Here is a 288,358-nt window from a genome sequence, read left to right on the forward strand (position 1 = left end):
CTTCCCAGCACCCCTAGTGGCGGTGGGTACCGGGGTAATAAAGGGGGTTAGTGTTCGCCTCTGCACCGGCTAACACTAAGCCCCGCCTTAGCAATGGACGTCGTTAATCAGCCGGCGGCCATTACTAAGGCGGTAGTAATATAGTTTAAAAAAAAACACAAAGACATAGAAAAAATATTTTATTGAAATAAAATAAAAACCCACACAGCCCTCATTAACCATTTTATTGATAATTTAAAAAAAGCTGTCATCGAAGTAGTCCTGGAATCCGCCGTAGTCCAACGACCGAACTTGTAAGAAAACACACAAAAAAACCGATTAGTAACACATGTGTTAGGCTTAGATACAGGGCCCATGTGTGATACTGTCTGTGGGACCCTGTATCTAAGCCTACCACAACGTAGGCTTAGATACAGGGTCCAGCAGACTGTAATCTTATACAGTATAAGATTACTGTGTGCTGGGGCCCTGTATCTAAACCTACAGTGTGGTAGGCTTAGATACAGGGCCCAGCAGACAGGATCACACATGGGCCATGTATCTAAGCCTACCATGTGATTGGCTTAGATACAGGGCCCAGCAGACAGGATCACACAATCTGTGATCCTGTCTCATGGGCCCCCTAAGCCTGATACATCGTAGGCTTAGGGGTTGTGCAGTCCCTAAACATTGATGGCCTATCCACAGGATAGGCCATCAATAGCTGATGTGTCGCCCGGGACCCGCAAATATATACAGGGGGGGGCTATATACAGGGGTGGGCTATATACAGGTGTGGGCTGTATACAGGGGTGGGCTATATACTATATAGCCCCCCCTGTAGCTTTAGCCCATCCCTGTATATGGTGCTCCATAGATAGCCCACCCCAGTATATAGCCCCCCCTGTATATAGACACCCCCCGTAGATAAAGCCCCCCGCGTGTAGATAAAGCCCCCCGTAGATAAAGTCCCCCTTGTAGATGAAGCCCCCCCATGAAGAAAAAGTCCTCCCCCCCGTAGATAAAGTCCCCCCGTAGACAAAGTCGTCCCCCCTGTAGATACAGCCACACACTTTTATTACAATTTTTAAAAAAAACAATTCAAACTCACCTTATTCCCGCTCCCACGCCGTCCGGCAGCCATGGAGACCGGCTCTCTTCTGCGCAGGTCTCCAGGGGGTTGAACGCGGCGTCTATGAAAGGCGCTGATTGGCTGGGCAGGATGACTTTCCCTGTCAGTCAGTCAGCGCCTTTCATCGACGGAAGCGTCACTGGTACAAAAGGTACCAGTCGCTTCATTCGTGGAAAGGCCCTGAATGGCCGGGCTTCTAACTATACCTGTGTCCTTGCGACACAGGTACAATTATAGTGCAGGAGGAGGTGGCGCTGGCGCCCCCCTCTAAGCTGCGCCCGGGGCACATGCCCCGCCTGCCCCCCCCTAGCTACGCCCCTGACTCTCTGAGTACAGATAATGTAGTAGATGTTACCTGCAGTCCTATGTAACACCACAGTTAACACAGTGATAACGTTCTGAGTACAGATAATGTAGATGTTTCCTGCAGTCCTATGTAACACCACAGATAACACAGTGATATCGTTCTGAGTACAGATAATGTAGTAGATGTTAGGCTTCGTTCACATCTGTGCGACGGTCCCGTTCCGACGTTCCGTCTGAGTTTTCCATCGGAACAGGACCCTGACTGACACAAACGGAAACCAGAGGTTTCCGTTTCCATCAACATTGATTTCAATGGTCACGGATCTGGTGCCAATGGTTTCCGTTTGTCTCAGTTGGGCAAGGGTTCCGTCGTTTTGTCAGAATGAATAGAGTAGTCGATTAAAAACTGCTCGCAGAGAAAAAAAATGCCTCCGCCTCCCAATGGGAAGCGTTTTCGGACGTTTTTTGGAGCGGTTTCCAACGTGGTTTCTTTTTCAAAAAATGTGCCAGAAAACTCTAAGTTAACTCCCTCTTACTCTACTGCAGACAGATAATATATTCATAGGATTCTGTGAAAGCAAATTCATATCAGCAGTCCACCCCATTGCAATCAATTTATTCTTCGCAATGACACTTTGCTAAACCCCATAAATCATGGTGAATTAATAAGCATAAAAGCAGTAATTTCAAAGTACTGCACACAATAATAGAGTCCTGTTCACACCTACTTTCTGAAAACCACTTTTTTTTTTATTTTTATTTTTTTATATTCACAGTACACACTGTTTCGATGAATTCATTATTCACGGCAGCTAGTTAATAAATGCAATAAATTCCATCCTAAGCCATAATTTACTGTACTTCCATCAATATCGTTTTCCCACCCAAAGAACTCATTTCGTACATATTTGCTCAACTATCCCAATATATCTCAAAGAGTTCTACAATACCCATCTCCCAATCGAGTAACAACCCAATACATACCAATAATGTGCTCAACCTTATGTCACATCCCACCACGTATTTTTATTCACTCTGCCAGAAGGTATATTAGTCATCTCGAGGGAGATAAGAAACCCATTTCCACATTTCCGAGTTGATTGCTGGACTTTATTCACTGAAATCGGGTGCTCCGCTGATTACAGATTAATGCAAATCATAGGTCAGTACATGAAACTAATTATCTGTAGCTTTTTAATATTTTTAGTTCTCATACTAAATAATTTCATAAATTTGGATTTTATTTATTAGAAATTGTATTAAACTTTTTTTTAATTCTTTTAGTCTCACTAGGGGACTTCACTATGTGATCACTTTTACAATACACTGCAATATTTCTGTATTGCAGTGTATTAGGCCTATCCATGTAAAACGTACACTGTTGGCACAATTGGGGACCTTGGTTAGGCCGCCGGCTGCCATGGAATCCATCAGCACCCTGTGATCACATTGCGGGGGTGCCAATTGGGTGACAGAGAGAGCCCCCTCCCTCTGAAACCACTTAAATGCTGTGGTTGCTATTGACCAAGGCATCTAAGGTGTTAAACATCTTTAGACAGCCCTTCACCTGTTGTAACCGGCAAGGGACACATGTGCCGGGCTTATGACACAGCGCCATGAAAAGGCATATGGGGTTGAAAGTTTAAGCTCTATGTCCAACCATGAAGATCACCTTCAATGGGTTGTCTCAAAAAGGCAACTCCTGTCTATGCGGCCCATTAGGACATAGGACGTCATAGACGAGAGTCCCACGCTTGGGTCCTCCTCTAAGACCCAGAGCGGAGAGGCGCTCTCAGATGCGTAACTTGAAGCTACCTACCATATGCCATTTATAATACTAGTTTTTTCTATTATGGAAGAGGGACCTTTGGGCCCCCTCAGGCACCAGGACTCGGGTGCGTCTGCTACATCTGCACCCCCTATAGCTATGCTCCTGGGTGCCCTGTAAGGTGGCTCCCATTCTGCCAGACTCAAGCTATCGATGTATTACCAGGGTGTCGGAGACCGGACCCAATCTGAAAGGGGGTATCTGTGATGAGACAACCCCTATATTCTTTATCTTCAGGAATAAAAATAACATCTAACTCTATAGTAACAATAATATCGTAGCGTCCATGGCCGCGGGCCGTCCGGTTTACTTATCTCCCGACGCTCGCAGCCATGGATCTGTAAGCGCTGGTCCCCATCTCCTTCCTAGGAGACGCCAGTGCACACTTCCGCTCCAGTCCGCTGTGTCCCGTAGGGTGCGCGCGCACGCTCGTGCCTGCTCTTAAAGGGCCAGCATGCGCACATGAAAACAATCATCATCATCAACTCACATGATTTCCTGGACTATAAGAAGGCCTCTGCCCTCCTGATCCTTGCCTGAGCATTGTTGTCATACCCTAAGTTTGTCTTGCAAATGGTCTCCTAGTGTTTTCCAGCTCCCAGTGTTTCCCATGCCTGTATCCTGTATCCCGTACTATCCTGGTCAAGTGCCATGCTGAGCTGTAGTCGTGCTGTGCTGTATGCTATGCCTGTCCTGCTACTCCACGCCTGACGTCTACCCGCTGCCTAGTCCCAGCCGAGCCTGCCTTGCTACTGTCCGAGCTGCCACAGGTACCCTATACGAACTATAGACTCTGACCTGCACCCTGTTGGCCAGCTGCCATACCGCCAAGGTGGTACGGCCCAGTGGATCCCCGAACCCTACGTGACAAATATACAACTATATACTACTCATGGACGATGTTTCCGAGTACGCTTTTTTCCAATCTCATCCACTCCATATGGTACTCATGTTAAAAACAGAAAATTCCCTCAAGGGCCAATGGAGAATTCTGAAGTCATCTAGTTTTTGGCTTATGGCAGCAATGTTTCCTCACCTCCCCAGAAGGTTCTCCACTGAACTATTGTGCTGAAGTTCATTACAAGTGTTGATAGGAATTCTAAGTGGAATCTTTCAAGACTAATTAATAATTAATTCCTGTTGGACAATTACCTTCTATATGGCCTAACAGATAACCAGTGCAAAAAGATGCTGCCGATAAACCATTGACGTCCTTACAACGCAAGGACACTCCATATTATTCTTCCCTTTCCTTGCAAGGTTTCTGTTGCTCCAAGTTGCTCCCCCAATGATAAAAGCTGATTGCAAATTTGCAGTGATAGTCGTGGTCGACCATACAATAAATATTTCACATATGAGCCCTTTTGTCTGTCGTATGTGTCTGTAGATGATAAGATTAAAGTTTCTCGTCGTGACATTTGAAAGACTGGAGTAAAACCATCATCAGGTTATGGATCCTCCTCACCTCTTGTTCTCCGGCACAGGTTCAATCTGAGCTCCACTATAACATCATCCATCCTGGAACGTCTCACTAAGGTACTTGACATTTTCCTACCAAGCACTTCGTTCTTCTTCACTTCATCTTCAAAACCCGAATAAAATGTAAGTAAATACAAAGGAAAGGATCACAGGAGTGAAAATCAAACTCAAGTGAATGAAGTCACCGAAAAGTAAACATTGATCCAAAGGACACAAAGATCGGGGGAAACTTTCCAAATAACCGTAAAACACTTCACATGAACCTTTCCTTATTACTAAAATCACAAAGCGTTGAGTCATTTTGAAACATGTTTTATTAAAGGGGTTCTCAGAGCATTTTTTATAGGCCATCAATATCAGGTCGGTGTGGGTCCAACTCCTGGAGCCTCCGCCGGTCAGCTGATTGATGGGGCTGTGGCATTTGTCGCCACAGCCTTTTCCCGGTTTACAGGCACAGCGTCATACACAACCGCAGCGACCGTGCCTGGGATTGAAGTACTGGTTCCATTTAAGTGAATGGGACTGAGCTGCAATCCCAGGCATAGCCGTTATGAATGTGTATGGCGCTGTGCCTGGTAAACATGGAAGAGGCCACCGCGACCAATGCAATGGCCCCGTCAGTCAGCTAAAGGGTGGGGGTGCCGAGAGTCAAATTTTCACTCTTTTGACATACACAAATAAAATTAGAATTTATATATATATAAAAAAATCACATTACACCCCCATACCTATATACTGTATTTAATGGAAATAAATACCCGGCACATTGTGAAAATGCCACCCAGACCTTTACACTGATGGCTGCCTTCATGGAATTTTGCATCAAAGCGTAATATTGTGTAAAAAATGCATAAAAAGTTAAGTTTTTGGCTAAAAATGTGAGCTAAGCAGAGCTTGAGATGCACAACGTCTTCTAAAAATAAAATATGTGCAGAGGTCATACATAAAACTTATAAAAAAAAAACTCTGCGAGCGCTAACACCACAAAATGTACTGTATGTTGATTATTTTGCATTACTGCTACGGTTACTTACAAATATGAGGTTCTAAGCAAATATTTTGATCAAATTTTGTGAGCCCACCTGCCACGAGAAGGTAACCGCTTTTAAGTAAGTCCCTAACCTAAAAAGATACCTTCCTCCTGGCCGAAACCTGCAGTATATACTCGGGGTAGGTAGGAACCAGTTTTGCTCTAATTGAAAATACCCTTGGGCAGAATGGGAGGAGTGCGCAACCAAAATGTAGGCAGTCACCAACCACACATGTACGAGGGTGAGTAAAAATTATCCACACTGTCTTATCAGCGCTTTCGATACGAGGTGGTTGTGTCCCCAGTCACTGCTGTGCTGGTTTGTACGTGTTACGTCTGTTTATTTGTGACTGCGGTGCAAGAAACAATGGCTGCCCCACTTGTGATTTGCACAAAAGGAGAGCAGCGTGCAGGGATTTGTTTTTTGTGGTCTGAGTAGTGGCGTAACTACCACTGTAGCAGCCGTAGATGCTGCTACGGGGCCCGCAGCATGAGGGGGCCGGTGTGGCCCGCCTCCACGCCCCCCCCCTGACCGGAGGCTCCGCTAGCAGCCGCTATGGCTGCTACAGCGCGTCGCCACTGAAGGGGTTGTTCCTACAAAATACATGCATCCCCTATCCACAGGATAGGGTATACATGTGGGATCGCTGGAACGGCCAGCGATAAGGAGAACGGGGGACCGAAAGTCTCCATGACAAACCTCAGACTTCCGTGGTCTGACGGCAGCTCCATAGAAATGACTTGTGCACCGGTCGCGCTTGTGTGCATGCGTGACCAGCGCTCCTTTCATTTTTATTGAACTGTGCAGACCCTAGAAGTCCAAGGTTTCTCATGGAAAACTTCGGGTGACTTTTTGTCCCCCGTTCTCCTTATCGCTGCTAGGGATCACACATGTATCCCCTATCCTGTGGATAGGGGAAACATCTCTTTTTTAGGACAAACTTTAGGCCATTTTTTTTGTGGGGGGGTTGGGAGCTGTATGGCATTACCTACAGGGGGGGGGTTTTGGGCTGCATGGCGTTATCTACAGGGTGGGCTGTATGGCGTTATCTACAGGGGGCTGTATGCCGTTATCTACAAGGGGAGGGCTGAATGGCATTATATAGAGGGGGCGTTGTGTGGCGTTATTTACAGGGGGTTTGGGGCTGTATGGCGTTATCTATAGGGGGCTGTGTGGCGTTATCTACAGGGGGCTGTATGGTGTTATCTACAGGGGGTGCTGTATAACGTTATCTACAGGGGGGCTATATGGCGTTATCTATGGGGGGCTGTATGGCGTTATCTACAAGGGGATGGCTGTGTGGCGTTATCTACAGGGGGGGTTTGGGGCTCTATGGCATTATTTACAGGGGGGCTGTATGGCATTATCTACAGGGGGCTGTATGGCGTTATCTAGGGACATTATGGCGTTATCTACAGGGGGGCTGTATGACATTATCTACAGGGGGCTGTTTGGCGTTATCAACAGGGGGAGGGCTGTATGGCATTATCTACAGGGGTCTGTGTATGGCGCTATCTACAGGGGGGCTGTATGGTGCTATCTATAGGGGGTGCTGTGTGGCGAAATCTATAGGGAGGAACGATCTACAAGGGGGGTTGTGTGATACCGAGGGGAGGGGGGCCCCAGTCAAAAGTTTGCTATGGGGCCCAGTCTTTCCTAGTTACGCCCCTGGGTCTGGGTCTAGTGCCAATATTTATCGAAGACTTTGTGCACAATATGGCGAAGAAGTGTGTGTGAATAGATAGAGAAGTTCAAGGAAGGTGGCACAAATGTCAGCCATGAAGAAGGAACCGGACGCCCGTCCATGACTCATGATAACATATAGCGCGCACGTGAACTGATTGGCTAGACGAGTATCGGTGGATTATGTGAAGCCCTATGAGGACGAAGATTCACGTCTGATGAAGAGGTTAAGGCAGCGGTGCATTTGTGGCTCGCAGCTCAGCCTAAAACATTTTCTAATGTGGGAAAATTAAAGCTTGTTGACAGATGGACAAAATGTATTGAAAAGCAGGGAGATTATGTTGAAAAATGATGTATTTGTCTTTCATAAAAGTTGATTAAAATAAATTCTATAGTCAGAGTGCGGATAATTTTTGACTCTGCCTCGTACAATCCAAAACACAAAAAAATTGGTCAGCACATCCCAACAAAATGACCTAAATGTTCAGGTGTACGTACGCCGTGACCGCAAACAATACATATCAAAAAATCACTGGACTGGAGTAAAACCATCATCAGGTTATGGATCCTCCTCACCTCTTGTTCTCCGGCACAGGTTCAATCTGAGCTCCACTATAACATCATCCATCCTGGAACGTCTCACTAAGGTACTTGACATTTTCCTACCAAGCACTTTGTTCTTCTTCACTTCATCTTCAAAACCCGACTAAAATGTAAGTAAATACAAAGGAAAGGATCACAGGAGCGAAAATCAAACTCAAGTGAATGAAGTCACCGAAAAGTAAACATTGATCCAAAGGACACAAAGATCAGGGCAAACTTTCTAAATAACCGTAAAACACTTCACATGAACCTTTCCTTATTACTAAAATCACAAAGCGTTGAGTCATTTTGCATCGTGTTTCAATAAGTATCGAACAAGGCAGTCTCGTTACATGCTATAGTTTAACCCTTTCGCTGACCAATTTTTACTCTTTTGACAAAAAAAAAATCTAAATTATACCTTCATCCCCATATATTTTTATTAAACACATGGCACATTGTGAAACCCACCCAGACCTTCACACTCTTGGCGCCTTCATGCATTTTAAGCGTAAGATTGAGTAAAAAGTTCTGTTTTTGGCACGCCACTTCCTAAAAATAAAAGTTCAAGATGTGCAAAGGTCAAACATTACACTTATACATACATCTACATGCACATAAACAACAAAACTAAAGAAACCAAAAATCTCTGCAATCCAAAAGTTTGTAAACATCCAAAGAATAAAAAAAAAGGGCCCAAAACTTCCTGTATCCCCCCAAGGACACTGGAGTCTGTACAGTAACCTACAGCCAACACCTCACTGTAATGACAAGGATTAAGTTAACTCCGATCTCGGACGTTTAACTACTTAGATGCCGTGGTCAATAGCAACCGTGGCATCTGAGCCATTAGAAAGAGGGGGGTGCCCCCTCCTTTATCTCATCGGCCCCCTGCGACGCGATCGCAGTCACAATGGTTGACATGGCAGCCTGGGGGTCTAATGAAGGCCACCATCTCTACCATCTTTGTCTTCCTATTACGCCCTGCCTGAGGCAAAAAGTTGTATGTGACCTGATGGGGTACAGCTCACCCTGCAAAAAAACAAGCACTCAAACAGCTCCAGCGAAAGAGAATGAAAAGTTCTGGGTGTTAGAATATGGGGACACAAAACAAATATTTTGTAAAAGGGGTAAAACTTTACTATTTTGTAACAGTGGTGTTAAAAAAAAAAATAGAAAAATTTGGTATCACCGTAATTGTATTAACCCACAAAAAAAAAATGAGAATTTTATTTTCAATTTTTCAGTACATTATATGGAACATTAATCTCTTCCCTACATTTGACCTAACTGTATAGTACTGTGGTAGGGGGAGTATTGAGTGGGTTCATCCGCTGAGCAGCGCCATGTCCAGCGGGTGTCGGCGGGATCGGAGAAAACTGATCCCAGCCGTTTAATCACTATGATGCCGCAGTCAATAGCGACTGCGGCATCTAAGCCATTAAAGAGGGAGTTCCCTTTGTCATCATAACGCCTTCCCCCCATGAAGCAATTGGAGGGTGCCTATGGTTGAAGGCCCCAAGGTCTGCCACCTTTTTAAATACGGTAAAAGTACAATACACTGCAAGACATTTGCACATAAGTCAGTGGACATGTTAGATCGCACATAGTCCTTTTCTGAAACACCCGGTGTTGCTAGGGTCCTTCTCTGTCCATTGTATACCAGCTTATATGGTGCTTGTACCCTTGAGCAAACAGGTGTCTCCACAATCTCCGCACCAGAGGTGTATCTACCATAGAGGAAGAGGTAATAAGACGGCTAGTGGAGCAGCACTGATAGTGGAGCAGCAATAATACCAAAAAAGGCTGGTGCTAGGCTTCAATAAAGGAGGGACCCCTCCTCATGTGATGCAAGGTCAAAAAATAACAGCGAAGTAGCACTCAAAGTGAAGTGGGTTTATTCACCCGACATAGTCTTACCATTGGGGAAGAGTATGCCCTTGCAAAGGCATTGCTAGGGAAGGGGAACTGGAGGGACATGCTGGGTGTCAGAGGGGCGCCATAAATCCTCCCTGCCCACAGCCAAGGTATTTAGATACTAAGCTAGGACAGAAAACCAAAGCAAAGCTTTGCTACATTTCTGTGCCACTGCAATGGCGGAACGATGGTTGGCTCTGAACAGCACCAACCCAAGCACCTACGGCATTGTAACCCTACACAAACCCTAATGAAGAGGTTTAGTTTGTGGTGGGGATGTTAGTGGTGGGTGGGTTGGTTGGGAATCTTTAGGAACTTGATAATGGATCTGTATTAAAAAATTTCTGCCTCCATGGTCTTATATGTGGCAACGAAGGCAGCGTCATAGGAGTTTGGCCATTGGCGAAACACCAGCAAAGCAAATTTGACATGTCATCTCTATTTGCCACGAAGTAGATCTGCAGTTTTTTGCATCTTTGATAGAGGGGATCTAATGGGTGCATCTAAACTGCTCCCAGACATGTTTATGGGGGGCGGGGGTCAAAAGGAAGCATATGTTATACGGAAATAGCCATCCTCGTCTTAGACTCAGACCCAGCGACTGATAAGTGATGAGAGGGTTAACATATATCCCCTTCACACATTTAAAGGATTATCTGCACTCACATGTGACCCTTCTCTGTGCCCTTAATTGACCAAAAGGTCGATCAGATTAGTGATAAGCCAGTTCATGGGTTTACAACCCGGCAATTTTCCCATATAAGACCTTGGAGAATAAAATATTGCTCCATAATAGGGATTTTTCTAATTTTGCATGTTTTGCTCATTTCTACTTGAGGGACATTCAGACTTTGTTTATATATTTATTACTTCAAGAAATGTGAGAATTTCTGTTACTCACCTCGTCCTTATCCAGTGCCACACTCCCGCTCATAGCCACCGCCGGCCACCTCTCTAATGATGTCACTAGATTTTTAGTCCTTCATCTTGACCCTGACACTTATCCCGACCTTAGCCTTATCTTTGGATTTTGCCATCGTCCCGCTCCTTCTAGTTTTGTCGTCTGTTACTTGTAGTTTGAACTCTTTGTTATTGACCCCTGGTTCATAGTTGTGTGGTCTGTCTTCTCCACTAGCTTGTCACATTATTGTACTGACCCCTGGCTTCGTTCTGACCTCACTTCTGCACTTGCTCCAGACTCTCCAGCAGCACACCCAATTGGTGACTACTGTGAGGACCGCAATCCTGGAATGCAAGGAAACCAGGAAAGACCATAGTGATACGTGGGAGTTGTAGGCTTAAGAACTGGGAAAATTCCTTAGAATCCGTTCCCTAGTTTAGCCAAATTGTGGAATAAGAATCCACTTCTCTGTTGAGAGTCATAACAATTACGTTGATGTTCTCCTTGAAAACGAGTGGTTTCCACCTTGCTCCTCTCCCATGAATACTATTGTAGCCCAGTCTTTGGTTTTGACGCAGACTTTAGCTGAGGATATTCTACTGGGAGGTTTTGTAACTTTTTGGTTGAGTTGTTGGTGCACCCTTGGAGTATTTTTGGAAGTCCACCACTCCTGGGAACATTCACCACTGTTTTAAGTCTTTATTTGGCGATAATGGCTCTGGCTATGGTTTAGATGGAGTCTCAAAGCTTTTAATATGGCTTCATAACCCTTTCCAGACAATTCTACTCTCTGTTATTAAGTTTAAGGAGCAGTTACTATTTCACGGCGGTGTTGAAAAACTTTCAATCAAAATTGTATTGCAAGTTATCGAGTTCTTTTTGTCTATTATAACATTTTGCCCGAAGACCAGAAACCATTCAATGTAATATCTAATATGGGGCAGATATTTTTCCACAGTACTTCAGATGCCCTATAATAAATGTTTATGTTTTTTTTCTAATAATTCATTTCAAAAACTCCATCATCTTTGTATTTAGATATCTACAAAACACAAATAATTTTTTTTCATGTCCAGCCTTTGGATATTTATTTGAAAAATCGCCTAATTAAATAAGCGGTGGCCTATAAATTTGATTGCATGAGAAGGGAAGAGTGTGAATAATCACCTCTCAAGCATATCAATCCAGCAAAACAATTAGATGAAATTACATTCTGTCAAAATCATTAAATATGTTACTAAAAAAGGGAGGAGGGGGAGGGGTCTCATTTAAATCGATATTAATAAAACTGGAGCCGTGTTCATTATGACTGCCAAGTGTGAAGCAATTATCAGTCACGCTTCACAGTGGAATAGATATGAACACTGTTACCTGTACATAACAAAGCAAATACAGTCAGATACACACCAGAGGATTCCGAATACTATCAGTGTCTTTTACTGGGCTGGTGGTCGATGCCAAAATAGAAATTTTTTGGAAAGTCCCTTTTTGTATCATAACTGTAAAGGATCTGCCAGGCACTACGTCTGTGGTTACTCCCAGGATTAATCAATCGACACCTGAGGCCGGACCTCTTAGACTGACTCCGGCTCCCACCAATCAGGGTGGCAGGCTCAGGAGTGGGAGAGCCTATCGCGGCCTGGTCAGTCGGAGTTAGCTCCGCCCCCTGTCCATTTATACCTGCCGTTTTCTCTTCCTCATTGCTTGTGATTCTTCCTGGTTTCCTGGCCTTGCTCCAGCCTTGCTCCAGCCTGCTTCTGCCTTGCTTCAGCCTTGCTACAGCTTCCGCTTATCCTGCTTCGCTCTGCCCCCGGCTTGCTTCCTGCTCCTTGCTCTGCGTTCGTATACTTCGTGACATCCTGATCCTGACTGGCTCGTTCACCACTCTGGTTTCCTCACGGTGTTCCGTGGGCTACTGCCCCTTCACTTGCTTGTTCCCTGTTTGTATTCCCTTGCACTTAGTCAGCGTAGGGACCGCCGCCCAGTTGTACCCCGTCGCCTAGGGCGGGTCGTTGCAAGTAGGCAGAGACAGGACGGTGGGTAGATTAGGGCTCACTTGTCCCCTTCCCCTCCTTCCTGCAATAACAATAACAGTCTCTTTCAATTAAACTAAGAATAATTTTAAAATAGTCCAAAAGGACAACTCAGGCCTTACAATATAGTCTGGAGGCTCTCCCCTTCACTTACCTTTGTATTATGTTCTCCGGACACCAAGTGCTCTTTTCTGTATGGATGCAGCCGCTTCCGGTCGTTCTGCAATGCAGCCGCTGTTTTGCTGGAGAGCTCAATCTGACACTAACCCCTGCGCCGATTTCTAGATACCTTGTTTCTTCAGGTACGGCTCTGGTTCAACTCAGGGTACTCACTGGCCTGCTCCTCTACACAGCTTCTCAGCACACACTCTGGGGAACAGTTCTCCCCACACATACATTGATTGTAAACACTTCACGCAGTCGCTTTCTGTCCGGACTGAATCCCCTTCACTGGAAACAGCCTCACCAATTACATTAACTTTTATTGTAGATCACATATGAACAGTAATTTGTCTACCTTAGGAGGAGAGTTGGCCCTCTAGGCTACGGCTCTCTCCATTGTAGCTTATAGGACTTACGGAAAAACTGAGCATTTCACAACTCTCATGAATTACAATGGAGAAAAACCCAGACATTATGTGGATATATCATAACTCTCTCAGATGGGTATATCATTTTAAGTGTCTATTCACACGGTTTGGTCAAATTGAAATCACAGTAAAACATAGCAGTTTTTGCAAAACTGCAGTTTGACCACACTGTGTGAAAAGATCCTAAAGGGAAACTTTGTGAAAACTGATACACTGTGTTATGTCTAGAGCAGTGAGGGGGCGGAGCATGACACAAGGATTCAAAGAACACCAAAGAGAGAATACCAGTCATGCTCCGCCCCCTCAGACCCTGCACTAAGCATACATTTTTATAGGGAACAAAGTTAGAGGTCCGATATGATATGAAAAAATATCAAACTGTTTATTTAAGCCAAAATAGCTATGATTAAGAACTGAAAAGTTTGAAACGCGTAGGCGTTCTCTCCCTGGGATTTTTAGCTTCTTGTTTTAATGTTGACTTAAATAAACAGTTTTGTATTTTTTCATATCATATCGTGTGATAGACCTCTAACTTTTTTCCCTGGATTTCTACCTACTCCCGACATAGCACTCTTGCCCGTGCACCGATCAAACATGGAATGTGGTGCACTTACTTCAAATGAGTGGTGAGCGGACCAATTTCTTTTGAATATTTTATACATTTTTAGAGTTTGATCTTGATCTTTTGTCAGCCATGTCTTTCTAAACAATCAATGAGATAGTGTAAATTTGCCAGACACAGCTTCTTTGTCGACGCCCGTGGTTAATCAGCCTGCATCTGTGCCTAGGTCTGTTAGAGTGACTCGATCTGCTACCACTTAGGCTGGGAGGCTGAGGAGGGGGAGAACCTATCATAGCCTGGCCAGACGGAGCTAGCTCCCACCCTCTGTCTATTTATACCTTCATTTCCTGCTCCTCCTTTGCCTGTGATTCTGTCTGGTTTCCTGGCTCTGCTGCTCCTGCTAATACTATTGACCTCTGCTTCTAATTGACACTGGCTTTACTGACTACTCTCCTGCTCTGCCTTTGGTACCTCGTACACTCCTGGTTTGGCTCGGCTCGTTCACTACTCTTGTTGCTCACGGTGTTGCCGTGGGCAACTGCCCCATTTCCCTTAGCTTCTGTGTACCCTTGTCTGTTGGTCTGTCGTGCACTTATTGAGCGTAGGGACCGTCGCCCAGTTGTACGCCGTCGACTAGGATGGGCCGTGCAAGTAGGCAGGGACTGAGTGGCGGGTATATTAGGGCTCACCTGTCTGTCTCCCTACCTCGTCATTACATAATCACAGGCCCAAATACCTTTTCTACCCTGGTCCCTGACACACTATGGACCCTTGAGGCCCTGGCTCAGCAAATGCAGGGTCTTTCCCTATAGGTCCAAGACCTGGCTCAGAGGTGCAACCAGTGTGATGCTACCCTAGTATTTCCCCCTGTGATACCCAGGAAAATTGCTGTTTATTTACTGTCAGTGTACTGTTGCTTTAGTATGCAGGTTTTAATGTGCTTTATTCTGTAATCATGGTTGGTACTGAATTCACTTCCCTATATGACTCAGCAGAAACATAAATGGGCTGTTTCACCTTTAAGATGTATTCTCCAGAGAGAGGGGAGGGGTGTAGCTAGCTGGGACACAGGAACGAACCTCACCGAGTGCAGCAGTGTGGAGCAGAGGAGTGCAGCAGTGTGGAGCAGAGGAGTGCAGCAGTGTGGAGCAGAGGAGTGCAGAAGTGAGGATAAGTGTGCAGCAGCGTGCAGGCAGAGAAGAACAGACAAGTCAGTGTCTGAAGTTGTATTCAGTGAGATGCTGCAGCAGCCATGTGGAACTGAGAGGAATTCTGTGAGAGGATCAGCAACAGACATGTGGAAGTGAAAGGAGTGCAGGTCAGTGTGTGTTGCATGTGGTACAGAAGCCAGACAAGGAGCTTGGACACTACTGAGAGTGCCTAGAGCAAAGCAAGGAGCTTGCACACAGCCTAGAATCCCCAAGGGACACCATTCCTCTGTGATAGTGCAACTGGATTGGGACAGTCAGCAACGCACCTTCCAGCACAGTATAGAGAAGAAAGAGGAGCAGAGCTCAGAGCACACTTGGAGGAATTACAGACAGTCAGGGAGTTGAAGCAGGAACCACCATTTGCAATACCCTGTGATATGTTTATACTACTTAAAGACATTGCCTCTGTAACAAAAGTAACCACCAAGCATATTGTGCCCAGTAAAACTACTGTGAAAGTTTATTGAACCCTGTCTCTTGGAACATCCTTATTTCGGGGTACACCACATAACATCCCAGGGGACAGAGAACAGTGTATCCCACAAGCACCACTTATTTCACTGGTTCTGTGGCCCGAGGAGAGAGAAAGTGCGCCACCGTGATCAAAGGGCGCGAATACCAACTTCAGCTCAGAGAGCCCCGCCCACCGCGACTCGGCGCTCGCGTTACCACACCCCCCACCTCACCTCTAGAACCCCACCTCAAGTTGCCTGACCGGTTCTCAGGGGACCGGAATACTTTTTTCTCCTTCCGGGAGAGTTGTAGGCTCTAGTTCCATTTAAGGCCCCACTCCTCAGGTTCTGAGAACCAGCAAGTGGGTATAATTATGTCCCGGCTCCAGGACGGCCCCCAGGAATGGGCCTTCTCCTTGGCTCCTGACGCCACTGAACTTTCGTCTGGTGATTTATTTTTTCCCGCTCTCGGGCTCATCTATGACGAGACTGACAAGACTGCCTTTGCCGAGAGTCAGCTGGTGACCTTACGTCAGGGTAAGAGACCCGTTGAGGAGTACTGTTCTGACTTTAGGAAGTGGTGTGTAGCTTCTCGGTGGAATGACCCTGCCCTGAGGTGTCAGTTTAGATTGGGTCTGTCAAACGCGATGAAAGGCCTGTTAGTTAGTTAGTTAGTTAGTTAGTTAGCTATCCCTCTTCGGACTCTCTAGATCAGGTTATGGCTTTAGCGGTACGTCTTGACCGACGTCTCAGGGAACAACGACTCAAACGTTTTTGTGCCTTTTCCTCTGACTCCCCTATGATGGCTCCAGAGGTTCCGTTGCTTCGTTCTTCAACGGAAAACTCGGATGAACCTTTGTAACTCGGGGCCTCCGTGTCTCCCCAACAACGTAGAGAGTTCCGCAAGAAGAATGGTCTCTGCTTCTACTGTTGGGATGACAAGTATCAAGGGAACGATTGTCCTAGGCGTAAGAATAAGGAGCCGGAAATCTTCCGCCCCTAAGTGACCATCGGAGAGGTCGCTTGGGCGCACAGGTATTTCCCGTAAATGTGAAGCCTAATAAGATCTTGCTTCCCTTTCAGGTCTCTTTTGGTGGTAGGTCTGCCACCGGCAGTGCCTTCGTGGACTCAGTGTCTTCTGCTAATATTATGTCTGTGGAATTTGCTATGTCTCTAGCTATGCCTTTAATTGATTTGCCTAAACCTGTCCCGGTAGTGGGTATCGACTCCACTTGCTAATGGTTATTTTACACAGCATACCCCTGTATTTGAACTCATGGTTGGCTCCATGCATTTGGAGCAGTGTTCTGTGTTGGTGATGCAGGGATTATCGTCCGATTTGGTTTTAGTCCTTCCTTGGTTGCAGATGCATAATCCCACGTTTAACTGGAATACTGGGGATCTTACTAAATGGGGTAATGAATGCATGACTTCCTGTTTTTCTAGTAATTTTATTTCTCTCGCTGAGGAGGTGAACACTCTACCTGAGTTTATTCAGGACTTCGCTGAGGTTTTTTCTAAAAAAGCCTCCCAAGAGTTACCTCCTCATAGAGAGTACGATTGTGCAATCGATTTGGTACCAGGAGCTAAGCTCCCTAAATGTAGGATATTTAATCTCCCTTGTCCTGAACGTGAAGCCATGAGAGAATATATCCAGGAAAGCCTGACCAAGGGTTAAATCCGCCCCTCTACTTCTCCGGTAGGTGCTAGCTTCTTCTTCGTAGGGAAGAAGGATGGTAGTCTTAGGCCATGCATCGATTACCGGAACTTGAATAAGGTCACTGTAAGGAACCAATATCCCCTTCCTTTGATTCCTGATCTCTTCAATCAGGTTCAGGGGGCGCAATGGTTCTCTAAGTTTGATCTTCGGGGGGCTTATAACCTTATCCGAATCAGGGAAAGGGATGAGTGGAAGACTGCGTTTAACACGGCCAAAGGTCATTTCGAATACCTCGCCATGCCCTTTGGGTTGTGTAATGCTCCCACGGTCTTCCAGAATTTCATAAATGAGGTTTTAAGAGACTACCTGGGGGTATTTCTTGTAGTGTACCTTGATGATATACTTGTGTTTTCCAAGGACTGGTCCTCCCACATTGAGCATGTCAGGAAGGTGCTCCTGGCCCATAGGGAAAACAAACTCTTTGCTAAAACTGAAAAATGTGTGTTTGGGGTGCAGGAGATACTATTTTTGGGTCAAATCCTCACTCCTAACGAATTCCGCATGGACCCTGCAAAGGTTCAGGCTGTGGCGGAATGGGTCCAAGCTGCCTCCCTGAAGTCTTTACAGTGCTTCCTGGGGTTCGCTAATTATTACAGGAGATCTATTGCTAACTTCTCAGTCATCACTAAGGCTCTTACAGACCTTACTCGCAAGGGTGCTGATCTCCTCCACTGGCCTCCGGAGGTGGTTCAGGCTTTTGAGGTCCTTAAGAGGTGCTTTGTCTCTGCCCCAGTGTTGATTCAGCCTAACCAAATGGAGCCATTCATCGTGGAGGTTGACGCCTCCGAGGTGGGAGTGGGTGCTGTCTTGTCCCAGGGTACCAGGGGTCTTACCCATCTCCGTCCCTGTGCCTACTTCTCCAGGAAGTTCTCCCCCACTGTGAGTAACTATGACGTTGGCAACCGCGAACTCTTAGCCATTAAATGGGCATTTGAAGAGTGGCGCCACTTCCTGGAGGGGGCTAGGCACCAGGTAACGGTCCTTACCGACCACAAGAATCTGGTTTTCCTAGAATCTGCCCGGAGGCTAAACCCGAGACAAGCTCGATTGGGCGTTGTTTTTTACTAGATTCAACTTTGTGGTCACCTATAGGGCTGGGTCTAAAAATATTAAAGCTGATGCACTGTCGCGTAGCTTCATGGCCAGCCCTCCTCATGAGGAGGATCCTGCTTGTGTTTTGCCCCCAGGTATAATCATATCCTCTGTTGATTCTGACTTAGCCTCCGAAATTGTGGCTGATCAAGGTTCAGCTCCCGAGAACCTTCCTGAGAACAAGCTGTTTGTTCCCCTGCAATTCCGGCTAAGGGTACTCAGGGAGAATCATGAATCTGCACTATCTGGTCATCCTGGCATCTTGGGTACCAAACACCTCATTACCAGAAACTATTGGTGGCCTGGGTTGCTTAAAGACGTTAAGGCCTACATCGCCGATTGTGAAAATTGTGCTAGGTCCAAGACTCCCAGGTCCCGACCAGCATGCTTACTATGTTCTTTGCCCATTACCCAGAGACCTTGGACCCATATCTCCATGGATTTTATCCCCGATCTGCCTCCATCCCAAGGCAAGTCGGTGGTGTGGGTTGTAGTAGACCGCTTCAGCAAGATGTCCCACTTTGTACCCCTCAAGAAACTACCCAATGCCAAGACGTTAGCTACCTTGTTTGTCAAACACATCCTGCGTCTCCATGGGGTTCCTGTCAATATTGTTTCTGACAGAGGAGTACAATTTGTTTCATTGTTTTGGAGAGCCTTCTGTAAGAAGTTGGAGATTGATCTGTCCTTCTCCTTGGCCTTCCATCCTGAAACGAATGGCCAAACTGAGAGGACTAATCAGTCTCTAGAACAATATTTAAGGTGTTTTATCTCTGACTGTCAAGATGATTGGGTCTCCTTCATTCCCTTCGCCGAATTTTCCCTTAATAACCGGGTCAGTAACTCGTCGGTGGTCTCCCCCTTTTTCTGTAATTTTGGGTTTAATCCACGGTTCTCCTCCGTTTCACCTGGTGGTTCCAACAATCCCGAGGTAGATGTCGTTCATTGGGAACTGTGCACAGTCTGGGCCCAGGTTCAGAAGAACCTTGAGGCGTCCCAGAGCATCTAAAAGACTCAGGCAGATAAGAGACGTTCTACTAAGCCCTTGTTTGTGGTCGGGGATCTGGTGTGGCTGTCCTCAAAAAATTTGCGCCTTAAAGTCCCGTCCAAAAATTAGCTCCCCGGTATATAGGGCCATACAAGATCATTAAGGTCCTTAAACCTGTCTCCTTCCGGCAGGAGTTACCCCCGTCCTCTCAGATACACAACGTTTTCCATGCCTCCCTCCTGAAAAGATGCTCCCCGTCCTTGGCTACCTCGAGGAAACCTCCGGTCCCTGTTCTCACTCCTGAAGGGGTAGAATTCGAGATGGCCAACATTGTGGAGAGCAGGATGGTCCAGGATTCCCTCCTATACCTGGTCCATTGGAGAGGTTACGGGCCTGAGGAGAGGACTTGGGTACCCGCCCTGGATGTTCACGCCGGGTTATTGCTTAGGAAGTTCCATCTTCGGTTCCCCAACAAGCCAGGTCCACCTAGGAAGGGTCCAGTGGCCCCTCATAAAAGGGGTGGTACTGTAATGGATTTGCCTGACACCGCTTCTTTGTCGACGCCCGTGGTTAATCAGCCTGCATCTGTGCCTAGGTCTGTTAGAGTGACTCCTGGTTTGACTCGGCTCGTTCACTACTCTTGTTGCTCACGGTGTTGCTGTGGGAAACTGCCCCATTTCCCTTAGCTTCTGTGTACCCCTGTCTGTTGGTCTGTCGTGCACTTATTGAGCGTAAGAACCGTCGCCCAGTTGTACGCCGTCGCCTAGGACGGGTCGTGCAAGTCGGCAGGAACTGAGTGGCGGGTAGATTAGGGCTCACCTGTCTGTCTCCCTACCCCGTCATTACAGATAGATAGATCGATATATATGAGATAGATAGATAGATAGATAGATAGATAGATAGATAGATAGATAGATAGATAGATAGATAGATAGATAGATAGATAGATCTAGAGGTCGCCTTGTTGTGGCAGCTGGGCTCACACAATTTGATCAAAATGTGCGCTAAGAACCTCACTATTGTAAGTAGATTCAGCAGCAATGCATATTCATTTATTTATAGTGTTTATGGGGCATTGGTGTTCGCAGTGTGCTGTCGCCATTTTTGGATATTGTATTGTTTTGCAGTCTAAGGGTATGTTCACACAACAGCGTCCGTAACGGCTGAAATTACGGGGATGTTTTCAGGAGGAAACATCCCCGTAATTTCAGCCGTAACGGCATGTGCAGGCGCTTGAACGCCGCGTCTATTACGGACGTAATTGGCGCTGCTTTTCATTGGAGTCAATGAATAACGGCTCCAATTACGCCCCAAGAAGTGACAGGTCACTTCTTTGACGCGGGCATCTATTTACGCGGCGTCTTTTGACAGCGGCGCGTAAATATACGCCTCGTGTGAACAGACAAACGTCAGCCCATTTCTTTCAATGGGCAGATGTTTGTCAACGCTATCGAGTCACATTTTTCGGATGTAATTTGGGGCAAAAACGCCCGAATTACGTCCGTAATTAGTGTGTGTGAACATACCCTTAGGCTTCCTTGCACCTGTATACACATTTTGTTTTATTTTGATGGAATTTGCTGATCAGATTTTGTTGTCCCTTGATAGATGATAGATAGACAGACAGACAGACAGACAGACAATTATGAGAATGTTGCTGTTACTGTTTCTGACCTACATCACGCGCCGGCCATGAGCTATGAAATGCGATAAGAGCAGTCACCAGCTCCATTTTCACTTAGGGCTGATAGCTGCTGACTATAACATTATCACACATATATGTTCAAGACATAAAAACTGGTCCAAATTAATCATATTATACATAATACATAATATAGTAAAATGCAAGTAAATAGGTACCCCAACTCAAATCATAAAGGAAAAACCCTAAACCCACCAAGGACAATGGATACAGGCTACGCACACAGAGAAGTTAAGACATGCACAATATAGTCTATTGCAGTGATAGAATAATAGGAGCTACCGCTTCTTTAAGAGACCTTAAAGGGCTGTAAATGAAGTAAAATTTATAGGAATGTGTAATCTGTCTAGAAAATCTCCAGATCAACTCTATAAAGTTGCAGAAATTAATCCAAAGCAAATGTACCAGGAGGGTGGGAGTAATGTTCCCAGTAACACTGTGGTTAATTTATAACCTCATGCCTCAATATAAAATAATTACATTTCACAAGTTTATTTGATATGTTAACAGTTTGGCAAAAGTTTAGAAGTAAATCTTAGGTGACGTGAAGTCTATAAATAAGAGGTAAATAAAACATCCCCACGGTCATGGCAAAGCTCTCGGTAGAATTATGCACAGCATGCTGAGACTATGGTCACCGAAATTCATCTGTGTCATGAAATCAATATATTTGTTATTTAGAGATTATTCTACAATATGAAATAATGTAACCCCTGCTGTAAATTATACAAATATTAGAATTCACTAGACAGTTCTATAACTATATAAAAAGAATTAGGTTAAATACAACTACTATTATACTGCCCATATGTACAAGAATATAACTACTATAATACTGCTCACTATATACAAGAGTATAACTACTATAATTCTACTCCTATATACAAGAATATAACTATTATAATACTGCCCCCTATATACAAGAATATAACTACTATAATACTGCCCATATGTACAAGAATATAACTACTATAATACTGCTCCCTATATACAAGAGTATAACTACTATAATTCTACTCCTATATACAAGAATATAACTATTATAATACTGCCCCTATATACAAGAATATAACTATTATAATACTGCCCCCTATATACAAGAATATAACTACTATAATACTGTCCCTATATACAAGAATATAACTATTATAAAACTGCCCCCTATATACAAGAATATAACTACTATGATACTGCCCCTATATACAAGAATATAACTACTATTATACTGCCTCCTACATACAAGAATATAACTACTATAATACTGCCCCCTATATACAAGAATATAACTACTATAATACTGCCCCTATATACAAGAATATAACTACTATTATACTGCCTCCTACATACAAGAGTATAACTACTATAATACTGCCCCTATATACAAGAATATAACTACTATAATACTGCTCCTATATACAAGAGTATAACTACTATAATACTACTCCTATATACAAGAATATACCTATTATAATACTGCTCCCTATATACAAGAATATAACTATTATAATACTACCCCCTATATACAAGAATATAACTACTATAATACTGTCCCTATATACAAGAATATAACTACTATAAAACTGCTCCTATATACAAGAATATAACTACTATAATACTGTCCCTATATACGTGAATATAGATATTATAATACTGCTCCCATATACAAGAATATAACTATTATAATACTGCCACATATATACAAGAATATAACTACTATAATACTGCCCCTATATACAAGAATATAACTACTATAATACTGCCTCCTATATACAAGAATATAACTACTATAATACTGCCACATATATACAAGAATACAACTACTATAATACTGCCCCCTATATACAAGAATATAACTACTATAATACTGCCCCTATATAGAAGAATATAACTACTATAATACTGCTCCTATATACAAGAATATAACTACTATAATACTGCCCCTATGTACAAGCATATAACTACTGTAATACTGCCCCTATATACAAGAATATAACTACTATAATACTGCCCCTATACACAAGAATATAACTACTATAATACTGCCCCTATATACAAGAATATAACTACTATAATACTGCTCCAATATACAAGAATATAACTACTATAATACTGCTCCTATATACAAGAATAGAACTACTATAATACTGCCCCTATGTACAAGCATATAACTACTGTAATACTGCCCCTATATACAAGAATATAACCACTATAATACTGCCCCTATACACAAGAATATAACTACTATAATACTGCCCCTATATACAAGAATATAACTACTATAATACTGCCCCTATATACAAGAATATAACTACTGTAATACTGCCCCTATATACAAGAATATAACTACTATAATACTGCTCCTATATACAAGAATATAACTACTATAATACTGCCACATATATACAAGAATATAACTACTATAATACTGCCCCTATATACAAGAATATAACTATTATAATACTGCCCCTATATACAAGAATATAACTATTATAATACTGCCCCTATATACAAGAATATAACTACTATAATACAGCTCCTATATACAAGACCATAATTACTATAATACTGCCTCCTATATACAGGAATATAACTACTATAATACTGCCCCTATATACAAGAATATATAACGACTATAATACTGCCCCCTATATACAAGAATATAACTACTATAATACTGCCATATATACAAGAATATAACTACCATAATACTATCCCCTATATACAAGAATATAACTACTATAATACTGCCTCCTATATACAAGAATATAACTACTATGATACTGCCATATGTACAATAATATAATTAGTATAATACTCCCCCTATATACAAGAATATAACTACTATAATACTGCCCCTATGTACAAGAATATAACTACTATAATACTGCCCCCTATGTACAAGAATATAACTACTATAATACTGCCCCTATATACAAGAATATAACTACTATAATATTGCCCCTATATACAAGAATATAACTACTATATTACTGCCCCCTATATACAAGAATATAACTACTATAATACTGCTCCTATATACAAGAATATAACTACTATAATAGTGCCCCTATATATAAGAATATAACTACTATAATACTGCCACTTATATACAAGAATATAACTACTATAATACTGCCTCCTATAAACAAGAATATAACTACTATAATACTGCTCCCTATATACAAGAATAAAACTACATTAATACTGCCTCCTATATACAGGAATATAACTACTATAATACTGCCCCCTATATACAAGAATATAACTACTATAATACTGCCCCTATATACAAGAATATAACTACTATAATACTGCCCCTATATACAAGAATATAACTACTATAATACAGCCCCCTATATACAAGAATATAACTACTATAATACTGCTCCATATACAAGAATATAACTACTATAAGGGCATGACCACACATGGCGGAATTCCTCCGCAACTGTCCGCATCAATGCCGCACAGAATCTGCGTTGCAGATTCTGCAGCGGATCTGCACAAAATGTGCAGAAAATTGATGCGGACTGGCCGCTGCGGACTGCAGGAAAAGTGCTTCTCTTCTCCCTATTCAGTGCAGGATAGAGAGAAGGGACAGCACTTTCCCTAGTGAAAGTCAAAGAAATTCATACTTACCGCCCGTTGTCTTGGTGACGCGTCCCTCTTTCGGCATCCGGCCCGACCTCCCTGGATGACGCTCCAGTCCATGTGACCGCTGCAGCCTGTGCTTGGCCTGTGATTGGCTGCAGCCGTCACTTACACTGAAACGTCATCCTGGGAGGCCGGACTGTAGACAGACGCAGGGAGTTCTCGGTAAGTATGAACTTATATTTTTTTTTACAGATACATGTATATTGAGATCGGTAGTCACTGTCCCGGGTGCAGAAACAGTTACTGCCGATCGCGTAACTCTTTCAGCACCCTGGACAGTGACTATTTACAGACGTCTCCTAGCAACGCTCCCGTCATTACGGGAGCCCCATTGACTTCCTCAGTCTGGCTGTAGACCTAGAAATACATAGGTCCAGCCAGAATGAAGAAATGTCATGGTAGTAAAAACAATACGCTCCGCAGCACACATAAGATCTGCGGACTTCATTGCGGAATTTTGACTCTCCATTGAAGTCAATGGAGAAATTCCGCCATGAGTCCGCAACCAGTCCGCCACTGCTCCGCAACAGACAGAGCATGCTGCGGACACCAAATTCCGCTCCGCAGCCTATGCTCCGCAGCGGAATTGTACGCATCGTGTAAACGAACACTGCTAAATTAAAGTGAAAGTCAATGGAGAAACGGCTCCGCTGCGGATTAACGCTGCGGAGTGTCCGCAGCGGAATTTAAGTGAAATTCCGCTATGTGTGAACCCGCCCTAATACTGCCCCCTATATACAAGAATATAACTACTATAATACTGCTCCATATACAAGAATATAACTACTATAATACTGCCCGTATATACAAGAATATAACTACTATAATACTGCTCCTATATACAAGACCATAATTACTATAATACTGCCCCCTATCTACAAAAATATAACTACTATAATACTGCCCTATATACAAGAATATAACGACTATAATACTATCCCCTATATACAAGAATATAACTACTATAATACTGCCTCCTATATACAAGAATATAACTACTATAATACTGCCTCTATATACAAGAATATAACTACTATAATACTGCTCCTATATATAAGACCATAATTACTATAATACAGCCCCTATATACAATAATATAATTACTATAATACTGCCCCTATGTACAAGAATATAACTACTATAATACTGCTCCAATATACAAGAATATAACTACTATAATACTATCCCCTATATACAAGAATATAACTGCCATAATACTGCCCCTATATACAAGAATATAACTACTATAATACTGCCTCCCTATATACAAGAATATAACTACTATAATAACTACTATAATACTGCCTTGCTGTGAGGTTGTGTGTATGTAGCTCTCCTCATGTCTGGAGATAGCTCAGGGCGGGGCCACCCTGGGCGGGGACTCTCCCCACGCAAGGACCAGGCTTCCAGGCCTCTACTGGGAGAAAACTCCCAGGCTCTTTCTAATGTGGATACAAATCCCAAAGTGAATGTTGAGCAGTGGAATACTCAGAATGGAAGTAACAGCAGCACAAGGAAGGAAGATGGAGAATGTAAAGTGAGTAAAGCAAATGTTGCAGCAGTAAGAAGTACTTGTGACAGTGAAGCACTGGGGGGGCAGAGCACATTACAGGCACCTGGGGTGCAGCTCACCCCTCCGGCATCCAGACAGCGGAGAACATCCCTGGAGAGACTGACATTGCAGCAGAGTGAATGGGGGACCAGCATGGCGTGCTCAGGCCGCACAAGGTCTAGCAGCAATAAAAACATTGAAAAGTCTGTGGAGGCAAAACCTGCAAGGAATACTCAAGGTGTTTCTACAACTGTTACAGGCCTTGGAGAGAGTTTTCCAGCAGGGGGTGAGACCAGTGGAGCTGGGACGGTTAATCTGGAGGGGTCAGCGGCATTCAGACAGCCTGAGATCCTGCACCAGCAAAGCCCACAGTCTAAAGCGACAGAGCGTGCGCCCGAGCTGCAACTGGCGGAGGAAATCCCTGATCTGGTGAGGAGGATGGGAGAGTTACAGAGCCAAAAACAAATGCTGCAAATGCAAATTGACTGTGTATATAAACTGAAGAACGCCAATCCTAAGAATGAAGCCGTATATGCTGCTCAGCTTTACTCACTCGGGATGCAACTCGCACAAGTGGTGGGGGAGATGGACGGTGTCCTGGAGAGGATGGGGCCACTCGCAGAGTCCTATAAAAACAAGGAACGGTTTTCTACTATGACCGACAGACAGAACTTTGATCCAGAGTTCAGATTCTCTGACGCGGACTCTGGGTCAGATATTTTCCCAGACGATCCCCGGCCAGGGACCAGACTAGTGCTGCAACCTGCAAGGTTCTCATTTCTAGAAGCGGACGCACAGAAAGAGGAGAAAGAAAAACAGCAAAAATCTGCAGCTGTGTCTGAACAGGGGCATGGAAGTCGGATACCAGCACAGGCACCACAAGTCCCAGGATGCTCAGGACAGTGGATGTTCATCCATGTGTCAGGGTGATACGCTGACACAGCAGAGCTGTACTGCTGGGGCACAGATTGGGGAGAGTGGGAATGTACCTGAAGGGTTGGTGGTTGGAGGGAACGCACGGCTTGTGTATGATGTAGGTTTATCTGATGATGACATAGAGGTTGATGGGTCGGAAGATGTTCAGAATAATGTGCTTGATTTCCCCCCTCTAATTGTAAGTACACAAGGTGTGACAGACCCCTCTAGAGCAGACACCCGCCCTATAAGTCAGGACAGTGAGACCCGCCAGCCTCCTCCCAGAAATGCCTCGAGCCGCGGTGCTCCATCTTTTACCTCTGGCGCTAGCTATACAGGCCAGGACTTTAAAAGGAGGAATGTGGTGAGGTTCAAGCACAAGGGCGCCAAGGAGGACCTTCCAGATAGGAGGTTTGCGGTCCAAGAACTTCTATGTCACCAGATGGGTTTTGTGCCAGCACATATCTTGGCAGTAATAAATCTACCAGACAGACAGGGCTACGATGTCAGCTTACGCCTGACTTGGATAGATTCTGGGCACATTTTTCCAAGTTCAGGGACAAAACCGGTTGGGATAAATTTAGTTTTATTCCAGTGTCCAAGCCAAATACCGTTGGTGTCAACATCATCTTTTGGAATGAAGCAGTTCCTCCCCAGGATATTGTGGTCTGGCTCAGGCGGCACTGTGACCTGGTGTCTGACCTGACCAAGAACAGAGACGCTGATGGTATCTGGACTGGAGGCTGGAGGGTTCTGGTAAAACTGCGCCAGCATAACAATGTAACGTTACATTTACCCAATTCCTTCTTCATTGGGAGAGAAAAGGGTGTTTGCTTTTATCCTGGTCAACCCAGAAAGTGCTTCAAGTGTGGTAAGACCGGTCACCTGGCAAACATCTGCACCGTGGAAAAGTGTAACCTGTGCGGTGAAGTTTTCCATCTAAGTGCCAACTGTCAGAATGTCCGATGTAATCTGTGTGGGAGGGTAGGTCACCCGCACAGGGACTGTCCTGACGCGTGGCACAATATCTGTAAACAGATTCCGGTTGAGGAGTTTATGACTGAGACGGACGCTGTAGAGGAAGAGGCTCTAATGTCAGGGTCAATAATGACCAGACAGGAGGTCCAGCAGGAGTCAGGTCATCCAGGTCCAGAACACCAGCAGTCGGACAGTACACAGGAGACCATGGAAGTTGTCCCTCGGGACCAGCCACCGGGAGCCTCTTCTTCTGCATTACCATCTGAGGAAAGGAAGGGTATGCAGAATAAAAGGAGGAAAAAAGACCCGTCCTCTCGTAAGCCTGAGGGAGAGGAGGAAAGAGGCAGGAAGAAAGGGAACAGAGCAGAAGTAATGGTCGTATCTCATAGATTCAGTGTCCTGTCAGAGTCAGAAGGATTTTGAACGAGAGTTATTAAAAATAGATGGTGAATACGAAGAAGACGCAGGGGACCATCCCCCAATAAAAAATAAACCTTGCACTGTAGAAACCCCAGGACCGTTAGCTATGGAAACAGGTGGTCAGCAGAGTGACCCCAATTCTTAGTTATTATGATGGGGGTCATTTATTTGCTTTTCTTTTTGTGTTGTGCTCTGATGGCCGGGTTTTCCTTAAAAGTTGCTTCCAGCAATGTAAACAGTATTAAAGTGAGGAAGACGAGGTTTACAGTCTATGATCATCTCCGATATCTGGATTCAGATGTCATCTTCTTGCAAGAGACTCGTTTAACCACAATTGGTCTTATACGTGAGGCGGAGAGAGAGTGGAGGTCAGGTCCTTCTTTCTGGTCACTGGCTGTGGAGCCTTATGCCGGGGTCGCTATACTGTTTAACACCAATGATGTGACTGTACATAGGTTAACGGAGGTGTGTATGGGACGGTGTCTGGTCCTAGAAGTTACAATCCACGGTAGAAGGCTCCGACTCATTAATATCTATGGCCCACAGACAGTGACCGACAGGGTCCAGCTTTTTAATGATGTGAAACCATATGTCTTTACCTCTGTTCCTGTGGTGATGGCTGGGGATTTCAATGTCACGAGGACATCAGGTGACAGATCTTCTGGCAAAGCAGTGACCAGGGACTCGAATGTCCTAAATAAAATGATCTTACAGGCAGGCTTGAGTGATGTCTTCACACAGGGTTGTAGGAAGCCAAAATTCACATATTGTTGTGCTGACAGGAACAGTAGGATCGATTTGACTTTTGTCAACGCTACAGAGATGGTTACTGGGATGAGTGAAAAAGTGGTCCCTTATTCAGACCATATGGCGCTATGTTTCTGCTTAGGAGCCACTAAACTGCCAGATATTGGTAGGGGGCTATGGAAACTTAATTCTAGTCACTTGGACGATCATGTGCAGAGTTGTGTTGTCTCCCTTTTGCAAAGTCAATTCTGGTGAATGTATACAAAAGCTGCCTAGAAAACCACCTGATACCTTCCTCCATGAGTGTGTCTTTGTTGATTTTTCTGTCTAAGGGTAAAGACCCTGGTGACCCTGGTGACATCAAGAACTGGAGGCCAATTGCCCTCTTGAATGTTGACAGAAAGATTTTGGCAAAAATTCTGTTTTCTAGATTGGTCTGTCTGTCCCCAGCACTGTTGGCAGGCTCCCAGTTCGGCACAGTAAAAGGGCGGAACATCTCTGGGGCCGTTTTCTCCATCAGTGAAATGTTTGAGAGATGTAAAGCTCTTGGGTGTGGGAGATATGTTGTTGCTCTAGACCAGGCTAAAGCCTTCGACAGAGTAGATCATAATTATCTATGGGCCACTTTGTTAAAGTACGGTGTTCCGGGACAATTTATTGATTGGCTGAAAACTTTGTATTGTGAGGCAGAGAGATTTCCTTTGATCAATGGCTGGCAGGGCGACACTTTCGGGGTTGAGGCGGGGGTGAGACAGGGTTGCCTGTTGAGTCCACTTCTGTATGTTTTTGCCATAGACCCATTTCTGCGGTTACTGCAGCAGTGTGATTTTCGAGGCGTACCGATCCCGCTTTGCTCACCCCTGAGTGTTGTCGCCTACGCGGATGATGTGACGGTAGTGATATCTGAGCCTAGTGAGGTGCAGATGTTGTCTGCAGCCATCAGAAGCTACTCTGAGGCCTCTGGGTCTCTGGTCAACCTTGAGAAGAGTGAAGCTTTCTGGGTATTACACAGTGATCCAGACTTTGATCTGCCACAATTTGCGAAAGCCTCAACCTATATTAAGATTCTGGGAATTAAATTTGGGAGGGATGATAATGCCAAACTAAATTGGGAGCAGAAATTGGAAGCCGGAAATGCAAAGGTTCAGCGATGGAGAAACTGGAGGCTGATCTATAGTGAGAGGGTTAAAATGTTGAAGACTTACCTGGTCCCCGTCTTCTTGTATGTTTCTGTCATTTTTCCTTTGCCAGAATCTTTCTCCGCTAGGCTCTTTAGCCTGTTCTTCCAACTTTTTTGGGGGAACAGGTTGAACCCAGTAAAAGGAGGGATTACTTACCTACAGAGGAGAGAGGGTGTGTTGGGTATGTTGAATCCAAGGGTTTTCTTTGACTCCTTGTTTCTTAAAGGAATAGTGTCACGAAAAAAAATAATTTAACATCAGTTTGATTTTAGTCTTTTATTAAAAACTTTTATATTTATTTGTGTGTTTGTGTTTTACTTTTTTTTATTTTTACACTTTTTCTTCCCTATGGGGGCTGCCATTTTTTACTCCATTTCTGTATGTGTCGATTAACGACACATACAGACATGGAGTACGGCAGCCCCAGTCCCATAGTGAATGCGAACGGGGCCCATTCCATCCACTATGGTGTACGCCGTCTGTGTGGGAACGGCGCATGCGCCGCTCCCACACTGTCAAAGTTGAACTGTGCGCCGTCCGGCGCCATTTTCCTGTGGACCGGAAGTCGCGGGCGGACAGTAAAATTACTACTTCCGGTCGCGGCTTCCGGACTTGTGCACATGGAGCAGCGGCAGCAGACGGAGCGGACGGACCGGAGGGAGCGGCGGCGACTGGAGCAGGTAAGTGATTTCTATGTATGTTCGTGTTTCAGTGTGTGTTTACTACTGTATGTAAACCTACTACACTGTGTGTTAGCTCAAAAAATGGCGACACACAGTGTAGGAGGTTTGACCGTTCAATCCCCTCGTTTCTCCCGGCACTAGCCAGGATAAAGGAGGGGGGATTCTGAGAGCTCACTAGAGCGAGGGATTTTTACCAATTTTGCAGCATAAAGCCAATGTGGTTGCTTTACCACATGCAATGCTGCAATTTTGGGAATTGCTCCATCTAGTGACCAGCACTGGGAAATATTATAAATTAGAATCTAATTTATAATATTTCCTGACTCGTGAAAAAAATAAAAAAAATTAGAACAATGTTTAATCACTCACACACTAATTGTTTAACGAAAAAAAAATAATACATTTTTTGCTAGCAACACATTCCCTTTAAAACAAATTTTGTCAACCTAGATGTAAATAACAGTGCCCTGTGGGTAAACCGTATCAGGGATTGGATATTGCCTTTTGCAGAGTCTTGGATACGGGGCGGCAGTCTCAAAAGGGGGCGATTGACACGAGACTTCCTTCCCCAGTATCTGGATTATGGTCTTAGATGTCTGAGGAGATGGGGAATAGACAAGTCCTATATTGAGAGTAAGACCAGGAGAGATCTATATTTCACCGTATGTAGGACTTTCTTTTCTTTACAGCCGGCACTTAAAGATTGCACAACTGCAACCTTACAGGAGAGTCTGAGGTTTCTCAATAGAGTGAGACTCCCGGGTAAACTTTTTGACATTGCATGTCTGTCACTGCATGGGAAACTTTATGTTAAAGGGAATCTAAAATATTTGAGTGTGTCAGATCGGAAGTGTCCCTTGGGTTGTCAACAGGAGGAGACAATGGAGCATTTTATAACCGAGTGCTGGGGAGGACAAAATATATGGCAAGAAATATCCTGCAAGTTAAAAATCCCAAGACTACAGTCTCTAAAATACCCAGAAATTATTTATGGAGTACCAGCTAATGTAAATAACATTGACCGGGGGACCTTGTATCTGATAATTAATGTAGTCAAATATTACCAGTGGCATACAAGAACCAGAGTGTCCATTTATAACGAGCCATTTCACCATATGTCAGCCGTGAACCTGATCATGTCAGAACTAAGTGTATGTTCACACGGCCTATTTACGGACGTAAATCGGGCGTTTTTGCCCCGAATTACGCCCGAAAATAGCGCTGAAAATAGCGCTGACAAACATCTGCCCATTGAAAGCAATGGGCAGACGTTTGTCTGTTCACACGAGGCGTAAATTTACGCGCCGCTGTCAAATGACGGCGCGTAAATAGACGCCCGCGTAGAAGAAGTGACCTGTCACTTCTTTGGCCGTATTTGGAGCCGCTATTCATTGACTCCAATGAATAGCAGCGCTAATTACGGCCGTAATTGACGCGGCATGCAAGCGCCTGCACATGCCGGTACGGCTGAAATTACGGGGATGTTTTCAGGCTGAAACATCCCCGTAATTTCAGCCGTTACGGACCCCCGCCGTGTGAACATACCCTAAGGTGGATCAAATCCCTAGAAATTAGGAAAAATGAGAAAAACACAGCATTATGGAGGAATGTATATATGGAATAATGCTAGTTCTCTGTATAATGCAAACTTGTTGTTGGTTTTTCTCCATCCTTCCTTTTTAACAGCAATGGACTCTTGTTAAGTTAAAGTTATTTTCTAGTTTATTTTTCATCGTCATGTATGAGTCCTGTTAAAATTATCATTTGCTTTGGAAATTTTGATGGAATATTATATTTGTTTGTCTTTTACTAATAAAAATCGCCTCCTATATACAAGAATATAACTACTATAATACTGCTCCTATGTACAAGAATATAACTACTATAATGTTGCCCCTATATACAAGAATATAACTACTATAATACTGCCCCTATATACAAGAATATAACTACTATAATACTGCCACATATATACAAGAATATAACTATTATAATACTGCCCCTATATACAAAAATATAACTACTATAATACTGCCCCCTATATACAAGAATATAACTACTATAATACTGCTCCTGTATACAAGAATATAACTACTATAATACTGCCACATATATACAAGAATATAACTACTATAATACTGCTCCTATATACAAGAATATAACTACTATAATACTGCCTCCTATATACAAGAATATAACTACTATAATACTGCCCCCTATATACAAGAATATAACTACTATAATACTGCTCCTATATACAAGAATATAACTACTATAATACTGCTCCTATATACAAGAATATAACTACTATAATACTTCTCCTATATACAAGAATATAACTACTATAATACTGCTCCCTATATACAAGAATATAACTACTATTATATTGCCTCCTATATACAAGAATATAACTACTATAATACTGCCCCTATATACAAGAATATAACTACTATAATACTGTCCCTATATACAAGAATATAACTATTAGGGTATGTTCACACGGCCTATTTACGGACGTAATTCAGGCGTTTTTGCCCCGAATTACGTCTGAAAATAGCGCCTCAATAGTGCTGACAAACATCTGCCCATTGAAAGCAATGGGCAGACGTTTGTCTGTTCACACGAGGCGTATATTTACGCGCCGCTGTCAAATGACGGCGCGTAAATAGACGCCCGCGTAGAAGAAGTGACCTGTCACTTCTTTGGCCGTAATTGGAGCCGCTATTCATTGACTCCAATGAATAGCAGCGCTAATTACGGCCGTAATTGACGCGGCGTTCAAGCGCCTGCACATGCCGGTACGGCTGAAATTACGGGGATGTTTTCAGGCTGAAACATCCCCGTAATTTCAGCCGTTACGGACCCCCACCGTGTGAACATACCCTTATAATACTGCTCCTATATACAAGAATATAACTACTATAATACTGCCACATATATACAAGAATATAACTATTATAATACTGCCCCTATATACAAGAATATAACTACTATAATACTGCCACATATATACAAGAATATAACTACTATAATACTGCCCCTATATACAAGAATATAACTACTATAATACTGTCCCTATATACAAGAATATAACTACTATAATACTGCTCCTATATACAAGAATATAACTATTATAATACTGCCCCTATATACAAGAATATAACTATTATAATACTGCCCCTATATACAAGAATATACCTACTATAATACTGCATCCTATATACAAGAATATAACTACTATAATACTGCCACATATATACAAGAATATAACTATGATAATACTGCCTCATATATACAAGAATATAACTACTATTATACTGCCCCTATATACAAGAATATAACTACTATAATACTGCCCCTATATACAAGAATATAACTACTATAATACTGCCCCCTATATACAAGAATATAACTACTATAATACTGCTCCTATATACAAGAATATAACTACTATAATACTGCTCCTATATACAAGAATATAACTACTATAATACTGCCACTATGTACAAGAATATAACTACTATAATACCGCTCCTATATACAAGAATATAACTACTATAATACTGCCCCTATATACAAGAATATAACGACTATAATACTGTCCCCTATATACAAGAATATAACTACTATAATACTGCCCCCTATATACAAGAATATAACCACTATAATACTGCTCCTATATACAAGAATATAACTACTATAATACTGCTCCTATATACAAGAATATAACGACTATAATACTGTCCCCTATATACAAGAATATAACTACTATAATACTGCCCCCTATATACAAGAATATAACTACTATAATACTGCTCCTATATACAAGAATATAACTATTATAATACTGCTCCTATATACAAGAATATAACTACTATAATATTGCCCCCTATATACAAGAATGTAACTACTATAATACTGCCTCCTATATACATGAATATAACTACTATAATACTGCCCCTATATACAAGAATATAACTACTATAATACTGCCCCTATATACAAGAATATAACTACTATAATACTGCCCACTATATACAAGAATATAACTACTATAATACTGCTGCTGAATACAAGAATATAACTAATATAATACTGCTCCTATATACAAGAATATAACTACTATAATACTGCTCCTATATACAAGAATAGAACTACTATAATACTGCCCCCTATATACAAGAAGATAACTACTATAATACTGCATCCTATATACAAGAATATTACTACTATAATACTGCTCCTATGTACAACAATATAACTACTATAATACTGCCTCCTATATACAAGAATATAACTACTATAATACTGCCTCTATATACAAGAATATAACTAAAATAATACTTCTCCTATATACAAGAATATAACTACTATAAGGGCAAAGCCCCACGTGGCGGAATTGCTCTGGAATTCTATGGAGATTCTAAATTCCGCAATGAAGTCCGCAGATGTCATGTACATGTTATGTGTGCTGCGGAGTGTATTGTTTTTTTAACATGACATTTCTTCATTTTGGCTGGACCTATGTATTTCTAGGTCTACAGCCAGACTGAGGAAGTCAATGGGGCTCCCGTAATTACGGGTCACTACGTGTGTGCACCCATAATTACGGGTGACTACGTGTGTGCACCCGTAATTATGGGAGCGTTGCTAGGCGACGTCAGTAAATAGTCACTGTCCATGGTGCTGAAAGAGTTAAGCGATCGGCAGTAACTGTTTCAGCACCCTGGACAGTGACTACCGATCACAATATACATCAACCTGTAAAAAAAATAGAAGTTCATACTTACCGAGAACTCCCTGCTTCTTTCTCCAGTCCGGCCTCCCGGGATGACGTTTCAGTCTAAGTGACGGCTGCAGCCAATCGCAGGCCAATCACAGACTGCAGCGGTCACATGGACTGCCGTGTCATCCAGGGAGGTCGGGCTAGATGCCGAAAGAGGGACGCGTCACCAAGACAACGGCCGGTAAGTATGAATTTCTTTTACTTTCACTAGGGAAAGTGCTGTCCCTTTTCTCTATCCTGCACTGATAGAGACAAGGGAAGTACTTTCACCTCAATACGCAACGGCCAGCACGCATCAATTTACTGCACATTTTGGGCGGATCCGCAACGCAGATTCTGTGCGGCATTGATGCGGACAGTTGCGGAAGAAATCCGCCATGTGGGGCCATGCCCTAATAGTGCCCCTATATATAAGAATATAACTACTATAATACTTCCCCTATATATAAGAATATAACTACTATAATACTGCTCCTATGTATAAGAATAGAACTACTATAATACTGCCCCTATATACAAGAATATAACTACTATAATACTGCCTCCTATAAACAAAAATATAACTACTATAATACTGCTCCCTATATACTAGAATATAACTACTATAATACTGCCCCTATGTACAAGAATATAACTACTATAATACTGCCCCCTATATACAAGAATATAACTACTATAATACTGTATAACTACTATAATACTGCCCCTATGTACAAGAATATAACTACTATAATACTGCCCCCTATATACAAGAATATAGCTACTATAATACTGCCCCCTATATACAAGACCATAATTATAATACTGCCTCCTATATACAGGAATATAACTACTATAATACTGCCCCCTATATACAAGAATATAACTACTATAATACTGCCTCCTATAAACAAGAATATAACTACTATAATACTGCTCCCTATATACAAGAATATAACTACTATAATACTGCCCCTATGTACAAGACCATAATTACTATAATACAGCCCCCTATATACAGGAATATAACTACTATAATACTGCCCCCTATATACAAGAATATAACTACTATAATACTGCTCCTATATACAAGAATATAACTACTATAATAGTGCCCCTATATATAAGAATATAACTAAAATAACACTGCCCCCTATATACAATAATATAACTACTATAACACTGCTCCTATGTATAAGAATATAACTACTATAATACTGCCCCCTATATACAAGAATATAACTACTATAATACTGCCCACTATATACAAGAATATAACTACTATAATACTGCCCCTATATACAAGAATATAACTACTATAATACTGCTTCTATATACAAGAATATAACTACTATAATACTGCTCCCTATATACAAGAATATAACTACTATAATACTGCCCCTATGTACAAGAATATAACTACTATAATACTGCCCCCTATATACAAGAATATAACTACTATAATACTGTATAACTACTATAATACTTCCCCAATATACAAGTATATAATTACTATAATACTGCCTCCTATATACAAGAATATAACTACTATAATACTGCCCTATATACAAGAATATAACAACCATAATACTATCCCCTATATACAAGAATATAACTACTATAATACTGCCTCCTATATACAAGAATATAACTACTATGATACTGCCCTATATACAATAATATAATTAGTATTATACTCCCCCTATATACAAGAATATAACTACTATAATACTGTCCCTATGTACAAGAATATAACTACTATAATACTGCCCCTATATACAAGAATATAACTACTAAAACACTACCCCTATATACAAGAATATAACTACTATAATACTGCCCCTATATACAAGAATATAACTACTATAATACTGCCCCCTTTGCACAAGAAAATAACTACTATAATATTGCCCCTAAATACAAGAATATAACTTCTATAATACTACCCCTATATATAAGAATATAACTACTAGAATACTGCTCCTATATACAAGAATATAACTACTATAATACTGCCCCTATGTACAAGAATATAACTACTATAATACTGCCCCCTATATACAAGAATATAACTACTATAATACTGTATAACTACTATAATACCTCCCCTTTATACAAGAATAAAACTACTATAATACTGCCCTCTATATACAAGAATATAACTACTATAATACTGCTCCATATACAAGAATATAACTACTATAATACTGCCCCTATATACAAGAATATAACTACTATAATACTGCTCCTATATACAAGACCATAATTACTATAATACTGCCTCCTATATACAAGAATATAACTACTATAATACTGCCCCCTATATACAAGAATATAACTACTATAATACTGCCCTATATAGAAGAATATAACTACTATAATACTGCCCTATATAGAAGAATATAACTACTATAATACTATCCCCTATATACAAGAATATAACTACTATAATACTGCCCCTATATACAAGAATATAACTACTATAATACTGCTCCTATATACAAGACCATAATTACTATAATACTACCCCTATATACAAGAATATAACTACTATAATACTGCCCCTATATACAAGAATATAACTACTATAATACTGCCCCTATATACAAGAATATAACTACTATAATACTACCCCTATATACAAGAATATAACTACTAAAATACTACCCCTATATACAAGAATATAACTACTATAATACTGCTCCTATATACAAGAATATAACTACTATAATACTGCTCCATATACAAGACCATAATTACTATAATACTGCCTCCTATATACAAGAATATAACTACTATAATACTGCCCCTATGTACAAGAATATAACTTTTATAATACTGCCCCCTTTGCACAAGAATATAACTACTATAATATTGCCCCTATATACAAGAATATAACTTCTATAATACTGCCCCTATATATAAGAATATAACTACTATAATACTGCTCCTATATACAAGAATATAATACTATAATACTGCCCCTATATACAAGAATATAACTACTATAATACTTCCCCTATATACAAGAATATAACTACTATAATACTGTATAACTACTATAATACCTCCCCTTTATACAAGAATAAAACTACCGTATATGTCGGCGTATAAGACGACTGAGCGTATAAGACGACCCCCAACTTTTACCCTTAAAATATAGAATTTAAGATATACTCACCATTTCGTGCAGGAGCGCTTCACTATGGCCATCGGCGGCAGGACCCAGGACTCTCTGTCTCTTTGAACTCGCGCATGCGCAGATAGGCTGCTTCATCGCGCGAGATCTGAGAGGCAGGGAATGAGAGGAAAGGGCGGGCCCTTTTTACAGCGTACACATCATAAATGATGCAAAAACATTGTTGTCCGCGCCATTACTGAATGTGTGTATTTTATGTATTGAGACTTATTTTAATGTTTATTGTAAAAAAGGTGAAGGTGTATTTTTTTTTACAATTTAACAATACTTTGTTTTTACTTTATTTTTAAACTTTAATGTACTGACATATATCAGATATGTGCCAGTACATTAACCTGTGGACGGATAATACACAGGCAGTTGTTAGGACATACTTGGGTATGTCCTAACAACATGAAATATGGTAAGACAGCCCTGGGGTCCGTCAATAGACCCTGGGCTGTCTGCCCATATATGGTATGGCCCTCGATCGCGTCACAGGAATTCCCTGTGACGCGATCCAGGGGCATCCCCCCTTCTCACTTTCCCCTGAATGCTGCAGTCAGCTGTGATCGCAGCATTCAGGGGAAGAACGGCGGAGATGAGCAGTTTCTCTGATCTCCGCCGTTATAGAGCGGGGCTGCGGCTGTGTAATACAGCCATTGCCCCGCTCCTGACAGGAAGTGCGCGCGCGGTCAGCATGAGGTGATGCGGCCGGCGCTGCACTAATGAGCGGCAGTTCAGGCACTGAAGACAGAACATGGGGGTGTTTTGTAGCGCGCCCGCCATGTTCTGTCTCCAGTGCCGCCGCTCATTAGTGCAGCGCTGGCCGCATTGCATCATCCTGACCCCGCGAACTTATGACTCAGGAGCGGGGCTGTGGCTGAATTACACAGCCGCAGCCGCGCTCCCATACATTCATGTGTATTATACTGAGCTGTGCGGCTGCAATGTGCATCCCTAATGTAGACAATATCCGGCATATAAGACGACCCCACACTTTTGAAATTTTTTTAAGGGTGTAAAAAGTCGTCTTGTACGCCGATATATACGGTACTATAATACTGCCCCTATATATAAGAATATAACTACTATAATACTGCTCCATATACAAGAATATAACTACTATAATACTGCCCCTATATACAAGAATATAACTACTATAATACTGCTCCTATATACAAGACCATTATTACTATAATACTGCCCCTATATACAGGAATATAACTACTATAATACTTCCTCCTATATACAAGAATATAACTACTATGATACTGCCCTATATACAATAATATAATTACTATAATACTGCCACTATGTACAAGAATATAACTACTATAATACTGCCCCTATGTACAAGAATATAACTACTATAATACTGCCCTATATACAATAATATAATTAGTATAATACTCCCCCTATATACAAGAATATAACTACTATAATACTGCACCTATGTACAAGAATATAACTACTATAATACTACCCCTATATACAAGAATATAGCTACTAAAATACTACCCCTATATACAAGAATATAACTACTATAATACTGCCCCTATATATAAGAATATAACTACTATAATACTGCTCCTATATACAAGAATATAACTACTATAATACTGCTTCATATACAAGAATGTAAACTACTATAATACTGCCCCTAAATACAAGAATATAACTACTATAATACTGCACCTATATACAAGACCATAATTACTATAATACTGCCTCCTATATACAAGAATATAACTACTATAATACTGCCCCTATGTACAAGAATATAACTACTATAATACTGCCCCCTTTGCACAAGAATATAACTACTATAATATTGCCCCTATATACAAGAATATAACTTCTATAATACTGCCCCTATATATAAGAATATAACTACTATAATACTGCTCCTATATACAAGAATATAACTACTATAATACTGCCCCTATGTACAAGAATATAACTACTATAATACTGCCCCCTATATACAAGAATATAACTACTATAATACTGTATGACTACTATAATACCTCCCCTTTATACAAGAATAAAACTACTATAATACTGCCCCCTATATATAAGAATATAACTACTATAATACTGCTCCATATACAAGAATATAACTACTATAATACTGCCCATATATACAAGAATATAACTACTATAATACTGCTCCTATATACAAGACCATTATTACTATAATACTGCCCCTATATACAGGAATATAACTACTATAATACTGCCTCCTATATACAAGAATATAACTACTATGATACTGCCCTATATACAATAATATAATTACTATAATACTGCCACTATGTACAAGAATATAACTACTATAATACTGCCCCTATGTACAAGAATATAACTACTATAATACTGCCCCTATATACAAGGATATAACTACTATAATACTGCCCCTTATATACAAGCATATAACCACTATAATACTGCTCCTATATACAAGAATATAACTACTATAATACTGCCCCCTATATACAAGAATATAACTACTATAATACTGCCCCTATGTACAAGAAAATAACTACTATAATACTCTCCTATGTACAAGAATATAACTACTATAATACTGCCCCCTATATACAAGAATATAACTACTATAATACTGCCCCCTGTATGCAAGAATATAACTACTATAATACTGCCCCTATATACAAGAATATAACTACTATAATACTGCCTCCTATATACAAGAATATCATTACTATAATACTGCCCCTATATACAAGAATACAACTACTATAATACTGCCCCCTATATACAAGAATATAACTACTATAATACTGACCCCCTATATACAAGAATATAACTACTATAATACTGCCTCATATATACAAGAATATAACTACTATAATACTGCTTCCTATGTACAGGAATATAACTACTATAAAACTGCCCCTATATACAAGAATATAACTACTATAATACTGCTCCCTATATACAAGATTATAACTACTATAATACTGCTCCTATATACAAGAATATAACTACTATAATACTACCCCAATATACAAGAATATAACTACTATAATACTGCCCCCTATGTACAAGAATATAACTACTATAATACTGCCCCTATATACAAGAATATAACTACTATAATACTGACCCCCTATATACAAGAATATAACTACTATAATACTGCCTCATATATACAAGAATATAACTACTATAATACTGCTTCCTATGTACAGGAATATAACTACTATAAAACTGCCCCTATATACAAGAATATAACTACTATAATACTGCTCCCTATATACAAGAATATCATTACTATAATACTGCCCCTATATACAAGGATATAACTACTATAATACTGCCCCTTATATACAAGCATATAACCACTATAATACTGCTCCTATATACAAGAATATAACTACTATAATACTGCCCCCTATATACAAGAATATAACTACTATAATACTGCCCTTATGTACAAGAAAATAACTACTATAATACTCTCCTATGTACAAGAATATAACTACTATAATACTGCCCCCTATATACAAAAATAAAACGACTATAATACTGCCCCCTGTATGCAAGAATATAACTACTATAATACTGCCCCTATATACAAGAATATAACTACTATAATACTGCCTCCTATATACAAGAATATCATTACTATAATACTGCCCCTATATACAAGAATACAACTACTATAATACTGCCCCCTATATACAAGAATATAACTACTATAATACTGACCCCCTATATACAAGTATATAACTACTATAATACTGCCTCATATATACAAGAATATAACTACTATAATACTGCTTCCTATGTACAGGAATATAACTACTATAAAACTGCCCCTATATACAAGAATATAACTACTATAATACTGCTCCCTATATACAAGAATATAACTACTATAATACTGCTCCTATATACAAGAATATAACTACTATAATACTACCCCTATATACAAGAATATAACTACTATAATACTGCCCCCTATGTACAAGAATATAACTACTATAATACTGCCCCTATATACAAGAATATAACTACTATAATACTGACCCCCTATATACAAGAATATAACTACTATAATACTGCCTCATATATACAAGAATATAACTACTATAATACTGCTTCCTATGTACAGGAATATAACTACTATAAAACTGCCCCTATATACAAGAATATAACTACTATGATACTGCTCCCTATATACAAGAATATCATTACTATAATACTGCCCCTATATACAAGAATATAACTACTATAATACTGCCCCTAGGTACATGAATATAACTACTATAATACTGCCCCTATATACAAGAATATAACTACTATAATACTGCCCCTATATACAAGAAAATAACTACTTTAATACTGCCTCCTATATACAAGAATATAACTACTATAATACTGCTCCTATATACAAGAATATAACTACTATAATACTGCCCCTATATACAAGAATATAACTACTATAATACTGCCCTCTATAGACTATAAATAGAACTGAATAGATATGATTTTGTTATATGTGACTGGATTAGGCTGTCTTGATGTAACATACTAATCGGGTAACATAGAGGACATCACATGTTCATACAATGAATATTAGGCTTCTTTATATAAAGGATGTGACCACAATTGTTCTGCTGTATTCAATAAACCACTTAGGGAGATTAGAAGTGTTCCAGAAAGTGCAGCTTACAATAAGCCAATTTATATGATGAGCTCCTGTGTAGTCGTCATTTAGCAGAGTGCGACTGTCACGTCTCTGAGGGGGATGAGAAGACACAGCGGGGGTCTTATTTCTGTTGAATGTTGTTAAAAGCAATTGCAAATATGATAAAAGTTTTGATTTAAATTTAAAGTGTGGTGAAGACGCGGTTGTTGCTTAATGTTTACTCATAATTGTTATCCATGTTTGAGCAGCTCGTATTTCCGTTCTACTATCAAATATTCTGTGGGCGATTAATGTTTATGGCCATTTATTAAAATACTTCTCTGGCAGGGTCACAATACAGAGGGTGCTGTTATCTCTGTTGGAAAGTCCATTATACACAAGTCATTGCATGGCATTGAATTTATTTGAAGTTTTATTAGAGGGTTTAGTAGGACAGGTGCCCATGGTAAGTCATTGCCACCTCAAGTACTGTACAGTCATGCAAAAAAGTAAGGGCACCCATAATTGCAAATAATTATATCTCCCCGTTCCTGCAGTCCTCTTCACCCCCAGATGCCGATGCAGACAACATCCTGACACAGGTTTAAGTGAGCCCTCGGGTTATAGTGTCTCAGTGTGCCCCTTTACATTGTGTCATGGGCAGCAGTGAAACTGCAAGTATTATATATATTGACGACAATTTCACGTATGCAATACTGTAATCAGTGCTGCCGCCAATTTTGGCAAGACTAACCCACGTGTAGGGATGCCAAATGAACCCGCCGATTTTGACAAGACCAGTCCATGTGTATGGGGGTGTTCTGACCATGTCCCGACGGTCTACGTTGGGAGAAAGATGAGTTAATACGAACATAAAGAAAAAAATAGCAGAAAAAAAGCCACAGGTGTGCTCACCCGGTAATTCTTTCTGGGATCTGTAGTTCCTTGAATGGAGTGCAGTTGGAAAGGGGGGCTTGCAGGCAGGCAAGGATCCAATAAAGTGAAGAAATGTAGAAAAAATCCTCAGCACTGTAAAGGATCTGCCTGACACAGCTTGTGTGTCGACACCCGTGGTTACTCACTCTGCACCTGCTTCTAAGTCTGGTCGAGTGACCCCTTCTTCCACCAATCAGTCGGGGAGGCTGAGGAGTGGGAGAGCCTATCACAGCCTGTCCAGACGGAGCTAGCTCCCACCCTCTGTCTATTTATACCTTCACTTCCTGCTCCTCCTTTGCCTGTGATTCTTTCAGTCTGTTTCCTGGCTCTGCTGCTGCAGCTTACTACTTGTCTTCTGCTTCATATTGACCCTGGCTTGACTGACTATTCTCCTGCTCTACGTTTTGTACCTCGTCCACTCCTGGTTTGACTCGGCTCGTTCACTATTCTTGTTGCTCGCGGGGTTGCCGTGGGCAACAGCCCCATTTCCCTTAGCTTCTGTGTACCCTTGTCTGTTTGTCTGTCGTGCACTTAGTGAGTGTAGGGACCGTCGCCCAGTTGTACGCCGTCGCTTAGGACGGGCGGTTGCATGTAGACAGGGACTGAGTGGCGGGTAGATTAGGGCTCACCTGTCTGTCTCCCTACCCCGCCATTACAAGCACATCCACATTTGGAAAAAAAAAAAAAAGAGCTTTATTTGAACATTATATTAAAAGTCCATGGGACACAGGTAGGCAGTGGCGGATTAAGTGTACCATGGGCCCTGGGCTGTTGACACAACTTGGGCCCCCTCACACGCAATCCAACCCCCCCAACCTGCTGACACTGTACCCGTCAGTGCCACTGACCTGACGGATACAGGTTTTTGCACTAGATACAGCTGCTCTGTATTCAGGATATAAAGCAGCTGTATCTCAAAAAGTAAAAATAATTTTTAATAAAAAGTATTTAGAAAGTTGCACCAGACACTCATACACCGTTTTATTAAAGAAAAAGTAATACATAATAACAATAATAATTAAAAAAAATTAACACCTCTCTTTAAAGTGTAACTAAACGTTTAAAATTTTTTGGACATGTCATACTGATATGTCAGAATTTTTAATCGGATGGTGGTCCGAGCACTGAGAACCCCACCGATCGCTAAAGTGAAGCGGCAGAAGCGCACGATTGAATGCTGCGCCACTGATCGGCATTCCTAGGAGTGGTGTACGTCCATACACCGCTTGCTCGGCTTTCCGAGAAAAGCAGATCAGAAAGGAAGTGGCTCAGCAGTCATCTGAGCGCTTCTGCGACTTTGTTTTAGCGAACCATGGGGGTCTCAGTGCTCGGACCCCCACCGAGCAAAACTTCTGACATTTCACTATGACCTGTCAGAAGTTTTTTTAGAAGTTTAGTTTCACTTTAAAGGTGTTTTCCCGTGAGGGAAATTTATGACATATCCTGTGGATCCTGTCAGATAGATGTGAGTTCACCTCTGGGACCCGCACCTATATCTAGAACCGGGTCCCCTAAACCCTGTTATACCTCTTTCTGCTATCGCTGCCTCCCGGCCACCTCCTGACTTCATGGACTTTCCGTAACTTTCATTCAGTTCTTTGGGACTTACGGAAACAGCGTAGCTCAGCAAGCTACACTGTTCCCGTTTCTCCCGACCATGTAATCAGGATGGGGCCGGGAGGCAGCGAGAGCAGAAACACGTAGTAAGGGGATTAGGGGGTCCCGTTCTAGAGATAGGTGCGGATCCCAGAGGTGTGGGCTACATCTAGCTGACATTTATGACAAATTATGTGGTCCTGTGGATATGTCATAAATTTCTCTCATGGGAAAACTGGAGGCTGTATGGGGGGATTATATTGCAAGGGGAAGTGAGGTTGTCTGACTGACTGCTGGGGGCTCTAAGTGTCTGATTCTGACATCCCGTCGCTCAGACCCCCCTATACAGCCCCCAGAAGTTAGTCGCTCAGACAATCTGACTTACCCTTGTAATATATTAGTAACTAGTGAGGGCTCTATGGGAAGGGGGGATTATACTAAATGGGGGGGTGGTGTCTAACCATCTAAGTGACGCCAGAGGACTCCATGAAGGGGGGAATAATCCCCCATCCCATCCCCCATAGAGCCCTCAGTATTTCAGTATTTATTATACTGCAGGGGGGGGGGTTGAGCGTGTAACTGACTGCTGAGTGTCTATGGGGGGAAATTATTGTCCCCCCCATAGAGTCCTCTGCGGTGAGTTACACGCTCAACCCTCCCTGCTGTATAATAAATACTGAAATACTGAGGGCTCTATGGGGGATGGGATGGGGGATTATTCCCCCCTTCATGGAGTCCTCTGGAGTCACGTAGATGGAAATGAAGATGGAGATGAACATGAACACTAACCTCCTCGTCGCTCGACCGCCCTTCTCGTCTGTTCCTCACTGGCGGTACGTGAAGCGTCAGAGGGGCGTGTTCTACCACGACTAGCAGACGCACGTCTGCTAGTCCTATCCAGCAATTGATATCGATCCCCCTCCTCCTCATCAGCACTAAGCTGGAGGCTGCATTCTGTTGCAGTCCGCCCGCCCCTCCCTCTCAACGGCCATTAACGGCGCTACTTTTCAACGGCCATTAGCGGCGCTACTTTTCAGCAACCATTAGCGGCGCTTCTTTTCAACGGCCATTAGCGGCGCTACTTTTCAACGGCCATTAGCGGCGCTACTTTTCAACGGCCATTAGCGGTGCTACTTTTCAACGGCCATTAGCGGCGCTTCCTCTGAAACGGCCATTAGTGAGTCCTTAATAAAAATGATGTGCGGTTCGGGCTACGATGGGCCCCCTGGGAGCCTTGGGCCCCGGGCGGCCACCCGAAACGCCCATATGATAATCCGCCACTGCAGGTAGGGCGTGTTACCGCTAACGCGTTTCGAACACAGTGTTCTTACATAACATAACAGATTCGAAACATGTGTTTTAAAATCAACATCAACCAATCCTGATACAGCTAGGTCAGAGAAGAGCTAACAACTTTTTAGGAAACAGGTTAATTATTGAGCAGAATTAACAGATTAAATAATATGTGTGCATTAAATAATATTGTGTATTTCTTCTTAATGTCTTTTTATGTTTGATATTATTTGCATTATTCTTCAATTTACATTGCGCTATTATCTCCATAAAATTGTGTATTACTTTTCATTTTTCTGTTTAAACCACTCTGTATATGTTTTTACATGTAGACATAGCTACTGCAATCGTGCTGCATAATTAACCGGTTTCCCAAAAAGGTGTTTGCTCTCCTCTGACCTAGATGTATCAGGATTGGTTTGTGTTGATTTTAAAACACGTTTCGAATCTGTTACGTTATGCTATGAGTAAGAACACTTTGTTCGAAACGCGTTAGCAGTAACACGCCCTACCTTTGTCCCATGGACTTTTAATATTATGTTCAAATAAAGCTCTTTTTACATGTGGATGTGCTGAGGATTTTTTCTACATTCCTTCACTTTAGTAAGATGGCTCGTTCATATTGGATATCAACATGCTGATCCTTTTGTTCCCACTGGAGATAAATTTTGCTCCACCCCAAAAAAAAACACTGTTTCCAGTAGTACTCTGTCCCTGGATATACTCTATAATTCAAATCAGCGCTGTAGGGCCTTGAAAAAAACCACTAATTTATGTATAATAATATATCCCTGAATAATACAGTACATTCAAACAGTTACCAAATAATACCGCTATACAAGTGGCAAATATTATCATCATATAAGATGAGGGAATTTTTCTAAATTTATTTCGGGTTTGATTCGGTTGAATTCGCTGACCAATTTGGGCCGAATAAATTTGTTGTGATTTGAAAGTGCCCCGGTTTCCCTGATTACTCGTGTCTGACTCTCTGATGTCTTCTAGGACTGTGTCCAACTCCATTTAAGCCCTTTAATGCCAAGACTGTATTGGTAAAGTCAAGCTAACAGCAACATATATGGGCAGAGGTAGGGATAACCACAGTACATTTTGGGAAGGCTGCCTGCAGGGCATAATGGAGAAGCCCTTCTGAACTCATGTGATCCTTTTTGAAAACTATAAAATGGTGGCTGGCACTCGCCGACAGCGGCCATTTTGCTACAATTCATTCGCCACAAACATTAAAAGTTTCGGAAATCACTAAATCCGAAACTTTTTGAAAATTTAGACTTAATTAAATTTGTGTAGAATCAATTCATACTGTTATTGGACAAAACCCTGTATACCAACATTACCAATATGAAGGCAAAATAATACCACCACGCCATGACCACATATTACCACTACATAGTGACTGATTGATACCACCATACTGACACTGAATAATACCGCCACACCATTACCACATATCACCACCATGTAGTGACCGAATACCACCATTCTTATACTAAATAATAGCACCACAACATGACCACATATTATCACTATATAGTGACTGAATAATACCACCATGCTTCTACTAAATAATAGCGCCACACCATGACCACATATTTCCACTACATAGTGACCGATTAATACCACCATACTGTTTCTGAATAATGCCGCTACACCATAGCCACATATTACCACTACATAGTGACTGAATAATACCACCATACTGTTACTGAATAATACAGAGACACCATAACCACATAGTGACTGAATAATATCCCCATACTGTTAATGAATAATACCCCCATACTGTTACTGAATAATACTGCCACACCATGATGACATATTACCATCACATAGTGACTGAATAACACCACCATACTGTTACTAAATAATACCGCCATACCATGACCACATATTACCACTACATAGTGACTGATTAACACCCCCATACTATTACTAAATAATACAGCTACACTATGATAACATAATACCATCACATAGTGACTGAATAATACTCCCACACTGTTAGTGAATAATACCTACACACCATAACCACGTAGTGACTGAATAATACCCCTATACTGTTACTGAATAATAATTCCACACCATAACCACATAGTGACTGAATAATACCCCATACTGTTACTGAATAATAATTCCACACCATAACCACTTTGTGACTGAATAATACCACCATACTGTTACTGAATAATATCTCCACACCATGACCACATATTACCATCACATAGTGACTGAATAATAACACCATACTGTTACTGAATAATACCACCGCACCATGACCACAAATTACCATCACATAGTGACTGAATAATACCACCATACTCTTACTGAATAATACTACCTTACTGGTACTGAATAATACCTCCACATTATGACGACATATTACCATCAAATAGTGACTGAATAATACCCCAATACTGTTACTGAGTAATACCTCCACACCATAACCACATAGTGACTGAATAATATCCCCATACTGTTAATGAATAATACTGCCACACCATGATGACATATTACCATCACATTGTGACTGAATAACACCACCATACTGTTACTAAATAATACCGCCATACCATGACCACATATTACCACTACATAGTGACTGATTAACACCACCATACTATTACTAAATAATACCGCTACACCATGATAACATAATACCATCACATAGTGACTAAATAATACCACCATACTATTACTAAATAATACCGCCACACCATTACCACATAATACCATCATATAGTGACTAAATAATACCACCATACTGTTACTGAATAATACCTCCACACTAGGAGCACATATTACCATCACATAGTGACTGAATAATACTCCCATACTGTTACTGAATAATACTCCCATACTGTTACTGAATAATACCTCCACACCATAACCACATAGTGACTGAATAATACCCCCATACTGTTACTGAATAATACCACCACACCATAACCACATAGTGACTGCATAATACCCCCATACTGTTACTGAATGATACCACCACACCATAACCACATAGTGACTGAATAATACCCCCATACTGTTACTGAATAATACCGCCACATCATAACCACATAGTGACTGAATAATACCCCCATACTGTTACTGAATAATACCGCCACACCATAACCACATAGTGACTGAATAATACCACTACTGTTTCTGAATAATAATTCCACACCAAAACCACATAGTGACTGAATAATACCACCATACTGTTACTGAATAATATCTCCACAGCATAACTACAAAGTGAATGACTTATACCACCATACAGTTACTGAATAATATCTCCACACCATGACCACATATTACCATCACATAGTGACTGAATATAAACACCATACTGTTACTGAATAATACCACCACACCATGACCACATATTACCATCACATAGTGACTGAATAATACCACCATACTGTTACTGAATAATACTTCCACATCATGACGACATATTACCATCAAATAGTGACTGAATAATACCCCCATACTGTTTCTGAGTAATACCACCACACCATAACCACATAGTGACTGAAAAATACCTCCATACTGTTACTGAGTAATACCTCCACACCATGACCACATATTACCACCACATAGTGACTGATAAATAACCCCAAACTGTTACTGAATAATACCACCACATAGTGACTGATAAATACCCCCAAACTGTTACTGCATAATACCGCCACATGACCACATATTACCATCACCTAGTGATTGAATAATACCCCCATACTGTTATTGAATAATACCTCCACAGCATAACCACATAGTGACTGAATAATACCAGCATACTGTTACTGAATAATACCTCCACAGCATAACCACATAGTGACTAATAAATACCACCAAACTGTCACTGAATAATACCGCCACACCATGACCACATATTACTCTCACATAGTGACTGAGTAATACCACCATACTGTTACTGAATAATACCTCCACAGCATAACCACATAGTGACCTAATAATACCCCCATACTGTTACTGAATAATACCACCACACCATAACCACATAGTGTCTGAATAATACCATCATACTTATACTAAATAATACTGCCACACCATGACCACATATTACCACTGAATAGTGACTGATTAATACCACTATACTGTTACTGAATAATACTTCCGAACCATGACCATATATTACCACCACAGTGACTAAATAATGCCACCATGCTGTTACTGAATAATACAGCAACATCATGACCACCTACTACCACCACCACATAGAGACAAAATAATAATATCACCATACTGTTACTGAATAATACCTCCACACCATGATCACATGTTACCACCAAATAGTGACTGAAAATTATTACCAATCTGTTTCTGAATAATACCTCCACACCATTATCACATATTACATAATATAGTGTCTGAATAATACCACCATACTGTTACTGAATAAACACCACTATACAAATACAATATTACCAGTATACAGTGACTATACAATGATACATACCAGTTCAACACAGGTGCTCTGCAGACCATATACGTGATTAGAGTACAGTTTTATCCAGTAACTCACAGGTGACGTCTTCCCTGATTGCATTCATTCACTTTCCATTTTCTTCTTCACCTGGGCCAGGACCGCCATGATGATTTCTCCCAGCCATAACTCCTCTCTGCAGAATATGACACACAGAAATCTTTGGGTCCTTGTTTATCCAGCACCCTTCCCCCCTTTTTCCCACCTCTACACAAACTCGCCATTCATAGCGCTCCAGACGATAAATATGCCACCATTGGTGCCCCACATAGTACAGTAAGTGCCGCTTTTAGTTCCCCCTATGCAATAATAGTGTCCGTTTTAGAAATACTCCACCCAGTAATAGTGCCCCCTTTAGGCCCCAAACAGTAATAGTCCCTCCCTTTGTGCCCCCATTCAGTAATAATGACCCTATTTTATGCCCCCACTCAGTAATAATACCTCATTTTATGCCCCCACTCAGTGCTTATTCTCCATTTTAGGCCCCACTTAGTAATAATAACCTCTTTTATACACCACTCACTAATAATGCTCCCTTTTATGCCCCCACTCAGTACTAATGTCCACTTTTTTTTTTTGCCCCACTCATTAATAATGGTCCCCTTTGTGCCTCCACTCAGTACTAATTCCCCCTGAAATGCCCCACTTAGTAATAATGCCCATTTTATGACCCACTTAGTAATAATGCCCCCTTTATGCCCGCACTCATTAATTATACCCCTTTTATGACCCCTTCAGTAATAATGACTCTCTTATGCCTCCTACAGAAGTTGTGTTCCTGTCATTAATAGTGCCACCTTTGCGCCCATAAAAAGAAAGAAAATGTATACTCATCTCACTTTGTTCCCACAATAAGTTGGGACTTATTCCTCCCTGGGCGTTCATCTGCCTAGACCAGGCACCGGACCACTAACGTCATCCAGCCTGTGGCCTATGAGAGTAAATGTTGGGGCAGAGAGTCAATAGCACTCTGCTCTTCCATGGTTTACAATTCAATGGTGACCGCCATGGACAATCCCTACTTATTAAAAGGGTCCCTTGACAATAAGCTGATCACAAAGTGTCCCCCTGCTGGGACCCTCAGTGGTCAGCTGTAATTTGTGGGAAAATCTGGCAGTAAGTGTTCAATTCCCTACAGCGCCACCACAGGGGACATTAATCATTACACAGTGCCCATTCATATCAATATGTTGTCTGCGTAATGCAAAGTTCAGGTCCTCCAGAGTGAGAGATTTGTAACCACTCTCCAGACTGACCAAGACATGAAGATCCTGAACAGCGGACTCCTAAACTTCAGTGTTCTTTAACCCCTTGGAGACACAGACAGTTTTGGCCTCGTGGACACAGCCCCGGTTTTCAGATCTGACATGTCACTTTATGTGGTAAAAACATTGAAATGCTATTACTTATCCAAGCGATTCTAAAAAAAAAAGAAATTGTGACACATTGTACTTTATGTTAGCAGTAAAATTTGGTTGTACATTCAGTGTTTATTTGTAAAAAAAAATGCAGAAAATTAGCAAATTACCTTTTTTCTAAATTTAATTTATATCTAAGTATCTACTTGTAAGACAGATAGTTATTGTTTACCATACAAAATATTTGCTTGTTAACATTTCCAATATACTTTATGTTACCATTACTTTGTGTACGTCCTTTTATTTTCTCTAGGATGTTACAAGGCTTATAGCTTTAGCAGCAATTTTAGCAGCAATTTCTCACATTTTTCAGAAGCCTATTTTTTTAGAAACCAGTTCAGTTCGAAGTGGCTTTGAGGGACTTAAATATCCAAAACCCCCATAAATCACCCCATTTTAAAAACTGCACCCCTCAAAGTATTCAACATAGCACTTAGGAAAGTTTATAAACCCCTTTTGGCGTTTCACAGAAATTAAAGCAAAGTGGGGGTGAAATTCACAAATTTCCTATTTATTTATTTTTGCTGAAATTTAATTTGAATCCTTTCTGTAACACAGAGGATTTTGCCAAAGAAACACAACTCAATATTTATTACCCAGATTCTGCAGTTCGTACAAATATCCCACATGTGGTCCTGGTGTGCTAATGGACTGAAGCAAAGGGCATTTAGACCACAAAGGTTTTTTGATAATTTTTAAAACAATTTCTCCTGAGTACTTTAATACCCCATATGTGGTCGTAAACTGCTGTTTGGGGAGACAGCAGGGTTCAGAAGGGAAGGATCGATATTTGGCAGATTTTGCAGAAAAGAGAACCACCAAGAAGTGACCTTATTTTTGAAACTACACCCCTAAGAGCATCCCCATTTAGAGGTGTAATAAGAAAAAGTGGTTTTGTTTGGGGCTTTACTGGTATTTCAATCTGTAATGTGGGGTATATGTATGTATGCAGGCATAGGCAGAATATGTCTTTCTTTAACCCCTTCGGGACTAAGCCATTTTTTTATTTTTAGTTTTAGTTTTTCACTCCCCGCATTCCAAGAGTTATAACTTTTTTATTTTTCCGTCAATAGAGCGGTGTGAGGGCTTATTTTTTGTGGGAGGAGTTTTAGTTTCTTTTGGTACCATTTATAGTTCCATATAAAGTACTGGGAAACTGAAAAAAAAATTATTTGCGGGCGTGAAGTTGGAAAGAACTGTGATTCCTCAATGGTTTTTTGGGTTTCGTTTTTACTGCTTTCACCGTGCAGTAAAAACGACAACTTATATTTATTCTGTGGCTTAATACGATTACGGTGATACCAAATTTATATAGTTTTTTTTATATTTTACTACTTTTATTTATAATAAACGTTTTGTTAAAAAATAAATGTTTTGTGTCGCCACATTCTGAGAGCCATAACTTTTTTATTTTTTCACCGATTGAGGCGTTTGAGGGCTTATGTTTTGCGGGACGAGCTGTGGTTTTTATTGGTTCCATTTCTTGATATGTAGAACGTTTTGATCACTTTTTATTACATTTTTGTTTGAGAGCTAAGTTGACCAAAAAAACAGTGATTTTGGCATTTTACATGTTTTATTTTTTTACGGCGTTCAACGTGCGCATTAAATAACGCTGTATTGTAATAGTTCAGACTTTTACGGACCCAGCGATACCAATTTTGTTTACTTTTTTATTTTTTAAATTACTTTAGACACAGGCAGGGCTTAACAGAGGCAGAGTGAAGGCAGCCCTGGGGGCTCAATTCGGGGGCGATGAGCTGTCGGAGGGGTTGCCCCCCTCTTTTCAATGCGATTGACAGCAGCATTTGAGGGGTTAAACAGCCAGGAACAACGCGATCGCTGCTCCCAGCTGTTAGTCGCGGGTGTCGGCTGTAAAATACAAACATGACCCAAACATCACCTCCCACACCCGGACGTAATAGCACATCTGGGTATGCCGAAGGGGTTAAAATGTACAAGGGACTCATCTATCGCTAATTTATTCCTGAACTGCCAATGAAATCAGGAATCTAAGACTCATAATTCTCGGGGTGTGGGTTCCTCATGGGTTCACTCATCGGGGGGGGGGGTTGCCTCATCTAGTATACTTCGGGTTCCTCATCACTGGATGAGGATGATGACTAGAGGAATGGTGTATATTCCTCTTCTCCTCCTCATCGTCAGCTTTTCAGACTCATACAATACATTTGGGGGACCCTTCAGGAGTGGGACAGAAGACCAATTGGGACCTGTGAAATGAACGGGCCCCATGTTTGAATGCTATTGCCTATTTATTGTGGCCCGTTCATTAAGTATAAGCAGGGGCGTAGCTAGGGGGGGCCGGCATGGCATGTGCCCCGGGCGCAACTAGGTGGTAGGAAAGGGGGGCGCCATGGCAGAGCTGTATGTCGGACACCAGCAGCAGCGATCAGCGTTAGGAAGTGCCAGGAGTTCATGCGGCGGCGTTCTGACTGGGGTCTGTGATGGCCAGTCCAGTCACCTGACCTGTCATCTGACCTCACTGGTTCACTCCCGGGCTGTCACCGACCCTAGTCAGAAGTAACTCCGCCGCTGCCTGCACCGCATGACCTCCTCGGCTCCTCCGGTGAGTCACATCAGGCAGAGCGGAGAGTTGTAGAGGTAGGCTACCGCTCTCCGCTCTGTTTACAGTATGGAGCTATTTACAAGGGGTGGGGAGTGTGGCGCTATTTACAAGGGGGTGGCGGGCTGTGTGTGGCACTATCTACGAGGGGAGAGTGTGGCGCTATTTACAAGGGGGAAGTGTGCCGCTATCTACAAGGGGGGCAGCGGGCTGTGTGTGGCACTATCTACAAGGAGGGCTGTGTTGGTGCTGTTTACAAGGGGGGGCTGTGTGGCGCTATCTACAAAGGGGGGCTGTGTGGCACTGTTTATAAGGGGGGGCAGTGTGGCACTATTTTACAAGGGGGGTCAGTGTGGCGCTATTTACAAGGGGATCAGTGTGGCGCTATTTACAAGGAGGGTCTGTGTGGCGCTATATACAAGCGGGGCTGTATGGTATTATCTACAAGGGGGGCTGTGTGGCACTATCTACAAGTGGGGGCTGTGTGTGGCACTATCTACAAGGGGGGCCGTATGGCGTTATCTATAACAGTGGGGCTGTGTGGCGCTAGATACAACATGGGGGCTGTGTGGTGTTAACTACAAGGGGGGATGTGTGTGGCACTATCTACAGTCAGCTGTGTGTGGCGCTATCTACAAGGGGTCTGTGTATGGCACTATCTACTGGCAGTTGTGTGTGGCATTATCTACAAGGGGCTGTGTGTGGCCTCTTTATTTTATTTTCTTATTTATTGTTATTGTAACTCTCTTATAGAACTATATCGCTTCTAAAGTGCACAAATAGTTTTATGCTTGAGATACATAAAAAAAATTGTGGAAAAAAAATTACACCTCATTGATTGGTAGAGCAAGCAAACACGGCGAGAGGGAAGGAGATGTTGGGGGGAGGGCGCCAATCTGAATCTTTGCCCCGGGTGCAGGAGAACCTAGCTACGCCTCTGGTATAAGAGACCCTTTTGTTCCATTCATTATCCTAGGCCTGATGGTGGCCCTGCCAGTATGTGCCATAAATGATAATAATTGAGAACCATCTGATTATTAATTGCTCGTTACATCATGTTCTCTAATTAATGACTGTATACTGTGCCGAGGATGAAGACAGAAGTTTTCTCCCTTGAAAACCATTGCAATTAAACCAAGTCTCCTCTATCTCGTGTTGCTGACTCAACTACATTTCATATGCAGTGGCAGCATCACTTTTTTATATAGACTGATAAATAGGCCTCGTTCACACCTCAGAGGAAAGCTGCAGCCAAGAGATACTACACCGGGGTCTCTAGGAAAAAAATATGCACTTCCACATGTAATAATTGGCTATACAGAGACATACATATGGCTTCCTCCATTATAATCAAACAAACGTTAAAGGGGTTGTATAAGTTTAGAATCGAGGAACTTCTTTCTACAAACAGCTCCGGTTTTGTCTATGGCTGTGTATGGCATTGCAGGTCAATCCTATTTCTTTCAATGCCAGACAAGGCCATGGACAGGCGCAGGGGAGTTGCTAGGGTCTTAAAAGATCAGAGGCACAAGCCCGAGACCTATATCCCCTCCCTCCCGAAAAATAAATACATTTTTACATACATATCAGAGATAGCATATCTATAAGACTAAGGCTCCTATAGCTGCAGTGCTGGATAGAATTGGATGCATTGTCTCAGCAGACAGTATCATACATGATAGGCTTAGATACATAGCCCAGTAGACAGTATCATACATGATAGGCTTCGATACATGGCCCCAGAAGACAGTATCACGCATGATAGGATTAGATACAGGGCCCCAGCAGACCGTATCATACATTATAGGCTTAGATACATGGCCCCAGCAGAGAGTATCACACATGATAGACTTAGGGCTCATTTAGACGAGCGTGATTCTCGTCCGTGTGCTGTGCGTTGAAATAATGCACAGAACGCGAACCCATTGATTTCAATGGGGCTATTCACACATGCGTTGTTTTTCACACAGAGAGTGTCCGTTGCGTAAAACTCACTGCATGTCTTATATTAGTGCGTCTTCACGCACCTGGTCACCCTTTGAAGTCAATGGGTGCATGAAAACCACGGACAGCACATGGACGCATATCCATGTGCTGTCGGTAATTCACGCATCAATTACACTGAAAAAAAGGTGCTTGCAAGTGTGTGAAATACACATGCCACACGCAAAGCACACTGATGCAAAACGCAACGCACACGAACAGATTTACGCATTTTTTTTTCGTGTGAAAGTAACCTTAGATACAGGGCCCCAGCAGTAAGTATCCTTGTACTAACCCTCAGGGGCAAATTTGACATTTCTGGGGCCTCAAGCAAAGTTATGTCTCAGGGCTCTAATCAAAGACCCTGTAGAGCGTTCCCCACACAATGTCCCCCTGTATATAGTGTCACAACCCCCCTGTATGTAGTGTTACAATCCCCCTGTATATAGTGTCACCATTCCCGTGTATATAGTGTCACAGCCCCCTGTATGCATGCAGTGTCACAACCCCCTGTATATAGTCTTACAACCCCCTGTATGCAGTCACACCCCCCTGTATGCAGTGTCACGACCCCCTATATATAGTGTCTCACCCCACCTGTATGGTTCCACACACAGTCCCCCTGCCATACATCTCCTTGTAGACAGTGCCATGCAGTCCCCTGTAGGTAGTCCCACATACCCACCTTGTCTTAGCAGACAGTATCATACATGATAGGCTTAGATACATGGCCAAGTAGACAGTATCACACATGAGAGGCTTAGATACATGGCCAAGTAGACAGTATCACACATGATAGACTTAGATACAGTGCCCCAACAATTAGTATTACACATAATAGACTTAGATAGAGGGCCACAGCAGTAAGTATCCTTGTACTTACATATGTCCACCCCCCAAAAACAGTGTGTGCATATATGTATGTAGATATATGTGTGGTGTAGTATAGAGGATCTGTCAGCTCTCCTGTGTGGTGTAGTATAGAGGAGCTGTCAGCTCTCCTCTGTGGTGTAGTATAGAGGTTCTGTCAGTTCTCCTGTATGGTGTAGTATAGAGGATATGTCAGCTCTCCTGTGTGGTGTAGTATAGAGGAGCTGTCAGCTCTCCTGTGTGGTGTAGTATAGAGGAGCTGTCAGTTCTCCTGTGCGGTGTAGTATAGAGGACATGTCAGCTCTCCTGTGTGGTGTAGTATAGAGGATCTGTCAGCTCTCCTGTGTGGTGTAGTATAGAGGATCTGTCAGCTCTCCTTTGTGGTGTAGTGTAGAGGAGCTGTCAGTTCTCCTGTGTGGTGTAGTATAGAGGAGCTGTCAGCTCTCCTGTGTGATGTAGTATAGAGGATCTGTCAGCTCTCCTGTGTGGTGTAGTATAGAGGATCTGTCAGCTCTCCTTTGTGGTGTAGAGGAGCTGTCAGTTCTCCTGTGTGGTGTAGTATAGAGGAGCTGTCAGTTCTCCTGTGTGGTGTAGTATAGAGGACCTGTCAGCTCTCCTGTGTGGTGTAGTATAGAGGATCTGTCAGTTCTCCTGTGTGGTGTAGTATAGATGACCTGTCAGCTCTCCTGTGTGGTGTAGTATAGAGGATCTGTCAGCTCTCCTGTGTGGTGTAGTATAGAGGATCTGTCAGCTCTCCTGTGTGGTGTAGTATAGAGGATCTGTCAGTTCTCCTGTGTGGTGTAGTATAGAGGAGCTGTCAGCTCTCCTGTGTGGTGTAGTATAGAGGAGCTGTCAGCTCTCCTGTGTGTTATAATATAGAGGAGCTGTCAGCTCTCCTGTGTGGTGTAGTATAGAGGATCTGTCAGCTCCCCTGTGTGGTGTAGTATAGAGGAGCTGTCAGCTTTCCTGCGTGGTGCAGTATAGAGGAGCTGTCAGTTCTCCTGTGTGGTGTAGTATAGAGGATCTGGCACTTCTGCTGTGTGGTGTAGTATAGAGGAGCTGGCAGTTCTCCTGTGCAGTGTAGTATGGAAGAGCTGTCAGTTCTTCTGTGTAGTGTAGTATAAAGGATCTGTCAGTTCTGTGTGGTGTAGTATAGAGGATCTGTCTGTTCTCCTGTGTGGTCTAGTATAGAGGATTTGTCAACTCTCTTGTGTGGTGTAGTATAGAGGAGCTGTCAGTTCTCCTGTGTAGTGTAGTATATAGGATCTGTCAGTTCTCCTGTGTGGTGTAGTATAGAGGATCTGTCAGTTCTCCTGTGTGGTGTAGTATAGAGGATCTGTCTGTTCTCCTGTGTGGTGTAGTACAGAGGATCTGTCAGCTCTCCTGTGTGGTGTAGTATAGAGGATCTGTCAGTTCTGTGTGGTGTAGTATAGAGGATCTGTCCGTTCTCCTGTGTGGTCTAGTATAGAGGATTTGTCAACTCTCCTGTTTGGTGTAGTATAGAGGAGCTGTCAGTTCTCCTGTGTGGTGTAGTATGTGTGATGTAGTATAGAGGAGCTGTCAGCTATCCTGTGTGGTGTAGTATAGAGGAGGTGTCAGTTCTCCTGTGTGGTGTAGTATAGAGGAGCTGTCACTTCTCCTGTGTGGTGTAGTATAGAGGAGCTGTCAGCTTTCCTATGTGGTGTAGTATAGAGGATCTGTCATCTCTCCTGTGTGGCGTAGTATGGAGTGTTATGGAATCACCAGTTGAGCAATTTCCCAGGGTGGACGTTTATGGAATTGCTTGGTGAGCGATTCCCCAAAGGCTGTGGAATCTGTCAGGAATGAGCATGCAAATAAATCCGCAACCCCAAGTCCGACATAACTCTGACCAACAGAATTTAAGGCTGCTCTATAGTTTTCGCCAGAGCCCACCGCAAGGCAGGTTGGACTTTGCAGCATAGAACCCAGGTTGTTTTAACAGAGTTAAAATTTGGATAAGAGGTGCAATGCAGGCAATACAAGAGCAGGTAACAAGACAGTACAAGCGTAAACAGAGAGTCCAAATCATAAATCTAGGGGATATCAGGGATTGCAAGGGTCAAAGTCAGCCGGGAGCAGAAAGTTCAAATCAGTAGGCAAATGGTAATCCAGAGACAAGCCAAGATCCAGATACAAAAAGAGCAAATAGTCAAAGGTACAGGGTATAGTCAGTAGCTTGATCAAACACATGTAGACAAGAAAAATGTGTCAGCTCACCTGTGTGGTGTAGTATAGAGGACATGTCAGCTCTCCTGTGTGATGTAGTATAGAGGAGCTGTCAGTTCTCCTGTGTGGTGTAGTATAGAGGATCTGTCAGTTGTCCTTTGTGGTGTAGCATAGAGCATCCGTCAGCTCTCCTGTGTAGTGTAGTCTAGAGGAGCGGTCAGCTCTCCTGTGTGGTGTAGTATAGAGGATCTGTCAGCTCTCCTGTGTGGTGTAGTATAGAGGATCTGTCAGCTCTCCTGTGTGGTGTAGTATAGAGGATCTGTCAGCTCTCCTGTGTGGTGTAGTATAGAGGATCTGTCCGCTCTCCTGTGTGGTGTAGTATAGAGGATCTGTCAGCTCTCCTGTGTGGTGTAGTATAGGGGATCTGTCAGCTCTCTTGTGTGGTGTAGCATAGAGGATCTGTCAGCTCTCCTTTGTGGTGTAGCATAGAGCATCTGTCAGCTCTCCTGTGTGGTGTAGTATAGAGGATCTGTCAGCTGTCCTGTGTGGTGTAGTATAAAAGGAACTGTCCGTTCTCCTTTGTGGTGTAGTATGGAGGAGCTGTCAGTTCTCCTGTGTGGTGTAGTATAGAGGATCTGTCAGTTCTCCTGTGTGGTGTAGCATAGAGCATCTGTCAGCTCTCCTGTGTGGTGTAGTACAGAGGATCTGTCAGCTCTCCTGTGTGGTGTAGTATAGAGTATCTTTCAGCTCTCCTGTGTGATGTAGTATAGAGGATCTCTCAGCTGTCCTGTGTGGTGTAGTATAAAAGGAACTGTCAGTTCTCCTTTGTGGTGTAGTATGGAGGAGCTGTCAGTTCTCCTGTGTGGTGTAGTATAGAGGATCTGTCAGTTCTCCTGTGTGGTGTAGTACAGAGGATCTGTCAGATCTCCTGTGTGGTGTAGTATAGAGGAGCTGTCAGCTCTCTGTGTGGTGTAGTATAGAGGAACTGTCAGTTCTCCTTTGTGGTGTAGTATGGAGGAGCTGTCAGTTCTCCTGTGTGGTGTAGTATAGAGGATCTGTCAGTTCTCCTTTGTGGTGTAGCATAGAGCATCTGTCAGCTCTCCTGTGTGGTGTAGTATAGCGGACCGGTCAGCTGTCCTGTGTGATGTAGTATAGAGGAGCTGTCAGCTCTCCTGTGTGGTGTAGTATAGAGGTTCTGTCAGTTCTCCTGTGTGGTGTAGTATAGAGGATCTGTCAGCTCTCCTGTGTGGTGTAGTATAGAGGATCTGTCAGCTCTCCTGTGTGGTGTAGTATAGAGGATCTGTCAGCTGTCCTGTGTGGTGTAGTATAAAAGGAACGGTCAGTTCTCCTTTGTGGTGTAGTATGAGGAGCTGTCAGTTCTCCTGTGTGGTGTAGTATAGAGGATCGGTCAGTTCTCCTGTGTGGTGTAGCATAGAGCAGCTGTCAGCTCTCCTGTGTGGTGTAGTACAGAGGATCTGTCAGCTCTCCTGTGTGGTGTAGTATAGAGTATCTTTCAGCTCTCCTGTGTGATGTAGTATAGAGGATCTCTCAGCTGTCCTGTGTGGTGTAGTATAAAAGGAACTGTCAGTTCTCCTTTGTGGTGTAGTATGGAGGAGCTGTCAGTTCTCCTGTGTGGTGTAGTATAGAGGATCTGTCAGTTCTCCTGTGTGGTGTAGTACAGAGGATCTGTCAGATCTCCTGTGTGGTGTAGTATAGAGGTGCTGTCAGCTCTCCTGTGTGGTGTAGTATCGAGGAGCTGTCAGTTCCCTTGTGTGTGTAATGTCCGTGGCTGCGGGCTATCAGCTCCAACCTCCCACTGACAGCCGCAGCCACGAGTCGGCAAGCGCTGGCCCCAGCCTCCTCCTCAGGAGATGCCAGTGCTCGCGTCCACTCACCTCAGCCGGATCCCGTAGGGTGCGCACGCACGCTCGTGCCTGCTCTTAAAGGGGACCTCGTTGATGAACTTTGACCCATGAGGACCCTGGACTATAAGTGGGGTCCAGCCCCCTAGTTCTATGCCTGAGCGTTGTTGTGTTCCCTAGTTTGTCTATGTGATGGCCTGCTAGTGTTACCTGCTCAAGTCCCTGCTCCGGTCCCTGCTCCTGTACCTGTTCCAAGAATTTCATACATTCCCGGTCTAGCACTGACCTGCTTCACCTCGCCTGACGTCGACCTGCTGCCTAGTCCCAACCGAGCCTGCCCTGCTGCTGTCTGAGCTGCCACAGGTACCTATAGAACTATAGACTCTCACCTGCTCCCTGTTGGCCAGCTGCCTTACCTCCAAGGCGGTACGGTCCAGTGGGTCCACAGACCCTTTGTGACAGTACGCTCAGGCCATGGACCCCGCTGGTCGATTCAAGACTATGACGACGTCACAGGAGATGCGAACCGATATGCTGGACCTCCGGTCTCGACAGGTCCAACTCCTCCAGGCGTTGCACATCGGCAGGAGGCACAAGCTGTGGTTCCTCCTACTACACCTCCTGGCAATGTTGATCCTCAGACTACACCTCTTGGCAGTATTGACCCACGTGTTTCTTTGCCACTTCCTGACCACTATGATGGAGAAGCAAGTATCTGTCGTGGTTTTCTTAATCAATGCTAGATCCACTTCAGCCTGTATGCTAGGACATTTTCGTCTGATGGTGCCAGGGTCGATTTTATCATCTCTCTCCTCACTGGCAAGGCTCTTGCATGGGTGAACCCTATCTGGGAGAGACGAGGACCAGAGACCCGTGACTTCTCTGCCTTCCTCCGGACTTTTCGCATGGTATTTGAGGAGCCTGGACGGGTCTCATCTGCAGCGGCCTCTTTGATTAACCTGCGCCAAGGAGACACCTCCGTGAGTGAATACGCCATCCACTTCCGCACCTTGGCGGGATAGCTGTTATGTTACAATGAGGCTCTGGTGGCTGCATTCTGGCATGAACTATCTTCCAGAATTAAAGATGAACTTGCCACCCGGGATCTGCCGTCTACCCTGGATGACCTCATCCTTCTGTCTGCCTGGATTGATATACGGATCCGTGAAAGCCTCTAAGAGGTTCAACTGGAGGGAGCCCTTCCTAGTTTGGTCCCTACTTTGCAGCAACCCCTTCTGTCTTCAGATGTCGATCCTCCTAAGGAGTCGGTAATATCGGACCAGTATAAGTTATCTACCCAAGAGAGACAACGCAGACGCACATCTGGACTCTGTCTTTATTGCGGTCTCGATGGCCATCTTGTGCACCTGTGCCCCCAAAGATCCCAAAACCTAGGGTTGTTTGGAGTGATGACCTTGGGCAAAGATGGACTTCCGTCTAAATTGTCCATACCTGTGACCATAGTGTCCGGCGAGAAAACGCATCAGGTCTCTGCGTATCTGGACTCTGGATCCGCTGCTAATTTCATCCGCAGAGATCTCGTGGACCTTCTGCAATTACCCACCACCGCTCTGGAGAGCCCGTTGCCAGTTGCCTCAGTGAATGGACTACCTCTGCCAGACCTAGTTATAGCTGTGACCAAACCGGTGAGGCTCCAAGTTGGAGCCCTTCACTCCGAACTTCTGTTGTTCTATGTCCTGCCCAAAGCTTTTAACCCTGTGTTGCTGGGCCTGCCTTGGGTCCGACTGCATTCCCCACTTCTGGACTGGAATTCTGGAGAGGTTATCCAGTGGGGCCCTGAGTGTCAAGGTCGTTGCCTGGTTCGGATTTGTTCAGCTCAGCCTTCGCTGCCTCGGTCATTTGCAGGATTGCCGGGTCATTATGCTGCCTTTTCGGACGTCTTCAGCAAGAGGGAGGTGGAGACATTGCCCCCACATTGTTTGTATGACTGGCCTATTGAACTGATTCCTGGTGCATCCCTTCCCCGTGGTAGGGTATATCCTCTCTCCTTGCCAGAGACTCTGTCCATGTCCTCCTATGTGAAAGAGAACTTAGAAAAGGGCTTCATACGAAAGTCTTCCTCCCCGACAGGAGCCGGGTTCTTCTTCGTCAAAAAGAAAGATGGCTCTCTTCGTCCTTGCATCGACTACCGTGGTCTCAACCATATCACGGTGAAGAATAAATATCCGTTGCCACTGATCTCTGAACTGTTTGATCGTATAAGTGGTGCAAACATTTTTTCTAAACTAGACCTGCTTGGACTTACAACCTAGTCCGGATTCGCCAGGGTGATGAATGGAAGACTGCATTTAACACCCGTGATGGACACTATGAGTATCTAGTAATACCCTTCGGCCTGTGCAATGCTACCGTGACCTCCTCTATGTTTGTGTTGTAGTCTACCTTGATGACATCTTGATTTTCTCCCCAGATCCTATGACGCACCAGAGACATATCCGTCAGGTTCTGCTACGGTTAAGGGAGAATCATCTGTACTCCAAGTTGGAGAAGTGCGTGTTTGACAAGGATGCTCTCCCCTTCCTGTGCTACATCGTCTTGAATCGAGGTCTCCAGATGGATCCTGAGAAGGTAAAGTCTGTCCCGGAGTGGCCACGCCATCAAGGCTTGAGGGCCATACAGCGCTTTTTGGTATTTGCTAATTTTTACAGGCAGTTTATTCCAAACTTCTCCTAACCGACTTCTCCCATCTCTAACCTTACTAAGAAGGGTATGAACGCCAAGGTGTAGACTCCCTAGGCAGAGTCCGCATTCAATAGCCTGAAGAGTGCCTTCACGTCAGTCTCTATCCTCCATCATCCAGATGTCTCTCTGCAGTTCTCGTTGGAGGTGGACGCGTCCTCTGTTGGAGCTGGTGCACTCCTGTTCCAGAGGGGTCCCAAAGGCAAGTCAAGGGTATGTGGATACTTTTCCAAGCTCTTCTCTTCTGCAGAACGCAACTACTCGGTTGGGGATCGGGAGTTACTGGCCATCAAATTGGCTTTGGAGGAGTGGAGACATCTACTAGATGGTGCAGCTCATCCGATCTTGATTTTTACGGACCACAAGAATCTGACCTACCTCCAGACGGCCTAACGGCTGAACCCTCGTCAGGCCAGGTGGTCACTGTTCTTTGCAAGGTTTCAGTTTGAGCTTAAGTATCGCCCGGCCGACAAGAATGTGAGAACCGATGCCTTGTCCAGGTCTTTCGAGACAGAAGACATCATAGAGAGTCCACAGAACATTATTGATCCATCTTGCATTATGTCGGTCAATCCCCTGCAAATTAGGGACATTCCTCCAGGGAGGACTTTTGTACACATGGCTGATCGTGGAAAAATCCTCCGCTTGGGACACTCCTATAGACTGGCAAGTCACGCGGGGTTACGTAAAACCCGGGATTTGATTGCTCGTCATTTCTGGTGGCCCACACTGCCCAAGGATATTGTGGACTTTGTTTCTTCCTGTGCTGTATGTGCAGCCAACAAGGCCACCCACTCCAAACCTGCTGGTCTGCTACAGCCATTGGGGTGCCCAATGCTGCCTGGCAGCATATAGCTATGGACTTAATCACAGATCTGCCTCTCTCTGCTGGATGCAGTGCTGTCTGGGTGGTGGTGGACTGATTTACGAAGATGGCCCACTTCGTTCCGCTAACCGGTCTTCCTTCTGCTTCTCAGTTGGCCAAGTTATTTATCCAACAAATCTTCCGCCTGCACGACTTGCCGCAGCATATTGTGTCTGATCGGGGGGTTCAGTTTACCTCGAGGTTCTGGAGAGCCCTCTGCGGACTTCTTGGTGTGAAGTTGAATTTTTCCTCTGCCTACCATCCTCAGTCTAATGGTAGGTTGAGAGGATCAACCAGATATTGGAGAACTACCTACGCAACTTAATCTCCAAGCAGCATGATGACTGGGTGCAGTTGCTCCCATGGGCGAAGTTCTCCTACAATAATCACACCAGCGAGTCTACTAGGAATACACCATTCTGCATTGTCTACGGCCAGCACCCACGAATTCCTCTCCTGGTGCCTTATACTTCCGAGGTACCTGCAGCTGACTCCACGTTTAGAGACTTTTTGCAGATCTGGAAGCAGACTCGATCCTCCATCCTAATGGCAGTGGACCGCATGAAACAGAGGGCTGACACAAGGAGAAGAGAGCCTCCTTGGTTTCTTCCCGGCACTAAGGTCTGGCTATAATCCAGGAATATCCGACTGAGGGTGCCCTCATGTAAATTTGCCCCGGGGTTCATCGGACCATTCGAGGTCCGGCAGCAGATCAACCCTGTCGCCTACAAACTTCGGCTGCCTTCTACCCTCAGCATTCCCAACTCCTTCCATGTCTCCCTCCTGAAACCAGTGATCCTGAAGAGCTATTCCAAGACTCCCAGACCTGCGGTTGCCTCCAGCGGCCCTTTGGACATCTTTGAGGTCAAGGAGATCTTGGACACCAAGAGAGTGAGAGGAAAGACTTTTTATTTGGTGGATTGGAGGGAGTTTGGTCCTGAAGAGAGGTCCTGGGAGCCAGAGGAGAACCTCAATGTCCATACTCTTCAGAAGAAGTTTCTCTCTCGCTCTGGTCCCAAGAAGAGGGGGCGTAAGAGGGGGGATACTGTAATGTCAGTCGCTGCGGGCTGTCAGCTCCAACCTCCCCCTGACAGCCGCAGCCACGAATCGGCAATCGCTGGCCCCAGTCTCCTCCTCAGGAGAGGCCAGTGCTCGCGTCCACTCACCTCAGCCGGATCCCGTAGGATGCGAGCGCACGCTCGTACCCGCTCTTAAAGGGGCAGCGCGCGCACCGGACCTCGATGATGAACTTTGACCCATGAGTACCCTGGACTATAAGAGGGGTCCAGCGACCAAGTTCTATGCCTGAGCGTTGCTGTGTTCTCTAGTTTGTCTATGTGATGGCCTCCTAGTGTGTTACCTGCTCCAGTCCCTGTTCCAAGCATTTCATACATTCCCGGTCTAGCACTGACCTGTGCCAAAGTCGTGCCGTGCTGCATCCACGTCTGACCTTATTCACCTCGCCTGACGTCTACCTGCTGCCTAGTCCCAGCCGAGCCAGCCCTGCTGCTGTCTGAGCTGCCACAGGTACTTATACAACTATAGACTCTCACATGCTCCCTGTTGGCCAGCTGCCTTTCCGCCAAGGCGGTACAGTCCAGTGGGTCCACAGACCCTTCGTGACAGTGTGGTGTAGCATAGAGGATCTGTCAGCTCTCCTGTGTGGTGTAGTACAGAGGATCTGTCAGCTCTCCTGTGTGGTGTAGTATAAAGGATGTGTTACCTCTACTGTGCAGTGTAGTTTAGAGGATCTGTCAGCTCTCCTGGAAGGTGTAGGATAAAGGATCGGTCAGTTCTCCTGTGTGATGTAGTATACAGGATCTGTCAGTTCTCCTGTGTTGTATAGTATAGAGGATCTGTCAGCTCTTCTGTGGTGTAGTATAGAGGATTTGTCAGTACTACTGTACTGTGAAGTAAAGAGGATCTATCAAGTCTCCTGTGTGGTCTAGTATAGAGGATCTGTCAGCTCTCCTGTGTGGTGTAGTATAGAGGATCTGTCAGCTCTCCCGTGTGGTGTAGTATAAAGGAGCTGTCAGTTCTACAGTGTCGTGTAGTATAGAGGATCTGTCACCTCTCCTGTGTCGGGTAGTATAGAGGATCTGTAAGCTCTCCTGTGTGGTGTAGTAAAGAGGACCTGTCAGCTCTCCTGTGGGGTGTGGTAAAGAGGAGCTGTCAGCTCTCCTGTGTGGTGTAGTATAGAGGATATGTCAGTTCTCCTGTGTGGTGTAGGATAAAGGATTGGTCAGTTCTCCTGTGTGGTGGAGTATACAGGATCTGTCAGTTCTCCTGCTTGATTTAGCAAAGATGATCTGTCAGCTCTCCTGTGTAGTGTGGTATAGAGGGTCTGTCACCTCTCCTGTGTGGTGTAGTATGGAGGATCTCTCAGTTGTCCTGTGTGGTGTAGTATAGAGGTCCTGTCAGCTCTCCTGTGTGGTCTAGTATAAAGGATCTGTCAGCTCTCATGTGTCGTGTAGTAAAGAGGAACTGTCAGCTATTCTGTGTGGTGTGGTAAAAAGGAGCTGTCAGCTCTCCTGTGTGGTGTAGTAAAGAGGATATGTCAGTTCTCCTGTGTGGTGTAGTATGGAGGATATGTCAGTTCTCCTATGTAGTGTAGTATAGAGGATCTGTCAGCTCTACTGTGTGGTGTAGTATAGAGGATCTGTCAGTACTCCTGTGTGGTGTAGTATAGAGGAATTGCCAACTCTCCTGTGTGGTGTAGTGTGGAGGATATGTCAGTTCTCCAGTGTAGTGTAGTGTAGTGTAGTATAGAGGAGGTGTTAGCTCTCCAGTGTTGTGTAGTAAAGAGGATATGTCAGTTTACCTGTGTGGTGTAGTATAGAGGATCTGTCAGCTCTCCTGTGTGGTGTAGTATAGAGGATCTTTCAACTCTTCTTCGTGGTGTAGTATAGAGGATCTGTCAGCTCTCCTGTGTGGTGTAGTATAGAGGATCTGTCAGCTCTCCTGTGTGGTGTAGTATAGAGGGTCTGTCACCTTTCTTGTGTGGTGTAGTTTAGAGGATCTGTTAGTTTTCCTGTGTGGCATTGTATAGAGGATCTGTCAGCTGTCCTGTTTGGTATAGTATAAAGGATCTGTCAGCTCTCCTGTGTCGTGTAGTATAGAGGATCTGTCAGCTCTCCTGTGTGGTGTAGTATAGATGATCTGTCAGTTCTCCTGTGTGGTGTAGTATAGATTATCTGTCAGTGCTCCTGTGTGGTGTAGTATAAAGGATATGTCAGTTCTCCTGTGTGGTGTAGTATAGAGGAGCTATCAGCTCTCCTGTGTGGTGTAGTATAGAGGAGTTGTCTGCTCTTCCGTGTGGTGTAGTATAAAGGAGCTGTCAGTTCTACTGTGTGGTGCAGTATAGAGGATCTGTCACCTCTCCTGTGTGGTGTAGTATAGAGAAGCTGTCTGCTCTCCTGTGTGGTGTAGTATAGAGGATCTGTCCGCTCTCCTGTGTGGTGTAGTAAAGAGGAGCTGTCAGCTCTACTGTGTGGTGTAGTATAGAGGATCTGTCTGTTCTCCTGTGTGGTGTAGTATAGAGGATCTGTCAGCTCTCCTGTTTGGTGTAGTATAGAGGATCTGTCAGCTCTCCTGTATGGTGTAGTGAAGAGGATCTGTCAGCTCTCCTGTGTGGTGTAGTAAAGAGGTTCTTTCAACTCTCCTGTGTGGTGTAGTATAGAGGATCTGTCCATTCTCCTGTGTGGTGTAGTATAGAGGATCTGTCCATTCTCCTGTGTGGTGTAGTATAGAGGATCTGTCAGCTCTCCTGTGTGGTGTAGTATAGAGGAGCTGTCAGCTCTCCTGTGTGTTGTAGTATAGAGCATCTACCAGCTCTCCTGTGTGTTGTAGTATAGAGGATCTTCCAGCTCTCCTGTGTAGTGTAGTATAGAGGATCTACCAGCTCTCCTGTGTTGTGTAGTGTAGTGTAGAGTAGTATAGAGGACCTGTCAGCTGTCCTGTGTGGTGTAGTATAGAGGAGCTGTCAGCTCTCCTGTGTGGTGTAGTATAGAGGAGCTGTCAGCTCTCTTGTGTGGTGTAGTATAGAGGAGCAGTCAGTTCTCCTGTGTGGTGTAGTATAGAGGAGCTGTCAGTTCTCCTGTGTGGTGTAGTATAGAGGAGCTGTTAGCTCTCCTGTTTGGTGTAGTATTGAGGAGCTGTCAGCTCTCCTGTGTGGTGTAGTATAGAGGAGCTGTCAGCTCTCGTGTGTGGTGTAGTATAGAGGAGCTGTCAGCTCTCCTGTGTGGTGTAGTATAGAGGATCTGTCAGCTGTCCTGTGTGGTGTAGTATAGAGGAGATGTCGGCTCTCCTGTGTGGTGTAGTATAGGGGATCTATCAGTTCTCCTGTGTGGTGTATTATAGAGGAGCTGTCAGCTCTTCCGTGTGGTATAGTATAGAGGAGCTGTCAGCTCTCCTGTCTGGTGTAGTGTAGAGGAACTGTCAGCTCTTCTGTGTGGTGCAGTGTAGAGGATCTGTCAGTTCTCCTGTGTGGTGTAGTATAGAGATTCTGTCAGCTCTCCTGTGTGGTGTAGTATAGAGGATCTGTCAATTCTCCTGTGTGGTGTAGTATAGAGGAGCTGTTAGCTCTCCTGTGTGGTGTAGTATAGAGGATCTGTCAGCTGTCCTGTGTGGTGTAGTATAGAGGATCTGTCCATTCTCCTGTGTGGTGTAGTATAGAGGATCTGTCCATTCTCCTGTGTGGTGTAGTATAGAGGATCTGTCAGCTCTCCTGTGTGGTGTAGTATAGAGGAGCTGTCAGCTCTCCTGTGTGTTGTAGTATAGAGGATCTACCAGCTCTCCTGTGTGTTGTAGTATAGAGGATCTTCCAGCTCTCCTGTGTAGTGTAGTATAGAGGATCTACCAGCTCTCCTGTGTTGTGTAGTGAGTGTAGAGTAGTATAGAGGACCTGTCAGCTGTCCTGTGTGGTGTAGTATAGAGGAGCTGTCAGCTCTCCTGTGTGGTGTAGTATAGAGGAGCTGTCAGCTCTCTTGTGTGGTGTAGTATAGAGGAGCAGTCAGTTCTCCTGTGTGGTGTAGTATAGAGGAGCTGTCAGTTCTCCTGTGTGGTGTAGTATAGAGGAGCTGTCAGCACTCCTGTGTGGTGTAGTATAGAGGAGCTGTCAGCTCTCCTGTGTGGTGTAGTATAGAGGAGCTGTCAGCTCTCCTGTGTGGTGTAGTATAGAGGAGCTGTCAGCTCTCCTGTGTGGTGTAGTATAGAGGATCTGTCAGCTGTCCTATGTGGTGTAGTATAGAGGAGCTGTCAGCACTCCTGTGTGGTGTAGTATAGAGGAGCTGTCAGCTCTCCTGTGTTGTGTAGTATAGAGGAGCTGTCTGGTCTCCTGTGTGGTGTAGTATAGAGCAGCTGTCAGCTCTCCTGTGTGGTGTAGTATAGAGGATCTGTCAGCTCTCCTGTGTGGTGTGGTATAGAGGATCTGTCAGTCTTCCTGTGTGGTATAGTATAGAGGAGCTGTCAGCTCTCCTGTGTGGTGTAGTATAGAAGACCTGTCTGGTCTCCTGTGTGGTGTAGTATAGAGGAGCTGTCAGCTCTCCTGTGTGGTGTAGTATAGAGGAGCTGTCAGCTCTCCTGTGTGGTGTAGTATAGAGGAGCTGTCAGCTCTCCTGTGTGGTGTAGTATAGAGGATCTGTCAGCTGTCCTATGTGGTGTAGTATAGAGGAGCTGTCAGGACTCCTGTGTGGTGTAGTATAGAGGAGCTGTCAGCTCTCCTGTGTTGTGTAGTATAGAGGAGCTGTCTGGTCTCCTGTGTGGTGTAGTATAGAGCAGCTGTCAGCTCTCCTGTGTGGTGTAGTATAGAGGATCTGTCAGCTCTCCTGTGTGGTGTGGTATAGAGGATCTGTCAGTCTTCCTGTGTGGTATAGTATAGAGGAGCTGTCAGCTCTCCTGTGTGGTGTAGTATAGAAGACCTGTCTGGTCTCCTGTGTGGTGTAGTATAGAGCAGCTGTCAGCTCTCCTGTGTGGTGTAGTATAGAGGATCTGTCAGCTCTCCTGTGTGGTGTGGTATAGAGGATCTGTCAGTTCTCCTGTGTGGTGTGGTATAGAGGATCTGTCAGTTCTCCTGTGTGGTGTAGTATAGAGGAGCTGTCAGCACTCCTGTGTGGTGTAGTATAGAGGAGCTGTCCGCTCTCCTGTGTGGTGTAGTATAGAGGAGCTGTCTGGTCTCCTGTGTGGTGTAGCATAGAGCAGCTGTCAGCTCTCCTGTGTGGTGTAGTATAGAGGATCTGTCAGCTCTCCTGTGTGGTGTAGTATAGAAGACCTGTCAGCTCTCCTGTGTGGTGTAGTATAGAGGATCTGTCAGTTCTCCTGTGTGGTGTAGTATAGAGGATCTGTCAGCTCTTCTGTGTGGTGTGGTATAGAGGATCTGTCAGCTCTCCTGTGTGGTGTAGTATAGGGAGCTGTCAGCTCTCCTGTGTGGTGTAGTATAGGGAGCTGTCAGCTCTCCTGTGTGGTGTAGTATAGAGGATCTGTCAGTTCTCCTGTGTGGTGTAGTATAGGGGATCTGTCAGCACTCCTGTGTGGTGTAGTATAGAGGATCTCTCAGTTCTCCTGTGTATTGTAGTATAGAGGAGCTGTCCGCTCTCCTGTGGGGTGTAGTATAGAGGATTTGTCCGCTCTCCTGTGTGGTGTAGTATAGAGGATCTGTCAGCTCCCCTGTGTGGTGTAGTAAAGAGGAGCTGTCAGCTCTCCTGTGTGGTGCAGTGTAGAGGATCTGTCAGTTCTCCTGTGTGGTGTAGTATAGAGGATCTGTCAGCTCTCCTGTGTGGTGTAGTATAGAGGATCTGTCAGTTCTCAAGTGTGGTGTAGTATAGAGGAGCTGTTAGTTCTCCTGTGTGGTGTAGTATAGAGAAGCTGTCAGCTCTCCTGTGTGGTGTAGTATAGAGGATCTGTCAGCTGTCCTGTGTGGTGTAGTATAGAGGAGCTGTCAGCACTCCTGTGTGGTGTAGTATAGAGGAGCTGTCAGCTCTCCTGTGTGGTGTAGTATAGAGGAGCTGTCAGCTCTCCTGTGTGGTGTAGTATAGAGGAGCTGTCAGCTCTCCTGTGTGGTGTAGTATAGAGGATCTGTCAGCTGTCCTATGTTGTGTAGTATAGAGGAGCTGTCAGCACTCCTGTGTGGTGTAGTATAGAGGAGCTGTCAGCTCTCCTGTGTGGTGTAGTATAGAGGAGCTGTCTGGTCTCCTGTGTGGTGTAGTATAGAGGATCTGTCAGCTCTTCTGTGTGGTATAGTATAGAGGATCTGTCAGCTGTCCTGTGTGGTGTAGTATAGAGGAGCTGTCAGCACTCCTGTGTGGTGTAGTATAGAGGAGCTGTCAGCTCTCCTGTGTGGTATAGTATAGAGGATCTGTCAGCTGTCCTGTGTGGTGTAGTATAGAGGAGATGTCGGCTCTCCTGTGTGGTGTAGTATAGGGGATCTATCAGTTCTCCTGTGTGGTGTATTATAGAGGAGCTGTCAGCTCTTCCGTGTGGTATAGTATAGAGGAGCTGTCAGCTCTCCTGTCTGGTGTAGTGTAGAGGAACTGTCAGCTCTTCTGTGTGGTGCAGTGTAGAGGATCTGTCAGTTCTCCTGTGTGGTGTAGTATAGAGATTCTGTCAGCTCTCCTGTGTGGTGTAGTATAGAGGATCTGTCAATTCTCCTGTGTGGTGTAGTATAGAGGAGCTGTTAGCTCTCCTGTGTGGTGTAGTATAGAGGATCTGTCAGCTGTCCTGTGTGGTGTAGTATAGAGGAGCTGTCAGCACTCCTGTGTGGTGTAGTATAGAGGAGCTGTCAGCTCTCCTGTGTGGTGTAGTATAGAGGAGCTGTCAGCTCTCCTGTGTGGTGTAGTATAGAGGAGCTGTCAGCTCTCCTGTGTGGTGTAGTATAGAGGATCTGTCAGCTGTCCTATGTGGTGTAGTATAGAGGAGCTGTCAGCACTCCTGTGTGGTGTAGTATAGAGGAGCTGTCAGCTCTCCTGTGTTGTGTAGTATAGAGGAGCTGTCTGGTCTCCTGTGTGGTGTAGTATAGAGCAGCTGTCAGCTCTCCTGTGTGGTGTAGTATAGAGGATCTGTCAGCTCTCCTGTGTGGTGTGGTATAGAGGATCTGTCAGTCTTCCTGTGTGGTATAGTATAGAGGAGCTGTCAGCTCTCCTGTGTGGTGTAGTATAGAAGACCTGTCTGGTCTCCTGTGTGGTGTAGTATAGAGGAGCTGTCAGCTCTCCTGTGTGGTGTAGTATAGAGGAGCTGTCAGCTCTCCTGTGTGGTGTAGTATAGAGGAGCTGTCAGCTCTCCTGTGTGGTGTAGTATAGAGGATCTGTCAGCTGTCCTATGTGGTGTAGTATAGAGGAGCTGTCAGGACTCCTGTGTGGTGTAGTATAGAGGAGCTGTCAGCTCTCCTGTGTTGTGTAGTATAGAGGAGCTGTCTGGTCTCCTGTGTGGTGTAGTATAGAGCAGCTGTCAGCTCTCCTGTGTGGTGTAGTATAGAGGATCTGTCAGCTCTCCTGTGTGGTGTGGTATAGAGGATCTGTCAGTCTTCCTGTGTGGTATAGTATAGAGGAGCTGTCAGCTCTCCTGTGTGGTGTAGTATAGAAGACCTGTCTGGTCTCCTGTGTGGTGTAGTATAGAGCAGCTGTCAGCTCTCCTGTGTGGTGTAGTATAGAGGATCTGTCAGCTCTCCTGTGTGGTGTGGTATAGAGGATCTGTCAGTTCTCCTGTGTGGTGTGGTATAGAGGATCTGTCAGTTCTCCTGTGTGGTGTAGTATAGAGGAGCTGTCAGCACTCCTGTGTGGTGTAGTATAGAGGAGCTGTCCGCTCTCCTGTGTGGTGTAGTATAGAGGAGCTGTCTGGTCTCCTGTGTGGTGTAGCATAGAGCAGCTGTCAGCTCTCCTGTGTGGTGTAGTATAGAGGATCTGTCAGCTCTCCTGTGTGGTGTAGTATAGAAGACCTGTCAGCTCTCCTGTGTGGTGTAGTATAGAGGATCTGTCAGTTCTCCTGTGTGGTGTAGTATAGAGGATCTGTCAGCTCTTCTGTGTGGTGTGGTATAGAGGATCTGTCAGCTCTCCTGTGTGGTGTAGTATAGGGAGCTGTCAGCTCTCCTGTGTGGTGTAGTATAGGGAGCTGTCAGCTCTCCTGTGTGGTGTAGTATAGAGGATCTGTCAGTTCTCCTGTGTGGTGTAGTATAGGGGATCTGTCAGCACTCCTGTGTGGTGTAGTATAGAGGATCTCTCAGTTCTCCTGTGTATTGTAGTATAGAGGAGCTGTCCGCTCTCCTGTGGGGTGTAGTATAGAGGATTTGTCCGCTCTCCTGTGTGGTGTAGTATAGAGGATCTGTCAGCTCCCCTGTGTGGTGTAGTAAAGAGGAGCTGTCAGCTCTCCTGTGTGGTGCAGTGTAGAGGATCTGTCAGTTCTCCTGTGTGGTGTAGTATAGAGGATCTGTCAGCTCTCCTGTGTGGTGTAGTATAGAGGATCTGTCAGTTCTCAAGTGTGGTGTAGTATAGAGGAGCTGTTAGTTCTCCTGTGTGGTGTAGTATAGAGAAGCTGTCAGCTCTCCTGTGTGGTGTAGTATAGAGGATCTGTCAGCTGTCCTGTGTGGTGTAGTATAGAGGAGCTGTCAGCACTCCTGTGTGGTGTAGTATAGAGGAGCTGTCAGCACTCCTGTGTGGTGTAGTATAGAGGAGCTGTCAGCTCTCCTGTGTGGTGTAGTATAGAGGAGCTGTCAGCTCTCCTGTGTGGTGTAGTATAGAGGAGCTGTCAGCTCTCCTGTGTGGTATAGTATAGAGGATCTGTCAGCTGTCCTGTGTGGTGTAGTATAGAGGAGCTGTCAGCACTCCTGTGTGGTGTAGTATAGAGGAGCTGTCAGCTCTCCTGTGTGGTATAGTATAGAGGAGATGTCAGCTCTCCTGTGTGGTGTAGTATAGAGGAGCTGTCAGCTCTCCTGTGTGGTGTAGTATAGAGGATCTGTCAGCTGTCCTATGTGGTGTAGTATAGAGGAGCCGTCAGCACTCCTGTGTGGTGTAGTATAGAGGAGCTGTCAGCTCTCCTGTGTGGTGTAGTATAGAGGAGCTGTCTGGTCTCCTGTGTGGTGTAGTATAGAGGATCTGTCAGCTCTTCTGTGTGGTGTGGTATAGAGGATCTGTCAGTTCTCCTGTGTGGTGTAGTATAGAGGAGCTGTCAGCTCTCCTGTGGGGTGTAGTATAGAGGATTTGTCCGCTCTCCTGTGTGGTGTAGTATAGAGGATCTGTCAGCTCCCCTGTGTGGTGTAGTAAAGAGGAGCTGTCAGCTCTCCTGTGTGGTGCAGTGTAGAGGATCTGTCAGTTCTCCTGTGTGGTGTAGTATAGAGGATCTGTCAGCTCTCCTGTGTGGTGTAGTATAGAGGATCTGTCAGTTCTCAAGTGTGGTGTAGTATAGAGGCGCTGTTAGTTCTCCTGTGTGGTGTAGTATAGAGAAGCTGTCAGCTCTCCTGTGTGGTGTAGTATAGAGGATCTGTCAGCTGTCCTGTGTGGTGTAGTATAGAGGAGCTGTCAGCACTCCTGTGTGGTGTAGTATAGAGGAGCTGTCAGCTCTCCTGTGTGGTGTAGTATAGAGGAGCTGTCAGCTCTCCTGTGTGGTGTAGTATAGAGGAGCTGTCAGCTCTCCTGTGTGGTGTAGTATAGAGGATCTGTCAGCTGTCCTATGTTGTGTAGTATAGAGGAGCTGTCAGCACTCCTGTGTGGTGTAGTATAGAGGAGCTGTCAGCTCTCCTGTGTGGTGTAGTATAGAGGAGCTGTCTGGTCTCCTGTGTGGTGTAGTATAGAGGATCTGTCAGCTCTTCTGTGTGGTATAGTATAGAGGATCTGTCAGCTGTCCTGTGTGGTGTAGTATAGAGGAGCTGTCAGCACTCCTGTGTGGTGTAGTATAGAGGAGCTGTCAGCTCTCCTGTGTGGTATAGTATAGAGGAGATGTCAGCTCTCCTGTGTGGTGTAGTATAGAGGAGCTGTCAGCTCTCCTGTGTGGTGTAGTATAGAGGATCTGTCAGCTGTCCTATGTGGTGTAGTATAGAGGAGCTGTCAGCACTCCTGTGTGGTGTAGTATAGAGCAGCTGTCAGCTCTCCTGTGTGGTGTAGTATAGAGGAGCTGTCTGGTCTCCTGTGTGGTGTAGTATAGAGGATCTGTCAGCTCTTCTGTGTGGTGTGGTATAGAGGATCTGTCAGTTCTCCTGTGTGGTGTAGTATAGAGGAGCTGTCAGCACTCCTGTGTGGTGTAGTATTGAGGAGCTGTCAGCTCTCCTGTGTGGTGTAGTATAGAGGAGCTATCTGGTCTCCTGTGTGGTGTAGTATAGAGCAGCTGTCAGCTCTCCTGTGTGGTGTAGTATAGAGGATCTGTCAGCTCTCCTGTGTGGTGTGGTATAGAGGATCTGTCAGTTCTCCTGTGTGGTATAGTATAGAGGAGCTGTCAGCTCTCCTGTGTGGTGTAGTATAGAGGATCTGTCAGTTTTCCTGTGTGGTGTAGTATAGAGGAGCTGTCAGCTCTCCTGTGTGGTGTAGTATAGAGGAGCTGTCAGCTCTCCTGTGTGGTGTAGTATAGAGGAGCTGTCAGATCTCCTGTGTGGTGTAGTATAGAGGAGCTGTCAGCTCTCCTGTGTGGTGTAGTATAGAGGATCTGTCAGTTCTCCTGTGTGGAGAGTTGACAGCATCACACACCTATACTGTTGCATATTGTTGCCATTGTTTTCTTTTTAAAGCCCTAGTTCACATTGCCTTTTTTTCCTTCCGTCAGGAGGACTACCAACGTATACCCGCACAGAAGGCTCCAACGTATTACATGGCAAACCTCCACAGGCCGAGTGCTACCTGAAGAGCTTTACCGGCAGAGCTCCTGACGTCTCTGTCCCGACATCACTGTCTCACACAGGAGATTTGACAGATCCCCTATACTGTATCCTGATGCCAGGAGCTATGCAATGCTAAAGTCCCCGGCGAGAGCCAGGGACTTCAGACTGACGTAGTTTCCCCTGGTAATGATAGTTTTTGCGGCAGCGGGGGATAGTGCCGGGGTTCAGGGAACCTGACACCAGCATTTTACCTATTAACTGGTTGCCGACACAGGACGAGAATGCTCGTCCTGAATGGCGGGTACTTCGTGCATTAGGACGAGCATTCTAGTCCTGTGTGACAGCCGCCTGTGCGTGCGATCGAGAGCGGGACAACGGCTGTAATACACAGCCACGGCCCCGCTCTGACTACGGAGAGGAGAGAAACATCTTCTCTCCGCCGTTAACCCTTTGAAGGAGAGGGCACTGCACTTTGATCGCGTCACAGAAAATAACTGTGACGTGATCAAAGCCCACAACTCATATGGCCAGACAGCCCAGGGTCCATTGAAGGACCCCAGGGCTGTCTGAACATATTTCCTGTTGTATAGATCTATGCCAGTACATTACAGTTACAAAATCAAAATGATAAATCCCTTTACTGGATTAAAAAAAAAAGTTAAATGAATAAAAAAAAAAATTAACGATAAATAAATAAATAAAAAGTAAAAAAAAGACACAGAAACACACATTTTTTATAATAAACAAACTTTTTAAAATAAGTCCCAAAACATGAAATAATATAGACATATTTGGTATCGCCACGACCGTAACAACCTGTACAACAAATGTATAACATTATTTATTATGATCGGTGTATGGTGTAAAAAAACAAATATTAAAACTGCTGCGGAACTGCTTTTTTTCTGCATTTTCGCCAAAATAAAAATTTATAGAAATTAAACAATAATGCATTTGTACCAAAAAATGGTACCTACATAAAGTACAACTCGTCCCGCAAAAAAACAAAGTCTCATACAACTACGTCGTACAAAAAATAAAAAAGTTATGAGCGTCGGGATGCAAAGAGGGAAATGTAAAAAAATTGTTCTGTCCTCAAGGCCAAAATTGGCCGTGTCCTTAAGGGGTTAAACCAGCAATACCTGGTAGAAGTGGGTGAAAAATCATGTTTAGTTTTATTAGTGTTCCAGTGCCGTATGCTATTGAGCATAAAAGAGTCATATCTTCATTCCTCAAACCTTTCCGGAGTTTACCCCGCCTCCTTACTTTTGATTGACAGCTCCTCGCCTTCCCCCAGCACACAAAAAGTCCTGCGCTTGCGCATCGATGTCCTGTTCTGGTGCATGGGCACAACAGGAGACCAAAGCGACGCATGCGCAGTAACTAGATTTGAGGTCCAGACGAAGCAGGGAAGGGTGTCGGACCATACATGACGGGCACATGCGTGCTATCTCAGACGACATTTTGGCATTCAGGGCGGCCAGTTTTCGGTGGTGGACGGGCATAAAAAGAGGAACAAACGAGACTGATTGATTATTACCGTAAAAGGCGCAAAATATTTTCATACCGCTATTTACGCCGTTTAGGAGACGGGATAACGCCAATGAACTTTTGATAGCAGCGCCCAGTGAGGGGTAAGGAGAGTTCAATCTGTGACATGCTGCTTCTGTTTAACATGCACGTCGGGAGCTTTCCTTATGTACAAACTAAATGTAGGGCCAAAAAGCAATGTGAGCTAGGCCTAAAAAACAAGATCTGTCTGGGTTCTGTTCTTTAACAGTACAGAAAAAAGGGCTTGCTTCATTTTTGTGACGTGTTGTATCCTGTTTTAATGGCTAATTTGTCCCCCAAAAATACAGCACTTTTTCAGCAGGATGCAAAAACATTGTGTGAACAGGGCCTTATTCATACATTTCCAGGAGAACTAACAGAGGAACGGCACAATGCAGGGTTCAAAAGGTGCTCCATAATTATTATTTTATTGAGTGCTGACAGGTCATCTTCAAGGCTGCAGTCACACATTGTGTCGTTTTTGTAGCGGAAAGATCCGCTGCGGAAATATACGCTATGTATTCCTAAGGGTGGAAACAAAATTCGCAACACACACGGTTTCAATTTCCGCGCTGAATTTTTCCACTGCGGAAATACTTTCCACTGCTTTTTCTGCATGTGTTGCGGATTTTGGATGCAGAATTTAATGTGAAATTCCAAAATCTGCAACACAAATTTTCAGCAAATACGACACATTATCCGCAACAGTAATTTAGATTTTGTATTTTTACACCACGTGTGAATCCATCCGAATTCTTCATTTCATTGTTTTTCTTTGAACATTTTAGGGCCCGGGTTAATGTAACATTTTTCACAAGCCTTTTTAATGAATTTAATGACATAACACATTGCTACCCACAGGTAGTAAAAAAATTCCCGTGTGAACAGGTGCGTAAACACTGACAATACGTACGTTTTCTCTAAACCACCGTCCACAATCAGCTCAGTGTGTGATACAATGTAGCAATCACCATGGCAACACCTCATCATTTATATAATTCTCTTAGGATATTTATAAGTTTAATATTATTATGATTTTTTTAGATTTTTTGCTTTTACCTTTGCTTATTGTAATTTTTTTGTGTTTTCATTGCTTTTTTTTTATATAACTATTTTTATTTTTGCTTATTCTGAATCCCTTATATTCTTGTATGTTTAAAAAAAAATTATATTTCTTATGTATTTTTTTATTTTATTTTGTCTACCATTTATGTTCCTTTGTTTTTATTATCTATTTGTTTGTATATTATTTTTTTTTATTTATATTTGTATTAATATTATTTTTATTTATTATTATATATTTTTATATTTTGTGTACGTTTTATCTAGCTGCAGACAAATCTGCTAAAATAACTAATCAAACATAACTCACCTATTAAATCCTCCGACACTCTGGCGTCGGTGCTCCGCTCATCCCCGCCGGTCCCTGTCGGTCTTTGTTTTCTTGTCCTGCAGTAATGACGTGCCGTTCATCTACGTGATCGCTGCAGTCAATCACGGGTCTCAGGGGTGATGTGCCATATTTGCTATCATCACTGCTGAGGCCAATAATTGGCTGCGGTGGTCACGTGGAAGGACGGCAAGCTATTGCCGCAGGAAAAGTAAAGAAAGACTGACTGGGACCACCGACCATCGGTTCTGGAGAGGCAGGGGATTTAATAGCTGAGTTATGTTTGGTTTGCTATCACATTTCCTTCAGCTTATTTGTTTTCTTATTCTCTTGAACAACCCCTTTAGGCTATGTTCACATGGGGCGGATACGCTGCATAAAAGCACACAGCGTATCCGCCCTGGTGGCCGCAGGGAATTTAAGCTAAAAAACAGCACCAAGTTGTGGTGTTGTTTTTCGGCCATATTGTCCGCTGCGGAAAACACATACTAACCCTCTGCCGTCCTACAGCTCGGCCTCCTGGGATGAAGGTTTAACCCCGTGTGACCGCTGTAGCCTGTGATTGGCTGCAGCTGTCACATGGGATGAAACGTCATACTAGGAGACCGGCCTGGCCACAGCTTTTCCATTGCAAAAAATTGCAGCTTTTCCGCGGCAAAAAAAACCCACAACATCTGCTATTTGTTGCAAATTTTACTTCCCCATTGAATTCAATGGGGAAAACCTGCAACAAAAAAAGTAGCGATTACGCAAATACAACTTGACATGTATTCAAAAAAACGCACTGCAGGTCAATTTTTTACGTTCATCATTTACGCAGCATGTGGATGAGATTTGTTCACATCTCATCCACTTTGCTGCTATTGTATTATGCTGTATTATGAAAATCAGCAGTATTTATGCTACGTGTGAACTTACCCTTAAAGAGGTTGTCCACTACCTGACAACCCCTTTAGGGTATGCCCAGACGTGGCAAATTTCTTCCGCAACTGTCCGCATCAATGCCGCACAGAATCTGCGTTGCAGATTCTGTTGCGGATCTGCCCAAAATGTGCAGTAAATTGATGCGGACAGGCCGTTGCGTATTGAGGTGAAAGTACTTCCCTTCTCCCTATCAGTGCAGGATAGAGAAAAGGGACAGCACTTTCCCTAGTGAAAGTAAAAGAAATTCATACTTACCGGCCGTTGTCTTGGTAACGCGTCCCTCTTCCGCCATCCAGCCCGACCTCCCTGGATGACGCGGCAGTCCATGTGACCGCTGCAGCCTGTGATTGGCCTGTGATTGGCTGCAGCCTGTGATTGGCCTGTGATTGGCTGCAGCCGTCACTTGGACTGAAACGTCATCCTGGGAAGCCGGACTGGAGGAAGAAGCAGGTAAGTAGAAACTTCTATTTTTTTTACAGGTTGCTGTATTTTGTGATCGGTAGTCACTGTCCAGGGTGCTGAAACAGTTACTGCCGATCGCTTAACTCTTTCAGCACCCTGGACAGTGACTATTTACTGACGTCGCCTAGCAACGCTCCCATAATTATGGGTGCACACACGTAGTCACCCGTAATTACGGGAGCCCCATTGACTTCCTCAGTCTGGCTGTAGACCTAGAAATATATAGGTCCAGCCAGAATGAAGAAATGTCATGTTAGTAAAACCAATACGCTCCGCAGCACACATAACATCTACATAACATCTGCGGACTTCATTGCAGAGTTTTGACTCTCCATTGAAGTCAATGGAGAAATTCCGCAATGAGTCCGCAAACAGTCCGCCACACGTCCGCAACAACCATTGTATGCTGCGGACACCAAATTCCGCACCGCAGCCTATGCTACGCAGCGGATTTGTCCGCACCGTGTAAACGAACCCAACCACAAAGCTGTGGAAGGCAATGGAGAAACGTGTACGCTGCGGATTTCCAGAGCAATTCCGCTACATGTGATCATGCCCTTAAGGCTTTGTTCACATCAGCGTCGGAGGCTCCATCAGGATCTTGCGCCGCAGATTTCTCATTTTTGCCGGACAAAATAGTGTAAACATACTGCAATATTTGGTCCATCAAGACGATGCACCATGATGGAAAACCCTAAGAAACCTATTAAAGTCAATGGGTTCCGTCGGGCGCCACTGGTTTCCATCATGTGACAGATTCAGCGGCTGCTTTTTCATTGTTCTGCTCCTATGACGGAGCAGAACAACGGAAAAAACTGACGCAGATGTGAACAGAGCATAATACTACATTTTTTAATTATTATTTCTATTTGTATTTTTTATGATGTATTTTCTTTTAGAGTACCTTTTATGTTCCTTTAGGGCATGGCCAGACGTGGCTGAATTGCTCTGGAATTCCACTGCGGACAGTCCGCAGCGGAAATCCGCAGTGTACACGTTTCTCCATTGCCTTCCACAGCTTTTTAGTAGTGTTCGTTTACACGTTGCGGACAATTCCGCTGCGTAGCATAGGCTGCGGTGCGGAATTTGGTGTCCGCAGCATACAATGGTTGTTGCGGACATGTAGCGGACTTGTTGCGGACTCATTGCAGAATTTCTCCATTGACTTCAATGGAGATTCTAAATTCCGCAAGGAAGTCCGCAGATGTTATGTAGATGTAGATGTAGATGTATATAGTCACTGTCCAGGGTGCTGAAAGAGTTAAGCGATCGGCAGTAACTGTTTCAGCACCCTGGACAGTGACTTCCGATCACAATATACATCAACCTGTAAAAAAAATAGACGTTCATACTTACCGAGAACTCCCTGCTTCTTCCTCCAGTCCGGCCTCCCGGGATGACGTTTCAGTCCAAGTGACGGCTGCAGCCAATCACAGGCCAATCACAGGCTGCAGCAGTCACATGGACTGCCGCGTCATCCTGGGAGGTCTGGATGGATGGTGAAAGAGGGACGCGTCACCAAGACAACAGCCGGGTAAGTATGAAATTCTTTTACTTTTACTAGGGAAAGGGCTGTCCCTTCTCTCTATCCTGCACTGATAGAGAGAAGGGAAGCCCTCTTCCCCTCAATACGCAACGGCTAGTCCGCATCAATTTAATGCCCATTTTAGGCAGAGCCGCAATAGAATCTGCAACGCAGATTCTGTGCGGCATTGATGCGGACAGTGTATGCAGAACTCCGCCACGTCTGGGCATGCCCTTAGGGTCAGTTCACACTGATTTTTTTTGGGTGCTGATTTTGACTTGGAAACCATGTAGGAATTAGCGCCAAAAAAAAAATGGCCCAAATCGCCCTCCATTGATTTCAATGTGAGGCAGAGGCATTTTTTCCTGAGAAGTTTTTGACAGTTCACAGAAAAAAGTAAAAAAAATGCTGACATTTCAAAATATGTCTCAAAAGTCCTGAAGGTATTTTGAGGCAGATTTTTTGTGCCTCACAAAAACCTTCATGTGAATTTACCCTTTATTGTCTTTATCTTTGTTTATTTATTATATTTACTTTCTATCATGTTTTTATTTTATTTATTTTTATCTTTTGTTGATTTTTATAATAATTATTATTACTACCATCATTATTATTGCTATTATTATTACCATTAGTATCATTATTATTATTCTTTTTATTATTATCGTCATCATCATCAATATTATTATTAGCATTATTATAATTATTTATTATTATTATCATCATCATCATCAGTTTTATTAATATTATCATCACTATTATCATTATTATTAGTATTATCATCATCATTATTATTTATTATTATGTGTATTATTAACATCACCATCATCATCATCATTATTATTATTATAATTATTTTTATTATTATTATTTATATTTAAAAAAAATATATTATTATAATTTTCATCATCATTATTTGTATTATTATTTGTATTATTTTTTTATTAATTGTAGTATTATTATTATTATCATTATTATTATTATTTGTATTATCATTATTTTTATTATTATTATTTGTATTATTATTATTATTATTATTATCATTATTATTATTATTATGTTTTCATTCTTGTATCTTTTTGTTTCATTTCAGCTTCTCTAGACCATCCTCTTCCTTCCTCTCCGCATGAAACTAGTCGAAGCCACCAATACTAAAGTCTGCTCTTCTGCCTCCTCTATGTGGCAGATACAAGCGCTGTCTCCAGGGGTCCCCACCCACATGTATGATCCACATTACACGGCAGCGCTCCCCTGTCTGCAGTCACACACAGCGGATCCCGGCCACATCCTCCTCCTGCTGTTGCGCTGCGATAATTGCGCCTATGTTTGCGCCAATCTCTCGCTGTAAGGCGCCTGGAGCTGGGGGAGTCGAGGCGGAGTTTCTCCTCCTATGTTTAGCTTTTTTCTCCAATCCACGTGGCTCCCTGAGTTACTATATTAGAGTCACAGGAAGGCAGAAGGGAGAAGTCGATTAAGGGAGGGCAGAGGTGGAATAGCGCTCTGTAGAATTGACTGTAACCTGCCAGGAGGAGGAGGGGGAGGATCATTGCATTTTGGTAAGTGGCTCTCATGGATTCTTCTTCTTTTGTTCGCACACCCGGTGTTTGATGGGTCTGAGTATTATTACTGCTGGATCTCCGCTCACAAGGCAGACAGAGGGGCACTGCTAGCTAGACGTGTGTGGGCATGCTGGATGGGAAGCCCGGCTGGCAGGCTGGGTGCAGGCGTGCTGTATACTGGATGAGAAAGCACTATAGCCAGACAAGGGAGTGGAGGGTGAACAAGCAATTCGGATAATGCAGTCTGGATGGAGGAGAGTAGTACATGTAGTATGCATGTTGAGGAGAGTAGTTTGTGCAGGCTGGATATAGAGGGATAGTAGATCCTGTAGCCTGGATAGAGAAACATATTTTGCGCTGCTTGGATATAGAGGAGAGTAATTGGTGTAGTATATATATGGAGGGGAGTAGTTTGCAGTCTGGCTCTAGAGGGATAGTAGGTTCAACATAGAGAATAGGGGATGGAGCAGCTGGGACAAAGAAGGAGAGTAGTTTGTGTAGTATGCATGTTGAGAATAGTAGTTTGTGCAGTCTGGATATAGAGGAGAGTAGTTGGTGTAGTATGCATGTTGAGAATAGTAGTTTGTGCAGTCTGGATATAGAGGAGAGTAGTTGGTGTAGTATGCATGTTGAGAATAGTAGTTTGTGCAGTCTGGATATAGAGGAGAGTAGTTGGTGTAGTATGCATGTTGAGAATAGTAGTTTGTGCAGTCTGGATATAGAGGAGAGTAGTTGGTGTAGTATGCATGTTGAGAATAGTAATTTGTGCAGTCTGGATATAGTTTGTGTCGCCTGGATACAGGAGAATATTTGGTGCTGTTTGGCTATAGAGGAAAGTAGTTGATGTAGTATGGATGTTGAGTATAGTAGTTTGTGAAGTCTGGATATAGAGGAGAATAGTGGATGTAGTCTGGGGAGAGCGGGTAAAGAGTTTTGGCAGAAGGAAAGGAGTTTAGGCAATCCGGATATAGAGGGCAATGTAGATCTGCAGCCTGGATATTAGGAGTAGTAGTTGATGCTGTATGCATAGAAAGGGATAAGAGTTTGGGCAGTCTGGATATAGGGGGATAGTTGCCTAGATGGGGTACAGTATTTTATACAGCTCGATTGTAGAGGCGAGTAGTTGGTGTAGTATGCATGTTGAGTATAGTAGCTAGTGCAGTCTGGATACTAACCTGGATAGAGGAGAATATTTGGTGCCACTTGGATATAGAGGAGAGTAGTTGATGCAGTCTGGGCAGAGTGGGTAAAGAGTTTTGGCAGAAGGAAAGGAGTTTAGGCAATCTGGATATAGAGGGTAATAGTTGATGTATGCGAAGATGGTTAAGAGTTTGGACAGTCTGGATATAGATAGTTGCCTAGATGGGGTATAGTATTTGAAGTAGCTTGGATATAGAGGCGAGTTGGTGTAGTATGCATATTGAGGATAGTAGTTTGTGCAGTCTGGATATAGTGGGACACTAACCCGAATAGAGGAGAATATATTGAGGATGGTAGTTGTTGTAGTATGCATATAAAGTATTGTAGTTAGTGCAGTCTGGATATAAAGGATATGGTATATCCTGCAGCTTGGATATTGAGTATAGTAGTTTGTGCAGTCTGAATATAAATACACTGTAGCCTGGATAAAGGAGAATATTTGGTGCCCCTTGGATATAGAAGATAGTAGTAGGTGCTGCAGGCTGGGCACAGTCAGTAGTTTTTTGGTGGTCTGGACATAGAGGGATAGCGTAGCCTGGATAGAGACCTATAGGATGTTCTGCATACATTGAAGTGGACAGTAGTTGGTACAGTCTGGGCATAGTTATAGGAGTTGGTGCCATCTAAATAAACAATTTTTGCCCAGTCTCGTGCTATCAGGCAGCTCGGACTTTCCCTGGGGTCAGTTGCGCTGTCTAGGAAATTAACTATGTGGACCCCAGATTGTGCTTGAATTTGGAACATTCTTCTACTTTCCGCTGCCATTGTGTCCGGTTCGCTATAGATATGTTACATTGTAATTAACTGTAGGCGATTTCTGTAGTATTAGCGTGTCCCCAGGCAACCTGTATACCTCGCGGACTCTGCACTGGCAGGTGGGCACTGTATACAGCCTGGTATTGTTCTGTTACAGTAGTCTGGGGTGGTTTATTTGTGGCATAGGGCATGTTGGTATAATTCTTAATCAGACTGGCATTCGGTTTAGGTTGTGAGCACGTAGTACTAGGGATAAGCACGGTGTAAGGTAACATACATTCAGTATATCATAGGTGGCCATGCTTTGTACTGCGCTACATTGTTTGCTGCATCGTTCCTCGCTGTTCAGCGATCTTACCGTGTTATTTCTGACCTTTTGATCATCTTCATTTTATTAGGTTTGTTCCTAAATAATCTGTAATGTTCGGTAGAATCAGCCGGTGAGCTGCTTGGGTAGAGGTCCAGTCTGTGTGGGTGGATGGTGCCAGGTTGGGCAGATCTGGGAAAGGGTTCAGATTCGGAGAACATGTAATGGGATAAATTCATTCCTCATTCCAGCGAGGATTTCTTTGGCTGAAGACACAGCAGAGTGAGACAGCGTTGGCTCGGAGAAAAAGGATCAGTTTCCAAACTTATGTGAACTATTTACCGTGAAGCTGTGTAGAAGCGTGTGAGCACAAGTACATGTATGTAAAGAATGAGCAGAGTCTGAGTTGTAGGGTTTACTTGGCTCGAACCCTGAGTATCAGTACGTCACTATCCTGGGACCCTAGGACCCCAAGTATCCTTTTGGACGCCCAAGTGTCAATTTGCCATTGTATTGGAACCCCTAAATATCAACACTGCCATTGTGCTTTGTGTAATTATCATTGCCCTGGGAACCCCAAGTGCCATTGCCCTGGGAACCCCAAGTGCCATTGCCCTGGGAACCCCAAGTGTCATTGCCCTGGGAACCCCAAGTGCCGATGTAATTTTGGATACCGGAAAGTGTCAATGTGCCTTTATCCTTGAACCCCCGAGTGGTGGCGTAATTCTGATCACCAAGTATCAATGTGCCATTGCCCTGGGAACCACATGTGTCATTATGATTTGGGAACCCACAAAGTGCCAGTCTGTCATTGTTTTAACACTTTCACAAAAGTTTTTTTGGGAATCCTCCAGTATCGGTTTGATTTGGGAACCCAAATGTCAATGCTCCATTTCCAGAGTGATATGGAACCCCAAAAAGTGTCTATGTACCATTCTCTAGGATCCCCAAATGTCAATGTGGTTTGGGACGCTCACAAAGTGTCAGAGATGTATTATGACCCCACAAAGTATAAATATACCTTTTCTCCTAAACTTCCAAGCATCAATATACCATTGTCCTGGAAACCCGCGAATATTAATGTGCCATTTTCCAAGGGTCAGCGTGATTTGGGACCCCACAAAGTGTCATTGTGGAATAGTTTTAGGAGCCCCACAAAGTGTCTATGGGTCATTGTCCCCAAGTTTTGCTGTAATTTAAGAACCCAAGTATCAATATTGTCCTGGGACCCCCTGGGCTGAGGCCGCCAAAGATTCCCACTATTGTCTTCGTACATGACTCCATGCAGTTTACATTCAGCTTCTACATGTGGTCTGACAGTAACCTCTGGAATAAGATACTAACAAGCTTATCACTAGCTGACAGCCTTCTAAAGAGTATAATCTGTATTTTATCTGAGTCACCGCTCAGGGACTTTTACCCTCCTCCTACCCCCAAATAATCACTTTATATATTTTTTACAGAGCAGCGTTTATATATTGCTTGTTACATCTGCTGTCTCCATTGCCTGCACTCCAGGGTCTGAAATTAGCTCCTTTGCAAAGAAGAGGTTAATATAGTATCTTACTGGGGGTGGTGATGTCATCCCTGTAGTTGTACTAAGTCTGCCAGGAAGTGTAACTTTTAGGTGGGACGCCCCTTATTGAGGTTCTTGGCACAGGATGTAGATTGTAGTATATACATCCCGGGGTGGGGGTCTGGCTGGCTGTTAGTATAACACATCAGGGCGGCTGTTACAATGGAATTTGGTGGGGGGCTGGGGGTCTCTGTTAACTTTGATTTTGCCAGTGAAGTCCAATGGCTCAAGAAGGTTGTGATTCTTGAGGTTCTCCTATATAGATATTGGACTTCCCAATATTTCGGCAGGATATTGGCCTGAGCCGTGTACTAGAATCTGTTCAGTTAAACCCAGCCATATGGGGCCATAGATAGGGATGTGGATGAGGGGGAAAAAATATCTTTTTATTTTCTTTTTTTACATTTTTTTTTTTAAATTTCCCTACATAAGTTACAAAAAAAATTTGCATGCGATGATGATAATAATAAATTCCAAAGTAACAATAAAATAAATAATTCTTAGTTTAAGAACTCCGCAAACTGGCTGTAGCTGGTTAATTCTCAAAAAGCACGAGCGGAGAATCCGGCACAGATCACGGTTATGTTGACCCAAACTGGCAGCTTCTTAGGTCCCTATGATGCTGTTAGTTCGGGTCATTAGACCTGCGGACGGGCAGAAATGCCCCTTTATTACGCTTACTTGAAATCGTCCTTAGGTCATAGGTCTGTGAATGGGTGTCTGAGATAAGGAATACGAGGTAGTGAGCCCCGCTGGGGTCATCTCTGTGCTGTGATGAGCAACTTGGGGCAAAACTGCAATAACCCCGCCGTATGTGAACACGACTGATGATCAACCATTCAAAAAATACATAAGTCGGATATCCGTAGAAATGTTGATTTGGCATGTGGGATTTTTTAGGTTATTCTTGGGTGAATTCTTGAAAAAGTCATTTATGCCAAATGACAAGGACCATGCCACGGTTCAAGGCAGGGATCGATCGGCGATTTGTCGTTTTAACTTTTAGCGTCGTTGTCTAAACCGACCGCGAGCGACAAGTTGTTCATAAAACTGTGGCCTGAAATCCCTAATGTATGGCCAGCTTTAGAAAACCCTTCTACATCAGTGTATTCTGACCCGGCGATGACTGGCCAACACTTTTTGCTTGTTTGTTATATATTTGGCGCATGTTGGCAACAAATTAGACCATACCCTCCCAAATTAAAATGGTCGTATAACTTCCCCTTGGCTCTCTATGCGGCAATTGTGTTTTTCACATATTTACAGGCGGTTTATGTTGGTATAGTTTTACATTGAATCTGCCACGCACCACAGCCCCTTCGTTCTACTGATTCGTAGGGGCCCCAGTAGCGATTTTTGCACCCCAAAAAAAAATAAAAAAATTTTTTCTTCAACTTTATGAGCGATTTACGATTTTAGAATCCCAATCATTTTTTTGTTGCTAAATTAATTATCAAACATACCAATAAATCGGGCCGGGTGATATGGGCTAAAATAAAAATCTTACCAGAATAACATCAGTTGGCTAACATGGGACTGGAAACAGGGCCATATTTAGGGTGAAATCACATGCGGCAGATTTTATTGCAGAAACTTCTGCAACTGAAAATCCGTTGCACTTACGTGAATTGGGATGTTTGTTCAGCGAGTGCGTGGATTTCTGCAAGCTCCAATTAGATGAATGGAACGGATTTTCAGCCACAGAAACTTCTGCAATGAAATCTGCCACGTGTGACTGCCCCTGGTGGTTCATACTGCCCAACATAAATGCGCGCAAACATATGCACTCACTACATATAGGCGTAAACACGTACTACATACATTCACACTTACTATGTTCACACTTCAACACTACGCATACGCACACCCATTACCGAAAGGTATGCCCAGAAGTACCAACACATCCACATTCTTACTACTATATGCACAAATACTCACCCCATACAGTCAAGCAAACATACGGTAGGTTTTCTCATTTACTACATACATACACACAGACACACAAACTTTTTTTTGGCCGCCGCTGCCCCCTCTTGTGCCGCTGCCCCCTCTTGTGCCGCTGCCCCCTCTTGTGCCCCTGCCCTCTCTTGTGCCGCTGCCCTCTCTTGTGCCGCTGCCCTCTCTCTAATAATCAATTACTTATGGAATGTGCCAAAGAGTAAGCAAGAGCAGTATGAGTGCAGTATACGGAGCGAGGGAAAGTTGGGACCGATGGGCAGTAGTATTATACGTCACACACCGCTGCTTATTAGCTGTGACGTATAACACTACATGGTACGCGATGCCAGTGCTATTAATACTGCCTCTTGAATGTAACGGCCGGCACCTCTGCTTACCCTTGGCGCCAACCGTCACATTCTAGAGAACTTGATTGGCGGCAGCAGATTAGAAGCCGCTGCCTTAAGGGGCTCAGTTTGATTTTAAAAGAATCAAGATCGTGGCAAATTGTAAGGGCAAATTAATCAAATTCTTTTGATTAATGGCCTAGCCCCCAGAGGTCGGACCTCTACCGATCAAGCATTGATGGCTCATTCTGAGAATAGATCACTAGAGGATTTTTCCAATCCAGTGACAAGTGACGTCTTCTGGAAAGAACGTTGGATGAGGCAAGAGGCGTCAATCAAGAGTACAAAGGTTTGGGATCGGTTGTCATCAATAACGCAGGACACTTCACTGAATAAGGAACGCCCAGCGGACTCTTAGTGATTCATTAGCATACGGCGCTTGAGTGAATAAAGTATCATCATTTTCTCCGGTATAATTGGTTTATGATTGCAAACATCTGGGTGTATGAACTTGTTTCCCCAGCACCTATATGGCGGTGTTAAGAATTTGTAGGGGTCAAATCTGCTCACAGATTCTCATTTAAGCATTTTAATGATGTAATATATTAGTTTTACTTGAGTTATTTTGGTTAAGGATAATTAAAAGGTTATGGTGCGTATGGTTTTATTTAGGCTGGAAGTAAAAAGATGAAAAATTAAACGGTAACAGGAAAGAAGCAATTGAAGTTATGTACAAGAGTGACCATACATCCACCACACAGCGATGGCAGAAGAAACGCCTGGTATTAAAACAATGTTTAATGACGGCCACAAATGTTTCCTGAATTGGCCAGATGTATCTAACTAAGGAACATCAAACCAAAAGTGAGCCCTCAATTACAGACTGAAAATTGCAACAGGATTGCTTGTCACAACTTGTGCAACTGATTTGCAAATACTTCCCGGGGACTCTCAGGTTCAAACCTCGCTGTCAAGATCTGAACATGAAGAAGGCTATTAACACCAGTGTAATCAGGAATGATATCAACATTAATAATGCTGCAAATATTACTATTACATTAGTAATAAAATAAAACCACAATATAACTGCTATAATACTGCCCCCTATATACAAGAATATAACTACTATAATACTGCTCCTATATACAAGAATATAACTACTACAGTACTACCCCCTATATACAAGACTATAACTACTACAGTACTACCCCCTATATACAAGAATATAACTATTATAATACTGCCCCCTATATACAAGAATATAACTACTATAATACTGCTCCTATATACAAGACTATAACTACTACAATACTACCCTCTATATACAAGAATATAACTACTATAATACTGCTCCTATATACAAGAATATAACTACTATAATACTGCTCCCCATACACAAAAATATAACTACTATAATGTTGCCCCCTATATACAAGAATATAACTACTATAATACTGCTCCTATATACAAGAATATAACTACTATAATACTGCCCCTATATACAAGAATATAACTACTATAATACTGCTCCATATATACAAGAATATAACTACTATAATACTGCTCCTATATACAAGAATATAACTACTATAATACTGCTCCTATATAGAAGAATATAACTACTATAATACTGCTCCTATATAGAAGAATATAACTACTATAATACTGCTCCTATATACAAGAATATAACTACTATAATACTGCCCCTATATACAAGAATATAACTACTATAATACTGCCCCTATATAAAAGAATATAACTACTATAATACTGCCCCTATATAAAAGAATAACTACTATAATACTGCCCCTATGTACAAGAATATAACTACTATAATACTGCCCCCTATGTACAAGAATATAACTACTATAATACTGCCCCTATATACAAGAATATAACTACTATAATACTGCTCCCTATATACAAGAATATAACTACTATAATACTGCCACTATGTACAAGAATATAACTACTATAATACTGCCCCCTATATACAAGAATATAACTACTATAATACTGCTCCCTATACACAAAAATATAACTACTATAATGTTGCCCCCTATATACAAGAATATAACTACTATAATACTGCTCCTATATACAAGAATATAACTACTATTATACTGCCTCCTATATACAAGAATATAACTACTATAATACTGCTCCTATATACAAGAATATAACTACTATAATACTGCTCCTATATAGAAGAATATAACTACTATAATACTGCTCCTATATACAAGAATATAACTACTATAATACTGCCCCTATATACAAGAATATAACTACTATAATACTGCCCCTATATACAAGAATATAACTACTATAATACTGCCCCTATATAAAAGAATATAACTACTATAATACTGCCCCTATATAAAAGAATAACTACTATAATACTGCCCCTATGTACAAGAATATAACTACTATAATACTGCCCCCTATGTACAAGAATATAACTACTATAATACTGCCCCTATATACAAGAATATAACTACTATAATACTGCTCCTATATACAAGAATATAACTACTATAATACTGCTCCCTATACACAAAAATATAACTACTATAATGTTGCCTCCTATATACAAGAATATAACTACTATAATACTGCTCCTATATACAAGAATATAACTACTATTATACTGCCTCCTATATACAAGAATATAACTACTATAATACTGCTCCTATATACAAGAATATAACTACTATAATACTGCTCCTATATACAAGAATATAACTACTATAATACTGCCTCTATATACAAGAATATAACTACTATAATACTGCCCCTATATACAAGAATATAACTAATATTTGACTGGATCTGGCCTTTTTTTTTTTTTTTCTTATCCATTTTTTAATGGAGTCTCATGATCGGCATTTTTATGGTATCCTTTCTTTTAATTTTTACTTATTTTTAAGTACAGGTATGATCGTCAGATTGCTCTTGAGTGTCCAAGAAGAAATATTAGGAAGTTTCTGTGACCTGGAGCTTCTTCTTGGGTGTTAGGCTGGGTTCACACAACCTATTTTCAGACGTATACGAGGCGTTTTTTGCCTCGTTTTATGTCTGAAAATACGTCTCAAATACGTTGTCAAACATCTGCCCATTACTTTCTATGGGTAGAACGCTGTATTGTTCCCACGACGCGTAATTTTACGTGTCGTACGGCAATTACGACGCGTAAAATTACGCCTCGTAAAAAGAAGTGCAAGACACTTCTTTGGACGTTTTTGGAGCTGTTTTCTCAGACTTCAATGAAAACGGCTCCAAAAACGGACGTAAAAAACGCCGCGAAAAACCCGAGTTGCTAAAAAAACGTCTGAAAAGCAGGGTCTGTTTTCCCTTGAAAACAGCTCTGGATTTTCAGACGTTTTTGGTCACTACGTGTGCACATACCCTAAGGGTATGTGCACACGTAGTGACCAAAAACGTCTGAAAATACAGAGCTGTTTTCAAGGGAAAACAGCCTCTGATTTTCAGACGTTTTTTGAGCAACTCGCATTTTTCGATGCGTTTTTCGTGCCGTTTTCGCGGCGTTTTTTACGTCCGTTTTTGGAGCTGTGTTCATTGGAGTCTATGAGAAAACCGCTCCAAAAACGTCCAAAGAAGTGTCCTGCATATAATGTATATAAGTGTCCTGCACTTCTTTTGACGAGGCTGTATTTTTACGCGTCGTCGTTTGACAGCTGTCAAACGACGATGCGTAAATAACAGGTCGTCTGCACAGTACGTCGGCAAACCCATTCAAATGAATGGGCAGATGTTTGCCGACGTATTGGAGCCGTATTTTCAGACGTAAAACGAGGCATAATACGCCTCGTTTACGTCTGAAAATAGGTCGTGTGAACCCAGCCTAATACAGAGGGGTCTCTACAGTGGATTTTTACACTGGCCAATTATCGGGCAAACAATCGTTCAACCTGCTGATCGTATCGTTTAAATGTTTTTTTTAAATATTATCGTTGCCGGCCGCACATCTTGGTGTGTAAACAGGGACACGCGCTGCCGACATGATGATAATGTACGGGGACGAGTGATCGGAGTAACGAGTTCTCGTCCCCATGCATAGCTCCTTTTGACTGGAGCAAATGAGCGTCGATCATCGGCGCCGGTGTAAGTAAGAGGACCTCTAGACGTGTATTATCAAGGAATTTCGAGCAATAAAAGATAAGACGTTCTTGAGAAAAGGGTTTAATACAGGACATCCGGGAGCACTGGTCACTAATAATCTAATAATCTTTGCATGGATGAGCGGCTGTGGATATAAAGATGAGGTAAGTCTGAGATGAGCCTAGAAAATGAGGTGTGTACTTGGAAATATTGACAGCTCCAAAGTCCATACAATCTAATGGTCATATGTGTCTTATCCCTTCACCGGATGATAAGATAACGGTGAGATCCAGGTGTTAAATGGAAGACTAAACTGAAGGCCCTTGTACACGGACCAATGATTGGGCGTTAACATGATCGCTCGTTCCCGATCATTACCTATGTGTACGAGCGTTCATCTGCTGATCGTAATCGTCTATGCAGCCAAAATATTATCCACAAAATATGTCGACATGTATGGGGAGGAGCGATCAGGGTAATGATCGCTCATCCCTATACATTACTGATCATTGCTCCTTGTGAAAGGAGCAAACGAGCGGCGATCAATGATCCGTCTTGTTGATCGGCACTCGTTTTTAAGGCCGGTCTGGAAGGAGCCTAAGGAACTGGAGTCGGCTTGTAGACAGCGGCCATTGTGTGCGGAATTTAAGAATGGAATATATATATATATAATTTTTTTTTTTTAATGTAACTATTTAAATGGGAGAGGGGTAGTCTGGTGGGAGGGCAGATAGGGGCGCAGCAGGAGCCCCTACCTTGCTACGCCACCATAGAGTAAAATCGATGGCAGCTAGGAGCTGGAGTAGATTTCCGCTAAAATTTATGCCAGTTTTCTCGTGTCCATTTGAATAAATTTGTCTGCCTGCGACGGCCACACTTCCTTTTCCCAAAGCCACGCCCTATTTTCACAAAAGTGGTGATGGCAGCAAAAAAAGGCCAAAAGTCGCAAAGTGAATTATTTTTTTTGTGTGACTTTTGACATTTTAATGATCGTGCAAAAATCCATGTGGTTTCTGTAAAAACAAGTGTGAAACTGTAATGAACGGAAACCACCAAGAAAATAAATCCTATACTGGGGGCGCTGCAAATGTGAAAGAAACACCAACCACATTATAGAAATGCGCACAGCTCCTCGTCATAGCGGCAATCTACAATATTGTCAAAGACAGAAACCAGGTCCATACAAGGTATAATCCTGAATGGCATATCAGACTAGTTATAAAGCATCGCTGGAGTATGGAAAGGCGGTGTGATAACGTATATGGCCACCATTACCCAACTCTACCAGAATCCTGAATGGCATATCAGACTAGTTATGAAGGTGATTGCAGTCTGGGAAAGCTGGGTGCAACCAATATAACCTCTATTATAGCTCCCACAAGGGTCATTACTCATTTTTCCCAGAAACAGCAATTCAGACATTTCACAAAACAGTATGCAGTGAGCTCCCCCTAGTGGTGGCTGCAGACAGCCAGAATGTTCTTCTTTAACTTTATGTCAATGCAGAGGCTTTGGAGCTCTGTATCAGAAAAACAATGCTATATATGTTGGATCTAAGGGTATATTCACACGACAGCGTCCGTAACGGCTGAAATTACGGGGATGTTTCCGCCTGAAAACATCCCCGTAATTTCAGCCGTAACGGCATGTGCAGGCGCTTGAACGCCGCGTCCATTACGGACGTAATTGGCGCTGCTTTTCATTGGAGTCAATGAATAACGGCTCCAATTACGCCCCAAGAAGTGACAGGTCACTTCTTTGACGTGGGCGTCTATTTACGCGCCGTCATTTGACAGCGGCGCGTAAATATACGCCTCGTGTGAACAGACAAACGTCAGCCCATTGCTTTCAATGGGCAGATGTTTGTCAACGCTATCGAGGCGCATTTTTCGGACGTAATTCGGGGCGAACAAACGCCCGAATTACGTCCGTAATTAGTGCGTGTGAACATACCCTAAACGTGACATGATGAAAAAAGGTGTAGATTCACTTTAGGGGCAGATAAAGTATTTGTTAATGAGCACTACCATCATCCTCTCTCTGGCAGCTGGGATTTGTAGTGCGCTGAGAGTGGTATCGCTTTAGAGTTGTGGATTTTCACTAACTGGAGGCTAAGAAAAAAAAATATTCACTAAGGAAGTGAAACATTATATAATGAATAATTACAATGGGAAACTACTTGAGTCTCCCTTTAAAATACCCTAGTTTTAACAAAACAGATGTAGCAGAGCTGAGTTTGTCACAGTTTATGTTCATCTCACAAAGTGGTATTTGGGATTTTACATAGAACTTTACTAAGCTTTCTAGATACAGCTCAATGACCGCTTTAGCTCTGCTACATCTGTATGTTATTCCTTGAGGTGGCTTCTTGAAGACAGGAGGTGATTTGGCTGGAGATTACCTATCGCACTGATTTGTATCTTATGTTCTTGCTGTAATAATAAATAATAACAATATTCCTATGTCGGCAGAGAACATAGAAAGTGTAAGTAGCCCCGACTTCAAAGCGCGCTGGTAGTGGGTGCACTGTGGGAGCAGCGCCTTTGATGCCGTCATGTGACCCTCTTTGATGTAGTGTGAAGGTTCCCTTTATCTCTTCCGTCTGTGTCTTCTAAGTCCGGCTCCTGCGTTTTTATGAATGCGCCTTGGGCGACATTACGTACATAAATGGTTTGGGAACGCCGGAGGATTCTGGCTTTGTTTTTGTTACGGTTCTCCAACATAAAATAACTTAAAGAGCACAAATTATTTAAAAAAATTCTCCTTCTAGGGTAACGCTGGGTAACCACGCATGAGACAGGAGACTTCTTTTTTTTTTTTTCATCATGATGGTAATTTCGTGGTACCATGTACTTTGATTTCATGTGACCCTCATCTGGAAATGCAATGCGATTACAGCCATTTAGTTGCTGTGGACCCCTGGCCTTAAAAGGTCCCCTGAAAATAATCTGATCACAGGATTGCCCAGCGATCAGCTGTAATTTGCAGGAGAACCCGATAGGAAGTGTTAAATTTCCCTATAGCGCCACCACAGGAGAAATGAAGTATTACATGGTACCAATTAAAATCTATAGTCTGTGAAGTCGCTCTATGTAGCAGGATTTCTACTCTGGGATGAGGGACCTACTTCTATTAACTTCTCTAAGGGAGAAAAAAGACATTTCTCTTTTCTATACCCCCCCCCCCCCCAAAGATAATCAATTCCCATATAAGCCAAAATGATACCTATGACAAGACAAGCCCACAAACTTACATTGATGGAAAAATACTGTGGCAATGCAAAAACAAAGAGTTTTTGATTAAAAGTGTTTTTATTGTGCAAAAGTAGTAAAACCTAAAAAAAAAAAAGACCTATCTGGTATCATAAGAATCATACTGACCCATAGAATGAAGGTAACGTTTTATTTACGCTGCACGGTGAACGGAGTAAATTTAAAATACCAAAAACAATGATAGAATTTCTGGTTACCCGCCAATAAAACTTCATAGAAGTTAATCAATACATTATACAGTATGTACCCCAAAATGGTGCCTTTGAGAAATACAACTCATCCCGCAAAATCCCACTCGTCATACGGCTATAGGGAAAAATAAAACCGTTGCGGCTCTTTAAATGTGACGATAAAAAAATAAATATCCTGATCATGAAGTCCGGGTTCCCACGTAGGGTAAACGCTGCAGAATTTCTGCAATGTAATTCTGTGTGGGAATTCTGCAGCATTTACAGTAGCAGCAAAGTGGGTGAGATTTTACTCCTGCACCCCAAGTGTCACCGTGTCCTAGTCCTGCACCCCAAGTGTCACCGTGTCCTAGTCCTGCACCCCAAGTGTCACCGTGTCCTAGTCCTGCACCCCAAGTGTCACCGTGTCCTAGTCCTGCACCCCAAGTGTCAGCCTGTCCTAGTCCTGCACCCCAAGTGTCAGCCTGTCCTAGTCCTGCACCCCAAGTGTCAGCCTGTCCTAGTCCTGCACCCCAAGTGTCAGCCTGTCCTAGTCCTGCACCCCAAGTGTCAGCCTGTCCTAGTCCTGCACCCCAAGTGTCAGCCTGTCCTAGTCCTGCACCCCAAGTGTCAGCCTGTCCTAGTCCTGCACCCCAAGTGTCAGCGTGTCCTTGTCTAGTAATAATATTGCAGTTGGCCGCACATGGTCCTGTAGGATTCTGTATTTAGAGCTGTCACTTGCTGGAGTTATTTGCAGAAGTCCCTGATAAGATTCTATAGGACAATGACTTTTGAGCAAAGTACAAACTTCAGTCTATGCAGCTGCCAGAGACCAAATATTTGGCTCTTTTTGGGGGGATTACACTTCAAACAGTGACTGCTGCTAGTGCAGTGTGTGTGTGTGCGTGTGTGTGTGATGGGGCGTGTGTGTGTGTGTGTGATGGAGTGTGTGTGTGTGTGATGGGGCAGGTGTGTGTGTGTGTGTGTGATGGAGCAGGTGTGTGTGTGTGTGTGTGATGGGGCAGGTGTGTGTGTGTGTGTGTGTGTGATGGGGCAGGTGTGTGTGTGTGTGTGTGTGTGTGTGTGTGTGATGGAGCAGGTGTGTGTGTGTGTGTGATGGGGCAGGTGGTGTGTGTGTGTGATGGGGCAGGTGTTGTGTGTGTGTGTGTGTGATGGGGCAGGTGTGTGTGTGTGTGATGGGGCAGGTGGTGTGTGTGTGTGGCAGGTGTGTGTGATGGGGCAGGTGTTGTGTTTGTGTATGTGTGTGATGAGGCGTGTGTGTGTGTGTATGTGTGTGATGGGGCAGGTGTTTGTGTGTGTGTGTGTGTGTGTGTGTGATGGGGCAGGGTTGTATATGGGCTCCTGTACTTCTCTATGGAGATAGCCTGTCCATATGTATGCCCCCCCCCCCTCCCAGTACCCCCGGGTTTCACAATAATTTTTGTTTCTTACCGAGCTGTAATGTTTTTTTACACATTTCTTTCTTCTGATAACTGTTACATTGTATATCAGCTGCTGCTCTTTACTGCCATCTATAGGCTGATCCCAAATAAACCTGAGAATGAAATGTTTCAAAACCAAGCAATTTCATGCTAAATATATACACCCTGAAGACCACTTTATTAGACCCCTATCTAGTAGCGCATTGGACCTCCTTTGACCATCAGAACTACAGAAATTCATCGTGGCCTTGACTCCACTAGATGTTGACATCGTTCTGCAGGAATATTGGCCATGTGGACAGGATCGCCTCTCGCAGCTTCCGGTAAAGTGTCTCCTGCCAAACGGTAAACAGCCGCCATGAAGGGATGAACTTGGTCGGCCACAATGCTTAGATAAGTCCTCCTGTTAAACCGTCCATGAACAGGACCCAGAGGATCCAGGGTGCCAAGAAAACATCCCCCACAATATTACTCCTCATCCACCAGCCTGACGAAATGATGAATCTGTCCTATGCTGCTTGCGCCAAATTCTGACCTCCAATCAGCATTTTCCACAGAAATCTGAATCATGTGACCAGGAGATATTTTTCCACTGCTCAGTGATACCATTTTTGCGCTATTTCGCACATGAGCCGCACCTTTCTGTTCCTCTTCGACCGTAATGGCGCCGAAACTGGTCGTCTGCTGTTATCGGTGCTAAGGTACGTTAGTTGGCGCTTCAGCGTTGTATTCAGCTGCAATTTGCTTGCACCGCCCGTTCCTTGACATCCACCTCTGGCCCCTTGCATCGGCGAGTTGTTGGCGTCCACAGGGTCCCCTTGCGCTGGATGTTTTTCATCGATCACACTATTCTCTGTATACCCACCGAAGACCCCCACAAGGTTGGCAGCTTTTCACACAAACTAATCCATTGAAAACTTGCTCACGTGGTTTTATGCTGTGTCCAGTGTCACGTATCTAATTTCCATACAGGGAAGCGCCAATCGTGAAAGGGTCTCTAATAAAGTGGCCATTCATTATATATAGTGATGAGTACAACATGTTCTACTATCACACCAGTCCACTAGGGCCACATAGTTTATCAAAATTATTGCATCAGATTCAATAGAATGAATCTGCTGTATACAGAGCAGCTGTATCTAGCACTGAAACCTGTATCCGTCAGGTCAGCAGGACTGACGGGTTCAGTGTCAGCGGGTGACTCGCAGGATCGAGCGGTTATTGATCACATCTGCGTTCATAACTTAGATGTGATCGATTACAGGTGGATCGACACGCAGGAACCGCCGACACTGAACCCGTCTGTCCCGCGGATCTGACTGATACAGATTTCAGTGCTAGATACAGCTGCTCTGTATACAAGATACAAAGCAGCTGTATCTCAAAAAGTAAAAATAATTTTTAATAAGTATTTAGAAAGTTGTACCAATCACACTGATGTATATATCAAACACCAATAAACTATTTCCATGGTGTACATAGCATTAAGAGAAGCGCCACTTGGGGGTCATAGGTTGCGATGTATCTGCTGTGGATTACTGGACGGCAGCGGCCGGGGCTCAGTCTTGTAATGAATTCTATATTGATTGATCCGGCTGTCAGATGATTTAGTGATGCCTCCCGGATCCACTGCCCTGGATTTTATCTACCGGTCAATGTATATACACTAACCAGAGCGCCCAGGCTTAAAGGGGTTTTCCCATCAGAGACATTTATGACGTATCCACAGGATGTCATAAATGTCAGATAGATGCTGGTCCCAACTCTAGGATCCGCAACTATCTCCTAACCCCGTTTTACTGCTCTGTGTTGCGGCTGAATCGTGTGATTTCCGACCATGAATTACGGAAGCAGCGTAGCTCGCATGCTACGCTGTTTCCGTAAGTCCCATAGTAGTGAGAAGCAGTTACGGAAGCAGCGGTGCATGCGAGCTACGCTGCTTCCGTAATTCATGGTCGGAAATAACACAGCAGTAGAACGGGTTTAGGGGGTCCCGTTCTAGAGATAGGTGCGGATACTAGAGGTGGGACCCACACCGATCTCTAGAACGGGGCCCCCTAACCCCGTTTTACTGCTCTGTGTTGCGGCTGAATCGTGTGATTTCCGGCCATGAATTATGGAAGCAGCGTAGCTTGCATGCTACACTGTTTCCGTAAGTCCCATAGTAGTGAGAAGCCGTTACGGAAGCAGCGGTACATGCGAGCTATGCTGCTTCCGTAATTCATGGTCGGAAATAACACAGCAGTAGAATGGGTTTAGGGGGTCCCGTTCTACAGATCGATGCGGGTCCCAGAGGTCTCCTGTGGATATGTCATGATTGTCTCTGATGCGAAAACCTCTTGAAGCCTGGGCGCTCTGGTTAGTGTATGTGCATTGACCGGTAGATCCTTTATCCTGCATTGTATATCAGCCGTTTTAGGCTGGGAAGATGATTTCTGTATCTACATGTCATATGGGAAAATAATTCCTTTTTCTCTAGTTCATTACACTCTATTGCGCTCTTATCAGCCGTTATATAAGCTAGGGGAAGGATAAATGTATATCCATTTGACAGTAAGCTATTGCCACCTGTTATCAGCCATTTAGAGTTATGGAAATGACAACTTTCTATCGTACTCTGATATTCGCTATTTGAAGAGGACCCGTCACCTCTCCTGACATGTCTGCTGTAGTAAATACTTGTATTCCCCATGAAATAACAACTCTGGAAATTATTTTCTTAGAACTCTGCATTGTACCGTTCCTCTGTTATTCCTCCTAGAAATATGAGGAATGAATAATTTGACAACTGGGTGTTACCGTTCCCCCCCCCCTTGTCCAAGTGGCGGGTCTCTACACAGTATCACTCTATTAGCTCTGATTGGACAGTACCAGTCTCTGTAGTGACACCCCTCCCCCAACTGGTAACACCCAGTTGTCAATTTAATTAATTTCTAGGAGGCGCAACAGAGTAACAACCCAACGTGGAGTTAAGAGAATTTGTTATTTCACGGGGAATATGATTATTTACCAAAACAGACGTGTCAGGAGAGGTGACATGGGGAAGGGATGACTGTATTTCCAATTGATTGCAGTCTGTTGCTCCCTGTTATCAGCCATATCAGATTGGGGAGAGGATGACTGGATTTCTAGTTGATTGTAGTCTATCGTTCCTTATCAGCTATTTCCGATTAAGGAGAGGGTGACTGTAGTTCCAGCTGATCATAGTTTATTGCTCCCTGTTATCAGCCTAGGGAGAGGTCGACGAATGACAGGAAATCCGAAATAATTTCTGCCTTATATTCATAACTGGTTCAGAATTTCCTGGTCATGCCGGATTATCTGATTTTATATGATTTAGGTCTTGTTTTATGGACGTTAGATGGATGGTTTTTATTTATTTTCCGGCTTTGTGTCGCTTTTCATAACTGGCGTCCATATTCCTGGCGAATCTGTCCTGCGGCACGTTTTATGACGACCATCTGTCACTAAAGTGTGAGATAACTTTTTACTGCCAGAATTGTCTGTGCAGAAGATGAGAGATCTTTGTGCGGACTCTCCAAATGTGCAAAACGAGATTAGCGCGTTTCATTCCCAGGAGACTCCCTCCAAACCGTGAGCGTAAAATATCACCAGGGGATTGTGTCTGGCAGATAGACCGAGGGAATGCTCATCACTTTACATATACGGTGGAGGAGTCTTGAGTTCGGGAAATGCAAAAATGTCTCACTGCACTCAGCGGATCTATTCTACATTATATTCTACAGCCGTGGTCTACAAGCTGAAACTACAACTCTCATCATGCCCTGGCAGCCGCCGGTCCGGTGCACGGGATGCGATGGAGCACGATGTATTATTTTTATATTGACTAATTAGTTCTGGGCGATTATGACCAAAATCGTGATCAATTGAACATGTAACCTCAATAACGATTATTTAGAACACGCCCCTTTTTGCATGCTACACCATTGAGTATATATCCACTGAGCCTGCTGTATACTACTGTATAGAATATACCCTAACACTGCCCCCACATAGTATATGCCACCATAGCCGCTCGACTCACAGTATAATGCCCCTTAGTTGCCCCACAGGCAGTATAATGCCCCCATAGCTGCTTGCCACACAGCACAATGCCCCCATAGCTTCCCCCACACAGTATAATGCCCTCATAGCTGCTCGCCACACAGTATAATACCCGTATCTCTGCCACCCACACAGCTGACGGCTCCCTGCTCCACCATTGGTTTCAACTGTATCTGTGTCCTAAGGACGCAGATACAGTTTGAACCGAGACATAACAGAATCGAAAAAAATGAAATGCACAAGATTACGTCGGCTATATGTGTTAGATTTCGGTTTCGGGTTTATTTTGATTAATTTCCCAGCCCTAGGACTAATACATTACCCTGTATTTGGGTCTTTATCACACAGATGCTACAGATAGTCATTTGCATAAGCTTTAAAGGGGTTCTCCGGGGCTATAATTTTGATGACCTATACAGTACCAGGTACAGCTACGTATAAGTCGCTGTGCCTATGTAAACCTTAAAGGGGACCCCACAATGTGTTGATTGGAAGGTCCTCCGAGGGACGAAATCCCACTAATCATAATGAACCATGAAAAAGGGGCCGACACCGCTGAAAAACATAATGAAAAGGGTGCAAAACAAGCCCGAAGCTTCTACAAAAAGCGGCCACTCAAGAAGTATGCGCACCCTCAATAATACAAAACTGGAAAAAAAGCACAAACACTTTATTTTGGTACAGAAAAATATATATATGTACACGCACCCACAAAACGAAAATATAAAACACAAGTAAGAAAAAACCTCAGGTGAGGGGCACAGACAAAAATGCGACCCTCCTGTGGTGATGCCCCTAGTAATAGGGTGAGGCCAGACGAATAAAGTCTCCAATACAGAACTGCCTAAACACCATAACCAATGCTGACCTGTAACATGGACGGCTCCCGGATTATGAGGGCAAGTGGCAAGTTCTAGAAAATATATAGAATAGATAAATAGATGTAAACTCATATTAAAAAAAAAAAAGGCATAAATGAGTGAGAATAATCATAAAAAAATCATGGAAAGAATATAAGGAGAAGACCGAGCGAGCAGTAAAAGAACGGGAGAGAGGAGATAATTAGGCCAGTCGGGCAAACACCACAGTTAGAGATCCACACGGACTTCTGGACGCCGCTGCCCCCTCGCCACAACTCTCATCACAGAACGCCAGGATGTAATCGATTGGACAACTTGTAATATTATTATACAATAACGTTACTCCCATTAACACCATTTTACTTGTGTTCTATTTTTTTTTGGGTGTATGTATATATTTTTGTGTACCATAAAAAAGTTTGTACTGTATGGTGGGATTATTTGGACACTATATGGAGATACTATTTGGGCACTGCATTGTGGTATCATTTGGGCACTGCATTGTGGTATCATTTGGGCACTGTATTGTGGTATAGTTTGGGCACTGCATTGTGGTATCATTTGGGCACTGCATTGTGGTATAGCTTTAGAACTGAATGGTGGGATTATTTGAACACTATATACTACATACTATTTTGGTACTGTATTGTGGTATTTGGGCACTAGATGATGGCATTATTAGGGTACATTCTGGAAGTATTTGGGCACTAGATGATGGTATTATGTGAGCACTATATAAAGATATTATGGCACTATATTGTGGTGGTATTTGAGCACTAGATCGTGGCATTATTTGAATGGAGATATTATTTTAGCACTGCATTGTGTTTGTGTACTTGCTGTATTATTTAGGCACTAGATGTGGGTATTATTTGAGTGCTATTTAGGCATATTTGGGCACTCTATTGTAGTACGTATTTTTGTCTTGTATTGTGGTATTTGGGCCCCAAACGGGGGTATTATGTGAACACTATGTGGACATTATTTTGGCACTGTATTGTGGTATTTGATCACTAGGTAGTGGGACAATTTGAACACTATATGGAGATGGTTTTTTTTCTACACTGTATTGTGTTATTTGTGTACTCCTTTATTTTGGTATTATTTGGCACTAGATGGAGGAATTATTAAACACTATTTGGACATATTACGTTTGCATTCTATTGTGATATTCGATTACTGTATGACTGTATTATTCAGTTACTGTATGGCGGAATTATTCAGTTTCTGTATGGCGGTATTATTCAGTTACTGTATGGCGGTATTTGGTTACTGTATGTCGGTATTATTTGGTTACTGTATGGCCGTATTATTCAGTTACTGTATGGCGGTATTTGGTTACTGTATGTCGGTATTATTTGGTTACTGTATGGCGGTATTATTCAGTTACTGTATGGCGGTATTATTCAGTTACTGTATGGCTGCATTAGGTTACTGTATGGCGGTTTTATTCAGTTTCTGTATGGCGGTATTATTCGGTTACTGTATGGCGGTATTATTCCGTTTCTGTATGGCGGTATTATTCAGTTTCTGTATGGCGGTATTATTCAGTTTCTGTATGGCGGTATTATTCAGTTTCTGTATGGCGGTATTATTCAGTTACTGTATGGCGGTATTTGGTTACTGTATGTCGGTATTTGGTTACTGTGGCGGTATTTGGTTACTGTATGGCCGTATTATTCAGTTTCTGTATGGCGGTATTATTCGGTTACTCTATGGCGGTATTATTCAGTTACTGTATGGCGGTATTATTCAGTTACTGTATGGCTGCATTAGGTTACTGTATGGCGGTTTTATTCAGTTTCTGTATGGCGGTTTTATTCGGTTTCTGTATGGCGGTATTATTCCGTTTCTGTATGGCGGTATTATTCAGTTTCTGTATGGCGGTATTATTCAGTTTCTGTATGGCGGTATTATTCAGTTTCTGTATGGCGGTATTATTCAGTTACTGTATGGCGGTATTCAGTTTCTGTATGGCGGTATTATTCAGTTTCTGTATGGCGGTATTATTCAGTTACTGTATGGCGGTATTTGGTTACTGTATGTCGGTATTTGGTTACTGTGGCGGTATTTGGTTACTGTATGGCCATATTATTCAGTTTCTGTATGGCGGTATTATTCGGTTACTCTATGGCGGTATTATTCAGTTACTGTATGGCGGTATTATTCAGTTTCTGTATGGCGGTATTATTCAGTTTCTGTATTGCGGTATTATTTGGTTACTGTATGTCGGTATTTGGTTACTGTATGTCGGTATTTGGTTACTGTATGGCGGTATTATTCAATTACTGTATGGCGGTATTATTCAGTTACTGTATGGCGGTATTTGGTTACTGTATGGCGGTATTATTCAGTTTCTGTATGGCGGTATTATTTGGTTACTGTATGTCGGTATTTGGTTACTGTATGGCGGTATTATTCAATTACTGTATGGCGGTATTTGGTTACTGTATGGCGGTATTTGGTTACTGTATGGCGGTATTATTCAGTTTCTGTATGGCGGTATTTGGTTACTGTATGTCGGTATTTGGTTACTGTGGCGGTATTTGGTTACTGTATGGCCATATTATTCAGTTTCTGTATGGCGGTATTATTCGGTTACTCTATGGCGGTATTATTCAGTTACTGTATGGCGGTATTATTCAGTTTCTGTATGGCGGTATTATTCAGTTTCTGTATTGCGGTATTATTTGGTTACTGTATGTCGGTATTTGGTTACTGTATGTCGGTATTTGGTTACTGTATGGCGGTATTATTCAATTACTGTATGGCGGTATTATTCAGTTACTGTATGGCGGTATTTGGTTACTGTATGGCGGTATTATTCAGTTTCTGTATGGCGGTATTATTTGGTTACTGTATGTCGGTATTTGGTTACTGTATGTCGGTATTTGGTTACTGTATGGCGGTATTATTCAATTACTGTATGGCGGTATTTGGTTACTGTATGGCGGTATTATTCAGTTTCTGTATGGCGGTATTATTCAGTTACTGTATGGCGGTATTTGGTTACTGTATGGCGGTATTTGGTTACTGTATGGCGGTATTTGGTTACTGTATGGCGGTATTATTTGGTTACTGTATGGCGGTATTATTTGGTTACTGTATGGCGGTATTTGGTTACTGTATGGCGGTATTTGGTTACTGTATGGCGGTATTTGGTTACTGTATGGCGGTATTATTCCGTTTCTGTATGGCGGTATTCAGCTACTGTATGGCGGTATTATTTGGTTACTGTATGGCGGTATTATTTGGTTACTGTATGGCGGTATTTGGTTACTGTATGGCGGTATTTGGTTACTGTATGGCGGTATTTGGTTACTGTATGGCGGTATTTGGTTACGGTATGGCGGTATTTGGTTACGGTATGGCGGTATTTGGTTACGGTATGGCGGTATTTGGTTACGGTATGGCGGTATTTGGTTACGGTATGGCGGTATTAGGCTACTGTATGGTGGTACAGTAATGTTGTTTCCCCTGTATTAGTCTTGTGCATGGTCTTTGCACTGTATGGTCATTTTTGAAGGATCAATGTAGTGTTTTTTTTTATCTTTTTATAGCCATACTTTTTTTTTTTTTTCTCTTACATTTTACCTGTAGCCTGAGGGACTTATTCATGGTGAATTTTGACACTTATGAGATGTGCACAGAGTATTGAGCTTACGCTGCCCCTGAGCTTGTTATAACTCCTGAGTCAGGTCCTTCTGGTATTTACTGTCATTTGCCACGCCAGACTTGGGTGTTGCCATACGCTCCATACTATGTAGGTACAGGACAGGTCCTACTGAAAACAAGAAGTCCGCTTTATAAGGAATGTAAGTGAATGTTCACACGGTAGCGTCCGTAACGGCCGAAATTCCTGGGCTGTTTTCAGGAGAAAACAGCCCCGTCATTTCAGCCGTAACGGCATGTGCAGGCGCTTCAACGCCGCGTCCATTACGGACGTAATTGGCGCTGCTTTTCATTGGAGTCAATGAATAACGGCTCCAATTACGCCCCAAGAAGTGACAGGTCACTTCTTTGACGCGGGCGTCTATTTACGCGCCGTCTTTTGACAGCGGCGCGTAAATATACGCCTCGTGTGAACAGACAAACGTCAGCCCATTGCTTTCAATGGGCAGATGTTTGTCAACGCATTCAAGCCGTAATTTCAGACGTAATTCGGGGGTTAATACGCCCGATTTACGTCCATAATTAGTGTGTGTGAACATACCCTTAGAAATCTGTAGTGACTCCTACTCCTTGTTGTTTCCAAACCCCTTCCTAGCTGGTGATCTCCACTCCTGGTACTCTCTGACATGAACTTGTGGGGTGACTAAATTATTCAACTCCTAGTAGTCACTTTTTATAATCCCTGACCCACCAAAAAACAAGAACCCTAATTTGTCCACTTCGTCCCTTTCGTGGTCAGGTGCTTTCTGACCACTACTAATGGCAGCCATTGTATTGCCCATAGAGGTTGTCACTGGATGGCGTACGGTATAAATCAGTAATGTAGTAAGCAAACCCGCCCGACCCTATATATCCTCTTCTCTACTTCACTATGTTGGTGTCAGCCTTTACTATAAATAGAGAAATGCTGCGTGTATGGGATTGCTGCAATCTCTGGGGCCTCCTGGAATAGTCCTAGTTTTCTGGACTATGGAAACTCTTGTCCCTCAGTCCTGATTATGCTATTCTAGTGATTGCTGACTACTGGAATCTCGTTTGTTTTTTTTGTTTTTTGTGTATATAACTTAGGGTATATTCACACAGCCTATTTTCGGACGTTTTTTGGTCCGTAAACGCCCGAAAAATCGGAAGCAGAACGCCTCCAAACAGCTGGCCATTGAAATGCATGGTAAAAACGGCCTTCTGTTCAGACGGGCCATTTTTACGCGGCCGTTTTGTAAAAAAATGGCTGCGAAAAATAAGTGCAGGTCACTTCTTGGGACATTTTTGGAGCCGTTTTTCATAGACTCTATAGAAAACAGCTCCAAAAACGGCCATAAAAAATGCTGGAAAAATCGCGAGTGGCTTAAAAATGTCTGAAAATCAGAAGCTGTTTTCAAGAGAAAGCGGCCGCGTAAAAAAACGGCCCGTGGGAATAGAACGCCGTTTTTCCTCATTGAAGTCAATGGGCAGATGTTTGGAGGCGTTCTGCTTCCCATTTTTTGGGCGTTTACGCCCCGAAAAATGGCCGAAAATGGGCTGTGTGAGTCGAGCGTGTTTGGGGCAGCGGAGTCGGGCTTGTTGGGGCAGCGGAGTCGGGCTTGTTGGGGCAGCGGAGTCGGGCTTGTTGGGGCGTAACATGCGAACGTTGTCCTTTGGTGCAATACAACATTGATGGACATGTGTCTTTTTTCAGCCGTACTAACTATGAAACATATCAATATGTGTTTAAGCCGACAACTTTTTATTTTAGGATTGTTACAATTAATGCTGCCTCACTGTGTTAAAAGACAAATTTAGCTCTGCTAACCAGTCCAATGGAAATCCACAGATAATACTTGGTGATATCACCATCAGTTGTAGCTCATAAACTTAGCAATGCAACATTGACCGCCTCAGCTCTGCTACATCTGACTTATGTGTCTGTTTTGTGTCATTGTAAATTCCCGGCATTGTATAAAATACAATGTGTCTGCTGAGTATACATAGTGGCATGCCAGGCTGTGATGAGAGGGGGAGGGTGGGGGTCATGGTTGAGAGCAATCCGAGGGGTGGGGGGTGCGCTCATGACTTCCATCTCATCCTATTTTAAGTCTCGCTCGCTTGACATCTGACTTCTTTGTGGACGACACTTCCACACCAATCAGCGGGCCCGGAGCGGGGCAGTTCTGGGAATGCAATTGTACGAGGGCTAATAATCGCGTTTGTACAGAGAAGTTTTTTTTCGTGGACTTTCATTGCATGTCTGCTCGTTTATTGCACGCAGCCGCCTCTATTTTTAAGGCCTTATTTACACGAGCGCGTTAAACGTCCGTGTGACGGCCGTCACACGGACCTATATGATTCAATGTGGCCGTCACACGGACCTATATGATTCAATGTGGCCGTCACACGGACCTATATGATTCAATGTGGCCGTTCACACGGCTGTTTCAGCGGACCGTGTGACGGGGTCCGTGACAAAATAGGACATGTCCTATTTTTTTCACGCATCCCTCGAGTCTAGTCTATGGGGGATGCGTGATATCGCATCTCGCCGCGCAGATCACGGATGCACCTCGGAGGTGAAAAACTGCAGTTTTTTCACATCCGAGATGCGCAACGTCCGTGTAAATCTAGCTTAATAGAGTGATGACAAATGACCTCTGGGGCCCCACCGATCCTGAGAATGAATCGGCCCCTTTATTCTCAGGATCGGTGGGGGTCTGAGAGGTCAGACCACCAACGATCATAAAGTGATGTCATATCCTAGCGATATGACATCACTTTATAGGATGGGAATACCTCTTTAACCGCACGTCCGGTACATCTGGGGGACTAAAGAAGTGACAACCTGGGCCCGATGCAAAATGCTAGTTTGACCAACTCCCCTATAAACATGTACATTTGTGTTGTTCCTACTTATGTCAGTAGAAAGGAGATACACCGCTGCGAGGGGGTCTGATGGGGGTCTATTTTTTTTTTTTGCAAAGTAGGTCTCCTGCTCGCCATTTCTAGACAGTTAATTCTTTATGGTCCATGGTAAGGGTTAATTGTAGATTCCCTGGTAGTCTAGGGCAGTGAAAGGGTTAATGGTATATTCTGGTTGTGCCCTGGGATGCCCTCCTCATGCGGACCCTGGCCAATTGCCCAGTTTGACACACTAAATTCGGCTCTGGATTCAATCTCTGAGCAAAGATCGCACAGGTAAACCAGGAGTTAATTTTTTTTTTATCAATATTGATCGGTGGGGGCCGATTCCCGACACCGTCACCGGTCAGTTGAATGGACGGGGCTGTAGTACCAAGTATAGCCACAACAGTGTTCATGGCGCTGTTCCTTGGGTAAACCAACAAGGGCCGCCCCTTTATTCATCTGATCGGCAACGGTTCATATCCTAAGAAAACCCTTTAGGCTACGTGTACACTTTGATGCGGTTTTTCCGTTTTAATGCGTATTCAGAGCCGCACGTAAAGCATATCGTGTGCATTGACCCTTAATGTGTCGTTATCTATGCAAGGTTTGGATTTTACAAGCTATGAAGATGCAGCAGAGCTGAGTCTGTCATCTGGCACGATGTTTAGATCACCAAGTGTTCTCTGATTTTTACATAGGACTGCTGGAAAACACACTAGAGCGATCACAATCCACAAACAATACAGCTTCAGAGAGTTAAATGACATACACCGCTCTGCTGCATCTTTATGATAGACGTTACTGATCCAGGCACCAGCTCTGCTTCATCTGCGTTTGATATTTTTATGTTCCGTCATGTACTTGTTCCCAATTTATTGTCATCCAGTCTGGAAATGAATTTACGTTCAGAAAACACGATCCATCAGCCGTATTTATAGGGCAGCCGTCATGAATCAGGCACAGACGTAACGTATTTGTTTGTAGCGCTCGTTTCCCTCCCAATGTCGTTATAGTCATCTGGTCTCCAAATGAAGAACAATGAGCCAATTTCTGCTCCTCTGAAATAGACCTGTCACCGCAACATGGCGAAGCTCGTTATGACACGGGGTCCGCGTTCTGAAAACCTCCATCAATAGCGCAATACCCCAAAAATCATGAAAAAAATCCCCTATAAATAGAAAATCTTTTTCTATCAAATTCTGTGTCTGGGAAAGCTGGGTATCCACCAATATACAGCTCTCTTTTGGATTGTCACTCAGCTTTCCCGGACTCCTGAATGTCCTATGTGCATCGTTATGGGAATAGGGGACGTGTTCCCGTATATTTAGGTACATTTGCTATAAAGAACTCTTATACGGCCGCAAAAATGTGTCTGCATTACGGCCTACTGAATGAGGCCTTACTGAACTTTCCTAGGATCCTGAATGTCAAATCTAGGTAAATGAAAAGTCGGAAAGCTGAGTGACGAACCATGAGGCCGCTGTAATGGCAGCTATATTGGTGGTCACCCAGCTTTCCCAGAAACTGATATAATTAAACTGGAATATAATTTTTATCTGTTTCTAGGAAAGTTGGGTGACTACCAATATGGCCGCCATTACATCTGGCCCATGGATTAGACCGTAATGCAGGTGTTTTTGTTTGTTTTTTGCGTCCGTATAATGGGCAAAAATCTTGGCCTGACCTTCGGTCTAATGTCCCGAACCAACAACATAGTAAATCCCGGCTGTAATAAGGACGCAAAAAATGCGGCCGAACAGTAAGTGGCAGCCATATTGGTTACATTAGTTTCTGTGACAACCAATATGGCTGCCATTACAGCTTTCTCCCACAGGAGTAGTCCCTGATCTTTCCTGCAGTCCCTCTGAATTACTAGATGGGTGACGTGACAACCCCTGCGAGAGCTCTAGCGGCAGCCATACTGATCGTCACCCAGCTTTCCCAGAAACCGAACTAAGAAACAGCAACACATAAGACGACGATAGAAGAACTTGTATTATATATCGCCTTGGGATTATTCACTTAATGACATCTCCTCGTTTCATATTCCTTTGTTTTTTAGGAAATAGGACGTATCACATCTCAGGATTTTGCCCTTCTGTGAACAAGTCTATGGGGCGGAGCTTGTAGATTTGTTCAGTGAGAGCTTTGACCAATCACGTTCACTGTTGCTCAGCTGTGGATACGATAGGCCAATCAATTGCCGGCATGTAGAGGAAGCTGCTAAACTTCAAAGATGGGGTGTATCTGCAGTTTAAGACGGCAGGATGTGGGCGGAGCCTTTAATAAATATTAATTAGATAAACGCATATAAAATAAAGAAAATAAACGCCACACTGTGCACAATGCAATAATTATATCACTCTCTGTTGTTTTTGATGACGCGGTCCCTTTACAGAGGTTGTTTTGTTTATTGTAAATAAAGTTTATTTAAACGATCACTGGGATCGCAGAGGTTAGGTTTACATAATCCACGGGTCAGGGCCAGGACAAAGGCCGTGTACATATTCTAAGTGAATTGCTCCTAAGTGATGTTTATCTAGATGTACCTCCCCTGTAAATGTCTGTATTTCAGTACATAGTTCATTGAAGGGGGAGGAGCATTGACAACCCAAAACTAGCATGTGGGAATTTCAGAGACAAGCATAGAGATGGGCCAATGATAGTCTTTAGGGCAAGTAAAGGCACAAATAAAACCCTATAATATTGAGGTTCACCCACTAATCCCAGTCTTTCTTGTTTCGTAGGATACACTGAACTCGATGAATGCAGCTATAACATAGTCGCACGGACAGCACGTGACAAACACCTCAATGTAAGTAGTAGAAATCTTTGCATCGTAACCACCAAAAAATATTGGCACACAATTCCTTTAATTCAGCATTTGATAATCCAGACAGTCCAATAATCCGGCACTTGTTCTAAATTTTGCGGGATCGGAATCAAAAGGCTGGACGAGATGAACCTATTAGGAAATTCCTCTCATTCATAGACCGAGTGATCGTAGGAGATTTTGTATTAAAACGTTTTTGGCTTCTGGAGAAATATTATTATATTTTTTTTTTTTTTCCTTTTTTGAGAAATTTACTGACTAATATTGGCCATTTTCGAAACAAACCAGTTCAGGAAGTAAATGACTCAGTATGTTGTCTCCAGACCCCTGTTGAGTAGAGAATATATTATATACATGAAATTATTTTTTTTCAAAAATGTAATTTTTTTTTATTTTTGTAAAAGTGGCAGGAGGGTTTGGTAAATATTGCGCGCCGTCTGAACATCCCTTTTTTTTTTTTTTTTTTTTCCCCAATGCAATTCTATGTGGAAAGTGGTGTCATTGTATTGATAAATATGCCTAACTATGTCCCAGACACCCATCCCCCCTTTATATACCCCCCCCCCCCCAAACAGGACCATTAAAAGATCATGGAGAAGCAGCCCTATATTTGGGTTACTGCTTAGTTAATAGAAGGAATGCATTATTACTAGTGTTCCCCTTTATTTTTTCCCTGTAATTCTGGACCATGATGCTTTGCAGCGAGCCTCTGAATTCAGGCATCATCTAACTTGAGCTGGTTTTCCATCAAGGTTTGGAGAGCTCCAGAGCTCCTGTGGGGGAGGGGTTGGGTGTTAATTGAGTAGTTTTTCCGCTTCTGTGTGAGGTCCAACTGAAGCCTGTTTTCAGAGGATGATGAGAGTTTTGGGGTCTGTTCACACAGCTTATTTTCAGTCTGTAAACGCTCCGAAAAATGGCTAAAAATACGGAAGCTAAACGCCTCCAAACATCTGCCCATTGATTTCAATGGGGAAAAAACGGCGTTTCTTTCCCACAGGGCGTTTTTTTTACGCAGCAGTTTGTAAAAAAAAAAGTGCATGTCACTTCTTGAGCAGTTTTTGGAGCCGTTTTTCATTGTCTCAAAAGAAAAAAGATCCAAAAAACGTCCGTAAAAAAGGCATCAAAAAACGTCTGATGCTTAAACCAGAGGCTGTATTCCCTTGAAAACCGCTCCGTATTTTACAGATGGTTTTTTGTTTAGCGTGTGAACATAGCCTTAGGGTATGTTCACACAATTTATTTTCAGTCGTTTTTCGGGGCGTAAACCTTGAAAAATGTCTGAAAAAACGGAAGCTGATCACCTTCAAACATCTGCCTGTCGATTTTCAATGGGAAAAACGACGTTCCGCTCTGACGGGGCGTTTTTTTTTTTAGGTGGCCGTTTGGGTCAATCGAAAAGCAGCTCAAAAAACGCCTGAAAACATTTGTGGTTTTAAAAATGGCTGAAAATTCGAGGCTGTTTTCCCTTAAACCGCTCCGTGTTTTGCGTGTGAACATCGCCTCATAGTTTACAGAAGATAAATAATGAAACGTCCCCAAATGCTGAGACCACCCGAGATCTAGTCCAGTTTGTCAATTGCTTCATGTTCTATTAAGGATTCGTTCACATCTGCGTTGGGGTTCCGTCGGAGGTTTCCATCGGCGGTTTCCGTCAGAACGGGACCCTGAACAGACACAAACTGACACGAATGGAAACCAGAGGTTTCCGCTTCCCTCACCATTGATTTCAATGGTGACGGACCCGATGCCCGTGGTTTCCGTTTGTGTCTGTTGTGCACCGGACCTGTCGTTTTGCTGGAAGTAATAGCGTAGTCGACGGGAACCCAACACAGATGTGAACGAAGCCTTATATTGTCCAACTTCTTAAAGGCGTAAAATGACAAAAGATCCTATACTAACCTGATAAACTCGCTGCCGCTCAGAGTCCCCACCGCTCTTTGCTTACCTTCTGCAGCGATGACGTGCCCGTATTCCTGCATGACCTCTGCAGCCAATCACTGGCCTTACCAGTGTACGGTATCAGACCAATGAGGGCAGTGATGGCTGCAGCGATCAGTTCGGTATATGTGGATGTCATCACTGCAGCAATGTAAGCAAAGAGCGGAGGGGACAGGCGGAGCGGCAGCGGGTTTACCAGGTGAGTAAAAGTTGTTGGTTTTTTTTGTTTGTATTTTTTTTCATTTTATGCCTTTTTTTTTTTTTTTTTCTCAATTTGGTCAATCTTAGGAGGCACTGCAATGTGGTGCGGTTTTTGACGGGAAGGGCTGCGGGTTCCAGGTCTTATACGCTGCGTGATTTTTTAATTTTATGCCTTTTTTTTTTTTTTCTCAATTTGGTCAATCTTAGGAGGCCGGACTACGTGCAGAAGGGAGGGGCGGTTAAATATTAACTCTTTTTTTTTTTTTTTTTTTTGTCCGCAGCGGAAATTCCCACCGTAAAACCGCACTGCAATGTGGTGCGGTTTTTGACGGGAAGGGCTGCGGGTTCCAGGTCTTATACGCTGCGTGATTTTCACGCAGCATATCTGACCCGTGGGAACCTGGCTTTAGGCCTCTTGCACACGACCGTTGTGCCACTCGTTTTTGACGGCATCCGATAATCTTCACGGACCCATTCACTTTGACGGGTGAATCGGGTCTGTGAAAAATGGTCCGGGTCTCCGATCCGAGGAAAGAGAGAACATGTCCTATCTTTCCTCGGATCACTGACGGTACTCGGACGGCGCACTCTGTCATGTGCATGAGCCGTTAGGCTGGGTTTCCACAGTGCAGATTTGCTGCAGATTTTGCCAGTATTTTGTAAGCAAAAACCAGAATTGGATCCAGGAGAGCCGACCTATAAATGCCTCTTTATATATTTCTTCTATTTAGGTTCCGTTCCTGGTTTTGGCTTGAAAAAGCAATAAAAATCTGCAGCAAAACTGCACTGTGGGAACCAAACCTAAAGAGGATCACTTCTCTAAGACCATTTTCACTTGTGAAAGTGGTTTCTAGATGGAGAAATAATAGATAGATATGAGACCGAAGAGGAAAATGAGCAGAACTCCAGCAGATGCAAATAGTTACCATTTATTCCATGGATAGGGACCGGCTCTGCATGGAATAAAAGTCCACAGTATTTGCATCTGCTGGAGTAACGCTCATTTTCATCTTTTATTGCAGGAAGGTAACAACAACTGCTGCTTTGAATTTTAGGTTTTATAGATAGAGATGAGAGAGACAGGTGAGAGATATGCATTTTATATCTCCTATCTATCTCATATCTCAGTGCTGAAGATCTGGCCACTTATTTTAAAGTTAAAATTGACAAAATCCAGCATGATATTCTCTCCCAGTCCCCGAGTAACATCGATCCCCTTCCCTCCCGCACTCCCTCTTCTTCACTCTCAGCATTTGACCAAATAACAGAAGAAGTCTCGAGGCTCCTCTCCTTCTCGTCCTACTACCTGTCCTAGTGATCCTCTCCCCTCACACCTTCTCCAGTCCCTCTCCCCTCACACCTCCTCCAGTCCCTCTCTCCCCTCACACCTCCTCCAGTCCCTCTCTCCCCTCACACCTCCTCCAGTCCCTCTCTCCCCTCACACCTCCTCCAGTCCCTCTCTCCCCTCACACCTCCTCCAGTCCCTCTCTCCCCTCACACCTCCTCCAGTCCCTCTCTCCCCTCACACCTCGTCCAGTATCCAGGCTCCTCTCTTCTTCTCGTCCCACTACCTGTCCTAGTGACCCTATCCCCTCACACCTCCTCCAGTCCCTCTCCCCTCACACCTCCTCCAGTATCCAGGCTCCTCTTCTTCTCATCCCACTACCTGTCCTAGTGACCCTCTCCCCTCACACCTCCTCCAGTCCCTCTCTCCCCTCACACCTCGTCCAGTATCCAGGCTCCTCTCTTCTTCTCGTCCCACTACCTGTCCTAGTGACCCTATCCCCTCACACCTCCTCCAGTCCCTCTCCCCTCACACCTCCTCCAGTATCCAGGCTCCTCTTCTTCTCATCCCACTACCTGTCCTAGTGACCCTATCCCCTCACACCTCCTCCAGTCCCTCTCCCCGGCACTCACTAGTCACCTGACTAAAATATTTAAAGGGTTATTCCCAAGTTGAGTCATATTTTTTTTTAAATGCATCCTAAACCTAAATAAAATTCTATATCTAGTGCTAACATTTTAAAAAAAAATTTCTTCCCTAATTACCTTTTTTTTTTTCCAAGTTGATAACTCCTCTAGCGCTGGTGATCTTTTATAAAATGGGGTGTCAGCGGCTCGATGATCTAGTTCTAGCAGCATCGGGAGGACGATCGTCTCAATCTGTGTGAACACCTGTAAAAACAGCACTCGCAGCACCACCACCCCCCCTCGCGATCAGCTCCTTACAACGCCCCCCTCCTTGCAACACCCCCCCCCCCACACACACACACACACACACACCTGTGTGAACACGTGTAACAATTCCAACTGGAGCCGACCACTGATGCATACACCCAAGAGGTGGCTGGGCCGGTATCTAATGTGCATGCTCCTAAGGATGGAGAGGATATCATTGCGCAAGTGCGGCCACTGCTAAAGGAGATCAGTGGTGGCCCGATCCCTAAGCAACGAGCAATAAACAGAGGGGCTGTCAGTAAGATGGAGCCAGGATATCTTGCAAAGTACAGCATTTAAAAAAAAAAAAGAAGGTATTTACAAAAATGCCTAATTTTATGTTAATATAGGTATATTTATCAAGATGGGAATACCCCTTTAATTATCTCTCTCTCTCTCTCTCTCTCTCTCTCTCTCTCTCTCTCTCTCTCTCTCTCTCTCTCTCTCTCTCTCTCTCTCTCTCTCTCTCTCTCTCTCTCTCTCTCTCTCTCTCTCTCTCTCTCTCTCTCTCTCTCTCTCTCTCTCTCTCTCTCTCTCTCTCTTTTTCTCTCTCTCTCTCTCTTTTTCTCTCTCTCTCTCTCTCTTTTTCTCTCTCTCTCTCTCTTTTTCTCTCTCTCTCTCTCTTTTTCTCTCTCTCTCTCTCTTTTTCTCTCTCTCTCTCTCTTTTTCTCTCTCTCTCTCTCTTTTTCTCTCTCTCTCTCTCTTTTTCTCTCTCCTCTCTCTCTCTCTCTTTTTCTCTCTCCTCTCTCTCTCTCTCTTTTTCTCTCTCCTCTCTCTCTCTCTCTTTTTCTCTCTCCTCTCTCTCTCTCTCTTTTTCTCTCTCTCTCTCTCTTTTTCTCTCTCTCTCTCTCTTTTTCTCTCTCTCTCTCTCTCTTTTTCTCTCTCTCTCTCTCTTTTTCTCTCTCTCTCTCTCTTTTTCTCTCTCTCTTTTTCTCTCTCTCTCTCTCTTTTTCTCTCTCCTCTCTCTCTTTTTCTCTCTCTCTCTCTCTCTCTCTCTCTCTCTCTCTCTCTCTCTCTCTCCTCTCTCTCTCCTCTCTCTCTCTTAAACATGCCGTTTTAAACCCCTTACTGAAAAACCAACTCTTGACACATCCAGCGCTGCCAACTACCGACCTGTCTCTAATCTGCCCTTCATCTCCAAACTCCTGGAGCGCTTGGTCTACTCTCGCCTTATCCGCTATCTCTCTGCTAACTCCATTCTCTGCCCTTACTAAAGTCTCAAATGATCTCTTGGCGGCTAAATCGGACGGTAAATCCTCTCCTGATTCTTCCAGATCTCTCTGCGGCCTCTGACACTGCAGACCACAAACTCCTATTAAACATGCTCCACTCTATTGGCCTCAAGGACGCGGCTGTCTCTTGGCTCCTGTAACTCATTACTAATTGTCTTCTCACTAAACTCTCCCCTTTCCAATCTATCCTTAAAGGCGGTTTCCGAGTTATTTAAAAAAAAATAAGCCATTACTCCCCTCACAGATCCCTGTTCCAGCGCTGCCGCTCTGTTCCTCACCGCCATTATGTATTGACATAGCTGCAGCGAAGACCCGTATACCCGCGTGATCGATGCTTCCAAGCACTGACCTCGGGGATCCTGTGCCGAATACCCACTGAGACCTGTGATTGGCTGCAGCGATCACGTTAGTATATGGGCATGTCATCACTGCAGCTACGCCAATACACAGCGGCGGGGAGGAATGGAGCAGCAGCCATGGAACGACTAGGATCTGTGAGGTAAATGTTTGGTTTTTTTTTTGGTTTTTTTTTTATGCATCCCTCCAGCATTGGCCAATTTTTTAAATAACTCGCAACCCTTTTAATGCAGCAGTCAGGCTCATCTTTCTGACCAACCGCTACACAAACGCCTCTACCCTCTGCCAGTCACTGCACTAAATCACTACACCAATGTCTCTACCCTGTGCCAGTCACTGCACTGGTTGCCCATCGCATTCAGAATTAAATTCAAACTTTCTACACCCAGAAAGCTCTCCCCAGTGCTGCACCTCCTTACATCTCCTCCCTCATCTCTGTCCACCAGCCTACCTGTGCTCTACGTTCTGCCAATGAATCACCTTAGATTAAAATCCTCCATAATCCGTACCTCCCACTCCCTTCCCCAAGACTTCTCTTGTGCTGCACCAGTTCTCTGGATGGCGCTACCCCTGACACAGTTTTAAAGCGTGCCCAGAAAACACATCTTTTTAGACAGGCGTATAACATTCCCTAATCTGACTCCTTTTTCTCTTATTTCCTGGTAGATTGTAAGCTCTTGTGAGCAGGGTCCTCACTCCTCTTGTGTGAATTGTGATTAGTTTTGTCACTATGTAAGGCTTCGTTCACATCTGAGTCAGGACTCCGTTCATGGGTTACTGAAACAAACGGTTTCCGTTTGCATCACCATTGATTTCAATGGTGACGGATCCGGTCCAAATCGTTTCCGCTTGTCACCGTTGTTTAAGGGTTCCCTCGTTTTGACGGAATCAATATCGTAATCGACTGCGCTATTCATTCCAACAAAACGACAGAACCCTTACACAACGGTGACAAACGGAAACCATTTGGACCGGATCCGTCACCATTGAAATCAATGGTGATGCAAATAGAAACCTATGGTATCCGTTTGTTTGTTTGGATTCCGTTAACCTGACGGAAAGCTCAGACAGAACCCATGATCGGAGCCCTGTCGCAGATGTGAATGAAGCCTTATGTTTGATATTGACTGTACATGTTCTCTCTGAATTGTTAAGTGCTGCAGAATATTTGGGCGCTATATAAAAATATATCACCCTCCAGCAATATGACAAAAAAGGGCAGATATGTGAGAGAGAGATATGTGTGTGTGTGTGTGTGTGAGAGAGAGAGAGAGATAGATATATGTGAGAGATAGATATATGTGAGAGAGAGAGATATGTGAGAGAGAGAGAGATATGTGAGAGAGAGAGATAGATATATATGTGAGAGAGAGAGATAGATATATATGTGAGAGAGAGATATGTGAGAGAGAGAGATGTGAGAGAGAGAGATGTGAGAGAGAGAGATGTGAGAGAGAGAGATGTGAGAGAGAGATGTGAGAGAGAGAGATGTGAGAGAGAGAGATGTGAGAGAGAGAGATGTGAGAGAGAGAGATGTGAGAGAGAGAGAGATGTGAGAGAGAGAGATGTGAGAGAGAGATGTGTGTGAGAGAGAGATGTGTGTGAGAGAGAGATGTGTGTGAGAGAGAGATGTGTGTGAGAGAGAGATGTGTGTGAGAGAGAGATGTGTGTGAGAGAGAGATGTGTGTGAGAGAGAGATGTGTGTGAGAGAGAGATGTGTGTGAGAGAGAGATGTGTGTGAGAGAGAGAGATGTGTGTGAGAGAGAGATGTGTGTGAGAGAGAGATGTGTGTGAGAGAGAGATGTGTGTGAGAGAGAGATGTGTGTGAGAGAGAGATGTGTGTGAGAGAGAGATGTGTGTGAGAGAGAGATGTGTGTGAGAGAGAGATGTGTGTGAGAGAGAGATGTGTGTGAGAGAGAGATGTGTGTGAGAGAGAGATGTGTGTGAGAGAGAGATGTGTGTGAGAGAGAGATGTGTGTGAGAGAGAGATATGTGAGAGAGAGAGATATATATATATATGTGTGTGTGAGAGAGAGAGAGAGATATGTGAGAGAGAGATATATGTGTGAGAGAGAGAGAGATATATATATATATATGTGTGAGAGAGAGAGAGATATATATATATATGTGTGAGAGAGAGAGAGAGATATATATATATATGTGTGTGTGAGAGAGAGAGAGAGATATGTGAGAGAGAGATATATGTGTGAGAGAGAGAGAGATATATATATATATGTGTGAGAGAGAGAGAGATATATATATATATGTGTGAGAGAGAGAGAGAGATATATATATATATGTGTGTGAGAGAGAGAGAGAGATATGTGAGAGAGATATATATATATATATATATATATATATATATGTGAGAGAGATATATATATATGTGTGAGAGAGAGAGAGAGATATATATATGTGTGAGAGAGAGATATATATATATATATATGTGAGAGAGAGAGAGATATATATGTGAGATATATATGTGAGAGAGATATGTGAGAGAGAGATATGTGGAGTGAGAGAGGTGAGAGAGAGAGAGGGGTGAGAGGGTGGGAGAGAGAGGTGAGAGAGAGGGTGAGAGAGAGAGAGATATGTGAGAGAGAGAGATATGTGAGAGAGAGAGATATGTGAGAGAGAGAGATATGTGTGAGAGAGAGAGATGTGTGTGAGAGAGAGAGAGATGTGTGAGAGAGAGAGATGTGTGAGAGAGAGAGAGATGTGTGTGTGAGAGAGAGAGAGATGTGTGTGAGAGAGAGAGAGATGTGTGTGAGAGAGAGAGAGATGTGTGTGAGAGAGAGAGAGATGTGTGTGAGAGAGAGAGAGATGTGTGTGAGAGAGAGAGAGATGTGTGTGAGAGAGAGAGAGATGTGTGTGAGAGAGAGAGAGATGTGTGTGAGAGAGAGAGAGATGTGTGTGAGAGAGAGAGAGATGTGTGTGAGAGAGAGAGAGATGTGTGTGAGAGAGAGAGAGATGTGTGTGAGAGAGAGAGAGATGTGTGTGAGAGAGAGAGAGATGTGTGTGAGAGAGAGAGAGATGTGTGTGAGAGAGAGAGAGATGTGTGTGAGAGAGAGAGAGATGTGTGTGAGAGAGAGAGAGATGTGTGTGAGAGAGAGAGAGATGTGTGTGAGAGAGAGAGAGATGTGTGTGAGAGAGAGAGAGATGTGTGTGAGAGAGAGAGAGATGTGTGTGAGAGAGAGAGAGATGTGTGTGAGAGAGAGAGAGATGTGTGTGAGAGAGAGAGAGATGTGTGTGAGAGAGAGAGAGATGTGTGTGAGAGAGAGAGAGATGTGTGTGAGAGAGAGAGAGAGATGTGTGTGAGAGAGAGAGAGAGATGTGTGAGAGAGAGAGAGAGAGATGTGTGAGAGAGAGAGAGAGATATGTGTGAGAGAGAGAGGGATATGGGGCAGATGGATATCAGATAGATAGATAGATAGATCACTGATGTAGCAGAACTGATTTTGCAATAGAAACTTTGGAATTACATTGGTAATGTTGGTGATAACTGAGATTCTGTAGGTTTTTCTGCAGGTCTGTGACTCCGGTAGAATAGCGCGCTCAGCTCTGCTAAATATGTAAATACATTTTTTTAGAGGATGAGAATAGTTGAGCCACCTAGTCTGCACTACAGTCTGCTCCACCCCTTCTTATTTAGATTTTATGTTTTCTCTGCAAATGTCGCCGCATGAACTTAACATTTATTCCTCGGCGCAAATTATAAATTGGATAATAATTAAAAGCAGTGAAAATCAGTAAGCGGAGATTAAGGCTGAAGAACATATTAGCTGGTTTCTGAGGGATTAGGAAGCGACAAGTCTTTCTATAATTGGCTGCGCAATCTTTTAAGCTCTGCTCTGTATTATCATAGCGAAAATGAAGGTTGTTACATACGAAAAGAAAATCTGCGGCTTAATCCTCCCCGCTAATATTCTACAAAGTCACATATATCTCCCATATTTATCCCAAAAATTATCTCCATGGAGCAGAAAGTTCCAGAAATCCTGGATGGAATGTTTACATTATAGGGGGTTCAGTGGCATATTAAAGAGGGGCCCCATATCTAAGATCCAACCCCCTGCATGCTCTTTCCAGTTCCTCAGGGGACGGCTTTACTGTCCAGTAGAAAGGGCATTGGACCAATCAGAGCTGAGCCCCCTTTTTCCTTCAAAGGCCCCATAGCATCTGTAGGTTCTGGCTCTATGATGTGTACACCCTTTCCGGGGTGTGGCCCCGCAGGATCGGATCTTCCCTGGCAGGATAATCTATGTCCCTTTTTGGTACAATGTATAAGAAACATAGCGGTGATGTGGATGTGTTGCTCTATTTCCTCACGTATGGTTGTCGGATGTATCACAGTATAGCCAATGGGCAAACGGCAAAAATTCACAGCCCCCCGAAGACCCCCTTCTTATCCAGATCTATTCTTTTATCTGTTTTGCAACTTTCTATAATAGACTGTTTCAACTTCTCTCCAGTCTCAAGATCTTTGCTTGCTGTCCGTACATTCAGAGGCTCAAAACTCATACAGAGCTAATACTTCTCACAGCTAAGGGTTTGTTACAATTGTATCCAGTCTAGACATACTCTCTGAGTTACCTGGGCTGGATTTCAGGCTGATACATTTTACCTGCACTAATACATTGTAGCAAACTATCAGAACAGGAGAGATTTGTGCTATTGATGTGTTTAGCTAAACAGAGGATTGTTTAGACTGGATACAATTGTAACAAACCCTCATCTGTGACAAGTATTGGGCCATGTTCACACTTTAATTGTGCGTAACACAGTAATGGTGTGTAATTTTTTAGCTGGTGTTTTTCTTTAAGTGTTAAAGGGGTATTCCATTGAATCTTCCGACATACATAGGAAAAGATTACGTCAATGGAGTAAATTTATAGTGGGTTCAGGACCTTGTTAGGTGTCTGAACTAACAGACCACCGTTGTAGAGACTTCTGTTGTCTTTTCAATTTTTATTTTGGTTGGAGTGCCCCATTCAGTTGTGTTTTTGGATATTCCTCAACATTTAAAGGGGTATTCACGTCTTAAAAAGTAGAGCCGAATCTGGCCACACATTTCAGTGGCCATTAGGGAAATTTTAGTATTACATGATGGCCTTTAAAATGAATGACTATCCTAGTAAAGCATAGACGGGCTGGGTCCCCTTTCCAATCCCGAAAAGGGAAGGCAGTCCCTCTGCGCAGTTCCCGCCCACCTTCTGCAGAGAACTGCAACACCGCTCAAGTCAAGTAAATTAGGATGTCTCTGCACTGGGGGTAGACGAAAGTACGGCAGTGAAGAGAAAATGCCCCTTACTCTAAGGATGAGTGGGGACCTTCACCAATCAGAAAGTGATGTCATATCCTTGTCATCCCTACTTCTGGTGGGAAAACACCTTTAAAATGTCAACTCCAATATTTAATCATGGACTGGTTGGTTTGGCCTCGAAACGCGTTGCCATACAATATAATTTTTTGAAGGGGTTGATACCACTCTCCGGGAGTCGTCTCCTGCGTTATTTTTATAAGAGTCCAAACTGATCAGGATTCTCTGCTCCTTTTCCTATATATTCTCTACCAGATTTACCATTGAATGCGTGGTGGACTGTAAAGCTCTGTTCTTCCGGTGTCCTCTCACTGCAGAATATAATAAACTACTCACAATCTATAACAAAGTCTTTTTTACTCAGGATCCCGTCATTTAGAAAACAATTATAGTCACTCTGCTACATTTCTCTAGTTTGAGGACGCATTTCGCACCTCACTGTGACTTATTTCCATTAACCTCAAATGACCAAGTAGATCTATTTTTGGCTGTGGGTATGTGAGGAATTCTCTATATTACTGCACTGGTGTCCCTGATGTGTGGACTTAGCTGAATGTGTCAACAAGTTCTGCCCTTTAAAACTCTATTTAGAGGTCGGCCCAGGGGCCAAATTTGGTCCTAAACGAGTCATATGTGACCAGCTGTTTTCCAGGTCCCTTTTCAAGGACTATTTAGTGGGTGCAGTTGCCGCTTCTATCCTATCTATCCTATGGCTTAATATAACGTTGATCACTTGACAGAAGAGGGCGACTCGGTGCCTCAATTTAATGGGGATTTATTTAATTATCCGAGAGAAAAAAGGTCCCAAATCACGGCGGTGGGTGTAACGTGGGATCTGTGTGTACATGGTCAGTGTCTTATACTCCCGGTAATAATTCCGTCTTATCTTCTCAGGAAATTAAAAATAGAGAATCACTGTCTTGATCCATAACAATAACAAAACATTATTAGTCAGAGGAGGAGGAGGGTGCGGGGGAGAAGTGGATGGTCTTACATTTTGCAAACATCATAATCACAAAAACATAAGTTTAACTAGAAGAATAAACATTGTCCTCACTAACCTCATCATAAAAGTCTCCTGAGATGCTCTGTGCCGCTGGGGGACTCTGCTTTTTGTAAATAGGGGACAGTTTTTATAGTAGTTATATTCTTGTATATAGGGGCAGTATTATAGTAGTTATATTCTTGTATATAGGAGCAGTATTATAGTAGTTATATTCTTGTATATAGGGGCAGTATTATAGTAGTTATATTCTTGTATATAGGGGGCAGTATTATAGTAGTTATATTCTTGCATATAGGAGCAGTATTATAGTAGTTATATTCTTGTATATAGGAGCAGTATTATAGTTGTTATATTCTTGTAAAGAGGGGCAGTATTATAGTAGTTATATTCTTGTATATAGGGGGCAGTATTATAGTAGTTATATTCTTGTATATAGGGGCAGTATTATAGTAGTTATATTCTTGTATATAGGAACAGTATTATAGTAGTTATATTCTTGTATATAAGGGGCAGTATTATAGTAGTTATATTCTTGTACATAGGAGGTAGTATTTTAGTAGTTATATTCTTGTATATAGGGGCAGTATTATAGTAGTTATATTCTTGTACATAGGGGGTAGTATTCTAGTAGTTATATTCTTGTATATAGGGGCAGTATTATAGTAGTTGTATTCTTGTATATAGGGAGCAGTATTATAGTAGTTATATTCTTGTATATAGGGTGCAGTATTATAGTAGTTATATTCTTGTATATAGGAGGCAGTATTATAGTAGTTATATTCTTGTATATAGGGGCAGTATTATAGTAGTTATATTCTTGTATATAGGAGCATTATTATAGTAGTTATATTCTTGTATATAGGGGCAGTATTATAGTAGTTATATTCTTGTATATAGGGAGCAGTATTATAATAGTTATATTCTTGTATATAGGGTGCAGTATTATAGTAGTTATATTCTTGTATATAGGAGGCAGTATTATAGTAGTTATATTCCTGTATATAGGGACAGTATTATAGTAGTTATATTATTGTATATAGGAGCAGTATTATAGTAGTTATATTCTTGTATATAGGGGCAGTTATATAGTAGTTATATTCTTGTACATAGGAGCAGTATTATAGTAGTTATATTCTTGTATATAGGGGCAGTATTATAGTAGTTATATTCTATTATATAGGAGGCAGTATTATAGTAGTTATATTCTTGCATATAGGAGCAGTATTATAGTCGTTATATTCTTGTACATAGGGGCAGTATTATAGTAGTTATATTCTTGTATATAGGGGCAGTATTATAGTAGTTATATTCTTGCATATAGGAGCAGTATTATAGTAGTTATATTCTTGTACATAGGGGGTAGTATTATAGTAGTTATATTCTTGTATATAGGGGCAGTTATATAGTAGTTATATTCTTGTACATAGGAGCAGTATTATAGTAGTTATATTCTTGTATATAGGGGCAGTATTATAGTAGTTATATTCTTGTACATAGGGGGTAGTATTATAGTAGTTATATTCTTGTATATAGGGGCAGTATTATAGTAGTTATGTTCTTGTATATAGGGGCAGTATTATAGTAGTTATATTCTTGTATATAGGGGGTAGTATTAGGGTATGTGCACACACACTAATTACGTCCGTAATTGACGGACGTATTTCGGCCGTAAGTACCGGACCGAACACAGTGCAGGGAGCCGGGCTCCTAGCATCATAGTTATGTACGATGCTAGGAGTCCCTGCCTCTCTGCAGGACAACTGTCCCGTACTGTAATCGTGTTTTCAGTACGGGACAGCAGTTCCATGGAGAGGCAGGGACTCCTAGCATCGTACATAAGTATGATGCTAGGAGCCCGGCTCCCTGCACTGAGTTCGGTCCACTACTTGCGGCCGAAATACGTCCATCAATTACGGACGTAATTAGTGTGTGTGCACATACCCATGTAGTAGTTATATTCTTGTACATAGGAGCAGTATTATAGTAGTTATATTCTTGTATATAGGGGCAGTATTATAGTAGTTATATTCTTGTATATAGGGGACAATATTCTAGTAATTATATTGTATATAGGGGGAAATATTATAGTAGTTATATTCTTGTATATAGGGTGCAGTATTATAGTAGTTATATTCTTGTATATAGGGGTCAGTATTATAGTAGTTATATTTTTGTATATAGGGGGCAGTATTATAGTAGTTATATTCTTGTATATAGGGGCAGTATTATAGTAGTTATATTCTTGTATATAGGGGACAATATTCTAGTAATTATATTGTATATAGGGGGAAGTATTATAGTAGTTATATTCTTGTATATAGGAGCAGTATTATAGTAGTTATATTCTTGTATATAGGGAGCAGTATTATAGTAGTTATATTCTTGTATATAGGGGTCAGTATTATAGTAGTTATATTCTTGTATATAGGGGGCAGTATTACAGTAGTTATATTCTTGTATATAGGAGCAGTATTATAGTAGTTATATTCTTGTATATAGGTGCAGTATTATAGTAGTTATATTCTTGTATATAGGGGCAGTATTATAGTAGTTATATTCTTGTATATAGGGGGCAGTATTATAGTAATTATATTCTTGTATTTAGGGAGCAGTATTATAGTAGTTATATTCTGGTATTTAGGGGGCAGTATTATAGTAGTTCTATTCTTGTACATAGGGGGCAGTATTATAGTAGTTATATTCTTGTATATAGGAGCAGTATTATAGTAGTTATATTCTTGTATATAGGGTGCAGTATTATAGTAGTTATATTCTTCTATATAGGGGCAATATTATAGTAGTTATATTTTTGTATATAGGGGGCAGTATTTTAATGATTATATTTTTGCCTATCACTGTTTGTAGTAATAATTTCTGTATGATTGTTGCTATCAGTAGTGACTGAAGTGTTTCTTTTCATTTACAGAATATGGTTTGAGGTTCGTACTTCTAGGACTATGAGGCAGTGTTTGGGGTAAGACAATGCATTATTCATTTATTATAATATCCGTGTGATATATTATTGCCCTCCAGTGCCCACTAGAATGTCACAACTTTCCTGTCCAGCAGATGGTTGGACACTCTCGCGGGCGGCTCCAGCTTCTCATAGAATGAGGCGTATTGTTCGCTTGTGTTATTAATTACCGCCGTTCGTTGCCAGAGTTCATTCCTTATGTTCTATAAACCGACACAAACAATAATGGACAATTCTGTGGGAAAAAAAAATTAATCATTGTCACTGGACCGAATGTAAAATCCAATGTAGCAGTTCTATTTTTGCAGTGTTTTATACAGAGTTGCTATCTGCTGTACATTGCTGAGGTATATGATGGCGCTATGAATATACAAACTACAAATAATGAGAATGCAGAGTAGTTAATAATAAAAAAAAGTCTCTTTATAAACAAAGCTTATTCATTATGTAATGAGAAGTTCTGCCACTTTTTAATATCCTTAGCCCCTTCCCGACATCCGCCGTATATATACGGCGCTGTCGGGAAGGTGTTCCCGCAAATCGCAGTACAGTTACGTCACGTGATGGTGCGGGCTCAGAAGCATAGGCCGCACCATCACCGCGGGGTGACCGCTGTGTTATACAGCTGGCACCCTCCTGCAACAGCCAGGACCGGAGCTATGCTCCGATCTGGCAAATTAACCCCTCAGATGATGCATCTACCCTGATGTACTCCTCACAGATTACATCTGCCCTGATGTACTCCACACAGATTACATATGCCCCCACATTGTAAACTGAATACCAGTAAAACTTCAAGCAAAACCTATGCTCCAAATGGCGCTCCTTCCCTTCTTAGCCCTACAGTGTGACCAAACAGCAGTTTACGTCCACAAGTAAGGCATTACCATACCCGGGAGAACCTGCTTAACAATTTATGGGGTAAGGTTCTCCAGTGGCACAAGCTGGGCAGGTCATTGAAATGGTAGATGAGTGGAAAAATTGCAATTTTCATTTGCATCATCCACAGCGTATTCATTTCTGAAAAACACCTGTGGGGTCTAAATTCTCACTACACCCCTTGATAAGTGCCTTTAGGGTGTAATTTCTAAAATTGGGTCTCCAACATGGCGTCCGCAAACCATTCCAGCAAAATTTACGCTCTAAAAGTCAAATACCACTCCTTTTTCTTCTGAACCCTCCCATATATGTAAACAGACGTTTATTATAACCACATGAAATTGCTTTACAAATGTTGCTGCTTTTTCTTCTTTTTCTAGTTTTTCACTTCTAAATTCTAATTAACTCCGCAAAAAAACCTTTTGGGATTCCTACTATACCCCTAGATGATTCCTCGAGTGGTGTAGTTTCCCAAATGGAGTCACTATAGGGGCTCAGCAAATGTGACATGGCGCCCAGAAACCATTCCAAAATCCAAATAGTGCTCCTTCCCTTCTGAGCCCTACTGTTTGTCCAAACAGCCGTTTATGACCACATGTGGGATATTGTTTTACTCGGGAGAAATTGCTTTACAAAAACTGTGGTGCGTTTTCTTCTTTAATCCTTGTGGAAATTAAAAAAAACTAGCTTAACCTACATTTTCTTTGAAATTTTTTTTAGATTTTCTCTTTCACGGCCTATTTCCAATAATTTCTGCAAAATGCTCACTACACCCCTAGATAATTTCCTTAAGGGGTATAGTTTCCAAAATGTGGTCACTTGTTGGGGGGTTTCCACTGTTTTGTCCCCTCAGGGGCTTTGCAAATGTGACATGGCCTCTGCAAAACATTCCTGCTAAATTTGAGTTCCAAAAGCCAAATGGCGCTCATTCCTTTCTGAGCCCCGCCGTGTGTCCAAACAGCCGTTTACGACCACATGCTTTCTGTCAGTGAAGTGGGATTTTTTTGTTTACATGCAGTAGATGAAAACCTGTGCAGACTTCTCACAGCTGAAGGTTTGTTCCAATTGTATACAATCTAGACTATCCTCTGTGCTAAACACATCAGCAACACAAATCTTTCTCCTGTCCTGATAGTTTGCTACAATGTATCAGTACAGATAAAATGTTACGATGTGTCAAGTAGATAACCGCCACATACTGATACAATACATCACAAAGCCTTCATAATGTACAGCTAGGGAACACATACACATTGACTAGATGGGATATGTTATCGACTTTCCACAATAGACGGTGTCCCCCAGAATGATGTCATTATGCAGCAATCTGCAGTAAAGCCATAAGTGAGATTTGGGGTGCAGCACAGTACCGCAACGTGGCCAATGCATGTATTGCACCCTTACTAAGCCTCTTAAAAAGGACATTTCAATTCTCCTAGTATGTCTTATACTTTAATTATACAGTACATTTATTCCCCATGAAATAACAATTCTGGAGAAGGGTATGTTCACACAGCCTATTTTCCAGCTGTAAACGCCAACAAAGCGGCCAAAAAATCGGAAGCAGAACGCCTTCAAACATCTGCCCATTGATGGCTGTTTTTGCAGCTGTTCAATAGTCTATGAAAAATGGCTCCAAAAACGTCCCAAGAAGTGACCTGCACTTCTTTTTCGCGGCCGTTTTGAAAAACGACCGCGTTAAAAAAGTGTGAACATACCCTAACTCTTGTGACGTTCCTCTGTTATTCCTCCTGAAAATATATGAATAAATTGACAAGTGATTGTTACCATTCCCCTTGTCAATGGGGGCGTGTCCCTACACAGTCGGAGACTGTCCAATCAGTGCTCACACGGTGCATCACCCACTTTTTAATTTATGCATGCATTTCCCCCTGGCCAACGGGGCCTGGTCGCAATTGCGACCTCTGCGAACCCTATAGTTACGCCACTGTATTTGCAGCTGAAAAATATATAACGAGATTTAAAAACATAAATTTTTTTTATTTTTTAAAGTCGAAATTTTGACTGTATGTGTGTGTGTGTATATATGTATATATATATATAATCTTTTTTTTTTTTTTAAATCTCTAAAACCCATTTTGCTGTGCAGGCTGCCTCTACTCCTTGCTTCGCCTTCAGTCAATTAATAATTGGAGCAATTTTTCAAGCAATTTGTGTTATTTTAGTTTTCCTCCTTTTTCATGTCATTTGTGTTCCAGCATTTTCCACGCGTCCCTGCCGTTCTCTGTTATTTTGGCTCTGAAAGCTTTTCAGGCAGCTGTTCTATTTTCTGAGCCTTTGTGCCGAGCCTCGTTCGTGCAGGTGTGCGGCGAGCGCCGCCGTCTTGTGCTGACAGTTTTTATCTCGCTGCATCATACCTCAAACCTTGCAATTAAATCCAGACACCATGAGGGATTTCAGGCTTTGTATGTCGTTTTGCATATATCTTGCTGCGTTTGTTTTATATTAATTTTATTTAAAATTAGTAGTTTTTAGGTCCAACATTCTGCGCTGATTTCCTAATATATCGCTATAGCGGTCAATGCCTCATTTTTCTGATACATAGCTCCAAATCCACTGCATAGACATAGATTTAAATGGTCAAATTCAGTTTACATGCAGCGGCCACTAGGGGGAGCTTAGAGCATACTCTCTATACTTTGAGATAAATAATAAAACCGTATGCTGCTCCTCAGCTCCCTCTAGTGGTGACTGGAAGCAGAAAGAATTTTATAATTTCTCTATGACTATGCAGGGGATTTGGAGTTCTGTGTTTCGAGGTGGCCACACATTTACCTTGCACATTTAAATGGAGCATCATTATGTCTGGTACTGTCTATTGTTCCCTGTTAACAGCCATTTCATGCAAGGAAGAGGCTGTAGTCTTTAGGATGATGGCTGATGGGAGCACAAGATCCACTTCCCCTATGATCACCACTGCTGAAAACCTCAAGAAGCCTTTTATATACATACTGTATGCTTCTCTTATAATGATGCTTCACTGTTATAAGCTGCTGACTTTGGGGTTTAGTGGCCCTTTAATTAAAGAACACCTCCAGTAATCCATGTGACCACGAGCATTGATCGGCATAAACATATAGCGGTTTTAGACTAATGAGCCCCCCCACACACCCCTTCATCCTACCGGCAAACAAATACTTTACCAAAAAAAACAAAGCCCCAATGAACCCTGTTTTCTGGAAAGTCGATAAACGCACCTGATGAAAAGAAACGTACAAAATACAAACCTAGAGACCTTGAATGACCTAAAAATCTCCAATGATGTGCAATTCCATCCTTTCCCCCTGCACCTCTACTGTTGTGTCAGTATTCACTGCAGTAGTAGCATTCTATTCATGAACCTGGAAGCTCCGGATGAACAGCATTCTAGGTCCTGTCCGGATAGGGGTCTGCTGTAATGCATAGGGTTGTGGGAGGACGGATTATTACATTTCTTTTCACTGGTAACATGTGATGTAGCCTCGTGGAATAGCTATTCTGGAAAAAAACTTGGTTCATATCATTTGATGTCAGAAGTAATTTGGCTGATCCTGTATGTTTTGTGTCATAATGGTTTTGTATAGTGAAATGTAATTCTCGGTGCTGGTCAGGTGCCCGAGCCGTTACCTTAAGCCAATTTCGCTTGTGGCGTAAACGCCTTTCAAATGTCAAGTATAAATGGAATCGGATGTGTCCTGTCCGATAAATGGAAATACATCCGCTATTGTCCAGCACGAAAATGGCAGAAACGCACGGATGACGTCCTTAATACAATTTCTTCATGAATTTATCTGCCGGTCGTAGCGGTGACCTGGAGTAGAGATTAAAATGACCTAATACAATATAATCCCCCCCCCCTCCGCACCTGGCAATATGTGGCATTATTAACGCCAGGCTCCATGTACATAAGCCGTGACCTGAGTTACACTTTATCAGTAAGCCATGATGAGGATTAACCCCGTAAAAGGTGTGGAGGTTTGAGAACAGGGATTATGGGATACTATAGTATAAAAGACAAAAATCACAAAAAAAGGAAAAAAATATAATTCTGTACTTACCACTGCTGTTTTGTTCCCAATGTTTACCCTGCTGAGCAACTGAATGTGGATAAGACTGCAGTGTGATTGATCGCTCTACTCTTAGGTGTTGTTATGCCATAGTTCTCTGCTGGAAGATCTAGGATAGATGGATGGATATTAGATGGATATATAGATATTGGATAGATAGATATAGATATTGGATAGATAGATAGATAGATAGATATTGGATAGATGGCTATTAGATAGATGGATAGATATAGATATTAGATAGATGGCTATTAGATATTGGATAGATGGCTATTAGATAGATAGATGGCTATTCGATAGATAGATAGATAGATAGATAGATAGATGGCTATTCGATAGATAGATAGATAGATAGATAGATAGATAGATGGCTATTCGATAGATAGATAGATGGCTATTCGATAGATAGATAGATGGCTATTCGATAGATAGATAAATGGCTATTCGATAGATAGATGGCTATTCGATAGATAGATGTATGATAGACAGACAGACAGCCAGCCTCTGGATGTAAACGGGAATATTTTCATTCACTGACAGCAAGCAGAGATCTGAAAATGGTGAGGAATTAATGCACAAAGTATAAGAGGAAGTTGCCATTTATAAAATAATTAAGCTTTATAAAATGTTCCGCTATTGCCAATTATAAACCCGACCTAAGTGAGAACGTTCGCTGTGCGGTATTGTTTGCATCTGTTCACCTGCTGTGTCCTAATGGCGGCCAAATTGACTGGCGTGCTGTCAACACCCCAATCTGTACTGGTGTGATCCTATAGAAAGTGACTACACCCCCCAACAGTGTGAAGGCTTCCTTTGTGTAGTTCGGCTTTGATATGGGGTGGTGGGTCGCCGCTTACATTCCAGCTCCTCATTAGTTCCTGTTATAAAGACACGAGGATGAAAAATTCCTCAGCGAATTATAAAATTAGAGGAAAGTTTAATCCTTCCTGCTCTGCGATCGGGTCACGCTGCTCCGTCTAATACGATCTGAAATTCAAGGACGTGCGTGAATTCCTACTCCGACGCTCTGCCGTAAGGTAAGAAGCGATACATTACAGAACACGGCTCTTTGCGGTGGGGCACAAACTTTTAATTAATACATTTTAAGTCCCTGTTCACACGTGAGTTTTTTTGCAGGCAGAAAAAAATCTGCCTCAGAATTCTTTCAGGAATTTTGAGGCAAACTTTGAACTGCCTGCGCTTTTTCTTCAGCTATTTTCTCGGTGGTTCTTTTTTTTTTTTGGGGGGGGGGGGGGGGGAGCGTTTCGCTCGCAGCCATTGAAGCTAATGCAAGGACTGCGGGCAAAAAACCACCTTGAAAATGCTCTCACGAGCGCCACAGGTTTTTCTTTCCTCCCATTGATTCAATATTCGGAGACCGCGGCAGGAAAGAACATGTCACTTATTCTTCCCGCGAGTGGCCAAAAGTCGCTCGGCAACATAAACGCCTCTGCCTGCCATTGAAATCAATGGGGGCGATTTTGGCAGTTTTTTGGCGCTGATTCCGACGCAGTTTTCCGCATCAACATCAGTGCCAAAAAAACTCTGGACCTGACGTGTTACCCCCATAACAATAATTAACGGTGTCTCCATAACCGCACTTCCATTGTGCCACCTTAACAGTGTCCGCCACTGAACCCCTATAATAATTAAGCAACTATGTCCACATATAAGCGCTACCACCATGCCCCTGTAAGAATGCACATAGTGTCCCCCATAACATGCCCAAGCTCTGAACGTGGGACGTCTCACCAACAGGCATTTTGTGTATAGCTTTGTTTTTCTGATACAGAGCTCCAAATCCTCTCCTTTCTTTTACTCTTTTAGCCATAGTTGCATGATAAAATTCTAGCTGCTTACAACCACCACTAGAGGGAGCTCACTACCTATTGATTTATATAGCTCCCATTGAAATCAATAATAAATGTCTTCATAAAGCTCCCTTAGTGGCAGCCACAGGCAGTCAGAATGTGTGAAAGAAAGCTGAGGATTTGGAGCTCTGTAGCCTTTATTTCTCTGTTACCTCTAGAATGATATATTATGAATTTTTTTTAGCACAGAATTTTAGACTTCTATAGAATAAAACAAAAAAATTCTGTAACTTTCTGATATACTAGGGGGGGATTTTTATTTTTTGAATTGTTCCCAATAGAATATGGACTGTATAAAATATGGACTGTGACGAAGGGGGTTTCGTATGAGCCAGTTTATCAGACAATGTTTGGTTGGTTTGAATCCCGTGGAAGGCGCCCGAAAGAGAATTGTCTCAGGGTTAAGAGATATCTACGGCACAAATTTTTCTTATCCCTCTCTTGACTATTTCCCAAAAGGGCGTAATCCTTGGGCAAGTTAACCAAATATGGGACAATATTCCAGGTGCTTTCGAGCACCTCCAGCAGGGTTTCGGGCCACACAACTTTATTTTTTGTAAGTATACAGGTGTCCTATACCAGCGGGGGAGTCATTTAAAGGAACTCTCTTGGACCCTCACACATTGGGGAAAACAAGGTGAATTATAAAAAAATTGTTTTAATGTCCAACTCCGTCCGTTGCCGGTCAAGTTGACGTTCCCATTCCCCTACACAGTACGATTCTGAGCTAGAGCCATGAAGTAGCAGGAGTGAATAGATCAGGGATGTAGAGGTGTAGTTGCTGTAAGGGGCTGCTCCACCCAGGTTAGGTGCCTTAAAGTGGCTCTGTCACCAGATTATAAGTGCCCTGTCTCCTACATAATCTGATCGGCGCTGTAATGTAGAGAACAGCAGTGGTTTTTATTTTGAAAAACGATCATTTTTGAGCAAGTTATGAGCAATTTTAGATTTATGCTAATGAATCAGTCCATTGGTCACTGATTGGTCAGCCTCATACACTTCTCTGTACAACACCCAGTTGGTAAAAAGTAAAAACACGCCCAGTTGTCCATTGAGAAACTCATTAGCATAAATCTAAACTAGCTCATAACTTGCTCAAAAATGATAGTTTTTCAAAATAAAAAAACACTGCTGTTATCTACATTACAGCGCCGATCAGATTATATAGGAGACAGGGCACTTATAATCTGGTGACAGAGCCGCTTTAAGGTCCCTTTACACAGGCTGTAAAAATTAGCACGATCAACAAGACAGCTCGTTGTTCGGCGCTCGTTTGCTTCTTTCGCAAGGAGCAATGATCGGTTATGTATGGGGACAAGCGATCACCACTACAATCGTCCTTCCCCATACATTTCCATCGTGTCGGCGGCACGTCATTCTGCTTAGGCAAGGAGATGTGCTGCCAACTAGCGACCATTTTTTTGTCCGCAATACAAAAGCAGATCAGCCGATAAATGAGTGTTTGCTTGTTTATCGGCTGATCGTTCATATGAACGCTTGATCGTTGGCCCATGTAAGATCTGTAACTGGGCAGGGCATATGACGCAAAAAAACTTCTACAAGTCTATCGACACATGTTTTGTCCATTATATTACTTTTCCATCATTTCTATGAATTTTGACTAATCCTCCGTTCCTGTAGTACGATCCCCCGGCTGCTATCTAGTGGATGGTTCTATCAGAGGCTTGTAACGTGTGTTGCGTGTAATCCTACCCTGAGGTATCCGTGTAAGCTGGCCGTGTAAATCAAATTAATTAAAATCTATTCTTCAGGAAGTTGGAGGCTCCGGACATTAATGAGGGTTTAAGGGAAAAGATTCTCAACGCTGCAAAGTGATTTCTATGGGAAGAAACTTTACTAGGAAAGAACAATGAATACGTCTCCTGCCAAGTCTTGTACCGAGGAGATTCAACGTCTTTAATTGTTCTGGCATTAAAGACGATCTCCACCTTCGCAGCCCATTTTTTCTTTATTGTTCCAATGCATCTAAAAGGAAAAATTAAGCAGCTTTCCAAAACATCATAATTAAAAAATGTCTCGCTTTTTGTGTCTACAGCTTTTCTACAGGACTATGTTTCTATGGTAACAGACTACAAACAAAGCCTGTGTGGTCTGATCATGCAGTCCTATTCTCCTCCATCCTCCATTTTTTTTTTCTTACACTAACATACATTTGTTAGGTAAGCAAGAAGTAGAGAACAGATGTAAGGTAACCTGATGACAGGGTCAGACTACAGGGCTGGTTTGTAGTCTGTTACCATGGAAACCAACCCTGTGTAGTCTGACCCTGCAGTCATGTTGTTTTACATTTGTTCCCCACTTCTTCTGACTAACATACGTTTCATAGATAAGCAAGAAGAGAATGGATGATAATATGACCTCATGATCAGACTACACAGGGCTTGTTTGTAGTCTGTTACCAGGGAAACCTTGTCCTGTATGGAAGCTATAGACACAACACAAAAGGAACTTTTTAATTAAGATAAAATAATTTGTAAAAATTGCCTCATTATTCATTTAAGATGCACTGGAGCAATAAAAATAAAAAAAAAGTTGTGAAGGTTTACATAGCCTAGGGGTATTATACTTTTGTATTCTACAATCATACAATTTTCCTGTATACTTTCCGTATCAATCCCTCCATTTTCAAGATCTTTGCTTGCTGTCATTTAATAGAAATCTTAAGGCCAGGTTCCCACAGGACGGATACGCTGCGTAAAAATCACGCAGCGTGTCCGTCCTGGAACCCGCAGGACATTCCATCCGAAAAATTGTGGTGTGATTTTTCAGACAGAAATTCTGCTGCGGAAGAAAGCCGTTCATACTTAACCCCTCCCTCCTCTGACGTCCGCTCCGGCCTCCCTGGATGACGTTGCGGGCCAGGTGACACTTCAGCCTGTGATTGGCTGCAGTGGTCACATTTTATTTCTGACGGCGTTGCGATTTTTTGCGGCGTAACCGCTGCAATTGTGCCGCAAAAGTCGCAATGCTTGGCTTTCTGTTGCGGGTTTTGCATCCCCGTTGAATTCAATAGGGAAAACCCGCAACGGAAAATCAACAAGACCTGCTGCGGAATTAAATTCCGCACCGCAGGTCAAGTTATTAATGTTTACGTTGCAGGTTTTTTTCCGCAGCGCGGGCATGAGATTTACTAAATCTCACCCACTTTGCTGCTACTGTAAATTTCCGCTCAGAAATCCGTTGCGGAAATTCTGCAGCGTTTACGCTACGTGGGAACCCGGCCTGAAGGTTTACTTTCAGAAGTTGACGATCCGTCCTGGTCATGTGGTGATCACACAGGTGCCCGGCTCGTTACAGTTATCAGAGCTGTTGATTGTAATGAGGTGTGATCATCACATGACCAGGACAGATTGTCATCCTCTGGAAGTAAACAATGAAGCCTTGTATTTAATAACAGCAAGCGGAGATCTTGAAAAACGTGAGCGATTGATACAGAAATTAAATTGGAAAATTGCATAAATTTTCCTTATGCAACGAATAACATTATTTTTCAGAAACGGCGCTGCCCCTTTAAAATGTTGTATCCTGGACACTGTTATGCTCAGCAGTCTATTTGGCAAACCCGCACTTGCAGGGCCGACATCCGTACCAGGCTAAACTTGGAGGCCTAAAGTGATCTGGGAAAATACGCCCTACCCTTGTCAAGCCAAGCGTGGTGTAAACAGGCGGCCCAATATGACTCTCTAAACAAGGGGCCACCTACACCCGGAGCCGGCCCTGTACACTTTTATATTACGAATTTGTGTATACAAGGGCAGTAAAATGTTCTGCAACTTTCTAATATACTTTGTGTTTCAATCCCTGGAAGTTTCCAAGATCTCTGCTTGCTGTGAATGAATCTCATATAGTACTTCTCAAAGCTGAGAGTTTGCTACAGTTGCATTCAGTCTTGGTAATCCTCTGTAAATTGAAGTGTTTGGACTCCAGACTGATACATTCAACAGACATTGTACATTGACTGGTACATTGTAGCAAACTAGAGCTTGTGCAGCTGCTGATATATTTAGCAGGATTGCTAGACTGGATACATTGTAGCAACCTCAGCTGTGAGAAGTATTCAACTAGATTTGCTGATAACAAACAGATATTGAAAATGGGGAAAGATTGACATTTAAAGTATATTAGAAAGTTGGAGAACTTCTTTCGTTATACAATAATGAAGCTTTATTTACATGAAACCCGCAGCTGTGAGAGCAGGACCAGGTCTGTACAGACTCCGAAGAGGGGAGAGATTAGTGCTGCTGATGTATTTTGCTTACAGGGGAGCTAAACCTATTTCTCTGCTCATCTACATGGTTCTTGAATAGAATGACAGAAGTACAGTGAAGACTGACACAGGCAGAGCTGTAGGAGAACAGGAACGACAGGATACATGTGTATGCCACCTGAGGTCCATAGGGCGACAACCCTTAGGGTATGTTCACACGGCTTATTTACGGACGTAATTCGGGTGTTTTACGCCTCGATTTACGTCCGAAAATGCGCCTTGATAGTGTTGGCAAACATCTGCCCATTCATTAGAATGGGTCTTACGATGTTCTGTGCACACGGTAATTTTTTTTACGCCCCGCTGTCAAAAGGCGGGGCGTAAAAAAGACGCCCGCGTCAAAGAAGTGCCTGTCACTTCTTCAGACGTAAATGGAGCCGTTTTCCATGGACTCCATACAGCTCCATTTAACGTCCGTAATGGACGCAGCAAAAAGCGCCTCAACATGCCATTACGGCTGAAATTACGGAGCTGTTTTCTCCTGAAAACAGCCCCGTAATTTCAGCGGTTACGGACGCTGCCGTGTGAACGTACCCTTATGGGCACAGAAATTCCCGTCCTTAGTGGTAGTCACCCAGCATATTGTAATGTAAGTATTTGTTAGGGATTTTATATTGTGTCGTGAGAATGGATCTCGCCCTGAGAACCTTGTTGTGTTTGGGCTGCGGAGATTTTCCTGTCCTCTTCTGTTACTCTGTGTAATCTACTATATAGCATCGGGCCAGGATGAAAATCTACCGGTCTCTCATGAGCTCATTTCACTTTTGTCCAAACTCCAATTTTCGTCTCATTGTTTTGGGCCCCCCCTCGGCACGGCTCAGGTCTCAGGGTCTCTGAACAGACCTTATTTAATGCGCCTGGCAGTCTCCCTCGGTTTGGGCTGAACAGGCGGTGTGGATGACTTATCGCATTCCTGGACGTGGAGACGGTCGTGTTCCAGGACTGGGATGGTTTGCTCCGCTCTGCTGGGAAGACTCCCTCCCTGGTCTTTCCACAGTATTATATTATTACTATTATAGCAAAGACATTTCTGCAATTTAGTGTCCCCTCATATGTGTAAGACCAGGGCTCCATGGCCCCTCTTGGGGGTCAGAATTACTGTGACTGCCTCGTGACTTCAATATTTCCCCATGGGACTCTTCCGATTGTCGCCCGACTTTTCGCCCCTTAGGAAAACGCTGAGATCACACAACGATTTTACATCGACCAGAAGTTGCAATAGAGCTCCAGCCTTAAAGGTGTTCTTCACTTTGGACATCCCCCTACTTGTTTGAAGGGTTCCTTGACAATAAGCAGATCACGAAGTATCCACCTGCTGAGACCTCCAGCGATCCGCTGTGATCTGTGCGGAAACCTGGCAGTAAGTGTTTAATTTCTCTGCAGCGCCACCACAGGGGAGATTAAGTATTACACTCTGTGCATTCATATGAATGTGTTGTCTGTGTAATACAGGACGGGACAGGTCGTCCAGAGCGAGAGACGCTCTTTGTAACCGCTCTCCACTCTGGCCAAGAGCTGAAGATCCTGAACGGGGATCACATTCTATTACCCAGAATTCCCTAATATTCCCTAGGTATTGAAATGGGTTTTCTAAACTGGACAATCCCTTTTAATGCTGACTCCACTGCAGCAACGGGTTCACATAGTAGAATTCGTATTACTGCTCTTTGCAGAATCCCTTTTCTTCTCCTTCTGCTCCCACTTCGGGCTCATTCAGACGAGCGTGACTCTCGTTCGTGTGATGTGCGTTGAAATAACAGACAGCAAACGGACCCGTTGATTTCAATGGGGCCATTCAGACATGCGTGAGTTTTCATGCAGCGGGAGTCCGTTGTGTGAAACCCACTGCATGTCCTAGCCGCCCAGTGAAGCTTATGGGAAGTCTATGGGTGCGTGAAAATCACGGACCGCACACGGACGCACATCTGTATTCTGTCCGTGTTTCACGCATCAATTACATAGAAATTCTGAGAATTAAAAAAAAAAAGTGCTTTCACGGACATTAAAAGCTGTGAAATGTAGAAAAAATACTGTTTTTTATGTGCGCAAATCGGGCAAGCTCGTCTGAAATGTTCACACGCTTAACAAAAAACGTCTGAAAATACGGATCGGTTTTCAATTGAAAACCACTCCTGATTTTCAGCAACTCGCGTTTTCGCAGCGTTTTTTTACGCCCGTTTTTGGAGCTGTTTTTCTATAGTCAATGAAAAACGGCTCAAGAAGTGGCCAGCACTTCTTTTTCGCGGGTGTTTTTTTTTACGCGGCCGTTTTGAAAAACGGCCGCGTAAAAAGAACGCCCCGTCGGAGCAGAACGCCGTATTTCCCATTGAAATCAATGGGCAGATGTTTGGAGGCGTTCTGCTTCCAATTTTTCTGCCGCTTTTTGGCAGTTTATGGACCGAGGTTTCTTGATCTTGATCTTGGGAATTCCTCCATTCTGGAAAGTGTTCGTTTTTTTTGTGTGTAATTTTTGGTTATCTGAGTTTTTTTTTTTGTTTTTTGTTTTTTTTGCATCCCAAAAACGTGAAGATGTTTCAAAAGCATCTTGACTTTTGACATTTTACCCAATGTCGATGAAAGTGCAAGACGGACAGTTTCCTCTTAATTGTTTTGTTTCACAAGCCAGACTAGCAGGAACATCAGATGAGGTTATGGCCTAAGGGCTTATTCACACGAACATTGAATACGTCCGTAAAACAACGGCCGTCACACGGACGCATGTATTTCAATGGGGCCATTCACACGGCCGTTGTTTCGACGGACTGTGTGAAGGGTCCATTGAAAAATATAACACGTTCTATTTTCTTCCGTTTTCACGGATCCCTCCCTAGACTCGAGTCTATGGGGATCCGTGAAAACGGGACTCGCACGGATGGAACTTGGATGTGAAAAACAGCCGTTTTTCACGTCCGAGTTTCCCCATGTTCGTGTGAATAAGCCCTAAAGGAGTTGTACTGTGTTTGTTTCATTAAAAAAGAGCACAATCCCTATCCTCTTAAAGGGGGGCTCTGTTTGTTATTTTTCTTATCACAAAATGACATGAATGGTGGTCCCGGAACTATAACCCACCTAAGTGAGTCCTACGGGTGGATCCTTCAGCTAGTGCTGCCATCAGAAGTATCTTTGCCCCATAAAGACAAATGGTCAGGGTGATTTGGGCTCCTTCCCATCTTGGACCCCATTGTGCACTTTTGATGGATATCTAGAGTGATAACATAACCCTCAGGCCCCATTCACACGACCGTAGATTTTATCCGTAATTACGGTCCCATCCATTTCTATGGCCGACGGACCCCTTCCTGTATATTCACGGGAAGGTGTCCGGGCCGTAGAAAGTTTCCGTAAAAACGAAGACGGTCGTGTGCAAGGGGCCTTGGGCAGCATGAAGGTTACGCTCCTTCCAACATACAGTTACCCATAGATCTGACAATCTGAGGGGCCCATACCACATATTTGATGGGTCTCAAGTATGTTCAATTCCAAGAGTAAACTGCCCGTCCACATTTGATGAGTTTCGGGGCCATCGTCGTGATTAACCAGCAGACCGGTCTTAGTTATGCCTTTAAATGGCACTCGAGGAGACGCTGGGGACATAAAACGAGGGGCTTAGTTAGTAATGGCTGACGTCTTTCTTAAAGCTGGAACAATATACCCGGGAGCGCATGCAACCGGGCACGTTATAGGACTGGCGTGAAGTTGGGCAGGGTTTCCTGAACCCCCGAAAATCCTTGTAATGTGTTGGGACTTTTCTACATTGTTCCAATGGTGGGTCATCGGGATCCATGCTGTGGTGCAAAGGTGTGCAGATGTTGCAGCACGGACCCTATACTCGTGTAGTAGAGCTGAGTTTGTCAGATTTTTCAAGAGTCGTATGTTTCAAGTGCCATATTTTGTGCCGTATACGAACTATGGAAAGATGGTTAGTCGACCCCAGTGACCAAATTCCACAGAATGATTATAATCGGACTGCAGGTAAACCTACTACATTAGAACCGTGCAAAAAAGAAACCATTGCATGATATATTCATATCTCCTACGTCTAACCAGATGTAGCAGAGATGAGATTGTTATCTATTCCTTATATAACCGATCATCACAATACACAGAAGTGACGGTACGCACAGTAGTATAAGGGAAGTAATTCAGCTCTGCTACATCTGTATAATAATGTTACACCCATATACGGCAGAGGAGCCTTTGGCCACCCTGAGGCACCCAGGTTCTGCTTGCAATTGAGACGTTTGCACCTTTTACGGCTACGCCTTTCTTTGCACCCTCCTAAATGTTTTTAATGCGGCCCCAGGACCGTCTCATTCGCTGCCCGGACAATGTGTGGACGTCCAGCATCCAGCGTTTCCTCTTAGGCCATAAAATGCTGAGGCTGCTTTGTATGTTGTCTATGGCCTTGCCACATTTTTATATATATTTACTAATTTTATACATTTCCAAAAACTTGTCGCCACATTTTAAGACCCACAATGATCTTATTTTTCTGTCGATGGAGCTCTGAGGCTTTTTTTTTTGCCGCCCGACTGGTAGTTTTTACTTCTACTATTTTGGGGTACAGACTTTCTGATCACTTTTTTTTTTTGGGGGGAGGCGAACTTAGTTCGGGTCATTACAGAGTCTATGACCAAGTCTGTTTTTTGTTTTTTTTTGTTTTTTTATTGTTTACATCTTTTTAAATAAAAAAAAATTGAAAACCAGTGGGATGTTAATCTTAGAATTTTTTGTTCTATTATTAAACATTTTATCAAGCTTTTTAAATTCTATTCATTATATTATGTGCCCCCAGCTGCCAGGACAAATCGTCGGCGCCCCACAATTGCACGGGGCAAGGTATGGGATTGAGCTTGATGGGCTGACAGCGGGAGCCATCGACCCTGTCATCTAAAGGGTTATATGGACAGTATCCGAGTTATCAGCTGTTAGTCGTAATACACTACCCGGTGCCAGCGCCAGAACTATACAGAGGATGGTGCCAAGGGTTTAAAGATGTATTCCCATCATATACATTTATGGAATATCCGCTAAATACGCTGCTTCCTGGCGCTGGGGTGGGGTTTAAACCCTGTTAGGCACCTTTTATGAGATAGTGTGCAGCCAAAGCCCATTGGGAATAAGTTGCTGTTGGTGCCGACTGCCGAGTAATGAACCCAAGTTTGAGATCGTTCTGGGCATCAGCGGGTGATGGGCAGGAGTCTCCCTGCGGAGTAGTAACTAGTCATAGTGAGGATAAAAAGGACGTACCCCTGTATCAGGGAGCAGTGCCCGAAACTGTCCTATTAGTGGTGAGCCGCCATCATTGCCTGCCAAGTTGTACCATTGGTAAAAAGACTTTGCCCCAAATCCCTATTTTAGGCTGGAGAGCAGGAGGAGCATGCGCCATCCTTCTCCATGGATAGTTCCTCCTGTCAGTCGACAGGGAACCCTCACTTACATCTATGACCTGCCTCTTTGACTGGTTTGTTGTCGGACAGACCCTTTTTAGATGCTCTTTATATATTTTGTCGTTGGCCAAGAAAGTTGGAAACCTGCTCCAACCTCCAAAGGAAAAATAATCTGATACAGTGAAGGGTTAATGTGCAGTGTAACGGACAGTCACTCGCAGCATATATCCTGTTATCCTCTTAGCGGGATTACAGCTTTCTAGCCGTTTCCTTAGATGTCTGTGTGGGGGATGGGCCGGTGTATGGAACTAGATCAAGTATTTCTGTGTCTATTGAAATGATAAAATTTAAAGGGGAACGTCACTATAACCAACCACCTTAAGATAAAAGCCTCTTAATGATGCCCTATCCAAGCTCAGCAGTAGGCACACTTTTACCCAATAAATGGCCTCTATGCCAATTGGGAGTCTAGAAGAAGTGAGCTCTTTCCCTGATTCATATCATACGGTGCTCCGCCTGCTTCTGGAGAGTCAGGGATGTCATGTGACATGTTTTGACTCTACTGATTGGTTGAGAGGGCTCAGAGGGGAGGGGCATATATGGGAAGCTCCCTGAAGGGCAGTTTGTTGGCCATAAAGTGGCTACAATGGTTCTGGCAAATACCATCACATTTTGAGATGTAATAAAGGGTTTGTGTAACCTTAGAAAAACATGGCTGTTTTCTTCAATAAACAGCGCCACTCTTGTCCATGGGCTGTGTCTGGTATTGCAGCTTCACCTGAATGGGGCTGAGATGCAATATCTAAAAAGAGTGGCACTGTTTTTGAAAGAATGCAGCCGCTTTTTCTAATCTTATACCGCCCCTTTCATGGAGTTTACGCCATTAAATCCAAAAACATCTGTAAAGTTCTTGATTCGGCTGTCACGGTTCTAAAAAATCTATCAATATCCTAGAAAATCTGTTGTGTTTTTTTTCTAGTGCACTTTTTTTATGCTCCTATTTTCCTAATCCTGACAAATCTGCTGCAGTTTTTTTTTACTCCTATGTATCATACTTGCCAACTTTTGAAAAGGGACATCAGAGATTTTTCCCTTTTTGCCCCGCCTGTTTTATATAGGACATGCCCACAAACCACAGCATTTAAAGAGGACCTGTCACTAGGTCATAAAAGTAGAACTGGTTTATTGACCTGAATAGCGCTGTCTCCCTGATTCCAGCGCTGGTTTTATTTTTTTCCGGAACCCCACTGTTCCAGAGATATGGCCCACTGTTGTGCTGACTCCCTCTATGCCAATTTGCTGTAGTTAGCCAACGGGGTGGAGTTACACCTTCCCCGCCTCTGATGCTGGCCAATGAGCGGGAGGCAGCTTGAGGGCAGTTCAGTCCCTGTTGGCTGACTACAGAAAATAAGCATAGAGGAGGAGAAACACAACAGGGGGCCATATCTCTGGAACAGGGGGGGTCCTGAAAAAAAATCCCCCCCAAAAATTGGTGTAATCAGGGAGACAGCTCTATCCAGGTCAGTGAATCAGTTCAATTTATATGACCTAGTGACAGGTCCCCTTTAAATCACAAATAGTGCATATGACCCCTTCATCCCTCCCCAAAAAGAATAGACCTAAACTAATCCAGACTCTAGAACAGACCCCCTAAATAAATCCAGACCGCAGACCAGACATGCCGTTACTCGCCTCTCCTCATTCCTGCCGTCTTCACCCTCGGACGCCGGTCTGCAGCATCGCCACCCACAAGCAAACAGAGGGAAATATATTTTACAGGTAGCCGGGCACCCTGCAGATTTGCCTGCTTTTCCGGGAGGTGTCCCCCTTTTTCCCCAGGAGTATCCCAGACTTTCCAGGAGTGGCGGCAAGTATGACACATCTACGTAGATTCTTTCTGGAAAAGTTGAACAAATCGTGTATCGGACCTAAATAGCTCGAATTTTTTTTTATTGCGTTTTAAAATCAGCAGTGAGGGGGAGAGAAGTTCCTTTTCCGCATGACATAACACGGAGATTGCAAAATAACAAATCTATTAGTGGGAATTTGCTTTGCCGGTTGAGGCCGGGTCTTGACTATGGCGGCGGGCTCCCCGGTTGTAGGATGTTGGTAGGGTGAGCTGGCGCTGGGGGTAACATCACTCGGGATATGAGTCACTTAACTCGTCATTGTTGTACGACTTGTCTTTGCACATTTACTGAAGTGCTCCGGTAATCCTATACTGTTGTGTGCTAATACCCTGTACATAATGCTCTTATAGGCACCTCGCTACAGGCAAAAGGCGTACACCGACAATACAAGTCATTAGGACCAGGGTCATATTTCAAAGCTGCTGCAAATAAACAACCCTTGTACTGTTGTATGTGTTTATGTAAATATATTGTATATTTGCAGTTGTCATTTAACCTTTTTTGGGTTATATAATTTGTTCATCATAGTAACTGTTTGAGTTTAGACAATGCTACAGCTTTACCAGCGATGCTCCATAACCATATTTACCACATCATAATATCACGATGAGGTGTGCTTAATGACTAATTCAACTCTGCTACATCCATGCATGTATTGCATAGAGTATATACGAACACACAATTAAGTTACTAAAGGGCAAATCCAGTCTTAAATAATATTTGCATTTGTGATAAGTATAATTCCCATTTTATATATATATATATATATATATATATATATATATATATACTGCCCCCTATGTACAAGAATATAACTACTATACTACTGCCTCCTATATACAGGAATATAACTACTATATTACTGCCCCTATATACAAGAATATAACTACTATAATACTGCTCCTATATACAAGAATATAACTACTATAATACTGCTCCTATATACAAGAATATAACTACTATAATACTGCCCCTATATACAAGAATATAACTACTATAATACTGCTCCTATATACAAGAATATAACTACTATAATACTGCCCCTATATACAAAAATATAACTACTATAATACTGCTCCTATATACAAGAATATAACTACTATAATACTGCTCCTATATACAAGAATATAACTACTATAATACTGCTCATATATACAAGAATATAACAACTATAATACTGCCCCTATATACAAGAATATAACTACTATAATACTGCTCCTATATACAAGAATATAACTACTATAATACTGCCCCCTATGTACAAGAATATAAGTACTATAATACTGCCCCCTATGTACAAGAATATAACTACTATTATACTGCTCATATGTACAAGAATATAACTACTATAATACTGCTCCTATATACAAGAATATAACTACTATGATACTGCCCCTATATACAAGAATATAACTACTATAATACTGCCCCTATATACAAGAATATAACTACTATAATACTGCTCCTATATACAAGAATATAACTACTATAATACTGCTCCTATATACAAGAATATAACTACTATAATACTGCCTCCTATGTACAAGAATATAACTACTATAATACTGCCCCTATGTACAAGAATATAACTACTATAATACTGCCCTCTATATACAAGAATATAACTACTATAATACTGCTCCTATATACAAGAATATAACTACTATAATACTGCTCCTATATACAAGAATATAACTACTATAATACTGCCCATATATACAAGAATATAACTACTTTTATTGCTGCATCTCCGATCTGACTGCTATTCTCTCCCTTCTTTTGTCATCGCAGAATATATTCATTCTACATCTGTAGAGGAAGTGGCGATCACCTGTGATTCATTAGCTGGTGTACAGCTGCAGAACATTCTTATACACAAAGATGTGTAAGGGGGCAGGAAAGGAGTCCACAGTAGCTCAATTAAACTGGCTACAATCATTAGATGTATGTGGACCAAACCCACCGATATTGCCGGGAACAGCCCACCCTCTAGTGCGTATGGTGCTGTCCCAACTTACGCCACCGGCAAATGTCGTTGTAATGATGGGGGTAAGGAAACAGACAAGTGAGCCCTAATCTACCCGCCACTCAGTCCCTGCCTACTTGCAACGACCCGCCCTAGGCGACGGGGTACAACTGGGCGACGGTCCCTACGCTCAATAAGTGCACGACAGACAAACAGACAAGGGTACACAGAAGCAGGGAAAGGGGCAGTTGCCCACGGCAACACCGTGAGCAACAAGAGTGGTGAACGAGCCGAGTCAAACCAGGAGTGTACGAGGTACCAAACGCAGAGCAGGAGAGTAGTCAGTAAGCCAGGGTCAATATGAAGCAGGGTCAAATAGTTCAAGAAGCTGCAGCAGGGCCAGGAAACCAAACGAGAAGAATCACAAGCAAGGAGGAACAGGAAAGGCAGGTATAAATAGACAGAGGGCGGGAGCTAGCTCCATCTGGCCAGGCTGTGATAGGCTCTCCCACTCCTAAGCCTGCCACCCTGATTCTCACAGACATAGAAGCAGGTGCAGACTTATTACCTATGGGCGTAGATACAGAAGCTGTGCCTGGCAGATCCTTAACAGTCGTAATAGGAAAGGGTCAGACATGTTGAATTTCAACTTGCCGATCCTTTTGTTTATTCTTAAGGCCTTGTTCACACTGAGTTTTTTGCCGAGTTTTTTGACGCAGATACCGCGCCGCAAAACTCCTAAAAAACAGCCCGAAAATGCCTCCCATTGATTTCAATGGGAGTTGAACGAGTTTTTTTACCGCGAGTAAAAAAACCTGCGTCGCGGTAAAAAGAAGCGTCATGACCCGTCTTGAGGCAGTTTCCGCCTCAAAAACCCCATTTCAATCAGTCAGAAAGAGGAAAAAAATCCTCGACGAGTGTTTTGACGAGTTTTTGTCAAACCACTGCAAAAACCGTCTGGAGTAGTTTTTGTAGGAGGAATTGGATAAGTGGAGAGTCTGGCAGCAGCTTTCTCCCTTCTTCCTATTGGAAACACATGCATGCTCGGCCCAGCGTGGAAGTGTAATGGGGGAGTCGGAAGGAACATCTATCTAAAGTGTATGGCCAGCTTAAGACCTTGTTCAACCAGTGCAGACGTGATGCAGATTTTGCCTGCATTTTTATGCCAAAATTTGTGTTGGATCCAGGAGAGATGTCACTTCAAGGTCTTCCTATTAAATATTTTCTCTTCCTGCATCTGCACTATGTAAACAAACTACTGTTCGCCCTTTTCCTGCCCCATACAATTCTTTATTCTGCAGCTGTGCATCAGCTAATGAATCACAGGTGATCGCCACTTCCTCACAGATATAAAAGACTGATTAATATTTTCTGCTAAGACAAAAGAAATAGATCAAAGAAGGGGGAAGAGTAGTCAGAGATGGGAAACTCCGCAATAGCCGATATATAGTAGTTATATTCTTGTATATAGGGGCAGTATTATAGTAGTTATATTCTTGTATATAGGAGCAGTATTATAGTAGTTATATTCTTGTATATAGGGGCTGTATTATAGTAGTTATATTCTTGTACATAGAGGCAGTATTATAGTAGTTATATTCTTGTACATAGAGGCAGTATTATAGTAGTTATATTCTTGTATATAGGGGCAGTATTATAGTAGTTATATTCTTGTATATAGAAGCAGTATTATAGTAGTTATATTCTTGTATATAGAGGGCAGTATTATAGTAGTTATATTCTTGTACATAGGGGCAGTATTATAGTAGTTATATTCTTGTATATAGCAGCATTATAGTAGTTATATTCTTGTATATAGGGGGCAGTATTATAGTAGTTATATTCTTGTATATAGAAGCAGTATTATAGTAGTTATATTCTTGTATATAGAGGGCAGTATTATAGTAGTTATATTCTTGTACATAGGGGCAGTATTATAGTAGTTATATTCTTGTACATAGAGGCAGTATTATAGTAGTTATATTCTTGTATATAGAGGGCAGTATTATAGTAGTTATATTCTTGTATATAGGAGTATTATAGTAGTTATATTCTTGTATATAGGGGAAGTATTATAGTAGTTATATTCTTGTATATAGGGGGCAGTATTATAGTCGTTATATTCTTGTATATAGGGGCAGTATTATAGTAGTTATATTCTTGTGTATAGGGGCAGTATTATAGTAGTTATATTCTTGTATATAGGGGCTGTATTATAGTAATTATATTCTTGTATATAGTGGGCAGTATTATAGTAGTTACATTCTTGTATATAGGGGCAGTATTATAGTAGTTATATTCTTGTATATAGGGGCAGTATTATAGTAGTTATATTCTTGTATATAGGGGCAGTATTATAGTAGTTATATTCTTGTATATAAGGGCAGTATTATAGCAGTTATATTCTTGTATATAGGGGGCAGTATTATAGTAGTTATATTCTTGTATATAGGGGCAGTATTAGGGTATGTTCACATGAGGGCGTCCGTTACGGCTGAAATTACGGGGATGTTTCAGCCTGAAAATATCCCCGTAATTTCAGCCGTAACGGCATGTGCAGGCGCTTGAACGCCGCGTCCATTACGGCCGTAATTAGCGCTGCTATTCATTGGAGTCAATGAATAACGGCTCCAATTACGGCCAAAGAAGTGACAGGTCACTTCTTTGACGCGGGCGTCTATTTACGCGCCGTCTTTTGACAGCAGTGCGTAAATTACGCCTTGTGTGAACAGACAAACGTCTGCCCATTGCTTTCAATAGGCAGATGTTTGTCAACGCTATTGAGGCGCTATTTTCAGATGTAATTCGGGGCAAAAACGCCCGAATTACGTCCGTAAATAGGCCGTGTGTACATACCCTTATAGTAGTTATATTCTTGTATATAGGGGCAGTATTATAGTAGTTATATTCTTGTATACAGGGAACAGTATTATAGTAGTTATATTCTTGTATATAGGGGCAGTATTATAGTAGTTATATTCCTGTATATAGGAGGTAGTATTATAGTAGTTATATTCTTGTATATAGGAGGCAGTATTCTAGTAGTTATTCTTGTATATAGGAGCAGTATTATAGTAGTTATATTCTTGTATATAGGGGCAGTATTATAGTAATTATGGTCTTGTATATAGGAGCAGTATTATAGTAGTTATATTCTTGTATATAGGAGCAGTATTATAGTAGTTATATTCTTGTATATAGGGGGCAGTATTATAGTAGTTATATTCTTGTATATAGGAGCAGTATTATAGTAGTTATATTCTTGTACATGGGAGGCAGTAATATAGTAGTTATATTCTTGTATATAGGGGCAGTATTATAGTAGTTATATTCGTGTACATAGGAGGCAATATTATAGTAATTATATTCTTGTATATAGGGGCAGTATGATAGTAGTTATATTCTTGTATATAGGGAGCAGTGTTATATTAGTTATATTCTTGTATATAGGGGCAGTATTATAGTAGTTATATTCTTGTATATAGGGGGCAGTATTATAGTAGTTATATTCTTGTATATAGGGGCAGTATTATAGTAGTTATATTCTTGTACATGGGAGGCAGTAATATAGTAGTTATATTCTTGTATACAGGGGCAGTATTATAGTAGTTATATTCTTGTTTATAGGAGCAGTATTATAGTAGTTATATTCTTGTATATAGGGGCAGTATTATAGTAGTTATATTCTTGTATATAGGAGGCAGTATTATAGTAGTTATATTCTTGTATATAGGAGGCAGTATTATAGTAGTTATATTCTTATACATAGGGTGCAGTATTATAGTAGATATATTCCTGCGTATAGGGGCAATATTATAGTAGTTATATTCTTGTATATAGGCGGCAGTATTATAGTAGTTATATTCTTGTATATAGGGGTCAGTATTATAATAGTTATATTCTTGTATATAGGGGGCAGTATTATAGTAGTTATATTCTTGTATATAGGAGCAGTATTATAGTAGTTATATTCTTGTATATAGGGGGCAGTATTATAATAGTTATATTCTTGTATATAGGGGGCAGTATTATAGTAGTTATATTCTTGTATATAGGAGCAGTATTATAGTAGTTATATTCTTGTACATAGGGGGCAGTATTATAGTAGTTATATTCTTGTATATAGGGGCCAGTATTATAGTAGTTATATTCTTGTATATAGGGGCAGTATTATAGTAGTTATATTCCTGTATATAGGAACAGTATTATAGTAGTTATATTCTTGTATATAGGGGGCAGTATTATAGTAGTTATATTCTTGTATATAGGAGCAGTATTATAGTAGTTATATTCTTGTATATAGGGACAGTATTATAGTAGTTCTATTCTTGTACATGGGAGGCAGTAATATAGTAGTTATATTCTTGTATACAGGGGCAGTATTATAGTAGTTATATTCTTGTTTATAGGAGCAGTATTATAGTAGTTATATTCTTGTATATAGGGGCAGTATTATAGTAGTTATATTCTTGTATATAGGGGCAGTATTATAGTAGTTATATCCTTGTATATAGGGGCAGTATTATAGTGGTTATATTCTTGTATATAGGAGCAGTATTATAGTTGTTATATTCTTGTATATAGGTGCAGTATTATAGTGGTTATATTCTTGTATATAGGAGCAGTATTATAGTAGTTATATTCTTGTATATAAGAGGCAGTATTATAGTAGTTATATTCTTGTATATAGGGGGCAGTATTTAAATAGTTATATTCTTGTATATAGGGGCAGTATTATAGTAGTTATATTCTTGTATATAAGAGGCAGTATTATAGTAGTTATATTCTTGTATATAGGGGACAGTATTATAGTAGTTATATTCTTGTATATAGGGGACAGTATTATAGTAGTTATATTCTTGTATATAGGGAGTAGTATTATAGTAGTTATATTCTTGTATGTAGGGGCAGTATTATAGTAGATATATTCTTGTATGTAGGAGCAGTATTATAGTAGTTATATTCTTGTATATAGGGGCCAGTATTATAGTAGTTATATTCCTGTATATAGGAGCAGTATTATAGTAGTTATATTCTTGTATATAGGGAGTAGTATTATAGTAGTTATATTCTTGTATATAGGGGCAGTATTATAGTAGTTATATTCTTGTATGTAGGAGCAGTATTATAGTAGTTATATTCTTGTATATAGGGGCCAGTATTATAGTAGTTATATTCTTGTATATAGGAGCATTATTATAGTAGTTATATTCTTGTATATAGGGAGTAGTATTATAGTAGTTATATTCTTGTATATAGGGGCAGTATTATAGTAGTTATATTCTTGTATGTAGGAGCAGTATTATAGTAGTTATATTCTTGTATATAGGGGCCAGTATTATAGTAGTTATATTATTGTATATAGAAGCAGTATTATAGTAGTTATATTCCTGTATATAGGAGCAGTATTATAGTAGTTATATTCTTGTGTATAAGGGGCAGTATTATAGTAGTTATATTCTTGTATATAGGAGGCCAGTATTATAGTAGGTATATTCTCATATATAGGGGGCAGTATTATAGTAGTTATATTCTTGTATATAGGAGCAGTATTATAGTAGTTATATTCTTGTATATAGGAGGCAGTATTGTATTCGTTATATTCTTGTATATACGGCGCAGTATTATAGTATTTATATTATTGTATATAGAGGGGCAGTGTTATAGTAGTTATATTCTTGTACATAGGGGGCAGTATTATAGTATTTATTGACTACCATGTAGAACTTTTGTTTTATTTCACTCCTGGTTTTTCACACAAGCTGCTCTACTTTGTGTACATTGTCATCCCCTGCAAACATGCAACACCCAAGCTAATGAGAATAGGACATCTGTGTTCTATCCTGAGGCATGATGGGAGTTTACATCTCAAAGATATTAAAATATACAAGTCATCTGAAATGTCGCTATCGCTGGATTTATCGTCCAATCACATTATGTCCAGCTCTATAACAGTCTCCATTAATATTCCCCTCTAGTTATGAACATCAAACCTATGTATTAAACTCTCCACAGATCTTCTCGTAGCCACCAAACTTTGTTCTCGGTCTGAGTTGTCCTCCGTGTCCCTCAGGCGTCCTGTAGGATTTCTGCGTCCTCCGTATTTGTCTGGGTTCTTAATAATTCATCCGATTATTCAGCACTGCGTTCACAAAATTGATCTGTTAATTTTGAGTGAAAAATATTCTGTTTGGAGATACGAGACCGGGGCGTAGCGTGTCGCCACCGCACGGAGGCAAGGATGTTAATTACACAAGCTGCTTTTTATTTTAACTCCAGCCTTGCTGCTGCATGATATGAACATCTGATAATCCGGAATTTGCATGGTTCATGTGCAGAAAGAGAGGAGTCAACGTAAAGTAACGTACATCATAAGGGATGGAGATTTCGAAATTTCGAATTCATTCGATTAAATTATCAGCGTCGGCTCTCCATAATAGGTGCCGGACTATTGGAAGCTTTACGGTTTGCAAATATAGGTTTGTGAGTGACTACAAATATTTGATTCTCCAGTTTACGCCATTTTCCTTGCAAAGATTATTCACTTTTTTTGTAGACTGTAATCATGTAAAAATACATAGCTGTGCATTGGAGCTGCATACACAAAACGGGAGTATTCTTGAACCGATTACGATTTGCAAGGTTGCATCATGTGTTGCAGCAATAAAAAAAATCCTTTGACTGTACGCTGCCAGACGACCGTTATGATGGTAGAGTTTTGAGAAAGTGAGCGTAAAGGGGTTTTCAAGCCAATAAAAATTCATGGCCTATCCTCCGGATAGACCATCAATAGCTGATGGGTCGGGGTCCGACTTTCGGGACCCCCACCGATCTGGTGTTTTGAAGGGGGTGATGCGCTCGTATGAGCGCTGCTTCCCCTTTATTTCTTCTTGCTCACTGAACGCCTATACACATTTAGTGGTGATTCACCGAATTGCAGCCTTTTCTTCAATTGAAGTGAATGGGAGAAAAGGCTGCAATACAGTGAATCACCACTAGATCCGTTTTGGCTATTCACAGTGAGCAAGAAGAAATGAAGGGGAAGCAGCGCTCGTACGCCTGCTAAGCTGCTGTATCTAATCCTGAGGATCGGCCATCAATTTTTACTGGCTGGAAAACCCCTTTAAAGGAAATATCTACCTTTGCTGGCAAAATTTTGTATTTATGAATTCTATAACATATATTTTTTTTTTTTTTTTAAAAACAATGTTAAGGGATATTATGAAGAAGGGAATGGAAGGGGGAAAATAATGAAAAATCTGCATAAAAAAAACAAAACTTTTTTTTTTTCTGCAGATTTTTTTTTTAATTTTTTTTTTAAATACCATTATCTTCTGGAGTGTGTCTTAAAATTGAGTGGCCTAAAAATATGCAGTACATATTCTGTATTAATGCCCAAAATCGCAAGCAAACTTTTTTTGGCAACACTTTAACCGGTTAAGGACTAGGCTGTTTTACAGCTAAATGACCAGAGCAAATTTCACAATTTTGCTTTGCGCTTCTTTAGATGACTATAACTCTGCAGGTGAATAAAGTTCATCTTTGAATTTTACACTCTTTTTAAAGGACAGATAGGGCTTTGTTTTAGTGGCATTTGTCAGTATATATCATTTTTATTTTTTTCTCTAAAGTGGGCAAAATTGGAAAAAAATGCAAGAATTTAGCAATTGCGCCAGTTTATGCTAGCATTTTTCACACACGGTATGGACCACGGCCAAAATTCATCTCCTTTCACGTTCTTCCACTTCTCCCGTGCATGGGGATACCAAATATGTGAGCCTTATTCGCTGTGCGGGCATGTGCCAGGGCTTGGCATAAAAGGAGGCTTTTTGGCCTTTTCGGTCCAGGAATTTTGCATTTGATTTTATAGCCGCATACTGTTTTCTGGAGGGTGTAATGCTTCTGAAACATTAGAAACACCCCATAAATGACTTCATTCACACAAGTAGACCCCACAAGCTTTCCTTCAAGGGGTTTATCATATTTTTAGCAAGTCCAGTTTTCTTCTGAAAGTTTCTTGAATAAGATGGATCAAAATAAAATTAGCAATTTTTTAGCAAATGCGTCAGTTTATGCCAGCATTTTTCACACACGGTATAGACCACGGCCAAAATTCATCTCCGTTCACATTCTGCCACTTCTCCCGTGCACGGGGATACCAAATATGTGGCCTTATTTATCACATAGAGATGTAGGAGGGCGGACGATAGAAGAAGATTATTTCACAAATCGCTTTTTTTCAAAGCTGGTTTTACAAAACTCAACAGAGTTTCTATAACACTTCCAAAATATCTGCTCTTGAAGCAGAAATCCCAAAATATTCATCTAGGGGTATAATGGGAATTTATTTTTTGGGGTTTTCTAAAATAAGAAATTGCAGGTTAATGCAAATGGAGCTCTCCAGCAGATGAACTTTAGAAAACATCAAACATGACATCCCCCCCCCCCCCACCCATTCCCTCCCTCACCCTTGGAGTAAAATCAGGGGAAAAATAAAAACGTAATGTAGGGCAAATATATTTTCAACAAATTAACTAAAATCTAATAATTCAGAACAGTGTGGTATTTTTTAAAACATGGCTCAATGCACAGGCCTGGTTGTGAGGGACATGAGGGACAGAAATATCGGGAATCTTTGCGGTGCCCGTCTTTTCTGCAGACGCGGCACTTTTTCTGGGGGTTGCTTCTGGTTGCTGTTGGGGGAATCCGACTGATGAAGTGTCTTTCAGTCAGTCGCGTGACATCCTCAGACTGGGGGCATTCTCGGCTGTCCTGAACATCAAAAATGAGGCCTTCAATAATTTTCTCCTGGAAATCCAGGTATGTGTCTCTGCCTCTGTTTTTTTTGTAGAGCACAAATGAATTGTGGATGGCCACCTGTAACAAATAAATGGCCACCTTTTTGTACCAGGTTTTAGTTTTGCGTTTTACTAAATAGGGCTGTAAAACCTGGTCGCTTAAATCCACCCCCCCCATGTACTTGTTATATTCGGACACTCTCACTGGTTTGTGCTTGTCCGATGTTGCCCCTCTTTCCCTCACTGCCACTGTTCCTGCAGTATAAATCGTGCTTAGCACATACACATCTTTGCGATCCCTGAACTTGACCGCCAGCAATTCTTCAGATGCATAAGCACAGGAGTCCCCCTTTACCATGCGCTTCCCCACTAATTGCTGTGGAAAACCAATTCTGTTTTTGCGCATGGTACCACATGCCCCAGTCCTTGCAGCATGCAAATGCCTAAACAGGGGCACACTGGAATAAAAATGATCGCAGTACAGGTGGTACCCCTTGTGAAGCAGAGGCTGCATGATCTCCCACACAATCTTACTGCTGGTGGAAAGATCAGGGGGGCATCCAGGAACATTTATTGAGCGGTCCCGCCCTTCATAAATCCTGAAGGCGGTGGTATATCCTGACCCGCTTTCACACAATTTGTAGAGCTTAACGCCATATCTTGCCCTTTTTGAAGGTAGATATTGGCGAAAGCTAAGTCTGCCATGAAAGTTGAGGAGGGATTCGTCCACACTTACATTCTGCTCAGGGGTGTAGAGTTGCAGAAATAAATTATTCAGGGAATTTATTAGCGGTCTTATTTTGAACAACCGATCCCGGTTTGCATCGGTACTTGGGGGGGCCTGTGCGTTGTCATTGAAGTGGAGGAACCTCATTATTGTCTCATAACGAGACCTGGGCATTACTGCAGAATATACTGGGGTGGCTTGGGCGGGTCTTGTTGACCAGTAAGACCTAATGGAGGGCTTTTTGACAATACCCATATTTAGGGTGAGCCCCAAAAATTTTTTTAATTCCTGCAAATTGGTGGGCGTCCAATCTCTGGCATGGGTGGATGAAGGTTTCTGCCTTATATATTGCGTGGCATATAAATTTGTTTCGTGGACAATCTGATTTAGGATGTCGTCCGTTATAAATAAATGGAAGTAATCCATTTGGACAAAATTTGTATTGTCCACGGTTATGCCAGGAGTGGCCGTAAATCCGTGGATTCTAGGCCCAAAAGATGGGGCAGGTGCCCATACAAGAGCCTGGACTGGAGGGACCAGGCTGTCCCGTGCTACAGCGCTACTTGGCCCTGCGCTTTCATGTTCTGCAGTTTCGACTGCATCAGGGACAACGTCCCCTGAAGATGAACCTGAAGTGACGCTGTCATCGTCACTACCTAAAACAGGTTCCATCTCGGACGCCATCTCTGATGCGGTCTCCGACTCAGACCACAGCATGGCGTATGCCTCCTCGGCGCTAAACAACTTCCTCGCCATAACGTAACTAACACTAACACTAACTAAACAAATTTTTTTTTTGTTTTTTTTTTTTATAAAACACACAAACTAACTGCTATATATATCTACACTACCGCTAACAAAAAAATAAACCGCTATTGCTATATATATTATATATATGTGGATATATATATAATTATATACTCCCTACCTGCCTATTCTAATAGAATAAAAGAAAGAAAGGTAGATAGATAGAAAAAAAGATAGATGGATAGATAGATTGTATAGATAGATAGAAATCTATCTATACAGAGAATGTTTTAGAGTGTAACTGTATTTTTTTGTAACTGTAACTGTATTCTTCTGGCAGCAATTCTCCCGAGTCTCTTCTTCTCCTCAAACTGAAACAATGTTTGAGGAGAAGAAAAGAGGCAGGAGATTTACTGCCAGAAAAGTCAAAATAAAACAAATGTGGTCGCTGTGATAGGTTTTCACAGCGACCACATGTTCAGGGACCATCAGATTGGTCCCTGATACTCTGCCCAGTGCCCAGAGCTGTTGGTAACAGCGAGGGCACAGGGCTGTGTGCACGCGATCGCGTGCACACTGTTTTCTATATCAGAAATGCATGTGATCGCTGTGATTGGTTGTCACAGCGACCACATGTTCAGGGACCATCAGATTGGTCCCTGATACTCTGCCCAGTGCCCAGAGCTGTTGTAACAGCGAGGGCACAGGGCTGTGTGCACGCGATCGCGTGCACGCGATCGCGTGCACACTGTTTTCTATGCAGAAATGCATGTGATCGCTGTGATTGGTTGTCACAGCGATCACATGTTCAGGGGCCAAAAGATTGACCCCTGACATTGTGCCCAGTGCCCATGGCTGTTAGCAACAGCCAGGGCATAGAGCTGTGTGCACGCGATCGCGCGTGCACAGTCTCTGAAGTGCGGCCGTATATATACTATACGCCGGACTTTAGAGACCCTGACCGCTGGCCGTATATTTACGGCCAGCGGTCGGGAACCTGTTAAAGCCCCCCAATGGCTTCAATGGGAAAAATATTAATGACACTTTTTTTTTTTATGCTTTGCGTAATTTCATTACTCCTACAACTGTATTTACTATCGGCACATATTCACATTGAAGTCAGTTGAAAGTTTTATACTTGAGGCTTTTTACGTGGATTATGCGGGTTAAAAAAAAAATGCTGTGTGATCATGGCCTTAGGGTCAATGCACACAATGCGTATTACGTGTGGAAAAACCGCAGCGTAATACAGTACCATAGACCATAATATTCCAGGAGATCTCATGTACACGTTTCGCTATTTTCCATCACTTAAATTGACCTGCGGTGTGGATTTGAATTAAAATCTGCAGCATGTCAATTTATCTTAGAATTGAATATCTTAAAACACAATCCCCTACGAATTTCTTGCGGTTTTTCTGCGTATTTTCCACATCAAAATACGCAACGTGTGCATGTAGCCTTAGGATTAAATGGTAACCTTTTTGCTGTTTGCAGCTACCACTAGGGGGAGTTTAAGAGCTTACTGCATACTGGTTATACATCAAACTCAATAATAAAACAGTATGCAGTATGCTCCCCCTAGTGGTGGCTGCAGGTAGTTAGAAATTGACCATTTTACTCTGTCTTTGCAGGGGATTCTGAGCTCTGTATCTGAAAAATGGGGCTCTATATAAAGTTACTTTAAGAATGACCTGGTGACTGTGTTAAAGGCGGCTTTCACTTTAAGCAAAGGAACAAGAAACTTCCTCTTCTACCTTTCCTATTTCCTTTTCCCTTTTCCCTTTTTCCTTACATTTCCCCTTTCCCTTTTTTATAATGTCCGTTATTTTTTCAGTATGTTCTTCAATTACGTTCTGAAAATTGTATCCCTGTTATTATAATTGTACCCCCCATCAGTCCTAACTTTATTGTGTAACTTACTCGTTTCGATTTCCCAGTCTGACCTGCTGCAAATTTTTTTTTTCAAATCTCCGTCCTAGTCAGAACAAATCCCCAATTCCCAGCTTTATATTACCTTATGTTCTGCCAATCTTAACATGTAGCAGTCGCTGGAAGCCTCGGTGAGCTCAGATGATCTCCCTGGCTCTTATAATCATGGCGGTGTACGGAGCAAATCACTCCATGGTGAATGAGGTCACTGCGGGGGATTCTGACTTATTTATTTTTTTCCATTACAAGTTTTGAGGTAGTTTCAGAGCAGATTGTGAAAAACTCTGCTATATCTCACTGAGAGTTGGTTCAGTATCGCAGCTTTCCAGGTATTGCGATCACGAGGCCATTTAAAGTGTAACTCCATACAAAACTTTAGTTAAAGGGGTTATTAAATATCCTGGGGCATTATGAGTTAATTGAAGCGGTCCCCTGTTTCCGATCCTCATTTATTAGCCAGATCCGCTACAAAGAGCTTCTCTCACTTTGGAGGACTCAACCCTTCTGTGTATTACATGCAGAGCCCATTGATTTCTATGAAAACCATGTAATGCCTCATTTCCCCTGTGGTGGTGCTGCAGGGAAATTGAACCTTTACTGTAGTGTCACTCCACAGATCACAACTGATCGCTGGAGTTCCCAGGACTGGTAAATCCTGTAATCCACTTTAAATCGAGGGACCCTTCTAACAAAAAAAGTATTGTCCAAAGTGGACAACACCTTTAAATTTCTCACCACTCTAAAGTTTACATTTTATAAACAGTGCAGAGATTTTTGTGTTTTTTCTGCCCTCATCATAACAACCTCGAGGTCCATGACCTACCATGAGCCAGGCTGGTTCACATGAGTGTTTGTTTATATAGAATAAAAGGTTGTGACTCTTCTCCGAAGACCGCGTGAGCCAAGCAGGAGAAGTTGAGCCTCCTCTCCTCGCAGTAATCCCTCTTGGCACATAGAAGGATCATGTAAAACACTCCAGATCCCCAAACAAAAGAGGAATAAAGTCCCAGAGTATTGTAGAGATCACAGTGGGGGTGGGGAACTGCCACATTTGCGCATTAGCTGCATTGTTTTAGTCGTGTCCCCCCCCCCCCCCAAACCACCATTTGGCACTTCATGTGGGTTTATTATGTGAAATTACACTAAATAGTAGAAGATTTAAAGGGGGGGGGGGTGTAAATTCGAAAAAAAAATACATTTTCCAGAAACAGCGCCACTCTTGTCCCTAGGCCGTGCTTGGTACTGCAGCTCAACCTCATTTTAGTGAAAGCTACAATATTGGACACCACCAACAAAAAATAATACTTTTTTTTTTTTTCTTATCTGAAGGTTTATAGTATCTGAAGGCTTTTTAGGGATGCTTCTAACAGTGACTTAGTTATAGGGGTTGCAGCGGGAATTGTCGCCAACTGAGCCCTAAAACTTACCGTGGCCGTACACTCGTGATATCAGACAGCTAAGTTAGGCCAATTCAGACTATTTTATGCTGACTTTCGGCACCTTTATCCTGACCCCCAAAGAGCATGATGTTGTCGGGGTCAGTCATGTGCAATACTTGGAAAGTTGTGTATGCCAGATGTGCTCCAATAAGAGACAAGGCCACAGATCAAGACAGAAATCATTGTTCCCAATTATGTTGACAACATCCACATCCAACCGTTAACATGGAGTTGTTAAGAAAATAGTTGTCAGAAACCTCTTGGCCAGCTTTAAAGGGGTGAAATCCTCCTCCCTGACCCTTCTCCTGACATATCTTTTAGTAAACAATTGTATTCCCCATGACATAACAATTCTGGAGCATCTTTTCTTATAACTTGTGCCGTCCCTCTGTTGTTCCTCCTAGAAATGTATGAGTAAATTGACAAGTGGGTGTTAGGAGTTGGGGGGGGGGGATGTCCCTACACAGACTGGTACTGTCCAATCCGTGCTGACAGAGACTGTGGCGGTAACTCCCAGTTGTCAATTAATTTATAATTTTTTATAAGGAATAACAGGAACGGCACAACATGCGGATTATAATTTTTTACTTAAATAGACATGTCAGGAGAGGTGACCGGTCCTCTTGTATTGGCCGGACAGAGGAATGGACTAAGCCTCTTGCGTAGCGCGCCCTACGTTAGTCACGCTTCTATTAATTTCCTGGCAGTATAACCGAGTAACCTGTACCATATCATGGGCTCTTAGCTGGTAAATCGCTGTATTGTGTGGAAGCCTTGCAGACTCCTTATAAGACGTTATCGGTGTCCGGGGGCTCTGTGTCGGGGGTTGCTCTTGATGCCGCTTCTCCTCTGGGCCTGACGCAGGTTTTGTAGAACACCTCGCCAGTAATGAAATTGTTGTAAAATGTCAAAGTGCAAAATGAATCTTCTAACATTTTATTATCATCTGGAGCTTCTCCCACTACGAGCAGCCAAAGGAGTTACGGTAAGGCCACACGGAGCGTCGTTGACGCGTTTTTTTTTGCAGTTAAGTTGCGTTTTAAAACTGCATGCGCGTTTTGTCTCTGTAATGCTGCAGTTCCGTTGCGTTTTTTTACACACATAGTTTATGGACATCGTTTTCACCCGTGTTGAAGTTTGTTAGGTTCTTCCTGTATATAGTTCATTACGATGCATTGCAGAACTGTAACAACATCGGCAGCGCGGTCGTTAACCGCATGCGGTCGGACATTATGAAGATGCGGTCAACCACACAAAAACACATTGTAATATAACGGCAGCCGTCTGTCCATAACCAACATTTCACCATTGACTTCTATTGGAAATGACTTGCTGCGGTCTAAAAACGCGACATAAACGCAACGTGGCCGCACCGTGTGGCCGCACCCTAATACCGACGAGTTCAGTTACCTAGTGCAGGCATCATGTGGGCTATGTGCGGCAGTATCACACATCTAAGGATTAGAATTTAGATACACTGCTCAGTAGACCGTATCACACATCATAGGATTAGATACAGCGGCTCAGCAGACACTATAAATTAGGTACGCTGGTCAACAGTCTGGTCACACATGAAAGGTAAGGTACACTGACTCCGCATACAGTATCACACATGATAGGATTAGATACAGCAGCTCAGCAGACCGTGTCACACATGATAGGATTAGATACAGCAGCTCAGCAGACCGTGTCACACATGATAGGATTAGATACAGCAGCTCAGCAGACCGTGTCACACATGATAGGATTAGATACCGCATCTCAGCGGACCGTATCACAGACGTGTTTGAATCTCTTGGGCCCCAATGCAAAGTCTGTGACAGGGCCCCCAACTATCACACGTTATTCATAAGGTTAATTCACTCATAATGGGTCAGGGGGCCAATATGGGTCCCTTCATGCTCTACGGCCCAGATGCAACCGCATCCTCTGCATTCCCTATAGTTGCGCCCCTGCTTGGTAGGCTTAGATACACTGGTCAACAGACGGCTTCATACATGATGGACTTGGATACAACAGCTCAGCACATAGTATCACACATTGTAGGCTTAGATACACCGGCTCAGCACACAGTATCACACATAATAGGTTTAGATACACCAGCTCAGCACACAGTATCACACATTGTAGGCTTAGATACACCGGCTCAGCACACAGTATCACACATAATACGCTTAGATACACCGGCTCAGCACACAGTATCACACATTGTAGGCTTAGATACACCGGCTCAGCACACAGTATCACACATAATAGGCTTAGATACACCGGCTCAGCACACAGTATCACACATTGTAGGTTTAGATACACCGGCTCAGCACACAGTATCACACATAATAGGCTCTGGTGGTTTCACATCACGTGTACGCTGGCGTGCCTATAAACGTTATTGGGTATACGAACCATAAGGGCATCTTCTTCTTATACGTTTGGTCAGAATATGTCGGGATCCCACAGCCCCAACTGTGTTGAAAGTGAAGTTGACTACCGCGCATATTTAATACAACCGTCTACAAAAAATATATACCGCGTTCCCGTCAGTGACAGGCGTACACCTCTATCTAGTCACACATCTGTCTGTACGTTTAGACTGTCCCTGGAGATTATTTAAAATGTTCTCAATTCTGGATCATTTGACGCTACACAGATTTTGCAAAGTACACAGGAAGATTTAATACCTTATTCAGAACCGTTCCAGCGGTAATAACCACAATTAATTCAATTTTCTCCCTACGCTTATGCATAAAAACAGCCAGTGGCGCCCGGGGTGCGCAAAAAAATGTACTTCTCAACGATGATTTTCAGCGCCTGATGATCAAGCGTAGACTATTTCCTATCTCTAATTCAAAACAACTATTCCCTGCAATTAGCGGCTAATTAGCAAGTGAGAGGGAAGTCTGAACGTTAACATCTGCCGAGACTGCCGAGGACTTGCGCTTATTTCTGAAGTCAACATTAAGGCGTCTGCAGGTGCAGCGTGTATTCATGAGATATTTCAATTCATAGCCACACTTTTATTTTAGGAAGCGAGGGATGATGTTCAGCTAACAAGACAATTCAGGAAGAGATGAGCAGAGAGATGGCGGCACGGAGAACCTTAAAGTGAATGTCCGCCTTTTAACTTTTGTGTAGAAAATTTGCTGATTTAATCTTATAATAATGTTTATAGAGGTCGGAGCTTCTGTTTTCCTGCTGTAGAGTTCCAAATACCACCACAAACCGTGGCAAAGTTAAGTGATGAAATTATGGCTGTGTGCAGTCACCACTAGGGGGAGCTTGGTGCATACTGTTTTATTATTGAGCTCAATGAAAGCTGTATAAATCCCTATGCAGAAGGCTCCCTCTAGTGGTGAATATATATGCAATTGATCAACACACAATTGTTGACCCAAAACAATGTTAAAGGGTAGTCGACTACGGTATTGATTGTGTCAAACCCTTGCACAACGGAGACAAACGGAAACCATTGGAACCCGAATCCGTCACCATTGAAATCAATGGTGGTGGAAACCGAAACCTATGGTTTGTGTCTGTCAGGTCTCCGTTCCTACGGAAAGCTCAGTCGGAACGGAGCCCTAGCGCAGATGTGAACGAAGCCTAAAGTGTGCCTGCAGTTTTATGAAACTCTAAAGCCCAGTTCACATGTACTAGTAGTGGTAAGGAAATAAGCATCTGGTAAAAAGCAGTGGAGCTGTAGAAATTATAAGCCTGGTGTCCGCACATAGGACTAATCTTCCTGGGTGTTGCCTATCATGGTAAGTAAGGAGGTTGGGATTTACAATAGAATCAGGGTGGGTGTAAATTAGAAAGTTGAACCCAATTTGTTGCCTTTCTTAATAATTTATCAACAGACTTTACATTACTTATCCTTTACTGATCCTGAGCCACATCCTGTATTATACTCTACAGCTGCACTCACTACTCTGCTGGTGGAGTCACTGTGTACATACATTACATTACTTATCTTGTACAGATCCTGAGTTACATCCTATATTATACTCCAGAGCTGCACTCACTATTCTGCTGGTGCAGTCACTGTGTACATACATTACATTACTTATCCTGAGTTACATCCTATATTATACTCCAGAGCTGCATTCACTATTCTGCTGGTGGAGTCACTGTGTACATACATTACATTACTTATCCTGTACTGATCCTGAGTTACATCCTGTATTATACTCCAGAGCTGCACTCACTATTCTGCTGGTGGAGTCACTGTGTACATAAATTACATTACTTATCTTGTACAGATCCTGAGTTACATTCTGTGTTATACTCCAGAGCTGCACTCACTATTCTGCTGGTGGAGTCACTGTGTCCATACATTACTTATCCTGTACTGATCCTGAGTTACATCCTGTATTATACTCCAGAGCTGCACTCACTATTCTGCTGGTGGAGTCACTGTGTACATACATTACATTACTTATCCTGTACTGATCCTGGGTTACATCCTGTATTATACTCCAGAGCTGCACTCACTATTCTGCTGATGGAGTCACTGTGTACATACATTACATTACTTATCCTGTAGTGATCCTGAGTTACATCCTGTATTATACTCCAGAGCTGTGCTCACTATTCTGCTGGTGGAGTCACTACGTACGTACGTAAGTACGTACGTACGTACGTACGTACGTACGTACGTACGTACATTACATTACTTATCCTATACTGATCCTGAGTTACAGCCTGAGCTGCAATCCCTTTTCTGCTGGTTGTCATTGGAAACCATTAGAAAACTTGTCATCCGTGCCTCCCCTAACACCCCTAACAGCTTAGCTAAGCTCCTATAATACAGAAAGAAAGTTTGGTTTTTCCTACATTTGATTACTAGACCATATCTGGTGTAAAGTCAACACTTCCCTGACTACAAATCAGAAGAGCAAGCTCTATGGCAGAGACTTCAAGCAGGAAGTGATGGGAGATTTCAGCTCTGTAGCCTGCAGAATAGGGAATGCAGCTCTGGAGTAGAACATGGGGTGTACACCAAGATTAGTGCAAGATAAGTAATGTATTTACAAAGTGACTTTTTATGTAGATTTTCTCTATATGTAAAATGGTGTCCAAAGATGGACAAAACATGTGAAGGGTTAAAGGCATAAAAAAAAAACTGCACAGTGTGACCCATGTCTCAGTATTTTATATTTACAGTGATAATCTGTTTACTTAAAGCATCACCAATGTTCTTGTCTTATTTTTCAGGTGTGACATTGAGATATGCGGGTACATCTATCAACCATCCTAGATTTGGAAGCAGTTTTGGGGTTTAACTCCTTTAAATACGACCAGGTATGTACAATGTGTGCGTCCTAAATATTCACATCGTCTCTGACTGATCCATGCTCTCAATGAAAAACTTTCTGTATGGAAGGTGTTTCCTGGGGTGAAGGGTGGGCAGGGATTTAGAGGGGAGACATGATACCTCAGGCCGAAGTACTTTATCACAAGCGAGCGGCATCGGCGCATGCGCAGTAAAGCAAGGTGTACTGGCCTCGGCCTCCTCTGCGCATGCACCAAATGCCGTCTGAGTTAGGGTATGTTCACACGAGGGCGTCCGTAACGGCTGAAATTACGGGGCTGTTTCAGCCTGAAAACATCCCTGTAATTTCAGCCGTAACGGCATGTGCAGGCGATTGAACGCCGCGTCCACTACGGACGTAATTGGAGCTGCTATTCATTGGAGTCAATGAATAACGGCTCCAATTACGGCCAAAGAAGTGACAGGTCACTTCTTTGACGCGGGCGTCTATTTACGCGCCGTCATTTGACAGCGGCGCGTAAATTACGCCTCGTGTGAACAGACAAACGTCTGCCCATTGCTTTCAATGGGCAGATGTTTGTCAACGCTATTGAGGCGCTATTTTTGGACGTAATTCGGGGCAAAAACGCCCGAATTACGTCCGTAAATAGGCCGTGTGAACATACCCTTAGATTGTAATGAGCACCGGCCAAAATATGCAAGGCCGTCACTGTCAACCTATAACCCTCCTGGATAACAGTTTGGGGGCCTAAATCCTCCTGACAGGTTTTCCTCCCTTTGCACCCAAAAAAAACCGTTACTTTGGTCAGGATCTGGGGTTAGGTCATAAGACCCAATATGTAGTGGACGTTCTAATTCATCACAAAGGCTTTTCTCGCTCTGGAGAACCTGTCCTGTCCTACATTTCACAGACAACCCACTGATATGAATGGACACTGTGTAATACTTAATTTTCCCTGTGGTGGCGCTACAGGGATATTGAACACTTGCTGCCAGATTTCCCACAGATCACAGGCGATCGCTGGAGTTCCTAGCAGGGGGATACTTTGTGTTCAGCTTAATTTCAAGGGGCCCTTCTATCAAGTAGGGATTGTCCAAAACTAAGAACTCCTTTAGGAATCCTCTTCTCTGCAATGAAGAAGCTCAACCCGGACCATTAATACCAGCCCCATTGTCCCTCAAAGTTTAGAGCTAGTACAACATTTTTAGGTAGGAAGTCCTCCGGCCATCAACCCAACCCAGATTTGTCTATCTAACTACCAGATGGTGATGTGTTCCAAGAAATGTGTTTTCTATTGCTCCGTAGTCCAGTGGTGGTGACTTTGAGCCACTCCAATAATTTGACGCTTGTTCATGGTGATCTCAGGCAGGAGCACAGCCATGGAAACCTAAAAACGTGGTTTATAGGTGGCCCAACACTGACAGAAAACCCCTATAGAAGCTCGTAGATATTGTGAGTGCTGGAGTGTTCTAGTGTCCTGGACTGGGTTCTTAGTCTGGGGGACTTTATAGCAGTTGGGCCAGGCTTTGGTTGGGTTAGGCTTCAATGACACTTTCTTGAGTGTTGGGCCTGTAATCGCCCCTCTGATATTCTGCATGGACGTTTTCCCACACGCACCATTGCTTTATATACTGCAATGTATAGATCCTGCTGCTTAGGCGGAACAGTAACGACTTTAATATGGATTGCAATAGAGTTGTGGACCGCACATAACAGGTGAGTGTGAATGAGGCCTTTATGGGAGGGCTGTTTGAGTGTAGGGTTGGCATTGGCCACCATTGATCTTGTTCACACAGTTGCCCTGTATTCTCAGCATATCATTAGGAAATTACATATTGTTTTAAATTAGGTGTATGTATATATATATATATATATATATATATATATTATATAATTTTTTACACTAGCTGCTAGAGCAGTCAATATAGGCTGACACTTCCTATTTTTTGCAGCTTACTGGTCAGCTTTACTGTATAGGCTGGAAAAGCATGAGCATGGTCATCTTATTATCATTTGAGTGTGGACTAGTTAAGACCCTTTTCACGGGTTAATCATTGGGCAAACGATAGTTCATATGTACACTCATTCCCAATAAGTACCCTGAGTAAGCTGGCGACGATCAGCCGATCATTGAGCGTTCCCATACGTTACTGATCATACCTCCTTGTAAGAGGAGCAAACAAGCGCCGATCATCAATTTGTCTGGTCGATGGGCACTCGTTTTCACGGCCTATGTCATGTCGCATAAAAAGACCTTTTAAATGACCACTTTATTGTATTACTGGAGGAACTAAATAAGGCCGGATAGTAACACCAAATACACACACAAGCCTCTATATGCCCCGGTCTCTGGGGTAGGAGCTGTACACCATCATTTCCTGGAGGCTGGTATAATCTATGGCCTTTCTCTGACGTTTGACTCACATTCATTCCAGCTGCCAAAAAGCGCAAACACACTGCTGCACTAACTACACAAAGGAAGTGAGAGAGCGACTGCTACAACATTTAATAAACCGAACAAATTTCATTCTACAGACTGATCTCTAATGAAACTAAAATTCCATACCTGAGACATTCCCTTTAATATAAATACTCTGGACATTAACCCTTTATGCAATAAAATCACATCCACAGTCCCGGTGTAAATATCAGCGTGGTAAAAGTTTAGTTCTTGTTCTTTTACTGCTATTTCCGAACCAGTTTCTTAACTTTTTAGAAGATTTCTGGAGGGGCCCGTGACCCAGGGGAAGAATTTATGAAATCCAGACTTCAACCATGTGCGCACAAACAGCTGAATTCCCACAAAAAAAAAAAATACTAGGAAAACCCAACCCCCACCCCCTTCTCCTCTTTCTGCAATACAAAGTCGGTCAAAGGTAAAGCCATTGCAAGAGATTTACTTAGACTGGTGTTTCATACGCCAGTCTAAATATGAACGCCGCTGGCGTAAGATAGGCCTAATTTAATAAGAGGCACACACCTATTAATAAATTAGGCGCATTTCTGTCCGTCCTTGCACCAGAAAGGCAAATCTACGCGGAAATTCTGCTATAATGTAAGTAATGTCAATTGTAGTAAATGTAACGGGCCACAGATGGTAAATGTAACGGGCCCTTCCCCCAACCCTCACCTACTTTTTTTTTTTTAAAAGCTAGTTTTTGCGGAAAATGCGTCTATTCTACGCCAGAAATCTGGCGTAGACAGTTTAATAATTCCCCCTTTATATTTCACGCTTCATTCAAGTGCGGCGGATTTGCCGTGGATTTAACACCCAATCTCTGCCAAACGGACGGTATGATTTGTCCTCAAATGTGCAGGGGAATAATCTGCTACGCAGAGGCGGACACAGACCGCAGAGGACCCCTGTGTCTGAGCCCCCCATAACCCAACCACGCCCGGGCGCATATAAAACTATACAAATCTATACTACACGTTTTATTACTAGTTTACAACACAAGTAACCAACATAAATAATGCAAATGATTTCCATATTTAACACAAAGCACTCGTGTAACTAACGTATAATGACTTTATCGCGCTACGCTGCTTCCGTAACTGACATTCACTTCTACGGGAGTTACGGAAACCGCGTAGCTCAGCGAGTTTTGCAGTTTTCGTAACTTCCGACCATCTAATCAGGAAGCAGCGGGAGCCGAGAAAGGCAGAACGGGGTTTAGGGGGCTCCATTCTAGAGATAGATGCAGGTCCCACCTCTGGGACCCGCATCTATCGGGCATTTATGGCCTGTCCCGTGGATATGTTGTAAATGTTAAAGAAGGGCAAACCCCTTTAACTGTCCACTGAGCTCCACTCCAAACATTTTCTACAGACAGGGCAGCGACCACCACCTCCCCGTTCTTTTCGGTCCGCCCCCTTCACGACGCTCAGCACACACCACACTGTAAAAGCACCGGCAGGCTCAGGGGGCGGAGCAAGAAGAACCCGAACAATGATTGGCTGAAAGGCTCAGCCAACCAGTATTGGACTTAATTTCAGCAGCTCCGCTATCCCGGATCAATCACTGGTCCGAAGATAGCGATGCCGCTTGCTAGGAGCTGCGCACTCTATCTGGTGGTCTTGGTCACCTAGTGAGTGTCCCTGTCCGATGTTGCACTGCATCTGACAGGGACACTGGTTACTACATGAAGACCACCAGACAGAGCAAGCCTCGCCAGGCCCTTCCCCTCCTCATATGTTTTCTAAGTAATAGATTTGAGGGGGACCCCTCCCACCCTGTGCACATAATACTGCTCCCTATATACAAGAATAGAACTACTATAATACTTCCCCCTATATACAAGAATATAACTACTATAATACTGCTTACTATATACAAGAATATAACTAGTATAATACTGCTCCTATATACAAGAATATAACTACTATAATACTGCCCCCTATGTACAAAAATATAACCACTATAATACCGCTCCTATATACAAGAATATAACTACTATAATACTGCCCCTATATACAAGAATATAACTACTATAATACTGCCCCTTATATACAAGAATATAACTACTATAATACTGCCCCCTATATACAAGAATATAACTACTATAATACTGCCCCTATGTACAAGAATATAACGACTATAATACTGCCCCCTTATATACAAGAATATAACTACTATAATACTGCCCCATATATACAAGAATATAACTACTATAATACTGCCCCTATATACAAGAATATAACTACTATAGTACTGTCCCCTATATACAAGAATATAACTACTATAATACTGCTCCCTATATACAAGAATAGAACTACTATAATACTTCCCCCTATATACAAGAATATAACTACAATAATACTGCCTCTATATACAAGAATATAACTACTATAATATTGCCCCCTATATACAAGAATATAACTACTATAATACTGCCTCCTATATACAAGAATATAACTACTATAATAGTGAACCTATACAAGAATATAACTACTATAATACTGCACCTATATACAAGAATATAACTACTATAATACTGCCCCTATATACAAGAATATAACTACTATAATACTGCCCCTATATACAAGAATATAACTAATATAATACTGCCCCTATATACAAGAATATAACTACTATAATACTGCTCCTATATACAAGAATATAATTACTATAATACTGCCCCCTATATACAAGAATATAACTACTATAATAATGCCCCTATATACAAGAATATAACTACTATAATAATGCCCCTATATACAAGAATATAACTACTATAATACTGCCCCTATATACAAGAATATAACTACTATAATACTGCTCCTATATACAAGAATATAACTACTATAATACTGCTCCTATATACAAGAATATAACTACTATAATACCTCCTCTACATACAAGAATATATCTACTAAAATACTGCCCCCTATATACAAGAATATAACTACTATAACACTGCCTCCTATATACAAGAATATAACTACTATAATGCTGCCTCCTATATACAAGAATATAACTACTATAATACTGCCCCCTATGTACAAGAATATAACTACTATAATACTGTCCCCTATATACAAGAATATAACTACTATAATACTGCCCCCTATATACAAGAATATAACTACTATAATACTGCCCCCTATGTACAAGAATATAACTACTATAATACTGTCCCCTATATACAAGAATATAACTACTATAATACTGCCCCCTATGTACAAGAATATAACTACTATAATACTGCCCCTATATACAAGAATATAACTACTTTCATAAACTTTCATAAACTCCTACATCTGACCCCCTTCCTTAACATAGGAGTTGCCAAAACTGCGCAGGGAGGAAATGGGACCTCCCATCGTCTGCCGCACGGCGGTGCCGCTCTATTTTGCACAGCGTTTAGGGCAGCTGAGCGGGCCCCCACCCCCTCCGGGCCCCTGTACAGCCGAACCGACTGCACTGGTGATATGTCCGCCCCGGCTGCTGCATGTGAATAGAGTTTTGTAGATCTCCATTCTGTAACCGTGTACAGTAAACTTGTTGCAGATTTTCCGTTTTCGCGACAAATCCGCCACGTCTGAATATGCCGTAAATCGCGTCTAAAACTGGACTCAATCATTTTGTTCCGGTATTATAAATTGAGATTGCCTCGCAGTTCTGTGGTTATTAGACTTTCTGGATTAACGGATGTTGGAGTTAAAGAATTTCACTTCTGTTCTGTGCTGGAAATTCTGAATTTCTGGATGATCAGATGCTGGATTAAAGGAAGTTAAATGTAATCTGACTTTGTTAATGGCAGCGTAGACGCTGGACAGCACATGTCAAGGGTGGAGATTCATTAAATTAAGTGTATGTATCTTCAGTTTCTGGCAGTAATATCGGTTTACCAGGGTGTCGACGTATGCCGAGCTGAGATCATGTGGATGGGGACTTGTATTATAATGCCTTCCTATAAAATATTGAAGTTGTAATGTTATACTGTGTGTCAGGAGCTACAGAGCTGTGTTATTACCCTGTGTACAGTTACATGTCCAACATAGATGATTAAGATGCTGAGCTGCAAGGGAACTAATTGCCTCCAAGAAATACTGTTAGAATAAGACATTAAGGACAGTTCTAGAATCAACAGCAGCGAGAGAGAAATCATTACTAAAGAGCATGGTAAAACAATGTTATCAAATGGTTGTGTTACACGCATAGTTCAAGAGTATAACAGCTGTACTATAATACTGCCCCCTATGTACAAGAATGTAATTACTATAATAGTGCCCCCTATATACAAGAATATAACTACTATAATACTGCTCTTATATACAAGAATATAACTACTATAATACTGCTCCTATATACAAGAATATAACTACTATAATACTGCTCCTATATACAAGAATATAACTACTATAATACTGCCCCTATATACAAGAATATAACTACTATAATACTGCCCCTATGTACAAGAATATACCTACTATAATACTGCCTCCTATGTACAAGAATATAACTACTATAATACTGCCTCCTATGTACAAGAATATAACTACTATAATACTGTCCCTATATACAAGAATATAACTACTATAATACTGCCCCTATATACAAGAATATAACTACTATAATACTGCCTCCTATGTACAAGAATATAACTACTATAATACTGCCTCCATATACAAGAATATAACTACTGTAATACTTCTCCTATATACAAGAATATAACTACTATAATACTGCCCTCTATATACAAGAATATAACTACTATAATACTGCTCCCTATATACAAGAATATAACTACTATAAGACTGCCCCTATATACAAGAATATAACTACTATAATACTGCCTCCATATACAAGAATATAACTACTATAATACTGCCCCTATATACAAGAATATAACTACTATAATGCTGCTCCTATATACAAGAATATAACTACTATAAGACTGCCCCCTATATACAAGAATATAACTACTATAATACTGCCTCCATATACAAGAATATAACTACTATAATACTGCCCCTATATACAAGAATATAACTACTATAATACTGCTCCTATATACAAGAATATAACTACTATACTAATGCCCCCTATATACAAGCTTATAACTACTATAATACTGCCCCTATATACAAGAATATAACTACTATAATACTCCTATATACAAGAATATAACTACTATAATACTGCCCCCTATGTACAAGAATGTAATTACTATAATACTGCTCCTATATACAAGAGTATAACTACTATAATACTGCTCCCTATATACAAGAATATAACTACTATAATACTGCCCCATATATACAGGAATATAACTACTATAATACTGCTCCCTATATACAAGAATATAACTACTATAAGACTGCCCCCTATATACAAGAATATAACTACTATAATACTGCCTCCATATACAAGAATATAACTACTATAATACTGCCCCTATATACAAGAATATAACTACTATAATACTGCTCCTATATACAAGAATATAACTACTATAATACTGCCCCCTATATACAAGAATATAACTACTATAATACTGCCTCCTATATACAAGAATATAACTACTATAATACTGCCCCTATATACAAGAATATAACTACTATAATACTGCCTCCTATATACAAGAATATAACTACTATAATACTGCCCCCTATATACAAGAATATAACTACTATAATACTGCTCCTATATACAAGAATATAACTACTATAATACTGCCTCCTATATACAAGAATATAACTACTATAATAGTACCCCCTATATACAAGAATATAACTACTATAATACTATCCCCTATATACAAGAATAGAACTACTATAATACTGCCCCTATATACATGAATATAACTACTATAATACTGCCCCCTGTATACAAGAATATAACTACTATAATACTGCTCATATATACAAGAATATAACTGCTATAATACTGCTCCTATATACAAGAATATAACTACTATAATACTGCTCCTATATACAAGAATATAACTACTATAATACTGCCCCCTATATACAAGAATATAACTACTATAATACTGCTCCTATATAAAGGAATATAACTACTATAATACTGCTCCTATATACAAGAATATAACTACTATAATACTGCCCCCTATATACAAGAATATAACTACTATAATACTGCCCCCTATATACAAGAATATAACTACTATAATACTGCTCCTATATACAAGAATATAACTACTATAATACTGCCCCCTATATACAAGAATATAACTACTATAATACTGCCCCCTATATACAAGAATATAACTACTATAATACTGCTCCTATATACAAGAATATAACTACTATATTACTGCCCCTATAGACAAGCACTATGCTTTACTGTCCTGTGTGGCAATACTCAGTGCTTTGATATTTTTGTTATGTTGCCTCTTTACTGTATTGCGTTCCTGTCCTTACATCAGTATAAACTCTTGCTCATAATTTCACCACTAGCTCTGTAATTATGATTATTGCATGTTGTGCTATTAGGCTGGCAGTGCCCAGGGCGAGGGTGGAGAACAGCTGTTTTCTATAGAAGTCTGCCTTCCTGTCTACTTGAGTGGAACACCCATATTTAATAGTTTAACGCTGAGGTTATAATGCAGATTTATTTTTTGTTTTGTAATAAATAACATATAGCATATTGTCACATTGTATTTTATTTATATGGAACTTTTTCATGACAAACTAGTAAGGTCTGGGATAGACGGTGAGTCTATTTTTTGCCACTTTGGAGCCAGACACCAGACACTCAGCACCAGACACTCAGCTCTGCTACATTTGTATTTGTCAGTAAACCGACAAAATCCCGATCTACATCTTGTTGACATTTAGACTTCTCATACTTTACCATCTGTTCACCACCTGTCCTGCCCCTCGTCCGGTGATATGTGCGGCAGCGGCGCTAAGGTTTTGGGGCTCGCAGCTAGGGCTGCATGGCCAGGAAATATTCCTTCCCATCAGGTTTAATTTGTTAAATAAATATAGAGCTGGGGCCCGTTATTTTACACTTTTTATTAGTTACTATGATTTATTCTAACTATAAGGGTCAGTTCACACGTTGCATAAATGATGAGCGATAAAAACGCCCAGAAATTTACCTGCGGTGCGTTTTTTTAAAATTCACAGCACGTCAATTGTATTTGCGTAATCGCTGCTTTTTGGTTGCGGGTTTTCCTTATTGAATTCAATGGGAAGTAAAACCTGCAACAAATAGCAGATGTTGCGATTTTTGCAAAAAATCGCTAACTCAGAGGAAAAAAATGTCTTAATTCTGTGCTGCTTCGTCTGGGATGACGTTTGATTCCATGTGATCGCTGCAGCCAATCACAGGAGGCCAGGCTGCAGGGCGGCAGAGGGTTGCGTCGCCATGGCTACATAAGTATGAAACTTTTTTATCGTATTTTCTTTAGGTGCAGCGGAAATTCCGGCCCAAAAACTGCACTACAATTTGGTGCGGTTTTTCGGCCGAGATTCCTTGCAGAGCCCAGTGCGGATACGCTGTGTGCTTTTTATCCGCTCAGTGTGAACATTACGTTTTTTGCAGGTAAAATCCGTTGCGCTTCATGGGTTTTTAATTGCAGTCGGGTCCCTATTTTTGCTGAGAGATGCTGCTCATAGAGTCCCTGGTCGGTCACAATCCTCCACTAATAATGTGAATCCCTTACATGTTATCTAATCGACAGTAGGGGGCACTGTTCTTTTCCCTAGATGGTGATATATATATATATAGCTATATCTGTGAACTGTCCCTTTTTAAAGGGCACTCTGACATTGCAGAATTTTTTTTCTATTCTTTTTAGAAAACAGCACCTCTATTGTCAGTGGGTTATGCTTGGTATTGCAGCTCTTTTACTTGAATTGTGGCTTGTGGACAAGAAAACTTTTTTATGAAGCATCTGACCTCCATAGCTGGGGTTGGAGTCTCTTTATCAGTTAGTGAGAGTTCTTTACATCCTGAGCTCCACATGGGGGCAGGAATTTGGGAAATGTTTTTCCTCTTACGGAAAGTTTCCTGCTTGTGTTTTATACACAGCGGTTGCTTGCTGCTGACCTATAGCTGATGGTTGTGTTATCGCTGATACACGCAGGCAGTAACATTGCTCCTGTGTTGAAAGATCTTGGGTGTGGATACATGTTTATCTTGGGGAGATCCAGCTGGTGTAGGAAATCTTACAAGCAAAGTATCCTGGTAAAAAAAATATGCAAATTCTCCTCACTAGAAGGGAAAAATAACCTGTCTCTAGTGCCACCTATAGGTAGCTACCCAGTAAGTCAATGTCCAACCCAATGAAGAGAATGGATACATTACTAGGGATATCATCCAAACCACAGATGCCCATGTGTAGACCGTTTCAGGGTTTTGGTCGGACATTGACTTACAGGTGGCGCTAGAGAGTCAGTTTTGTTCCTTCTGGAGGAGAGCTAATTTGCAGACTTTTCCTGAGGAGCATTGCCTGTAAGACTCCCTAAACTTTGCTAATTCTCCGCAAGAAGAACCAGTAACTTCCAAGGGTTGCATCTAAGGCATCTCACTCAGCCAACCAGAACATTTCTATGTACTGATGAGGAGCGACAACCCCTGAACAGTGCTGTCTAATGTTTCTGACTCGAACTGACATATACAGTTTCATTGTTATGAAGAGAAACCATAAACCACCCCATTCATCTCTCTGCGTCTACTTTGTATGCAAGTATCAGTCTTTACTGCAATTCTGGCATTCTATTCATGAACCAGGTTAGGACTATAGAATTGTTTCAACACACAGACTTATAGGAGGAATTCTGAGGATATATGAATGAGTGCTTTTGAAGTAAATGGTGACGGTCTTCAGTAAGCGGTGCTGCATCCCTGACTACAATCTGTGCTGGCTTTCTAGAATAGCTTCATTTAGACCTGAACGGCTGTGGAAATGTTCAGCTTTCCCCCGTGCCGTTCGATGCTGCGGTTGTGACATCAGCAAATTCCAGCACCTTTTTAATGGGAGCCAGACATGACTTCATGGGGATAACGCCGCCACCTTGCAGCCATTTAAAACAACTTATAGGAAGATGACGACGAGTTCTTTTCAACCAGAATTCCCTGACTAAGCGGGACAGACGCCCAAAGTTATAACCAGTCATCAGCCGCTCATTGGCTTAGTTCAATGATTCCCCATTGTCCATTGATAATTCTGTTTATTTGTTAATATCCTATCCATATAGATGTAGCAGAGCCGAGTTTGTCATGGGACTGTTTTTCATTTGTGCACCAAGATTGTGATTAAGATAATGCATTAGGTTTACTTTCACTCAAAAGGAATTGTGCTGAATGACACAGTGGGCTCCACTACATCTGACAAACCGAACTCTGCTGCATCTGTAATAATCGCTGGTTAGCTTATCTTTATTTTTATTTTTTTTCCAATAACCTGGTTCAATCAAAAACAGGAAAAACAAGAAGTCCCTTTCCTGACCAGGAAGATGAGAAAAAAAATGAATTAAAAAAAAAAACAGAGATAAATAATTATCAAATATGGGGTGTTAAGGCAATAAATAAATGTTAGCTTATCTTGACCTGAATTTTTTATTTAAAGTGTCCCTGCACTTTCAGACGGTGGGGGTCTGAGCACTCGCACCCCCACCGTTTAAAAGTTTTGACATATCAAAAGTTGGATGAAAGTGCAGTTACACTCTCAATAAAACGTAAAGACTGTATAATGAAAAGTTCTCCAAGTTTGTAAATTTAATTTGTGTTGCACTTCCTCACCAAGATCTCTGATTGTTGTCAGTGAATAGGCACATTCTTATTTACACACAGTGGATCCCCTTGTAGCAAACCTTCAGAATAGGTTTTCAGCCAGTCTAGACAATCCTCTGTGATCTTGAAGGGGTTGTCCAATCAGGAAAGCCCCTGGGAATATGCCATATAAGGGCATATGGACATCATAGAGGAGGTCCCCCGCTCTGGAGGACCCGTAGCATCCTTGTATTACATAGACGGCCATTCATTTGAATGGCAGTCATTTATTGCTACATTGGCCGCTGCAGGGGAAATGTGCGGCTTCCCCCAGCAAGAACAGCTGAATAGTGGGGTTGAGAAAAGCCAGAACCCGTGCTGATTGTTTTTGAAAAGGGGTTGTCTTCATGATACAAAAACAGTCCCATTTTTCACTGGACTATCTTATGAAGTGGACTATAAAGGGGTGGGATTTATGCAAATTTACACTAAAGGGGCGTGTCTATGTAGCGTTGGGGGTGCGATGAAAAGGACCTGTCAACTCTACCTCTGAGTAAAGGACGACTGGGTGTTACCATTACTTTTTTTTCAAGGGGGTGTGTGTCCACACAATCACTCTGACACTGTCCAATCAGTGCTGACAGACTGTAGGGACACACACCCAACTGGTAACACCCAAGTTTAATTCATTCCTAAATTTCTAGGAGGAATAACAGAGGAACAGCACAACATAGAGTTCTGAGAAAAGATGCTCCAGAATTGTTATTTCATGGGGAATACAATTATTTGCTAAAATGGACATGAAATATTGAGAAACCTCTTAAAATGTTTCTCGATTTGGGGTTCAAATGTTGGGCTGCACCCCATGATAAGTGCAACAAAAAGTGCAGCAATATATTGAAGTTGCCCGGCTTCATAGAAAATAATGTCCTAAATGCAACAGTAATCCCGACTATAAATAAATAATAAGATCGTGTTGTACCCAGAGCCTGAGATGTAGGAAACAATCATTAGTCCCACGCATAACAGCGAAACACACAAACAGTAATTAAGCAGCGGCGCTGTCAGGACACTGATTAATACGTGGATACGCTGGCAGCCACTCAACTCAGCTGCAACGGGATCAGAAAATGCCATGGCTGCCAAAGAAAAAAAATGAAGGTCACTCGGGGGTGAAATATGTGTGCATCATTTCAAGGGAGGAGGGTAAATCTGAGGTCATTGTAAAAATGGCAAAATATATTTCATAGTGAAAATACCCTGGATCTTAGATTTCATGATTATTGATCTAGCACAAACCTATACCACAGCGCTGTACGTAGAGCATATCTATACGAGACCCTGCTTCCCACAAAAACATTTCATAGAAAGCCATAAAAAACATCCCAAGACCATGCATATGTTGCCCCTCATCGGTGCTCGGATCTCGTGCTTTAGTCGCCTCAAGAGCTGAACTCGCAGTTCTGCTCCTTGCTATGGGATGTAGTGCCATGCTTTTTAACAGGCAAGTCTGACTTGTCGCACTGCAGATCAGCAATGTAAGCGCTGTTCAGACAGTGAACAAGCAGAGACTACAAGGAGATTTTAAGTCTGTAGAATTGGAGAAAAGTTGGAGGAAATGGCCTATAATTCAGACTCACTCCCAGGCTTAGAATGATTACAAGAAAAGTTAAGCCATTTATAGGGGAATTTAGGCCTCATGCACACGACTTGATTTGATGTAGGTCTTTGTAAAACATAGCCGGGCTTGGATGTTTTTCTTTGTTGGAAAAAGCTTCAGTTTTGCCACCCGACCCCACAGCCCAGACATACACTACCGGTCAAACGTTTGGGGTCACCCAGACAATTTTGTGTTTTCCATGAAAACTCACACTTATATGTATCAAATGAGTTGCAAAATGACTAGAAAATATAGTCAAGACATTGACAAGGTTAGAAATAATGATTTTTATTTGAAATAATAATTTTCTCCTTCAAACTTTGCTTTGGTCTTGGAATGCTCCATTTGCAGCAATTACAGCATTGCAGACCTTTGGCATTCTAGCTGTTAATTTGCTGAGGTAATCGGGAGAAATTTCACCCCATGCTTACGGTCAAGCTGCTCCCACAACAGCTCTATGGGGTTGAGATCTGGTGACTGCGCTGGCCACTCCATTACAGATAGAATACCAGCTGCCTGCTTCTTCCCTAGATAGTTCTTGCATAATTTGGAGGTGCGCTTTGGGTCATTGTCCTGTTGTAGGATGAAATTTGCTCCAATCAAGCGCTGTCCACAGGGTATGGCATGGCGTTGCAAAATGGAGTGATAGCCTTCCTTATTCAAAATCCCTTTTACCTTGTACAAATCTCCCACTTGACCAGCACCAAAGCAACCCCAGACCATCACATTACCTCCACCATGCTTGACAGATGGCGTCAGGCACTCTTCCAGCATCTTTTCAGTTGTTCTGCGTCTCACAAATGTTCTTCTGTGTGATCCAAACACCTCAAACTTCAATTTGTCTGTCCATAACACTTTTTTCCAATCTTCCTCTGTCCAATGTATGTGTGCTTTTGCCCATATTAATCTTTTCCTTTTATTAGCCAGTCTCAGATATGGCTTTTTCTTTGCCACTCTGCCCTGAAGGCCAGCATCCCGGAGTCGCCTCTTCACTGTAGACGTTGACACTGGCGTTTTGTGGGTACTATTTAATGAAGCTGCCAGTTGAGGACCTGTGAGGCGTCTATTTCTCAAACTAGAGACTCTAATGTACTTGTCTTGTTGCTCAGTTGTGCAGCGGGGCCTCCCATTTCTCTTTCTACTCTGGTTAGAGCCTGTTTGTGCTGTCCTCTGAAGGGAGTAGTACACACCGTTGTAGGAAATCTTCAGTTTCTTGGCAATTTCTCGCATGTAATAGCCTTCATTTCTAAGAACAAGAATAGACTGTCGAGTTTCACATGAAAGCTCTCTTTTTCTAGCCATTTTGAGAGTTTAATCGAACCCACAAATGTAATGCTCCAAATTCTCAACTAGCTCAAAGGAAGGTCAGTTTTATAGCTCCTCGAAACAGCAAAACTGTTTACAGCGGTGCTAACATAATTGCACAAGGGTTTTCAAGTGTTTTCTAATCATCCATTAGCCTTCTAACACAGTTAGCAAACACAATGTACCATTAGAACACTGGAGTGATGGTTGCTGGAAATGGGCTTCTATACACCTATGTAGATATTGCATTAAAAACCAGACGTTTGCAGCTAGAATAGTCATTTACCACATTAACAATGTATAGCGTGTATTTCTGAGTAATTTAATGTTATCTTCATTGAAAAAAAACCTGTGCTTTTCTTTCAAAAATAAGGAAATTTCTAAGTGACCCTAAACTTTTGAACGGTAGTGTATGAAGAATCCGGGAGATTGTTGTCACATGCACTACACAACCAGTACCCGCCAGGAAGTCCTGCAGCTCCTTTAATGTTACTATAGGCCTCTTGGTAGCCTCCCGGACCAATTTTCATCTGGTATTTTCATCAAGTTTTGAGGGACGTCCAGTTCTTAGTAATGTCACTGTTGTGCCAAATGTAGTCCACTTCTTGATGACAGTCTTCCCTGTGTTCCATGGTATATCTAATGCCTTGGAAATTCTTTGGTACCCCTCTCCTGACTGATGCCTTTCAATAATCAGATCCTTTTGATGTGTTGTATGCTCTTTATGGACCATGGCTTTTGCTGTCACATGCAACAAAGAAAATCCTAATAGGACAGCTGAACTATATATGGGGTTACTCAAAATCACTTTAAATAATGGCAGCTGTGTACTGACTACTATTTAACATGAGTTTTAATATGATTAGCTAATTCTGAACACAACCACATCCTCAATTATAAGAGGGTGTTCACACTTATTCAACCACATTATTTTTATTTTTATTTTTACCCTCTAAATGATTTCAGTTTGTGGAGACTTTTTATATCCACTGGAGCAGCTTAGCTAAACTTGGCATTCTGAAGGAATTTGTTCTTCCTTCAGCTCTAAGTAAGGAAATCACCAGTAAAAAAACACTGAGCAAGCGGACATGTTGTGGAATTTGTGTAAAATCATGAATGCAGCTCAGGATGTGACTAGAGTATGAGACATTATTTATTTTAGAATGAGTAAAAGTTAAAGTATTTTTGAAAAGTTTATACTGATTATTTCAATATATAGTAGATTTTTTTTTCCGCTTTATCCAGGGAGAAGGGGCGTAAGATTACATTTATGGCGTATTCTGTTAGTTGAGTTTTCACATTTTATCCTCCAGACGTCACTGACCATAACAAGTAGTAATGGAAAAATGTTGAATATGTCCTGACTGTTCTTCCCTCCGGTCTTATTTTTCGTCATTGGTTTTGTAGGATCACCGACTCTAGGAAAATATTCTGGTTTGGATAAAGGTCATGCCCGTGTGTTGCATCATTTTATAACGTTAAAAGGGTTAGATCACTAAGACGAACCCCTTTCATATACCCTAATAGGGCCCATGGGCGAAATGAGTCAGCACGGAGAGCTGCTCCTGGGTATCAGCCGTTCCTGTTGTAGAGGACCTGACACATCCATGTAATACATGGTCGTCTATTCCTCTTCAACCCATTGCAGGGGAAATGTTTGCTGGCCACAAGACCGCCCCTCCCCCTCTGTGGAAGAGTTGATTTCCTTTGGTTTTAGAAACTGGACTGCTGATAAGCCGATTCCCGGGCCCGCTTTGTTTAAAGCGAGAGTTGTTATGGGAAGACAACCCCTTTTAGGGCTTGTTCACACAAGCGGAATACAGTAGCAGGAAAGTGGATGAAAATTAATTCATTGGGGAGGTAAAGCCTGCAACAAATAGCAGTTGTGTTTTTTTTCCACGTCATTGCTGCGAACCGGTTGCAAAAAACACATTCCAGAAAAAAAAAAGCCTAATACTTACCCAGAAGTCTGTGTTCCTTCCTCCAGCGAGGGACATTTCATCCCATGTGAACGCTGCAGCCAATCTCAGGCTGCAGCATTCTCCTGGTGCTGCAGTTTTCCGCAGCTGTCGTTTGGGGCGAAAGACTCCACCACAGTTTGGTGCGGTTTTCGCCCGGAATTCCCTGGGGCGCACAGGACGAATACGCTGCTGCGTGCTTTTACACAGCGTATCCATCCCATGTGAACCTCGCCTTAAAGCATCGGTAGAATTTTTTTTTTTGCATAAATGAGTAATACACGTGAATATATGAAACTTTACAATAGATCCTATCAAGGAAAAGTGTTGTTGTAAAGGATCTGCCAGGCACTGCGGGGTTAACTCCCAGAACTAATCAGTCAGCACCTGAGAATACATCCCTGAGACTGACTCCTGCTTCCACCATTCAGGCTGGCTGGCTTAGGAGTGGGAGAGCCTATCGTAACCTGGCCAGACTCAGCTAGCTCCCGCCCTCGGTCTATTTAAGCCTGCACTTCCTGTCCCTCGGTGCTTGTTATTGCTTTTGTTTCCTTCCTTGTGGTTCCTGGCCCAGCTACAGCTCCTGCTATTTTTGATCCTGCTCCATACCGACCCTGGTTTACCGACTACTCTTCTGCTTTTCGTTTTGTACCTCGCACACTCCTGGCTTGACTCGGCTCGTTCACCACTCTGGTTGCTCACGGTGTTGCCGTGGGCAACGGCCCCTTTTCCTTGCTTGTGTTCCTTGTATGTTTGTCGTGTTTGTCGTGCACTTACTGAGCGCAGGGACCGCCGCCCAGTTGTACCCCGTCGCCTAGGGCGGGTCGTTGCAAGTAGGCAGGGACAGAGTGGCGGGTAGATTAGGGCTCACTTGTCCGTCTCCCTACCCCCTGCCGTTACATAATAACAAGCCCATACCTAGTCTACCCCTGGTCCCTGACACCACTATGGATCCCCGTGAGACCCTGGCTCAGCAAATGCAGGGTCTCTCCCTACAGGTCCAGGCCCTGGCTCAGAGGGTCAACCAGCCTGATGCTACCCTGGTAGTTCCCCGCACCGCACCTCTTGAACCCCACCTCAAGTTGCCCGACCGGTTCTCAGGGGACCGGAGGACTTTTCTCTCCTTTCGGGAGAGTTGTAGGCTTTACTTTCGTTTAAAGCCTCATTCCTCAGGTTCTGAGAGCCAGCGGGTGGGTATAATTATGTCCCGGCTCCAGGAAGGGCCCCAAGAGTGGGCCTTCTCCTTGGCTCCTGACGCCCCTGAACTTTCCTCCGTTGATTGTTTCTTTTCTGCTCTCGGACTTATTTATGACGAGACTGACAGGACTGCCTTTGCCGAGAGTCAGCTGGTGACCTTAAGTCAGGGTAAGAGACCTGTTGAGGAGTATTGCTCTGACTTTCGGAAGTGGTGCGTAGCTTCTCGGTGGAATGACCCTGCCTTAAGGTGCCAGTTTAGGTTGGGTCTGTCGAATGCCCTGAAAGACCTGCTAGTTAGCTATCCCTCTTCTGACTCCCTAGACCAGGTTATGGCTTTAGCGATACGACTTGACCGACGTCTCAGGGAACGACAACGTGAACGTTTATGTGTTTTCTCCTCCGACTCCCCCATGATGCCTCCCGAAGCTCCGTTGCTTCGTTACTCCCCGAAAGATTCAGAGATACCTATGCAACTCGGGGCCTCCGTGTCCCCCCAACAACGTAGAGAATTCCGCAGGAAGAATGGTCTCTGCTTTTACTGTGGGGACGACAAGCATCAAGTGAACAACTGTCCTAAGCGTAAAGGTTGCAGCCAGAGAACTTCCGCGTCTAAGTGATCATCGGGGAGGTCACTTGGGCGCACAGGTATTTCCCGTAAATATGAAACGTACTAAGATCTTGCTTCCCTTTCAGGTCTCTTTTGGTGGTAGGTCTGCTACCGGCAGTGCTTTCGTGGATTCAGGGTCCTCTACTAATATCATGTCTGTGGAATTTGCTATGTCCCTTGCTATGCCTCTTATTGATTTGCCTAAACCTGTCCCGGTAGTGGGTATCGACGCCACTCCTCTTGCTAATGGTTATTTTACACAGCATACCCCTGTTTTTGAACTCCTTGTTGGCTCCATGCATTTGGAGCAATGCTCTGTACTGTTGATGCAGGGATTATCGTACGATTTGGTGCTAGGTCTTCCCTGGTTGCAGTTGCATAATCCTACGTTTGACTGGAATACTGGGGAGCTAACCAAATGGGGTAATGAATGTTGTACGTCATGTTTTTCTGTTAATTCTATTTCTCCCCCTAAGGAGGCGAATACGCTACCCGAGTTTGTTCAGGACTTCGCTGATGTTTTCTCTAGGGAGGCCTCCGAAGTGTTACCTCCTCATAGAGAATACGATTGCGCTATCGAATTAGTACCAGGAGCTAAGCTTCCTAAGGGTAGGATATTTAATCTTTCTTGTCCCGAACGTGAAGCTATGAGAGTGTATATCCAGGAATCCCTGGCCAAGGGTTACATTCGTCCCTCTTCTTCTCCGGTAGGTGCTGGCTTCTTCTTCGTGGGGAAGAAGGATGGTGGTCTTAGGCCATGCATTGACTACCGTAGCCTGAATAAGGTCACGGTAAGGAACCAGTATCCCCTTCCTTTAATTCCTGATCTCTTTAATCAGGTTCAGGGAGCCCAATGGTTTTCTAAGTTTGATCTACGGGGGGGGAAAACCTTATTCGCATCAAAGAGGGGGATGAGTGGAAGACTGCGTTTAACACGCCCGAAGGCCATTTCGAATACCTCGTCATTCCCTTTGGGTTGTGTAATGCCCCTGCGGTCTTCCAGAATTTCATAAATGAGATTTTGAGAAATTACCTGGGGATTTTTCTGGTAGTGTACCTTGATGACATACTGGTGTTTTCCAAGGACTGGTCCTCCCACGTGGAGCATGTCAGGAAGGTGCTCCAGGTCCTTCGGGAAAATAAACTGTTTGCCAAAACCGAAAAATGTGTGTTTGGGGTACAGGAGATTCCATTTTTGGGTCAAATCCTCACTCCTCATGAATTCCGCATGGACCCCGCCAAGGTTCAGGCTGTGGCGGAATGGGTCCAACCTGCCTCCCTGAAGGCGTTACAGTGTTTTTTGGGGTTTGCTAATTATTACAGGAGATTTATTGCTAACTTCTCGGTCATCGCTAAGCCCCTTACGGACCTCACTCGCAAAGGTGCTGATCTCCTCCACTGGCCTCCTGAGGCTGTCCAGGCTTTTGAGGTCCTTAAGAAGTGCTTTGTCTCGGCCCCGGTGCTGGTTCAGCCCAACCAAATGGAGCCATTTATCGTGGAAGTTGACGCATCTGAGGTGGGAGTGGGGGCTGTCTTGTCCCAGGGTACCAGGTCCCTCACCCATCTCCGCCCCTGTGCCTACTTCTGCAGGAAGTTTTCGCCAACTGAAAGTAACTATGATATTGGCAACCGCGAACTCTTAGCCATTAAATGGGCATTTGAAGAGTGGCGCCACTTCCTGGAGGGGGCTAGGCACCAGGTAACGGTCCTTACCGACCACAAGAATCTGGTGTTCCTAGAATCTGCCCGGAGGCTAAACCCGAGACAAGCTCGATGGGCGTTATTTTTTACCAGATTCAATTTTTTGGTTACCTATAGGGCTGGGTCTAAAAATATTAAGGCTGATGCACTGTCGCGTAGCTTCATGGCCAGCCCTCCTTCGGAGGAAGATCCTGCTTGTATTTTGCCTCCAGGTATAATCATTTCCTCAATTGATTCTGATTTAGTCTCTGAAATTGCTGCTGATCAGGGTGCAGCTCCCGGGAACCTTCCTGAGAACAAGCTGTTTGTCCCCCTGCAATTCCGGCTAAGGGTACTTAGGGAAAATCATGACTCCGCACTATCTGGCCATCCAGGCATCCTGGGTACCAAACACCTCATTACCAGAAATTATTGGTGGCCTGGGTTGCCTAAAGACGTTAAGGCCTACGTCGCCGCTTGTGAGGTTTGTGCTAGGTCCAAGACTCCCAGGTCCCGACCAGCGGGCTTACTGCGTTCGTTGCCCATTCCCCAGAGACCTTGGACACATATCTCCATGGATTTTATCACCGATTTGCCTCCATCCCAAGGCAAGTCGGTGGTGTGGGTGGTGGTGGACCGCTTCAGTAAGATGTGCCACTTTGTGCCCCTCAAGAAACTACCCAACGCCAAAACGTTGGCTACCTTGTTTGTCAAACACATCCTGCGTCTCCATGGGGTCCCTGTCAATATTGTTTCGGACAGAGGGGTACAATTTGTTTCATTGTTTTGGAGAGCCTTCTGTATGAAGTTGGGGATTGATCTGTCCTTCTCCTCTGCCTTCCATCCTGAAACCAATGGCCAAACGGAGAGGACTAATCAGTCTCTAGAACAATACTTAAGGTGTTTTGTCTCTGACTGTCAATTTGATTGGGTCTCTTTCATTCCCCTCGCCGAATTTTCCCTTAATAACCGGGTCAGTAACTCGTCTGGGGTCTCTCCTTTTTTTTGTAATTTTGGGTTTAATCCACGGTTCTCCTCCGTTTCACCTGGTAGTTCCAACAATCCTGAGGTAGAGGTCGTTCATCGGGAACTGTGCACAGTCTGGGCCCAGGTTCAGAAAAACCTAGAGGTGTCCCAGAGCGTACAAAAAACTCAGGCTGATAAAAAACGTTCTGCTAACCCCCTGTTTATGGTCGGGGATCTGGTGTGGTTGTCGTCTAGGAACTTGCGTCTCAAGGTTCCGTCCAAGAAGTTTGCTCCCCGGTTTATTGGGCCGTATAAGGTCATTGAGGTCCTCAATCCTGTCTCCTTCTGGCTGGAGTTACCCCCGTCTTTTCGGATACACGACGTGTTTCATGCCTCCCTCCTCAAACGCTGCTCCCCGTCCTTGGCTCCCTCGAGGAGACCTCCTGTTCCCATCCTCACCCCGGAGGGGGTGGAATTCGAGGTGGCCAGGATTGTGGACAGCAAGATGGTCCAAGGCTCCCTCCAGTACCTGGTCCATTGGAGAGGATACGGGCCCGAGGAGAGGACTTGGGTACCCGCCCGGGATGTTCACGCTGGGGTATTGGTCAGGAGGTTCCACCTGCGTTTCCCCAGTAAGCCAGGTCCACTTAGAAAGGGTCCGGTGGCCCCTCATAAAAGGGGGGGTACTGTAAAGGATCTGCCAGGCACTGCGGGGTTAACTCCCAGAACTAATCAGTCAGCACCTGAGAATACATCCCTGAGACTGACTCCTGCTTCCACCATTCAGACTGGCAGGCTTAGCAGTGGGAGAGCCTATCGTAACCTGGCCAGACTCAGCTAGCTCCCGCCCTCGGTCTATTTAAGCCTGCACTTCCTGTCCCTCGGTGCTTGTTATTGCTTTTGTTTCCTTCCTTGTGGTTCCTGGCCCAGCTACAGCTCCTGCTATTTTTGATCCTGCTCCATACCGACCCTGGCTTACCGACTACTCTTCTGCTTTTCGTTTTGTACCTCGCACACTCCTGGCTTGACTCGGCTCGTTCACCACTCTGGTTGCTCACGGTGTTGCCGTGGGCAACGGCCCCTTTTCCTTGCTTGTGTTCCTTGTATGTTTGTCGTGTTTGTCGTGCACTTACTGAGCGCAGGGACCGCCGCCCAGTTGTACCCCGTCGCCTAGGGCGGGTCGTTGCAAGTAGGCAGGGACAGAGTGGCGGGTAGATTAGGGCTCACTTGTCCGTCTCCCTACCCCCTGCCGTTACAGTTGTCATGTTCCTCACCCCCCCCCCCCCCCCAGCAGAAAGTAGTTCCTCTGTCCCTGCCTGCAGGACCTCCTGAGTCACCAAAAAATCAATCTAGTGTAAATAGTAAACCGGAAAGAGGGCAGAGGGGGATGCAGCTGCAGTTTCTCATTCAGTGTTTCTGTAAAGCAGGATCTTCAGGTCATGCCACAGCATTTTGATAGTGTTGGGGTCAGGACTATGACTTAAATAAAAAATAAAAAGAGACACGGCGCCACATAGTGCAATAAAAGTGATGGAGCCAAATGGGAGCAAAATGAGAACATTTTCTCACCTTAGATAATGGACACCGTATAGATGTCACAAAAGCGAGAAGCTGCTGCCAAGTCCATACACACACAAACCAAGTTTGCTGTCAAAGGTAGAGCTGATTGCAGTAGAACAAAGGGACCAAGGCGCTGCTAATGAGGATGTCGAGGTAGAAAGGACTTGAAATAAACGTATTTATTTGTTTGCAAAGGACAGGGCTACGCGTTTCAACGCCAAACTGGCGTCTTCATCAGGCAACATGTGTATTGGCCTGATGAAGATGCCAGTTCGGCATTGAAACGCGTAGACCTGTCCTTTGCAAACAAATAAATACGTTTATTTCAAGTCCTTTCTACCTCGACATCCTCATTAGCAGCTCCTTGGTCCCTTTGTTCTACTGCAATCAGGACTATGACTTGGCCAATCCAGAATACAAATCTTTTATTTTATTTTGAATTATTTATTTTTTTAACTATTGTCTTGTTAATCTCCTTGTTTGCTTTGGGTCATTGTCTTGTTGCATCACCCAACGTCTCTTCAGCTGAAGGCCATGGACTGCGACCCTTATATTCTCCTGCAAAATGTCCTGATACACCTTTTAATAAATTGTTCCCTTAACCCCTTAATGACCAAGGTGTTTTTTACGTTTTTCCATCGTCTCATTCCAAGAGCTATAACTCTTTTATTTTTGCGTCGACATAGCTGTATAAGGTCTTGTTTTTTGCGGGACAAGTTGTATTTTTTAATAGCACCATTTTGAGGTACATATTATTTGATTAACTTTTATAAACTTTTTTTGGTTTGGGGGGGGGGGGGATAGAAAAAAACCTGAAATTTCGCCACACTTTTTTCGTGTCCTAAATCTACGCCGTTTACCGTGTGGTATAAAGAATATAATAACTTTATTCAGCGGGTTGTTGCGATTACAACGATACCAAATTTGTATGTATTTTGTATGTTTTACTACTTACATAGTAAAAACGCTTTTTTTTTCAAAATTATTTGTTCTTGCGTCTCCATATTTGAAGAGCCGTAACTATTTTATTGTTCCGCCGATGCAGTTGTATGAGGGCTTTTTTTTTTTTGCGGGAAGATTTGTAGTTTTTATTGGTACCATTTTGGAGTAGATGCGACTTTTTGATCACTTTTTATCACATTTTTTTTTAAGTCCGGATTCACAGAAAAAAGCAATTTTTCCATAGTTTTTTGTTTAATTTTATTCGGCGTTCACCGTGCGGGTTAAATAATGTAATCGCTTTATAGTCGTGGTCGTTACGGACGCGGCGATACCAAATATGCGTAACTTTTTTACTTTTATTTTGTTTTTTTAATAGTAAAGCAGTTTGTAAGTGGGAAAAAGTGGGGTTTTAATTATTATTTTTTTTCACTTTTTTTTTTTTAAATTAACTTTTATTAAACTTTTTTTTTACTAGTCCCACTAGGGGACTTTTAATATGCGATCATCCGATCGCTATTATAATACACTGCAATACTTTTGTATTGCAGTGTATTACGGCCTGTCGGACAGGCATCGGCTAGGACATGCCTCTGGCATATCCTAGCAGGCATTTACTACAGGCAGTCCTGGGGTCCGTTATTAGGCCCCCGGCTGCCAACGGAGACACAGACACTCTGTGATCGTATCGCCGGGTGTCGGTGGGATGAGAGGGAGCTCCCTCCCTCTCTCCAAAACAACTCCGATGCGGCGCACGCTATTGAGCACCGCATGTGAGGGGTTAAACAGGTGAGATTGATACTAATATCGATCTCACACGTTCGAGCAGGGACGACCCCAGCCCTCAGCTACCTCTGGTAGCTGAGCACAGGGAAATTTAACGGCTCCCTGCTCTGTTTATTTATTCTGATGCAGTGCCGTAAAAAGGCTTATGCATCAGAATTAAGCCCATTAGTGGCCGCCGTGAAAAGGCACATTGGTGGTCACCAACGGGTTAATGATCGCTAGGCATCCAAGCCCAAACCATGATGCCCCTTCCACCATGCTTCACAGTTGGGATGAGGTGTTGGTGTGCAGTCTTCTCTTTCCTCCATACATAGTGTTGTGCATTTGTGCTAAAAAGTTCCACTTTTGTCTCATCTGTCCATAGAATGTTTTCCTAGAAGTATTGTGGAATATCCAGGTGGTCTCGGGCAAATATGAGACGGGCTGCAATGTTTTTGACAGCAGAGCCTTCCTTCATTGTGTCCTTCCATCAACACCACTCTTGAGTGTTTTTCGAACAGTGGACACATCAACAGAGGGTTCTGTAGTCTTCAGAAGGTCTTTTTTGTTGTCACCCTTGGGTTTTTTTCTCACCTCTTTCAGGATTGCCTGCTGTGCTTTTGGAATAATCTTTGCAGGACGCCCAACCCTAGGGAGATTGCCTAACCATGGATTGATGTACATCCAGGTCCTTAGCAATGCTTTTGTAGCCTTTTCCAGCTTTATCGTCTCTATAACACGTTTTTTGAGGTTTTCTGAAAGTTGTTTGCCTCGAGACGTGGTTCACACTGACTAATTTTTCTTGAACAGATTTGACAGTAACCAGGCTTTGTGTGCCTTTATTTAATTTGCTAAGTACCTGTGACACCCACACTTCCATTCTCATTTCTTTAATTGAAAAACCTTTTGCCAATTCGTCTTTTTGAAGTCCTCAACACAGAGGTTCGCTTACTTTTATTCCCTGCATTGTGGATTGTTTGCTCAATGGGCTCGAAAAAGGACATCAATGGTACAATGACCAGTTTTTGTGTTTATTAGTTTAGTTAGATTGTGTTTGGCTATAATTGTCGTAGATCAAACAACATTTTATTGTACTCCATAGAGAAACCAAGGTAATTCCAAAGGGTTCACTTAGTTTTTCTTGCAACTGTGTGTATATTATATAGTTTTGTGTTTTTGACAATCTGTTATTTCTCTCTCTATACAGGTGGGACATATGTGTCGAAAAATGTGAATGTTCGAAAGAACCAATTCTGGAACCTTGTAGGATACAATTCTACGAGTCTTTAATGTGATCCATCATGATCTCGGAGACCATTTTGTAAGCACTAAGGATTGTATAGAACTTTTTTATTTTTGAAGAGTAAACGGACACCACACGAGCTACTAAAGAAAATGAGGACTTATCTGGAGTACCACCTTGATGTATAGAAGATTACCATAGAACATAGTACCGTGTAGAACTTAGGGATAGCCAACCAGTACTCTGATTTACAGCAATTTTTTTGAACACTTTACTGCAACTGGTAATTTGACCATAAATAGAGAACGTCTTGGCCAACGGAAATCATGGTTGCCCTGAAGCACAGGAATTTAAAGCTCTTTACCATAGCGTTGGCGCTCTTCGCTATTACCATCATGTCGTTTCTCCTTAATTACACTCAGAACTCTGGGCTTGTCCTATGGAATCCCGAGAAATACTTCAGGTTCTCAGGGCCATTCATTCGATTCATTACGTCCGTGAGGAGACCGTGCAGCTGCGAAACCTGTGTGTCCGAAACTGAAATTTCCCAATGGTTTGATGAAAGATTTAATTACACCTTCTCTCCATTACTGACAAAACAGAACAATGTTGTATCAGAAAATACATATACATGGTGGATGGTGAGTAGCTATATTCTTGTATATAGGAGCAGTATTATAGTAGTTATATTCTTGTATATAGGGGGTAGTATTATAGTAGTTATATTCTTGTATATAGCAGACCGTATTATAGTAGTTATATTCTTGTATATAGGAGGCAGTATTATAGTAGTTATATTCTTGTATATAGGGGCAGTATTATAGTAGTTATATTCTTGTATATAGGGGCAGTATTATAGTAGTTATATTCTTGTATATAGGGAGCAGTATTATAGTAGTTATATTCTTGTATATAGGGGCAGTATTATAGTAGTTATATTCTTGTATATAGGAGGCAGTATTATAGTAGTTATATTCTTGTATATAGGAGCAGTATTATAGTAGTTATATTCTTTCATATAGGAGCAGTATTATAGTAGTTATATTCTAGTATATAGGGGCAGTATTATAGTAGTTATATTCTTGTATATAGGGGCAGTATTATAGTAGTTATATTCTTCTATATAGGAGCAGTATTATAGTAGTTATATTCTTGTATATAGGGGCAGTATTATAGTGGTAGTTATATTCTTGTATATAGGGGGCAGTATTATAGTAGTTATATTCTTGTATATAGGAGGTAGTATTATAGTAGTTATATTCTTGTATATAGGGGCAGTATTATAGTAGTTATATTCTTGTATATAGGAGCAGTATTATAGTAGTTATATTCTTGTATATAGGAGGCAGTATTATAGTAGTTATATTCTTGTATATAGGGGGCAGTATTATAGTAGTTATATTCTTGTATATAGGGGGCAGTATTATAGTAGTTATATTCTTGTATATAAGGGCAGTATTATAGTAGTTATATTCTAGTTATATTCTTGTATATAGGAGGCAGTATTATAGTAGTTATATTCTTGCATATAGGAGCAGTATTATAGTAGTTCTATTCTTGTATATAGGAGCAGTATTATAGTACTTATATTCTTGTGTATAGGGGCAGTATTCTAGTAGTTATATTCTTGTATATAGGGGCAGTATTATAGTAGTTATATTCTTGTATATAGGGGCAGTGTTATAGTAGTTATAGTTTGTATATAGAAGGCAGTATCATAGTAGTTATATTGTATATAGGAGCAGTATTATAGTAGTTCTATTCTTGTATATAGGAGCAGTATTATAGTAGTTATATTCTTGAATACAGGGGGCAGTATTATAGTAGTTATATTCTTGTATATAGGAGACATTACTATAGTAGTTATATTATTGTATATAGGGGCAGTATTATAGTAGTTATATTCTTGTATATAGGGGCAATATTATAGTAGTTATATTCTTGTACATAGTGGCAGTATTATAGTAGTTATATTCTTGTACATAGTGGCAGTATTATAGTAGTTATATTCTTGTATATAGGGGCAGTATTATAGTAGTTATATTCTTGTGTGTATATATAGGGCGCAGTATTATAGTAGTTATATTACTGTAAATAGGAGCAGTATTATAGTAGTTATATTCTTGTATATAGGGGCAGTATTATAGTAGTTATAGTTTGTATATATAAGGCAGTATCATAGTAGTTATATTCTTGTATATAGGGGGCAGTATTAAACTATTTTTATTCTGGCAGAACTTTGCAGAATCGTAACGATTTACTTTGGAACATCGTCAACCACACATTTCATTTCACCTTTTTCGTTTTCGTATCCTCTCATACACTATGAGTTATATTTCTGCTCTATGATTTCTTATTAGGTTGTTTTTCCAGATAAAGTTATGTTATATGAATTATAATGTAAGAAGTTGTCACTGGTCATGAATGAATGTATTTGATCACTTGGGATCCTCCTACGCTGTCTTACCACCAGCAAACTCAGACTAAATGTCTATTTTTTTCATTAATTGACTGCCAGTGGCACTACGGAGGCAGAAGACATGGTGCAGGTGTCGCTGCAGTCATGCCACATTTCATGAGATATGAACATATGGAGACGTAATGGTGCTGGCAGATTTTCATTTATTTGGTTTAATTAAAGGGAAAGTATAAACTCAGTAATTATATTTGTAGGACTAGTTACGTGAAGGAGCGCACATCTGGGGACACATCTTATAAAAATATGTGGATTTAGTACAATGGTAGATTGAGCCAGGGCTCCCATGACAGCCCATAGTCAAAGCTTTTGCGTTGTCCCCCAAACAGATGTATGTGGACCCCAGGGATGGTAGTCACAGTAGCTCCCACTCTTGCCTGAGCAAGCAATGAGGGTGTTTACATAGATGGCCATGGGCCCGAACTACAGTGGGCCTTGGCATCTGCCTGGCTTTGCCTAGTACTGACAACTGCCCTGTTGTCCATTATCGATGGGTACATTAAGGATTTTATTACAGTGAATCTACCTTAATCCAGTAGTCAAGAAAAACGTGGCATCTACCAGGTACTATAGATGGTAAATTAAAATGGTTCTCCACTTTGGATAATCCCTACTTGTTAGAAAGTTCACTTGACAATAAGATCACAAAGTTTCCCCCTTCTGGGACTCCAGAGATCAGCTATAATCTATGAGGAATCCTGGCTGTAAGTAATCTATTTCCCTGCAGCACCCCCACAGGGAAAATGAAGCATTACACATTGTCCATTTATATCAATGTGTTATCTGTATATAGGAGGTGAGATCCTCCAGATAGAGGTTGGATCTTTGTAACGATCTTTACACACGAAGAAATGAGGATCATAATCAGAGGACCCCCTCTATTAACTCAGAACTCCCTACTAGAGTGTATGAAAGTGGGTTTTATAAACTGGACAACCCGTTTAAAGCAATTTTTCTGTAGTATGGTTTAGTTGTAAATTTCCACCACTGACCTCAATGGGGTCTTGATAGGGTAGTCCATAAATGTCTTATCGGTGTAGTCCTAGGCAACGGTAGGACTGCCGCTGGTCAAACAATGGGGCTGCAGTGCTACTTATGGACAGCGGCCCCATTCAACTGTGTAGCTTCTGCCATGCAGTCCTAATAACTCTAAAAGAAAATATAGAATCTGTCCCCTTCGTTTTAGTGATGGTTGTAGATTCCGGTGGTCAGACCTTCACCAATGAGACATTGATGGCATGTTCTATCAACCTACCATTGGTGTGAAGATACCTTCAATTGATGTTGGCTACAAAAATTTTCTTTGTCATAAAACGTCATAATTCGTTTTTTCCCCTAAACACAGAAGTTACAAGGTGAAAAGAAGCCGATGGATATCAACCAAGCCATTGAAGAAATGTTTAAAGTTATTCCAGGGGACAACAATTTATTGAACCCTAATCCATACCGGTGCCGAACATGTGCCGTAGTGGGCAACTCCGGGAACCTCAAAGGCTCAGATTATGGACCAGATATTGATAGCCACAACTTTGTGTTAAGGTAAGATGGGCCTGTAACAAGCTTGTCTTATGTATACGAAGGGGTTTTCCAACGAGGGACATTTATGATGTATCCACAGGATATGTCCGATAGATGTGGGTCCCAGCAAGCTACGCTGTTTACTTGACTCATGCCCATATCGTGTTTTTCATGGTCAGAATTCACCTTATTCACAACAGCTGAACGGGGTTTAGCGGACCCCGTTCTGGAGATAGAGGTGGGACCCGCATCTATCTGACATTTATCACATATCCTGTGGATACGTCATAAATGTGTCTCTCGTGGGAAAAACATTAAGTCATTGTGTTGCGGGTGAGCAGCTCTGACTCATGAGACATGTTGTGGGGTTTTCCTATGGAAAATGAAAAATAACGAGTTCATTGTCTATTGATCTTTCAATCCCATCGGTCTGATAATTTCATTAGTCCCAAGCATTCCAAACAATAGATCCCAACACCATTTTCCTCCAGAAATTATAGATGGCCCTGAGGTTTGAAATGTAAAAGTAACACAAAACCCAAAAATTTAAGTAGGGTGGACATCGTAAACAGAATAAGACTTCTATCCACCGGTCCGATCCTCCAATTAGATGAATTTATTTTACAAGGGTTAGAGTCCGCTTTAGGGGAGAAGATAACGGGAATTATTCCTATATAGAGCATTTTGCTGTTCACTGATGCTAGAGGTGGAGCTGGGAAAACCTTCTCTTTAAAAACAAAACAAAAACACCTAAAACTGTAATATTATAAAGATGGTGAATCTCACAATAATAACAAAATGAACTGTTGTCGTAAATTAAATCTTGTACATAGGGGCAGTATTATAGTAGTTATATTATTGTATATAGAGGGCAGTATTATAGTAGTTATATTCTTGTATATAGGAGGCAGTATTATAGTAGTTATATTCTTGTACATAGGGGCAGTATTATAGTAGTTATATTATTGTATATAGGGGGCAGTATTATAGTAGTTATATTCTTGTACATAGGGGGCAGTATTATAGTAGTTATATTCTTGTACATAGGGGGCAGTATTATAGTAGTTATATTCTTGTACATAGGGGGCAGTATTATAGTAGTTATATTCTTGTATATAGGAGCAGTATTATAGTAGTTCTATTCTTGTACAAAGGGGGCAGTATTATAGTAGTTATATTCTTGTATATAGTGGCAGTATTATAGTAGTTATATTCTTGTATATAGGAGGCAGTATTATAGTAGTTATATTCTTGTATATAGGAGGCAGTATTATAGTAGTTATATTGTATATAGGGGCAGTATTATAGTAGTGATATTCTTGTCCATAGGAGAGGATAGACGTGTGCTTGTGAGCCCCCTGTTAGGACTATGCATGGCTTCTGACCCAGGTGGAGGGGAGGGGTCCTGGGCTGATGATCCTGGGAAAGGGCAGAGTCTGGAGTTTGGCCTGCAGCATGGAGATGGTGGAGGTGATGATCTGGAAATGGTGGCTGGTGAGTCAACTGAATCTCATGATGTTGGTGAATTGTGCACAAAAATGACAAAGAAAAATATCTTTAAAATGGAAATGCAAGTTCGCAAATTGAGAACTGAAATTAACCAAGAGACTGATCCAAAGGCAAAGCTGATGAAATGTGAGTGTCTGGATGTTTGCACACGTGAGCTGGTGATATTGAAGGAGAGATTGCAGAAAGAATCATGCACAGTACCCAAAATAAAGAACTGGGCAATTGAGAACAAAAGGAAGACCAGAGCCCAAACTGTGAAGAGAAAAAATATCATTGCAAAAAAAGACACTGACTATAAGACTGTGTATAATATTGTGGAGCAGGGAAACCCTGGAAGATATGAGTGTGCAGTGGCTGGAGGATCACATCTCTCATCATGTGTGGGGTCTGTGCAATCAGCCAACACAAATGCTGCTAAAGCTGCAGAGAAATGTGTGGCAGCTGACGAGGGGTTAACTGCAGTAGACTCTATGTGCAGTACTGATGAAGTGAACGCGAGTGGCACTCCTGGGAGTGAGCAAGAAAGTGCCGCATATACTGACATTGTAAGTGAGACCTCGCTCAGCTCGGTGATTGACAGTCTGATATCTGATGAACCAGCGGCACAGGCTGAGGCGGACATTGCAGACCCTTTTCTGGAGGTTCAGCCGTCCGCAGTGTCAGTGAATGGAGTGCGTGTTACACAGCGATCAGGAGCAGACACAGGAGGATCTGCAGTACAATCAGCTGAGGAGGGGTCCAGTCCTGACCCACCTGCTGACAGACCTCAGTACAGGAGACTGTTCTCCAGCGTCACAAGACCGACTAACCCCACACCTCAGAGGAGGAACGCGGTCAGAATCAGGTACTCGGGACCAGAGGAAAACCTCCCCTCCAGACTCTACATTGGGAAAGTTTTGTTGAAGGAGTTTATGAAGTTTAAAGCTTCTGAGGTGTTCGCTCTGATCCACGTTCCCTCCAGCAGGAATTATGACATCAGTTTCAAGCTGCAATATAGTCTAGACTTATTCTGGAGTATTTATAATGATACAAAGGGGCACGCGATGTGGGAGCATCTACATGTCATCCAGCTGACTAAACCCCAGGTAGTCACCGCCACCGTCCTGTTCCAGTCTGAGGTGGTGGCTCTGGCAGATGTGCAGCACTGGTTGAGGTGAAGAGACTGCCAACAAAGATCTATGATGAGGAGGAGATCTGGAATGGAGGATATTCTGTCAAGATCCAGCTGGTTCAGGAGAATGGAGTGACCAGACATCTGCCGCACTCCTTCTACCTGGGCTCGGAGAGAGGCATATGTTACTACCCTGGTCAACCGCGACTGTGCCATAGATGTGGGGGCAGACACCTGGCATTCAACTGTTCCCGTATTAAGTGCTCACTATGTGGTCAGTTTGGGCATGTGAAGGACGATTGTACAGGACATGTCATCTGTAACCTGTGCTTAGGACCTGGACATACATTCCGGGAGTGTCCGCATGCAGAACATAATAAAGAGGAGACCTTTAATGAAGCCATGGAGGAAGAGCAGGAGGAAGTCTCCATATGTGTAGATACAACCCCAGAACCTGGAAGTCCCAGCGAGGATGTGAGCCGAAGTACCAGAGACCCTGCTCCAGAGACGAATGTCCCATCTGTGGATGCTGCACAAGTGTCACCAGCCACTGAAAATAGAGGTCATGCTAAAAGTAAAATATCCAGTCATTCTGTCACCAAAACATCTAAACATCTGCCCAACACCAGTAAGGAACCAGCTGATCCAGCCGCAGTGACCAGTAAAAAACCAGCTGATCCAGCCGCAGCGACCAGTAAGGAACCAGCTGATCCAGCCGCAGCGGCCAGTAAAAAGCAGCTGGGCCAGCCGCAGCGACCAGTAAAAAAACAGCTGATCCAGCCGCAGCGACCAGTAAGGAACCAGCTGATCCAGCCGCAGCGGCCAGTAAAAAACCAGCTGGGCCAGCCGCAGCGACCAGTAAAAAAACGGCTGATCCAGCCGCAGCAACTAGTATCGATGAGGAGGGATTTCAGACGGTTAAAAGGAGAAGTAAAACAGATGATTCTTCTAGGAAAAAAATCACTGCTGCAAAGAAATCACCGGAGTCTCCAGTGCTGGCGATAACTGGGGGACGTTACTGTGCGCTGGGAGAAGATGACCAGGAAGAAGAAGCAGAGATGGAGCAAGTCTCCTCACACATCCCAGGCGACGAACCTCAGGATGAAGATGCTGACCCCCCAATGTCCACCAAAAGATGGGGTGTTACAGGACATAGTAGTGGAAGAAGAAAAAAAGTAGGAAAGACATGTAACCAGGATGAGGCTGAAAATCACCTCCTATCAATGTGAACAGTGTGAAGAATAGGAGCAGGCGGCAGGCGATATTCCAGCGTCTGTCTGACGGCAAAACCAATGTCATCTTTATACAAGAGACTTATCTACAGAGTAATGTCCCTGCAGTCACCACATCTAGTGGGACAGTGAAACTCTCAGCTGCTGTATGGAGACTTCTAGCCCGAACTCCGTTTATATCATAGAGGTTTACTATATGTCATAAATGTGGTGACCGTGTACCCTCTGTGGTGTGCGCGATGCTGCCCGGTCACCAATAAAGAAGAACTCTCCTGTAATACTGTCTAGAATAATATCATGAAAAATAGTTGAAACAATCTATACTGGCGCAATATTCATATATTATGGTTTGTTTAATGATTGTGAATGATGTTAAGAGACAAATGTTTATTTTCTTTATCTGTTATGAGTGTATTGCAAAGGTATTGTAATAATTTGTTGCAAGTTTTCAAATAAAAAAGATAATTATAGTAGTTATATTCTTGTACATAGGGGGCAGTATTATAGTAGTTATATTCTTGTACATAGGGGGCAGTATTATAGTAGTTATATTCTTGTATATAGGAGCAGTATTATAGTAGTTCTATTCTTGTACAAAGGGGGCAGTATTATAGTAGTTATATTCTTGTATATAGTGGCAGTATTATAGTAGTTATATTCTTGTATATAGGAGGCAGTATTATAGTAGTTATATTGTATATAGGGGCAGTATTATAGTAGTTATATTCTTGTATATAGGAGGCAGTATTATAGTAGTTATATTCTTGTATATAGGGGCAGTATTATAGTAGTTATATTCTTGTATATAGGGGCAGTATTATAGTAGTTATATTCCTGTATATAGGAGCAGTATTATAGTAGTTATATTCTTGTATATAGGAGCAGTATTATAGTAGTTATATTCTTGTATATAGGAGCAGTATTATAGTAGTTATATTCTTGTATATAGGAGCAGTATTATAGTAGTTCTATTCTTGTACATAGGGGGCAGTATTATAGTAGTTCTATTCTTGTACAAAGGGGGCAGGTTTATAGTAGTTATATTCCTGTATATAGGAGCAGTATTATAGTAGTTATATTCCTGTATATAGGAGCAGTATTATAGTAGTTATATTCTTGTATATAGGAGCAGTATTATAGTAGTTATATTCTTGTATATAGGAGCAGTATTATAGTAGTTATATTCTTGTATATAGGGAGCAGTATTATAGTAGTTATATTTTTGTATATAGGAGCAGTATTATAGTAGTTATATTCTTGTACATAGGGGGCAGTATTATAGTAGTTCTATTCTTGTACAAAGGGGGCAGGTTTATAGTAGTTATATTCTTCTACATAGGGGCAGTATTATAGTAGTTATATTCTTATACATAGGGAGCAGTATTATAGTAGTTATATTCTTGTATATAGGAGGCAGTATTATAGTAGTTATATTCTTGTATATAGGGGGCAGTATTATAGTAGTTATATTCTTGTATATAGGGGCAGTATTATAGTAGTTATATTCTTGTACATAGGAGGCAGTATTATAGTAGTTATATTCTTGTATATAGGGGGCAGTATTATAGTAATTATATCCTTGTACATAGGGGGCAGTATTATAGTAGTTATATTAACAAAGAAATGAAGAAAGCCTCCAGCTCACCTTGTATTGCTAGTTCATTAGAATAACCCCGCACGGATCCTCGTGTCGGTTCACGATGGTGTATAGCAGAAAAAAGGGGAAAGATGGATCCAGCGTGGATGCGTTTAAAATGGAACGAGTTCCAAGTTTAATTAATCAAATAATTCTAAAAAAGAATAGGACTTGGTTGAGAGTGTAAGATCCTAGAGTGTGAGGAAAATATCCAGTGTAGAAAAAGCCTACGCGTTTCTGACGCTATCTGCGTCCTTAGTCATGGCTGGTTACCAGCCATGACTAAGGACGCAGATAGCGTCAGAAACGCGTAGGCTTTTTCTACACTGGATATTTTCCTCACACTCTAGGATCTTACACTCTCAACCAAGTCCTATTCTTTTTTAGAATTATTTGATTAATTAAACTTGGAACTCGTTCCATTTTAAACGCATCCACGCTGGATCCATCTTTCCCCTTTTTTCTGCTATAGTAGTTATATTCTTGTATATAGGGGCAGTATTATAGTAATTATATTCTTGTATATAGGGGGCAGTATTATAGTAGTTATATTCTTGTATATAGGAGCAGTATTATATTAGTTATATTCTTGTATAATGGGGGCAGTATTATAGTGGTTATATTCTTGTACAAAGGATGCAGTTTCTTCATCCATTACCTTAGCAATATTTACAGTATCAATGATGTTAATTTTAGTTGTGTCTGATTTCTCCTTTAACTGTTATGGTTATATGGTCGCATATGTTATTATATTTTAATTGGTTGTGTTTTAGTTGTCACAGACCCCATGACTCGTGTTCCTTATCCCGCTGCTTCTTGCTGGAATCAGAATCCCTGTTCAGAACTTGTCTAAATTGTATTTTCATTCTACAGATGGGAAATAATGTCAAACAAAGTCATTTACTATTAAGTGTCATCCTTTTACAAATCCAGTTATGTCTCAGGGCTTCAGGGCCGCTTCTCTTCTTTTTCTCGCTGCTGTATGAAATAATGAAGGTGTTTTCTCCAGCCGGTGGACATTTTAATAAAGAGCACTTTCCATAATTGTCTTCAGTTCAGATTAAATTAAATAATTTATTTTGGCTTATTAAACATATGGCACGTAGAGTGGAGTCTACATTATAATGTGCTTCTGTCCGCCCCCGTATCTTGGTATGGGCAAAGATCAATATTCATAACTAATAAACAGCTGGACGGGTAATGCTCTGCAGAACGCAGTTTGCGTGACGAAGGTTATATTCTGGTAGGGAAGGTTTTTGAGGAGGAATTATCTCTCTGAAGGAAACCCAATCATTGCATTGTGCAGAAATGAACTATTCCATCTGAGTAGACACGCATAGCAGAGTTGACTTTGTCATGCAAGTCTTTAGGGCTGTATTTTGCTGCCCATTTTTTTGTAAAACCACATTCATTATGCGCTGTGCCGAATGACAAAATCAGCATTGCTACATCTAATAACTTGGCTCTGCTTCATCTAATGATTCATCTTTGTTACAGATGACAACTCAGACCTGATACTTCTGACAACTTATGTAAAGTTCATTGTACAAGAAACGAGGACTAATAAATTTTACCTGCACTAATACATTGTAGCAAACTATCAGGACACGGGAGAGACTTGTTCTGATTATCTACACTGGATACAATTATAGCAAAGAAGAGAAGTATTAGGTCTCTACAGAGTTAGAAAGAAGATGGTTCCAATTCACTGACCGCAAGCAGAAATCTTCAAAATTGGGACTTAATAAACTTAATTTACCTAATACCACAAAATCCTTTTAGTATTCTTATTTAATAGTCCCGCTGTCTGACTACAATCTGTCTTTCCCTTAGGATGAACCATGCTCCCACGGCGAGATTTGAGAAGGACGTTGGGAATAAGACCACTCACCACTTTGTGTACCCTGAGAGCATGCGGGACCTAAGGGATAATGTCAGTATGGTCCTTATTCCCTTCAAGACCCTCGATTTACAGTGGATCGTCAGTGCTTTGACCACCGGGACTATAAATTTGTAAGTCACATTGCAGCGTTCAGTATCTACATGCCGCAGTCTCATTGTCACAGGGACCTGAGCTCGTCTTGTACTTTTGTCTCCAGGAGGACTCGGCGCTTATAATTCCACAAGACATTAATCTCATTAGCACCGAATCTGCATTACTAATGTGTTACTTGGTATTCACTCATACACCGTGCAAGCTCAGCAGTCTGTACCTAGGAATTACTGCCACACAGGTGCCAGGGGGAGATTACAACCCATACACTTGGAAAATGCCTTAAATGGACTATTTTTTTTCCCCCAGTATTTTTGGGTGAAGCAAACAATCTTGTTAATGGTCGAACTGAATTTTTTTTATAATTTGTGGTTTATTTAATGGATGAAGAACATAACACTGCTTTCTAATATAATACTGCCCCCTATGTACAAGAATATAACTACTATAATACTGCCCCCTATATACAAGAATATAACTACTATAATACTGCCCCTATATACAAGAATATAACTACTATAATACTGCCCCTATATACAAGAATATAACTACTATAATACTGCTCCTATATACAAGAATATAACTACTATAATACTGCCCCCTATATACAAGAATATAACTACTATAATACTGCCTCCTATATACAAGAATATAACTACTATAATACTGCTCCCTATATACAAGAATATAACTACTATAATACTGCCCCTATATACAAGAATATAACTACTATAATACTGCTCCTATATACAAGAATATAACTACTATAATACTGCCCCCTATATACAAGAATATAACTACTATAATACTGCCTCCTATATACAAGAATATAACTACTATAATACTGCCCCCTATGTACAAGAATATAACTACTATAATACTGCTCCTATATACAAGAATATAACTACTATAATACTGCCTCCTATATACAAGAATATAACTACTATAATACTGCTCCTATATACAAGAATATAACTACTATAATACTGCCCCCTATATACAAGAATATAACTACTATAATACTGCCTCCTATATACAAGAATATAACTACTATAATAGTGTACCCTATATACAAGAATATAACTACTATAATACTGCCCCTATATACAAGAATATAACTACTATATTACTGCCTCCTATATACAAGAATATAACTACTATAATACTGCCCCCTATATACAAGAATGTAACTACTATAATACTGCCTCCTATATACAAGAATATAACTACTATAATACTGCTCCTCCTATATACAAGAATATAACTACTATAATACTGCCCCTATATACAAGAATATAACTACTATAATACTGCCTCCTATGTATAAGAATGTAACTACTATAATACTTCCCCTATATACAAGAATGTAACTACTATGATACTGCCCCTATATACAAGACTATAACTACTATAATACTGCCCCCTATATACAAGAATATAACTACTATGATACTGCCCCTATATACAAGAATATAACTACTATAATACTGCTCCCTATGTACAAGAATATAACTACTATAATACTGCCCCTATATACAAGAATGTAACTACTATGATACTGCCCCTATATACGAGACTATAACTACTATAATACTGCTCCTATGTACAAGAATATAACTACTATAATACTGCCCCCTATATACAAGAATATAACTACTATAATACTGCCCCCTATATACAAGAATATAGCTACTATAATACTGCCCCTATATACAAGAATATAACTACTATAATACTGCCCCTATATACAAGAATATAACTACTATAATACTGCCCCTATATACAAGAATATAACTACTATAATACTGCCTCCTATATACAAGAATATAACTACTATAATACTGCCCCCTATATACAAGAATATATCTACTATAATACTCCTCCTATATACAAGAATATAACTACTATAATACTGCCCCCTATATACACAAATATAACTACTATAATAATGCCCCCTATATACAAGAATATAACTACTATAATACTGCCTCCTATATACAAGAATATAACTACTATAATACTGCCTCCTATGTACAAGAATATACTACTATAATACTGCCCCCTATATACAAGAATATAACTACTATAATACTGCCCCTATATACAAGAATATAACTACTATAATACTGCTCCCTATATACAATATAACTACTATAATACTGCTACTATATACAAGAATATAACTACTATAATACTGTTCCTATATACAAGAATATAACTACTATAATACTGCCACCTATATACAAGAATATAACTACTATAATACTGCTCCTATATACAGGAATATAACTACTATAATACTGCTCCTATATACAAGAAAATAACTATTATAATATTGCCCCCTATATACAAGAATATAACTACTATAATACTGCCCCCTATATAGAAGAATATAACTACTATAATACTGCCTCCTATATACAAGAATATAACTACTATAATATTGCTACTATATACAAAAATATTACTACTATATTACTGCCCCCTATATACAAGAATATAACTACTATATACTACATACAAGTGAACTAGTATAAGGGTATGTTCACACGGCCTATTTACGGACGTAATTCGGGCGTTTTAACCCCCGAATTACGTCCGAAATTACGGCTTGAAAGCAATGGGCTGACGTTTGTCTGTTCACACGAGGCGTATATTTACGCGTCGCTGTCAAAAGACGGTGCGTAAATAAACGGCAACGCCAAAGAAGTGTCATGTCACTTCTTCAGACGTAAATGGAGCTGCTTTCCATGGACTCCATGGAAAACCAGTTCCAGTTACGTCCGTAATGGACGCGGCGTTCAAGCACCTGCACATGCCTTTCCGGCTGAAATGACGGGGCTGTTTTCTCCTGGAAACAGCCCCGTGATTTCGGCCTTTACGGACGCTGCCGTGTGAACATGCCCTAATTGTTTCTATACCAGGCGCTGTTGCTGTCCTATTTTGTGATATGATATAATGAATGCTCTTTCTTAAGGTCCATAATCTGTGTCCTGGATTTGTGGGGTTAGAGGTGGGATGACCTGTGATGTGTCGGTCGGCTGATCAGGTTTATGATGGATGGATCTTGTGCTATTGGCAGATATAATTTTTCCGTATGTTCAGCCTCGGCCTCCCTGACTGTGCAGTTTTTTTTACTCCGGGCAGCTCTGCGTATTACCTGGGATCATCCGCGTGTTTAATCTGGATTGATGGTGGTTTTATAATAACCGTGCTAGACACCGGCTGTCAGAGTTCTGTGCTCCTAAAGGTTAATCTGATGAGATTGAGGAATTTTTTATTTTCTGTATTTTTTTTTGTTTTGTTATTTTTTTGTCTTTTTTTTTTTTTTTTTTTTTTTACAAAAATGTCATGTTTAGTCATAGATACAATTATTTCATCGTTCGTTCCAGGTTTTTCACTCCGAAATTATACCTGATGAGAAAAAAGGCCTGAAGGCAGGTTAAGGAACCGTAAAATGAAGGCACTTTGGCTGTCTCTCTTATTGGGGCACGTTTACGTGCTATTCCTTGAGGGTACTTTGGCTGTCTCTCTTATGGGGATACTGTGGCAGGCTGTGTTGTGGGAGAACTAGGGCAAACTATGTTATGGGCACTGTGATAGCCAACCAAAATACAGTCTATGTTATGAAGGTATGTTGACTTTTACTTATGAGGGCACTGTGGCAGGCTGTTATGAAGGTGCTTCGGCTGTTACTCTTATGGGGATACTGTTGCAGGCTGTGTTGTGGGAGCACTTGGGCAGACTATGTTATGGGCACTGTGATGAACTGTATTGTGGATAAACTTTGGCAGTCTATGTTACGAAGGTACTTTGGCTGATACTCTTATGGGGGTACTGTTGCAGACTGTGTTTTGGCAAAACTAGGGCAAACTATGTTATTGGGCACTATGATGGATCAACGTTGCCAGGCTATGTTATGAGGGTATGTTGGCTGTTACTCTTATGGGAGCACCGTGGCTGTTTTTGTCTGTGTGCCCTTCCATGTGCGGCCATACATCTGTCTGTCACCCACATCCCCCAACAACATGTTTCATCGTCTAGAGCTTCAGATTGGGGTGCAGGGCAGGTCGTTCTCTATAGTACATGATGTTGGCACGTAGCAGCATTGCATTCTGTTGTCGCTCACAGTCGCAGCATGGCATCTCACCCACCTGTAACTGTGATGCGGTGCTGTTACAGTGTCTGGCCGCGACGGCCCCAGATTTCACAGCAGGGACAACCCAAAACTACCCATCACTGTATGTACATCATAAACTATATCCGCCATGACACTGCTGACACCTCAGATAACTGGTGCTTCATCACCCTTGCACTTCAGTTAACCTTGAGTTTTACTGTGCAGATGCCAACCAAGCGAATGCCGCTCTGAAGCTTCAGGTGTGTAGTCATCAGATATGATCCTGGCGTGCTACAATGATGCCCATGTACTGTATGATGGTGGATACAGGCGGGTTGTGCAAGTCATGTATTGCGATAGTCAGACTCCGTGGGAAAAGTTGCCTGACCCTTGAGCTGCGGCTCATCCTTGGCACCAACCACAGTGACCCAGCGTCATGGCTTCCCGGACTCCCGCACGATACTAGGTTATCGACCATCTCTGTGTAGATATGAACCGCAGCACATAATGGGTGCGAGTCCGATCACGACGCGATGAAGCAAGAGCTCTGCCAGCCGTGACCCAGCGCTCCGCATGGAGCAGCAAAGCAAACAGAGACTGTTTAACGTCTCCCATCAACGCTCGCCATGATAGATTTCTTCATCTAGAGACGATTCATCTGAATCACTGAAGCAGCCGCCGCCGCCACATCAGATTATAACAATGTGACTGTTCTGACATGTAGATCTGGTTTCTGCAATTAAACAAACACAATGAAAGAAAGAAAAAACAAAGCCAAAAAAATCTCAACATTTTAGACATTACTCTTATGTGGTTACCAACACAGTTACTACAGATACTAGACCTGAGGCCTCACCCCCACATTGGCACTATTATAGAGCGGAATACTTAAAGGGGTTCTCTCAGAGTAGACGTTGTTATATCCCTAGCGTATACCAGCGATGACCAATAGCTCGGAGTATCGCTGTGACCCCTGCCAATAGTTAGAATGGAGGTGGTGGTGGCACTAGGAAGGCAGCATGGAGGTGGTGGTGGCACTAGGAAGGCTGCATGTAGGTGGTGTTGGCACTAGGAAGGCAGCATGGAAGTGGTGTTGGCACTAGGAAGGCAGCATGGAGGTGGTGGTGGCGGCACTAGGAAGGCAGCATGGAGGTGGTGGTGGCATTAGGAAGGAAGCATGGAGGTGGTGGTGGCACTAGGAAGGCAGCATGGAGGTGGTGGTGGCACTAGGAAGGCAGCATGGAGGTGGTGGTGGCACTAGGAAAGCAGCATGGAGGTGGTGGTGGCGCTAGCAAGGCAGCATGGAGGCACTAGCAAGGCAGCATGGAGCTGGTGGTGGTGCTAGGAAGGCAGCATGGAGGTGGTGGAGGCGCTAGGAAGGCAGCATGGAGGTGGTGGTGGCACTGGGAAAAGCAGCATGGAGGTGGTGGTGGCACTAGGAAAGCAGCATGGAGGTGGTGGTGGCACTAGGAAAGCAGCATGGAGGTGGTGGTGGCGCTGGGAAGGCAGCATGGAGGTGGTGGTGGTGCTGGGAAGGCAGCATGGAGGTGGTGGTGACACTGGGAAGGCAGCATGGAGGTGGTGGTGGCGCTGGGAAGGCAGCATGGAGGTGGTGGTGGCGCTGGGAAGGCAGCATGGAGGTGGTGGTGGCGCTGGGAAGGCAGCATGGAGGTGGTGGTGGCGCTAGCAAGGCAGCATGGAGGTGGTGGTGGCACTAGGAAAGCCGCATGGAGGCACTAGCAAGGCAGCATGGAGGTGGTGGAGGCGCTAGGAAGGCAGCATGGAGGTGGTGGTGGCGCTAGGAAAAGCAGCATGGAGGTGGTGGTGGCACTAGGAAAGCAGCATGGAGGTGGTGGTGGCACTAGGAAAGCAGCATGGAGGTGGTGGTGCTAGGAAGGCAGCATGGAGGTGGTGCTGGGAAGGCAGCATGGAGGTGGTGGTGACACTGGGAAGGCAGCATGGAGGTGATGGTGGCGCTGGGAAGGCAGCATGGAGGTGGTGGTGGCACTGGGAAGGCAGCATGGAGGTGGTGGTGGCGCTGGGAAGGCAGCATGGAGGTGGTGGTGGCGCTGGGAAGGCAGCATGGAGGTGGTGGTGGCGCTGGGAAGGCAGCATGGAGGTGGTGGTGGCGCTGGGAAGGCAGCATGGAGGTGGTGGTGGCGCTGGGAAGGCAGCATGGAGGTGGTGGTGGCGCTAGGAAGGCAGCATGGAGGTGGTGGTGGCACTAGGAAGGCAGTATGGAGGTGGTGGTGGCACTAGGGAGGAAGCATGGAGGTGGTGGTGGCACTAGGAAGGCAGCATGGAGGTGGTGGTGGCACTAGGAAGGCAGCATGGAGGTGGTGGTGGCACTAGGAAGGAAGCATGGAGGTGGTGGTGGCACTAGGAAGGCAGCATGGAGGTGGTGGTGGCATTAGGAAGGAAGCGTGGTGGTGGCACTAGGAAGGCTGCATGGAGGTGGTGGTGGCACTAGGAATGAAGCGTGGTGGTGGCACTAGGAAGGCAGCATGGAGGTGGTGGTGGCATTAGGAAGGAAGCATGGAGGTGGTGGTGGCACTAGGAAGGCAGCATAGAGATGGTGGTGGCACTAGGAAGGTTGCATGGGTGTCTATTTTAGTTTGTGGCTGTCCATGCAGCTGCCTGGAAAAAGCCAGAGGAGTTGGCTCTATCATTCTAGTCATCACTGGGGGCCACAACATTAGTACCCCCGCCGATTGGACATTGGTGGCATGAGCTAGTGATATGTCAACCAATGTCTATGATGAGACCGTCCCTTTAAATAAAGCACAATGATTGTATAGTGAAAAGTTCTACTGTACTTTGTGTTTCTACTCCTCAAAAGATCTGTTTGCTGTCAGTGAATGGAAAAATTGCTCGTTCACATCCGAATACTGAAAACCCATTATGATCATGTGCAACTTACATCGCTTGTTACAAGGTGAGCGCTGTGAACACTGTAACGAGCCCTGCACCTTTCTCAGGACAGATTTTCATCCCCCCAGATATAAATGATGAATGGTTCCATTCATTAACAGCAATCAGGGATTTTCAAAATGTTGAACAATTAAAGCACAATGTTTATTAGAAAGTTTCAGAACTCTTAATTATTCAATAATAAGCATTAATTCAGACCGGAGAACCCTTAAAGTGCATTTTCACACGTTGCGGTCAATTTTACGTTTTTCAAGAATTGATCGCGACCTGGGAATTCTAACAGAATTGCGTAACCTTGGGCTCTATTTACAGGAAAATCCAGTTTGGGGCAAGAACCATGGACCAAAAATACGGCCGTGTGAATGGACTCTCATAAGTGCACTGTGTACCCCAATCCATCTGGTCTCTGCCATGAAGCAAGCAATATCAGTAGACTAGACCAGTGGCTCTCCAACTGTTGTGAACTACAACTCCTAGCATGCCTCTGGGTAATGGTCTCACAACAGCTGGAAAGCCACAGCTTGGGGACCAGTGATCTAGACCGCTATGCTTGCCATGAGGTGGAATGTGATGTGGTATCTCATGGGAATGGGTTGTATAATGGGTATATGAGTCCGAGGTATGCAGTGTAAGGGGGTTTGGGTACCACTTTTCCTACCTCCAGGCCATCACGGTATTTATCTCACTCCATAAAAGCCACGTGGGATTTTTGCAATCGATTTCCATTAAAAAATGCAAAAAGTCAAGAGCCTGGGAAGAAGCCAATACAACTACCCATGCCACAACATTGAGGTCCATTCCTTCACATGGAACCACATAAAGTACAGCTTCCATGAGGTTGCCTTGGGCCATTGGGCTGAAGCTTGCCCATAAATTGCAGCCAAGACCATCCAAAAACTTGCGCCATTGACCCTACCACCAACCTGGTCATAGAGGGACAATTAAGGTTCATTCTGAGATAGATCCAGCTCATGTTCTTCAACTGTCTCATTCATGGATGGGTGATGTCACCAGATAAGTGTAGAGGGTGGGGACTTATAGGGAGTGAGGAACCAAACTGGGTCAACTAAGGCCTAAAGGGGTTGTGGGCTGAATGTATGGATTGCCCCTCGGAGAGTGAGACACTTTGCAGATTGTTCTATCCGAGGCAGCTAGATCTGTGTCTGGTGGTTATGCCTGGCCCGTTCCTGTCGCACTCTTTCCTTATGGACAGGCTGCTGGAAAAAATTTACATATTAAGTGACTAGAAAAAGCTGAATTTGGGATTTTTTTCTCTGAGATCGCTTGAGCTGCCTCGTAATTAGGAGCTGTCGTCTGTGACCTAGTTTAGGCTGGTAAAATACACACCGCAAAGTTCTCGGGATACTTTATCGAGCTTACACTGAGATATTTGTACTTTTTTGGTGAATATTTTATAATAAGTTTTCCATAGACCCAAAGAGCCCTGCAAGTTCCATACTTGGACACTCGCCCGGCTCCTCCTTAAAGGAGTTGTAAAGAATTAGAAAAAGCATGGCTACTTTCTTCCTGAAACAGTGCCACACCTCTCCACAGGTTGTGTGTGGTATTGCAGTTTAGATGCATTCACTTCAAAGGAGCTGAGCTGCAATACCAGACACAACCCATGGACAGGTGTGGAGCTGTTTCTGAAAGAAAGCTGCCATCTATTTCTTATCCTGGACTACCCATTTAAAGTGTAAATTCAGACAAATTGGGGCCTAAAAAATAATTGATAATCTCTCCCTCTTCAGCATCCGCACTCATACTGATCGCTGGTCACTGGTTCTTCTGGAACCTAGTGGAAACCATAAATAAGCAACATTGCCAATGTTGACGGTTTTTCCTGTTAATACCAGGGGTGTTTTCTGGTTTAAGTCCAGTTCAGTTAGTAGAGGGGTGCCCTCTGCTCAAAACCCTCCATCGATTGGAAAGTACAATTAGCCCTATAATTTAATGAGCACCGTGTAATGCTTCGTTTCCCCTGTGGGGGTGCTGCAGAAGAAATGAACACTTGTTGCTCCACAGATTACAGCTGATCGCTCGAGGTCCCAGCAGCTGGACATTCTGCGTTCTGCTTATTGTCAGGGGCTTTTCCTAACCAAGAGATTTTTTTTTTACTCCTTTTCTCAATACAAATAAATAAGAATCCCTCCGATCGCCGCAGGAAATCCTATTGTCCATTTTTTTTCTATTATTTTTTATCCAGAAGTCCCTCTTTCCTACACATGGTAGACATCACATGCATCATTCATACACTTTATAATTAAGAGAGTGGATTAGGGTCCATTACACAAGTCTCAATTGTCTTAATAAGAAGGCACTTTGCCTGGTCGTCAGGTGAGACAATGGCCCTTGTTTGGTCGGGTTTATTGGCTTGAAGTGGCCGCGTTGAGACGTGAAGCTCAGGATTCTCGCATGATTGAATTACAGGTCACGGTTACGCAGCTGCTGCCTCCAGTCTTCTCACTGCCCCTTCATTGGCTGACAAGGGTTTAGTGGTTTCTGCAACAATGATCCAATTTTTATTTCTTTTTTTATATCCCCTCGTGACTCCATACATCTGCTGGGTGGGGGGGGGGGGGGGTGGGGTCCGCAAACAGAAAACCATTGTGCACTGAAGAGTTGTCATATGAATGTGCTATTCATGCTCTGGATTGAGCTTCATATGGTAGTAGGGTAGTTTTTCATTTGGGGTTCCCATTGGCAGCTCTTTGTGTCCGTCTGTCTCGCTGTGTTCAGGAACCAGATCTCTCGGGGTCAAGCAGAAATTGCCGCGTTCCCGTCATGATGGACCTCATGGACAAGATGACGAGCGTTGGTGATGACTGGGAGGTCTTGATACCAAGTATAGACATTTTGACATGGTGGAATAGCTCAAGGTCCCATCACCCGATCCTTCACTTCCTAAGTGCTAGTGGGACATAAGGAACCCAAGGAGGGGCAGTTGTCTCCTACCTATGTATGGACCTTGCCAGATGGCAACTTGTGGTGGGACAAATCCCCCATTGATGAAGATTGTTACTTCCTCGAGAACTTGGCTGTGGTCGGGCAAAGTAGCTTCATATACAATGTGCAACTCGGGACAGTCAATGTGTAGCCGAAGGAAGCCATTATCCAGACTACGTCTAGCCATAGACATGAGATCGCGATCTCCACCATGAATGCCCAGGTTGGTCCAGGGACTGCAAGATGCATCTAATGCCGCTTATCTTGGTAGAAACCATAGTATGGGTTGAAATCCATTTCCTCCACGTGGTCATGAGTGGGTGATCTACCAGTCACCATAGATCGGAGATTGTCAGAAGATCCATTTTAAAATTGGCAGGGTCCACCCCCAAAAAAATCTCATGTCTGAGACGAGCTTTGGGACTTGGCTTGATGGCAGTTTCGGACATGCAACTTTCAAGGTCGTACAAATTTCGCACTGTAGTCGTAGCACTAATTAATATTCACCAATTCAGCTGTGACACCAGGTTATTATTTGCGTCTGACTGCAACTTTGTTTCAACACCCTCCAATAGAAACAAATAACAATATTGTAATACTTTTTTGACATTTCATTCTCTAGGGAGGTTGGAAAGTTGCATTAGTCATTGGACCCACCTGCATGTCATATGACTAAAGTTGGAAAATAAAAAACACTAAAATATTTCTCTTGACTGAATAATGTTTGTGGTGGCTGCCATATTGGCGCCCAACGTCTGTCAAGGGAAATCTAGGTGGAGCAGGTTTCATTTTCCGTTCAAGATACAAATTTATTTTTTTTTACCCTGGGGTAAGAGTTGACCGACCTATCTGGCAGCCATTTATATCCACCCTTACAATCGAAAGCCTTTACATGTTCGGCCATTTCAAATGTGCTTATTTATGGGGGTGTCAGGGCTGATCAATATTTAGCTGACCACTGTCTAGTGTCTATGGCCACCTTACTATGATCTATAGGTTTCCAAAAGCAATACAAGCCATAAAAGGTTACCCATTGAGTATTATAATTTTATTTAGGCTGATAACTTGTATTAATCGTACTATCCGAAAACTAGATGCCGCTTACGGCCAGGTTTGTCTCCCTCTAGTGGGCATTACGTTTTTTACAACTAGTTTTATTTTTTATTTGTTTTTTATTTTGTTTCTTTTTCTTGTAATTCTGGAAAGTTTACCAACAATCAACTGCTCTGTTTTGCTTGCTGCTTTTTGTGCCATTTCTCTGTTCCCATTATTTATTTTAATATCTCTATTACTTGTACAGCTCACAAGGTTTGTAAATGTCATATACTACATTGATTTACTGCTTGGGATCCTCTGGTGGTTCTAGATCATGTACATACAGGATATATTAAAGGGGTTGTACAGAATTAGAAAAAAAAAATGGCTTCTTTCTTCCAGTAACAGCGCCACACCTGTCCATGGGTTGCGTCTGGTATTGCAGCTCAGTTCCTTTGAAGTGAAAGGTCCTGTACTGCAATACCTGACACAACCTGTGGACAGGTGTGGTACTATTTTGGAAGAAAGCAGACCTGTTTTTCTAATCCTGTACAACCCCTTTAACTTGAAACAGGGCACTTACTCTTCATGTTCACTTTTCTGTCCTGCAATTCCTGACTTTTCCAGCAGAGGTCAGTGTTCCTATGCAGTCTTTGATGTCTCCCAGAAGAGGGCAGCAGCATCTTTAATATCCTGCAGTGTCAGTTAGTATGGGCGTGTCATCCAGCTTTTCCAGACAGCTGAATGGTCAATCTGACGTACACCATGATGCATTCCTTCTGTATTGCTGCATAAATTAAGCTGATATGCTCTACTGGAATCTGGAAAAGCTGGATGAAAACTGCTGTTGGAGTGGTATTGGCAGCTATATTGACTCACCCAGCTTTCCCAGAAACCGATATCACAATGTAACAGCTGCACAGATGTATTTATAGTCACCTGTTAATATTAATATTCCTTTCCTTACGTTTATCCAGCACATACGCTCCAGTACCGCGCAAGATCAAAGTCACCAAAGACCAGGTGAGCTGGAAATGTGGGTTACTGCAGCTTCCCATAGACACTTAATATCTCTTATGCTATAAATATAAGCCCCCTTCTCCCCCATAGCAAAAACTTTAGCTGTGAATAGCATAATCCCCTGTCTAGATGTAGCAGGGCTGAGTTTGTAATTTGACATAACATATCTTGGTATCCAAACGAGTCATCTGTGGTTTGATATAGAAATGCAGGTAAACCTACTACATTATTGTAGTTCAGTGAGTTGATCCTTACACATAATGTAGACCCAATAAGTTACATAACAAATTCAGCTCTGCTATGCCTATAAAACTAATTTTAAATTCAGCTGTACTCAGAATATTTTTTTTTGTTTTTAACAGATTCTCGTTTACCATCCAGACTTCATGAAATACATATATGACAAATGGTTATTTCACCACGGGCGGTACCCATCTACCGGAATCCTAAGTGTTATATTCGCACTTCACGTCTGCGATCAGGTAGAATCTCGTACACCCGGCATCATTTGGTACTGAACACGTAATGACCATGATACATTTGTAACAATATTGCAACTACTTGGCCACACCCCTTTGTTTTTTAAAGAAAAATTCAGATGCCATCAATAGTTGATAAGAAAAGTGGTGCAAAGTTTTGGCAACGATGTTTCTAGCATTGTACTTGCTAAATTTACCTGTCCAGTTAGTTCTGTATAAAGTGCCTTGAGTGATCTTTTTTGAAAACCTGGAGTTCCACTTTAAGTCATCTTTATTGAGGACAACAAATATAAATTGGCATGAATGGGTAAATCAGAGGGTTTGGCATAGATAAAATAACTATTTTGATCCATGTTTGCAGGTTGATTTGTACGGTTTTGGGGCAGACAGCAAAGGAAACTGGCATCATTACTGGGAGAATAACCCATCCGCTGGAGCGTTCAGACAGACCGGCGTCCATGATGGGGACTTTGAAGCAGAAATTATAGGGAACCTTACCTCTATTAACAAAATCAAAGTTTACGGAGGCAGATGACCCACCTGAGGACAGACTGTTTCTAGAAGAGTGGCGACATGGATTTTGTGCAATTTTAATTGAAAAGTATTGACTATGGGGAAAAAAATGATGGGCCCATGCAGATGGGAAATTCGGTGGTTGAGGTACTCCTAAAAGTTGGAGGACTTATGATGAAAAGGTTGGACTTTCTTTTGGCTTCCCTAGCAATAAAGTCCAATCAATGGGACTCAAGTCTAATTCTGTTACTGTACATCAAGGCTGGTACTGAAAGTCCAAGGACACCTTCTTCTGAAGACCACCGAATAGCGATACATCAAGAACCCTGGAAACTTTTTGTTTTTCTTCTATGTATAGAAAATTCCTTTGATTCAAAAGGATTCTAAAACTTTTTGACTATATCCCGGGATCTAAAGGACCTTCTGGATGCAATGTGTGTGTTGTATGTCCAAAACTAGGACCCATAGGATCTTCTCATCCATGACTTCTTTGAGTCCACCGCCAAATTTAGATTTTTGTACTCTCCGTGAATTGAGGGTACACTTGGTTGGTTAAATTGGGCTGGTTAGTGAAGACTTGACCTCCATGTTGGAATATTTGTACTTTTTTTTATATATACTGTTTCATACAATTAATATTTAATGATCTCTTCTTCTTTTCATGTTGAAGATTACAAAATGGTCTTCATCACAAATCGGCTCTTTCGGCTGTTTTTTAGGGTTAAAAATTGCTGTGGATTTTGTTTTGTTTTTGTTTTTATATTGTGGGAAATGGCCCCAAATTTAGTCATGGAAATACAAAATGACACGATGGTATTTTTGCTTTAAAACTTTATTTTTGTGTTCTTACCTCCAGTGTAATTGTTATTTATTTCTCACAGTTTATTCTCATGACTACCACTGAGGTATTGGGGTCGATTTACACGGTGCAGCTAAAAAAGCGGTACATGACCGAACTGGTTGTAAGCTATCGTCCTGCCCCTTATAGTACGCACCTTTCTGTTGCTTTAAGTTATTGATCTAAGGCTTTAGAATATTTTTGGATATCTCTGGAAAAATATATTTTTGAAAATTTTTAACTTTTTCTTTTTTTTTAGGAACTGATAACTTACCAATGTTTGAGATGGTTAGTCCCTATGAAAAAAATACATGTATTGTTCATCGGAATATGTTGGGTGGCTCTGTGGTTAGCACGGTTTTCCTGGGTTCAAATCCAATAAAGGGCAACGTCTGCTTTGAGTTTATAGGATCTGCCTGGGTTTCCTTGGTGTTCTCCAGTTTCCTTCCAGACTCCAATACGGGAAAATTATATTGTCTCGTTGGGGACATGGACTGATGTGAAATGTGACAATCTCTATACAGCGCTGTGGAATATATTGGTGCTGTATATGCAAAGAGGAAAAAGTTACGAATAGTGGATTTAAAAAAGATCCTGTTCATATTCCGTGTTTTTTGCCATAGGAATCAGCAATCCTTATAGTTCAATAATGACTGCCAGGAGAAAGGAGCCCGTGTAACAAAAATATTTATGTAGCAGAATTGGTAAAAAAAAAAAAAGATCCTCGAGAAATCAAAATTTCAAAAATATTAACCCCCCTTTTATGACCTTATTAGTCATTAATATAATTTAATGCTGTGCAGTTTACAGCAAATCATCATGATCTAGAATAAGGGAAGATTTACCGAAATTCCTGACCCAAGTTACTTAGCCGGAACCATTTGGTTGTAGAAATTCTGACGGTTTTGGGCCGTATATCATTAAATGAATGACTTATCCAAAAAACACACACTTTTTCTAATTTGATTTAGAAAATCACTTTCTCCCATGCTCTATTGGTTTTAAAGTAGTCCTCCAACCTTGTAAGATTTTGTTCTGTTTCCTATCCTGTCTTTGCAAAATAATTGAATGTTATATCCAAGGGCCAAATTCACTAACGTGGTGTTTTTACATTATCCGCAGTATTTTTTGTAACAGGAAGGGCTATATTGTATGTTTAGCCTTTTGTGCCTGCAATACCATAACCCTGTTATATGCAAAAATCTCACCTGGAATGTCTCTCTATGAAGGGAGGCCCATTAGCCCACTGTGCCCGAACAAAAAATATCCACCCAGAATCGTACTTGTCAGTTATCCTGGTTATACAATTACATGAATAGATCTTGTGACAAATGCCTTAAAGGGGATCAGTCATAAATTAGATTTTTCTTCTTGTGTAACATAATTACATTTTTCCAAATTTTTTTTTATATTAACTTTATTTAAAAAAAAAAAAATACCTGCACACAAGTAATGAATCTTTTTATCTGTACCCAGATTTGCTAGGTAAACCTAGTATACAATAAATAATAGAGGAATTTGGATTTTGACAATAACCATCTCTTTGACTAGAGTACAAAATAAAATAAAAAAGTGAAAGTATTATTTTTTAAAGTTTTGTAATTTTTTTTAATGATATAGTATTATCTTTCCATAAACATGTAACTTTGTTCTTTTGTGTTTTATTTTTTTTTTTTTTTTTAATTCTTTACTAATTTGAATGAAAAACCTGTGCAAATATTGAGAATGTCAGAAATACTATGCAGTGTACACGTTTATTGTATTGTTCAAAGTTTTTATATCATTTAAAAAAAAATACTGAATTTTTTTTATACTTTTTTGTTTTGTTGGAAAAAATAGTGTCGATTTTTATAATTTAGAGGTTCTCTACATTTCATCCCTTAGGCCTCATTTAGAAGTAAATAAGGTGGCCGCATTATAATATTTTATTTTCCTGTATGTTTCATCGTTAGGTATTTTTGTCTTTTTTTTTTTTTTTCTTCTCTCATAAAACATTTGAGTGCCTCTGTTTTTGTTATTTTGATGCTAATATTTGCATCTTTAATAATTGCAGAGACTGAATGATCCCTCATAGATGTCCGATTACGTCATCTACCTCTGTTACAATTTCTTTTTGAATTTTTACGTCTATTGAAACCACTTTATTTAGACCTTTAATTACTTCGTTTATAAGCTCCGCACTTGTGCCAAATATGTGTATACATTTTTTTGGTGAATAGACAAATATTTGCTGCTAGGGTGACCACTGATAGCTAGAAATATGCAATAGATTTAGAGCAGAGTGGACGAACCCACCATTTAGGCCCAATGAAGAAGGCCGTAATATGGCCACATCGCATGTCCTCTTTGTGACTGGATCCCTGCATGGTTTTACTGGATGGAACTTAGATCACCGTAGAAGCCTTATGGTGATCTATGTTCGAATCGGCAGAACCCCATGGGATCCATGTGTTAAAACTATAATGAAGACCCTAATATGAGGCCATATAATGGACATCTGAAACTGACCTAAAGCAGAGAATTAGAATAGATGTAATTATCTTCAGTAAAGCTCTCCTATATTCCTGTAGATGTTACCAGTTCTACACCAATGACCCAAACATGAAGTTCCTACATCTACCAAACTTTTTGGAGCAGTTTTAGAGATCTGTTTGACCGGGCTGAGAATATCGTTCATATTACACGAGACATCAATGAGTACAAGATGAAGAGGGTGAAGCTAGATCAAATCTTAACCAATAACCGGTTTTAGACCATGGAGGCCATGTCTTCATGGGGTTGCCTGTTGCCCGAAGAGTATCCAGAAAAGCTGCTATAGCCCACTGGACTTTCTGCTCCGGTTGTCCCAGCCATGATATTGGCTGGCCTCGCAGCAGAGCTGTATTGCTTTGTGGCCATTGGTGGATGACTTGGAACAAGGTAGCATACGAGACCCCACCATCAATGTTTCACGACGGGCAGCCATCATATTCATGAAGCCCAAATTTAAGAGGACTAGGTCAGTTCATGGCTATCCCTAAAAGTTCAGTTGAGTAGAAGTTCCGCTTAACAAACTTAATGACTGATTACAATACATCCAACTCTAGCCTTTAATTGACACCCTTAGAGGTTATGACCGTTAAATAATTTTGTTAAAAAGCTCCTTTTTTTAAAAAAAAAAAAAAAAAAAAAAAGTTCCTGTCCAACTAGTCGTCAACACTCACTGCAAGCTGCATAAGAAAAATGCCATAATAATGAAGTAGGGAGGTTTTACCTCCCTATCTCCTGGATCTACATAGTGGATTTTTATCAATCTTTGAATCGGAATTTGGGCTGCAACTGTCTTATCTAAGTGTAACTTGGACACGCATCATTGGATGTTATGCTCCTAGCATAACAACATCAGGTCAGCATAATTGACCACCTTTTATCATTTCTCCTCACATTTTTCAGGTTCACGCACTATGTGCGCTTTGTTCCCTTTTTCCCTATAGCGTGATAATAATGAAGTATCTTAGATGAATACTGAAATCTAAATGTAGAGTGGCCTTTTTGGTTTTTGAGTATGCAGGTCAAATACCAAGCAAAAATATGATATCTTATAACAAAGTCTATAGAGCTCCCAGAGGAATTGGAAGCCACAAAAATAGTCTAAAAAAGGTCAAGATTGACCCATGGGACAACATCTCACCAGGCTTTCCTACATGGAAGCATGTGTGGTGCCCGGCATCTCATAAGACGAAGCCCAGTATGACGTCCCATTGTAGAGGTGATGGGTTGGGAGCTCTTGGCAAGGATCTCCTCTAGAAAAAGACCTTGCACGTCTCGTAGACCATCGATACATGAGGCACTCGACTTCGAAGGTTCTTGAGTATCCAGAAAGGTTAGCGAAGGAGATCCAGAAAGTAATTATCACTGAATACTACAAGTAGAGGTAAGGCGATAGTAACCAACCAGTGGACATTATAAGAATAGAAAAATATCAACAATTCCAAAAAGTTGCTAAGTATTTTGCAAAAAAATCACTTGTTAGATATGTTTAGACCTTTAAATGATTGTGGATTTTTTTGTGTTCTAAATTTCATTGTGTATTACAACATTTTTATAGTCTGGTATCCGCTGAACCATGTGATACAGGATAACTTTTTCCAGACTATCTGGCAACCCCTTCAAAAAAAAGTTTCAATAGTTCAGAAAAATAAATAATCCAGTTTGAAAATCTAGGATTCAAGTCATCCGGCATCTGACAGTCCAGTCCTGCTAGTCCAGTGCTTTTATTTTTGTTTTCTGGCTTATAGGAAAGAATTAGACTATTGGGTGATAAAACCTTCGCAAATACTGGTATTCAATGGGTAAAGAAAAAACGTCCTGATTTCCGTCTTATGTCATTGAAATTATTGTAATGCTTTCAGACGGTTTACATGTGATTTTTTTTTTTTTTTTATGTAAATGAAACAGTTTTTCTAAAAAATAGATTATAAATAAAAAATGAAAATGCTTTGTGTAGAAAACCAAAGTTGCTTGGGTAATTTTGCTTTTTATGGTTTTATATTCCAAATTACTATAATACATTTATTTTACTTGAAATAAAATCAGAAATGAAATAAAAAAAACACAATAATTTCTTTGTGGAGTTATTTGATAATTGATGGTGTCTCAAAAAGTTATAGCTCCGCCTTTCATCCAGAAAGTCTGATAATCCGGCACTTGCTCCCAGCACAGATTTTAAATAAGTTGGATTTTAGAAGACTTCAGTTACCCTGCAGGTTCTCTACAAGTTCATCAAACTGCAAATCCGCAGCAGAAATTGGAGATCAGACTAAGGGTATGTTTCCATGGCTCATTTTCGTCCATTTTTTGCACCGAAAAACGGCCGATTTAAAATCAGAAGCAGAATGCTCCAAAACATCTGCCCATTGATTTAAATGGGAAAAAACGGCGTTCTGTTCTGACGGGCCGTTTTTTTACGTGGCCGTTCTGAAAAACGGCCGCGTAAATAAACTCCCGTGAAAAAGAAGTGCATGTCACTTCTTGAGCCGTTTTTGGAGCAGTTTTTCATAGAAAACGGCTCCAAAAAGGGCCGTTAAAAACTCTGCAAAAAACGGGAGTTGCTAAAAAAACGGATGGAAATTAGAAGCTGTTTTCCCTTGAAAACAGCTCCGTATTTTCAGACGTTTTTTAGTAAGCATGTGAACATACCCGAAGGCAAATCTGATCAGTGTGATGTCATTAAATTTGTGCAATGAAGTGCGTTTATTTGGAAAGTCAGTGTAATGATGGGGTAGGGAGACAGACAGATGAGCCCTAATCTACCCGCCACTCAGTGCCTGCCTACTTGCAACGACCCGCCCTAGGCGACGGGGTACAACTGGGCGACGGTCCCTACACTCAATAGGTGCACGACAGACAAACAGACAAGGGTACAAAGAAGCCGGGGAAATGGGGAAGTTGCCCATGGGAACACCGTGAGCAACAAGCGAGGTGAACGAGCCGAGTCAAACCAGGAGATGAGCGAGGTACAAAACGCTGAGCAGAAGAGTGGTCAGAAAAGCCAAGGTCAATCACAAGCAGAGGGTCAGTAGTTCAAGAAGCTGCAGCAGGGCCAGGAAACAGAGAAGAATCACAAGCAAAGGAGGAACAGGAAAGGCAGGTATAAATAGACAGAGCTCCGTCTGGCCAGGCTGTGATAGGCTCTCCCACTCCTAAGCCTGCCATCCTGAGTGGTGGAAGATGGAGTCCGTCTCACAGACATAGAAGCAGGTGCAGACTGGTTACCTATGGGCGTTGACACAGAAGCTGTGTCTGGCAGATCCTTTACAGTCAGGCTGTGACAGTCTAGGCAGCCAGTCTGGCAGCCAGTCTGTGATTAGACAATGATGTCAGGGAGTGCAGTGAGGTCACACAGTGTGAAAAAAAACAGGTCAGTCTGTGATGGGATGATGTCCCTGAATTGTCCAATGTAGTCACACTATGTAATAGGCCAGTCTATGATTGGATGGTGATGTCATCATGAGAGCAATGAGGTCACACTGTCTATGTAGCAGGTTAGTATATGATTGAATGATGTCACACAGTGTAAATAACAGGTCAGTCTGTGATTGGATGATGTCCCTGAATGGCCCAGTGAGGTCACACAGTCTATGTAAAATGGCTTGCTATAATGGATAGTAATGTCACCATGAAAGCATAGGGAGTCGCAGTCTACATAGCAGGTTAGTCCGTGATTGAATGATGTCACAATAAATGCAGTCTGGGCACAAAACCTAAATAACAGGTGAGTCTGTGATTGGATTTTGTCCCTGAATTGTCTAGTGAGGTCAGACTGTCTGTTAAAGGCCAGTGTGTGTGATTGGATGGTGTTGCCATCATGAGAGCAGTGAGGTCAGCCTATGTAGTAGGTTAGTCTGTGGTTGAAGAATGATGTCACAATGCAGCGATGTCACAGTATATGACTGAGTGATGACGTCACACTGTGTAAATAGCAGGTCAGTCTGTGATTGGATGTTTCTGAATGATCCAATGAGGTCATAAAGTCTGTAAAAGGTCAGTCTGTGATCGGATAATGATATCAATGATGGGCGCAGTGATGTCACTGTCTATATAACAAGTCGGTCTGCAATTGGATTTATTATTTCATGAATTTCTTTTATTTCCAGTTCACTTGTTCTTTAGGATCTTCTTTGCTTTATCCATTTTTCACGTAACCAATACATCAGTTTTATTCCTACAGATAATATTATTTCATGGAGGTGAATCAGACAATTTTTTTGCCTGAACAGATGGTAATGATGAAAAATACAACAGGAAAGGCTCTTCGATATGACAACGAGTGATTGATACTAATTACTTGACTCATAATAAAAATTAACAGCGAAGGACAAGATTCATTTTCATGTTCGGTCTTTGTAAAAAAAAAATAGATAAAAAAAGTGAAATGTATAAAAGACAAAATAAACAACAACAGAGGCATGAATTATCCTTAAAGTGAAGCTCCCGCATCTCCATCCTCCATCCTCAATCTTCATTACCTTTCCTGCTGTTTAAGATTATTTTTCCGTTCTTTGTGCAAAAATGACCTCCTGTTGCAGTCTGGAAACCATCAGCAAGCTGCTGGTGAATGATCTGTTGTTATTATTATGTGTCTCTATTTAGTATTGTAAGTCCATATTGATGTCCTGCTGTGAATGGACTGTGGGTCCTGTTAAGGGTATGTTCGCACGGCCTATTTTCAGACGTATTTTGCGTGTGAACATACCCTAACTCTTGAATGTGTAAACTATTTCTCCCGACTCCATACACATTCATTCTTGGTTCAGCCGAGTAATTTGTGTTAACCCCTTAATTACCAATATACCTTTTTTGGTGGTCATTAAGGGGGCTTATTCAAGAGCACCGTATTTTTAATTTTCTGCTATGGTAATACCGCCCTGGAGTGACTGGTGGCATGATCAAAGAGCACTCTCACCGGGTCAACGGAGAACCCCTGTACAGTCAGCCCATGGTGACCTAGAAAGGAAGCCCAGGACTGTCTGTATACTGTTAGGGCACACTAAGGCCGGATTCACACGAGCGTGTGCATTTTGCGCGCGCAAAAAACACTGCGTTTTGCGCGCGCAAAAGCTCCATAACCGCTTCGTGTGTCATCACCATATGATGCGCGGCTGAGTGATTTTCACGCAGCCGCCATCATTATGACACTCCGTTTGGATGTTTGTAGCACGTGGTGCTTTTCTGTTTTCATTCACACTTTTTACTGCTCTTGCGCGAATCACACGCGTCACACGGAAGTGCTTCTGTATACTGCGCGTGATTTTCGCGCACCCATTGACTTCAATGGGTGCGTGATGCGCGGAAAACGCACAAATATCAGAGATGTCATGAGTTTTACGCAGCGGACACGCTGCGTGAAAATCATCGACTGAACGGCCCCATTGACTAACATAGGTCCGTAGCACGGACGTATTATATGTTCGTCTGAATAAGACCTCAGTGTATGTTAATACATTATATAAAACTTTAATGGAATAAAATAAAATTGCAATCTCCCCCAAAAAATTGATTATTTAGCATAAGATATATTTTCTTGCATATACATTGATTTATAAAAAAAATACGTGGGAACCAATTGAAATCAATGGGAGGCATTTTTGTCGCGTTTTCCGAAGTGGTTTCCGTTCAAAAAAACGTGTAAAAAAAAAACTGAACTGGCCCTAAAGAGCCGCGACAATAAAAATAAAAAAAAAGTTATTGTTGCTGAACTGCGGAGAGGCAAAAACATTTAGTGCATCGTTAAGGCCTAAACGGGCCTGGTTATTAAAGAGAACCGGTCCCCTCTCCTGACATGTCTACTTTAGTAAATAATTGCATTCCCCTCTTTTCTTATAAGGCTGGGTTCACACGAGCACATTAACGTCCGTAATGGACGGACGTATTTCGGCTGCAAGTTCCGGACCGAACTCAGTACAGGGAGCCGGGCTCCTAGCATCATAGTTATGTATGACGCTAGGAGTCCCTGCCTTGCTGCAGGACAACTGTCCCGTACTGTAATCATGTTTTCAGTACGGGACAGTAGCTCCACGGAGAGGCAGGGATTCCTAGCGTCGTACATAACTATGATGCTAGGAGCCCGGCTCCCTGCACTGAGTTCAGTCCGGGACTTCCGGCCGAAATACGTCCGTCAATTACGGACGTAATTAGTGTGTGCACATACCCTAACTGCGATGTGCCGTTCCTCTGTTATTTCTCCTAGAAATTTATGAATAAGTTTACAACCGGGTGTTACCATTCTCCTTGCCAAGGGGGCGTGTTCCTTCACATTATGACTTTGTCAGCACAGATGTAGGGACCCCCCCCCCCCCAACTGGTAACACTCAGTTGTCAATTTGTTCATAATTTCTAGGAGGAATAACAGAGGAACAATGTAGAGTGCTAAGAAAAGATGTTCCAGACTTGTTATTTCATGGGGAATCCAGTTATTTACTACAACAGGAGCGGTAACAAATCCTCTTTAATGGGTTAATGAGCTGAGCTACCTTGTGTATTTACACAAGTCATAATCACAATGAAAGTAAAGCCATAATAAGATCCATTAACAGCAGTTAGCCTGCTTGTTGATAGATTTTTTTTCCCTTGGTTTAATATTCTTGGGCATATTAAGTTTAATGACGACATCTTTGATTTTCGTAGAAACTGCATCTTGTGAGCGAGAAGTGGGGGGGTGGGGCAGAAATCATTGACTTTGAGATCTGTAAACAGCACTATAGGAAGTCCATGGCACAGGAAACTACTCCAAAGTAAGGACAGACGTCCCACCAGGAGGATCCGGCCACTCACCATGCAAGGCAAAGTAATACATTCACAGGAACCATACAACGGGATGACCGCTACAAGAGGAATCTACATGGTGGCAATGTAATACATGGACGGCTTGAGTGCGCCAGAGTGGGAGCCGCTCCTGCATGGTAGGCGGAGTTCACACAGCGTTTTTCCTTCAGGAATTTTGAGGCCGGTTTTGAATTGCCAGCGTTTTTTGAGGCTTTTTTTTGTGACTTTTTGCCCGGGGCCGTTGAATCGAATGCAAAGAATCCGGGCAAAATAACCCTGCAAAAAGCGCTCCAAACGAGCACGGCAGGTATTTTCTGCCTCCCATTGATTTCAATGGGACGTCCGAGGCGGAAACTGCTCAAAGAAAGGGCATGTCACTTTTTTGTTCCGCGAGTGGCTAAAAGCCTCGGCCTCCCATTGAAATCAATGGGGGGCGATTTGGCACATTTCCTGACAGTGATTCCCACGTGGTTTCCGTGTCTAAATAAATAAAAAAAAAAAAAAAACCCGCTGTGTGAACTACCCCTTAGGGGACCTCACCAGGCATACATAGTGTGCTGCAGTATCGAGTGTCCTTTTTTCCCCCATTTCTCCCCCTGTCTGTCTTCCCCAGTCTCATGGTATCTTTGTTTGCCCCCTTGAGTTTCCACTATGTACATTTGTTCCATTGGTGTTATTGGATGTTAGCCGCAATAAGCCGTGGCCGCGGGGAGAAGTCTCTTCCTGGTCCGGCGGGCGGATCATTGTTGCTATGAGAGCCGTGCACTAGGCAGGAAGGGCACGTCCTCCACGTAGGGTTCCCACCTTTTTGACCCAAAAATAATGGCCAGGTTTAGCGTTTTTACACATACTGGTTCTGTAGTAATTTTTATTTGCCCCCAACATGGGTTAAGCGTGGGTGGGGTTTTAGGATCGTGACTTCACAATGAGTGGGATTTGCCACTTAGTACTTGGAACCTCAGACAGACCATGACTCAATATAACTCAGTATCGTCCTCGTTCTCTCTCAACCGTCCCCCGATCTCTGCTACACATGTCCGGCTCCCTGCTGCCTTGCCCACTAATCTGGCGCCAATCTCGCACTTGAACTAGTCCTGAAGTTCCTAGAGCTGGACGGCCTGGTAAAGGAGCAATGTCCAATCCAAATAAGAAGTAACTACTGGGCGCATACACTGTCTTAGGCCGAATTCAGACCAACGTGGGGAAACTTGAACGTGAAAAACAGTGCGGGGCCCGTTTTCACGGATCCCCACAGACTTGAGTCTATGGAGGGATCCGTGAAAACGGAACAAAATAGGACATGTTCTTTTATTTAACAGACCCTTCACATGGTCTGTTTAAACAACGGTCGTGTGAACGGTCCCATTGAAATACGTGCGTCCGTGTGACGGCTCTTGTTTTAACGGCCATCACACGGACGAATACCACAGTCGTCTGAGTTCGGCCTAAGGCCTCATCCACATGACCGTAGTGTTTTTCTGGTCCGAATTCCCGGACCGTGGTCTGTATTTTGCGGATAAAATGTCGTCCGTAGTGCATCAGTGTGTCATCCGCAAAATGCGGATCATATAAGAAAAAGTGCAAGGAAAACGTCCTGTCGTTGCTTAGCAACACTTCCGCAAGTTACGGATGTCACACAGAGGTGTATCCGCAGTTTCCACGGGCCCATTGACTTCTATGGGCAAGTCTGTAGCGACATTGCGGGCCGTAATAAGACATGTCCTGAGTTTCTGCGGCTCATATCGGTCGTGTGCATGGTTCTATAACAATGAATGGGTCCGAAATTCACCTGTAGATTTGCGGATGAATTGCACACGCAAAAACACGTTCGTGTGCATGAGGCCTCATTCTGCAAATATACCCGCACTTTCTATTCGTGTAAATACTGGGCTTGTGGTTTACGAGCCTACATCCACCGTAGTGGGGGGGAGGGGGGATGCTTCACCGCGTGGCTAAAGGGGTTTTATAAGGGGACTGCAGGGGGAGCAGTAGAGACGTAACTTTAAGTACAAAATATGTAATGATTCGCCACTCATCATGGGCCATTTATAATACTGGTGTTTTTTGATGTAGCGTAAGGGCCTTTGGGACCCCTCAAGCACCAGGGACTACACCCCTGGGAACAGTAAGAGCACGTGGTGTGGTGGTCGTAGGAAGTGCATTCATGAAAACCAGAATCCAGGGGGCAAATACTAGCGGGTAAAGGCATACATCTCAACCGTCCCGGATCCGGCGGGACAGTCACGGTTTCTCATCGCTGTCCCGCCGTCCCGGGCGGTCTGCAAAATGTCCCGCTGGGTGCTGCATCAAAACAGCTGATTGCTGCTGACTGCAGTAGCGATCAGAAGAAGGCAGGAGTCTTGCTGCGGTGTTCTCACTGGGATCGATGCCGGCCCGGGAGTGGACCAGTCCAGTCACCTGACCTGTCATCTGACCTCACCGGTCAGGTGACTGGACTGGTCCACTCCCGCGCCGGCCTCGACACCAGTGAGAACGCCGCTGCAAGACTCCTGCCTTCTTCTGACGGTGAGTGACGTCAAAGCAGAGCGGAGAGTGGCAGCAGTAGGCTACCTCTACCGCTCTCTGCTCTGGCGGTATTCTGGCACAAAGTACAAGGGGGTTGTGTTTCGCTACCCACTGGGGGGCTGTGTGTGGAGCTATCTACAGGGGGGCTGTGTGTGGAGCTATCTACAGGGGGGCTGTATCTGGCGCTATGTAAAGGGGGGCTGTGTGTGGCGCTATGTACAGGGGGCTGTGTGTGGCGCTATGTACAGGGGGCTGTGTGTGGAGCTATGTACAGGGGGCTTTGTCTGGAGCTATCTACAGGGGGGGCTGTGTGTGGAGCTATCTACAGGGGGGCTGTGTGTGGAGCTATCTACAGGGGGGCTGTGCGTGGAGCTATCTACAGGGGGGCTGTGCGTGGAGCTATCTCTACAGGGGGGCTGTGTGTGGAGCTATGTACAGGGGGCTTTGTCTGGAGCTATCTACAGGGGGGGGCTGTGTGTGGAGCTATCTACAGGGGGGCTGTGTGTGGAGCTATCTACAGGGGGGCTGTGTGTGGAGCTATCTACAGGGAGGCTGTGTGTGGCGGTATCTACAGGGGGGGCTGTGTGTGGAGCTATCTACAGGGGGGCTGTGTGTGGAGCTATCTACAGGGGGGCTGTGTGTGGAGCTATATACAGGGGGGCTGTATCTGGCGCTATGTACAGGGGGCTGTGTGTGGAGCTATCTACAGAGGGGCTGTATCTGGAGCTATCTACAGGGGGGGCTGTGTGTGGAGCTATCTACAGGGGGGGCTGTATCTGGAGCTATCTACAGGGGGGGCTGTGTCTGGCGCTATGTACAGGGGGCTGTGTGTAGAGCTATATACAGGGGGCTGTGTGTGGAGCTATCTACAGGGGGGCTGTGTGTGGAGCTATCTACTGGGGGGCTGTGTGTGGAGCTATCTACAGGGGGCCTGTGTGTGGAGCTATCTACTGGGGGGCTGTGTGTGGAGCTATCTACAGGGGTCTGTGTGTGGAGCTATCTACAGGGGGCTGTGTCTGGCGCTATCTACAGGGGGCTGTGTGTGGCGCTATCTACAGGGGTCTGTGTGTGGAGCTATCTACAGGGGGCTGTGTCTGGCGCTATCTACAGGAGGCCTGTGTGTGAAGCTATCTACAGGGGGGCTGTGTCTGGAGCTATGTACAGGGGGCTGTGTCTGGAGCTATCTACAGGGGGGCTGTGTCTGGCGCTATGTACAGGGGGGCTGTGTGTGGAGCAATCTACAGGGGGGCTCTGGTGGATGATTTTTCCATTGATCGGTTGCAGAGTTACACAACTGGAAAAAAAAAATCCCCATGATGTAACTCTGCTACCTGTCAATTGAAAAGTCATCCAACACAGGGTCTCCCTCTTGACTTTCATTGTTCTCAGCCTTTTGGTTTGTCCTGCAGCTGCCGCCGTGATGAGCAAATGTTATACCCAAGATAGGAAAAGTAACATAAAGACGATATAACCGGATACATAATATCTGTGATATCCAGACAGTCTAGAGATCCGCAGTGAGAATGTGCGCGCGTTATTTGCAGAAGGATCTGGCCGTGATTTGATGTGTTTATGCCGGATATTGGGCGTGGTTAGGGGCGTGGCTTAAAATGTCCCTCTTTGCCGCATTCAAAAGTTTGGAGGTATGGGTAAAGGCCAAGTGTTGTGTTAGGCTACATGCATGCAACTGTTTGTGTTTTGCGGCCCGTAAACAATGGATCTGTGGTCTGTTTTTGTGGTCCGTGTGTCATCACTGTGTCCTCCACATCTATTCCGTATGTCATCCGTATTCACAGATCCGCAGAAAAAGGAAGGCAGGAAATGATCATCCGCAAAACACAGACGGCATACGGACAGCACACGGTCTGTGACAGGAATAGGACCTGCTCTAAGTTTTACGGTCCGGTGTGAATGGGGCCATAGAAATGAATGGAAGTGTATTGATATCCAGGGCAATATCCAACACCACCATCAACAGACCCCTGCACGCGCCTATGCCCAGACGCCTTGCCCAACAGCCCCCATAGTATAATGCCCCCACACAGTATAATGCTCCCATAGCTGCCCCCATACAGTATAATGCCCCATAACTGCCCCATACAGTATAATGCCCGCCCATAACAGCCCCATACCGTATAATGCTCCACATATCAGCCCCCACAGTATAATGCCCCACATAGCTGCCACCATAGAGTATAATGCCCCATATGAGCTTCCCATACAATATAATGCCCCTCCATATCAGCTCCCCATACAGTATAATGCCCCCATATCAGCCCCCCATACAGTATAATTACCCCATATCAGCCCCCATACGGTATAGTGCCCCCCATATCAGCTCCCCATACAGTATAGTGCCCCGAATATCAGCCCCCATACAGTATAGTGCCCCCCCCATACAGTATAATGCCCCCCATATCAGCTCCCCATACAGTATAATGCCCCCCATATCAGCTCCCCATACAGTATAGTGCCCCCATACAGTATAATGCCCCCCATATCAGCTCCCCATACAGTATAATGCCCCCCATATCAGCTCCCAATACAGTATAATACCCCTCCATATCAGCCCCCCATGCAGTATAATTCCCCCACATCAGCTCCCTATATGGTATAGTGCCCCCAATATCAGCCCCCTCTACAGTATAATGCCCCCCATATCCGCTCCCCATACAGTATAGTGCCCCCAATATCAGCCCCCTATACAGTATAATGCCCCCAATATCAGCCCCCATACAGTATAATACCCCTCCATATCAGCACCCCATACAGTATAATTACCCCATATCAGCTCCCCATACGGTATAGTGCCCCCATATCAGCTCCCCATACAGTATAGTGCCCCCCATATCAGCCCCCATACAGTATAATGTCCCCATATCAACCCCCATACAGTATAATTCCCCCATATCAGCTCCCCATACAGTATAATGCCCCCCATATCAGCCCCCCATACAGTATAATACCCCTCCATATCAGCCCCCCATACAGTATAATGCCCCCCATATCAGCCCCCTATACAGTATAATGCCCCCATATCAGTCCCCCATACAGTATAATACCCCTCCATATCAGCCCCCCATACAGTATAATTCCCCCATATCTGCTCCCCATACAGTATAATGCCCCCCATATCAGCCCCCCATACAGTATAATACCCCTCCATATCAGCCTCCCATACAGTATAATGCCCCCCATATCAGCCCCCCATATCAGCCCCCTATACAGTATAATGCCCCCATATCAGCTCCCCATACAGTATAGTACCCCCAATATCAGCCCCCATACAGTATAGTGCCCCATATCAGCCCCCATACAGTATAATTCCCCCATATCAGCCCCCCATACAGTATAATGCTCCCATAGCTGCCCCCACACAGTATAATGCCCCATAACTGCCCCATACCGTATAATGCTCCACATATCAGCCCCCACAGTATAATGCCCCACATAGCTGCCACCATAGAGTATAATGCCCCATATGAGCTTCCCATACAATATAATGCCCCTCCATATCAGCTCCCCATACAGTATAATGCCCCCATATCAGCCCCCCATACAGTATAATTACCCCATATCAGCCCCCATACGATATAGTGCCCCCCATATCAGCTCCCCATACAGTATAGTGCCCCCAATATCAGCCCCCATACAGTCTAGTGCCCCCCGTATTAGCCCCCATACAGTATAATGCCCCCATATCAGCTCCCCATACAGTATAGTACCCCCAATATCAGCCCCCAAACAGTATAGTGCCCCCATATCAGCCCCCCATACAGTATAATTCCCCCATATCAGCCCCCCATACAGTATAATGCTCCCATAGCTGCCCCCACACAGTATAATGCCCCATAACTGCCCCATACCGTATAATGCTCCACATATCAGCCCCCACAGTATAATGCCCCACATAGCTGCCACCATAGAGTATAATGCCCCATATGAGCTTCCCATACAATATAATGCCCCTCCATATCAGCTCCCCATACAGTATAATGCCCCCCATATCAGCCCCCATACAGTATAATACCCCTCCATATCAGCCCCCCATACAGTATAATTCCCCCATATCAGCTCCCCATACGGTATAGTGCCCCCCATATCAGCTCCCCATACAGTATAGTGCCCCCCATATCAGCCCCCATACAGTATAATGCCCCCATATGAGCTTCCCATACAGTATAATGCCCCCCCATATCAGCTCCCCATACAGTATAATGCCCCCCATATCAGCCCCCCATACAGTATAATACCCCTCCATATCAGCCCCCCATACAGTATAATTCCCCCATATCAGCTCCCCATACAGTATAATGCCCCCCATATCAGCCCCCCATACAGTATAATACCCATATCAGCCCCCCATACAGTATAATGCCCCCATATCAGCCCCCTATACAGTATAATGCCCCCATATCAGCTCCCCATACAGTATAGTACCCCCAATATAAGCCCCCATACAGTATAGTGCCCCCATATCAGCCCCCATACAGTATAATTCCCCCATATCAGCCCCCCATACAGTATAATGCTCCCATAGCTGCCCCCACACAGTATAATGCCCCATAACTGCCCCATACCGTATAATGCTCCACATATCAGCCCCCACAGTATAATGCCCCACATAGCTGCCACCATAGAGTATAATGCCCCATATGAGCTTCCCATACAATATAATGCCCCTCCATATCAGCTCCCCATACAGTATAATGCCCCCATATCAGCCCCCATACAGTATAATTACCCCATATCAGCCCCCATACGGTATAGTGCCCCCCATATCAGCTCCCCATACAGTATAGTGCACCCAATATCAGCCCCCATACAGTCTAGTGCCCCCCATATCAGCCCCCATACAGTATAATGCCCCCCATATCAGCTCCCCATACAGTATAGTGCCCCCAATATCAGCCCCCTATACAGTATAATGCCCCCCATATCAGCCCCCATACAGTATAATACCCCTCCATATCAGCCCCCCATACAGTATAATTCCCCCATATCAGCTCCCCATACGGTATAGTGCCCCCCATATCAGCTCCCCATACAGTATAGTGCCCCCCATATCAGCCCCCATACAGTATAATGCCCCCATATGAGCTTCCCATACAGTATAATGCCCCCCCATATCAGCTCCCCATACAGTATAATGCCCCCCATATCAGCCCCCCATACAGTATAATACCCCTCCATATCAGCCCCCCATACAGTATAATTCCCCCATATCAGCTCCCCATACAGTATAATGCCCCCCATATCAGCCCCCCATACAGTATAATACCCATATCAGCCCCCCATACAGTATAATGCCCCCCATATCAGCCCCCTATACAGTATAATGCCCCCATATCAGCTCCCCATACAGTATAGTACCCCCAATATCAGCCCCCATACAGTATAGTGCCCCCATATCAGCCCCCCATACAGTATAATTCCACCATATCAGCCCCCCATACAGTATAATGCTCCCATAGCTGCCCCCACACAGTATAATGCCCCATAACTGCCCCATACCGTATAATGCTCCACATATCAGCCCCCACAGTATAATGCCCCACATAGCTGCCACCATAGAGTATAATGCCCCATATGAGCTTCCCATACAATATAATGCCCCTCCATATCAGCTCCCCATACAATATAATGCCCCCATATCAGCCCCCATACAGTATAATTACCCCATATCAGCCCCCATACGGTATAGTGCCCCCCATATCAGCTCCCCATACAGTATAGTGCACCCAATATCAGCCCCCATACAGTCTAGTGCCCCCCATATCAGCCCCCATACAGTATAATGCCCCCCATATCAGCTCCCCATACAGTATAATGCCCCTCCATATCAGCCCCCCATACAGTATAATTCCCCCATATCAGCTCCCCATACGGTATAGTGCCCCCCATATCAGCCCCCTATACAGTATAATGCCCCCATATCAGCCCCCATACAGTATAATACCCCTCCATATGAGCCCCCCATACAGTATAATTCCCCCATATCAGCTCCCCATACGGTATAGTGCCCCCCATATCAGCTCCCCATACAGTATAATGCCCCCATATCAGCTCCCCATACAGTATAATGCCACCCCATATCAGCTCCCCATACAGTATAATTCCCCCATATCAGCTCCCCATACAGTATAATGCCCCCATATCAGCCCCCCATACAGTATAATTCCCCCATATCAGCTCCCCATACAGTATTATACCCCTCCATATCAGCCCCCCATACAGTATAATGCTCCCCATATAAGCCCCCTATACAGTATAATGCCCCCATATCAGCCCCCATACAGTATAGTGCCCCCATATCAGCCCCCATACAGTATAGTGCCCCCATATCAGCCCCCTATACAGTATAATGCCCCCATATCAGCCCCCATACAGTATAATTCCCCCATATCAGCCCCCATACAGTATAATTCCCCTCCATATCAGCCCCCCATACAGTATAATGCCTTCCATATCAGCCCCCATACAGTATAATGCCCCTCCATATCAGCCCCCAATACAGTATAATGCCCCCCCATATCAGCTCCCATACAGTATAATGCCCCCCCATATCAACCCCCATACAGTATAATGCCCCCCATATCAGCTCCCATACAGTATAATGCCCCCCATATCAGCCCCCATACAGTATAATACCCATATCAGCCCCCCATACAGTATAATGCCCCCCATATCAGCCCCCCATATCAGCCCCCTATACAGTATAATGCCCCCATATCAGCTCCCCATACAGTATAGTACCCCAAATATCAGCCCCCATACAGTATAGTGCCCCCATACAGTATAATTCCCCCATATCAGCTCCCCATACAGTATAATACCCCTCCATATCAGCCCCCCATACAGTATAATGCCCCCCATATCAGCCCCTTATACAGTATAATGCCCCCATATCAGCCCCCATACAGTATAGTGCCCCCATATCAGCCCCCCATACAGTATAATTCCCCCATATCAGCCCCCCATACAGTATAATTCCCCCATATCACCTCCCCATACAGTATAATACCCCTCCATATCAGCCCCCCATACAGTATAATGCCCCCCATATCAGCCCCCTATACAGTATAATGCCCCCATATCAGCCCCCATACAGTATAGTGCCCCCATATCAGCCCCCCATACAGTATAATTCCCCCATATCAGCCCCCCATACAGTATAATTCCCCCATATCAGCCCCCCATACAGTATAATGCCCCCCATATCAGCCCCCATACAGTATAATGCCCCCATATCAGCTCCCCATACAGTCTAGTGCCCCCCATAACAGCCCCCATACAGTATAATGCCCCCCATATCAGCTCCCCATACAGTATAATGCCCCTCCATATCAGCCCCCCATACAGTATAATTCCCCCATATCAGCTCCACATACGGTATAGTGCCCCCCATATCAGCCCCCTATACAGTATAATGCCCCCCATATCAGCCCCCATACAGTATAATACCCCTCCATATCAGCCCCCCATACAGTATAATTCCCCCATATCAGCTCCCCATACGGTATAGTGCCCCCCATATCAGCTCCCCATACAGTATAATGCCCCCATATCAGCTCCCCATACAGTATAATGCCCCCCCATATCAGCTCCCCATACAGTATAATTCCCCCATATCAGCTCCCCATACGGTATAGTGCCCCCCATATCAGCTCCCCATACAGTATAATGCCCCCATATCAGCTCCCCATACAGTATAATACCCCTCCATATCAGCCCCCCATACAGTATAATTCCCCCATATCAGCTCCCCATACAGTATAATACCCCTCCATATCAGCCCCCCATACAGTATAATGCCCCCCATATCAGCCCCTTATACAGTATAATGCCCCCATATCAGCCCCCATACAGTATAGTGCCCCCATATCAGCCCCCCATACAGTATAATTCCCCCATATCAGCCCCCATACAGTATAATTCCCCCATATCAGCTCCCCATACAGTATAATGCCCCTCCATATCAGCCCCCCATACAGTATAATGCCTTCCATATCAGCCCCCATACAGTATAATGCCCCTCCATATCAGCCCCCCATACAGTATAATGCCCCCCCATATCAGCCCCCATACAGTATAATGCCCCCCATATCAGCTCCCATACAGTATAATGCCCCCAATATCAGCCCCCCATACAGTATAATACCCATATCAGCCCCCCATACAGTATAATGCCCCCCATATCAGCCCCCCATATCAGCCCCCTATACAGTATAATGCCCCCATATCAGCTCCCCATACAGTATAGTACCCCCAATATCAGCCCCCATACAGTATAGTGCCCCCATACAGTATAATTCCCCCATATCAGCTCCCCATACAGTATAATGCCCCTCCATATCAGCCCCCCATACAGTATAATTCCCCCCATATCAGCCCCCTATACAGTATAATGCCCCCATATCAGCCCCCCATACAGTATAATGCCCCCTCATATCAGCTCCCATACAGTATAATGCCCCCCCATATCAGCCCCCATACAGTATAATGCCCCCCATATCAGCTCCCATACAGTATAATGCCCCCCATATCAGCCCCCCATACAGTATAATGCCCCCATATCAGCTCCCCATACAGTCTAGTGCCCCCCATATCAGCCCCCATACAGTATAATGCCCCCCATATCAGCTCCCCATACAGTATAATGCCCCTCCATATCAGCCCCCCATACAGTATAATTCCCCCATATCAGCTCCCCATACGGTATAGTGCCCCCCATATCAGCCCCCTATACAGTATAATGCCCCCCATAGCCCCCATACAGTATAATACCCCTCCATATCAGCCCCCCATACAGTATAATTCCACCATATCAGCTCCCCATACGGTATAGTGCCCCCCATATCAGCTCCCCATACAGTATAATGCCCCCATATCAGCTCCCCATACAGTATAATGCCCCCCCATATCAGCTCCCCATACAGTATAATTCCCCCATATCAGCTCCCCATACGGTATAGTGCCCCCCATATCAGCTCCCCATACAGTATAATGCCCCCATATCAGCTCCCCATACAGTATAATACCCCTCCATATCAGCCCCCCATACAGTATAATTCCCCCATATCAGCTCCCCATACAGTATAATAACCCTCCATATCAGCCCCCCATACAGTATAATGCCCCCCATATCAGCCCCCTATACAGTATAATGCCCCCATATCAGCGCCCATACAGTATAGTGCCCCCATATCAGCCCCCCATACAGTATAATTCCCCCATATCAGCCCCCATACAGTATAATTCCCCCATATCAGCTCCCCATACAGTATAATGCCCCTCCATATCAGCCCCCCATACAGTATAATGCCTTCCATATCAGCCCCCATACAGTATAATGCCCCTCCATATCAGCCCCCCATACAGTATAATGCCCCCCCATATCAGCTCCCATACAGTATAATGCCCCCCCATATCAGCCCCCATACAGTATAATGCCCCCCATATCAGCTCCCATACAGTATAATGCCCCCAATATCAGCCCCCATACAGTATAATACCCATATCAGCCCCCCATACAGTATAATGCCCCCCATATCAGCCCCCTATACAGTATAATGCCCCCATATCAGCTCCCCATACAGTATAGTACCCCCAATATCAGCCCCCATACAGTATAGTGCCCCCATACAGTATAATTCCCCCATATCAGCTCCCCATACAGTATAATGCCCCTCCATATCAGCCCCCCATACAGTATAATGCCCCCCATATCAGCCCCCTATACAGTATAATGCCCCCATATCAGCCCCCCATACAGTATAATGCCCCCCCATATCAGCTCCCATACAGTATAATGCCCCCCCATATCAGCCCCCATACAGTATAATGCCCCCCATATCAGCTCCCATACAGTATAATGCCCCCCATATCAGCCCCCCATACAGTATAATGCCCCCATATCAGCTCCCCATACAGTCTAGTGCCCCCCATATCAGCCCCCATACAGTATAATGCCCCTCCATATCAGCCCCCCATACAGTATAATGCCCCCATATCAGCTCCCCATACGGTATAGTGCCCCCCATATCAGCCCCCTATACAGTATAATGCCCCCCATATCAGCCCCCATACAGTATAATACCCCTCCATATCAGCCCCCCATACAGTATAATTCCCCCATATCAGCTCCCCATACGGTATAGTGCCCCCCATATCAGCTCCCCATACAGTATAATGCCCCCATATCAGCTCCCCATACAGTATAATGCCCCCCCATATCAGCTCCCCATACAGTATAATTCCCCCATATCTGCTCCCCATACGGTATAGTGCCCCCCATATCAGCTCCCCATACAGTATAATACCCCCATATCAGCTCCCCATACAGTATAATACCCCTCCATATCAGCCCCCCATACAGTATAATTCCCCCATATCAGCTCCCCATACAGTATAATACCCCTCCATATCAGCCCCCCATACAGTATAATGCCCCCATATCAGCCCCCTATACAGTATAATGCCCCCATATCAGCCCCCATACAGTATAGTGCCCCCATATCAGCCCCCCATACAGTATAATTCCCCCATATCAGCCCCCATACAGTATAATTCCCCCATATCAGCTCCCCATACAGTATAATGCCCCTCCATATCAGCCCCCATACAGTATAATGCCTTCCATATCAGCCCCCATACAGTATAATGCCCCTCCATATCAGCCCCCCATACAGTATAATGCCCCCCCATATCAGCTGTCATACAGTATAATGCCCCCCATATCAGCCCCCATACAGTATAATGCCCCCATATTAGCTCCCATACAGTATAATGCCCCCCATATCAGCCCCCCATACAGTATAATACCCATATCAGCCCCCCATACAGTATAATGCCCCCCATATCAGCCCCCCATATCAGCCCCCTATACAGTATAATGCCCCCATATCAGCTCCCCATACAGTATAGTACCCCCAATATCAGCCCCCATACAGTATAGTGCCCCCATACAGTATAATTCCCCCATATCAGCTCCCCATACAGTATAATGCCCTTCCATATCAGCCCCCCATACAGTATAATGCCCCCATATCAGCCCCCATACAGTATAGTGCCCCCATATCAGCCCCCCATACAGTATAATTCCCCCATATCAGCCCCCCATACAGTATAATTCCCCCATATCAGCTCCCCATACAGTATAATACCCCTCCATATCAGCCCCCCATACAGTATAATGCCTTCCATATCAGCCCCCATACAGTATAATGCCCCTCCATATCAGCCCCCCATACAGTATAATGCCCCCCCATATCAGCACCCATACAGTATAATGCCCCCCCATATCAGCCCCCATACAGTATAATGCCCCCCATATCAGCCCCCCATACAGTATAATGCCCCCATATCAGCTCCCCATACAGTATAATGCCCCCCATATCAGCCCCCCATATAGTATAATTCCCCCATATCAGCTCCCCATACGGTATAGTGCCACCCATATCAGCTCCCCATACAGTATAGTGCCCCCCATATCAGCTCCCCATACAGTATAGTGCCCCCCATATCAGCCCCCATACAGTATAATGCCCCCATATCAGCCCCCATACAGTATAATGCCCCCCATATCAGCTCCCCATACAGTATAATGCCCCCCCATATCAGCTCCCCATACAGTATAATGCCCCCCATATCAGCCCCCATACAGTATAATGCCCCCATATCAGCCCCTCATGCAGTATAATTCCCCCCCCATATCAGCCCCCCATACAGTATAATGCCCCCATATCAGCTCCCCATACAGTATAATACCCCTCCATATCAGCCCCCCATAGAGTATAATGCCCCCCATATCAGCCCCCTATACAGTATAATGCCCCCATATCAGCCCACATACAGTATAGTGCCCCCATATCAGCCCCCCATAATTCCCCCATATCAGCCCCCCATACAGTATAATGCCCCCCATATCAGCCCCCCATACAGTATAGTGCCCCCATATCAGCCCCCCATAATTCCCCCATATCAGCCCCCCATACAGTATAATGCCCCCCATATCAGCCCCCATACAGTATAATGCCCCCCATATCAGCTCCCATACAGTATAATGCCCCCAATATCAGCCCCCCCATACAGTATAATACCCATATCAGCCCCCCATACAGTATAATGCCCCCATATCAGCCCCCTATACAGTATAATGCCCCCATATCAGCTCCCCATACAGTATAGTACCCCCAATATCAGCCCCCATACAGTATAGTGCCCCCATACAGTATAATTGCCCCATATCAGCTCCCCATACAGTATAATGCCCCTCCATATCAGCCCCCCATACAGTATAATGCCCCCCAAATCAGCCCCCTATACAGTATAATGCCCCCATATCAGCCCCCCATACAGTATAATGCCCCCCATATCAGCTCCCATACAGTATAATGCCCCCCCATATCAGCCCCCATACAGTATAATGCCCCCCATATCAGCTCCCATACAGTATAATGCCCCCAATATCAGCCCCCCATACAGTATAATGCCCCCATATCAGCTCCCCATACAGTCTAGTGCCCCCCATATCAGCCCCCATACAGTATAATGCCCCCCATATCAGCTCCCCATACAGTATAATGCCCCTCCATATCAGCCCCCCATACAGTATAATGCCCCCCATATCAGCCCCCATACAGTATAATACCCCTCCATATCAGCCCCCCATACAGTATAATTCCCCCATATCAGCTCCCCATACGGTATAGTGCCCCCCATATCAGCTCCCCATACAGTATAATGCCCCCATATCAGCTCCCCATACAGTATAATGCCCCCCCATATCAGCTCCCCATACAGTATAATTCCCCCATATCAGCTCCCCATACGGTATAATTCCCCCATATCAGCTCCCCATACGGTATAGTGCCCCCCATATCAGCTCCCCATACAGTATAATGCCCCCATATCAGCTCCCCATACAGTATAATACCCCTCCATATCAGCCCCCCATACAGTATAATTCCCCCATATCAGCTCCCCATACAGTATACTACCCCTCCATATCAGCCCCCCATACAGTATAATGCCCCCCATATCAGCCCCCTATACAGTATAATGCCCCCATATCAGTGCCCCTACAGTATAGTGCCCCCATATCAGCCCCCCATACAGTATAATTCCCCCATATCAGCCCCCATACAGTATAATTCCCCCATATCAGCTCCCCATACAGTATAATGCCCCTCCATATCAGCCCCCCATACAGTATAATGCCTTCCATATCAGCCCCCATACAGTATAATGCCCCTCCATATCAGCCCCCCATACAGTATAATGCCCCCCCATATCAGCTCCAATACAGTATAATGCCCCCCCATATCAGCCCCCATACAGTATAATGCCCCCATATCAGCTCCCATACAGTATAATGCCCCCCATATCAGCCCCCCATACAGTATAATACCCATATCAGCCCCCCATACAGTATAATGCCCCCCATATCAGCCCCCCATATCAGCCCCCTATACAGTATAATGCCCCCATATCAGCTCCCCATACAGTATAGTACACCCAATATCAGCCCCCATATAGTATAGTGCCCCCATACAGTATAATTCCCCCATATCAGCTCCCCATACAGTATAATGCCCCTCCATATCAGCCCCCCATACAGTATAATGCCCCCATATCAGCTCCCATACAGTATAGTGCCCCCATATCAGCCCCCCATACAGTATAATTCCCCCATATCAGCCCCCCATACAGTATAATTCCCCCATATCAGCTCCCCATACAGTATAATGCCCCTCCATATCAGCCCCCCATACAGTATAATGCCTTCCATATCAGCCCCCATACAGTATAATGCCCCTCCATATCAGCCCCCCATACAGTATAATGCCCCCCCATATCAGCTCCCATACAGTATAATGCCCCCCCATATCAGCCCCCATACAGTATAATGCCCCCCATATCAGCTCCCATACAGTATAATGCCCCCCATATCAGCCCCCCATACAGTATAATGCCCCCTTATCAGCTCCCCATACAGTATAATGCCCCCCATATCAGCCCCCATACAGTATAATGCCCCCCATATCAGCCCCCCATACAGTATAATGCCCCCATATCAGCTCCCCATACAGTATAATGCCCCCCCATATCAGCCCCCCATACAGTATAATTCCCCCATATCAGCTCCCCATACGGTATAGTGCCCCCCATATCAGCTCCCCATACAGTATAGTGCCCCCCATATCAGCCCCCATACAGTATAATGCCCCCATATCAGCCCCCATACAGTATAATGCCCCCCATATCAGCTCCCCATACAGTATAATGTCCCCCCATATCAGCTCCCCATACAGTATAATGCCCCCCCATATCAGCCCCCATACAGTATAATGCCCCCATATCAGCCCCTCATGCAGTATAATGCCCCCCCCCCCCATATCAGGCCCCCATACAGTATAATGCCCCCATATCAGCTCCCCATACAGTATAATACCCCTCCATATCAGCCCCCCATACAGTATAATGCCCCCCATATCAGCCCCCTATACAGTATAATGCCCCCATATCAGCCCACATACAGTATAGTGCCCCCATATCAGCCCCCCATACAGTATAATTCCCCCATATCAGCCCCCCATACAGTATAATTCCCCCATATCAGCTCCCCATACAGTATAATGCCCCTCCATATCAGCCCCCCATACAGTATAATGCCTTCCATATCAGCCCCCATACAGTATAATGCCTCTCCATATCAGCCCCCCATACAGTATAATGCCCCCCCATATCAGCTCCCATACAGTATAATTCCCCCCCCCATATCAGCCCCCATACATTATAATGCCCCCCATATCAGCTCCCATACAGTATAATGCCCCCCATATCAGCCCCCCATACAGTATAATGCCCCCATATCAGCTCCCCATACAGTATAATGCCCCCCTATATAGTATAATACCCCTCCATATCAGCCCCCCATACAGTATAATTCCCCCATATCAGCTCCCCATACGGTATAGTGCCCCCCATATCAGCTCCCCATACAGTATAGTGCCCCCCATATCAGCCCCCATACAGTATAATGCCCCCATATCAGCCCCCATACAGTATAATGCCCCCATATCAGCTCCCCATACAGTATAATGCCCCCCCATATCAGCTCCCATACAGTATAATGCCCCCCCATATCAGCCCCCATACAGTATAATGCCCCCATATCAGCCCCTCATGCAGTATAAGGCCCCCCCCATATCAGCCCCCCATACAGTATAATGCCCCCATATGTGCATAATAGAAAAATAGCATAATTACTTACCTATCCCCATTCCTTCGCCTCCTCCGGTGTGTGCTATGAGTGACTCGGCGCAGAGAGGCACGATGATGTCGCTACATCCCGCCTGCCTGCGTCGAGTCGCTCAGGGCACAGTGAATGCTGGAGCAAGGAGACGTCAGCTCCTTGCTCCAGCATTAAATAGAACCGGGACCTCGATGAGTGACTCGCGACCCCCCGGAGGTCTTCACACGGCCACCCTAGGGGACGCGACCCACAGTTTGTAATGTATTGTGCAGTTTGCGGTGGAGAGAGGACGGGGGGGCTGCAATGTAACAGGACAATACAACACATTACAAGACAGACTCTGCAGCTCACATGGAGTCCTCCGCACCGACTCTTCCACTGCACTGGCTGGAAGACGTGTCACGTGACAACACGGTCACATGGTACTCCAAGTGTACCATGTGACCGTAACCAGGAAGTGCTTCTGTAACTGACATTCACTACTATGGGTGTTACGGAAACAGCGTAGATCGGAAAACACCTCATTCAGCCGCAACACAGAGCGTCTTAACAGGGTTTAGAGGGCCCCGTTCTGGAGATAGGTTCTGGATGTGTCATAAATGTCCCTCATGGGAGAACCCCTTTAAAAGCAATAGGACGATGGATGGAAAAATGTTCATATCGTCCATCATTTCAACCCATCACGTCGGTGATGAGGACAGCGGAGATCTTCCTCCCTCCTCCTCCTCCCTGCATAGTGATTACTGCACATGACACCGAGCATGCTCACTACACTCTCCCATAGTAGTCAATAAATTATTTTCTGACTTATGTCCAAGAGCCTTGTAAAGCAAATGTCTTCAGCTACTGTTGCGGCAGGACAGTAAAAAATAGAATAAAAAACTATACTATTAGAAAATAAAAACACATTAGAAAACAAGTCATTATCTGTAATTTATTGTTCCACCGCTAGATGGCAGCATGTTACCAGTCTATGACTATATTTCCTGCTTTTCTTTAACGCAGGCCCCTAAAGACACATCAAAGTTAATTCTTGGTTATGAGAATTTGGTTATTACAAATCTATTCACACCATTACCAATAAATCATTTGCAATTCAGCCTCCATTCTATGGGTTTTTTACTTATAGTTACATAGTTACATAGTTACATAGTTTGTACGGTTGAAAAAAGACACATGTCCATCAAGTTCAACCAACGGATGGGAAAGGGGAAGTAATAAATTTCTACACATAGGAGTTAATATTTTTTTGTTCTAGGAAATGATCTAAGCCTTTTTTAAAGCCATCTCCTGTCCCTGCTGTGACCAGCTCCTGCGGTGACTATTCCATAGATTCACAGTTCTCACAACTTTTAAGGGTTTGTATCAGATATATCTAAAACATAAACATTATATATATATATAGCATAAATATTGTTTTCCACTTCAGTTCTTTCCAAAGTTACTACAGTACAAAGATTAGAGTTATGTTCTAATCAGATCTTTTGATTTGAGAAGGGGGCGCTGTTGCATGGGTATCTACAGAAAGTAATTGCTGTTCTAAGTGGTGAGAAGTGGTACTGCAGGGGACAAAAACAAAATAAAGACATTCTTATGAAATTGTTTGTTTTCTTTTTATTTAAAAAATTGGGTTGTAATACTTACTCTCTGGGAGCAATGTACATTGGGACTAAAAAAAATCTCTGTATAATGCAACAATTATTTTTAGGTGCCACAACAGAGAAGTCAAAATTACCATTATTATAGACACTTGTGCCAACTTTCTGCATAAATGACATGGCACGTTTTTACATAGGGTTGTTTAAAGGTTCCTGGTAATATTCCTGCTGATTTAGAGGGCGTAAGCAGATATTACCTAATACCTGTAGTGGTCTAAGGTGATGATAGGGTTAATATTGATATCCATTATCCCGGATGGTCTAGGGGGATGTGAATTAATATCTAATATTGTTATAGGTCGAGGGTGGCTTAATGGTTAACAATTAGTATTATATAATGGTATAGTTACCATATATGGTTGTTGTTATTATTATTACATTGTTTAGGATGGTGAAGGGGTTAATAATGGTGATCTAAGGCAGGACATTTTATATATTATTATAATTAAGTTTAATTTAAATTGGTCCAGCATTCTTTATTGTGGTTGAAGCTTCCTTTTTCTGATACAGAGCTCCAAATCCCCTGCTTATCTTCTCACAGCCATAGAGTTACATGGTAAAATCTTCTGCAGCCACCACTAGGGGGAGCTCACTACATATGGACTTATACAGCTCCCATAGCTACTCAATAATAAATCAGCATGTAGTGAGCTCCCCCTAGGGGTGGCGGAAATAATTGAAATATTTAAAGGGTTATACCCATCTTATAAAGTAATGGCTTATCGCTAGGATATGCCATCACTTTATAGTCATTTAGGGGTCCGACCACTGGGACTCCCTGCAGTCCTGAGAATGAGGGGGCTGCAGAGCTAATTTAACACAGTATCCCCTGTCTATGTTTTTCCTCCACAACAGCGCTCCCAACACTTGCTCTACAGAAAACTGCACCCGACCCTATTCACTTGAAGGGGGTTGTGCTGCAGTTCATTGCACAGTGACAGGCTGCGGCAGCGTTGTGCAGGAAAAAACAGTGAAGGGGCTGCAACTCTAAATCAGCGCTGCCGTCCCTTTATTCTCAGGAGCGTGGTGGTCCCATAGGTCTGACTCTCACTGATCATAAAGTTGTGGCGTATCCTAGTGAAATACCATCACTTCATAAGATGGGAATAACGTTTACATTTCATGTTTTCTCCTGAACTGCTCATAGGAAACCCCCCATGTGCCCCCTGATATATACATTCACTATATAGAGAAAAGTATTGGGACACCTCTTAATCATTGAATTCCTTCAGTCCCAGTCCCCCCGGTGTATAACGTCCGGCACTCGCCATGCAGTCGCTTTACAGACATTAATGATAGGGATTTGTAAGGAGATCACTGGACTCCAGCACGGTCCTGTAATGGGACACCAACCTTATAACAAGTCAGGTCCGGAAACTTCTTCCCTTCTAGATATTCCATCAACTGTGATATTATTACAAAGTAGAAGGAACTGCATTAACTCAGCCACAAAGTGCAGACCATGTAAAGTTACAGAGCGGGGGCGCCGAGTGCTGAGGAGCAAGTGTAGAAAAGTCGCCAACGTTCTGCTGACTCCATAACTGCAGAGTACAGACCTCCTCTGCTATGATCATCGACACATTGTGCCTGGGAGTTCATGACATGGGGACCGAGCAGCTGCATGCCAGCCTGACATTACCAATCACAATGCCAAGCGTCGGATAGAGTCAGGGGTGGGATCCGGCTGGTTCTCCCCGGTTCTCCCGAACCGGTTGTTAAAATTACAGCTGGTTCGCAGAACCGGGGTGAATTGGGAAACCGTAACCGGTCCCCTGCACTCAATTGTAATCGTGTCCTGGAAAGTTTGGTGGAGGAGGGTAATGATATGGGGTCGGCCCTTTAGCTCCAGTGAAGGGAAATCTTAATTCTTCAGCATACCAGACATTTTGGACAATTGTAGCTTCCAACTTTGTGGGAACAGTTTGGGCTTCGTCCCTTTTGTGTTCCCCATGACTGCGCTCCAGTGCACGAGGTCCATAAAGACATGGCTGGCTGGTTGGTTGATTGGTTGGGGGAGTTTAGTGTGGAAGAATTTGATTGGCCGCACAGTATCCTGACCTCAACCCCATCCAACACTTTTGGGATGAACTAGAACGGAGATTGTGAGCCCGGCCCCCTCCCCCAACATCAGTGTCTGACCTCACAAATGATCTTCTAGATGAATAGGCAAAAATTTCCAAAGACACCCCAAAATCTTATAGAAAGTCTTCCCAGAAGAGTGGAAACTGTTAGGGGGAACCAGCTCCATATTAATGTCCACGGATTTAGAATGAGGAGGACATAAAATCTCCCGTATGTGTAATGTGTAGGTGTCCCAATACTTTTGTCCTTATAATATATATATATATATATATATATATATATATATACACTACCGTTCAAAAGTTTAGGGTCACTTAGAAATTTCCTTATTTTTTAAAGAAAAGCACAGTTTTTTTGAATGAGGATAACATTAAATTTATCAGAAATCCACTCTATACATTGTTAATGTGGTAAATGACTATTCTAGCTGCAAACGTCTGGTTTTTAATGCAATATCTACATAGGTGTATAGAGGTCCATTTCCAGCAACCATCACTCCAGTTTTCTAATGGTACATTGTGTTTGCTAACTGTGTTAGAAGGCTAATGGATGATTAGAAAACACTTGAAAACCCTTGTGCAATTATGTTAGCACCGCTGTAAACAGTTTTGCTGTTTAGAGGATCTATAAAACTGACCTTCCTTTGAGCTAGTTGAGAATCTGGAGAGTTACATTTGTGGGTTCGATTAAACTCTCAAAATGGCTAGAAAAAGAGAGCTTTCATGTGGAACTCGACAGTCTATTCTTGTTCTTAGAAATGAAGGCTATTCCATGCGAGAAATTGCCAAGAAACTGAAGATTTCCTACAACGGTGTGTACTACTCCCTTCAGAGGACAGCACACACAGGCTCTAGCCAGAGTAGAAAGAGAAGTGGGAGGCCCCGCTGCACAACTGAGCAACAAGACAAGTACATTAGAGTCTCTAGTTTGAGAAATAGACGCCTCACAGGTCCTCAACTGGCAGCTTCATTAAATAGTACCTGCAAAACGCCCGTGTCAACGTCTACAGTGAAGAGGCGACTCCGGGATGCTGGCCTTCAGGGCAGAGTGGCAAAGAAAAAGCCATATCTGAGACTGGCTAATAAAAGGAAAAGATTAATATGGGCAAAAGCACACAGACATTGGACAGAGGAAGATTGGAAAAAAGTGTTATGGACAGACGAATGGAAGTTTGAGGTGTTTGGATCACACAGAAGAACATTTGTGAGACGCAGAACAACTGAAAAGATGCTGGAAGAGTGCCTGACGCCATCTGTCAAGCATGGTGGAGGTCATGTGATGGTCGGGGGTTGCTTTGGTGCTGGTAAAGTGGGAGATTTGTACAAGGTAAAAGGGATTTTGAATAAGGAAGGCTATCACTCCATTTTGCAACGCCATGCCATACCCTGTGGACAGCGCTTGATTGGAGCCAATTTCATCCTACAACAGGACAATGACCCAAAGCACACCTCCAAATGATGCAAGAACTATTTAGGGAAGAAGCAGGCAGCTGGTATTCTATCTGTAATGGAGTGGCCAGCGCAGTCACCAGATCTCAACCCCATAGAGCTGTTGTGGGAGTAGCTTGACCGTATGGTACGCAAGAAGTGCCCATCAAGCCAATCCAACTTGTGGGAGGGGCTTCTGGAAGCATGGGGTGAAATGTCTCCCGATTACCTCAGCAAATTAACAGCTAGAATGCCAAAGATCTGCAATGCTGGAATTGCTGCAAATGGAGCATTCCAAGACCAAAGCAAAGTCTGAAGGAGAAAATTATTATTTCAAATAAAAATCATTATTTCTAAACTTGTCAATGTCTTGACTATATTTTCTAGTCATTTTGCAACTCATTTGATAAATATAAGTGTGAGATTTCAAGGAAAACACAAAATTGTCTGGGTGACCCCAAACTTTTGAACAGTAGTGTATATATATAATGTGTGTGTCATTTATTGTATATTCATATACACGTACTAATATTGGGCAGAAGTTAGAGATAATAAGAAGAACTTGTGTAGGTCTTTGAGGTCAGGACGTTGTGTTCCTAGTGCGGGTTCATTATTAACTCTTTCACCTCCTCATCCTCAGATCACGTTCTCTGTTTGTTCTGAGCTGAAAATGTTTTGCTCGTTATGAGCCTAGAAGTGAGGTCTTACCTGCCCGCTGCACGGTGCCCTCTGCTCCCTTGTCCTGCGGAAATGGGTCTCATCCAATCCACCATGTGTCCTCAATTGTGAATGTCAATCAGGAAAACGTCCACAAGTGACACATGAGAAATATGGAAAAAGTTACTAAAAGCTTCACTTCTTTACAGTGGCGTAACTACAGGGGCCCCATAGTCCAGAGGGTCCTCAGCTCCCCCTGCCTCATCGAGCCCTTCACATTTTTTAGTCTGATCTAATATTTGATTGATTCTTAGGGGTTGGGTCTAGGATCTAATTAATTTGGGGTCCTAGGATCTGATTTAGGGATCTGAATTTTTTTTGGGGCTTGGTCAGGGTTCTGATGCCTCTCCTGCGCCCATCCTGCATTTTTTACTGATGTGGCTGATCGTGTGATTGGTACCATTGTCCCAGGACTCTCATCATTTGTCATGGAAGTTGTTTTATATTTTTTTCTGTGACTCGACCGGCAAATGTGCCCTCATCCTAAATTTCACATGGAGCTGGCAATGGGGCCCCCCATTCAAAAGTTTAGTATAAAGCCCAGAACTTTCGAGTTGTACCCCTACTGGGTTATCAGTGCTTTACAGGGGTTGTCCAGGATTAGAAAAACATGGCTGCTTTGCTCCAAAAACAACGCCACACCTGTTTACTGGTTGTGAGTGGTATTGCAGCTCAGCCTCATTCACTTCAATAGAGCTGAACTGCAGTACCAGACACAACCCATGCACAGGTGTGGAGCTGTTTTTGGAAGAAAGTAGCTATGTTTTTCTAATCCTAGACAACCCCTTCAAGTTATAGGTCCAATGACTGCCGCTCCGGTGATCATGTGCCCCTATGACAACACATTCTGTCTGGTTCAGTGTTATCATGGGAACACTGTATGGATCCAAATGACTATCCACATTAATATTCACATAAAACTGCCATTCTTCAAGGCAGTTAGGATGTGAGCATTGACGTGGATGGCGATTTAAATGCACACATTTGAGTAAATTTATAAGACCAATACCAGTTACGCCAGTTTCTGAATTACCAACAACATTTATATGACATTTAATTAGCACAATAAATTCTGTCTATGTAATTCTCCCTCCATCTTATAATACCATTAGATCAAAGGCAGGAAGTGTTGTCATGGGGGCATAACACAAGCTCATTAGAAATGAAAGTAGGTAGGTTTCTGTAGCTTACTGGGCATGAAGCAGAGCTGAAACACAGCCATGGGTGAAGTAAATAAATACTGATAAGATAGTGATTTACATAAAATATATAAGACCCCACCTGAATTTCTGCTTTGACCGGCATTGGATTTGTAATTTGCTCTGTATAAACTTATTTTTATACAAATGTCTCCTGTCCAATTGACCTGGTTTAGTTTGTAAAGGGATTTTTCTAAACCTGGCAATACACATGAAATAATTGTCGACTGGCCGCTATTCATCTGGACCCCATACACGTGTATGCCCGGCTGAGCGCGCATGTTTATTTAAACTGGGATAGGGGGTTAAGCTGCTGCTGCTAAGCTCCTCTGGGGAGGGGCTTGGGAACAAGGGATCGGGCATGCTGAAAACGTATCTCTCTTTCCCCTGACATCTGCCGTCTAAAGAGAGTCGAGAGGCCCCAAATACATTCGATCATTGGGCTGATCAACTGAAATCAAAGGGTTCGAACAACTTTTATATTAAGCATACGGCCAAGTTTAAAGGAGGACCTGTCTGAGCTCTCCTGACATGTCTGTTATAGTAAATTCTTCTATTCCCCATGAAATAACAATTCTGGAGCAATTTTTTTCAGAATTCTGTGTTGCGCCGTTCCTCTGTTATTCCTGCTGGAAATGTATACATAAATTGACAACTGGGTGTTACCATTTCCCTTGTCAAAGAGGCGCGTCCCTACACAGACTGAGCACTGATTGGACAGGGTCAGTCTGTGTAGAGAAACCCCCCTAACTGGTAACACCCAGTTGTAAATTTAGTCATACATTTCTAGGAGGAATAACAGAGGTACGGCACAATCACTGTGATCTAAGAAAAGATGCTCCAGAATTGTTATTTTGTGGGGAATACAATTATTTACTAAAACAGACATGTCAGGAGAGGGGACAGGTCCGATTTAAGGGTGAAATCACCCTAACTGAACCATATAACGCATACTTCTCAACTTTTAAGAAAAGACTTTAGACAGACCCCGTGGGTGGAGCGCTTTACACTGCCACTTAATATATAGACTATGCTGTCAAAATGCCTCTGACCTAATGCCCTTGAATCATGCCTAAAAAATACATAACAATGCCAGCCAAAGTGACAGTAAAATAGTGCCAGCTTCTGTGCCCCCATAAGAATGCCAGCAAAACTGCCTGTACAATAGTGCCAACTACAGTGCCCCCCAAAAGAGTGACAGAGAAACGGCCTCTAAAATAGTGCCAGCCACATTTCCCCCATAAGAGTGACCGCAACAGTGCCACCCACAGGGCCCCCTATATAACCGCCAGAAACAGTGATCACTACATAACTGGCACCTACAGCACCCCTTATATATATGCCAGCCACAGTACCCCATGTATGAAGTGGGATGATATGATGACGCCAGTGATGATGCAGGGTTGGCACTAGAGGTTGTCATTTGTACCTGCTGCCTGCACAGTAGTGCGTGCGTACCTCCATGTGCATGCAGCACAGACAAGCCTACTCTGCTGGGAGTCTCCACTTTTTCTGGGCGTCTCATAGATATTTCGGGAGATTATTATATGACATTCTATTTGGGTGTTAAATGGTCGAACAGTTGAAGTCAGGGGAAGAGCTAGGCAAATATCCAGCTGTCTACAAATACCATAGGAAATATAGTTTGTTCAATTATCCACCCAGTTATTATAGCCAACCATTGCAAAAATACTCACACCCCATATTTGTTTGAAGAGGGGGCAGGGGGACAAAAGAAAGATCGTTTTGTGTCTAGACCTGTAGAGAGTCAAATCAGGCCACTTGGGGGTTGTCTTGTCCGGCTCGTCTATAAAGTCAAGATAAACAAATTCATATTATTTCTTATTTGTTGGTCGTTCGGCCTTATCTCGAATGATCTGAAGGGTGGAATGTTTATTTCCTTCAGGCCCTGGTTGATAGCCATCACTTACGAGCTCCACTGATCGCACATTTACTAAACCCAGAGATAAAAAGTGAACCAGGTAATGGGGGAAAACGGAGAGGACGAGACTGGTGACGGAGAGGAAAACAAGAGACTGGTGACGGAGAGGAAAACAAGAAAATGCCCTTCAGGGCCCATCCATCACAGTGTCACCTGTGCAAATGACGGTGCTGCCAGGTTACTAGATGAAGTTACAGTCGTTTAACTGGTTCCCTTGAAGGGTCAAAAACAGGACAAAAAGAGGGACTCTTCAAGACTTCAGAATCACGTTGCCCAGCTCTTATCCAGAAATATATATTCCGCAAGCCGTGGCCTACTTACCATGGAGACAGAGACAGGCCCTGCTATGGTTGTGGTTCCCATTACTAAACCATTTCTGCCCAAACACCAACTTCATATTCCTCCAGATTTGTCCCTTCCTTGTTTAACCCCTTTTCGCCGCAGCCAATTTTGATGGTTCATTTTTGTTTTTCTCCTCACCGCCTTTTAAGGGCCAAATTAATTTTCCAGCATATTCTGCGGGTCAATACGATTACAGCGATACCAAACTTACATTGTTTTTTATGATTTACTACATTTACGAAAAAGAAACAATTTGTTAAAAAAATAAAATTGTTTTGTGTCACCATAACTTTTAATTTTTCCTCTTTTTTTCCGGTACATACAAATTTTCTTCCATTCTTTCCGGGAGCTAAAGTAACAGAAAAACACATTATATTATATAAATTTTGACTTTTACGAATGTGGCAATAACAATTATTTTTTTATTTTTTTTTATCGTTACTGTGAAATGTGAAAAATGTTTTAATTAGTTTCAATATTTTTTTTGTACATTATTAAAAACTTGATTTAACTTTTTTTTTTATCCCCCCAGGGGACTGAATAAGTACAATACACTGCAAAACGTATGTATTGTATTATACTGTGCTATGTACCATATCCTTTTAAGTCCTTCCTCGACAACCATCGGCACCCCACTATCACGTCACAGGGGGGGGGGGGAGCTGGTGATGGGTTGCCAGAGGTGGCTCCCCTACTATGTCTTACAGCTTAGATGCTGCGATTGACCGTGGCATCTAAGTAGTTAAATGGCTGGGATTGGAGTTCTCTCTGATCCTGGCTGTTAGTGTGAGGTGTCAGCTGTAATACACACCTGACATCCACAACGAATGCAGATTCCAATTAGGGTCTTCGTCGCAGATTTCGCTGCAGGTGGTAAGGGCTCGTCCACACGCTGCGGAATTGCCAAGTTTTTTCCGGCCAGATTTTCGGACGGAAAATACGCCGCGTAATACAGTAGCAGCAAAGTGGATGAGATTTAACAAATCTCATCCAAACGCTGCGTATAAATTGCGAGCAGTAATTGACCTGCGGTGCGTATTTTTCGTACCTCAGCATGTCCATTCCTGCTGCGGAAAGTGGACAGAATTGCTGCGCTTTTCAGAGAAGATGTCATCACCATCTCCTGACATTGTGAAAAACGCAGCAAAATACACACCGTTTTCTGCCGTAATTCCGTTTTGTGTGGACAAACCCTAAGTCAATGGGTCCAGGTGGTTCTGCTGTTATCCACCATACATGAAAGGCACAAGTCAAGTGTGAACATAGCCTAACACTGAACTTGGGAAGTTGTGGGTGAGGATGTGTTTTCAGCCTAGTCAGGATGTGCATAGGATGTACTAGTGCTTGGTGAGTTTGGGCTCCATTTTCGCATTACTATGGGGCCCTATCTCCTCAGTGTATGCAAGAAAATCGATATGGTAGCCAGGGGCATAACTAGGAAAGACTGGGAATTCTTTTGACTGCCCCCCTCCCCTGGGTGCCACACACAGCCCCCCTTGCAGATACAGCCCCCTGTAGATACTGCCATACAGCTCCCTGTAGACAGTGCCATACAGCTCCCTGTAGACAGTGCCATACAGCCTCGCCGTAGGTAGTGTCACACTCCCCTTATCAATAGTGTAGATTGACTCCACTTATCAACCTTGTAGATAGTGCCATACAGCCCCCTTCTAGATAGAGCCCCCTATAGATAGCACCATACAGCCCCCCCATAGATACTGCTATACAGCCCCCCTGTAGATAGCGCCATACAGCCCCCCGTATCTAGCCCTCCAAACAAATAAAACAAAAAAAATTATACTCACCCGCAACGAATGGAGCTGCTCCAAAGCATCAACGTCGACGGGATCCTTGCATAGGCCGGCGTGATACAGTTATGTCAGGGCTGCAAACTGAACGTAGCCTGAAGAATAGTAAATGGCAGAGGAGGAGATGCCTCCCTGCTCCGCCATAGTGTTCAATAGTATCTGCGTCCTGTAGCGCCCATGGCCGCGGGCCGTCGGGTTCACTCACCTCCCGACGCCCGCAGCCATGGATCTGTGAGCGCTGGCCTCCGTCTCCCTCCTAGGAGATGCCAGCGCTCACTTCCGCTCCGTCCGGCCGGGTCCCGTAGGGTGCGCGCGCACGCTCGCGCCCGCTCTTAAAGGGCCAGCGCGCGCACCTGAAAACAATTATCATTAACCCACGTGATTCCCTGCCCTATAAGAATGCCCCAGCCCTTCTGATCCTTGCCTGAGCGTTGTTAGTCTTTCCCTGTCTGTCTCGCAAATGGTCCCTTAAGTGTCTCCCGTTCCAGCTGTTACCCGTGCCCTGTTACCGTTCCTGTATTCCGCATTGTTCCTGTGCCTACCCGTGTTCAAGTGCCGTCTGCCACGTCAAGTGCCGTCTGCCACGTCAAGTGTCGTCTGCCACGTCAAGGGCCGTCTGCCACGTCAAGTGTCATCTGCCACGTCAAGTGCTATCTGCTCATCGGATACTGCCCGCCACGTCTGGCGCCACTTTCCGCACCTGCCTCCATCTGTGCTGAAGCCACAGTCACTGCCCGGACTATTTCAGGTACCTTAAGCATTACTGTCTATCTTACTTTCACATAGACTGCGACCTGGTCAGCTGCCTCCCCGCTACGGCGGAGCGGCCTAGTGGGTCCACAAACCCAGTGACCGTGACACGTCCTAAGGACACAGATACTATTTAATGTGGCGTCGCTACCGCTGTAGCAGCCGTAGTTGCACCACCGGGCATGAGGGAGCCCATGCCTGTGGCCAGCAAGGGCCCCCTCATGCTACGGGCCCCTTCGCAGCCACTATGGCTGCTACAGCGGCAGTTATTCCACTGATGGGAGCTTACATCACCGGAGTCCGGGTAAATCTGTGAATGCCTGCTCGAATTTCACTCCCATACTGCCCAATATTTAACACCATTTTCTGCCTAAATAATATCTAACTAGAGTGTCCACATAGACTTCCATAACATGCCTATATAATAGTTCTATACAGTAAAAACATTACAGTGCCATACAGTGCACAAATAAAAGCCCTATACCGTGCCTACATTTTAGTTCTATAGAGTAAAACATTACAGTGCCACACAGCGTACTAATAACAGTCCTAATCCGTGCCTACCGTACATAATAGTTCTATACAGTAAAAACATCACATTGCCATACAGTGCACAGATAACAGTCCTACACCGTACCTACATAATTATATACAGTAAAAACATCACAGTGCCATACAGTGCACAGATAACAGTCCTATACCGTACCTACATAATTATATACAGTAAAAACATGATATTACCATACAGTGTACAAATAACAGTCCTATACCGTGCCAACATAATAGTTATATACAGTAAAAACATTATAGTGCCATACAGTGTATATAACAGGCCTATACCGTACCTACATAATTATATACAGTAAAAACATGATATTACCATACAGTCCACAGATAACAGTCCTATACCGTGCCAACATAATAGTTATATACAGTAAAAACATCACAGTGCCATACAGTGCACAGATAACAGTCCTATACCGTGCCAACATAATAGTTATATACAGTAAAAACATGATATTACCATACAGTCCACAGATAACAGTCCTATACCGTACCTACATAATAGTTCTATACAGTAAAAACATCACAGTGCCATACAGTGCACAGATAACAGTCCTATACCGTGCCAACATAATAGTTATATACAGTAAAAACATTATAGTGCCATACAGTGCACAGATAACAGTCCTATACCGTACCTACATAATTATATACAGTAAAAACATTATATTACCATACAGTGCACAGATAACAGCTCTATACCGTACCTACATAATAGTTATATACAGTAAAAACATTATAGGGCCATACAGTGTAGCTAACAGTCCTATACCGTACCTACATAATAGTTCTATATATGAAAACTTTATAGTGCCATACAGTGCACAAATAACAGTCCTATACGTTACTAAATAATAATACGGCTGGGGCCATGACAAAGGTCTAAGATGATCCAGAAACAAGCCAGGCTCTTACGAGGAGGAGGCAGCCGCCACCCCATTAGGACATTTGATAGATACCGGAAAGTTGTGGTCTGCAACCTGTGGCTCTCCAGCCGTGGGGAAACTACAACTCTGCAGGCTGTCAGGGCATGCTGAGAGTTGTAGTTTCACCATAGCTGAAGATCCACGGGTTGCAGACCACTGTGCTCTGATTCTGAGTCTTTTTAAAGAACAACCCATAAAAAATGTGTTTCAAAGTCATAAAACTAATAAAAAACAAAAGTAACAAAATAAAATATTTATAAGTCCCTGAAAAGGCCGTTTTATTGGCACATTTTGGAGTTTGTGGAAGGACCTCATTGTCTCCTGTGTCTTGTGAAAACATTATTGAAGTCGTTGTGGGCTTAATGATTAACCAGGTCTCTCCACACACTTCTATAATAATGAATTCCCACAAGTCTCTCTGTAATTGCTCTATTTTTATCAGTTCTTAATAAGTAACCGAGACATAAGAAAACAAATCCACCTGCCTCCAACATACCGACAGACCCGGCATTGTTCCCTGTGTTTACCAGAATTCTGCATTATTAGCCTGCAAATGGGATTTATTCATCCAGTTTAGGCCCGGACTGACCATTGGGCATTAGGACAGTGCCCGGAGGCCCATGGTCAGAAGGAACCATCGTCCTCTTAGTCCATTGCAAAAGCTTAATGCAAATGATAAGTGCTCCTCAAATGCTGTTTTTTTTTTTTACCAAAACCATGTGTATCATGGCTATAGTGGTTGGCAAAGGGCCCATGACTTTAATATCATGGGCCCGAATCACTCCGTTTCGAAATAAATGGAACTTCGTATTGCCTCCCCTTTAAGGATAATTCTCGGTGTACGTTGCTAAGTAAAATGGCCTTGATGAACTGATATGTGATGCAGTCGTACCCGGGCCCTAGTACATGAGGGGCCCAAGGCCCCTTTATCACATAAGAGGACACCAGGTGTGGGGGGGGGGGGGTGTTACAGATTTTTTTATTGGGCCCAGGGGCTTCAAGTTACACTTCAAAATAGCTTCACCAACTACAGGAGGGGCTGGTCCTTTATTTGCCTCCCACCCCCTTTGAGTGACCCATGGCCACCCTTTTTTTTTTATGATGTTGCACACTTACCAAATTATTCCAAATTGTGGGATATTTGCATGCACTGCCCCGTTCTCAAAGGGAACACCCCTAAAATAGACAGAAACGCCCCGTTTAATGCACATTTACATAACCATGCCCCTTATTTAATTTTGTTGTGAGTGAATGGGAACTTTCTTGTTCACACCCACGGGTGGAAAACCTAAGCAGGCCTAATACTTCTAACAGCTGAGATTTTGTTACGATTGTATCCAGTTTTGAAGCCGGACTAAGGCCTCATGCACACGACCGTAGTGTTTTTCTGGTCCGCAAATTCCAGGACCGTGTTCCGTGAAATGTCATCCGCAGTTCATCCGTATGTAATCCGCAGTTCATCCGTATGTAATCCGCAAAATGCGGATGAAAAAAAAAAAGCCTAGGTAAAGCAGGATGACGACAGAACTCATTCCCGGTCGTCGCCTAACAACATTTCCGCAAATCCGCAAACTGCGGATGACACATTATATCCGCAATTTCCACGGGCCCATTGACTTCTATTGGCATGTCCGCATCTAATTTGCGGCCCGTAATAAGACATGTCCTGAGTTTCTGCGGCACGGATTTGCGGACATGCGGAGACCAGTGAAAACACGGATAGTGTGTATGGGCCCATAGAAATGAATGGGTCCGCAATTCTCCCGTGGATTTGCGGGGGAATTGCGGACGCAAAAACACGGTCGTGTGCATGGGGCCTTATACATTTTACCTGCGCTGATACATTGTAGCACACTATCAGAACAGGAGAGAGATTTGTGCTGCTAATATGTTTACCTCACAGAGGATTGTCTAGACTGGATACGATTGTAGCAAACCTTCAGCTGTGAGAAGTACTGGGTTTGTAAGGTTTCAAGTCTCTAGATGAAACAAAAATATTGACATTCACTGACAGCAAGTGGAGATCTTAATCATGGTGAGGAATTTAAACACAAATGATATATAAGAGAGCTTTCAATAAAATAACTATTCATTATACAATAATTAAAGGGGCTGTATGAGGTCTGCTTCAAGTGAATAAAACTGAGATGCAATACCAGATACAGCCTATGGACACGAGAGGCGCCAGTTCTTTCTAATATCATATAACCCTATTATAGGGGATCCTCATCTCTTAGCCAGAATGGAGAGAAGTTATAAAGAGTGTCTCTGTCTCTCCCTGGAGGACCTGTCCTGTATTACACAGACAACACATTGATATGAATGGACACTGTGTAATTCTTAATATCCCCTGTGGAGGCGCTGCAGGGAAATCAAACACTTATTGCCAGGTTTCCCCGCATTTTACAGCTGATCGCATGGGTCCCAGCAGGAGGACACTTTAACAAGTAGGGATTGTCCATAGTGGAGAACCTCTTTAAGCTTTAATTAAAATAAAACTGGAAAATACCCTTTAATGGCAGATGTTCTCATGGTGAATTTAATACTAGAATGTTTGTCAGGATTAATCTGTGAGTCTAAAAGTCAACTATGGTCTTATCTGTCATTTCAGGGCTCTGGTGGTGAGGGGGTTAATATCACCACTCATGAACTTGGCGGCAGCTGCATGTCTCTCACACCTGCAGATACCTGCAGAGTCCCAGCCGCCGTACAATGGGTTTGTTACTCTTTCTCAGGGGGTTTTATATGGGTGTTGTAAATACAAATCTCTTGCTGTAATTTTCCATGTCGTAAAAGCGAGTCCTGATTCTAGATCCGACCTGCAGGACTTCGGAGGGCACCAGTCGTTCTCTTCATTAATGTCGATGCCAAATGTAGTGGTCAGGACTAGACTTGGGGATGTCCTCCTTGAAACAACCGCTTATGACTGTGTAATAATGAAGGTTGCATTGAGACCGGTTCCTTAACCCCTTGGAGCAGGGTCGTAGCTAAGGTGGGAGCTGGTGTGCAAGGTGGCGTAGGTGGCGCCAATGAGAAGCCAGCAGAGCTGGGAGACTGTCCTGCAGGAAAGATAAGAAGTAAATCGTAGCTACGCTTCTACTTTGTAGTACCCTGATGTGTATGTGCCTTAACGCACCATGACATCTTCATGTGGGCACAGCAATTGTGCCCATGTGATCACCAGTGGGAGAGTGGCTATGATCGATAGTAATGGCCAAGATCAGAGAAAACTCTAACCCTGGTTGTTTAAGACTTTAGGTGCTGAAAGTACTGATCCTTTTTTTTCCACTCCAGCAGACCCGGCATTATGATGGCTGGGGCAAAGAATTTTATACCGTGTAGGGTCCCCTGGGCTGTCCTGTGGTCATACCTATTAGGGCACACATTAAGTATACCCTACCTAGGTGCGGGACAATCTCTCTTGGTGCCCAAGGCAGCGATTTCAGACTTCATCTACCCCCTACTCTAGATCCCTGATCAGCAAGATAGCAGTCATTGATTAAGTTGCCCCATGTGTCTGCCCTCTTCCTCACCAATCCCTAGCACTCTGATGAATAATTATACTTTTGCAGTTCCTCTCCTGTAAACGTGTTTTATGTAAAATCCCGGATGGATCACCTGTATGTATATAATCGAATACAAATAACTAAAGATGAGTGGACATTTTTGTCCCGCCGATTCGCCAATTTGTAGATAAGCCAGTTAATAGAACGTGATGGAGAAATTGACCTATTATTTCTTAAATTTGCGAAAGCAAATGTTAAGCCTGGCCATTGATACGCCAATGCATTGTATAGAACAGCAAATTGCAAACCAATACCCAAATTGGCTAAATTGGGAGCCAATAATGTTATGATTATTTTTAAAGAGCCACCTTAAATAAATTTTGATCAATTCATTTAAGAATGTTGCCATTACCATATTCACTGATAAAATATTCCTCCATGTAAGCACCGAGCTAGGCGACAACATCCAGTCTTGATTAAAAATCTCCTACCATTTTGTGTCTACAGCTCCTATGCAGATCTTTGAGTCTCCATGGTTAGAGACTACAAACAAACCCTGTGTGTAGTCTGATACACTCCCTCTGCCGCCTCTTCTACTGTCTGTAGGTTGGCAAGGGGGCTGAGGGAGTGGATCAGACTACTCACTACTTGTTTGTAGTCTGTTTCCATGGAGACACATAGGTCTGCATGGGAGCTGTAGACACAAAAACAGTTGGAAATTTTTACTCAAAACTATTTGCACAGCAGCTTTATGTTTTATGCATTATAGCAAGAAAAATAGTTGCAAAAGTATACATACCCTTCAAAGTAAGATGTGGTTTCCCACATTATAGGAGATACCAAAATTACTCATGAAATCTGATTATCTCCCCTATCAATGGGGCCATAGTTGTGGCCGTACCACACTATTTGGGGCTGATGACTGGTGTTGGGTGCGGTGGGGCCTTCACATTCCTTTACTATCAGTTTTATCTTTCTCATGAGTTGGTAGAATTACTGGAAATCCGGTTCTACAGGATATTTCATTGAAAAGGTAGATAATCATCCCGAATTGTTATAAAGGACCAGCCCATGTCTTAGTAGATGATTTGATGGGTCTAAAAGCAAACACCAAGAGGCGGGTATAGTTACTCTGGTTTTTCCTGCAGGGAAGACAAAGCATGACAAGGCTCCCATTAAAAACTATGGACGTTATTGAAAATTTATCGTTTGCATTGAGCAAGTAGAGGACCCCCTACATTTAGGGGACCTCCTAATGACCATCGGAAAAGCAGAAGAGAAGAAATGCCTCTGCAGAATGTAATATATAATTGCTTGTACCACTGTCTAAGTCAGGGCAACCCATTGTTGAGTTGACTGTATCATCGCTGAGGCATGGAAAACTCTGTACCTCGTACCTCACACTTGACGTGTTTAGTCAGCTCAGTCATGGGCTGGATACAACGCACCAAATATTAACCCCATTGTGAGCAAATAAGGGGTCCCATAGTGATTATGTCATATAAAACCTTTGCAGCTTGTAAATAGGACAGTAAATCCGATGTCCATTCAACTACATGAAACTAAAATGATCCGGCTCGAATTTGATTCTTAATTACTCAAAGGTCAAATCAAAGGTCACGGACCAGTTCAATTTTATTTCAGACGCAATCAAAAGCATCCTATTTCCAAGCTGCCATCGGTCCATAAGACAGCACGGTTTTATGGTAAGAAATGTATTACAAAACTTATAATGAGAACACAAAATGAATTTTGTGAATACAAAATATTATTTTGTCGAGCAATAATAATTTGTTATGCTATTTATGCGCTGCCCTTTGTCAGTTGTACATCGTAGTTTGGGTGGCAAGAATTATACCCACAAAAATAAAGAATAGAAAATGTATTTATAGATATAAAATACTATTTTAGGTCATCAAATTGTCACTTTTTTAACACTATAAGATTTTGTGACGCAGAATACAATTTTGTGATTCAATATTCACATTGTTTTGTGGCACAAACGCATTATGGGAGAATTTAGAATCATTTTACAACACAGATTTTAGTTTTTATTACAGCTGGAATTCATTTACTTAATTTTATGCATTTGGGGTATACAAAATCCATTTTGTGCTAAAATAAGTTGACACACGCCAACATCTGCCTCCCAAGCTCTGCTTGATATTTGAGTGCAGTAAAAGTGAATGCGTATACAGCTTTGTATTGTGTGTTTACATCTGTGGCCCCCAAGTGATTTGATACAGGGGGCCAGAGACATAACAATAGGAACTAAATAGATAAACCATCTGAAATTGTTTGGATAATTAAAGGGGTTCTTCACCCCTATTTGTGGAAGCAATTTGTTATGACCAGCAGGTTGGGACCCACTGGGATACTCCACCGGTTTGGTTTAGGGCCACCTCCACGGGCGTTATCTAAGTAGCCTTCCCTGTCTTGACCCTTTAACACCTATACAGGGATCTGATCTTCGCTGCGGCGAGGCTATCGGTTCGCTACTTCTTGAGGTGGTCCCAACGGTGTAGCTGCTGGCCAAACAAACTAGAAACAGGCGCAGGCTCATGGTACCTTGAAGGATGGAAGCTGACAGTGGTTTACTGGTCACAGGTGGATAGTGGATAGCTGGACACAGGTGAGTAGCAGGTAGCTGGACACAGGCAGCGGGTAGCTGGACACAGGCAGGTAGCGGGCAGCTGGACACAGGCAGGTAGCAGGTAGTTGGACACAGGCTGACAGCAGATAGCAATATCGGACTGGATACAGGCTGGTGATGGATGACCGGATATAGGCTGACAACAGATAGCAATAGCGGACTGGAATTAAGTGCACACAGGAACCTTCGCTGGATAACACTAGGTTGTTCTAATGTTGCTCAGGCACCTGGTGGAGGTGCCTTAAAGAGGCTCTGTCCCCACATTATAAGTGCCCTATCTTCTACATAATGTGATCGGTGCTGTAATGTAGATAACAACCAAGTTATGACATATTTTAGATTTATGCTAATGACTTTCTTAATGCCCAACTGAGCGTTTTTTTAGCTTTTGACCAAGTGGGCGTTTTAAAGAGAAGTGTATGACGCTGACCAATCAGTGACCAGTCAGCGTCACACACTTCTCTCCATTCATTTACTCAGCACATAGTGATCTTGCGAGATCACGATGTGCTGTAACATATTCAGACAAACGCTACTGAAGTGTCTTAAGAGTGAATAGACATCACCTCCAGCCAGGACGCGATGTCTATTCACAATCCCGACACTTTGGTAACGTTTGTGTGGGACTTAATGACAGCAAGTGTGGTCTCACGAGATCACACTGTAAATGACAGCACAGCGGGATCTCGATGTGCTGTGCTGTAAGTCCCACACAAACATTACGGAAGTGTCGGGATTGTGAATAGACATCGCGTCCTGGCTGGAAGCAATGTCTATTCACTCTCAAGACACTTCAGTAAAGTTAATGTGTGAGTAAGTGACAACACAGCGTGATCTCGTAAGATCACTATGTGTTGAGTACATGAATGGAGAGAAGTGTATGACGCTGATAGGTCACTGATTGGTCAGCGTCATACACTCCTCTCCACAACGCCCACTTGGTCAAAAGCTAAAATACGCCCAGTTGGACATTAAGAAAGTCATTAGCATAAATCTAAAATAGGTCATAACTTGGTGAAAATTTTTCTAAATAAAAAACACTGCTATAATCTACATTACAACGCGGATCACATTATGCAGAAGATAGGGCACTTATAATGTGGTGACAGAGCCTGTTTAAGTAGTCCTGAGGGCAAAAGGGATTGGATAAGTGAATTTGAATTTTGCTTGCTGTTCATCAAAGACACAGCGGCCGCGAGATGAAGGATATCAGCACATGCCACATGCCACAAGCGGCTTGGGGGATGAACAATTCACTGGAGAGGGTACAAGACCCAGAGGCTGGGACCAGCGGCAGGTGCGGAACCCGCTACCCGCATTACACAATTGATTGAAACCAATGGTCCATTCATGAAATATATATGGAACGTTGGGTCCTCAAGAATGAAGAGTGGGGGGGGATTCTCCACATGCCGATCCTGCTTATAAGAGTCCTGAACAGAGAAGAGCCCCATTCTACTGGTCACGTGCAGCCTTTTAGCCAATCACAATCCAATTTGTCACTTAGAAAGAATTTTGGGAACCCCAAGTTCTTCAATAGAACGATTCATAAATTAATAAAGATGGCCCCTAGCCTCGTGTAGAGGAGCGGTTCACTCCCCTATGCTTATGTCACGGGTGGTGACAGGTTCTCTTTAAGAAAACTGTCAATTTCACCTGTTTGAAACCATGAAGAATGCCATTAGTGGGACAGCAGTAGACGAATATAATGATCAATTGAGTCCCCATTGTTACCACCAGTTAAGGCCAGATAAGCCCTTAAGTCAATATTTGCCCACATACCATAGACCATTTTGTAGGACAATGAGTAGAATAAGGATGGGAATTAAGAGGTTACTGCTAAAGTTTAGGTGAGATACGTGAGCATCAGGTAGGAATTCCCATGCTGGGAGACTATGGCATTTCACTGAGAACCATCAGTGTTGTTGTCCGTGTGAAGCGAAACGCGTCATACTGAAAATTTCAAGATTTTAGTCTAAAAGACACATTAGCTTTAGCAAATCTCCATAGATAAGAACACGGAGTCCAAGAACAGAGATGTGTCTATAATTATGCTGCAATGTATTGTAGAAAAGGTAAATGTAATCTCAGGTATGAGAAGCTCAACTTTAGTAAAGATCCCAGAGCAACAAAAAAAACTACTATAAACAGTAAAAATAGTCATATAAGACATATTATCTGGCCCTGGACCCAAAAGGACATAAAGAGTGTGTCTTACCATTATAAACCTGTCCATATTAGGGTCTATGTACATGATAGAGGGGGATCCCATGCTCGGGACACCCTCTATGTGCCAGAATGGAAAGCCATAAGAGCAGATACGGCTGTGTCGGACTCGGCACGTCCATGATTGCCCATTCATTTGAATGGCCAACACGTAAAGCTACATTTCTCCTGCAGGTACCATCACAGGGGAAATGTGTGGCTGGCCGTGACTCCCCTGGTTATAGCAGGTCATGAGCCAACTTTTTAACTATCACTGTATCAGGCATGGCACCTTCTATGGGGTGCACCAACCAAGAGGTCCATCTCCACTCAGAATGGAGGTACGGTTGTTGATGAGTTTGGATGATATAAGAGGAAAGTGGAAGGAGCAATGGAGCATTGTGGGCAATGGAGTGGAGACCACAATAAGAAGATCTTCGTGTCCTCAACTCACTTTTTGCACAAGATGGTCATGATAGAGTAGAGCCTCTTGGTTACTTGTTACACCCTTGGACCCAATGGGGCACGTAGTTAACACAGGATAGGGTCAACTTTCCAAGAAGCCGACTTCACTGTCTGTTTTTGAAGGAGACCAAAACTACCGAGAAGAAACCATCGAAGAACATACAAACCGCATAATGATGTTGCCTTAGTTGGGTTGAAACCTCATGTCCTCAGAATTGTTTTGTGTAACTGTAAGTATAGATGATTTGGAGGCATTTTCCTATTATATTAGTATAGGGCTCCGATGCTCCTTTCCTTTAGTACAAGGAATCGTTGCTCAACCCCAACACAAAAATCTCAGGTGCCTGTTTTCAACACTAGGGGGCGATCTGTATGCAATTGTATACAGCTTTTATGAACCTAAATAGGAAGACGGCAGTGTTTGGGGTGAAAGGAAGAATTGGCTTATAATTATATTGAGGTGAGTGATGAGATGGCCGATGATGTCTTCGGAAAATCCAAATACTATGGATGAGGCCATGGGACACGTAGGCATTTCGGACCGTCACTGAAATAAGCGAAGTTGGAGCATAAAATATTGAATTTAATTGCAAGAAGTGAAATGTTTCCTTGCTCACCGGCAGTGATTTGGTACAAGATGCTTGATTTAGGGCTGTGTACATCAGATTGTTAGACCAGAATCCAGTAAACAAGTCTTGTGACTGGTATCACCCACTTATCCCTGGTAAATATGAACATTATGCATTGTGCACTGTCTGCGAAACAAGGGGGAGCTGTACTTCCAGTCGACTTAAGCAGATGGAAACACATTTCTCTTTGTCGACCAAAAAATAAAGGGCATTTTGCACAAATATTTTTTTTACAATTTGCCAGTAGCACATTCATCAGGAATCTCGCTTGACCAGAAAAATGTGTTTTGTGAGCACAATCCTTATCTTGTCACATCTGTGTAAAAAGCAACCACTTGGCAGATTAGAGACGTTCGTTGATTTTTATGCTTACCGATGTAAAGAGCAACTATTTTGACCTAAAGGGTCTCTCCAGTTTTACTAAAAGGCTAATTAGACCCGAGAAAGTATTGCTATTTTTGAGTCCTTACAGGGGTAATCCCATCAAATTGACCCCTGTCCTGTTTCTTATCAAGCATATAGCCTTCCCTTTACGTAAAACAATGTGCTACAGTAATTTTCGTCAATTTACTTGAATTGGCGGCATCCAATACCCCTGTGTAGGTGCCAGCAGCTCCCACTGGCAATAGCAGTTGATCACCAGGGATTCCAGCAGCCACGATACCTTAAATACTGCTCATTGCCCGGCATGACAAAAAGTTGTCATGGTGAATGGGACAGTCCCTTTAAAGGTTCCATTGATTTTAGGCATTTCTGCAATTTTATTACTTTACGATGTCAAAGACGAGTGATAGTTCTCCTTTAGGGAAGGTCAATCCTATTTGACCCATTTGTCTGTATTCGGCCTCTGACTGGCATTTCTGTAGCTTGGCACAGCACCGTAGTGAAAGCAATGGAACAAGCCAAAGGCTAATCATTGCCAAAGGGGTACAGCCACATGTTTACAAAAGTAACCCTTCATTATGGCCATCAGTGAGGGCCGCACTTCCTTGACCGCTTTGACTTTGATCAACATGACACTTCCATTACACAGAATTGCGAAGCAAGAACATTCAGGGCCAAAGGGATGTGGCCTTGTGGCAAAGATACTGACCCCAATGCCTAAATTGTAAAAAACTATTGAATTGAAAACTGAATTGGTCCAAGCAGAGCAGCATCCTCTAATCTACCGGGAACCCAAAACAGGACCTGTCTCTGGGGCCACACTATGCAGTGTGTGTTTTCTGTACTACAAGCTATGACTGTTTGGGTCTTATAGAGCATAGTGCATACTGATAAGCAGGGACGTAACTAAAAAAGACTGGGCCCCATTGAAAACTCTTGACTGGGGCACCCCCAGGTGCCATACATGGCCCCCCTTATAGATAGTGCCCCCTGTAGATTGTGCCATACGGCCCCCTGTAGACAGTGCTATACAGCCCCCCTTTAGACAGTGCTATACAGCCCCCTTGTAGATTGTGCCATACAGCCCTGTGTAGATATTGCCATAAAGCCTCCCTGTATATAGTGCTATGCAGCTCCCCCTGTACATAGTGCCACACAGCCCCCCTCCCTTTTATATAGTGCCACACAGCCCCCCCTTAGTAGCTAGTGCCCGACACAGCCCCCCTGTAGATAGCGCTACACACGGCCCCCTTGTAAAAAGTGCCATACAGCCCCCCTAGTAGATAGAGCTACACAGCCCTCCCTTAGTAGTGCCACACAGTGCCCCCTTAGTAGTGCCACAAAGCACCCCCTTAGTAGTGCCACACAGTCCCCTGTATATAGTGCCTCAAAGCTCCCCATTGGGTATAGTGCCACACAGCCACCACTTGTATATAGTACCACACAGCCCCCCTATTATATAGTCCCACCCTGCTTCCCCCTTCTATATACTGCCATCCTGCTCCTCCCCTTGTATATAGTGCCACCTTGCTCCCCCTTCTATATAGTGCCACCCTGCTCCCCCTTGTATATAGTTCCACCCCTCTCCCTCCTTGTATATAGTTCCACCCCTCTCCCTCCTTGTATATAGTGCCACCCCTATCCCTCCTTGTATATAGTGCCACCCTCGCCCTCCTTGTATATAGTGTCACCCTGCTCCCCCCTTGTATATATAGTACCACCCTGCTCCCCCTTGTATATATAATGCCACCCAGCTCCCCCTTGTTTATAGTGCCTCAGAGCCCCGCCCCCAATTTTTTTTATTATTCTTACCTTGTTCCGTTCTTGTAACGGACGGAGCACTGCAGAGGCTCCGGTCAGGACACATGTGCAGACTAGCGTGATGCAGTGACATCATCACACCAGCCTGCACAGGGAGTCTTTCCAGCACCTTATAGGCTTATAGGTTCCAGCACCTTATAGGCTCCTGCAACCTCAGGGCCGATTCTAGCTTTTCTGCTGCCTGAGACAAAAACTGAACCCCCCCCCCCCCTAATTTTGATTGACATCCCCCTGGCTGTTTTACATCACTACCAGCCTCCTCAAATTCTTGCAGTTGCGCCATTGCCTTGAACTTCCCTGGCATGTGCAGTGCAGCGATGAAGCCGGGCAGAGTGCACCTCGATGCATGGTGCGTGACCAAGTAGTACAAGGCAATGGCGTATCTGAGAAAGTTGTATCAGCCAGGGGGATGTCAATCAAACAAGGAAAGGTGGGTTTGGAGGCAGGACTATGTGGCTCTTCAGGATAGCGGCACCGCCCCATGACCCTTTAATGAGTAATTAGCATATACTGTGCGCCATTTTAAAAGTAAATTTTATAGATTTTGCTGGCTACATCTGAAAAAAACATATATTGGGGAATGTTTGGAAATATTGTCAGGTTATGTAAGTCCGCATGGTGGCGGTTCAAGGGGTTAAAACTACCAGACAGGTTCCCATTAAATATACAATGAATTGAAAACAATTCCATCTGCCCTGCAATTTTGTTATTATAAATATATTCTATATAATTACAGCGTCAGAACCAAGCTCATACATATATACAGTACAAGAACCAAGCTCAATACATATATACAGTACCAAAACCAAGCTCAGTAGATAAATACAGCACCAGAACCAAGCTCAGTACATAAATACAGCACTAGAACAAAGCTCAGTACATATATACAGCCCCAGAACCAAGCTTATTACATATATACATCCCCAGAACCAAGCTTAATACATAAATACAGCCCCAGAACTAAGCTCAGTACATATATACAGCACCAGAACCAAACTCCATACACAAATACAGCCACAGAACCAAGCTCAGTACATATATACAGCACCAGAACTAAGGTCAGTATATATATACCAAACTCGGCACATACAGTGAAGGAAATAAGTATTTGATTCCTTGCTGATTTTGTAAGTTTGCCCACTGTCAAAGACGTGAACAGTCTAGAATTTTTAAGCTAGGTTAATTTTACCAGTGAGAGATAGATTATATTTAAAAAAAAAACTGAAAATCACATAGTCAAAATTATATATATTTATTTGCATTGTGCACAGAGAAATAAGTATTTGATCCCCTACCAACCATTAAGAGTTCAGCCTCCTCCAGACCAGTTACACGCTCCAAATCAACTTGGTGCCTGCATTAAAGACAGCTGTCTTAAATGGTCACCTGTATAAAAGACTCCTGTCCACAGACTCAATTAATCAGTCTGACTCTAACCTCTACAACATGGGCAAGACCAAAGAGCTTTCTAAGGATGTCAGGGACAAGATCATAGACCTGCACAAGGCTGGAATGGGCTACAAAACCATAAGTAAGACGCTGGGTGAGAAGGAGACAACTGTTAGTGCAATAGTAAGAAAATGGAAGACATACAAAATGACTGTCAATCGACATCGATCTGGGGCTCCATGCAAAATCTCACCTCGTGGGGTATCCTTGATCCTGAGGAAGGTGAGAGCTCAGCCGAAAATTACACGGGGGAAACTTGTTAATGATCTCAAGGCAGCTGGGACCACAGTCACCAAGAAAACCATTGGTAACACATTACGCCGTAATGGATTAAAATCCTGCAGTGCCCGCAAGGTCCCCCTGCTCAAGAAGGCACATGTACAGGCCCGTCTGAAGTTTGCAAATGAACATCTGGATGATTCTGAGAGTGATTGGGAGAAGGTGATGTGGTCAGATGAGACTAAAATTGAGCTCTTTGGCATTAACTCAACTCGCCGTGTTTGGAGGAAGAGAAATGCTGCCTATGACCCAAAGAACACCGTCACCACTGTCAAGCATGGAGGTGGAAACATTATGTTTTGGGGGTGTTTCTCTGCTAAGGGCACAGGACTACTTCACCGCATCAATGGGAGAATGGATGGAGCCATGTACCGTCAAATCCTGAGTGACAACCTCCTTCCCTCCACCAGGACATTAAAAATGGCTCGTGGCTGGGTCATCCAGCACGACAATGACCCGAAGCATACAGCCAAGGCAACAAAGCAGTGGCTCAAAAAGAAACACATTAAGGTCATGGAGTGGCCTAGCCAGTCTCCAGACCTTAATCCCATCGAAAACTTATGGAGGGAGCTGAAGATCCGAGTTGCCAAGCGACAGCCTCGAAATCTTAATGATTTACAGATGATCTGCAAAGAGGAGTGGGCCAAAATTCCATTTAACATGTGTGCAAACATCATCATCAACTACAAAAAACGTCTGACTGCTGTGCTTGCCAACAAGGGTTTTGCCACCAAGTATTAAGTCTTGTTTGCCAAAGGGATCAAATACTTATTTCTCTGTGCACAATGCAAATAAATATATATAATTTGGACTATGTGATTTTCTGTTTTTTTTTTTTTTAGATAATCTATCTCTCACTGGTAAAATTAACCTAGACTAAAAATTATAGACTGTTCATGTCTTTGACAGTGGACAAACTTACAAAATCAGCAAGGGATCAAATACTTATTTCCTTCACTGTATATACAAAACCAGAACTAATACAACTCAATTTAGTGCAACTCCTGCCCTATAGGTTTGTACGGCGTAAAACTACAGCTCCCAGCATGGCCCGAACAATGGCATGATTATGCTGGAAGATGCTGTTTCACAAAAAAAAAATCATATCAAAATCATACCACCAATCATCTCATTGCTCATCTCATTGCAGATCATACAGTGACTATATTACTGATTAGAGGCAGAATAAACATTTACGTTAAGTGACTCACCGGTGACATCTTAGATTCTAGTTCTTTTTTTCTTTACTTCTCTATCCGGTGCAGACCTCTATGATGACTTCGCCCGGCCACAACCCATTTCTGCAGTTTTCCGCTCAGATGTCTTCAGCTTCCCACTTTGAAAACATTTCTTCACCTATAAACGAAGATAAAATTCTCAAGACCTCTAAATATAATAGCGCCATACACTGCACCTCTAGATATAATAGTGCCATACACTGCACCTCTAACTATAATAGAGCCATACACTGTGTCCCTTATTATAATAGTACCATACACTGTATCCCACACACACACACACACACACACACACACACCGTGCCCCCTGTAGATAGTGCCCCCATAGCCCCCCTGTAGATAGTGACCCCCATAGAGCCTCTGTAGATAGTACCCTATATAGAAGCCCCTGCAGATAGTGCCCCACATACAGCCCCCTGTAGATAGTGCCCACATATGGACTCCAAAGCTACAATGCAATAGTGCTAACCACTAAGCCACCGTGCTGCCCTACATATAGCTTCCCCTGTAGATAGTGCCTCACATATAGCTCCCCCTGTATATAGTGTCCCACTTATAGCCCACCCCTGTATACATGTATATTGCCCCACATATATGCCCACCCTATATATAGTGCCCTACAAATAGCTCCCCTATAGATAGTGCTCTACATATAGCCCAACCCTGTATATAATGTCCCATATAGCCCAACCCTGTAGATAGTGCCCAACATATAGCTCCCCCTATATATAGTGCTCCACATCCCCACATATAGACCCCCCTTGTAGATAATGCCACTCACAGTTTTATTAGAAAAAAAAAACAATTACATACTCACATGATCCCTTTCCCGCGCTGTCCGGTGGCAATGCAGACCTGCTCTGTTCTGAGCAGGACTGCTGGAGCTGAACGACGCAAGCGGAGCGATGATGTCATCGCTCCACTAGTGTCATTGAAAGGTGTTGATTGGCAGGGCAGAATGACTTGCCCCAACAATCAGCGCCTTTCAACAATGGAAGTGGTGTGATGACGTCATTGTGCCGCTAGCGTCGTTGAAAGGTGCTGATTGGTGGGGCAAGTAATTTTGCCCCGCCAATCAGCATCATTGTAAGGCGCTCAATGGTCGGGAAGGGGTGGCTATCGCTAGCACCGGGGCCACCTCCGGTGCTAGCGACGCCACCGAGCATTAGAGGGCCCGTGCTCCCGGCCAACAAAAGTTTGAGGCCGGGCGGCGGCGCGGGCCCTGTAGTGGCATTGCTACCTCTATAGCAGTCATAATGGCTGCTAGCGGCGCCTCCGGGCACGGGGTAGCCTTGTCGGCGGGCGGCACGGGCCCCCTCATGCCGTGGGCCCCTTAGTAGCTGCTAAAGTAGTAGTTACGCTACTGCTGATAAGGTAAAAGCCCCAGGTACATGTTGTATTACTGCCAACATTAAGGTTGGTTAACAAATATTGTCTTTATCAAAGTCAAACAGACCTTGATCTGGGACAGAAAAAAAGGAATGAAAAAAAACAGGATATTGCATTCTCAAATTATGAAAATTGATATTCAGGGGCCAAAGTGCAGCTACCAACGATAAGAGCTTATGTACAATTGCCAGCCGGGATCCTAATATCTACTGATAAACCTGCCCGTGATATAACCTTATAAGTATATGCAGTAGTACCTTCTAACTTCTTAGGTGAGTTGTCCTAAAGACACAAAAAAATGCTTACAAGAATTTAGAGTTTTAATTCAAGGAGTGCACTTTTTAAATTCCACTGTAGACTATAGAAAAAAAAATATTAACCACTATAATACTGCCACCCAATTACAAGATTATAAATACTATAATACTGCCCCCTATATACAAGAATATAACTACTATAATACTGCCCCCTATATACAAGAATATAACTACTATAATACTGCTCCCTATATACAAGAATATAACTACTATAATACTGCTCCTATATACAAGAATATAACTACTATAATACTTCCCCTATATACAAGAATATAACTACTATAATACTGCCTCCTATATACAAGAATATAACTACTATAATACTGCTCCTATATACAAGAATATAACTACTATAATACTGCTCCTATATACAAGAATATAACTACTATAATACTGCCCCCTATATACAAGAATATAACTACTATAATACTTCCCCTATATACAAGACTATAACTACTATAATACTGACCCCTATATACAGGAATATAACTACTATAATACTGACCCCTATATACAGGAATATAACTACTATAATACTGCCCCTATATACAAGAATATAACTACTATAATACTGCCCCTATATACAAGAATATAACTACTATACTACTGCTCCCTATATACAAGAATATAACTACTATAATACTGCCCCCTATGTACAAGAATATAACTACTATAATACTGCCTCCTATGTACAAGAATATAACTACTATAATACTGCCCCTATATACAAGAATATAACTACTATAATACTGCCCCCTATGTACAAGAATATAACTACTATAATACTGCTCCTATATACAAGAATATAACTACTATAATACTGCCCCTATATACAAGAATATAACTACTATAATACTGCCTCCTATGTACAAGAATATAACTACTATAACACTGCCTCCTATATACAAGAATATAACTACTATAATACTGCCCCCTATATACAAGAATATAATTACTATAATACTGCCCCCTATATACAAGACTATAACTACTATAATACTGCTCCTGTATACAAGAATATGACTACTATAATACTTCTCTTATATACAAGAATATAACTACTATAATACTGCCCCCTTTATACAAGAATATAACTACTATAATACTGCCCCTATTTACAAGAATATAACTACTATAATACTGACCCCTATATACAAGAATATAACTACTATAATACTGACCCCTATATACAAGAATATAACTACTATAATACTGCCCCTATATACAAGAATATAACTACTATAATACTTCTCTTATATACAAGAATATAACTACTATAATACTGCCCCCTTTATACAAGAATATAACTACTATAATACTGCCCCTATTTACAAGAATATAACTACTATAATACTGCCCCTATATACAAGAATATAACTACTATAATACTGCTCCTATATACAAGAATATAACTACTATAATACTGCCCCCTATATACAAGAATATAACTAGTATAATACTGCCCCTATATACAAGAATATAACTACTATAATACTGCCTCCTATATACAAGAATAACTACTATAATACTGCCTCCTATATACAAGAATATAACTACTATAATACTGCCCCCTTTATACAAGAATATAACTACTATAATACTGCCCCTATTTACAAGAATATAACTACTATAATACTGCCCCCTATATACAAGAATATAACTACTATAATACTGCCCCCTATATACAAGAATATAACTACTATAATACTGCCTCCTATATACAAGAATATAACTACTATAATACTGCCCCCTATATACAAGGATATAACTACTATAATACTGCACCTATATACAAGAATATACCTACCATAATACTGCCCCTATATACGAGAATATAACTACTATAATACTGCCCTCTATATACAAGAATATAACTACTATAATACTGCCCCCTTTATGCAAGAATATAACTACTATAATACTGCCCCTATATACAAGAATATAACTACTATAAGGGCATGCCCAGACGTGGCGGATTTCTTCCGCAACTGTCCCCATCAATGCCGCACAGAATCTGCGTTGCAGATTCTGTTGCGGCTTTGCCTAAAATGAGCATTAAATTGATGCGGACTAGCCGTTGCGTATTGAGGTGAAAGTACTTCCCTTCTCTCCATCAGTGCAGGATAGAGAGAAGGGACAACCCTTTCCCTAGTAAAAGTAAATGAAATTCATACTTACCCGGCCGTTGTCTTGGTGACGCGTCTCTCTCTCGCCATCCAGCCCGACCTCCCTGGATGACGCAGCAGTCCATGTGACCGCTGCAGCCTGTGATTGGCTGCAGCCGTCACTTGGACTGAAACGTCTTCCCGGGAGGCTGGACTGGAGGAAGAAGCAGGGACTTCTCGGTAAGTATGAACTTCTATTTTTTTTACAGGTTGATGTATCTTGTGATCGGAAGTCACTGTCCATGGTGCTGAAACAGTTACTGCCGATCGCTTAACTCTTTCAGCACCCTGGACAGTGACTATTTACTGACGTCGCCTAGCAACGCTCCCGTAATTACCGGTGCACACACGTAGTCACCCGTAATTACGGGAGCCCCATTGACTTCCTCAGTCTGACTGTAGACCTAGAAATACATAGGTCCAGCCAAAATGAAGAAATGTCATGTTAGTAAAACCAATACGCTCCGCAGCACACATAACATGCACATGACATCTGCGGACTTCATTGCAGAATTTTGAATTTCCATTGAAGTCAATGGAGAAATTCCACAATGAGTCCGCAACAAGTCCGCTACACGTCCGCAACAACCATTGTATGCTGCGGACACCAAATTCCACTCCGCAGCCTATGCTCCGCAGCGGAATTGTCCGCAACGTGTAAACAAACCCAACCACAAAGCTGTGGAAGGCAATGGAGAAACATGTACACTGCGGATTTCCGCTCCGGACTGTCCGCAGGGGAATTCCAGAGCAATTCCGTCACATCTGGTCATGCCCTAATACTGCCCCTATATACAAGAATATAACTACTATAATACTGCCCCTATATACAGGAGTTTAACTACTAGAATACTGCTCCTATATACAAGAATATAACTACTATAATACTGTCCCCTATATACAAGAATATAACTACTATAATACTGCTCCCTATATACAAGAATATAACTACTATAATACTGCCTCCTATATACAAGAATATAACTACTATAATACTGCCCCCTATGTGCAAGAATATAACTACTATAATACTGCCCCTATGTGCAAGAATATAACTACTATAATACTGCCCCTATATACAAGAATATAACTACTATAATACTGTCCCCTATATACAAAAATATAACTACTATAATACTGCCACTATATACAGGCGTTTAACTACTAGAATACTGCTCCTATATACAAGAATATAACTACTATAATACTGTCCCCTATATACAAGAATATAACTACTATAATACTGCTCCCTATATACAAGAATATAACTACTATAATACTGCCCCTATACACAAGAATATAACTACTATAATACTGCCCCTATATACAAGAATATAACTAATATAATACTGCTCCTATATACAAGAATATAACTACTATAATACTGCTCCTATATACAGTAATATAACTAACTACTATAATACTGCCCCCTATATACAAGAATATAACTACTATAATACTGCTCCTATATACAAGAATATAACTACTATAATACTGCTCCCTATACACAAGAATATAACTACTATAATACTGCTCCCTATATACAAGAATATAACTACTATAATACTGCCCTCTATATACAAGACTATAAATACTATAATACTGCCCCTATATACAAGAATATAACTGCTATAATACTGTCCTCTATATACAAGAATATAACTACTATAATACTGCCTCCTATATACAAGAATATAACTACTATAATACTGCCCCCTATATACAAGAATATAACTACTATAATACTGCTCCTATATACAAGAATATAACTACTATAATACTGTCCCCTATATACAAGAATATAACTACTATAATACTGCCCCCTATATACAAGAATATAACTACTATAATACTGCCTCCTATATACAAGAATATAATTACTATAATACTGCCCCCTATGTGCAAGAATATAACTACTATAATACTGCCCCTATGTGCAAGAATATAACTACTATAATACTGCTTCTATATACAAGAATATAACTACTATAATACTGCCCCCTATATACAAGAATATAACTACTATAATACTGCCTCCTATATACAAGAATATAACTACTATAATACTGCCCCCTATGTGCAAGAATATAACTACTATAATACTGCCCCTATGTGCAAGAATATAACTACTATAATACTGCTCCTATATACAAGAATATAACTACTATAATACTGCCCCCTATATACAAGAATATAACTACTATAATACTGCCTCCTATATACAAGAATATAACTACTATAATACTGCTCCTATATACAAGAATATAACTACTATAATACTGCTCCTATATACAAGAATATAGCTACTATAATACTGCCCTCTATATACAAGAATATAAATACTATAATACTGCCCCCTATATACAAGAATATAACTGCTATAATACTGCCCTCTATATACAAGAATATAACTACTATAATACTGCCTCCTATATACAAGAATATAATTACTATAATACTGCCCCCTATGTGCAAGAATATAACTACTATAATACTGCCCCTATGTGCAAGAATATAACTACTATAATACTGCCCCTATGTACAAGAATATAACTACTATAATACTGCCCCTATATACAAGAATATAACTACTATTATACTGCCCCTATATACAGGAGTATAACTGTTATAATACTGCTCCTATATACAATAATATAACTACTATAATACTGCTCCTATATACAGTAATATAACTAACTACTATAATACTGCCCCCTATATACAAGAATATAACTACTATAATACTGCTCCTATATACAAGAATATAACTACTATAATACTGTCCCCTATATACAAGAATATAACTACTATAATACTGCCCCCTATATACAAGAATATAACTACTATAATACTGCCTCCTATATACAAGAATATAATTACTATAATACTGCCCCCTATGTGCAAGAATATAACTACTATAATACTGCCCCTATGTGCAAGAATATAACTACTATAATACTGCTTCTATATACAAGAATATAACTACTATAATACTGCCCCCTATATACAAGAATATAACTACTATAATACTGCCTCCTATATACAAGAATATAACTACTATAATACTGCTCCTATATACAAGAATATAACTACTATAATACTGCTCCTATATACAAGAATATAGCTACTATAATACTGCCCTCTATATACAAGAATATAAATACTATAATACTGCCCCCTATATACAAGAATATAACTGCTATAATACTGCCCTCTATATACAAGAATATAACTACTATAATACTGCCTCCTATATACAAGAATATAATTACTATAATACTGCCCCCTATGTGCAAGAATATAACTACTATAATACTGCCCCTATGTGCAAGAATATAACTACTATAATACTGCCCCCTATATATAAGAATATAACTACTATAATACTGCTCCTATGTACAAGAATATAACTACTATAATACTGCCCCTATATACAAGAATATAACTACTATAATACTGCCCCTATATACAGGAGTATAACTATTATAATACTGCTCTTATATGCAGTTGTATAACTACTAGAATACTGCAATCCCTCCCCCCATCCTTTCTCTTCTGATATTCAGTAATCTAGATACAAACACTTCTTATTTCTATATGAACGCTCTTAGTCAGGTGACTGTCAGACGTGTCTCTTTGTTTCCTGGATCGGTGGGTTACCTGCAGTATTTGCCAAATATAAACAGGGCAGGAAATGTCTCATTCACAGGTTTTTAGGAATCATTCATTGCTAGTGGTTTATAGGATATTATGGAGTCTTTTACAATTGGTGTGAATATTTGCATAACAGCAGTAAATCCTGCAAATATTTACTGACTGTTTACTGACATTTTCTCGCAGCACTATCTGCTGAATTACACCTTTTGGCCAAAAGTATGTGGACATTTGACCGACATCCCTTTCCAAAACTATGGATGTACATATGACTTTGGGTCCACTTTCCAGATATAACAGCTTCCACTCTTCTGGGGGCTTTCTACAAGAATTTATGGTGTCTGTGGGAATTTGTGCCCATTCATCCAGAAGAACATTTGTCAGGTCAGACAGTGATATTCGAGGGAGAAGATCTGACTCACAATCATCATTATAATTCATCCCAAAGGTGTTAGGCTGGGTTCACACGTGGCGGAATTTCACTTAAATTCCGCTGCGGACACTCCGCAGCGTTAATCCGCAGCGGAGCCGTTTCTGCATTGACTTCCACTTCTATTTAGAAGTGTTCGTTTAGACGATGCGTAACATTCCGCTGCGGAGCATAGGCTGCGGAGCGGAATTTGGTGTCCGCAGCATGCTCTGTCTGTTGCGGAGCAGTGGCGGACTCATGGCGGAATTTCTCCATTGACTTCAATGGAGATTCTAAGTTCCGCAATGAAGTCCGCAGCTGTCATGCACATGTTATGTGTGCTGCGGATGCGTCTTGCTTTTTTGCCATGACATTTCTTCATTCTGGCTGGACCTATGTATTTCTAGGTCTACAGCCAGACTGAGGAAGTAAATGGGGCTCCCGTAATGACGGGAGCGTTGCTAGGAGACGTCTGTAAATAGTCACTGTCCAGGGTGCTGAAAGAGTTAAGCGATCGGCAGTAACTGTTTCAGCACCCTGGACAGTGACTACCGATCCCAATATACAGCAACCTGTCAAAAAATATAAGTTCATACTTACCGAGAACTCCCTGCTTCTGTCTCCAGTCCGGCCTCCCAGGATGACGTTTCAGTCTAAGTGACAGCTGCAGCCAATCACAGGCCAAGCACAGGCTGCAGCGGTCACATGGACTGGCGCGTCATCCAGGGAGGTCGAGCTGGATGCCGAAAGAGGGACGCGTCACCAAGACAGCGGCCGGTAAGTATGAAATTCGTTTACTTTCACTAGGGAAAGTGCTGTCCCTTCTCTCTATCCTGCACTGATAGGGAGAAGGGAAGCACTTTTCCCGCAGTCCGCAGCAGCTAGTCCGCATCAATTTACTGCAGATTTTGTGCAGATCCGCAGCAGAATCTGCAACGCAGATTCTGTGCGGCATTGATGCGGACAGTTGCGGAGGAAATCCGCCACGTGTGGTCATGCCCTTAAGGTCCGGGCTCTGTGCGGACACTACAGTTCCTCCACAACAAACTCCTCACCCTATGTCTTTATGGATCTCGCTGCGTGCACTGGGGTGAAGTCATGCTAGAAAAGAAAAGAGGGCCAAACCCCAAACTGTTACCATAAAATTGGAAGCTACAATTGTGACAAGTGTCTTTGTATGAAGGCGAGTCTGAAAGAGACAATAGTGGGTGAATACTGTGAGGAGGTTGAAACCTTGTGGGTGGAACTAAAAAGGGAGGTAAACACTGAAAAAATTACTTTTGGTGTAATCTATAGACCCCCCAATATAACTGAGGAGATGGAAGGTCAGATATATAAACAGATGGAGCGGGCTGCACAGGCGGGTACTGTAGTGATAATGGGAGATTTTAATTTCCGGGATATTTATTGGTGTCATGGTTCAGCTCCAACTGCAAAGGGGAGACATTTCCTCAACCTGTTGCAGGAAAATTTTATGGGCCAGTTTGTGGAAGACCCGACTAGAGGTGAAGCTCTGTTGGATCTGGTCATTTCTAATAATGCAGATCTTGTTGGGAATGTCAATGTTTGTGAAAACCTCGGTAACAGTGATCATAATATAGTTACATTTTACCTATACTGTAAAAAACAAACGCAGGCTGGGAGGGCAAAAACATTTAATTTTAAGAAAGCCAATTTCCCCAGGATGAGGGCTGCAATTCAGGATATAGACTGGGAAGAACTAATGTCAAATAATGGGACAAATGATAAATGGGAGATTTTCAAATCTACTTTGAGTTATTATAGTGCAAAATTTATTCCTACAGGTAACAAGTATAAACGACTAAAATTAAACCCCACATGGCTTACACCTTCTGTGAAAGGGGCAATACATGACAAAAAAAGGGCATTTAAAAAATACAAATCTGAGGGTACAGCTGTAGCCTTTGTAAAATATAAAGAGCTTAATAAAATCTGTAAAAATGTAATAAAATTAGCAAAAATACAAAATGAAAGGCAGGTGGCCAAGGATAGTAAAACAAATCCCAAAAAATTCTTCAAGCATATAAATGCAAAAAAGCCCAGGTCTGAACATGTAGGACCCCTAGATAATGGTAATGGGGAGTTGGTCACAGGGGATCAAGAGAAGGCAGAGTTACTAAATGGGTTCTTTAGCTCTGTATATACAACAGAAGAAAGAGCAGCTGATGTAGCCGGTGCCAGTGCTGTTAATATATCGGCTGATATACTGAATTGGATGAATGTAGAGATGGTCCAAGCTAAATTAAATAAAATAAATGTGCACAAGGCCCCGGGACCAGACGGGTTACACCCTAGAGTTCTTAAAGAGCTTAGTTCAGTTATTTCTGTCCCCCTTTTCATAATATTCAGAGAATCTCTAGTGACTGGCATAGTGCCAAGGGACTGGCGCAGCGCAAATGTGGTGCCTATTTTCAAAAAGGGCTCTAGGTCTTCCCCGGGTAATTATAGACCAGTAAGCTTAACATCCATCGTGGGGAAAATGTTTGAGGGGCTATTGAGGGACTATATACAGGATTATGTGACAATAAATAACATTATAAGTGACAGCCAGCACGGTTTTACAAAGGACAGAAGTTGTCAAACTAACCTAATCTGTTTTTATGAAGAGGTGAGCAGAAGTCTAGACAGAGGGGCCGCTGTGGATTTAGTGTTTTTGGACTTTGCAAAAGTATTTGACACTGTCCCCCATAGACGCCTAATGGGTAAATTAAGGACTATAGGTTTAGAAAATATAATTTGTAATTGGATTGAGAATTGGCTCAAGGACCGTATCCAGAGAGTTGTGGTCAATGATTCCTACTCTGAATGGTCACCGGTTATAAGTGGTGTACCCCAGGGTTCAGTGCTCGGACCACTATTATTCAACTTATTTATTAATGATATAGAGGATGGGATTAATAGCACTATTTCTATTTTTGCAGATGACACCAAGCTATGTAATATAGTTCAGACTATGGAAGATGTTCATGAATTACAGGCAGATTTAAACAAACTAAGTGTTTGGGCGTCCACTTGGCAGATGAAGTTTAATGTAGATAAATGTAAAGTTATGCATCTGGGTACCAACAACCTGCATGCATCATATGTCCTAGGGGGAGCTACACTGGCGGATTCACTTGTTGAGAAGGATCTGGGTGTACTTGTAAATCATAAACTCAATAACAGCATGCAGTGTCAATCAGCTGCTTCAAAGGCCAGCAGGATATTGTTGTGTATTAAAAGAGGCATGGACTCGCGGGACAGGGATGTAATATTACCACTTTACAAAGCATTAGTGAGGCCTCATCTAGAATATGCAGTTCAGTTCTGGGCTCCAGTTCATAGAAAGGATGCCCTGGAGTTGGAAAAAATACAAAGAAGAGCAACGAAGCTAATAAGGGGCATGGAGAATTTAAGCTATGAGGAAAGATTGAAAGTATTAAACCTATTTAGCCTTGAAAAAAGACGACTAAGGGGGGACATGATTAACTTATATAAATATATTAATGGCACATACAAAAAATATGGTGAAATCCTGTTCCATGTAAAACCCCCTCAAAAAACAAGGGGGCACTCCCTCCGTCTGGAGAAAAAAAGGTTCAAGCTGCAGAGGCGACAAGGCTTCTTTACAGTGAGAACTGTGAATCTATGGAATAGCCTACCGCAGGAGCTGGTCACAGCAGGGACAGTAGATGGCTTTAAAAAAGGCTTAGATAATTTCCTAGAACAAAAAAATATTAGCTCCTATGTGTAGAAATTTTTCCTTCCCTTTTCCCTTCCCTTGGTTGAACTTGATGGACATGTGTCTTTTTTCAGCCGTACTAACTATGTAACTATGTAACTATGTAACTATGTATGACACTTTAAAGGGAAAGTGTCACTAGAAAAAACATTTTTTTTTTTTAGTTAAACAGTTAGTGTGTAGGTGATTAAACATTGTTCTAATTTTTTTATTTTTTTCACGAGTCAGGAAAT

The 288,358-nt window shown here is 42.7% G+C and overlaps 1 protein-coding gene across 3 annotated transcripts; it reads left to right on the forward strand.

The window, feature by feature from the left end:
• The first annotated feature begins 85,719 nt into the window (after nucleotides 1-85,719).
• Nucleotides 85,720-222,605, forward strand: ST3GAL1 (ST3 beta-galactoside alpha-2,3-sialyltransferase 1). 3 transcript variants are annotated; one of them, XM_075825707.1, is made up of 9 exons: nucleotides 85,720-85,930; nucleotides 130,562-130,609; nucleotides 169,832-169,918; nucleotides 195,925-196,601; nucleotides 199,782-199,975; nucleotides 207,276-207,455; nucleotides 219,445-219,490; nucleotides 219,850-219,969; nucleotides 220,328-222,605. In XM_075825707.1, exons 4-9 carry the CDS (start codon nucleotides 196,287-196,289, stop codon nucleotides 220,499-220,501), a joined length of 1,029 nt encoding a protein of 342 aa, XP_075681822.1. In that variant the 5' UTR covers nucleotides 85,720-85,930; nucleotides 130,562-130,609; nucleotides 169,832-169,918; nucleotides 195,925-196,286; the 3' UTR covers nucleotides 220,502-222,605. The 3 variants fall into 3 exon arrangements, with proteins under 3 accessions (XP_075681822.1, XP_075681821.1, XP_075681823.1); XM_075825706.1 differs by lacking the exon at nucleotides 85,720-85,930 and adding an exon at nucleotides 115,277-115,346; XM_075825708.1 differs by lacking the exons at nucleotides 85,720-85,930; nucleotides 207,276-207,455 and adding an exon at nucleotides 115,277-115,346.
• Nucleotides 222,606-288,358: the final 65,753 nt, after the last annotated feature.

Source organism: Rhinoderma darwinii, chromosome 5 (assembly GCF_050947455.1).
Source record: "Rhinoderma darwinii isolate aRhiDar2 chromosome 5, aRhiDar2.hap1, whole genome shotgun sequence".
NCBI lineage: Eukaryota > Metazoa > Chordata > Amphibia > Anura > Rhinodermatidae > Rhinoderma > Rhinoderma darwinii.

Coding starts and splice junctions, on each gene's coding strand:
- ST3GAL1 (XM_075825707.1), top strand. CDS start 196,287: ATGGTTGCCCTGAAGCACAGGAATTTAAAGCTCTTTACCATAGCGTTG. Junction 219,491..219,849: donor TCAAAGTCACCAAAGACCAG/GTGAGCTGGAAA, acceptor TGTTTTTAACAG/ATTCTCGTTTACCATCCAGA. Junction 219,970..220,327: donor CACTTCACGTCTGCGATCAG/GTAGAATCTCGT, acceptor CCATGTTTGCAG/GTTGATTTGTACGGTTTTGG.